This window comes from Geotrypetes seraphini, chromosome 4 (genome assembly GCF_902459505.1).
Source record: "Geotrypetes seraphini chromosome 4, aGeoSer1.1, whole genome shotgun sequence".
Taxonomy (NCBI): Eukaryota; Metazoa; Chordata; class Amphibia; order Gymnophiona; family Dermophiidae; genus Geotrypetes; species Geotrypetes seraphini.
Window position 1 is genome coordinate 94514119 of NC_047087.1, and position 203488 is coordinate 94717606.

Here is a 203488-nt window from a genome sequence, read left to right on the forward strand (position 1 = left end):
ACTTAAATGTAAGCCAGCGTTTCACAAATATTATTCCACTTTGATTTACCATTCACTAGTAAGTGTAGCATTATTTTACGCCTATATACGTATACACAAGACCATCATAGTTTGGTATTATTCTAAATGCCCCAGCTACACCTGGAACTTGTGCTATGACAGAGGTAAGATGTAGCCTAATGGTTACAGCAGCAGGTAGACTACATCTATGAAATTAAAAAAAAAAACAACACAAAACTTGGGAAGCCTATTTCAAATCGCACTACAGCTCTTTGTAATCTTGCCCAAGTCACTTACATATATAGTTAGATTGTGAGCCTTACAGGGACAGTAAAATACCCATAGGCAGAAGAACGCTTTTTTTTTTTTTTTTTTGGGGGGGGGGGGGGGGCTAAGCTCCATTCTCGACTGCACCCAAGCTCAACCCCAGACCCTGCCCCATAATAATACTACTAGTTGCAATGCCATTTCTTCCATTCATTCTTCATATACACAGTAGTGCTCCCCTGGTTTTATTTTTACTTTTAGTTTTTTTAGAATTGTATTTATGTTTATTGTTGTTAACCCTTTCCCTCCTTACATATACTATTGTATTGGTAATGAATATTATGTCTGTTAATTTTTAATGTTTTACATAACTTTGGAACTTGTGTAAATCGCATTGGATTTGGACTATGCGAGGTAATCAAAATACTAAATAAACTTGAAACTTAAAGGAACAATTTTTCGAGTGGATTCACTTTTCCTGCCTAATCAGGCATTTTTTTTCATAGGTCCTAGCAAGTTCACCTTTTGCCCTCTCCAACCTCATGCCTGTCCTGTGATGTAAAAAAAAAAGACTTTTCCTCTCTATGTTAGGTCCTACCTCAGGCTTGCTAATACCAGCACATTTCAAATCTGACATATTGTAATCACAAAATAGAAAATAAAATTAGTTTTTCTACCTTTTGTTGTCTGGTCAATTTAGTATTCAAATCAAGGTGGTGCCAGGCTCTGATGTCTGTCTGTTTTTTTTCCCCCCAATTCTTTATTATTTTCAAAACTTACAGTAAGTGTAACAATAAATATCACATTTTATACATCAATAATACACTTAATATTCCATTTATATCCATTTCAGAATTAGTCCCCCCTCCCTCCTAAACCATCACAATGCAATCACATAACATTTCTATAATGAACCCCAATATATCTAACTTCATTAATCTAACAGATCCCCCCTTCCCAGGTGTGCCTGACATAGGGAAAAACATTAATTAAACATTACAGTATTTTTCTAATGGCTCCCAAATCTCCTGAAATTTCTTAAAATTCCCTTTCTGAATGGCTAATATTCTTTCCATTTTATACACATGACACAATGAATTCCACCAAAAACTATAATTAAGCCTCGTCCAATTCTTCCAATTACTCGTAATTTGTTGTATGGCAACTCCTGTCATTATTAATAAAAGCCTGTTGTTTTTAGATGATATTTGACTTTTAGTTCTCATTGACATGCCAAAAAGCACAGTATCATAGGCTAATGCCACTGGATTTTCTAACAAGCAATTTATTTGGCCCCATATTGATTTTCAAAAAGCCAAAATAAATGGACAGTAGAACAATAAGTGATCTAAAGTCCCTGCTTTGAGATGACAATGCCAACATTTATTAGACTTAGAGCTGTCCAACTTTTGTAACCTAACAGGGATTTATAATGCTCTATGTAACAGAAAAAACCAAGTTTGTCTCATAGATGCTGACATTGTTCATCTCACCCTCCAAGTCCAGATTCGTGGCCATTGAGATGCAGAAATTTGGTGCTTAATCTCAATACTCTGTTTTCTGTTAACTTGCTCACCAGGGTCTCTGTGCTCACTATTCATCTTCCATATCTGTACCTTCCCTTCCATTGCCATCTCTAACATTTCTTTCCAGCTGTCTACCATTGCTCTTCGCTCCCTCTCTGCCTTCTGCCCTGAGTCAAACCTTTATTCCCCTCCATGCAGCATCTCGCCCTCTCTCTATTATTATGTGCAACATTTCTTTCTTGCTCCACACTCTCTGCCTGTCCTCCACCCTATGTCCCATATTTATCTCTCCCGTACTGTGGTTCAGACGTTTACCTCTTTTTTTGTATCTCTCCCTCTGCACCCCATGCCCATCAATTCTTCCTCTCTTCCCCCATGTGCAGCAGTTTTCCACTTCCCAACCGACCTCCTCTCCCCCCAATAAGATCTGACAAACCGTCAGGCCTCCTAAAGCAGCAGCGGTGATGATTGTTGGGCTATTCATGGCAAGCCCACCAGGGCTTCCTTCTGCCACATCATCAGTCGCTGCTGCTGCTGCTGCTTTAGGAGGCCCTGGAGGTATGTCAGGCCTCACCAGGAGGAGGGTTGGTCACTGAATTGGCGAGTCCGATTTGAGGGGAAAACAACTCGATTCAAATTGGCAAATCAGGCAGTACTAATACACACAATATAATCTTATTAACAATACATAATGGTAACCACATAAACTACCCAAAGCATACTCTATGCAAATTTTAATTATCTACTGCTACTATTTATCACTTCTAAAGCGCTGAAAGGTGTGTGCAACACTGTACATTTTGACATTTAATAGATAGTTCCTGCTCAGAAGAGCTTACAATCTAACTTGAAAAGACAAACATGACATATAGGGTTGGGGATGCAGAACCCAAAGTGAGAAGAGTTAGTAGAGAGCTGCACGGGGACGACGGGAATCCCGCGGGTTCCCCCTTCGAGTCACGGGGATCCCGTGGGGACGCCCCCTAGGGTCGCGGGGATCCTGTGGGGATACCCCCTAGGATTGCGGGGTTCCTGCGGAGTTGGATGCACTTGAGCTGCGAGGCTCGTCTTCTTTTCCCTACCTGCCCTGCCGCAGCACACAGCCAACCCGGAAGTCTTCCACGATGTTAGTGCTGACGTCGGAGGGAGGGCTTAAGCAAAGTCCTCCCTCACTCCGACATCAGCGCTGACATCGGGAAGACTTCCGGTCGGCTGTGTGCTGCGGCAGGGCAGGTAGGATAAATTCAAGGCAGTGGCGTACCAAGGGGAGGGGGCAGGAGGGGGTGGTCCACCCCGGGGGGTGTAGAGCCGGCCAGATCCCCTTACCTTCGTGGCGCTTTCCCCTGACCGACCGACAACAGGCTCGGTCCGACAAAACTCCCTGCCCTGTAGCCGTGAATCTAAATTATCTTCTTACAGCAGCTGGATTCGGGGCAGGGAGGTTTGTCGGACCGGGCCTGTTTTGTTGTCGGTCGGGCAGGGAAGCGCCACGAAGGTAAGGGGCATGGAGGGAGAAAGGGAGGAAAGGTGGAGTGGAGAGGAAAAGACGCTTAAGGGAAATGGGTAAAACTGAGGGGGGAGAAGGACGCTGAAAGCACTGGGGAAGACAGGGGGGAGAAGGACACTGAAAGCACATGGAGAAGACAAAGGGGTGGAGAAGGACTGAAAGGACATGGGGAAGACGGGGGGGGGAGAAGGATGCTGAAAGGACATGGGGAAGATGGAGGGAGAAGGATGTAGAAAGGAAATGGGGAAGAGAGAGTGGGGAGAAGACGCTGAAGGGAAATGGGGAAGAGAGAGTGGGGAGAAGACGCTGAAGGGAAATGGGGAAGAGAGAGTGGGGAGAAGATGCTTAAGGGAAATGGGGAAGAGAGAGTGGGGAGAAGACGCTGGCAGGGAAGAAGACAGAGATGCCAGACTATGGGGGGGAGAAAGGGAGAGGCACAGTAACAGAGCAAATGGAAGACGCAGAGAGAAAAGAGATAGTGGATGGAAGGAATTGAATGAGAACATGAGGAAAGCAGAAACCAGGCAACAAAGGTAGGAAAAAAATTCTATTTCTTTTTTTTTTTTTTTTTGCTTCACGATAAAGTAGTATATTAGTTGTGTTGATAAAAATTTATAAACATTAGAGGCTCTGGTAGAAACCCGTTTACAAAGTATGAATTTTTCCCATTTAATATTTCCAAATTAATAAAGTCTGTTTGCTTATTTGTAAATGGGTTTCTACCAGAGCCTTTAATTCAGTAGCATAATTAAATGAAATAACTATTTCTGAAGTTTATAGGGACGGGCGGGGACGGAGGGGATTCCTCGCGGGGATGGGTGGGGATGGAGGGATTCCTCACGGGGACGGGTGGGAATGAGTGGGACTTTGACGGGGATGGGTGGGGACGGGTGGGATTTCTGTCCCACGCAACTTTCTAGTTAGAAGTTAAAAGCAGTCTTGATCATTTATATTCTGCTTTTTTCAGAGAGGTCAAGGCAGATGCAATGTCACCTCAGTGACTTACATAAAACTCCTCTTCAATGCCAAAGTATATCAAGAAGTAATACAAAACTGCAAAGAGCATAAGAATAGCAATACTGGGTCAGAGCAATGGTTCATCTAGCACAGTATCCTATTTCCTTTTTTTTTTTTTGTATCTATTTAATTTTGATAAAACAACATACATTGCACAAACTGCAAAGTGTTGCGAGTTCTTCAATGTCCAATCAACACAAATCACTGCAAAAATTCAGGAAATAGGATAGTGATCTTCACTAATTTTTAAATTGGGGCCGTTTCAAGTCCAAAAAAGCAGAATGAGAGCCGACAAATATCTTCCTACTTGGACAATCTAAAAGACAGGTCGTCCGAGTGCTGATAATCAAAACAGCTTTTTGGATGTATCCAGAGACATTTTAGGGCTCTGAATCACGCTGTGAACCCAGAGCTGAAAGGGGTGTTTCTGGATAAGTGATTAGGGTGGGTTGTGGGCCGACCTAGACTTAGTCGTCCTGCAGGGATAGTCAAATGTTTTACGAGACTGCCTAGGCAAAACTTATATGTTGTAAGTTAGATAATGTAGAGACATGTATAAGTACCCAAACGTTATCAAAAGTGACCAGGTAACCACTGCAGAGTCAAAGTAAAAACCCACATCCACTCCTCCCATGTTCACTGACCCTGTTGACTCCCCACAAAGTTCAGTTTAAAAACGTACATACCTGCTTCAAGAATATCAGCTCCACTGTTCTGTTGCCATGTCTGGGTGGCCAGTCCATCACAATAATGGCTCCTCCCATGTCCTAAAGGTCTTGTTCTGGGCATTTGAGACTTGGACAAATTTTTGATTGAGAATGTGGTATAAATATAGACGTAGTGGCGGTCTGGACAATCAAATGCCTGGATGTATAGATAGATGATTTTTTGAAAAACAGAATAGTTTAGATGTACTTTTCGAGAATGGACATTTTACCAGTGCCAACTTTGGGCGCTTTTGTTACTGCTTTTGTTAACAAATCTTTAACTGAAGGAGAGCTAACTAAGGCATGTAAGGAATCAACCGTAACTCCTGTGTTAAAGAAAAAGGGTTTGGATGTTGAGGATTTAAAAAAACTTTTGTCCTATTTCTGTAGTTCCATTTTTAGGAAAAGTAATCAAGAAAGTAGTATTGAATCAGTTAAATGATTATATGGTTCATAGTCAGTGGTGCGCGAGACACCAGCGCGCCGACAATTCAACGCAAGAAAGAAGCATGCCGCAGAAAAACTTATTTTTAAAGAGTTCTGATGGGGGTGTGGGGGAGGGAACCCCCCACTTTAATGCATAGTGTTTGCACTGCTGTTGGGGGGGGGGTTGGAACCCTCCATTATAGAGAAAACAGAACTTTTTCCGATTTTTTTCGGGAAAAGTTCCATTTTCTCTATAATGTGGGGGGTTGTACCCCCCCACATGTCCCCAGTGGCAGCGCGAACACTATGCAGTAAAGTGGGTGGGTTCCCCCCACACCACCCGTCACAGCTTTTTAAAAATAAGTTTTTCTGCGGCGCGCTTCTTTCTTGCACTGAATTATCAGTACGTTGGTGTCTGGCATGCGATTATCCCGTCACCGATTATATACTACAAAAAATTGCTTTGATGAGTTCCAATTTGGATTCCGACATGCGCACAATGTCAAATTGTTAATGATCTCAGTATTGGAGACTTTGAGGGAAGGGATAGATAAAAGTAATAAATATCTCATGGTATCCTTAGATGTCTCTGGGGCATTTGACACTGTAAATTTGGAAATTTTATTAGTGAAATCGAAACAACTAGGTTTAGCAGGAGATGTATTAAAATGGTTCACATCTTATCTAAATGAAAGAGCTTTAAAGGTAAGAAGTAAGTGTGGTGTCAAAAATAGTGGAAGTTAAAAAAGGAGTCCCACAAGAGTCTACATTATCGGCAATGCTGTTTAACATCTATATGGCCTCATTGGGAAAGAAATTTAAAGAGATGGGTGTGCAATACGGAATATATGCTGATGATTTTCTGATCTTCTTCCCGATAAGACATTATTAATATAGATCTTTACTTGCTAAAGTATATGGAAATGATTGGAAGTTGGATGAGTGAACATGATTTGAAACTGAATGTTAACAAAATGGAGGTAATGGTGGTGAAAGGTCAAAGAGACAATTTTGAGTTGAAGTGTGGTTGCTATGGGGAAAATCTGATGGTAAACTTGATACGCTGGATCAGCGTTTTGCAACGCTCACCTCGGAGGTACGGGAGACACAGCAGTGCGTTAGCGCCACGGAGGACTCGATTCAGCGCATATCCCACGAGCAGGCTGGGCATACTTCTACCATCGCGGCATTGCAGGTGAAGCTCGACGATCTGGAAAACTGCTCGTGCCGCAACAACCTGCGCTTTATTGGCCTGCCCGAATCGTTGAAGGAGACGGAGCTCGGGGATTTCTTGGAGCGCTGGCTGCCGGAGTCCCTGTCCATTCCGCGGACTCAGGGTCCCTTGAGAGTTGAGAGGGCTTATCGTTTGGGGCTTCGTCGGAAGTCTGCGGATCGCCCAAGGGCGGTTATTTGCCGCCTTCTTAATTACCGCCATAAAGTGGAGATCTTGAGAGCGTTGCGGCAGGGGAAGAAGTTATTGTACGAGAATCGAGTCATCCTCTGCTTCCAGGACTATTCCGCGGAAGTTTCCCAGGCTCGTCAACGGTTCTCGCCCCTTTGTACCCGTCTCATCCAACGCCACATCACTTTCTCCTTGCAGTACCCGGCACGTCTGCGAGTGGTGCATCAGGGCAGGGCCCATCATTTTGACACCTTGGAGGCGGCGCAACGTTTCATCACGGAGCAGTTCCCGGAGGGTCCTGTATGACAGGCGACAGTGGATGACAGGGCATGATCGCCGGAGGGTCCTGACTGCCCTCCTCCCCTTGGACTTGGTTGAAGGGGCCTCCTATGGTCCCTTAGCCTGGAGCTTGCGGTACCTCCCTTGTTGAGGTCCTCTTGTCTCTCGCTATTTTTGCATTTTGGGTATGGTCTCTTTGGGACCTGTTTGTATGGTATGGGGGTGGGGGGGGTTGGTGGTATGTTGTATGCCTGTGGTTTGTTGTATGGTGGTTTGTTGTATGTAGGTGGGAGCTGGAGGGGGGAGGGGGGCTTCTGGGGCTTTCTTCTTCATCTTCAGTATTGACTTCCTTTGTTGCGCTCTAGGGGTGCTCTTCTTGTTTCTTCCTTCCTTATCTTTCACTTAGGAGCAGCTTGGTTGTAGCTTGGGCCTTAGCCTATTGGTGGGGTGTTATGGAGGGATTCCTGGGGGGGGTGTACACAGTTTCCTGGAAGTGACACCAGTTTGGAGGTGTCCTGGGTTTGGGGTAGGGGATGTAGGGTGGGGGGTGGGTTTGTTTGTAGGTGGAAGGGGTAGTGGGAGGTTTATTGGGGCTGGGGTGGGGGGAAGGGCTGGGTTTTCAGGGAGTTTTTTCATTGGGATGGAGGGGAGGGGATCTCACTGGGTGGGGGGAGAAGCATTTGCTTTGTGCAGGTGGTGGGAGTTTTTTTGGGGGCTGTTTGGGAGCCCTCGGTCTGAGCTGGAGGGGTGGAGGCTGGGATGCCCTTCTAGCACCCTACGGGAGGTATCTTTTGGTAGTCTTTTTCTTCTGAGTACCCTGTTCTGGAGTATACGTTAACCTCGTGGAATGTAGGGGGTATACATTCCCCCATTAAACAACAAAAAAATTTACAACGTGTGAATCGTTCTAAAACCTCTATTGCTTTTTTGCAGGAGACCCGGTTGCCCTCAGTAGAACTTGCTAAGCTCTGGTGGGTGGGGGCTCACTTGGAGGCGCCCGCGGTTGGGGGGAAGGGTGGGGTAATCATTCTGATTCGGAAGGGCCTTTCTTTTACTTCTCACCGTGTGATCCGTGATCCTAATGGTCGCTATATCATTGCCTTGGTTACGCTTCATAATAAGCCTCTTTTATTATGCAATGTTTATGCCCCTAACAATCCTCCGGCTCGGTTTTTTCGAGGTCTTCGCAACCAACTTTTGCAATTCGGTGACATTCCTCTGCTTTTGGGGGGGGGGGATTTCAATGAGGTCCCTGACCCGCGCTTGGATCGTTCTTCTTCCACTGGCAGGGAAGCTGCTAAGCTTTGTACAGAGGCCCACATTTTGGAATCTGCGTTGGGGTTGTTGGATGTTTGGCGGGTACTGCATCCTCTGGAGCGGGATTATTCTCATTTATCTCGGGCCCATGGGACACTATCCCGTATCGATTTGGTGCTTATCTCGCATGTATTGCTGCCCCAGGTGCACTGGGCCCCATTGAAATATCTGACCACGCTTGGGTGGGATTTCGCTGGGCGTGGGGTGAATCTTGGAGTAGTCCGGGGGGATGGCGGTTTCCGTGTTATCTTTACCGTGATGCTCGATTTCAGGAGTTTTTGCTACGGAGGTGGATGGATTTTAAACAGGATAACCAGCAGCATAGAGACGATCCCATTCTTTATTGGGAGACGGCGAAGGCGGTGTTGCGGGGGGAGAGGTCATAGCCTATGTGGCATGGCAGACAAAAATGCGGCATCAGGCTGTTATAGCGTTGGAACGACGAACTGCTGGGTTGCGCCGTCAGTATGGTCGGACTCAACTTTTGGAAGTACAACAGGAATTAAATGAGTTGTTATACCAGAGTGCAATGCGGTCGCGGGCTTATTACCAGTTTCAGTTGTTTCGTTTCGCTAATAAGAGTAGTCGGCTGCTGGCACGCATGGTGAGGGTGCATCGAGGTCGGGAAGCCATTACTGCGCTCCGTGACCCTCGTGGGGTACTGCGTCATCGCCCTGTGGAGATTTGTGACCTGTTGTGTTCCTTTTTTGAGATTTATACGCAGCCCCGGAGGCGAATGGATTGGCTGGGAGGGTGTACCTGGATAGTGTGGATTTACCTTGTTTGTCTCTTAAAGATTCTGAGGCATTGGACCGCCCCTTTGCTGCCGAGGAGGTGGAATGGGCTATACGGATCAGCCCTTTGGGAAAGGCTCCAGGCCCGGATGGGTTTCGTAGCGAGTTCTATAAGCTCCTGGTGGAGGATATTGCTCCTGTATTGGCGGACGTCTATAATTTGAGTGTAGCCAAGGGCTTTCTTCCCCGTTACTTGAATTTGGCTCAAATTATGGTCTTGTTGAAGCCTGGTAAGGACCCCCATTATCCTGATTCCTATCGGCCCATCTCTTTGCTGAACTATGAGGCTAAGCTTATGGAGAAAATTCTTGCGACTCTCCTGGCTCGGGTGTTACCGTCGGTGATTTCTGAATCTCAAGTGGGCTTTGTCCGAGTTCGTCCTGTGACCAAGAACATTTGGCGTATTTTGCTGGCTTTGGAGCAGGCAACGGTGGAGGATAACCCCTCCTTGCTTATTAGCTTTGACGCAGAGAAGGCCTTTGACCGGGTGCGGTGGGGCTATCTTTTTGCGGTGTTGCAGAAGTATGGTCTGGGTCCTTTTTTTCTGAATGCGCTGGTTTTTGTTAATGGGGAACTCTCAGATTCTTTTTGTATTCGTCGTGGTACAAGGCAGGGGTGCCCCTTGTCTCCGCTGCTGTTTGTGCTTTCCCTTGATCCTCTACTTCGGGAAGTTCAGTCTAATCCGGAGATACGGGGTTTGCTCCTGGGGGGCTTCTCATTTTAAATTGGCAGCCTTTGCGGATGATCTTTTGGTATTTTTGACAGACCCTCAGCGGTCGCTGCCCACCCTGCTGGACAGTATACATGAGTATGGTGACTTTACCCTGAATTTGGCAAAGTCGGAGGCCCTGACTTTTTCGTCTCTTATTCGCCGGCGTTGGCAAGGTGGTTTTCCATTACGCTGGGCGGACTCTTCCTTTCAGTACATGGGGATCAGGCTCACCATGGATCCCGCTCAACTGTATCACATTAATGTTGATAAGCTCCTTTCGGATACTAAGCTTTTACTGGTTAAATGGCAGGATCTCCCCCTTTCATTGTCTGGTAGGATTCACCTGTTCCGCATGATTATCTTTCCTAAGTGGCTTTATGTTCTCCAGACCCTTCCTATATCTCTCTTACAGAGGGATGTCCGGGCCTTATATTCTCTGTTATCTCGGTTCTGCTGGGGGGGGACGGAAGCCTAAGTTGCGGTGGCCTTTGCTCATTGGTCCAACTTCTGAGGGGGGTCTTGGGGTGCCAGACGTCCGGCTGTATAATCAAACTTGTTTATTGCGTCATCTGGGGGATTGGGTGTTGGGCACCTCCTTTTATACGGATCTTTCCTTGGAGCGGGACTATTTCTATCCTATTCATTTGCTTTATCTTCTTCATGCTCCTTTGTCGCGGTTGCCAGGGGCTTGCAGGCGCAGCATTCTCTTTCGTCCATTGAGGGGGGCGTGGCACCAGATTCTTCGGTTCTGGAATCAGGATCCTTCTGTGTGTGTATTTTTACCCCTGGTTGGGAACTTGGCTTTCCCTCTGGGGTGGCCTTCCCTCTGGAAGGCCCGGGGTGTAGAGCTTTTACAGCATGTTCTGCAGCATGATGGGGCCCTTCGGACGAGTGAGGCTTTACTTGCCCAGGGGGTTCCGGGATCCGGGTTTTTTTTTTTTTTTGCTTATTGTCAGCTAACTCATTATGTTGGCTCCCTCCCGAGGGTGTCCCTGGGTGATGCATTTGGGTCCAGCTTCCATTCCTTTTTAGTGGTGGATCCAGACACTAGGGTCTCGATTTCTTATTTTCACCGAGAGCTTTGGACTCTGAGCCCGCCCAGGGTTTTCCGAGGGGTTTCGGAGGCTTGGCAGCGGGATTTGGGTCGGGATCTGGGGGAGGGCTTTTTGTTGCGGGTGTTGAAACGCACCGCTAGTCTGGTCTCTAATGCAGATTTGAGGGAATGTCACCTTCGCACTGTTTTGCGAGCCTATGGCTCACAGTGTCAGGCCTATTATATGGGTTGTGTGGACACCCAGCTTTGTGGGAGATGTTCTGCTGGGGTCAATTCTTATTATCATGGTATTTGGGGTTGTCCAGAGATCCAGGTCTTTTGGTCTGTGCTAGCCTCCTTTTTAAAGGGCCTTCTTCAGGTGTCTGTGCCTGTTTCCATGTTTTCTATGCTTTTTGCACATTTCCCATTGCTTTCAGGTTACTCTTCCTCGGAGAAATTGTTCCTCAGTAACATAGAAACATAGAAAAAAGCGGCAGAAAAGGGCTATAGCCCACCAAGTCTGCCCATTCCAAGTATCCCTCCCCCCTGAGTTTACTCCCTTAACGATCCCACATGAGTATCCCATTTTCTCTTAAAATCCGTCACGCTGCTGGCCTCTATCACCTGGAGTGGGAGTCTGTTCCAATGATCCACCACTCTTTCGGTGAAGAAGTACTTCCTGGAGTCGCCATGAAACTTCCCTCCCCTGACTTTCAGTGGATGCCCTCTGGTGGTCGAGGGTCCCATGAGCCAGAAGATATCCTCTTCTGTCTCGATGCGTCCCGTGATGTACTTATACGTTTCAATCATATCTCCCCGTTCTCTTCTTTCCTCAAGTGAGTACAGCCGCAATTTCTTTAGTCTTTCTTCATACGTGAGATCCCTGAGCCCCAAGACCATCCTGGTGACCGTTCGCTGCACCGACTCGATCCTCAGCACGTCCTTTCGGTAGTGTGGTCTCCAAAACTGAACACAGTACTCCAAGTGAGGCCTCACCATGGTTCTGTACAACGGCATCATAACTTCAGGTCTCCTGCTGACAAAACCTCTGCGGATACATCCCATCATTTGTCTTGCCCTGGAGGTAGCCTTCTCCACTTGATTGGCAACCTTCATGTCCTCACTAATGATCACTCCTAGATCGCGTTCCGCCGTGGTCCTAACCAAGGTCTCACCATTTAGTACATAAGTTCTGCGCGGGTTTCTCTTACCCAGGTGCATTATCTTGCATTTTTTAGCATTGAAGCCTAGCTGCCAAGTAGTCGACCATTGTTCCAGAAGCAGTAGGTCGTGTGTCATATCATCAGGTAACAAGCTTCTGCCTACTATGTTGCAAAGTTTGGCGTCGTCGGCAAACAGTGATACCCTTCCTCTAAGTCCCCGCGTCATATCTCTTATGAATAAGTTGAATAGAATTGGGCCCAGGACCGAGCCCTGCGGCACTCCACTGATCACTTCTGATGCTTCGGATGGGGTACCGTTCACCACCACCTTCTGAAGTCTACTGCTTAGCCAATCCCCAACCCATGTAGTTAGAGTGTCTCCTAATCCTATCGATTTCAGCTTGTTCAGTAATCTTCGATGAGGGACGCTATCAAATGCTTTACTGAAGTCCAAATATACCACGTCCAGTGACTCTCCGGCGTCCAGTTGTCTAGTAACCCAGTCAAAAAAGCTAATCAGATTAGATTGGCAAGATCTTCCCTGGGTGAACCCGTGTTGGTGTGGATCACGCAGTTTTTTTTCGTCTAGGATTGTGTCAATATTCTGTTTGATCAGTGTTTCCATGAGTTTACACACTATAGACGTGAGACTCACTGGTCTGTAGTTTGCTGTCTGTGTCCTGCAGCCCTTCTTGTGGAGTGGGATTACATTAGCGGTTTTCCAGTCCAAGGGGACTCTTCCTGTGCTTAGGGAAAGATTGAAAAGAACAGATAATGGTTCAGCCAGGACTTCCCTTAACTCCCTGAGCATTCTGGGATGTAGGTTATCTGGTCCCATGGCTTTGTTTACTTTGAGTCTTGATAGTTCATCGTAGACGCTACTGGGCGTAAATTCGAAATCTTGAAACGGGTCTTTCTGGTTATCTCCTTTCTGCAGCTGTGGACCAGCTCCCGGCATTTCGCGGGTGAATACTGAACAGAAGTATTGGTTTAGTAGTTCTGCCTTCTCAGAATCTGATTCCGCAAAGTTACCGTCCGATTTCTTCAGGCGTACTATCCCATCTTTATTTCTTTTCCTGTCGCTAATATAGCTGAAGAAAGATTTATCCCCTTTCTTAATTTTCCGTGCTAGCTCTTCCTCCATTTGGAGTTTGGCCTCTCTGACTGCTGTTTTGACAGCTTTAGATCTCTCTAGATAGTCCTCTTTTGCCCTCTCTCTGCCTAAGTGTTTGTAGGTGATAAATGCGTCTTTTTTCTGTTTAACTAGGTCTGAAATTTCTTTACTGAACCATTGGGGTCTTTTGTTTCTCCTGCGTTTACTTACTGTCTTTATGTATTGGTCTGTTGCTTCGTGTAGTATGGACTTCAGAGACGTCCACATGTCCTCCACATTGTTAGATTTTGCTTCTTTATGTAGCTCCTGATGGACAAAATCTCCCATGCGGTTGAAGTCTGTGCCTCTAAAGTTGAGAACCCTTGTTGCTGTGTTTGTCTTAGGAAAGCCTTTCTTGAGGTTGAGCCATACCATATTATGGTCGCTGGAGGCTAGTGTGTCTCCTACTGAGACTTCCGTGACGCTATCTCCATTGGTGAGAACTAGGTCTAGTAACGCCTGGTCTCTGGTGGGCTCCAATACCAATTGCTTGAGATGTGCACCCTTTATGGAGTTTAATATTCTTTTGCTGCTACCCGTAGTCGCGGAGAGTGTGTTCCAATCTGCATCTGGCATGTTGAAGTCTCCTAGCATTACTGAGTCCCCGTGCAGTGTGATGTTCTCTATGTCCTCGATTAATTCTATGTCTTTGTCCTCCTGTTGCCTGGGAGGTCTATATATCACACCAAGGTATAGGCATTTTTCCTTTCCTCTGGCCAGGTTCACCCAGATGGATTCCCCGGTGTATCTAACATCTGTGATTCTGGTGGTTTTGATGCTTTCCTTAGTGTATAGTGCTACTCCTCCCCCCAATTTACCCACTCGGTCGCAACGAAGTAGGTTGTACCCTGGTATAACCATATCCCACCCATGCGATTCTGTGAAACAGGTTTCGGATATCGCTATCACGTCAAGATCAGCGTTTGTTATCTCAGTCTCTAATTCTAGAATTTTATTGCCCAAGCTGTGTGCATTAACATACATAGCCCTCCATATCTGTGAAGAGATTCCTTTATGAGTTAGTGTGGCTTCTAGATTATCAGTGATTTTTCTCCCTGAATAATTGTGGATATCATTGGTACTTACCTTAGATTTGGTAGTGTCAGTGCGACTCGCCTCCACAGGGTGGTTTCTTACTGCTCTGGGATATAAGTATGTACCCTCCCCCAACTTACCTAGTTTAAAGCCCTGTTGAGTAGGCGGGCCAATCGATGTCCAAATACGTTTCTACCTCTTCTGGTCAGGTGGAGTCCGTCTGGTCCCTGCAGTCCCTGGAGCGTATCGCCGTGGTTCAGGAATCCGAAGTTCATTTCTATGCACCATTTTCGGAGCCATTCGTTAGTCCGTTGAATACGCTCTTCTCTCGCTCTGCCTCTATTTCTCACTGGAAGAATTGACGAAAAGACCACCTGTGCTCCTGTCTGCTTCAGCTTCTTTCCTAGTGCTCCAAAATCTCTGGGGATGTTCTCTGTGTCGCTCCTAGCAGTGTCATTTGTGCCTACATGGATGAGAAACATGGGAAAATGATCATTAGGTTTTAGAATTTTGTCCAGGCTAGTGGTAATATCCTGGATCCTGGCTCCAGGGAGACAGCAGACCTCTCTTGATTGTAAATTAGGCCTGCAAATTGGTCCCTCGGTGCCCCTTAGTATGGAGTCACCAATGACTACCACTCTTCGTTCCTTTCGAGGGGGTCGGTCTGCGTGCTCTGGATTTGACGTTGTGTGCTGGGTATCCTCATGAGCCTCTTCTGCTGTTTCCTCGGTGGTTTCATCTTGTAAAATTTGAAATCTATTTCTGAGAGTTAGCTGTGGTATTGATGAACGGCTATCCTGTTGAAGAGAAAAAGAAAAAGAAGAAGAGCGTGAGAATGGGGTGGGTTTATTTCGCTTGCCCGTAGAGGAGGTTACTAGTTGCCAGGGGCCAGCATCTCCAATCATCTCCTGTACTCCAATTGTTGTGTTTAGTGCTGTAGGTTTGGGCGTGTCAAGGATGGACCTGTCGTGGGTTCTCTCTGTGGTGTGTGACAGTTCCAGGATGGTGTCATCGATGAAGGCCTCGTCATCTCTTATGCTCCTCAGGCGCTTTACCTCCTCCCTGAGGCTCAGTAGTTCCTGCAAGGTATCCTCGTCTAAGTTTCCCAGCTCCTTTGTCTGCGTAGAGACTGTAGTGCACTTTGGGAGGGGGGGGGAAGGTCTCGGTCTGCACTGAGACCTCTGCCCTCTGATCCATGGCGCCCTCTACCGTCTGTGTACAGACCTCGACCATCCCCTGAGTCCCTCTGGATGCTGGAGTGTCGATCTTGATAGCAGCCTTGGTACTCCGTGTCCTTCCCGCCATTTCCAAGTTAGAGGGATTTATTTCTGTAAAGAGAAAGGTCGAGATGTTAGAGAGTATGTAAGGAGAAAGATTGAGATAGAGTTATTAAAGATATAATTTTTTTTTTTTTTTTTTTAAATAGGGTCTGAGAAGTTCAAGGAAGGATTAATTATCTGGCTGAGAGTGTAAGAAAGTGTGTGGATGTAGGAAGAAAAGAGGAAGAGTGTGATTGATGGAGTGGTAGCTGAAGAGTTTAGATTAGGCCCTTCGCAAAGGCGATCTCGCTAAGGCGAGCGCCTTTGCCGCTCGCCTTCTCCTGCCTCGTGTGCTGCTTAGCGAGCTGTCCTCTCCTCCTGCAGCAGTGGCCTGACCGTCGGCTCGCCTCCTTTTATGGAGGGGCCCGGCGCCTACTGCTGATGCGGTGGGGGTGGGCGGAGCTACTCTCGCCGCTACCCCAAAGCTGTTTTTGCTTTTTGCCGCTCGCCCTCGCTTTGCCTCGCGCTTTCACTGCCCTCTCCTGCCTTTGCCGCTCGCCTTCTCCTGCCTCGTGTGCTGCTTAGCGAGCTGTCCTCTCCTCCTGCAGCAGTGGCCTGACCGTCGGCTCGCCTCCTTTTATGGAGGGGCCCGGCGCCTACTGCTGATGCGGTGGGGGTGGGCGGAGCTACTCTCGCCGCTACCCCGAAGCTGTTTTTGCTTTTTGCCGCTCGCCCTCGCTTTGCCTCGCGCTTTCACTGCCCTCTCCTGCCTTTGCCGCTCGCCTTCTCCTGCCTCGTGTGCTGCTTAGCGAGCTGTCCTCTCCTCCTGCAGTAAGTGTTTTATTTTGGGGAAGAAATGTATCCTGTGTTGTTGGCTTGCTCCTGAGCCGCCTACTTTTTGGTTTTGGAGAAACAGGCTGCATGAACTCATGGGCTGGGAGGCCCGGCTGGCATCTTCTTCTCGCCGCCGCAGTAAAGCCTTTGTGGACACCTGGACTCCATATTTGGACACCTTGTCACCACTGAGTCGTAGTCATGTTCTGAATCGCTTACAATGGTACTCTGCCTTACCTACTTAATGTCTGTACGCTGCCTATGCACAATGGTTCTCTCTGTTGGGGGGGGGAGGTTTGGGAGTTCGGGAGCGGGTTTCTGTGGGGTAGGGAGGGTGTATTGTGTGTAACTATGGAGGACATCAGGGCAAAGTCCTCCGCGGAGTCCGTTCTTATTGTTAAACATGGTTTTCAGCTGGAGTTCTTTTTGTAGTGTGCTTTGTTTAATAAAAAAGGATTTCACGTAAAAAAAAAGGAGATGACTGTCCTGGGAGTGTGCTTAGATAGCTGTTTGACAATGGAAAACCAAATATTAAAAATAATCAGGGTGGGATACATGCAACTTCGAATGCTTTATAGATTGAAGCCAATATTACCAACATACGATTTCTGTACTGTAGTTCAGACGTTGATCCTGAGTATAATCCTGGGTGGATTATTGTAATTCACTATACCTAGGAGTTGTGAAAGGGAAGTTGAGGGTTTTGCAAATGCTTATCAACTCCGCTACAAGATTAATCACAGGGGTTCTTAGGAGTACCCATCTAACTCCTGGTGCTGAAGAAACTACACTGGTTACCTATGCAACAAAGAGTGCAGTTTAAGATTGTTGCGATTATACATCATACATTGTATCATGCTTCCCCTTGCCTGGTATCCTGCGGTTTTGTATGGGGAGGATGAATTTTAAGAAAATGCTGAAAACTCAATTGTTTGCTAATGCCTTCTTATGCTAAGATGTATTTCAGTTGATAATCGCCTTCTATAATTTTTTTTTTCTGACATCGAAATATGATTTAAAGCTTGTTTGTACTTCTGAATTGATCGAATTTGTGCTCTATCCCTATTATAACAGACCTATCCCTTAGCCCCCCCTTCCCCCATCTAATCCCTCCTCTCCCCTCTCCCTCCCCTTACTTTCCCACCCCCCCTTCCAAGTTTGTTGCCCCCCCCTTTTTCCATCTAATATGCTCTTATCTAACTTCCTCTCTTAAACTCTATTGTATCCTACTGCAGCACACACTGTATGTATCCCGTATTTAGCCCTACCCCCTCCTAAATCGATTATGTAAACGAGTTTGACCCTACGATTGCCTTGTTATGTTCTTCTTGTTTCGAATCGCACTGTATGTAATTCATCTATCTGTTGTGAACCGCCTTGAACTCCCTGGGTATGGCGGTATACAAAAATAAAATATTATTATTATATTATTATTATTATTGATATGTCTATGTTATACATGATAATCAGAGGGAAACAAGATTCTATGTATGTCATATGGAAACCGCATAGTTGTATGCAGTATATAAATTTTTAATAAATAAATAAAATTATGGCCCTCATTGTGTTTTCCCTTCCCGGTCAGTTGTGAGTAAAGTGTTTGCTCCCATTGTTTTGGTTTTTTAAGGGCCAGGTCCTTTTTCTCTCTCATTTTTAGTGAATGGCCATTTAGTTATCCTTTGGGACGATTTATTTTTTGATTTGTTGTATAATCTATATTGAACCAACACAATTACCAAAGAGGACACATTTTCCTCTTTTACAACAAAAAAAATCAATACATAAAGTTAGCATATAAAAAAAATTATTTAAAATGATATACAGATGTACAAACACACAAAAAAACATTATAACCCATGACTTAAAATTTGTATACACTCATAGAAAACATGAAGACTGTACCAGCATGAATTAAAATTTTATCAGCAAGATCCAATTGATGGTGCAATCCTACCCTGACAGAAAACAAATATATGGGATGTAGGTGCTAAGGAATAAGATAAAGTGAATCATAATCAGTATTTTCAATTGTCACAGTCTTTACATAAGCTTTTGTAAAAGTAAAGGCTTTTTACTAGTTTTTTAGTTCTGTGGGGTTTTTTTTTTTCTTTTTTGTTCAAATGTTTTTTATTAGGTTTTACAAAAACAAGGGTTAACAAAGGCAAGGTATGTATGAAAATACAGAAAGAAAAGATTATTTTGACAAAATATACATGGGTGATACAACATTCATATGCATTGCCATTAATGCGTGAGGTTGGTTCTAAACACACTTACAAGAACATAATAAGCAGTGTGGTTAACACAATTATAATCTAAGTGAGTGGGTGTAAGAATAAGCTAAAGGGAGTGCATGTCATCATTTACATGTCGAGTTGGCTCAAGAGTCAGAGCAATATCTATGTAAGGGAGACCAAATATTATTATATTTGTGAAGAGTGGCTGATCTTTCAGCCAACACTTTTTCATATTTACTGACCAAGCATAAATTATTCAACCAGGCATGGTAATTAATCTTTGAAAGGTCTTTCCAGCAGTATAACACATTTTGATCAGCTAGGGAAATCATGATAGAAGTTTTTTCTCATTCATATCCAATTCAGAACTAAGGCCATATGCCATCAGGACCACAATCTGATATGTGAGCGGTTCCGAAATATTTAGAACAGAGCAAATGATTCGCCATACATTCTCCCAGTACTCTGTCAAGTGCTTGCAGGAGAAGAGTAGATGTTCTAAAGTACCATTGGTCATGTGACAAGACCAGCAGAGAGAAGAGGAAGTCGGGTCAATTTTATTAGCCAGCATCGGCGTCCAAACAGCTCTGTGTAATAAATAGTAAATCGATTGCAGTAAAGACGCAGATTTAACAGACTTAAATAGCTGAGTCCATATAGATGACCAGTCAATAGCATCTGAGGGCAAGTTCAACTCCTTGCACCATTTGAGCATTGTAGTTATAGGGAGATGTGATTTAGCCTTTTGCAACCACCTATACCAAAGCGAGGCTTTATTATTTGAGACAAAAAACTTGCCCAGAAGAGAATGCATGCTAGGTGGGGATGAAAGCGTCTGGAATAGACTTCTTGATACAGTGAGTTAATTGAACCCATTGAAAATATTGACTAATCGGGAGGTTCCATGTGCGGGTGATATCCTGAAATGACAGCCATTTGTCGTCATGAATCAGGTCTTGAATCGTGTGTATGCCACTTTGTTGCCATATTTGCCATGAGACAGGTGAGTTTTGTATACGAATTTGTGCGTTGTTCCAAATGGGGATGAGTTTAGATTGATCCCAATGCACATCCAGATGTGAATCAACCTCCATCAGTGCAGTTTTGTAAGAGGAGAGGATTTTATCACTTTTGTCCTTGTGGGAAAGTGTGGAGCCTGCCAAGTATTGCATCCGTGATGTTCCGTATTTGAGTTGTTCAATAGAGTGCCAGGCTGGTAATCCAGTGTTCATTAGGCCAGAATGGTATTGAGGCCACTGCCTGACAATAAAAGCATTGTGATATTGCCAGAAGTCCGGGAAGTTAACACCTCCACAAGATCTGCCCTCCTTCAATTTGATCAAAGCTATGTGAGGCTGTCTTTTATTCCATAAGAAGCTGGATAATATGGAGTCAATGTTCTTGTAAAAAGCAGTTGGTAAAAAGAATGGAAGCATGTGTAATACATAATTAAGTTTAGGAGCTATCATCATCCGTATGGTTTCCAAGCGGCCCCACCAGGATAGTTGAAGCGGGAACCATTTACTCGAAGATTTTGCAATGTTGAGGAGATAGTCCATATTAAGTTTTATTGTCTCGTCCACAGTAGGGCCAAACAGTACTCCCAAATACTTCATTTTCGTGCTAGACCAAGTAACTCCAAGTGATTTGACCTCAATTTCCGCTGCTGGACAATTAAGAGGCATAACTTCCATTTTGCTGGTATTAAGCTTATATCCAGACTCTTCTGAGTATTTTCGAATCAGCTGGAAGAGTGATGGTAGCGAGGTTGGGGTCGTATATAGAAGTATATCGTCTGTGTACGCAGACAGTTTGATTTCCAAATTTCGCAGCTTGAACCCTGAGATTGTATTGTTATTGCAAATAGATATCAGCAGGGGTTCCAGAGCTAGGTTGAATAGCAGGGGTGACAACGGGCATCCCTGTCTAGTGCCCCTGGATGGTCTAAAGGGAGATGACAAGGAGCCGTTGATGAGAGTCCTGGTCGTCGGCGAGGAGTAAAGAATACGAATTTTATTGATAAAGTTCTTGGAGAAGCCGAACCATTGCAATACCTCAAACATGAAGGACCACTCCACATGATCAAAGGCCTTCTCTGCATCTAGGCCCACCGTAATTAGCTCTTGATTGCTCGTTTGAGCTTGATCTATAATGTGGGAGAAGGTTCGTGCGTTATCAGTGGAGTATCTTCCTGTTATGAATCCACATTGATCTGGGTCAATCAGTTTGGATATCACCAACTGCAACCTGCTTGAAAGAAGCTTAGCATATATTTTCGCATCTACATTAATCAATGAAAGTGGTCTATAGTTGGAGATATACCTGGGATCTTTGTCCGGTTTAGGTAGGACAATGATGTGAGCTTCGGTAAAGGAACCCGAAGCTTGACCGGTAGAGATGAGATGATTGAGGAGCTGCATATATGGAGGTATGAGGACGTCTTGGAATTCCTGGTAAAACTCAGCAGTTAAACCATCTGGTCCTGGAGATTTCCTGAGGGGCATAGTGTTAATGATCTTGGACAGCTCACTGGGTGTAAGAGGAAGAGCTAGCACCTGATTGTCTTCCTCACCCAGGCTGGGGTGTGGAAGATTCTCCAAAAATGTGGACGATTGCTGATGATGTAGCTGGTCTGAAGTGTACAAGGATTGGTAGAAGTCTTTAAAGGCTAGAGAAATTTCCGCAGTATCGGTTATTGATTTACCATTTTCCGTTATGATATTGGTGATGGTTGTTTTATCTGCACGTTTTTTTAAGTAGGTAGTGAGGAGATGGCCACACTTATTGTTTTCCGAGAAATAAGTTGTGGATTGTTGAAATATTGCCTGAGAGGCTTGTTTGCTGAGTGACGAGTTGTATAGAAATCTGGTTTTATTAAGCTGGATTAAGACAGCAACAGTTGTAGGATCATTTTGATGTTTCTTCTCTAGTTCTTTAATCTCATCCTCAAATTGACGTTGCAGTTCTCTTTGCTTTTTGTGAAGGTGAGCTGTATAGGTAATTATCTTACCTCTGATAAAAGCTTTGAAGGCGTCCCAGCAGTTTGTATAGGATGTTTGTTCTGGCTTATTTAACATGAAGTAGTCCTTTATTGCATCTCTGACTGTATCTTTGAAAGCAGAATCCTGAAGCAGGCAGGAGTTGAAACGCCATTGTTTCTGTTGAGATGGTAGTCTCGAGAAAGTGAGTTTTATTTCAATAGAGGCATGATCAGAAACTACAATAGGTGCAATGGATGATTCAGTAACTGATGTGCTTAGAGTGTTGCTAAGAAGGAAAAAAATCTATCCGTGAGTAAGATAGATGGGGACTAGAAAAAAAAGTAAATTCTTCTTCCGAGCTATGCATATTTCTCCAGATATCTGTAAGATGGAGAGTGTGTAAGAGGTCTTGTAGGGCAAACCAAGATCTGGATTTTTTGTAAGCATGTTGGGATTTTCTGTCCAACTTGGGGTCCAGTACCATATTAAAGTCACCCCCCATTATGATTTGTGAGTTGGCTTCTGATAGTATTGTGGTAATGAGTGATCGAAAAAAACCTGAGTCATCAGTGTTGGGGCCATAAATGTTAAAAATAGAGATGTTCTGACCGGCATAGCTCAAAGTGACTCTGACCCTTCTTCCGTTAAGATCCGAAGAGGAGGAGAGTATTTTCAGGCCAGGTTTCTTTCTGATCAACATTAGTACCCCACCTTTTTTGTCCTGTGCAGAGGAGAAATATGCTGGCATAGACCAGGGCATGTTGATTTTGCTGGAGGCAGACTTATCAAGATGAGTTTCCTGAATCATAAGGACATCGGGAGTAGCTTGATCTAAGTATGTTAGTATCTTTTTCATTTTTATCTGATTGTTGAGACCCTTCACATTAAGTGATATAATGTTAAGAGACATTGTAATGTACATGCACACATAATGCAATCCCAATCTTCCATAATATGAATATTAAAGATAAACCCACACTTGAACTTAACAGGTAATATCTAAAATGCATGTGAAGTAGCAGTTTCACAATAATGATATAGAAAAACCCATGTATATCTCTAAAAGAACATAGCGGCATGTGCCACAAGAAAACCTGTGAGTGCAGCAGAGAGGCTAAAACAGCAGAAAGAGAGAAAACAGAGCCCCAATAACTTCCAACATCAAAGGTGGACAACTGTCCAACTTAATACAACCATTGCAGGATATAACATATTTGAATACTACATTGACCAGTGAGTAGAGGAGAACAGACATGAAGAGTCCAGTGAGCCACAAGAGAGTTAAGGTATGGCAGGTAAAAGGCGTACCCAGTTCAGTGTCTGAACTCAAACCTGGTGTATTGGAGTAGGCGAGTGCTGTTCAATGAATGCAGCTAAATCCTCTGATTATTCAGTGTGACACGCATGCGAGCGGGATACATCTTGCCAAGTTTCGCGGAAAGTTGTTTAAGTTGCGGCTGGTAGGAAAGTAGATGCTTACGGCGAAGCACTGTTGTCTTGTTTAAATCAGGGACAAACATGATAGTTGCTTCTTCGTGCTTCACTGGCGCTCTTATTTTTGCGCGTTGCATGATGTCAATAACGTGTTGGTACCGCAACGATTTGAATACTATAGGTCTTGGATAGCGGTCATTAGCAGAGCGATGAGAGGGGATGCGATGTGCCCGCTCAATTTCGAAATCACGGTGAAATGTGATGTCAAGCAATTTAGGTATTAATTCTTCCAGGTGCTTAGCCAAATCTCGATCATGTGACTCCTCCGGGAATCCTAGGAGACGAAGATTGCATCTCCGCGAGCGATTGCAACTGTCTTCCAGATCGCTCTCTAGTTTAGTGATTCTAGCTGTTTGTTTTCTCAGTTCAGACATGGAGACAGAGGTCGCGGCCATCTTGTCTTCTAGTGTGGAGACACGTGTCTGGAGCAGTGAGAAATCGGCAGAAAGGCTGGTTAATTTATCATTAATTTCATCTGTGTTAACCTTCGTGTCTGTCACTAATTCTTTTAATGCCCGCAATTCTACCAGGATTTCTTTCTGATTAGAATTGCCCTCCGTGCAGGCAAAGGGGCTTTGGAAGGCGATACCGGCTCAGGTTTATGCCGTTTACCTACTTTTTTATCTGCCATCTCGTCCGATGTGGCTATTGCTCAAGAGAGCTCAGTTACTGGTGTGCGCTGAGTTCAGCTGCCTGCTCGTTCATAAAAGTTGTGAAATTTGCGATCGATTCTCTTGCAGTGATTGGGATTCTTAAATCTGGGGCAGGAGCTCCGTATTCAGGCTACCATTTTTCGCGGGCTCAGCAGCGCCCCCCCCCCCCCCCCCCGTTTTTTTTTTTTCTTAATCAGAATCTTTTTCAGAGGTACAAAGTACAGACATTTCAGTATCCAAAATTAAACACCTTAATTTCTGAGTTTTTGTTGCCACTAGAATAGGCTGATCCTATCGAGACCAATTCAGAAACTAATGCAGAGATGGCTACGGTTCTGTTTGTGCAGTAGTACTTGAACTTTCAGCACTTCGCCAAAATAAACCAATTTTGATGTTTCACTAAGTCCTGTATTTTCCAGAAGAAATGCATTTCAGTGCCTGATAGGGTAGGAGAATCCAGTTTACTTTTTCCATTATTGTTCTTTCTCCTGTAAACATTGTAGTTCTACACTTCTTTTTCTGTCATGTTTCTGTTTGTAAATTGTCCATTATTCATTAAGTCTATTTTAACTTTAATTGTTTGTTATTTCCCATTTCTATATACTTCCCTTAGAAATTCTTTTTATAAGCATTTTTATCAAATTTTAAATAAACTTGAAACTTGGAAATGTGGTGCCCATATAAATACCCAGTTCAGGGGATGGTCTGGGGCAACATTCTCAAAACTTGCCATGTCCTTAATATGGTCGCTAAACCGGTTCCAGGTAGTTTAGCATGCCAATATTCTACCGGCTGATTATCAGAATGGCCTTTTCAGATCTTCCTAGCAGTCTCTGACTCTGCCATGCAAATGTAATACAACAAGGTCATTATTATTAAAATGGTAGTAAAATGGGCTCATCAATATTTAAAGAAGCACTCCACGTGATTCTCTATCATTGCCATGTGATTCCCTAACCTCGCTGTACCTCATTTATGGCCAAAATTTTCTGACAAGGTCTGCTGTAGCCTTACATTTACGCAGATGACATTACTGTGGTTATCCTATTAACCTGTTTGTCATCTGATTTTATTAAATTCCTAGCTAATATTTTAAATCAAATCGAGCTTTGGATGATTGCTTTTAAACTTAAATACTTAAAAAAACTAATTTTTTTCTAGCAACGCCCAATGAAAAGATAAAAGAAAATTTGATTCTTGTGAGCGGGCGGGAATACAAAATTGAAAAATCTATAAAAATATTGGGTGTAACCCTTGACAAACACTTGACCTTGGAAAAACATATAGATTTACTGTTTAAGAAATGTATTTCGGTTTTATGGAAGCTCCACACCATTAAGAAATTTTTTGATGAACTGTCTTTATGTTTGCTAGTGCAGACAGCCGTTTTGAGTATTTTGGATTATTATAATATTATATACTTAGGGGCATACAAAAAAATACTAAAAAAATTGAGACTGATTCAGAACACTGCAGTTTGTCTTATCTTTGGATTAAAAAAATGGGAGCACATTACCCCTTTCTATCAAAAACTTCACTGGCTTCCAGTGGAGTCCAGAGTTCTGTTCAAGTTTTCCTACATTAGTTACAAAGCAGTTTTCAGGAAGCTACCAGATTACCTTGCCTCTCAGTTTTCTTTGAATTGTTCTAATAAGAATACTCGTATAATAAATCTATTCAATTACCCTTCTCCAAAATCATGTCAATACAAGAAGTTTTTCGACAGAATTTTGTCATTCCAGGCCGCCAAACTGAATGCATGGCTTGGAAAACTTATACTTGAGGCCACTTATTTTGATTTTAGAAAATCTTTAAAGACACACCTGTTTGACATATTTACATCTTAGTTATGTTACTGTTTTTAACTTCTTGTTTTTTAATGGATGTATTCTCTTATTGATTGTTTTATTATATATCTTACATATATTGATTGTATGCATTTTTTCTGTTGTGAACCGCTTTGAACTTTTGGTATAGCGGTATACAAAAAAATAAATTATTATTATTACTTTCCAGTCAGTGCCTGAGTGCTGATTGGCTTAAGTTCTGACAGGAAAGTAAGGCTTGTTGGCTCAGATCCCCCACCCCCATACACACTGCGGAATTTTTTTATTTTTAAGACTCCTGAACTGAAGGATGGCAAGAAGGATGCCCACTCCCCATCCCCCAACACAAGGGATACCCACTCCCCCCTTACTTTTCCAACGATAGCCAGCCGGAGAGATGCCTACTCCCTCCAGCCAGCAGGCCTTCCCCTTCCTGGTGCATCCTGGGATGCACTGATTGGTCCAGGCGCTTAGGGCCCCTCCCATAGAAGCAATCGCTAGGCAGTTCCTCCCGCTCTTTACCAGTGATTCTCTGCACAAATAGCGTGCATATAATTTGCATACAATTATGCTGAGAATTGCCTGTAAAATAAGTCGCTCACACTATGAGCACTATATTGACTGGAGTTTTGAGAATCTTTCTCTTTTTTAGTCTCCCCAACCATTGTATCAGCATAGAGACAGGGGTCCAGACTTAGTCCTTACCCTACCAAACCCCATCTATTTTAAAGAAGGAGAAGGTCCCTGGCCATCAAGGCCAAAGTACCAAGAAAAGGGAACATGGTGACAAATTTGTGCAAGGATAACTCAGCGCAAGACATTTGAGCGCAAGGATAACTCAGCGCAATGACAATTCAGTGCACCTCAAAATGGCGCGTGGTGAACGAAGGGCACCACGTCACCACATTATCAGTATGGTTTCCTTGCCTCTTTTGCATTTTGAATATTAGTCATGTGAATGTGCTCCGAACAGCCCGCCCTCCTTTCGCTGCCTGACTGTGTCCGTTATAGGTAAAGATCTGGTTTTGCTAGAACTTGATCTATAACGAATATTTGTCTTGTGTGGATTTTACTCGCCTCTGGTGAGAGCAACACTACTTCCAAATTTCTTCATTTACAGATATGTTTATATTTTCAGTTTATATTTTTATGTTGCTACTAAGGTAAGTACCAATGATACCCACAATAGATCAGGGAGAAATATCACTGAGTTTTCGGGAGCCACACTGTCAAATAAGGAAAACTCTTCACAGATATGGAGGGCCATGTATGTTAATGCACACAGCTTGGGCAATAAGATTCTAGAATTAGAGACTGAAATAGCAAACGCCGATCTTGACGTGATAGCGATATCTGAAACCTGGTTCACGGAATCGCATGGATGGGATATGATTATACCAGGGTACAACATACTTCGATGCGACCGAGTGGGTAAATTGGGAGGAGGAGTAGCATTATACACTAAGGAAAACATCAAAACTACCAAAATCACGGATGTTAGATACACTGGGGAATCCCTCTGGGTGAATCTGGCCAGAGGGAATGAAAAATGCCTATACCTTGGTGTGATATATAGACCTCCCAGGCAACAGGAGGACAAAGACATGGAATTGATTGAGGACATAGAGAATATCACGCTGCGCGGGGACTCAGTAATACTAGGAGACTTCAACATGCCAGATGCAGACTGGAACACACTCTCTGCAACCACGGGTAGCAGCAAAAAAATATTAAACTCCATAAAGGGTGCACGCCTCAAGCAATTGGTGTTGGAACCCACCAGGGACCAGGCGTTACTGGACCTGGTCCTCACCAACGGAGATAGTGTCACTGAGGTCTCGGTAGGGGAAACACTGGCCTCCAGCGACCATAATATGATATGGCTCAACCTCAGAAAAGGATTTCCAAAAACAAGCACAGCAACAAGGATTCTCAACTTTAGAGGCACAGACTTTAATCAAATGGGAGAGTTCGTCCATCAGGAACTACATAAACAAGGACTAACTAACAACGTGGAGGATATGTGGTTGTCCCTGAAGTCCATACTACACGAAGCAACAGACCGATACATAAGGACAGTAAGTAAAGGTAGAAGAAACAAAAGACCCCAATGGTTCAGTAAGGAAATCTCAGAATTAGTTAAACAGAAAAAAGACGCATTTATCGCCTACAAACATTTAGGCAGGGAGGGGGCAAAAGAGGACTATCTTGACAGATCCAAAACTGTCAAAACGGCAGTCAGAGAGGCCAAACTCCGAATGGAGGAAGAGCTAGCACGAAAAATGAAGAAAGGGGATAAATCTTTCTACAGCTATATCAGTGACAGGAAAAGAAACAAAGATGGCATAATACGCTTGAAGCAATCGGACGGTAAATTTGCAGAATCAGACTCTGAGAAGGCAGAAATACTAAACAAATACTTCTGTTCAGTATTCACTCGTGAAGCACCGGGAGCTGGTCCTCAGCTTCAGACGGGAGATAACCGGAAAGACCCGTTTCAAGATTTCGAATTTACGCCCAATAGCGTCTACAACGAACTATCAAGACTCAAAGTAAACAAAGCAATGGGACCGGATAACCTACACCCCAGAATGCTCAGGGAGTTAAGAGAAGTCCTGGCAGAACCATTATCGGTTCTTTTCAATCTTTCCCTAAGCACAGGAGTGGTCCCCTTGGACTGGAAAACCGCCAATGTAATCCCACTCCACAAAAAGGGTTGCAGGACAGAGACAGCAAACTACAGACCAGTGAGTCTCACGTCTATAGTGTGTAAACTCATAGAAACGCTGATCAAACAGCATATTGACACAATCCTAGACGAAGAAAACCTACGTGATCCACACCAACATGGATTCACCAGGGGTAGATCATGCCAATCTAACCTGATTAGCTTTTTTGACTGGGTTACTAGACAACTGGACGCCGGAGAGTCACTAGACTTAGTATATTTGGACTTCAGTAAAGCATTTGACAGCGTCCCTCATCGAAGATTACTAAACAAACTAAAATCGATAGGATTAGGAGACATTCTAACTACATGGATTGGGGATTGGCTGAACGGCAGACGTCAGAAGGTGGTGGTGAATGGTACCCCATCTGAAGCGTCGGACGTGATCAGTGGAGTGCCGCAGGGATCGGTCCTGGGCCCAATTCTATTCAACTTATTCATAAGAGATATGACACAAGGACTTAGAGGAAGGATATCACTATTCGCCGACGACGCCAAACTTTGCAACATAGTAGGCAAAAGCTCATTACCTGATACTATGTCACACGACCTACTGCTGCTGGAAAAATGGTCAAATACTTGGCAGCTAGGCTTCAATGCTAAAAAATGCAAGATAATGCACTTGGGCAAGAGAAACCCGCGTAGAGCTTATGTACTAAATGGCGAGACCTTGGTTACGACCACGGAGGAACGTGATCTAGGAGTGATCATTAGTGAAGACATGAAAGTTGCCAATCAAGTGGAGAAGGCTTCCTCCAAGGCAAGACAAATATTGGGGTGTATCCGCAGAGGTTTCGTCAGCAGGAGACCTGAAGTTATGATGCCGTTGTACAGAGCCATGGTGAGGCCGCACTTGGAGTACTGTGTTCAGTTTTGGAGACCACACTACCGAAAGGACGTGCAAAGGATCGAGTCGGTTCAGCGAACGGCCACCAGGATGGTCGTGGGGCTCAAGGATCTCCCATATGAAGAAAGACTACAGAAGTTGCGACTGTACTCACTCGAGGAAAGAAGAGAACGGGGAGATATGATCGAAACGTATAAATACATCACGGGACGCATCGAGCCAGAAGATGATATCTCCTGGCCCATGGGTCCCTCGACCACCAGAGGACATCCGCTGAAAATCAGGGGAGGGAAGTTTCACGGCGACTCCAGGAAGTACTTCTTCACCGAAAGAGTGGTGGATCATTGGAACAGACTACCACTCCAGGTGGTAAAGGCCAGCAGCGTGACGGATTTTAAGAATAAATGGGATACTCTTGTGGGATCTTTAAGGAAGTAAATTCAGGGGGGGGATACTTGGAATGGGCAGACTTGGTGGGCTGTAGCCCTTTTCTGCCGCTTTTTTCTATGTTTCTATGTTTCTACTTTTGGAAAGCTATATAAGATGTGCGCTACACATTCGCAAGAAAACCGAGGGTATAATAATAAAACTCAGATGTCTTGCACTCACTTGCTGGTGCTCAGATGTCTCTAGCTCAGATGTCTCGCACTCACTTGCCGGCGCTCAGATGTCTTGCGCTCAGTTGTCCCGCTTGTGCTTGTTACTGAAAATGATTTGCACGGAGTTGTCTTGAGCTCAGTTGTCTTGCGCCCGTTTGTCCGCGTGCTGTTGTCTTGCGCACATTTAACTATGAACCGTTTTTTACTTTCTGCATGTTGCACTGCTTTCAGCTGTGTATAGCTGAAATTATCAGAAGCAATTAAGGAAAGATTTATAAAATATAAAGTTTTACCTCGTGTAAAATTGTGATATAGATTCTAAAGTATCAACTGGTGTATGCGATTGTCCTATCCACTCCACCTCACAATCATGTATAGATGCAGGAAAACACTTGCGTGACGTTACAGCAGTGAGGTGGACAATGTTCCAGAACAATGGTAACATACCGAGGGCCTCAAAATAGTACCTGGTGGGCCACGAGTTTGAGACCACTGTTCTAGGGGGAATCCCTTTGTAAGAATTTGCTGTTCTATAATTCACTTGACTAGCTGGCACAGTCCTTTAAAAAATATAGAATAGGCTATAAAAAGTCTCTTTTGCATTTGGACCTATATTTACTTCCAGGCAGAAAACTCAAATGCAATCAGAAACATTCTAAAATATTGTATTTTGGAGGATCAATGATATGAATGCCTTGAAACTGCTCTCCTACCTCTCTTTAAAAGGAGAAACAAAGGCACTGCCACATGCAAACTTTTCCAAGTGAAAATGAGGCTGATGCTCATATGAAAAAATTGAAGCCACTGCAAATCACACTAGATGCCTGCAACTCTGATCAATTGATACTGAAACATTTGTAACTCTGTTTTAATTGATGTGAACCACCTAGAACTCCCTGGGTATGGCGGTATACAAAAATAAAGTTATTATTATTATTAGATGGATCCATAGAATGGATAACAACATATATTCAATTATATAACATATAATGCTTTGTTTTTTTTCTGCCAGAGACTAACGGGCAAATTTTATAAGAAGCGCCCAAAAGTTAGGCGCCTAATTAGGCACTGTTCAGCGCAATTCAAGCACAATTGGGTGCTGTTTAATGAATCACGCTGAGCGGAACCTATTTTGGAGGTGCCCAAGAAATAGGCCAGCTCTAGGCACAACTAAAGTTAGGCGCCTAGCTGAACGCATAAGCACGCTTAAGAGCAATGATTCTGCAACAAGGCGCCTAACATTTAGCCACGCCCACACCTAACATGCATAGTGCCTATTTTTTTGAAGGCCGCCTAAATTTTTAGAGGCGCCTTGTTACAGAATTGTGCTGCTAGATTGTATATTAATAATTTTTCAGAGCGGTTCTGTTTGCAGTGGGGTGTTAGACAAGGGTGTCCTTTGTCTCCTTTGCTTTTTGATATTGTATTGGAACCCTTGTTATTAGCTATTCAAGCGAAGGAGATACAGGGTATTCCTTATACAGGTCGGGAGTACAAGGTCTCTGCTTATGCAGATGATATTTTGCTTCATCTGAGAAATCCTGAAACAACCATTCCACATTTACTGGATTTGATAGAGAAATTTGGGAAATTTTCAGGTTATAAGATAAATTGGAGTAAATCAGAGGTTCTTCTGCTTAATGTACTCTATACAAAAGGTTTATTTGATTCATTCCACTTTCTTTGGAAGGAAGAAGGCATAAAATATTTAGGTATTTGGATAAAAAAAATACACTGGAAGACAATGAAAGTAAATGAAAAATCTTTATTGCTAAAGGTCACAGAAATGTGTGAGGAGTGGAACCTATTACATCTTTCTTGGTGGGGGAGAGTTCAAATGATAAAGATGATGATTCTGCCTGTAGTTTGTTACCAAATGGATATGTTGCCAGTTATTTTTCCAGGGTCATTTTATAAAAAATTGAATAGTATACTGACAAAATTTATTTGGCTGGGTAAAACTGCAAGAATTGGTTTAGTATCTTTACAAAAGCCAATTATGGCGGGTGGGGTAAATTTTCCTAAATTTTATAGGTACCATCAATCCTATATTATGCGTCAGGATATGTATTGGATCCTCCCAGAGCGCATGGAAAATCTCCCAGATTGGTTACGGTTGGAATGGCAACTCCTGCTTCCACTGAGATTGAGCCATGTGTTAAGTATTAAGACGCCTAGATTATAAGGACAATAGAATGAATATTAGTAGATACATGGAAAACCCTAAAATGTGTGAATAATTTAAAACCTATTCCAGTTCATAAATCAATTTATCAGACCCTATATCTGAACTCCAAGATTCAAATTGGCGGATTTAACGTCATTTGGAAGCATTGGATGAAGGTGGGTATACGCACTTTGGATGATGTTATTTCTGATGGTAAGCTGCTTGATTTTTCACAATTGCAACACAAATTTGGTCTTAATAAATCACAAAGTTATAGATGGTTGCAGTTGAAGCAGGCCAATCAGGGGGGGGGGGTTCACTGAATGGAAAAATCTTAGTAATCAGTATAGTTTGCCATTCTTATGTTTTCAGGTGGACTTCCTGGGACACCAGGCCACTCAGTGGTATAAATTAATATCTGGATTTTTAAATAGGAAACCAAAAACTGGTCTTCGTGACATTTGGAGCATTGAGATTAAGCATCAAATTACTGCATCTCAATGGCCACGAATTTGGGTTTGGAGGATGAGATGTAGTGTCTGCATCTATGAGACAAACTTGATTTTTTTCTCTTACATAGAGCATTTTGGACCCCTGTTCGTTTACAGAAGTTAGATAGCTCTAAGTCTAATAGATGTTGGCACTGTAATCTTGAAGCTGGTACATTAGATCATTTGCTATTCTATTGTCCATTGATCCTTTTTTTTTTTAAATCAACCTGGGGTCAAATAAATAGCTTGTTAGAAAATCCGGTGGCATTATCGTATGGTACTGTGTAATTTTGGTATATCAGTGAGAGCAAGAAGCCAAATATCCTCTAAAAATAACAAGCTTCTACTCATTATGACAGGGGTTGCCATACAACATATAATGAAAAATTGGGATTGTCTGAATTATAGCTTTTGGTGGAACTCTCTCTGTCACATATTTAAAATGGAAAGGGCAATTGCCATGCAACAGGGGAATTTTGAGAAATTTTAGGATATTTGGGAGCCATTAACAAAATACTGTAATGAATGACTATCATTTTCCCCTTAAATATGCACATCCAAGGTGGAGGGAGAAGGGTGGGGGGTATTTTGGTTTTCTTATGAGTGCAAATAATGTGGAGAGGGGGTTATTATATGTCTTCTTAAGTTTGATAAAAGTTATTGAATATGGGGAAGGGATATGGGATCTGAATTAGATTTTAATAGGATATTAAGTGATGTATTTAAGTATAAATTGATGTTATATGCTGTTGCACTTATTGTAAGTTTTAAAAATGAATATTAAAAAATAAATAAACACTATTTCCTTCTTACACCATAAATATTGTGCTGAATTTTCTTATAGTTTTTTTCCCATTGTCTCCAGGAAACACTACTAATGTCTGGCCTATTGTGCCTTTGTAGTTGAGGCCATGTTGTCTTAGTTTAGCACATAGTCAAGTTCTCCTTGACTAGAAATTTGTTGAGATCGCTGAGATCCAGAATGGGTCGCAGCCCTCCCGTCTTCTTTGGAACCAAGAAGTAACGGAAGTAGAATACCTGGTTTTGCTGAGAAAGAGGAACTTCCTTGATGGCATTCAGCAGAAGAAGGGATTGAACCTCCTGGAGAAGACGAGAGTATTGTGCAGGATCCAAAACAGACTCTTTTGGTAGGTAATCTGTAGGCAGGGTGTGAAAATGGAGAGTATAACTCTGACAAATGATGTTTAAGACCCAGAGGTCTGAGGTTATGATTCCCAACGAGTGACGTAAAGTCAAAGACAGCCTCCGATGGGTTGAGGCAGAGGATGTAAAATGTTGACCATGGCTATGCTCTGAAGAAACATGTCAAAACGGCTGTGCAGGCTTTTGAGTAGCAGCTGGTTGCTTAGGTTGCTGACAAGATTGTTGCTTCTGCCTTCTAGGTTGAGCAGGAGGAGCAGTCTTAGTAGCGAACCTGCGTTGGTAGGAAGGAGCCGGTCTGAAAGAATGAGGAGGTGGAGGCTTTTTCTTAGGTTTGACCAAAGTGTCCCATCTGGTCTCATGGGTGGACAACTTTTGTGTAGCCGTGTCCACTGATGCGCCAAAAAGTTCATCCCCAAGACACGGAGCATTTGCCAGTCGATCTTGGTAAAGGTAAAAGAAAAGAAAGGAAAAGAAACATGAAATTGACTAAAAAGACAAAAACACGCGAGCAAGAAGGCAAAAATAGTTTCAAAGGCCATTGAAAAGCATCTTCTTAGCTCCGCAGAAACTAAGAAACTGAGGGACCGCATGCCTATGTTGGGCAGGAAGGCACTCGTGTATGCGCAGTGCAGGCTATCGTAAACTTTCTAAAGACTTAAAGTGGCGATGCACTTTTGAAGTGGTCCGTACTGGGGCTCCGTCAGTGACTTCACCCATCAGTGAGAATATGTTGCCTGTTTGTCCTGGGATAATAATATGAACGTCTGAATGGGGCAGAGTATTGTTTATAAAATAACATAGATGTAGAGGCATGAGATTTAGAAAAAGTTGTCATTGTGTCTATGTGGGTTTTTTAAATTCAATCAGTTACCTCAATCTTTTCTCCAAACAGATCATCCCCCTTGCAAGAACATCAAGGTTTTAAGATCAGAGACTCTGAGCCAAGATAAATGGCAAACTGATACTGCCACTGCAGATGTATGAGAAGAAACATAGAATGCATCAAATATGCCTTTAGCTAGAGACTTCCTCATAATGAACAAGTTCTTAGATACTTGTTGAAATTCCTTGAGCTTTTCTTAAGAGAGGAATTTCTCAAAAGCTGGAAGTTGTTTGAATAAATGGAGGAATAGAATTAGTAATCCAAGATTCTATTTGTTAACATGAACACTTGAAAAATTAATTTAGCAAAAGAAGTCTAATGTTCTAGCTTCCCTGCCTGGAGGAGCAGAAGCATAAGATCTTGAACTACGTGAACATTTTAAGGTAGATTCTACAAATAGAGAATGATGTTGAAAGTTGTGTTCTCTCAAAATTTAAACACTTTTGTATTCTATATATTATATTAATCTTTTTAGGAACTACCTGGATTGACAGGGGATTCTTCCTGTTCTTAAAAAGGGTATCTCCCATTACTCTAGGTAAAGGTACTTTTATGCAATCATTTGGAGAAGATTCATAGTCAAGCTACTCAAAAGTTCAGAGTGAGTTTCTTCCTCTGTCTCCATTTTAACTGGTAAAGCATGACCCATCTGCTTGACAAAGCCAGTAAAAGATATGCTCTCTAATGGAGACTTTTGCCTCTGAGGTAGAGGAAAAGGATCAAAGAGTGCCATAAGATTCTTCTGCTGACAAGTCTGGCAGATCCTCATCTGAGTGGTTGGAGATATTGGAGTCAGACTTCTCAAAATATTCCCTCTTAGGGGAATCAGGAAGTGTGCGTCGAGAGGAGTGTTGAGTTTGTGAGAAGGAGCGCTAAAGCGGGGGTTGATGCTCTGACCCAGGAAATAACTCTTCTGCCAATGATGCATGTGTTGAATGGGTCCATACTGACCCCAGTGCTTGATGTCTGTGACCTCATTCTTGATAGACACCTCGATGCATTCTCAGGCTGGATTGAGGCAGGCATGGACGTCTTTAAAGTGTGTGAAGACTGCATCTGCAGTAGTCCTAAAAGCTCATTTGAACATAGCCCAGATCTCCTCCTGGAGAGTCAGCATCTACACCAGAAGAGACCTTGGTGTGGAAGCAGTCTGTGGTGTTGGTTGTCTAAGCATGGGAGATCTCAATGTCAAGACACGCCTGGGAGGAGACATGATCTGCAGTGATGGAGAGCAATCCATGGTGCATCAAGGCTCACTATGTGTCTAGGAGGTGGACATCTGGGAAGATGCAGTGCCAAACCTAGAAGGGGAGGAATGTTTATGCTTCTTAGCTTTCTTACCAAGATGATGTTGAGTCTTGTCTCTGTAGAGAGCCCAATGTTCGACACTATCTATGCAGTGTTGCTGCATGTGCTGTCGATACCGATGACCCTGCAGATTTGGTGTCGGGCACCAAATCTCCTTCAATATTCAAAGTCAATGCCAAGCTGAAAAGTTTATCACACTGGATTTGTTGGACTTTTCAGTGACCTCTTTTGCATATGCAGAGATGCAGTGCCAAACCTAGAAGGGGAGGAATGTTTATGCTTCTTAGCTTTCTTACCAAGATGATGTTGAGTCTTGTCTCTGTAGAGAGCCCAATGTTCGACACTATCTATGCAGTGTTGCTGCATGTGCTGTCGATACCGATGACCCTGCAGATTTGGTGTCGGGCACCAAATCTCCTTCAATATTCAAAGTCAATGCCTAGCTGAAAAGTTTATCACACTGGATTTGTTGGACTTTTCAGTGACCTCTTTTGCATATGCAGACAGTGTTCACAGCAAATGTCCTGATGTTCAGGACCTAGACACTGAACATACCAATTATGGGGGTCAGAGCCTGACGTGGCCCAATTAAACTGAATACATTTCTTGAAACCACTCGACACCCTCTTTGACAAGGATGGAAAAATGGCTGATGTGAAGTCAAAAAGCTCGATGGCCCAGGGAGGTCGAGTGAAAAGTATACCGAAAAACATCGACACATCTTCGGTCAATAAAGGGCCTTGAAGTGAACCAAAGGCCAAAAATGGAAAAATTGACAAAATTTAATAAAACTCAAAACAAAATACTGAAAAACAATAAAGAATTATGAAGAAAACAAAACATCAGGATGGCACAAAAAAATTTGATGCACTGAAGAGAGACAGAAGACACAGCTCCTTAGAAAACTTATAACTATTGGTCTCGTGTCCCAACGACAGGCCTAAAGATTTAAAGTGACAATGCACTTGGTAGTGTCAGTACCAGGTTCTGTGTATGACATCACCTACAAATGAGAATATTATGGCTGCTTGTCTTTGGAAAAAAATACTTAATTCAACTTAGTATGTCAACCTACAAAACAGACAAAAATTCTCCTCTCAGGGAAATAGATATACAGTAACCAAAGGAGATGATTAAGGAATATGCTGATAAGTATAATCTTCATATGTTGAAGCAATTTTTAATACTATACATTTGGCAATGTATGTAAACTATATTGTGATAAATTTACCTGCTTGTAACATGCATCTCTGTTAAGGAAACCACAACAGCAAAAATTCCATGGCTAAGAGGATTTACTTTGCAGTTTCCCTACAACAAACATGGTCATGCAATATTATGCCAGTTTTCATTTTTTTCCCTTTAAGGTAAGTTGATTTAAAATAAAAAAATATTTTGAAGAGCTTCATTTATCCTGTTTTTTAAAAAAACAATAAACAATCTGGATTACACCAATACTGCAAAGTAATCACCCTTCTAGAATAATATTTACTGAAAAACAGATACACTTTTTCATAGTTGTACACATTTGGCACAATCAATGTATAGTGACAATGATTAGAATAATTTGCCTCCAACAATCAGTGCAGCTGAAAACTTTAGCACACCTCCAAGTGCACTGGAACAAAATGAAAGTGTAACTTCCATATACTAATGCATGGTTTCATTGCATGAAGTTTTAAATTGCACAACTGAAAATGGGGGTTCTACCACCCAATCACTAGCAATCATCTAGAAATCATGGAATAAAAGCAGGTTTAGTACTTCCTGAAAAGAAAATGATATAAACATTAAGTTCATACCAGTTAGTGCTTTATAAAACACTGACTACTGGACATTCAGTGCAGGTATCCAGATGGTACTGAATATCTAGGAATCAGCACTGACCAGCAGTGCCATCCAGTTAGTGGTGACATTCAGACCTGTAATTGGTGTAAGAGTTACAACAACCTTAGACTGATTCACATACACATCTGCCAAAATCCATGTTATGCTTGATTTTAATTAGCTCAAACTCAAGCTCTTTCCTGCATATACACTTTAGGAGAAACAGAATTTTTTTGGAGCTGAACAATTTCTATGAATCTTGTATTTTCAGCACCCAGGTGATAAAGTTAGCCTAAGCCAAGAGAACCTTACGGAGCTTTGGTTTCATGGATCTAGAATTATCAAGTTCATGGCTGCCATTTCACTCATTGTGGTTGTCTGTGTAGTGTTCAAGTGCTTACCTTGGTCCTACATTATATAAGTCCATGTCTTTTCAGAATTTAAAGTCTACAATAGTCTGTGGTCCCTGTAGCAGTGCCAACCACACAGGTGTACAGCTACACTAACTGAAGGAAAAATGGAACCTGAAAAGCTGCAGAGCATGATGTGGGAGAGGTATGAACACATCTGAATCTATACTGATTATATGTTATTAACACTCCCTTTCCCCATTTCAGATCCTTAAAGGATAAAACACTGCTGAACTGTTTGGTATTAGGCCAGTCATATAATATACTGGTTTAAAGAAAAGCTCAAGTCATAAAAAGCCAATCAGCAGTACCATACATTATCTATAACATACCGTATTTTTCGCTCCATAAGACGCACTTTTTTCCACCCAAAAGTGGGTGGAAATCTCAATGCGTCTTATGAAGCGAAGGTACAAATTTTGTTACCCCTGTACTGTTGTAAAACCCGCTCGCCGCCACACCACCTTTTTAAACCCGCCCGCTGCCGCACCACTTTTTTTAAAACCCCTCCCCGCACCACTTTTTAAAAAAACACCCCTGCCTGTCGCTGTCGTAGTACCTTTTTAACCTGGTGGTCCAGCGTGTATCCTTCCCTTGTCCTATTTCCTGGCTAGCAGCGCACAGATCAGGAGCGCGGTTGTCAGGAGCAAGCTTGACGATCTCCCGCTCAGCCCTATGCTGCTTTCCGAATGGCTGCCATAGGTTCTCAAGAGTCCTGAGAGCCTACGGCAGCCATTCGGAAAGCAGCGCAGAGCCAAGTGGGAGAGCATAAAGCTTGCTCTTGACATCCGCGCTCCTGATCTGCATGCCACTGGCTGGGAAATAAGGAGTAGCCTGGCAGAGCCAAGGCTGCAAGCACCGTCTGCAAGGTAGGTGCTGCGGCAGGAAGGAAGAGAAGCCGGCTGGAGCTACTGGGCCCACGAGCAAAAGAGGTGGGCTGGAGGGGATGGATGGGCAGGATTTTAAAATATACGGGAGGGCTGGCGAGCTAGCTGGCTTGGGGTTGGCTGGCCTGAGGCAGGTGAGCTGGCTGGAGGCTGACTGGCTTGGGGCTGGCTGCCACTACACGTGCCTACTATTAGATGTGCCCACCACTAGATGTGCCCAGTACCCTGTCATGGCCTACCACTAGACCATCAGAGGGGGGGGACAGCATTATTCCCATTTGGTTCAGCATTATTTTTCTTGGTTTTTCCTCCTCTAGAGGTGGGTGTGTCTTATGGTCAGATGCGTCTTATGGAACGAAAAATACAGTATGTGGGTAGGAGGTGTCAGAGAAACTACAGGGCATGAATAACAATTACATGCTTAGAGACATAGAAGGACAGGAGCAGGGGCAAAGGAGAAACCAGAACACAGGAATATATTTAAACTCAATTGTAGCTACTTAAACAGAAAAATAAAATGTGATTACAGACACAATTCACTTGTGTAAAAGCTGGGAATGACCTGCTATGCTCTTCTAGCTTAAAGTCCCAAGGTTATTAACTTAGCAAGGACTGGAAAAATGAAAAAGTCTTAGTAGAATTCTTTGTTACAGAATCCAGAAGTTTCTGTATGATACGAATACAAATTTTGTTCAGATCTGAACAGGTGCTAATCATATTAGAAAGCTAAACTAAGATGTTGCATCTGAAAGGAGGGTATGTGCTCCTCCTGTGCTTCTATATCAGACTGGCAATCAACTGTTGACTGACTGATTTCTTCTTGCCAGATGTTTGATATGTCATGAGATGTATCTGTTGTCAGGACATTGGATAAGGATTCAGCAGTTTGGGGCTGGCTATCAACTGTCCTATCATCGATATCTTCTTGCTGCTGTACAGAGTTTAAATACTGCTGAAGTAAACTACTATCTTGCTCACTATTGGAGCTGTCTTTGCTGCATTCACCATGATTGTCAGAAGGCTCCTCTGTGGAAGATGGTAACTCAAGCACAAAATCACTGTACTGTTTGACAGTTTCCAGAGATGTTGCTGCGTTGCTGCTGCTGATTCCTTCTGTGGAATTCTTTTCAGGGTCCAGAGAGTTATGCTGTTGAGTCTGGTCTATCATGTTGGAATGGAAGCCAGAATCTGGAAAGTCTAGAATGGATTTCTCAGTGCAGACATTCGATTCATCAGCTGGTTGGGGAGAAGTCTCCGAGTTTGGATTAAGTGGCTGGACAGTCAATTTGCATGCACACAAAAATTCTGATGAAGGAACATCTGATTGCTTGCATTTATCAAAATGTTTTTTAACTGAAAGCTGCCATTCCTGAAGGGATTGAACCTGTGAAGTACAGAAAATACTTAGTAGGTACAAGCCATAAGAAATACACATGAGGTAGATTTATCATTTCTAGATTCACTGAACAAACTAATAATCTAGTGCTGTTAACTTTACTTCTAGTTTTTCCATTTCTCATACCGGTGCTGTCAACTTCTCACACTACAAAATTCTGCTATTTGGTTGATCTGTTCATTAAAGAAATTAGACAGGATTATACCCTATTATGTTCAGTTTCATTGGCTATCGACGAAGGCCAGGATTTCTTTTAAATTGTGCATTTAGTACTTAAGATCATTCATAGAACTGCTCCATCCTACATATTCTCATTGATCAGTTTTATATTCTAGGTATGCAACTTGTAATTCTTTAAAGTTAGCATTTCCAACTTCTAAGGGTTTCAAATTTAGAAAAGTCTTTTTCACTCTTTTTTTTATACCAGGCAGCCAAGCTTTGGATTACTTTACCTGCATATATAATCTTCACGACTCACTATGTTTCCTTTTGTAAGTTCATTAAGACTATTTAAGAACCATATACAGTGGAATCTCGGTTTGCGAGTAACCCGGTTTGCGAGTGTTTTGCAAGACGAGCAAAACACTCAGCAAACTTTTGCCTCGCAAACCGAGCATGTTCCGGTGTACGAGCACCTCCCCCCCGCTCTAACCGGCATTGCAAACCCCCCCCCCCCCCGCGAACGCCCCCCCATGAGAACCGCAAAGCACCCCTGTGCTGAAAGCGGCATCCGCCCTTCCTTCCTCCCAAACATGGTCCTTATCCCTTCTGCTTGTTGTAAGGGTGAATGCGAGCTCCTGCCTCTTGCCTGGGCTGGGCCTTGAGCATCTGCGCATGATCAAGGCCTTCTGGCTCTCGTTCTCTCGGAGATCTCGATGGTAGCCTCGGGGGGGTTGGTGGAACAAATCAAAGCGAGTTTCCATTCATTCCTATGGGGAAACTCGCTTTGATATACAAGTAACTTGATTTACAAGCATGCTTCTGGAACAAATTATGCTCGTAAACCAAGGTTCCACTGTACTTTCTAATTAACAAAATTCTATTGTATGTACTGTATATCCCAAACTTTATTTCTGGTTTACTTGAAATGTAATCCAGAATATAAGTGGGCAACTCAAAAATTAAAGGCACTTGTTAAATAATGTGATAACCAGAACAGAGCTAGCAAAATGCAACATATGTACTTGTACATTGCCTATTGGATAGTTCACCACGCACAGTGCAGCACTTGGCCTTTAGTTATATGGCAGCCACAAAGTCAGAAACATGGACGCTCCATTGCAAGATTTCACCATCGAAAAACAACGCACAGTAGTGTACTTTCTTTGGGCAGAGGGGAGTGAAACCTGTGGAACTTTACCATCAGATATTGACTCAGTATGGACATAGCACCATGAATCAACAAAAGGTTTATGAGTGGATAAAAAAGGTTTAAACAGAAATTTGGATATCAGCTATGCATCTGCATTTGACATAATGCATGAAGACTTGAGATACAGGAAAGTCTGTGCACAATGGGTTCCCAAACAGTTTACTGATCTGTATAAGCAATAGCGTGTGGAGGTTGTGACCCAGTTCCTTAGCTGGTATGAAGAAGATCCGAGTAGTCTGGAGAGAATTGTCATCGGCAACAAAACATAGGTGAATCACTGCAACCTGGAGAGCAAAGGACAAAGCATGATGAAGTAAAGGAAGCGGTGCTCACCTGGCTTCAGGAGCAACCGAGAAACTTCTCTACAGGAATGTAAAAGTTCGTTGAATGACACAACAAATGCTTTGTCTTGCATGGGAACTGTGTGGAAAAGTGGTATGTTCAATTTCTCACAGTTACTTCTATTAAAGCCGTTAAATGTAGTTTGCCTTTACTTTTTGATTTACCCTCATATAATATAATTGAATAGGCATTAATGCAAGGAGTGAACTCTATTCATGGCAACATCAAGATAAGCAAATATAAGAAAAATGGCCCTTGATTCTGGAGAATACTAAAGCTGTCCTGCACATAAATATTTGAGGAAGCCCTAGGCTTTATTGTTGCCTCCTGGATAGTCCACCAGCTGTTGCTGCTCCTCTTGGGGAAGAGGGGGTGGAACATTTCTCTTCTTTCCTGTCCTTCCTGGAGGTGGGTTGTAGTTACTGAATACTTTTGGGCAATTGAACCATAGAAATGGTGTTGGTCTTCCCTGGGCCCAAGCTCAAGTAATTAAAAGAAATAGTTGAAGTCATGGAAGCTGCAAAAAAAAAAAAAAGGCAACACTGACGTAGATGCAATATCTAATAGGACATCAGAGTTTTGCATTCACGATGTAGGATGACAAGGGCAAAAGCAGGCACCAGATGCTGCCATCATTTCATACAAGTTATAAACACTATCAGAGAACACCACCATATATTGGGGGGGGGAGGCTTCTAAGGCAGTACAATGTCATATCCATGTGGCAAGCTGCAATGGTTTCCAGAATAGACTGACTTTTACTCTCATGCTTTAGGATAGAATCGATTTTAGTGTCTACTGCCAGGACTCCTGGAGTGCTGCCCAGTGGCAAGATAGCTGGAGACCAGGAACATAGTAATGGAATCACTGATAAATTGTTTCTTCAAATGGTCTCTTTTCAGGAAAACTCACTCAAAGCAGAGGATGAAGAAGGGATACCAGTTCTGGAGGCCCTTTGATGATTTGAGATGATGTAGTGTGGGAATTGTTGAGTAAACTGGTGCACCAGAAAACATGGAGAGAGCCTAGAAGCATGGCTTCAATGCCACATATAGATTTCTAAGAGAAAAGAGTCATTCCACGTCACGTGGACCAATTTAAAAAAAATCATCCATGCTCGATCTCTTCCAAATTGAATAAAATTTTGTGTGGGCATTCACTAGGGTCTCAAACTAAATCATGCAAACCAATAGAGATCCAGCCAAAAATTTTTGCATGATTTAGTTTGAGACCCTAGTGACTGAGTCCTCACTCTTCTGTGCACACCAGCCCTGGAAGCATTTCCAGGTCTTTGAATAGGCAGCCAACATTGTCTGCCTTTATGACGTTAGGAGAGTGGCTATAACCACTAATGAATAGCCTTTGTGCACTAAGGCTGTGTGCTCAAGAGCCATGCCATAAAACCAAAATCCTCCAGAGTGATTGGGCCCTACAAGAGTAATTCCAGATGACAGGGTAGTCTGAGACCCTGGTCCCTCTGTATACATACTAGATCTGCATACCACGGATGCCTCGGCCAGTCTGACAAGAACCATCAACCCCTGATGTGACATTATTCTACACAGGACTCTGCCTATCATGGACCACGGAGGAAACATACAGGAGTCCTGCCCTTGGCCACAGCTGCACTGGGACATCCAAGCCAGTACTTCCTGGCTTGCATCATCCACTGAAAAACTGAGCCACTTTTCTTGTAATGCCATTAAATCAAATGTGGGCATTCCCATAGACTCACAATGCTGTCGAATGATTCCCGAGATAGAACCTATTCTTCGGGGTCTAGCATCTGCTAGCTGAGAAAATCCACTTGCACAATGTCCACTCCTGCTACATGTGCCGCTGAGAGAGCAAACAGATGGATCTCTGCCCACTGAAACAAAAGTTGGGCCTCCAAATGTAATGGAGCACTCTTGGTGCCTCCATGCCAATTTGACATAGGCTACCACCGTTGCATTGTCTTAGAAAATTCATACTGCTTTGTCCTGCAGTGCCAGATGGATGGCTCTCAGCTCTAATCAGTTGATTGATCATTTCCTCTACAATGGGTTCTAACGTCCATTCTCCGGATGCCCCTTGCATAATGCTCCCCAATCGAACAGGCTGGCATCTGTCATCATAATCACCCATGTGGAGATGTGAAGCGGCACTCCACGGGATAGTGACTGCAGCTCCTGCCTTCAGTTCAGACTGACATGCTTCTGTTGTCCAAGGTAGAAGCATCTGCCCAGGAGGGAAGGATTAGGACGGCCATTATAATAATAATAATAACAGTTTATATACCGCAATACCGTTAAGTTCTATGCAGTTTACAGAAGATTAGTGGGGTACAAGTTGAGTTGACGTACAAGTTGAGTTAACTTAAGGGATGTGGGAACAATGGGGAGAAAGGGCAAGAGAGGGGAAGGAGGGAAGTGGGTTAGCTGTCTAGGTATTTCAGGAATAGGTGAATTTTGAGGTGTTTCCTGAATACCTCATAAGTGGTGGGCAATAGGAGTTGTCTTTACCCCATAGAGCAGCCTGATGTGAGAGAAGATGCTCATGGTGTTTTTTTAGTTTGCATCCTCTAACCGGGGGAGAAACGAAGTGCGAGTGGGAGCTTCTCTTGTGTTTGTTGGCTGAGAAGGAGAATAGGTCAGTGATGTATTTAGGGGTTAGACCATAGAAAACTTTAAAACAGAGGCAGGCGAACTTAAACTTTACACGAGCTTCCATCGGCAGCCAGTGTAGCTGTTTGAAGTATGGCGTCACGTGATCGAACTTCTTTAGACCAAAGATTAGTCTGACCGCAGTGTTTTGCATTAGTTGTAATCGTCGCATATTCTTTTGGGGGATTGCTAAGTAGGCGATGTTACAGTAGTCGAGTTGACTTAATACGAGGGATTGTACCAAGATTCTGAAGGCAGAGTTATCAAAGTATGCTTTAATGGATTTAAGTTTCCAGAGGGTGAAAAAACTCTTTTTGATTAGGGAGTCCACCTGATCTTTCATGGTGAGGCATTGGTCCAGAGTTACACCCAGTATTTTAATGGTGGGCTGTATGGGGTAAAGTTATGTTTGTTGATGTCTAGTGGGGTTTTGGTGTCAAGAGGGCGCAGTGAAGCGACAAAGAATTTTGTCTTCTCAGTATTGAGCTTGAGTTTGAAGTCTGTCATCCAATGTTCCATCAAGTTTATGGCTTCTGATGCTTTTGGAATTGTTTCCGAGATGGAGTTGGCAAATGGGATAATAATTGTGAAGTCATCAGCATAACTGAATAATTTTATCCCCAGCTGGGTTAATTGAACGCTCAGTGAGGTCATGTAGATATTGAAAAGCAGAGGGGATAGTGGGGACCCTTGCGGAACGCCGGATGGGTTGCTCCAGGTGTTGGAGAGATCATTGTTGAAGTGAACCTGATAGGTTCGGGACGAAAGGAAACCATGAAACCAGTTTAGCACTTCGCCTCTGATGCCAATAGCGTCTAGACACTGTAGCAAATTCGCATGGTCTACAAGGTCAAAGGCAGAGCTCATGTCGAATTGCATGATCAGGGCACTGAGGCCTTTGCTTAAAAATAGGTGCAAGTAATCTAAGATGGCTGCAATTACTGTTTCTGTGCTGAAAAGCGGTCTAAAGCCGGATTGAGTCTCATGAAGGAGTGAGAACTAGTCTAGATATTCCATTAATTGGGAGTGTACCAGCACCTCCATGATCTTTACAAAGAGTGGTATGGAAGCAATTGCTCTGTAGTTGGAAACTAGGGCTGACGATTCTTTGCTATTTTTTAGGATAGGGGTTATTATTATGTGGCCTTTGTTGGTGAGGAATTTTCCGTTTTTCAGGTTATTGGCTAAGTAGTGCAGTAGAGATAGTTTAAATTCAAGTGGTGCCGCTTTCATGATTTCCGGGGGACATGAGTCCAGGAAGCAGTATGATTTGGAGTATTTGTTGTATAATTTGGTATAGTTATTCCAATCTATGTCTTGAAATGAATCCCAGAACATGTCTGCAGGGGTTTCATTTCCTTGTGTGTTAGCTATATGGTGTTCATTAGGTTCTTCTGTTGGGCAATTGTTTCTTAGTTTTTTAATTTTTGAGTCAAAGTGCAGGGCTAGGTCGTTCGCCGAGGGTAATTTAAAGTTGTGTGTGGGTAGAGTGTAGCGGGTGGTGTCAAATAGGTTAGTAACCAGATTGAACAGCTCTTTTGTATTAACTCCTCGTGAGCTGTTGCAGAATGAATTGATTTTGTTTGAGTAAAATGCTTTGCGTTTATCTTTTATTAGTTGTTTGTAGGTTTTTATATTGGCTCTCCAATTGTTACGGTCTGATAATTCTCCTGTTTTTTTCCATTTTCTTTCTAGACGTCTGGCTAACTGTTTCATTTTTAGGAGATTGATGTCGAACCATTTGTTATATTTATTTGCATTACTTTTACTGGTATGTTTAGGTGCAATGTTGTCTAAAATGCAGGTGCTGGTAGTGGTCCAGTGATCCCAAAAATCAGCTACTTCCTTTACCTCTGCTTGTAGTTTATATTATGTGGGAGATTCGATCATTAAGCATATAGATAGCTGGATGGCTGGTGGACTTGAGGATCGCTTGATCATTTGCATGCCTAATGCGAAGACAGCGGACCTCATGCATCACTTAAATAAGATTTTAGACAGTGCTGGGGAGGAACCTGCTATCTTGGTACATGTGGGTACCAATGACATAGGGAAATGTAGTAGGGAGGTTCTGGAAGGCAAATTTAGATTCTTAAGTAGGAAGTTAAAATCCAGAACCTCCAGGGTAGCATTTTCAGAAATGATCCCTGTTCTACGCGCAGGACTCAAGAGACAGGCAGAGTTCTGATGTCTCAATGGGTGGATGAGGCGACGGTGCAGGTATGAGGGTTTTAAATTTGTTAGAAACTAGGTGACATACTGTGGAAGAGAAGCTTATTCCCCAAAGATGGGCTCCACCTTAACTGGGGTGGAACCAGGCTGCTGGTATCAACATTTAAAAAGGAGAGAGAGCAGCTTTTAAACTGTAAACTAGGGGAAGGTCAACAGACGCTCAAAAGAGCACAGTTCAGGACAAGGTATCTTTAAAAGATATCATCATAAAAGGGAAAACAGAGCATCCCAATAGTGAGATTGCAATACAGGCCACAGTAGACCATACATTCTCAAATACAGAGCAGGCTGATTTTAAAGATTATAAATTATCCATGCCAACTATTGAGCAAATTGTAAATAGATATAGCAAACATTGTTTGAAATGTCTGTATGCAAATGCCAGAAACCTAAGAAACAAGATGGGAGAATTGGAATATATTCCACTACATGAAAAGATAAATATAACAGGCGTTTCTGAGACCTGATGGAAGGAAGATAACCAGCGGGACACTGTCATATTGGGAAACAAACTATTATCATAGTGATAGGGTGGACCGAATTGGTGGAGGTGTAGCATTATATGTTAAGGATGGCCTTGAATCAAATGGACTGAAAATTTTACAGGAGCAGAAATACACCTTGGAATCCCTATGGGTAGAAATTCCATGTGTAAGGAGGAAAAGAATAGTGATAGGAGTGCACTACTGTCTGCCCTGACCAAGATGAATGGACAGATGCTGAAATGTTATAAGAAATTAGGGAAGCCAACAAACTGGGTATGATCATGTGACTGGGCCGAGCGGTAACACCCATCAAATATCCACCCCCAGTCACCTTCATTCTCTGTAAAACACAACAGGGTTACACACACAATTCTTAAAACATGTGACCACGTCTTTCCAACCTCCTGGTCATCCCAACCTCCTCCCTGGACTCCATCCCTCCAGGTCTCTCCCGAGTCCTTCCTCTGACCCTGTATTGGCCCTCTAGGTCTTTGGCAGCATCCGGTTCCATTCACCAGTTACTACAATGGTTGTCACCGTCCTAGCTGTTCCCTCCATCGAACGCTCCTTATATCTTGGTCAATGCTTCCAGGGTCATAAGAACATAAGAATAGCCTTACTGGATCAGACCAATGGTCCATCTAGCCCAGTATCTTGTCTTTGTGGAGGCCAATGCAAGTCACAAGTACCTGGCAAAAACCCAAATAGTAACAGCATTCCATGCTACTGTCCCATGTCTGTCTCAACAGCAGACTATGGACTTTTCCTCCAGGAATTTGTCCAAACCTTTTTTTAAAACCAGCTATGTTAACTGCTCTTTCCACATCCTCTGACAACACATTCCAGAGCTTAAGGCGTTCAACAAGGTCCTGCATGAACGACTACTTCGAAAAATTGCGAGCCATGGAACTGAGAGTGAAGTACTCAAATGAACTAAAAACTGGTTGGTGGATAGGAAACAGAAAGTGGGGGTAAATGGACAATACTCGGACTGGAAAAGCATCACGAGTGGAGTGCCGCAGGGTTCAGTGCTTGGACCCGTGGTCTTCAACATATTTATAAACGACCTGGAAATTGGTACGACGAGCGAGATGATTAAATTTGCAGACGATACGAAGTTATTCAGAGTAGTGAAGACACAGAAGGATTGCGAAGACCTGCAATGTGACAAACACGCTCAAGAAATGGGCTGCAACAAGGCAAATGAGGTTTAACGTGGATAAGTGTAAGGTAATGTATATCAGTAACAAAAATTGTATACACGAATACAGGATGTCCGGTGCGGTACTCGGAGAGACCCCCCAGGAAAGAGACTTGGGAGTACTGGTCGACAAGTCAATGAAGCTGTCTGCGCAATGTGCGGGGGCGGCGAAAACGGTGAACAGAATGCTAGGAATGATTAAGAAGGGGATCATGAACAGATCGGAGAAGGTTATCATTTCACTGTACTGGGCAATGGTATGCCCTCACCTGGAATACTGCATCCAACACTGGTCGCCATACATGAAGAAGGACACAGTACTACTCGAAAGGGTCCAGAGAAGAGCGACTAAAATGGTTAAGGGGCTGGAGGAGTTGCCATACAGTGAGAGATTAGAGAAACTGGGCCTCTTCTCCCTTGAAAAGAGAAGACTGAAAGGGGACATGATTGAAACGTTCAAGATAATGAAGGGAATAGACTAAGTAGATAAAGACAGGTTGTTCACCCTCTCCAAGGTAGCGAGAACGAGGGCACTCTTTAAAGTTAAAAGGGGATAGATTCCATACAAATGTAAGGAAGTTCTTTGTCACCCAGAGAGTGGTAGAAAACTGGACCGCTCTTCCAGAGGCTGTTATAGGGGAACACACTCTCTAGGGATTCAAGTCAAAGTTAGACAAGTTCCTGCTGAACCAGAACGTACACAGGTAAGGCTAGACTCAATTAGGGCACTGGTCTTTGACCTAAGGGCTACCGCGGGAGCAGACTACTGGGCACAATGAACCACTGGTCTGAACCAGCAGCGGCAATTCTTATGTTCTTAACTATTCTCCAAGTGAAAAAATATTTCCTCCTATTCGTTTTCAAAATATTATTCTGAAACTTCATCAGCTGACTCTAGTCCTTGTAAATCTTGATGAAGTAAAAAAAAAAAAAAATCAATCCACTTGTACCTGTTCTACACCACTCAGGATTTTGTAGACTTCAATCATATCTCCCCTTAGATGTCTCTTTTCCAACATGAAGAGCCCTAACCTTTTTAGTCTTTCCTCATGCGAGAGGAGTTCCATCCCCTTTATCATCTTGGTCGCTCTTCTTTGAACTTGTTCTAGTGCCACTATATCTTTTTTGAGATAAGGAGACCAGAACTAAATGCAATACTCAAGGTGAGGTCGCACCATTTAGAGATATAGAGGCATTATAACATTCTTAGTCTTGTTAACCATCCCTTTTCTATTAATGCCTAGCATTCTGTTTGCCTTCTTGGCCGCCGCCACACATTGGGTGGAAGACTTTGGGTGGAAGACTTTAGTGTATTGTCTAAGATGACATCCAGATCCTTTTCCTAAGTGCTGACCCCCAAGGTAGTCCCTAGCATCTGATAACTATGATTGTGTTTATTCTTCCCAATGTGCATCACGTTGCATTTTTCCACATTGAATTTCACCTGCCATTTGGATGCCCAGTCATTCAATTTCCTATGGTCTTCCTGTAATTTTTCACAGTCCGCATGCATTTTAACAACTTTGAACAGTTTAGTGTCATCTGCAAATTTAATCACTTCGATCATAGTTCCAATTTCTAGATCATTTATAAATAAGTTAAACAGCACTGGTCCCAGCCAAGGAGGCAAAAAACTTCAAGCCATTCTTTCGAAGGAAGCGGTGGGGCTGTTGGATGAACATGGAATAAAGGGATTGCTAAAGGAGGACAAAGCCATCGCCGACAAACTGAACACATTTTTTGCGTCTGTATTTACCGAAGAGGATATACACAACATACCGGAAGCCGACAGGCTATATGCAGGAAACGAAGACAGGAAACTGACAGGGTTGACGGTCAGTCTAGAAGAGGTAAGCAGGCAGATTGATAGGCTTAAAAACGATACAACCCCGGGACCGGATGGCATCCATCCGAGGGTCATCAAGGAGGTGAAAGGGACTATAGCTGAACTGCTTCAACTAATAGCCAATCTGTTGATCAAATCAGGAAGGATTCCGGAAGACTGGAAAGTGGCGAATGTTACATCGATCTTCAAGAAAGGTTCGAGGGGAGATCCGGAAAACTACAGACTGGTGAGTCTGACCTCGGAACCGGGAAATATGGTAGTGGTGCTGATAAAGGACCACATCATTGATCACCTTGACGGATACAATCTGATGAGGACCAGCCAGCACAGCTTCAACAAAGGAAGATCTTGCTTGACGAACTTGCTGCACTTCTTCGAGGGAATAAACAGGCAGATAGACAAGGGTGACCTGGTCAACATTGTATATCTGGATTTTCAGAAGGCGTTCGACAAGGGTCCGCATAAACGACTACTTCGAAAAATTGCAAGCCATGGAATTGAGGGTGAAATACTCACATGGATTAAAAATTGGCTGGCGGATAGGAAACAGAGAGTGGGGGTAAATGGACAATACTCAGACAGGAAAAACGTCACAAGTGGATGCTGCAGGGTTCAGTGCTTGGACCCGTGCTCTTCAACATATTTATAAACGACCTAGAAATTGGTATGACGAGTGAGGTGATTAAATTTGCAGACGATACAAAGTTATTCAGAGTAGTGAAGACACAGGAGGATTGCAAAGACCTGCAACGTGACATAAACACGCTCGAGAAATGGGCCGCAACATGGCAAATTAGGTTTAACATGGATAAGTGTAAGGTGATGCATGTCGGTAACAAAAATCTTATACATAAATACAGGATGTCCGGTGCAGTACTTGGAAAGATCCCCCAGGAAAGAGACTTGGGAGTACTGGTCGACAAGCCATTGAAGTCATTCTCGTAATGTGCGGTGGCGGCGAAAAGAGTGAACATAATGCTTGGAATGACTAAGAAGGGGATCACAAACAGATCGGAGAAGGTTACCATGGCGCTGTACCAGGCAATGGTACGCCCTCACCTGGAATACTCAGCTGAACACATGCTCACTGTCTCATTAAATCATGTTTCTCTACATGCTCCACAATTTTATTTTTTATAATTGTTTCCACTATTTTGCCCGGCAACAAGGTCAGGCTTACCAGTCTATAATTTCCTGAATCTCCCCTGGAACCCTTTTTAAAAATCAGCATAATATTGACCACCATCCAATCTTTAGGTACTACAGACAATTTTAATGACAAGTTACAGATCACTAACAGCAGATCAGCAATTTCATGTTTGAGTTCTTTCAGTACCCTGGGATATATACCATCTGGTGATCATATCACTCTTTAAGTTGTCAATTTGGCTTAGTACGTCTTCCAGGTTCCTGAGATTTCTTTAAATTCCTCTGCCTTATCACCCTTGAAAACCATTTCTGGTTCAGATAGATTTCTTACATCTTCTCCCATAAAGTTTCCAAATTTTCTTTATTTTTGATATACTGTTTATCAGTCGGGTATCTAAACGGTTTACAATAAAATAAGAATTAAAAATAAAATGTCAAAATAAAAGAAATATATCTAAAGTTTAAAAAGTATAGGGGCCCTTTGGTCATCAGCCCACCCCAATTAACAAACAGAATCTCTTATCTCTATAATCGGCCTTCAATGAGCTTTTACATCAGCGAACTACCAAGTCCCTTGCCTACTACAAATTCCGCTTGTATGTTCATGGCAATAAGGGGGGGGGGGACTTCTGGCCCGTTTGGTTTCCCAGTGGGAGGGTTGTAAGAAGATCTTGAGTCTTAATGCTGGTGGGTCTGCCTGGGTCGCTAGTGATTCCACTATTTGTGATGTCTTTTGACAATTTTATGCAAATCTTTATGCTTCACCTGATCTGGGGCTCCCTGGGGCCTTATATTTAGATGGTCTGGATCTTCCTTGTCTTACTGAGGAGCAGCTTGCTCGTTTAAATGCACCTATTGGTACAGAGGAGGTAGAACTCGCTATCAACCAAAGTTCTGCTTTGAAAGCCCCTGGGGTTGATGGTTATAGAGTGGAGTTCTATAAACTTATGAAACTTGAAATTGTGGCACCACTTGCTGCTATGTTTAATGTTATGGTCAACGCTGAAGCTATGCCCGAATATCTTAATGTGGCTCAGATCTTAGTCCTTCCAAAACCTGTGAAAGATTCTGCTCTACCAGAATCATATCGTCCTATCTTGCTCCTCAATTTTGATGTTAAACTTCTGGCTAAGATCCTGGCCAATCGCTTGGCTCGGCTGTTACCGCTTATTCTTCATGAGTCCCAGGTTGGTTTCGTGAAGGGCCGTTCCATGGCAAAAAATGTGCGTAAAATACTGCTCTCTTTAGAATATAGCTCTCGTATCGCTTCTCCTTCTTTGCTTATCAGCTTTGATGCTGAGAAGGCTTTCGACTGCATTCATTGGGATTATCTATATGCTACTTTGACTAAATATGGCTTTCAGGGTCGCTTCGTTTCAGCGATATGTACTCTCTATGCTACTCCCCAGGCCACCATGTGGGTTAATGGTTGTAGATCATCTTTCTTTGAGATACATCATGGCATGCGGCAGGGGTATCCTTTGTCCCCTTTATTATTTGTCTTGGCCCTCGACCCGCTTCTCCATGATATTCACTCAAATCCGGACATCAAGAGAGTTCTTTTGGGACATCATAGTTTTAAAGTTGCTGCCTTTGCAGACGATCTCTTGGCCCTTCTCATGAACCCGTTTTCTTCTTTACAGGCCCTTTTGGAGACTATTAGAGAATATGGTGATTAGGCTGGCTTTCAATTAAACTTAGTCAAATCTGAGGCTCTGCCATCTTCTTTGGCATTGCAGGCTCAATGGGGTGCCTCCTTCCCTTTATGGTGGGCTACGGGCCACTTCTGATATGTTGGGGTGTATCTTGCGACCTCTACGACACCACTTTATTCGCTTAATGTTACTAAGCTCTTAGATGATACCAGGTTCTAACTTGAGGCCTGGAGGGACCTCCCTTTGACATTGATGGGCCGCATAGCCCTCATCCGTATGGTGATTTTCCCGCGCAGGCTCTATGTGCTGCAAACTTTGCCCCTTCAATTGTTGAGAAAAGACCTTGCGCGACTGCACTGCCTATTCTCGCGTTTCTGTTGGAACTCTCATAAACTGCGCATTCGTTTTTCCTATTTGGTGGGTGGCTGAACTCGGGGGGTCTCGGTTTCCCCGATCTCGGCCTTTACAATGAAGCCTGTTTAATACGGCATTTGAAAGATTGGTTACAAGTTGAACACCAGTTTACTTCTCTGGATTTGGAACGGGCTTTTTACGCACCTCATTCTTTGGCGAGTCTCTTGCACTTGCCTGCTCAAGAGATTCCCGCTGAGTTTCACGCCTTTAGAAATCTATGAGGGCTGTGTGGGGGAGTTTGATAAGTAAATTGGGAGGGGATGAACCAATTGCCCCTTTGTGGGAACCTGGCCTTTCCACTGGGACGTGATAACCCTGCTTTTCTTAATTGGGCTGATTGCAGAATTAGTCGGCTGGAACACCTGTTGAATTAGGAAGGGGGTCTGCCACCTCTAACGGCTCTTGGGGAAAGCTTGGGTGGGAGCTGGGGGTGATAGTTTCGCCTATTGTCAGGCTAAACATTATGTTCTCTCACTCCCTCCAGATCGGATTGCGCAGCCAATGGGGGAGCGCCTTAGGATTTTCTTTGCAGAAGTGGCGATCCATTCCACTTCGGTGTCGGCATTACATAGGGCCCTCTTGGATTTCAATGAGCCCTAAGATGTGTTACGTATTCAAGGGAACTGGGGTCGAGATCTTCATATGGATCTTAGTCGGTGGGATATTTTACGTGTCCGGGTGGGGGGGGGGTCCTCACTTGATTACAGGAGAGCTGTTTCCAGAGTGTTATGTGCGAGTGATATAGAGGGCCTATTACACTTGGGTGCAATTGCACAAAATTGGGGGTATTGACTCACCTCTCTGTTTGAAATGTGGCCGAGACCCCAATACTTTTGTTCATTCTTTCTGGGATTGCTGGATGGTCCAAGTATATTGGCAGTAGTACTTATGGGGCTTATTTCAGAGTCCCATTGTGGGTACCGTAGCGCAACTGGTTTTAGACCTACCGGGGGCCTTCCAGGGCCTTCCTAAGGGGGGCTCCTCTGGTGTTGTAAGGTGTGTCTTCTTGCTCGCAAATGCATTTTGCAAAGTTGGACTGCTTCTGAACCTTCCTCTTTTTGGACCTGGAGATCTTTGGTGCATAATTTGGCCACTTGGGATGTTCGAGAGGCGGTTGGTCGCCCTCGCTGCAGACATCGTTTTTTGCTGGTCTGGGGAGTCTATCTGGCTTTCCTCCCTCCTAGTGGACGTGGTCTCCTATTGAACCGTCTCACTTAGCTTTATTGCTATGCACTATGCTAGCTACCGGGATCGGTCACTGCAGGGTTCCATTTCTTTTTTTTTTTTCCTCTCCTTTCTTTTGAGGGGGGGTTCTTTTTATAGTAGTTCCATGGGCCACAAGAGTACGGGCCTTTGGGATCTTAGTGACCTCTTGGTCATCTTTTGTGTGTTTATCAGGGGGGGGGAGTTGAGGTTTGGGGGTTTTTGCTGGTAGGATGGGGTTGGGGATTGCTGCTTCTGTTTTATTGTCTATTCAAATACGTTGTATTGTTGGATGCTGGTTTTTTTATTTTGTTATGTTCTTTGCTGTCTATTGCTTGGCATTCTCAATAAAAAAAGATTTGAACATAAAAAGTACGGGGGCATAATCAAACCAACGTACATGAAACAAAGGGAGATGAGGGAAGGTAAATTTGTAATTACAGCGAGATGAAAATAAAAATAAAGGGAGGTAAGTGGAGAAGGGGAAATACATTGGGTAGGGCTCGCTTCAAAAGAAGCATTTTGATTTTCCAAATTACTTCAGAGAGTTGTATAAGAATTATTTGAGAGAGCTGGGATTAGAGAGTTTAGGCATTTGGTATTTCAAAGTGTCAAGTATATAAGTGGTTGCAGTTGAAGCAGGCCATTCAGAAGGAGTTCCCTGATTGGCGTAACTTAAAACCTCAGTCTAGCTTACCGGGTCTGTGCTTCCAGACAGATTTCCTGAGGCATCAGGCAGCCAAGTGGTATAAATTAATATCTGAATTTTTGAATAAAAACCCCAAAACTAGTCTAAAAGACATTTGGAGCATTGAGACAAAGCAATAAATTTCTGCTACTCGATGGCCATGGATTTGGACTTGGAGGATGAGATGTTCAATATCAGCATCTATGAGACAAACATGGTTTTTTTGTTGCATAGAAGTTTTTGGACCCCTGTTAGATTACAAAAATTAGATACTTCTAAGTCAAATAGATGCTGGCGCTGTCATCTCGATATAGGAACACTGGATCATCTGCTTTTCTTTTGTCCCATGAGATTTAAATTTTGGTGATCCATTTGGGGTCAAATCAATAAAATATTGGAAGTTCCATTGGCACTGAGATATGATACAGTGCTGTTTGGTACATTTTTGATGGCCAAGAGTCCCATAACTTCATATAATAATAGATTACTTTTCATCATGTCGGGAGTTGCCATGCAGCTTATTTTGGGAATCCTTGTACCAAACTTATAAATTTGAACGTATAAGTGCAATACAATTGGGACATTATAAGAAATTTAAGGAGGCTTGTGAACCACTGACAAAATTTTGTAAAGATTGATTGTTAGTTTTGCCTGTTGATTATACACATCCAGGAAGGATGGGTGTGTGTGTGTGTGTGGGGGGGGGGTAATATGTACTTAATTTATTTTTAAATTGTAATTTGTTTATCTTGGTCATTTGCATTACTCTTGATTGTTTTTATACTGTATGAATGGGTGGGTGGGTGGGAAGGGATAGGTACTTATTATATTAATTGATGGAATTAGGTGCTATTTATTTTGTAAACTGATAAACTGTTGCACTTGATGTTGGTTATTAAAATGAATAAAGATTAAAAAAAAAAAAAATTCTAGAGAATGTTCATGGGGTGATATAGGTGTTTGAACTTATTCACTCTCTCTGCAATGGCTTTATCCTCCCTGAGCGCATCTTTTACTTCTTGATCATCCAAAGGTCCCACAGATTCCCTCACAGGTTTTCTACTTTTGATGTACCTTAAAAAATTGTTACTATGAATTTTTGCCTCTTTGGCAAGTGGTTCTTCATATTCTTGTTCAGCTTTCTTTATCAATGTTTTGCATCTAACTTGCCAGTGCTTATGTCTCTTCTTATTTTCTTCATTGGGATCCTTTTTCCATTCTTTAAAGGATGATTTCTTAGTTGTAATAGCCTTTCACTTTGCCTTTAAACCATGTCGGCTCTCATTTCCTCTTCTTTCTATCTTTGTTAATACATGGAATACATCTGGTCTGTGCTTCCACGATGATATTTTTGAACAACATCCATGCCTAGTTTACACTTATGACCTTTGCCACAGACCATTTTAGCTTCTTTTTAATCATTTTCATTTTCTCATAGTCACCATTGAGAAAATTAAATGCCGCTACAGTAGATTTCCTAAGCAATGTCACTCCAGTTATCAGCTCAAATTTGATCATGTTATTATCACAGTTTGCCAGTGGGCTCAACACAGTTACTTCCCATACTATGTTCTGCATTCTACTAAGGATCAAATCTGCTTCAAATGGGGTCCTCTCTGATGGCTCGTGGTGCCATCACCAGACTATCCGGCTGTACCATCTCCTGACCCCCCTCAGCATTGGACTCTGCCAGCTCTTCCAGTTGCCTCTTGTGGGGTCGCCACCAGTCCCTCACTCCCTGGCCTCTTGGATCCCCACCACCTGGATCTTTCTTCACCGGTCCCACTATTAGTCATCAAGCCTGAGACCCTTCCTTGACTCCAAGCTCTAGTGGGCCCTCAGCTACTTTTAGCTCTTTCCTGTCAGTGCATAGGTCCCCACAGACCCTCCCACCACCAGGCTTCACTCCAGGGCCAGATCTCTCTGTTGCACCAGTCTTCCCTGTCAGGACTAGTCAGCCTGGCCACTCTACTCTACTCCACTGGGCCCCCTGTCAGCAGTGGTCTTCAGGGCTTACCGGGAGTTAGGCCAGAGGCCAGCATTCCTCCTCTTGAGGGTCGCCCAGCTCCCAAAGGAGTTTCTTTCCTTCTGAGCTCTCTGTGCTGGGAGCTGTTATTTTCAGCACCACAATCCACTCGGGGTGAGTGGACAGCTTCCAGCAATACTTGCAACTCTTATGCAAATCAACTCTCCTCTCAGACTCAATGAGCTCCACAGCTTGGGCTCCCTCCACCCTATCACACTGGGTAACATTACCCCAATATTGACTGGGTGAATGAAACATCAGGGCATGATAGGGAGATAAAATTTCTTGTTGAAATCAAAGACTGCCTTATGGAGCAGCTAGTTCAGGAACCTACAAGAGGTGAAACAATTCTATATCTCGTTCTTAATGGAGCACATAATTGGTGCAGGAGGTAATGGTGCCAGGGTTGCTTGATAACATTGATCTCACAACATGATCAGATTTGATATAATCCCTGGAATAAGTTTGTGCAGGAAATCCAATACAACAGCACTTAACTTTAAAAAAAAGTGACTTATGATAACATGAGGAGAATGGTAAAAAAAAAAGAAACTTAGAGGTGCAGCTGCAAAGGTCAAAAATATACAACAGGTGTGGATGTTGTTCAAAAATACCATTCTGAAAGCCCAAACTAGATATATTTCATGTTTTTAAAAAGGAGGAAGGAAGACCAAATGGTAGTCAGTGTGGTTAACAAGTGAGGTGAAGGAAGGTATTAGAGCTAAAAGAGAATCCTTCAGAAAGTGGAAGAAGGATCCAAATGAAAATAATTGTAAACAGCACAAGGAATGTCAAGTCAAATGCAAGGTGCTAATAAGGAAGGCGAAGAGAGACCTGTAGGGGTGTTTCCTTATTTGCACCTGAAGGTTAGGCCTCTCTGACATCATCAAGCCTGAACCATTGTTTGCAAGAAATCTTTCCAGCATGAAGTTTGCAAGAAGAGAGAAAGAAGAGCACATCTTTGCTGTTTCTGCCTTATGCATTCTGGGTATGTACCAGAATGGTATTCTAGTCAAGGACATCCATCTATGCCTTCATGCTTAGACCGTGTGATTCCTGGGGGAGTTATACTCCTATGCTGTGCTTATCTTTGAGTTATACTCCTATGCTGTGCTTATCTTTCGAATGGCGTCTGTGTCTCCCAGCCTGTATGAGACTTTACACAGAAAGGCTATTCATCTAAGATCTGTTCCTGGATTGGTCCAAGGAAGTCATCTGACGAGGTCCAAGTGAAAAGTTGCGAATTATAATTAGTCTGTGTCGGGATGCGAGGGAGCTCACATCTTACCACAGGTATTCTCCACGCATCTATTTCTTAATAATTAAGACCTGAACAGTTACCTCGTGTGACTCTCTGCCTGAGAGAGAGTGAATCGGACCTTAAACAGCTCTGAATTCCATCACTTCAAGGAAACTTGGCTGCCAATAAATTATAGCCTTACCAGTGGCTGACGAACACGTGTGCCTGTAACCAAAGGATTTTCTACGTCTACTAAGCTGAAAAGAAACGATTTCCATTTCACCTAATTTTCGGCGGAGGCCTAATCAGATGGTGAGAATAAGGAACTTATTATCTTATCTATCTTATCAGCTGGGGTTAGATAAGTGCATCCGGTTGTGATATTGGATAAGGTTTGGAAAGCTACCTTGATGATAACTGTAATCAATTGCTGCTAATCAGGGATTATTATTATTAGGAATTGTTTAGTGTGTGTAAGAATTAGTTTTACTTAGTTATCTAACAAGTGTATTGTGATAATTATGTACTGAGTTTCATTTATGTAATCAGATATTTTGTGAACAATATTTAGATATTGCTGCTGTCTTGTGAATTATATTTTTCTATTTTCATAATAAACGTATTTCTCATTAGCCTGGGTCTTGTGTCGTGTAAATAGGCAAGAAAGCTGAACCTGACAGAGTTTATGGTTTTCCCTAGACAAAACTAACAGACACGTAACTTGTTTATGTAACTGATTAGTGTACCATAAATCTTGCTACAGACCCTGAAAAGAAGATTGTGCTGGAAGCAAAACCACATGGAGTAGCAATTTCAAAATATACGTCCAAGTCCAATTTGGATGTATGATGCAAGATATCCAAAGTCGGCAGTAAAAAAATGCCTATTTTTAAAAGGCAAACCACCATACATCTAGAAATTTAAAAAAAAAAAAAATCTTCTATCCAAATGATTATGGGCCCCACAGCCCTTTTCCCTAAAGTAGAATATGAGGTTTTACTTTCTGATTTGGAAACAACAAATGCTATCCCAATGGACAAATACTGGAAAGAATTTGCCTATACAATGGAAGACCAGGTTAGGACCTTATGCAATAGATTAAGTTGGAGAAATTGCTCCCTGAATCCATGCCCATCTTATATTTTTTGGAGATATTCTAGGCCAGGCTATTTCTTGGTTAACTTCATTGATAAATTGTTTTCTAGATTCTGGCTATGTTTCTACATCGATGGATCATATAGTTCTTACCCCTTTATTGACAGGTCCGTCCTTAGATCAATCTGTTCCAACAAACTATCACCCAATCGCTAATATACCTTTCTTTTTTTAGTTCAAATAATTTTTATTGGTTTTGAGTAATAAACAGTACAAACAGAAAAATAAGGAATATCAACAGGATATAAGTAAAGTTCAAGTCCAATGTCCGTGTATAGGAAAGAAAAATAAGAGACAAAGGTGTAATCACGTAGTACGTTATGCATTAGGTATACAGCTAAATTCAGCCATGTAAGGATTGTAGCAATTACAATCAATAATACAGTAAAAGAATGGTCCCAAAGATACCGTAATTCAAATATCCATACAGTAAAAACATACAAACAACAATATAGCAGGTATAAATCATACGAGAGACAGCAAACCCCCAGTTCAACCTCTAACAGAGTCCTGTGAGCAATAATGTATAATAGGGTCCCATACATCATGAAAATGTCGCAGTGAACCCACTTTCAGAGCGAAAATAGATTCATATTTGACAATAATATTTAAGTGAGACCACCATTCTGCATGTGATACACCAGTTAAGTTCTTCCAGTTAGAAAATATTACCCTAATTGCTATTAAAAGCAATGCACGTAGCGACAAACTCTCAGGAGCGGTAGGAGAGTATCGAGTGGAAGAGCAGCCAAAAATGAGCAAGGTGTATGATAATTGTTCCTTGATATTAAGCATCTTAGCTATATCCCCCCAAACTAGCTTCCAGAAGGTAGATAACATGGGGCAATCAAAAATCATATGACGCAGCGTGCCTTCTTGTAAATTGCAGGACCAACATAATTTAGACTTAGAGGTATCAATTTTAGCCAATCTGCAAGGGGTCCAGTATGCTCTATGTAATAGAAAGAAGGCCGATTGGAGTAAAGAAGCAGAGTGGAGGGCTTTACTAGTAGATATCCATATATTCGACCACTCAGTATCTGTTAGAGTAGTAGAGAGTTCAGTTTGCCATATATTTTTGGTAGATAAGGGAGGAGAGTCCATATTGAGGCGTATTGCTTTGTACCATTTCGATGCCTCTTTGCCTGAGGCCGCAATAATAGAACATGTTACCACATAAGAGGGCAAAGTATTAGTATAATCTGTAGTAGAAAGTAGTTTTTTGATGCAGTGTGTCAGTTGTAACCATCTAAAAAATTGAGAAGGTGGTAAATTATATGTTCTGCATATGATTTCAAAGGGGAACCAGGTTTTACCATCATATATGTGGGAGAAGCACCATATCCCGTGGTCCTGCCACAGTTTCCAAGACACCATTTTGTTCTGAATCTTGACAGCAGGGTTATTCCAAAGAGGAGCCATCAAAGTAGAGGCCCATTTATTGTCAGAATGAGCATCGTAATGTCTAATTGCAGTGAGAGTAGAGTGGATCACTGGGTGATGTTCTAGTGGAGCAACACCATGCATAGCAGGTGCATACTTAAGACATAGTGGGTTGTTAGGTGACTCCAAGGATACCCATAAAGGTACAGGAACAGAGGGGAGAGATTCCATCCATCTCCCACTTTGCCTTAGAAGAAACGCCAAGTGGTAATCGTATATACTAGGGAAATTAACTCCTCCAAGTTCTTTAGTACATTTAAGTTTCCGAATACTAATTCTAGGTGTTTTGTCATTCCATAAAAAGGAAACCAACATACGTTCTAATTTTTTATAATTTTGTGCTGGCATTAAGCAAGGTAGCATGGATAGAGTGTAGTTGATGATAGGTATAAGCATCATTTTAACGGTGTCTAACCTACCCCACCATGTGAGCTTTAAGGGAGACCAACGGGAAGTAAGCATTTTGATTTTAGAGGTTAGAAATTCCATATTGTATGTTAGAGTGTCCTCAATAGTTGGGCCAAAAAAGACGCCCAAATATTTGAGTTTAGAGGGGGCCCAAAGAAAGCCGTGTTTAACAATATCGTCTTTGACTTCAGGACAATTGAGTGGCATGATTTCAGTTTTGGTTTGATTAAGTTTGTATCCAGATACAATCGAATAGGAATCAATTACAGCAAGAATATGAGGTATAGATGATGGTGTTGCATATAAAAGTACGTCATCAGCGTAAGCTGACAGTTTGACGTGTGCAGTTGATGTAAGTAGACCTCTTATTTTTTTCATTTGTACGGATCGCTGTCAAAAAGGGTTCAAGAGCAATGTTAAACAATAGAGGGGAAAGTGGGCAGCCCTGTCTAGTACCCCTGGAGGGGTGAAAGGGAACTGAATATAAATCGTTGATATATAATTTAGTGGTAGGTGAAGAGTACAAAATTTTAATCAAAGACATGAAATAGGGAGGGAAACCATACCATTGTAAAACCTGAAACATATAATTCCACTCAATGCGATCGAACGCTTTTTCTGCGTCTAAACCTATAAGAAGCAAAGGATCAGTAGCATCTTCGGCGGAGCATATAACATCAGTTAACAGCCTGGCATTATCACTAGACAAACGACCCGGCAAAAAGCCAGTTTGATCCGGAGAAATTGTATTCAATAGACTAGGGAGAATTTTGTTAGCAACAATTTTGGCAAATATTTTTGCGTCAGTATTGATCAATGATAAAGGTCTATAATTGGTAACCGATAGCGGAGATTTGCCCGATTTAGGGAGAATGATTATAGTTGCTTCTGTAAAGGTTCCTGAAATTTGGCCTGAATGAATGATAGAAGTAAAGAAAGAGTGAATAGGATCTATCAAATGAGGAAGAAAAGCCCTATAAAATTCAGCCGTAAGTCCATCTGGACCGGGAGTCTTACATTTGGCAAGTTGAGTAATAGCTAATTCAATGTCTGCTTTATCTATGGGAGTGGAGAGATCTTGTTGACATGAATCAGGAATCTGTGTATGTGGCAGATTATCTAGGAATTTATTAATTGTGGGTAAATCACATGCTTCAGATGTATAGAGTGAAGAATAAAATTTATGAAAGCAGGAAAGAATATCAGTAGAGTTAGTCAGAGTAATATTATTCTCATCAGTAATAGCAGCAACATAAGTTTTGGTATTCCTACCATTTAAGTATAAAGCAAGTTGGTGACCACTCCGATTATTTTCAGAGTAGTACGAAGCATTTTTAAGTAAAAGAGTGTGAGAAGCCGTTTTACTGAGAAGGAGATTATATTCCAACTTTAAGGCCCTAAGACGGGATAAAGTATCAAAGTCAAGTGGGTGATGCACATGGTACTCTTCAGTCATTTTAATTTGCCTTTCTAAATTTTCAACTGATTTTAGTCTCTCACGTTTAAGAAATGCTGCCTTAGATATTATGACCCCTCTAATATAGGCCTTGAATGAGTCCCAGAGATTAATCCAATTAGTAGAGGAGGGGCTATTAATAGAGAAGAAGTCATTGATAGCTAAAGAGACTGTTTCCAGAAAATCAGGTTCCTGAAGTAAAGAGTTATTGAATCTCCATTGTTTACATGAGATGGATTTAGAGATGTTGTTAAAGTGAATTGTAATAGCAGCATGATCAGAGACAGCAATTTCTCTAATATCAGCAAAAGAAAAATAAGTGGAGAGAGAGGTACTAATTAGGAAATAATCAATGCGTGTATAAGTGAAGTGTGGGGGAGAATAAAAAGTAAACTTCTTATCCTCAGCATGTGTAGCCCGCCAAGGATCAAATAAATTAAATTGAGATATTATTCCCTGTAATTTATGCCAAGAACGAGATGTTTTATATTGAGTATTAGATTGACGATCCCTAGCGGGATCCAAAATAAGATTGAAATCCCCTCCTAGAATAAAAAGTTCACCAGCAGAAAGTGTAAGTTGTTCAGCTATATCGTCAAAAAAAACAGGAGAGTCACCATTTGGAGCGTAAATATTAAGGCACATGAGGGGAAGTCCATTTAACTCTAAGTGTGCTACTATCCATCTACCTGCCAAATCATGGGAGTGAGAAATCAGATGTAAATCCTGTCTTCGCCTAATAAACATCAGGACACCATTTTTTTTGTCTACAGCTGAGGAATACAGAGGGGGTAGGGCCCAGGAAAATTGAAATTTAGCAGAATCAGTAGCATTTAAATGCGTTTCTTGGAGGAGAATTATATCGGGCATAATTCTTGAAACATATTCTTTGATTTTAAGTTGTTTAACAGGATTATTTAAGCCTTTCACATTTAAGGCACATAATTTAAGTGACATATCAATTTAAGGATATTGCTGCATCATAAAGTTCACTTAAATTAAATAAACAGTATAATGCAAAAAAATATATGAGAGAGAAAATAAGGCAGAGCAGCTGTGCGCCAAGCATACCATAAATACAGGGCAGGCGAAGCGCATCTGTAACTGACAATATTGCAGACCAAAAAGTTCAGATGCAGAACCCCACATTAGTAATGTCTTGGAAACCATGGCAGGACCACCAGCATATATAAAATGAAACACCCACTATAGCTTGAAGTATAATGGAGGCAAAGTATTAATAAGTAACTTATTTGGGGACCATTCAAAGAATTACATATAGTAAGGTAGATTGTAAAGATCAATGATATGAAAAGCAGAAGAAATGCAAATATTACACCATTGCAAAAAGGATGAACAGAATCATTTGTCTCTAACTTCATAAAGGAACAAAAATACACGGACATAGGAAGCTGAAAAGACATAGGTATAGTAAGGCCACTTAGGCAAATAGTAGAAAGCTCAACGTGGCTCAAAAAACACAGATATGTTCCCTCTGGAAAACTGTAAAAAACAGGAAAATCTGCATATAATACAGCAGCAATGCAATTAGGCTACAGGTCACCCAGACGAATAACCATGCATTCATACAACACTGCATTCACATCGCACAAACAGTCAGATAAATTGAGATAGAAATATCTAAATCACAACTGGTGCAGCAGAGGAGACTCAGCGTGGCCACGAGGGTCAGGTGGCGTCTATGTTGCTCGGGGCCTGTAACTCGAGAAAATCTGCCAGCTCATGGGGATGTTGGAAGTTCTTAGTAGTGTTGTTGATCGTGACTCGAAGGGTGGCTGGATAGAACATGCCATATTTGGCGCCCATGCTTTTCAACTTTGGTCTGTATTCCAAAAGTTGTTTTCTGCGCTTGGCAGTATGCTTAGACAAATCAGGAACAATAAGGACATTGTGGCCCTCAAATTTAAGAGGGTGATGAAGCTTTGCTTGTCGCATGATTTCCATGACCTGGGAATACCGCAGCAACCGGGCGATTATAGGCCTCGGGTATTTCGCCTGTACATCAAGCACGTGAGTCGGAGAGCGGTGGGCTCTGTCTATTTCTAAGTCAAATTTAAATTCAATGTTCAGTATTTTTGGTAAAAGCATTTGCAGAAAAGCGATAGTGTCTCTGCCTTCCCTCGTCTCCGGGATCCCCAATACGCGTAAGTTGTTTCTTCGCGAGCGGTTCTGAGCGTCCTCGAGCTCTTGTTCCAAGATGGCGATTTTTTTGACTTGACGCTGCAGGGTTTTGATGTTGTTTTCATTTACCTCGATTTTCTGTTCGGCTGTGTCAATTCTGGAGCGGCAGACCGCCATTTCGATCGTCAGGGAGGCAAGCTCCGTTTTAATATCTTCTGTGTTTTGATTTGTAGTGGTCAGCAGATCACGCATGGAACGGAGCTCCGCCATGACAGTTTGCAGTGAGTCTGTCTCGTCCTTTGCAGGTGGATTTTTTTGCGGCGATATGGGCTCAACGCTCTTTCTCTTACTAGTTTTGGTAGTTGACATCTTTATGCAGGGAATCCTGTTAGTCGCATAAAAATCGTAGTCGAGGAAATAGAGGAATTGATTCTTCTTAGGGATCTGAGCCGCGGAGCAACTCCACTACGCTGCCATTTACAGCGGTGCTCACTAGCGCCCCCCCTAATATACCTTTCTTAACCAAATTGAATCCATAATCTCTAAACAATTATCAAGTTATATAGACAAGTTTTTCATACTATCTCCATTTCAACATGGCTTTCACTCCAACTACAGTACAGAAACTTTATTGTTATCCTTGATCTCTAAAATTCAAAGTTTACTTTCACAGAATTGCTTTGCAATTTTATTGTAATTCAATCTTTCAGCAGCCTTTGATGTTATGATCCATGATATTCTTGATCAACTATTGCCTGATTTAGGTTTGGAGGGTAACATCTAATGCTGCCCGATTCAGAAAAAAACAAAATTTGATTCTATTCAGCCTATTGAATTGGTTTTTTCGATTCGATTTTCCTGCCCAATTAGGTGTTTGTTTTTTTTCAGACATCCTGGTGGGTTTATTTTATAGCTTCTTCACCCCCTTTGCCTTCTCCTAACCACATTGGCGCTGTTGTGTAAACAAAATAAAGAAACAAAAAGGACTTTTCCTCTCTCTGTTAAATCCTAGCTCATGTTTGCGGTCTAACACCAGCTCTGGCAGGATACACGTTTCAAATCTGACATATTGTAATCACAAAACAGAAAATAAAATTATTTTTTCTACCTTTTGTTGTCTGGTCATTATTCAAATCTTGTTGGTCCCAGGCTCTGGTTGTCTTCTGATAACTTGCTTGCCAGAGTCTCCTTTTTTCTTCTTTCTCCGTGCTAACCATCCATCTGCCATCTCTGTCCTCCCCTTCCATTTCCCTTCCCTCCCCCGGAGGTCTGGCATCTTTCCTTTTTTTCATCTCCATCCACAGATTCACCTTTTCTCAACTACCCTTTCACCAAGCATCTCTCCCTTCTTCTCCACCACCCCAGGGTCCACCAGATCTCCCTTTCTTTTCCCAACTGCCCTCCTATCCAGTATCTCTATCACCCTCCATACCATCCCTTGTGTCCAACTTCTCTCCCTTTCTGTTCCTTCCCTCCCTAAATCCCATTGTCCATCATCTCTCTCCCTCTCCTCTATTTTTAGAACCATTATTTCTTTCCCCTAAAGTTCGGCATATGCATGTCTCTTTGAATCCCCCCTGCCCTCCCTCCCTCTGTGTACTTCTACACCAGGATCCTCTCCCCTGAAGGTTTGTCCCCCTTGAAGGCCTGTCCCCCCTTGAAGGCCTGTCCCCCCCCTTGAAGGCCTGCATCCCACTCCTTAAAGGCCTGCATCCCACTCCTTAAAGGCCTGCATCCCACTCCTTAAAGGCCTGCATCCCACTCCTTAAAGGCCTGCATCCTACTCCTTAAAGGCCTGCCTGTCCCCCTTGAAGGCCTTCAGCTCCCCCTGAAGGCCTGTCCCCCCCTTGAAGGCCTGCCTCTCCCCTTTGAAGGCTTGTCCCCCGCTTAAAGGCCTGCATCCCCCCCGAAGGCCTGCCTGTCCCCCCCTTGAAGGTTTCTCCCCCCCTCCCTTAAAGGCCTGTATCCCATCCCTGAAGGCCTGCCTGCCTGTCCCCCCTGAAGGCCTGTCCCACCTCCCACTCCAAAGGACTGCTCACCCCCCCCCCACCCTCGGAAGGCCTGCGTGTTCCCCCTGGCCTCCTACTGGCGTCCGGCTTCCCCCGGCCTCCCTGCACTGTTTACCTTTGAGGAGCAGCCTACAGACAAGATCGCGATGCTAGCGATCTTTGCAAACTGCTTCGGAGCTTTTTCCTCTGCCGCAGTCCCACCTCACCTCCGACGTCAGAGACAGGATCGCAGTGGAGGAAACAGCTCTGAAACAGTTTGCAAAGATCGCTAGCACCATGATCTTGTCTGCAGTCTGCTCCTATAAGGTAAATGGTGCGGGGAGGCCGGGGGGAAACCGGACAGCAGCACTTCCGACTGACCCTCCCCCCTCACCCTCTAAAGCAGGTGCGGCAGTGGCCGTCCAGCAAGAGCAGCGCTGCCGCTCCTGCTTTAGGGGGCGAGGGGGGAGAGTCAGCCAAATCAGGAAGCCGATTTTTTTTTGTTTCAAATCAATTTGAATCGATTCACCCGAAGTGAATCGGTGAACTGATTCGAATCGTGAATTGGGCAGCACTAGTAACATCCTCAATTAGTTCCAAGGATTTCTGTCATTGTGATCATACATGGTAAATTTCAATGGTACAACATCTACAGTGTGGTCTTCAAACTTTGGGGTCCCCTGTTCTTTTTAATATTTATATGCCTACATTACATTTCTTTCCATTAAGCTCTATTGTAACTTTATTCACATATGCCAATGATATTTTTATTTTACAGGAATTTGAGCAATTTTTATGCTAATATTAATTCATGTATTTCCAAACTACACCATTGGTCACTTCAGGTCCAAATGAAATTACAACTAAAACAAAATTGCTTTGATTTGGTCCCGAATTTGCAAATATTCAAGCACAGTTACACTTAATACTAGTGAAGTTCTACCAATAGAGTTCTCTTCTAGAGTACTGGGAATCATTTTAGATTCTTCTCTTTCCTTCCATCATCAGGTAAATCATCTGATTAAGAAAAGGTTTTTTTTAGTTTACGCACATTAAAAAGTGTCCGCTCTTTATTTTACCAACACCATTTTGCAGTATTGGTCCAGTCAGTTATTTTTGCTCAGCTGGACAATTGCAATTCTATCTGTGCTGGTTTAAGTAAAGGGAATCAGAAAAGGTTACAATTAAAACAGAACACTGTGGTATGACTAATTTTTGGAAAGTCAAATTTGAGCACGTTACTCCATTGTTTAAGAACTCACACTAGGGTCATTGGAGGTATTACGATGAGAGTAGGCATTCCTCCCACTGCCAGGGGGAGGGATTGCTTAGAAGGAGTGGACATCTCTCCTGTTGCCGGGGGAAGGGTTGGCTTGGCAGCAGGAGGGAGTGGACATCTCCCCTGCTGCCAGGTGGGTGTTGGGGGGGGGGGGGTTGCTTGGTGTTGGGAGGGAGTTGGCATCTCTTCTGCTGCTGGGGGGCGAGAAGGATGTCAGGAAGGTTTGCTTGACAGCAGCAGTGGAAGGGAATGGGCATCCTTCTCGCTGCTGGGGGAAGGGGGTGCTGATTGACATCGGCAGCAGGAGGGAGTGGGTATCCTTCCTGCTAATCTTCAATTTATTTGTGTTTTTATTCTGCGCATGCAAATTTAGCAACCCTCTGTGATTCTCTGCCAATCTCATTTACATGCGTGTTTTTTAAAGAATGACTCACCTTTTTGAAATCGTTACAGTAGCAGCCATGACAGTGGTCTGTTGGATTTTACCGCCAACATTTGAGAATCTTCCCCTAAGAGAGAGGAGGATAATGGATGCTGCGGATGGGCAGACTGGATGGGCCTTCTGGCCTTTATCTGCCATGTTTTTATTCCATTTTTTCTAAAAGTGAGCTATATTACTTGAATCTTCTCAAGGCCTGACACTTATTTATTTTAGCTACCTTTTAATGGATCTCGTCCAAGACCTCCTTCCAGCAGGAGCCACCAACAGTTCTTAAGATATCAACTTTATGTTCTCCCTTTCTTGCTTTCTCATTTTAATTATTTTGCAGCTTCCTAAAATTCTCCTTTCCTCTCACAGCAGGCATATTAATAAGATCACCACCAACGGAACTGCACCTCTCTCCAAGTAATGAACACCGACATTGATTCCACAAACATGTTACATATGCATCAGTGAGATGTGAAAAGTTACAGAATATCAAATGTATGCCACATTGGTTTCTCTAGGAGTAGAGAGAAGCTACAGAGCAGCTTCTCGGGAATTCCAACAATTATAAGCAATAAAGCATTGGCTGATGAAGCTGCGAATCTGGACATTTGTCAGAAAATTTCCTGTCCTGGCATCATTAGGACAGTATTAAAGTAAAATTACTAACTGCCTGCTATTAACAGGACTGCTATTTCAACGTTACAAGTAGAGAATGACATGGTGATTGTTACCCACGGCTAGCCGCGAGCAGTCGTGGGTAACCTGCTGAAACGGGAAAAGAAAAAATAGTGGTCGCTGCGGGGCGGGGACAAGGCCATTCACCGCCCCATGGAACGGTGAATGAATGTCTCCGCAGTGAGGCAATCAAGGATCATGCGGTCCAGAAGCCCCCACCCGCCCGATCGTAGCGTTCCGCCATCTCCCTCCCTCCACCTCACCTTAGATGCAGAGTTTGCTGGCTTTCTTTTTCGCCCAGCCGCACCTTTCAAAGAGCCGCGCATGTGCGGCTGCTGAACGCGTGTGGCTGGGCAAAAAAGAAAGCTGGCAAACTCATCATCTAAGGTGAGGTGGAGGGAGGGAGTTGACTGAACGCTGCAATTGGGCGGGAGAGGGATGCTGGACCGCGCGATCGCGCATGTTCCTGGCTCACACTAGGAAGGAGGGAGTGGGAGGGAAAGAGATTCTGGGCCAAGGGGATGAAGAGGGAGAGAAAGAAACCCACAGCAGGAAAGAAAGGGGAGGGCAGGCAGGTGAGCCAGAAGCTGGAAGCAGGGGGGGGGGAGAAAGAGGGAAAGAAGCTAGATGGGGTTGAAGAGAAGAGACGCATTGGTGTGGAAGAGGAAGGCAGGGGACATCTGGACACAGGAAGGTAACAGAAACAGAAGGGAAATTATGTGCATGGGGGCATAGGGACAGAGACATAAAGGGGACATACATTCCATGGGGATGGTATATGGACACAGGGGGAGGCAATATCAGATACATAGGGGAGATATTAGAAATGGCAAAAATAGGAACACAGAAGCGAGATTGTTTGGGGACAGAGCTCGCAGGCTCCAGAGGCTTGCATAAATTACATTGTAACATGCCACGAAAGTAAGAGGGAGGGAGGTAGATAGATAGGCTGCACGAGAGGAGCTGAAGGGTGGTAGAAAGAAACAGACATTGAAGGAGGGTGGAGAGGAACAGACCTGAAGGGAAATGTAGAAGACAGAGTGGGGAGAAGACACTGGAAGTGAAGAAGACAGATGCCAGACTATGGGGGAGCGGAAGGAAGAAGATGGGTGCCAGACCAATTGGGGAGGGGGGTGAAGGGAGAGGCACAGTAACAGAGCAAATGGAAGACACACAGTGGATGGAAGGAATTGAATGAGAAGATGAGGAAAGCAGAAACCAGACAACAAAGGTAGAAAAAAAAATTATATTTATTTTCTTTTTTTGCTTTAGGATAAAGTAGTATATTAGTTGTGTTGATAAAAATTTATAAACAAAGCCTTGCCAGCTGAACATCTTTCTCTAGTTCAGCAGCCAGAACTTTGATTTATAAGGAAGGAATAAGCTAAATATTGCAGTACTGAGGCTTATATGAATGCTGCGGGGACGATGACGGGGCGGTGAATGGGATGACAGTGACGGTGACGGGGCGGTGAAAGGGATGGCTGTGACGATGACGGGGCGGTGAAGGGATTGGTGGAGACGGGGCGGTGAAGGGGACGGGGCAGTGACGGGGACAGATTTTTTCACCGTGTCATTCTCTAGTTCCAAAAAGTACAAAAAAAAACCCCAAACAAAAACCAACTAGTTATGATCTTTGCAGGGAATACACTTACCTGGATCCAGAGGAATTTAACAGCCTCCTCCTGCACAAGTCTCTGGATCTGCTCCTCTTCACACTCTTTTTTTAACCTACAACAATGAACAGTGCAGGCCAATTAACCCTCTACTATTAAAGAAATGGGGGAAAGTTGTACACCTGCTGACCTAGGCTTGAATCCCACCCATTCCTCTCACTAAACCAAATTGTAAATCAGTCCCAGAAAAAAAATGGCCCTGCCTACACTTGGGGCAGCATTTCAATGCTTCACATGATGAGCAGATGGTTTATTTTTGTACAGCATATCATATACAGTATGCACTAAATAAAAGAATGGGATATACGAGTATCTAAGGCAAATATTTAAAAATCTAGTCAGTAAAAAAATAATCACAGGAGTAGATAAATAAAGTTGCCTACAAAGGTATAGTTGTCTGAGGAAGAAACTGAAGGGGATGACGAATGTACCTAACTTGGAGAGAAAGAGTAGGTATCAGGACCATGGATACCTTTGTACTTGCCTACCTTGCACCTAAGCCACCAAGTGAAACACGTCTTCATTATGGATGAGAAACAGATGGCAGAAGTAATAGGTAGCAGGCACACCTACCTGGTGACTTCCTCAGTTAGGAACTGGATGTGCTCCTGCATTCTGCTGAGCCGGATTTCATAGCGAGCCTCTTGAGCTCTGCGATTATATGTTCTGGTATGGAAACCTTTCCAACAGGCCTGAAGCTTTACAGCTGCTTTGTTCATTTTCTGGAGTCTATCTGAATCTTGGTCTAGGAAAGCTGAGCCCTTTGCTTCAGTTTTCTCAGAGACCATATCAAGACAGCTAGTACTGGTTGCAGACTCCACATGAGGCAGGGAAAGACTGTCTGAATCACAGCCCATCACCACAGAAGAGTCCACTGGATGCTTGCCCAATCTAGGAGTAACATTCTCATTGGACATCTGAAGATCAAAGGAAGGGAATACCCCTTCCTCTCCTAAAAGAGAACATTCTCCTGTGCCTAAGGAAGTCTTTTCTGGTTTTTCTTCCTTCTCTTTATTGAACTTTTTCACAATTTCCAGCACACTATCACTGGCATCTGGTTCAGTAGTCATTCCAGGTACCCTTTCTTCCACAGGAGATACTGGAGAAAGACCTGGAGCAACAGGCATGAAGGTAGACTCGGAGGAAAGAAGACTGCAGTTAAGTTTATCTTCATCAGTTTGGCTATCCTCCAGATATATATCATTGAGAGCAGGTCTTCCAGTGACCCTAGAGCTCGAGAAGATACTGACTGCACAAGGGTTTTCATTGGCGTTTGCTCCCAGCCAGGAATCTACTTGTATTACAGGTTCTTAAAAAAAAAAAAAAAAAAAGAAGAAGAAAAAATTGAGAAACTGCATCCCTCAACAAAAGCAAATTACTTGAAATAAACTGAAAGTATTTATTTTAGATCAAAGTATTATAACTAAAGATAGAATCTTGATACAAAAGACAATAGCCAGATTCAGTATAAACTTACTAGTATACTATGTCATAAAATGTTTGTATGGAAGATGGAACACTACCAGAGATCTTATTTAAGTATGACAAAAAAAATAAGATCAGCAAGAGCTATTTAGTCTGTCAGCTTTACTTCCCATTATACTGCTATAAACCCCAGTTGATGTCCAGATTTTTCTTTACTTTTCATAGCTAAGAATTCTCTATTTACTGTTTAAGTCTCCAGAAGGAGAAAACAAGTGGGAAGTGGGTTTGAACACATCAACCAAGGAACCAACAAATTTTATTCATATAAACTCAAACCTGGTTATCGTTTTTCTATGATTTGGGAACATTTTTGGATGGGTCTTACTCCTCAAGCTCAAAGCCGATTATTGAATTTATGACTTTGACTGCTTATGCCTTGTGTGATCCTGACATGTCTGTATGGGGGGGATGGGATTCACATGTGCGTATATAAAGGGAACCTGCTATATTTTGTTTGCAATGTTTTTCTGCACTTTGCCGTGTAATAAAGAAATTTAATCATAAACACAAGTCAAAATAAATATATGTATAAATACATGGATATAGAGTCCTTTGTCTTTGGTTACCCGACATGGTCTGTGTTTTGGTTTCCAATCGGAAGCCTGCCTCAGGGGCGTGGGGGTCGTTCTGAAAAAATGTGTACATATCTAGGGAATCTAGGGGTGATCATTAGTGAGGACATGAAGGTTGCCAATCAAGTGGAGAAGGCTTCCTCCAGGGCAAGACAAATGATGGGGTGTATCCGCAGAGGTTTCGTCAGCAGGAGACCTGATGATGCCGTTATACAGATCCATGGTGCTAAGGATCGAGTCGGTTCAGCGAACAGCCACCAGGATAGTCTTGGGGCTCAAGGATCTCACGTATGAAGAAAGACTAAAAAAATTGCGGCTGTACTCACTTGAGGAAAGAAGAGAACGGGGAGACATGATTGAAACGTATAAGTACATCACGGGACGCATCGAGTCAGAAGATGATATCTTCTGGCTCATGGGATCCTCGACCACCAGAGGGCATCCGCTGAAAATCAGGGGAGGGAAGTTTCATGGCAACTCCAGGAAATACTTCTTCACCGAAAGAGTGGTGGATCATTGGAATGGACTCCCACTCCAGGTGATAGAGGCCAGCAGCGTGACGGATTTTAAGAGAAAATGGGATACTCACGTGGGATCTTTAAGGGAGTGAATTCAGGGGAGGGGATACTTGAAATGGGCAGACTTGGTGGGCTATAGCCCTTTTCTGCCTCTTTTTTCTATGTTTCTATATTGCATAAATACAAACCAAAATAACATAACTCAGTACAGCTTCGATGTGAATATCAAAAATAACAAATATATACTTTAAAAACTAAAAGGCATCAAATGAACATGAAATCAATATCAGCATCAACTGGTAAAATACGAATCATAAAACAGCATAAATACCATCAAATAATTAAATCAATAAATGCACCATAAATCATATGAGGACATCAAATGAACATGAATAAAACCAATATCAGAGTCAACTAGTGAAATATAACCATGTGAAATATAAATCACTAGTGTTTAAGCCCGTTACATTAACGGGTGCTAGTAAAGCCTCCTTCCCTCAGAGAGGCTTCCGACACAAGGGCAGCTCGTAAGAGGAGCCGTGGTGGCGGCTTTCAATTTAAAAATAACTTCGGCAAGGGATTTAAAGGGAGCCAGCCAGACCGCGGGCCGCGCTTTGTTAGACGGAGTGAGGGCGGGAGGGGGGAGTCACCTGTGTGCGTCCCTGCTTAAGGTGCCTCGCATGTGCAAAATAAACCACTGCTGACTCCTTCTACTGCGCATGCGAAGCCACAGAGCTACAGAGCATGGATCATGCAGGTAGGAGTGCGCATGCGCGCTTAGGGTTTTATTATTAGTGATAAAAAAACAAATATCATCAAATAATTAAACTAATAAAAACTATTGAACAATTAAAATGTTTCAAAATCTTAAAAACATCATAAGCAGAGATGAAAAAACAATAAAAGGGGCAGCATCATGAACATATAGGGACTAAGGGCTCCTTTTACAATGCTGCGCGCGCTAGACGCTAATGCCAACATTGAGCTAGCGTTAGTTCTAGCTGCATAGCGCGGAGTTAGCATGCACTAATCTGCTGCGTGCGCTAAAAATGCTAGAGCACCTTAGTAAAAGAAGCCCTAAATCAGGGGTGCCCACACTTTTTGGGCTTGCGAGCTACTTTTTAAATGACCAAGTCAAAATGATCTACCAACAATAAAATTAAAAAAAAACCACAAAGCACACTGTACGCATAGAAAATGTTAATTATCATTCCTATTCCAGGGTTTTTCAAAGATGTCAAAGCAGATGACTCTATGCACTATCACCTCAGTAACAACCATACAAAAATAGACAAATATACCCCCCTCCCTTTTTACTAAACCACGATAGCAGTTTTTAGCGCAGGGAGCTGCGCTGAATGCCCAGCGCTGCTCTCGACACTCATAGGCTCCCTGCGCTAAAAACCTCTATTGCGATTTAGTAAAAGGGGACCTTAGTGTAAAATATAGACAGCAGATATAAATTCAGACACATTTTGATCATTAAATTTAAAATAAAATCATTTTCCCTACCTTGTCTGGTGATTTCATGAGTCTCTGGTTGCACTTTCTTCTTCTGGCTGTGCATCCAATCTTTCTTCCCTTCTTTTAGCCTGTATGCTTCCTCTCCTCCAGACCTCATTCCTTCCCCCAACTTTTCCTTCCTCTTCCCTGCCCTTTCTTTCTCTCTGCCTCCCTTTCTTTTTTTCTGTTTCTCTTCTTTCCTTCTGTCTCCCTGCCTGCCCTTTTTCTTTCTTTCTCCCTGCCCTCCCCCAAGCCACTGCCACTGCCATTGCCATCGGGGACCAGGACCCAAACACCACCAATAACAGGCCCCAAGCTCTCCCTGCTTCGGCCAACCAGCATTCCTCTCCCCGACGTCAATTCTGCCGTCGGGAAGAGGAAGGCTGATCAGCCCAAGATCGTGATCAACCTATTGGGGGAAATGCTGCCGGGTCCTGCCTTCGCGGAAACAGAAAGTAGGCAGGACCCGGCAGGAAGAAGAACAAATGCTTCACTAACCTGTCTCCCGCATTAGCCCGCAGAACGCTATGTGCGTGCCGGCTTCCCTTCTCCCTTCCCCCCCCCCCCCGGACATAACTTCCGGTTTCTGAGGGAAGAGAAGAGAAGCCGGCACACACACGTTAGAGCCCGGAGCATAAGTTCACTACGGCCTGAAATCTCCAAGCCGGTTTTTTTTTCGGGGGGGGTTTTAATGTTCAGCAGCGGCAGATGTCAGCTGGGCAGACCGCCCAGCTAAAAGGCCCTAGAGAGAACACTGGAGAGGAAGGCTGATCGACTCACGTTGCCTTCCTGAGCTACTGGTCGATCACGATCGACGTATTGGGCACCCCTGCCCTAAATGAACAACGTTCATGCATGTGGATACATACTGAACACATTCTTGACCTACCCACTAGATGGCGCTATTGTGCTTGAAGTACAAATTACAAAAAAAATGAAAACCAGAAAAAAAGTGAAAGGATAACCACAGACATAATCATAAAAATGCACAAAGGAAAACGCGGTTTCAAAAAAAGAAATATAGATTACTAAAATAAGGTAAAATGTGGAAATACATGCTGCTAAAACTGAAATTATAGATATAAACACAGAAGACCACAAGTTCCGCATGTAAGAAAAAGGAAGTTGTAAAAAAAATCCGGAGGAATTCAAGCCCTGCATATTAAATACAAAGAGTGGGAAAAACAAGATGCTCCTACCTCCAAACTAATACATACACTTGTACGGCGTAGAACTTAAAACTCTATAGAGGAATAAAAAATGAAAAGAAAAGAAAAGTGCCCATTTAGTAATAAAAACAACTTGAAAACAAACCTTTTAGAGCCAGAATTTGAAATTGAATTTAAAATAACAAGGTCCTTACCATAAAACAAAACTTTCCAAGTGCTAATCATGAAATAACTCGATGCACTCAGGGAAAAAAAGCTCCGATGCATGCACGCTTAAAATAGGTTAGTGTGTGGGGAAAATATTACGCCCTGTGTCGAGAGGATGACGTCACCAAATAGCGCTTGGAAAGACAGAAAAACAAAAAAAGGAACAGGTTCCCACGTCCATGGGGCAGGCTTCCAATAGGAAGCCAAAACACAGATCGTGTCGGGTCACCAAAGACAAAGGACTTTATATCCATGTATTTATTTTGACTTGAGTTTACATGAATAAAATTTGTTGGTTTCTAGGTTGATGTGTTCAATCCTGCTTCCCACATTTTTTTCAGACCGACTCCCACGCCCCTGAAGCAGGCTTCTGATTGGAAGCCAAAACACAGACCATGTCAGGTCACCAAAGACAAAGGACTCTATATCCATGTATTTATACATGCATTTATTTTGATTTGAGTTTATATGAATAAAATTTGTTGGTTTCTAGCTTCCCACGTTTTCTCCTTCTGTTTGATTCTACATGGGATTTTTTTTTCTCCTAGTTTTCAGACCTTTTTCAGATTCCGCCAAATTCGCTCAGTTTCACAATTTCTTTGTTCCAAATCTCTCAATATCCTCATTCACTCCCTGGTGATTTCTAAAATTGATTACTGCAATGCCCTATTCAAGGGTATAGCTCAAAATGAAATCAAATGTCTACAGATTATTCAGAACACCTCTATTAAGCTCATATCAAAAGCCAAGAAGTTTGATCATGTAACATCTCTCCTTAAAAAAGCACACTGGCTTCCGGTAGCTCACTGGATAACATATAAATTATGTCTGCTCACATTCAAATCATTACTCTATAAAACTCCTGCTTTCATCTATAAATTATTAATTCCACATACTTCCAATAGAATTTTGAGATCCAATGAACAGCATTTGCTAACAATTCCCTCTCTCAAAATTATTAATATAAGGCGACAATTTATTTTTTCTGTTACGGCTCCTCAAGCCTGGAATTCTCTTCCTATTTACTTGAGGGAAGAACACAATTTGGAAAAATTCAAAAGTAAATTGAAGAGTTTTCTTTTTAAAGATGCATTTGAAAATTAGTTATCCAGTCAATTTTAATCTGACTATTATTTTATTGAAGCTTTTTAACTTTACCCCCCTTGTTTTTTCCCTAAATGTCTCGCTTTCTGTCAAATAACTTGTAGTTCTTTTCCTTTTTCCTTCTGTTTTTAGTTTTGTCAAGTGTGGTTAATAGTCCCGTAGGACTTTGTTTTTGTCATGCATTGTTTTGTTTCCCCAACACTGTATTTTTATTATGTACATCGCTTAGAATCAAGATTAAGCGATTAATCAAAAATTTTATTAAACTTGAAACTTTGCACAGTTTATGTCTCCACCATCTTCCTTTAGAGGCTATTTCATACTTTACATCTACCTTCCTATTTTTCAGTTACTCTTGAACCGACCTGGTTGGAACCTCATATCGTGTCCTACTTTATACCTTTCAGATAGCCAGTTAGCAAAGAGAAATTTTATTAGTTGTATGTGGAAATTATTTACTTTTTTTTATATGTCATTATTTAGATCAGGGGTGTCAAACTCAATCACACAAGGGGCTGAAATCTAAAACACAGGCCAAGTCACGGTCTGAATTTTTTATTAAGATACTTAGTTTTAGTAGAAGCATAGATACTTTTTAAGTATTTTGGTTGTAAATACTGTCCAATAGACAAGTTCAGGTAGTAATATGTAGTGAAAGTACAAACTGATGACGACATTGCTTCTTTGAAAATACACCATCCCCAGGCTGGCTACTGTTACCAACTTCACATGAAGTTGATGAATAGTAATATTGACAGGAAATGGGATACATGCTGAACTTTAAACAGTGAGTACTTGAATTATTGGATAAGGGAGATTAGAACATTTTCCTATATGTGATGTTAAATGCAGTTATATGTTACTGCACAGTTGCAGTCAAGTGTATGCAAAACAATGCTGGGTGAGCACGATGCTTAAGAAAAAACCTGGAAAGACAGCTGATCAAGATGGAATTTCAATATAACAACTGGCAGAAATTTAGGGAGGATAAAAGACTAGTACTTGAATCTCACCACTGTTTGGTGGAAGTAATAGCTATTAGGTATAATAGCATTTTCCATGTGAGGTACCGACACCGAACAAGTGAAAGGATCCCAAAAGTGATCCATGCACTATCTTGCAAAATGAGGTAATTTAAAGCCATGACTTTTTGGTTGTTGGTCTTCAGATTGCAATTTGGTCTTATATGCTAATTTTCTTTCATGGAATCCAACCTGACCTGACCAGATAGAGACAGACACAGGAGGCAGGTACCTAGAGTCCTCAACCAGAAGTGACCTCAACTGAACAAGATATTCTAATGCCTCACCCCATGCTAGTACAACCAAAAGTTATGAACTGAACAGAAAGGCTAAATTTAGGTAGTGGGGAGGGCCTCTTGACTCATAGAAAGAAAATTTAGCAGTAAGACCAAATTTTAATTTTTTTTCCATCAGACCAATTCAGAAAATATGGGATGTAGCAAAGCAATCCTTAAATTAGGCAGGATAAAAGACTCTCATGCTGCCAAAATACCAACTCTAAAGGAATCCTCCTCTCTGGCCTGAATATCTATAGTGTTATGTTAATCAGGTTTTCTATTCTGCCTTTACCTATTCAGTTCAAGGTCAGATTACATTACAAAAGGTTGGCTCAGTTAACCAGGAAGTTATAATGGACAGTTTGACACGGACAATCAATAGAGTTGCTAGTACAGGTAGAGCAGAACAGTTAGTCATAGTTACAAATACATAGTTATAAGTTCAAGTAGGTCATTGTTGGCTCATCGTTATGTCCCAGGAGTTGCATTAGATGTTTTAGAAATGGGCTTTTACAATTACCATTTCAGTTACTTCCGGGTTGGCTCCCTGTCTTGGTACAGAAATGCTTTTAAAAGTTTTCTGAACCCGAGATAGTGGTCAGAAGATCGTAGTGTAAATGGTAGTTAGTTCCAGCATTTTGCTAATTGATATTGAATGGAAAAGGTAATTTGCCTAGTAGTCTTTATATTGTTGCATGCTGAGATTTTTAAGTGGAAAAAATTTCTGGTGGAATATCTGTTGGAGGCACCCTGAAGTAGGATGGCCAACTCTGTCAGGTAGTGGTAGCATTTCCTGTCAGGATCTTAAAGGCAGTGATTCCCCTGAAAAAAAGGGGGGAAGAGACCAAGTACAGAATTTGAAAATCTTGCCAGGAGAAAACAGACTGTGATTCACCCAAGAACCTATCATTCCCCTGGCCAAATAAACCTGAAGACCATTAGGAGGTTCTCACCCTTTGAAAATACTGTGTTTCCCCGAAAATAAGACAGTGTCTTATATTAATTTTAGGCCCAAAAAATGCACTAGGTCTTATTTTCGGGATATGTATATGATAATCTCTCCCTTCCTCTCCTTTACCACAATTCTTCCTCTTTCCTTTTTCTCCCCCACATGTGCAGCATCTTTCCTCCCCTCCCTTCCTTACCCAGCTTCTATCCTTCCCTCCCATCCCTCATGCAGCAGGCCCCTTGCCCAGCTTCCCTTCCCTCCCATCCCTTGTGCAGCAGGACTCTTACCCAGCTTCTATCCTTCCCTCCCTCCCATCCCTCATGCAGCTTCCCTTTCCTTCCCTTTCCTCCCATCCCATTCCTTGTGCAGCAGGAACCTTACCCAGCTTCTATCCTTCCCACTCTCCCATCCTTCGTGCAGCAGGACCCTTGCCCAGCTTCCCTTCTCTCCCATCCCTTGTGCAGCAGGATCCTTGCCAAGCATCCCTTCCCTTCCATCCCTTGTGCAGCAGGACTCTTACCCAGCTTCTATCCTTCCCTCCCTCCCATCCCTCATGCAGCTTCCCTTTCCTTCCCTTTCCTCCCATCCCATTCCTTGTGCAGCAGGAACCTTACCCAGCTTCTATCCTTCCCACTCTCCCATCCTTCGTGCAGCAGGACCCTTGCCCAGCTTCCCTTCTCTCCCATCCCTTGTGCAGCAGGATCCTTGCCAAGCATCCCTTCCCTTCCATCCCTTGTGCAGCAGAACCCCCATCCTTCCCTCCCTCCCATCGGAACCCCGCCACGAGCCCTACATATCTCCCTAAGCAGCTTCGGGCTGGCAGCACTCTAAACAGGCTGCTTCGGCCTTATCCGCCCATGAATTCACTCTGCAGCGTTACTAAAGGTCCCTGATAACCTGTTGTAGCTTTTCCTGACAGGACACAGATAGAAACACTTTGTTCTGACTCAGAAATTAAACTCCCAGGTACTCCTAATCCTGGATGGGCTCAAGGTGACTCTTCCTGAAGTTGATCACCCAGCCCAGACGTTGCAGCAACTGTACTACCTGCTGGACAGCCTGACACCCCTCGGACAGCGAGGGAGCTTTGATCAACCAGTTGTCCAGATACAGGTGAACCAGAATACCCAAGGTGAAGGTTCAGGGTGCCATGGCCATTCCAAAGGGCAGTGTTGCAAACTGGAAATGTTGCCGCAGAACCTGGAATCACATATACTCACTCTGGCATGGGTTCGATGGCTGCAATATCCAACAGTATGCAGACTGAGGCCTGCACCCGAACCACCTTCTTGAGGCGGCCCTCAGGAGAATCCAGAAAATATTCAGTCAGAGGACAGAGAAACTCCAATTTGTAGCCATCTCTGAGAACCTCCAGAATCCAGCAGTTGGAGATGATGGCCTGCCATACCACCAGAAAGGCCGACAACCGCTCCCTGATGTGCGGAGGAGACATTGGCCTGGCGTCAAAACTGTTTCTTAGTAGAAGCCACTGGCCAACTTGCCGCAGACTGCTGACGGCGAGACCCACCGAAGCGTGTCTGGCAGACGAAGAGGACCATTGTCCCATGGAAGGATTCGAGTACTGACGAGAACGCCGGAAGAAACAAAAATTAGAATGCCCAGAACTCCTAGAAGGGCGGAACCTGCTCCCAGGTAATGCCTTAGGTTTATGATCTTGAACATTGGCCATAAAGTTATCCAGACCCTGGCTGAACAGGAGCTGACACTTGAAGGGCAACCGGCTCAATGTTGCTTTAGAAGATGAATCACCAGACCACTGCCAGATCCAGAGCATTCTGCAAGTCAAAACAGAATAGGTGCCAAGTTTGGCAAAAACTTTCAAGATGTTGTACAAAGTCATCAGCCAAGAAGTCCACTCCGTAGATGAGAAAATCCAAATCATGAAGCACCACCATGTCAGGATCATGGAGCAGCTTGGACTGGCATGCCCAAGCCAAGAAAGAGGAGACCGACCACTTTAACACCAGCTGCGGCTGAATCCAATGCTTAAGGATGAAATCCATGCATCGGTCCTGGTCATCCTTCAGGACCACTCCCCTATCGCTGGGGAGAGATATGTGCTTTTGGTGACTTGCATCACCGAAGAATCTACCTTCGGGGACATCAGTAAGAATCTGAACAATGTCAGGATGAACAGGAAAAGAGGCAGATTGTGGCCTCTGGTCACACATGAGGGAACATTCCACAGTGACCAGCTGTTCTGTCTGCAGCTTAAATTCCTGCAGAGATTAAATCCACAAGTTACGCAGGTTTGAAAAATCTGCGCCCATTGGGGTCCTCCCCCAAATCACAGGCGCCAGATCCTGGGGATCTACTAGATTCATCACATCCATGACTGCTGCAGTGCTGTCTTGCGAAAGGAGAGGAATGGAAAATGTGTCTGGTGCACAACTCCAAGCACAGCCGATGTACTCCCTGATACCCCTGCAGGAAGGCAAGAAGACCCTGGTCCCAAAAAGCAGGGGTCCCTGTGACTGGTACAGAGGCCAGTGGAAGGGAAACGGGCAAAGACTTTTTAACTGATAAAGCATATTCACAAATTCTGGGGGAAAACCATCCTCTGTGGTGGGAGCCAACTTCTGTGCCTCAGATTTGGAATGCTTGGAAGATTTATGAGGTTTATCACCGCAGCCGCACTTGTGTTTTGCTAAAATGCCATTAGCGCACTTCCCAGGGCCCCCTGACGCCAATTTTGTGGGAGTTGGGGCAGAAGGCGCTTGAAGATCCTCCTCAAGAGGTCGAAGGCACCACTTCTCAGCAAACTTCACCCCTCCCGCGGGCCACAGCTGCGCATCTGACAGCTATCCACCACAAATGAGGCAAGAATCCATGACTGGGAAGGTCATCTATGTGGTTTCCTTTCAAAAATTAAGCTGGCAGGTATGAAAAATAACTTTAAAATCAAATCTGGAAAAATCCAAGATGGCCACTGAGGGTCTGTTTTGAATAAAAATAGTCCAAAAAAGAATTGGCAACTAAATTTCAATCCCACTCAGAACAAACACTGATGTCTATTTTGAGTCACAATATCAAAATTAAGATTTCAGTACTGGGAAAACAGTACATAGTTTTTCAGTTTTTTTTACCCCAGGTAGACAACTCATAGATGACAAGCATCAGGCAGTAAGCCTAAATAAGTTCTGCCCCGTACATCATTAACAGCCTCTTTTACAAAGCCGCACTAGCGGCTGTGCTGCGCTAATGGCCTCAAAGCCCATAGAGATTTAAAGGGCTTCGAGGCCGCTAGCGCGGCTTTGTAAAAGAGGCAGTAAGTCTTATTTATTTATAATTATTTAAATATTAGTATGTATGAGAAAAACCTTTTCTCAAAAAGACAAACAGTGTTGCTTCAGTGAGAAGGAAACAAATGAAGTTGTAAATCTCCAAACTATCCAATGAATTGATACAAAAATTTACTTAACATTAATGAATCATTATGTTAAATATGATCTAATAAAATGTTGAAATTGTGAAGCCAATCTAACTTATCCAAGTCCCAAAGGGATTCTGTCGCTGTTCATCAGAGCTCCGTTTCAAATTCTTCGTCAGAAGCAGCGACAAATCAGTCCTTTTGTTTGAAGCATAAACAAGTATAACCCTTTGTATTCTTTTCAGACTTAACAATGAATCCCGATGGTGCATCCAGAACTTGGCTCAATCAACGCTGAACTGGGTACTAACTAAAAATAGCCCAGGAAAACCACAGAGAACCCTCAAAAACAAACAGATTTTAGGATTTTAAGAGTGGGGGCGTGGGGCATGCAGGGAAACCACCTAAAACCCCCTCTTTAAAGACCACCCAAAATCTCTGATTCAAGCTGTTAGCTTGTTTTCACAGAAACATGTGCTGACAGGAAACACTGCATCTGTTATTCACTGTGAAATGTGCTGAGAGAAATTGCAGGCAAAGCTGAAACAGCTCATAAGGAGATCCTATGCCTGAGGGAACTTGGAAAACTGGATTTCAAGTCTTCTGACTGCCCCACCAGCCTGACCACCACAGCCAGAGATCTCCATCACCCATGGACATGTTGCGTAAATGCCTGGTGGAGGAACGCAGTTTGGCTCTAATCCCGGTTGTGCCTCCACAGAACCGCTCAGCCTGCACGCCACCCAACTAGCGGCCGAACCTGGGGTGAGCAAGCTCCCAAGGGAATGGCCCCTGAGCCCCGATCTGATGTGCAGGATGTCCAGGAGGCTTATTGCCAGGCAGGGGACCCCCCACCCCAAAGCAGATGTTCTCCAATGGTCTGCAATCTCCCATAGTCAAGGATGTTCCCACCGGGAACCTTCACAGCACAAGGGCGAAAACCGCAAACGAAAAATACTGAAATATTACAAAAGTAAAAATGAGCAGAACAGATAGGTTCCTACACTGGCTGTTGGAAGAAAGACTGGCGAGTACAGGAACATGCTCAGTGATGAGGTATGAGGGGGAGGGAATAAAAACCTCTGAAATTTTGAGGCTTTCTACAGACCTGGAGGGTGGAGGGAAATAACCCACTGGTCTCGGAATAAAGTGGGATTGTACAAGAATCTTAGGGCTTTTACAAAGGTGCGCTAGGAGACTAAAATTGATCCAGAACACTGCCGTCCGCCTCATATTCGGCCTGAACAAATGGGACCACATCACGCCTTTCTACCACCAACTGCATTGGCTCCCTTTCGAATCCAGAGTCCTATTCAAATTTGCCTGCTTCTGCTACAAAACAGTTTTTGGCTTATTACCGAGTTACCTCAATCACCATTTCACTCTGAATCTCACCAACAAGAAATCACGCAGAACCCAGCTGTTCGCCTTCCCATCCCTAAAATTATGCCACTTCAATAGATTTCTCAACAAAACCTTTGCTTACCAGGCGGCTAAGCTGAACCCTTGGCTTGCCCAAATAATACTCGAGGCCCCCTCTTACCTTAGTTTTAGAAAACTCCTCAAAACGCACCTCTTCCGTGAACAGGGCTCTTAATCCCATTTGCCACCGGCTTCTCCCCTTTCCCACTCTCCCCCCCCTCCACACTTGATCTCACGCTCGCGATCGCGTACCAACCCTACCTTCTGTTTTACCACTACCCCTGCTAAATCTCAGTTATAGTTTTCCCCTCGCCCCCCCTCTTCATTGCTTGTAAATTTTTTGTCACAATTCTGTAATTTTGTAGTTTTGTCAGTTCTGTAATTTTGTTACAATTCTGTAAATTTGAAATTTTGTCAAAATATTGTAAATCCGTGTATCACCGCGGACCGTAATTAATGAATGTGAACCGCCTAGAACTTTTTGGGTATGGCGGTATACAAGAATAAAATTATTATTATTATTATTATTATTAATGTGTGGAATAGTGCGTGCTTACCGCTACCGCCTCCTTTTGAGCAGGCGGTAGATTTTTGGCTAGCGTGCACTAATCTGATGCGTGCGCTAAAAACCCTAGCGCACCTTCGTATAAGGAGCCCTTAGTTTTTGGTTTTTTTTTAAATTCTTTATTCATTTTCAACTCAAAACGACAAGTGCACAAAAATACATCATACAAGTAATTCCAATATAGCACTATAATATCTAACACAATTACAATAAAATCTAATAGTGTAATAACCCTACCCACCCATCCACTCATCATCACATTTTCAACTAAAATAGAATATAAACATATTATATACCATATTATAACATATCTTGTAAAATTACTCCCCAACTCCACCCTCCCCCTTGAGTGTGCTAAATACAGCTAAGAAAGAAAAGAAAATGAAAAGAAAAGAACTGATGATTATTCATTGCAATACTTTGCCAATGGCCCCCATATCTTTACAAAGTTAAAGGAGCCCTTAGTTTTGTTCATTCTATGTCAAGTGGTCCAGAGCTCCTTGATCATCTCAGAAACTGATGAAATTTTTTCAGGGATATGTTGGTAACCTCTAATGAAGATATCCAAAGTTTTGGGGCATAATTTCAACTAGGTTCAGAGTTAGGGGCTCCTTTCTTTGGGCTACTTTTTTGTATCTGAGGAAGATATTAAAAAGATGTCAACTTTGGATTAGGTTATGGAAAGAACAGTTGGTCAACTAGGGTGAAAGCCACATTTTTAGGACAACATTTTAGGCTAAATTCAAATATACTGCTCATAACAGTTACGGATGCTTTGCTGGATCACTAGGCAGTCACAAAGTTGGCAAAAAAGTTTGTCAAGGACTGCATAAGTGCATGTTTGACTAGTCATGCCTTCTAATCTAGAAGCATCCAAGGGTTTAATAATTCAGGAAATGGGAGAGAGACTACAGTCAATGGATGCCCAATAAAAGCCTGCTGTGCTTTTTGTTAATAAGATAAAACTTCATCAAAATTGATGAAAACAATTTTATGCAAATTTTTTGCTATGTTTGTAAGCCATTTATCACAACTGTACATTCCCCAATCCTTTTCTTTTTTGCAACATTAGAAAGAGAAACTTTTATGCTACAAAACATCTGTCACTATTTTGAGCAGTATGATTTGATTCAGCCTAAAAAGTTGTCCTAAAAATGTGGCTTTCACCCTGGTTGACCAACTGCTTTCACCCTGGTTGACCTGAATCCAAAGTTGACATCTTTTTAGTATCTTCCACGGATACAAAAATGTGGCCCAAATATAGGGAACCCTAACTCTGTACCTAGTTGAGATCATGCCCCAAAACTTTGGATATCTTCATTAGAGGTCCCAACATATCCCCTGAAAAAAAAAAATCATCATTTTCTAAGATGGTCAAGTGAGGACTCCCTTTGAAATTGGACCAGTTGGCCTGGATTTATCCTTTTGCTAAGGGGCAAGTAAATTAGTATCATGACCGGTGTTTTGCTTTATCTCCTACCATATCTGTTTATTTTTTAGCCTAATGTAGAGAAAATGTCAATATATCTATGTGCAACAGAATTCCACAGGGTCTCAGTCATGCAGAATATTCAAAGTTAAGGTACAGGTTACAACATTATCTGTTTATTAAAGGAGTTATTCAACAGAATGTGATATATCCCTTTTGAAATGTTTAAATAATCAAGGCATCAACCAAACTCTGATTTTTTGTAAGTATTTACAGATTTCTCCACAACTCCTGGATACTATGGTTCTTGGATTATTATAATTTAGCAATGCACTAGTACAAGTAACTCATTTCTGTGTCATAAGGAAAAGCACACAGAGGAGCAACAATCGCTTACAGGGCTTACCAGTTTCATATGTTACATGTGGTTCCTGAATCAGACTAGGAGACTCAGCAATAATAACAGGTGTTCTATTTGGTACACAGTTGTCAGAATGTTCTTCATTTCTACTCTGGTGCATTAACTGTCTCTGGTGTAACCTAAGGCAACAGAAAAACAAAACTGTGGGAATGCTATTGCTTTATAATGAAAAGCTGCTATTTAATGGCCAAATGGTACTACTGCAAGTCTTAGAGAGAACTCTGAAGTCTCTAAAAACAGCAAAAAGACACTTTGAAAACAAAATATAAGAATGTACAACACATAATTTAACCATAAAAGGGCAATGCTACAATAGAGTGCCTGGTATGAGCCTATTCTATATAGAAATGTGGGCGCCCACTTTCCTTTCTAAGATTCTAATTGGGAATATACGAGGGGCGTTCAATAATTTATCTACCTCAATATAGTCCCCATATAGATCTATACACTTCATCCACGTTTCCTGTAATGACTTTAACCCCCTTGAAAATAATTCTTGTTTGACTTTCAAAACAGTATGTCACAGTTTCCTGGACATCTTCATCACTTAAAAACTACTGTCCACGGAGAGATTTCTTCATAACTCAGAACAGTAAATAATCAGAGGGCATCGGGTCAGGACTGTAAGGTGGATGGTTCAGCTGCTGAAACCCATATTCTCAGATGGAAGCCTGTGATTGTAGTGAAGAAGCAGCATGCATGCTGTGAGTTTTCCTCATCTTTTCTCTCTGATTGACACCCGCAAGGCGAACATTGTATTCGAGTATGTTGAGAAGCATACAGTGTGCTTTATGTAGTTTAATTTTGTGGTTAACCATTAATTGTGGAGACCAGTGTGTGCGCGACAATGAATGATAGCAACTGCAGCAGGCAGGAGTAAGGCAGAGAGAAGGTCCAAAACAAGGGAAGAATGGGAGATGGGCTTACTGTCAGCTGCCAAAAAGCCGCCAAATAACACCGTGGTCATGTACAACACCAAAGGCATATTTGGAATCAGTGTAGATGTTAACGCGTTCACCAGAGAAAAGGTGGCAGGCGTGAGTAAGGGCAATGAGTTCAACAGCCTGTGCCGAGGGATAGGGGAGGGAAGAGGCCTCATGGATAGTGTCAGGGAGTTCAACCACAGCATATCCCGTGTGGAAGGTGGTGTCATTAGGGCGGGAGCAGGAACCATCAACAAAAATGGAGGAAGTCATGGCGGGGGAAGTGTCTTGGTGTATCAGAGAGACACAGGAATGATCAGGAGGAAGGGAATCTTGTTCACCTTTGAGGCCCAAAAGATCATTTAAAAGTAGGGTGGGGCCGTAAGTCGGGGCAGAATATCTGATGGTGAGATTGGGATTAGAAAGAAGGATAACCTCATAACCACTAAGGTGCTGGGTATGAATGTTGCGAAGGAGGGCTTGGACATCGTGGCTGGTATACAGGGTTTCCCCTCTTATATCTAAGCGTTGTTAGATTATATTGTGTGTGTATATGAAAAATGAATGGAAAAAATAGTATTACAGTTAGTCAATTAGTATTATTATGGGGGCGATGTTTTTGGTTCCCATCCCCAAACAAAAAAGTGTTCCGCTGCCTATGCCTAGAATGACTATTTGAATAAAGTTAGGATTAAGTATGGTAACATCTATGAGGTGAAAATAACCATGAATCGCTGGAATGGTGTCTCAGGGTGAGGAAGGATCTACACTTCTACTTATTATCTTAATAAAGAATTCAGCCTGCAACTTAGCCTGTGTTTTAGATTTTGGCCCCTTATGTGATTGAGTTTGACACCCATGACTTGCTTCTCTCCTCTTCTCTACTCTCCCAGTCAGAGACAGAGATACATACAAAATTTAAAGGACAAACAGAAGTGTTGGAATAATTCCATAAGTGTGTTCCACATGTTTTCCATGCTATGCATCTCCCTGTCCCTGTCAGAACCCTAACCCCGCTGGGCTGGATCTTAGCAATTCAGACTCTTCAACAAAGAAAATTAAAATACAGTAACTGATGCACCGTAGCGCACACCTTGCTGGCCCTGTCCGGATTTCCCTCAGGAGAGAACAGGAAGAAGTCTGCCGGCGGCCGGAAGAACTGTAGTCAAAGATCATCCTTGAAAACCTCTAGGACCCACTGGTCCAAGGTTATCTTTAGCCATTCTGAAAGGAAGGCCGAAAGTTTGCCCCTGATTTAGGGTGGCTTCGCCAGAGACCTGGCATCATAATTTATTCTTGGAAGGGTCAGAAGATCGAGAGTTGGAAAGCTGTTGGCGTGCTGCATCTCCAAAGCAAGGTCTGTAGGACACTCCGAAACGCTGTCCTGCCACAAAGGGTCCGGCGTACTGAGGTTCTCTGAAAGGGCAGAAATTTTGGCAGTTCCATCCCCCTGATCGGATGAGGTTTAGAGCCAGGAAGCGCCTGAGGCTTACGGTCCTGCACACTTGCCATTAAGTCATCCAAACCCTGGCCAAATAAGGGCAAACCTTTGAAGGGTAATTCACTCAGCGCAGCCTTTGACCACTGTTGAATCCATAACATTCTCCTGAATAAGCACCCAGCTTAACAAAAAAACTTTCAAAATATCATAGAGTGCGTCTGCCAAACAATTCACTTCAGAAACCAGGAGCCTGATGAAGTTTAGTATGACATGCCTAAGCCACATAGAAAGTGGCTGTTGCAGCTCGCACTTCCGTCGCAACAGAATCAAACACGCTTCATTACAAAAATGTAATCTTCGGTCCTGGACTTCCTTCAGGACAACTCCTCCATTCGAGGGCAAGGAAGTACATTTAGTGACTTGAGCCACCGCTGAATCCACCTCGGCAGGACTAGGTGCTTGGAAAATTCCAAAGCCATGGGATACAATTTAGCCACAGCCCTAGTGCACTTCAGGGACCCTCCGGGGCCTCCCAACCTCATTACACCAAATCCGCATGATCTGGAAATGCAGCAGAGAGCAGGTGCGTAGAACTCATGACCACTCCGCCGGAACTGCTGAGTCTGAGTCAAATTCCAGTGTCTGCAGGGATTCCGCGATAAGATCAGGAAGGCAACTGGACTTAGCTTCGCACCATCTTATCCTCTCCCACATCGTGGGAATCAGTGTTCTGGGAATCCCTGAGATCCGATAGGCTAGCCACATCAGCGGAGCCTGCCGAAGAGCCTTGCGACAGCAATGGCATAGAAATTGATGCAAGCACCGAGGCAATAGCGGGAAGTCACTGCCGGCTTTCAGGTGGACCAGCAAGGAAACTGATTGACATGCTGGAATCCAAAGGCTGCACAGACTGCCGCACCATAGTCTGATAGGGAGACACAAGGATAGCCCGCTTTCTCATGAAAACCTGATACATCATATCCACAAATTCCAGCGGAAATTAGTTCCTGGCAGCCAGAGCCGATCTGCGGGACTCAGATTTGGAATGGTTTGAAGACTTATTAGACTTTCCCCAGAACTGCGCTTGCTTTTCACGAAAGCGCCCTCCTCGCCCAATTTTGGTGTCCCAGATACTGGAATCGCATCTCTGGCGGAATCAGAGGAAAGCAGGGCCTCTTCGGAGGATAGTGTGGAATCCACACATGGTTTATGTTCCTTTCAGGCCACAGCACACAGAATACATGGTTGCAAAACCGCAAGCCATCCGCTGCATTTATGGCAGGAATCCATGCCATCCTGTCCTGAGGTGGCCATCTGTGAATGTTGGAGCAAAAACGAAGCTTCTAAGTCCAAAAAATATAGTTTTAAAAAGTTTAAATAAAATTTATGATGGCTGCCACGGGCGCCGATTTTGCCTTAAAAGCGCCCGTTAAAAATGCAGAAAAATACGAAAAACAGTGATTTTATGATTTTACAGGTGGGGGGGGGGAATCAGGACATGCAGGGAAACCCCCCCAAAACTCCGTATGAGCACCCCCCAAAATCGGCAAACTCTGTGACTCACAGACACCACAGACATGTGCTGCAATGCATTTCAATGGCAGCCAGCAATATACAGTGCAAGCATAGGGAGATCAGTACCTCAGGAGCTGATTAAACTGGATTTTTCAGGTCTTCTGACCACCTCACCTTCCCTGAAACCTCAGAACCGCCGCAGCCTGCGCTCTATCCTTTGCGGACGAACCAGGGGAGAGATGGCTCCTGATCCTAGAGACCCGATCCAGAGGGCTTACTGCTGTTTCAGGCTTACAGAGCACCCTCCAGAAGCAGACAAAATTTAAAATGTCTGCGATCTCCCGCCCAAGAATCACTCGCACAGAGCTGATCCGCAGCACGTGAGCAAACCCGCAAAATAAATAAAAAAAGATTAGGAATTGAAAACAAATCACGAGCAGAATAAACTGATTTCAACCATGCAGTGAAGCTGCAGGATCAAAATTCAGCAAGACAGGAAGCTCCCGGGCAGGTAGCCTAAAGGGGAGGGATCATCTTTTAGTTGTCTTGCAGCAGAAGCTATCAGACATATAAGAACCCTCTAGGATCAGCCTCCAGAGGAATTGCCCAAGAATAGCAAATAAAACACCACCTCTGTATTTTTTGAGCTGTTTGGTCTAACAAAGAACAAAAAATGTTGCATTCACACCGCAGAATGTTAAAGGATTTCACATTTCAAGCAGCAGCACATGGGAGAGCAAAGATGGCGGGTGTGAGCGCCAAAACAACTAATCTGCGAACCCTATTACAGACTTCAGACTCAGCAACAATGCATTTCTTTGCCATTTTGGCTTGCTGTATCACTGTCCTGGGGCTCCTGGGGAAATTTTTGCATCCTCTAACAGGCTTAAAAGCCACATCCCATGCACCAGAGGCTCAACGCGGCACATGGTACAAAGGTGTTCTTTCGTCGCCCATCCTTTGCAAACAAGGCACGATATAGGGATATTAGAGTCAGAGAACTCAATTCCTGGCACTTTGGAAGCAAAACAAGGTGTTTTGGAGAAGTTTTAGAACTTAGGAAAAAATCTGGAAAATCTAAGATGGCCATCACTGGTGAAATTGAGTACTAAAAAAAGCTTGCAACACCATGGATGTTTGGGAGCTTTACCGGTTGAATATAGATCATTTGCTTTCCACTACTGGCTCTGTCCTGGCTACATGGCGAGATTTACCACTCTCCTTGATGGGGAGAGTGCATCTCTTTAGGATAGTGTTGTTCCCTAAGTGGCTTTACGTTCTGCAGACACTCCGTCTGTGTCTCTTGCACAAAGACGTCCGGGCCTTCTATTCTTTGCTATTGAAGTTTTGTTGGGGGGAGAGAGGGCGCTGGTAGGAAGCCTAAGTTGCGGTGGCAGTTGCTGGTGGGCTCCTTGGACCAGGGGGGCTTCAGAGTGCCGGATATTGCTCTTTATAATCTTGGGTACTGCTCTCCATACTGACACCTTCCTGGAACGAGATTACTTTTACCCTGCTCATCTCCTCTCTCTTTTCCATGCTCAGCTGGCGGAGGTGCCGGTTTCTAGTAGACGTAGTATCTTGTTTAGACCACTTTGGGAAGTGTGGCGGTGGTTACTTCCTCTGTGGCATCAGGATCCCCACATTAGTGTATTGTTGCCTCTGACCGGTAATCTCTCCTTCCCTCCGGGGCTGGTCCCTTCGGTTTCTGGTAAATGGTGGGGTAGGGGCTTTGAGATTCTTTCCCAGGTTTTGCGGGATGATAGGGAGCTCCTGTCCTGCGATGAGTTGCTACAGTGTGGCCTTACATCCCCTGGCCTTGCTTATGCTCATTGTCAATTGCTACATTATGTGAGGTCTCTTCCTAGGGGCTCCTAACTTTGGGCTTCGGTTTTGGGCCTTTTTGAAGGGGGGAAGAGGATCCGGAGACTTGGGTCTCGGCTTCCTTTTTTCATAAGCAGCTTGGTGGTCCTTGGGCCTCCTCGGAATTTCTCCTTTGTGTTGGCGGCTTGGCAGCAGGATTTGGGGAGGGAGCTTGGAGCGGATTTTTTGCTCCAAGCTTTTAAACGTATCCCAACTCTAGTACATAATGCTGAGCTTTGCGAGTGCCACTATAGAACCCTGTTGAGAGCGTATACCTCCCAGAGTCGGGCCTACCACATGGGCTGCGTGGACACCCAACACTGTCTTACTTATACCACTGAAGTGAATTCTTACTTTCATGGCCTTTGGAGTTGTGAGAGTATACAGGGCTTTTAGGGGGATCTGGCTTCCTTCCTTCAGTGCCTGTTGCATGTTCCTGTCCCTCTCTCTTTGCATCCTATGCTGTTTGCTCATTTCTCAGTGTTTTCTGTTTATACCTCTGCTGATGTTCCTTCCTCCTTCTGGTATTGGAGGAATAAATTACACAAACTTATGGGATGGGAGGCCAGAATGGCTTACTCCTCTCGCCGCAGAAGCAGAGACTTTGTCCGTACTTGGTCTCCTTATTTGGACATTTTGCCTCCAAGGAGTCGTAGTCGCATTTTGAACAGACTGCAGTTGTATCCTACCCCACCTATCTGACCTTGGTTACTTCTGTGTTCTTGGATTTGGGGATAGGGGTAGGGAGGGGGTTGGGGGGAGGGTATGTTGGGAAGGGGTCTACCGGGGGGTGGGGGTCGGAGTGCCTTTGTGCCCAGGAGGACATCAGAGTCGAGTCCTCTTGGGGGGGTCCCCCCTTTCTTGTATAACTTCAAATTTCTTGTCTGCTATTTTGCATTTGTTGGTTTGTGGTTCTACTTGTTAATAAAAAAAAACAAACAACAGATTTAAACATAAAAAAGCTTGCAACATGGACTTCTGTCTATACATTCACATCTCAAGGGAAGCTGAGTCTTGAACACCACCAATGTTTAATCATTGCATTAAACATTCACATCTCACTACTTTTTAGAAAAGAGACTGCAAATGCAACAATAAGTTTGGCCAGTCCATCCTCCAGAATTTCTTTGGGTACTAGAATATTAGTATTCAGCTCCATCTCACTAGGCCTGTTTTTCTTCATTTCAAGGCTGCCCTAAAAAAGCTGATTGCCACCAAAAATATTGTCTGCCTCTTGTAGTACTTTTCACGATTGTCATTTCCCCTTTATTCTTTTTGAGGGTAGCCTGTAGCTATAAGTCCTTTTTGTAAGGGCTTGCTATCCTGCTTATCCTTAGAAAAAAACAAAAATATTGTTGTCTGCCTCTTGTAGTACTTTTCACGATTGTCATTCCCCTTTATTCTTTTTGAGGGTAGTATGTAGCTATAAATCCTTTTAGTAAGGACTTGTTATCCTGCTTATCCTTAGAGAAAACCAAGTTAATGATCTGTAGCAGATATCCTTCATGGATAGCATGATAAAGTCTTCACACAGCTATCCGCCTTGAACCGCAAGGTAATGGCGGAATAGAAATCTCTAATGTAATGTAATGTAATTCTCTACCCAAAAAGAGCTTTAATAAAGACCAAGGCATCCCCTGCAAAACTTAAAAAGTTCTGGTTGCATCTAAACTGAAAAAGCTCCCTCGCATTGGGCTCTGTCAGCCATTTTGCCCATCAATGAGAACGTGTATCCTGCTGGCCATAGAGGACACTCAGGTAAGTATCTTGGTTTAGTGTGAAGCTGGAATTGTGTCTCCCATAGAAATGCACTGCATCATTATTAGGGGTGGGGGAACATCTTTATTTTGATGGATCCACCTGTCCAGTCTGGCCCATTTTCAATTCTCCCCCCCAATCAAATTTGGTCCTATCCTTTATAATAAAACCCTAAGCGCACATGCACACTTACGATGCCGTGATGTGTGCTTCTGTGCCGCACGGTTCATAGACAACCCCGCGAAAGACAAAGGCGCGCGCTGACAACTGAGTGCAAGACGGAGGCGAGTGCCGAAGAAAATTACAGTTTTTAAGGGCTCCGACGGGGGTTTTTGTTGGGGAGCCCCCCCAGTTTACTTAATAGAGATCGCGCTGGCGTTGTGGGGGGTTGTAACCCTCCACATTTTACTGTAAGCTTAACTCTTTCCCTAAAAACAGGGAAAAAGTGAAGTTTTCAGTAAAATGTGGGGGGTTACAACCCCCCAAACCCCCCACAACGCCCCCACAACGCAGCGCAATCTCTATTAAGTAAAGTGGGGGGGGTTCCCCCCCACGCCCCCCTGTCGGAGCTCTAAAAACAGTAATTTTCTGCGGCGCGCACCTCCGCGCTGCGCTCAATTGTCTGTGCGCGCCTTTGTCCCGGCGCGCTTTTGACCTGACACCGTGCCGCACATGCGCACAGCCTGCCTTCTACCCTGATCTCCGTTGCCAGCTGACTTCCTACACTGCCACTGCAGGGATGCCTCTTTGCACCCCTGACCAGCAAACGCAGCAGCCACTGTTTCATCTTGCAGCCGTGGGGCATTTGCTAGGCCGTCTCACTTCTATAATATGAGGTGGGCTGGCCTAGCAAAATCCCCGAGGCTGCCCGGGCTAGCAGATGCTGGAAAGGGGGAGCAGGGAAAGGAGGAGTACTACTGGAAAGGGGGAGCAGAGAAGGGGTGCTGCTGGACAGGGGGAGGTAAAACGAAGGGAGAAGGGCTGCTCCTGGACAGGGGGAGCAGTGAAGGGGTGCTGCTGGACAGCTATTGATGGACAGGGGGAGCAGGGAAGAGGTGCTGCTGGTCAGGGGGAGGTTAAATGAAGGGAGGAGGGCTGCTGTTGGACAGGGGAGAGGTAAAAGGAAGGTAGAAGGGCTACTGCTGGACAGGGGCAGCAGGGAAGGGGTGCTGCTGGACAGGTATTGATGGACAGGGGGAGCAGGGAAGAGGTGCTGCTGGACAGGGGGGAGGTAAAAGGAAGGTAGAAGGCCTACTGCTGGACAGGGGCAGCAGGGAAGGGGTGCTGCTGGACAGGTATTGATGGACAGGGGGAGCAGGGAAGAGGTGCTGCTGGACAGGGGGGAGGTAAAAGGAAGGTAGAAGGCCTACTGCTGGACAGGGGGAGCAGGCAACGGGTGGTGGTGGACAGCCGAGGAAAGAGAGAGACAGAAAGAAAGAAAAACAGACACACACATCTATTCTAGAACCCGTTAACATAACGGGCTTAAAGACTAGTTCTATCATATTTTCAGAGAATTATTTTGCCCCCAGACATTCAGATGTTCATGGCTTCTTTATTATGAGACTGACAGGACAATAAAGGATAAAAAAATCCACAGAAATAAAAGCATATTCATATTGAAACCAGAAAATACTGACCTCTGCTTGCTGAGTATTTTTTCAAGCTTTGCATCCTCAGCAGTCTGGAGTCCAAGGATGGAGGAGAGTGGGCACACAGCCGCTAGATACTGAACCAACTGAATGTGCTGGCCTGGGCGGTAAGAGCGCCCCTTACCTTGGCTATAAAGCCATTCTGCTTTCAAGCTAAACAAAAACAACAAATATAAGCAAAACAAAAATGAGTTATAGATCAGGTTATTGCCCAGTTACAGAAAGGAGAAATTAGGTTCTTACCCGCTAATTTTCTTTCTGTTAGCTTGTAGACTAGTATAGTTCCTTTACGGATGGGTAATATGCCTCACAGCAGGTGGAGACTGAGATCAAACTTGTATATCAGTATAGGATCCCCTCTTGCTACTCCAGTTTGCCGAATAGCCAAGCAGAACCTAGGAAATTTCTTAACTGAAAAACAGTAAATGACACTCCAAACAGGAGTGTAAGAAAACAAACATCTGTAAACAACTATTAGAACATGTATAGAACTTGATCCTGGAAGTAAAACATCCCCACAGCTCACCAGCTAAGCTAGCTGAGCCATCACCGCTATTCTTAATTCTCCCAGGCCCTAGAAAAATACTAGAACCTGCAGAAAAAAAATCCAAAATCTGCACACAAGCAAAAACCCGCACACACCGCTCAAAGACAGATAGGGTGGGGAACTATACCGGTCTATAAGCTAACAGAAAGAAAATTAGCAGGTAAGAACCTAATTACTCCTTCTGTATCGCTTGAAAGACCAGTACGGATGGGACGTACCACCTTTACGGATGGGACGTATCAAAGCAGTACCCATCAAGGGTGGGACCCCGAAGGGCCGGCACCAGAACACGTTCACCGAATACCGCATCCCGACGTGCGTGAACATCCACATGGTAGTATCTGACAAAGGAATGCAGAGAAGTCCAAACTGCAGCCTTGCAAAGATCCACTGGAGGCACAAGAGAAGACTCAGCCCAAGAAGCTGCCTGACCTTTAGTGGAATGAGCCTTGAGAAAGTCTGGAACAGGCTTCTTCTTCAGAAGCAATATTCTTCTTGATCCAGCGCGCAATAGTAGTCTTAGAAGCGCCATCCCCCTTACGAGGACCCGCTAGAAGGACAAAGAGATGATCTGATTTTCTGATCTCCTGGGTCCTCTGCACATAAGAGCGAAGGACCCAACTGACATCCAACTTGTGCAGCTGTCTTTGCTCAGAAGAGCCCTCCCGACAACCCAACACCGGGAGGACCACAGATTGATTGACATGAAAAGGAGAAACATCTTTTGGCAGAAAGGAAGGAACAGGCCTCAAGACAACCCGCTCATTAGAAAACTCCTTGAAGGGAGCCCTACAAGAGAAAGCCTGCAGCTCAGAAACATGTCTTGCTGAAGTAATGGCCACCAAGAAGACCTTTACGAGTAAGGTCCTTCAAAGAGCAGTCACCCAACGGTTCAAAAGGAGGGTGCACTAGAACTGACAGAACCAGATTCAGATCCCAAGATGGAACAGAGGGTCATTCGGGAGGCCTGAGCAACTTGGCCACCTGCAAGAAGCGAATCACATCAGGAATGGCAGTCAAACGCTGACCTTCCAAGAACACCCGAAGATCTGACAAGGCCGCAAGCTGAACCCAGACAGAAAACCAAGCCTGTCCCCTATCCAGGCCATCCAACAAGAACTCTAAGATATTAGGCAGGGAAGCATGAAAATAGACCACACCACTCCTCAAATAGACGCCAAACCCTCACATAAGCCCGAGAAGTGGAAAGGCTCCGGGACCCCAAGAGCGTTGAGATCACTTTGTCTGAATACCCCTTCTTACCTAGGCAACCCCTTTCAAGAGCCAAGCTGTAAGACAAAAGGGACCCAGATCGAACATTGGAATGGGACCCTGAGTTAGAAGGTCATCCAAGAGAGGCAGAGGAAGAGGATCCACCACCAGATGTCTCACCAGATCCACGTACCACAGTCGTTGAGGCCAATCCGGAGCCACCAGAACCACAAGGCCTGGATGGCGAATTATGCGGAGAAGAACTCTGCCAACGGAGGGAACACATACAACAGCCCCTCCGTTGGCCATGGTTGAACCAGAGCATCCAGGCCCTCAGCCTGACCATCTCTTCGACGACTGAAGAAGCAGGGCATTTTGGCGTTGACACTTGTGGCCATCAGATCCATGAGGGGCTGACCCCAAGACTGCACTATCAACTGAAAGGCTATGGGGCTTAGACACCACTCTCCGGAATCTAGCAAGTGATGACTCAGGAGTCCGCCTGAACATTCTCCACTCCAGCCATGTGGGATGCTGAGATCTCTTGAAGGTGCGACTCCATCCACACCATGAGCAGAGTCGCCTCCTGCACCACCAAAGTGCTCCTGGTGCCCTCCTGATGACAGACATAGGCAACCGCCGTGGCATTGTCCGACAGAACCCTGACTGACTTGCTCATCAGAAAGGACTGGAAGGCTAGCAACGCCAGACGGATGGCTCTGGTCTCCAAAACATTGATCGACCAAGAAGCCTCCTCCGTGGACCAGGTGCCCTGAGCTGAGTGACCTAGACACTGAGCCCCCCAACTGAGAAGACTGGCATCCATGAGCAGCACCATCCACTGCGGCTGATCCAGACTTGCCCTTTGTACAAGATGGGAGGTCTGAAGCCACCAGCAAAGACTGCCCCAAGCTAAGCCCAGAAGCAGAACAGAGTGATCCAGACTGTGCCTCTGAGGCGATCACCTCCGAAGAGCATACTGAAGAGGATGCATGTGGGCCCGCGACCACCTCACTACATCGAGGGAGGCCGCCATCGACCCCAAGACTTGGAGGAAATCCTGTGCCCAAGGACACCGGGACGCCATAAGCAGGTGAATTTGAAACTGCAATTTGCTTACCCGGGCCTCCGGAAGGAAGACCTTCCCCAAGGAGGTGTCGAACAGGACCCCAAGATATTCCAGGCACTGAGATAGAGACAACCGGCTCTTGGCAAGGTTGACTACCCATCATATCAACTGCAGAAACTCCACCACCCAAGCCGTGACCCGAGTGCTCTCCTGGAACGAAGTGGCTTGAATCAACCAGTCATCCAGATAAGGATGAACAAGAATGTCCTCTTTGCGCAACGCTGCCCACCATCACCTTGGTGAACATCCGCAGAGCCATGGCCAAACCAAAGGGAAGTGCACAGAATTGATAATGTTGCTCCAAAATCGCAAAGCGCAGAAAGCGATGATGGGAGGCCCGAATAGAAATGTGTTAGTAGGCCTCGGTCAGAAACTCCCCCGGCTGAACCGCCAGAATCACAGACCAGAGTTTCTATGAGGAAGGAAGTTACGTGAAGAGCCCTGTTGACCTCCTGCAAATCCAGGATGGGTCGAAAGGTCCCTTCTTTCTTTGGCACCACAAAGTAAAGCAAGTACTAACCTGTGCCCCACTCCAGCGGGGGAACTGGAACCACCGCGTGAAGATCCAACAATCTTTGAAGGGTCTGGAGAAAGGCCTGCTGCTTCCACGCCACCTGCGAGGGAGAAGTTAGAAAACGATCTGGCAAGGATCGGGCAAACCCCAGAGCATAGCCTTCCCGGATCATTTCCAGAACCCACTGATCGGACGTGATGTCTGTCCAATATGGACAAAAGTCTCTCAAACGGGTGCAGGATGGGTGGCAGGGGACCAGGCGGGGGCGCTACCTGCACCCTGGCGGGCCCCACGAAAGGACTGCATGCACTGGAAGAACTTGCCTCTTGAGAGCCCAGGAGACTGAAAAGAAGCAGCTCCTCGACCGGAGCGGAAAGGGCAGAAATCAAACCCAAGAGCAGCGCCGCCTCGGCCTATCCTCAGGCAAACGAGGCACCTTAGAATCAGTGAGAGTCTGAATCAACTTGTCCAGGTCCTCACCAAACAAGAAAGATCCTTTAAAAAGAAACTTCGTCAACTTAACTTTTGACGCCGAATCCGCCAACCAAGCACGAAGCCACAAGGTACAGCGTGCTGCCACTCCTAAGGCCAGAGACTTGGCAGAAGCTTGCAAGAGGTCATACATGGCATCAAAGAGATAAGAAGCACCCAATTCAATTTTGACAACTTCTTGCCTTAGCAAGTCCCAGTTCTCAGATTTATCATCAAGTACATGCTGGGCCCAATGAAAACATGTCCGAACCACCAGTCCACCACACATAGCCACCTGGCCCGACAGAGCTGTCACATCAAAACTCTATTTAAGGAGGGACTCCATCTTATGCTCCTACGGGTCCTTCAAGGTCACACTGCCCTCAACAGGCATGGTATGCCGCTTAGAGATGGCCGAGACCACCGCATCCACTACAGGCAACTTCAGAGTATCCCTATCGCCTTCTGGAATGGGATACAGGCGGGCCATGGAGCGCGCAAAGCGAAAAAGGGCCACTGTGCGAGCATGATGTCCCGAATATCTCGATGTATAGGAAAAGAGCGGGAAGCAAAGCAAATCCCCTTAAGCAAGGGGTCCACCGTATGTGGGGGCTCCGACACGGGGTCCTCAAAGTGCAAAATCGAGGAGACCTGAAGGATTAATTCATGGAGCTCTTCCCGCTGAAAAATGTGCACCACAGACACATCTTTGCCGGCTGGGGGGTGCTCAAACCCCTCGCCGGCAGAATTTGGCCCCCCAAGAGGATCCAGGAATTCTCCCCCAAGGGTCCAGGTCTTCATCAATCACCTCGTGCTCCTCTGGAAAAAAAAAACCCCACCTCATCTCAAGAGACCCTCGGGAGTTAGGATGAGAGAGGAGTGGACACGGAACCTCCTGCCGCCAGCACATAAGCTTTACAATGTGCTCATATAAATTCAGGGGGAAAGACCCCCGGTGGCCCCAAGGGACTCCCTGCCCCAGAAGGGTCCCTGACATACCTTGCCCCTGTATTTCCAGAACAGGGGGAAGGTTACTTGAGGTAACTGAAATGAATGAGGAGGTTCCCGCCAAAATTGGACCTGAAACCGCCAAAATCGGAGCTCCTGTGGCCTGTCGTGTCTGAAATGCCTGGGACTTTCCTGACGCTGAGGCTGAGGAACCAACCAATGCGAAAAGGGAATCACTGGCCGAACCGGTGGTAAGGGAATCCTTTTCTCCTTGACTGTCGGCGGCTGGGGAAGCCCGGGCTTCCTCATGACCCGAAGCCAAACCGTGAGGCACATGCGGCGGGGTGCCCTGGCCACCTGCATCCGCTGCCGACGAGGCTTCCCCATCGCTCCGGCCTGCACAATGCTTGCCGCTTGCACAGGCCGGCCACGAGTACTTCGCGTCTGGAACACGAGCACTTTTTCCCTTTAAAAGAGCTCATTGTGCCGAAAACCGCCCTAGCTGTAAAGAAAGTGCCGGTTAGTTCAGAAAAACACAGAAAAAAAGGCAGTTTTAAAAGGAAATGAGCCCTTTAGACTGGCACACCTCAGGATTTTTTTGTTATTTCTTTTTACTTAGTCAGAACAGACTCCACGGCTCTCAAACCTGGAGGGCTAACCAACCAGGGGGCCAGGCCGCCTGCTGAGGCCCTCTACAAAAAATAGGGAGGTGGAGGAAGGGGAGGGGAGGGACCCAGCACGAGACCCACCAGGTTTAACACCCCCGAGGTCGGACGGATCCCCAAACAGAACCCGCCCAAGTTCTATCCGGCACAAAAAGGGGAACCAGGAGTTCACAAACAAAGTTCCAACAGTGCTAAGAGGGGAGCTGAAAAGCCTTACCACCTGCTACAGGAGACTGAGGAAAACTGGAGTAGCAAGAGGAGATCCTATACTGATATACAAATTTGATCTCAGTCTCCACCTGCTGGTAGCAGTGAGGCATATTACCCATCCGTAAAGGAACTACACCGGTCTATCAAGCGATACAGAAGGGTTATTTATGTTGGTATTGATGGCTTTCATTCATCAACTATCCACTTCATTTTTTCTTTGGGACCAGGGCCAGCTCAAGACATTATAGTGTCCTAGCCCATAGCCCGCCACCCCCCACACCAGTTCCTTCCTCCTCTGATGCTACTACCTGGCTCCAGCAGGATGTGGTTTCATAGCCTAGTGTCAGCTTCAAGCAGTAACGACAGAGGATGGCGATGGGGAGTGCTGCACTTATCTCCTCTGACACTGACACTGGCTCTTTCTCCTCATGGCAGCTGGCTATGAAGCCACACCCTGCCGGAACCAAGCAGCAACATCAAAAGAGGGAGGAGGAAAGAAGTGTTCAAGCTTAACTTATAGGTTAATGATGTCAAGGCTCTGAGGGTTTGGTGCCTTTTAGCACAGACATCCTAGGCCAGAGCATCAACCAGTCCACAAGTTAAGCTGGCCCTGTTTGGGACTGGGAAGAAAGGTTAAGGGGAAAAATGTTCAAAACTCTCTTCCCCTCCCTGCATTAGGTCTATCTACTGCTCACAGACTCTTTCCGTTATCTTGATGTTCAATCACAGGATGGTTCACTGCAGTGGCATAGCCATTGGGGGCGGGGGGCTTCCTCAACATTATGACTGCCAATACATTACTGGTGGGGGGATGTTCAAACCCTGCCAGCTGAATAATTTTGCTGCTGGATCCCTGCCTGTACTGCATGAGCAGCAGGAATTCAATGAGGTACTCTAGCTCTGGGGTCCCCAACCCCCGAGCTAGATTTTGGCCTGCTCCCTCCTTCCAGCTGCACTTCTCTTCAAAAAGCTGTGAGCAGCAGCTCCTACACACTGCCCGCAGCTGTCCCAGAAGCCTTCCCTCTAGGCTTTTGGGACCGCCATGGGCCGCGTGTAGGAACTGCCCGTGGCTTTGTGAAGAGAAGTGCAGATGGGAGGCAGGAGCCAGTCAGTTCAGAAACACCTGCGGGAGGGAGGCATGAACTTGGGACACAGAATAGAGGGAGGGAAGGACGAAGAGGGGTGTGTTGGGACATGAGAGAGAGAGAGGAGGCACGTTGAGACACAGAAGAAAGGAAGGGAGCACAAACCGGACTAAGGATGGAAAAAAGGACGGAGGGAGGGAGCATGAACTTGGAACTTTGGATGGATGAATGGAGGGAGTAAGGGAAAGAGATGCTGAGGTGGGGGCATGGGTGTCCGAGTGAGAGGGGAAGAGGTGATGCGCATGGGGAAATGAAGAAAGAGGAAAAATGTTAGGCATAGAGCTGGGACCGTCTAGTTACAGGGAAACATGCTCATGGCTCCCACTGATTCTGCATTATGGTGAGTTGTATTATTATATTGTATATAATTACAATGTAATAATAATAGAAATAAAGTGCATAATATAAAATGTAATAATTATATTTACATTATATATGTAATAATCAGATTATATATTATGCACTTTATTGATGATTATGCACTTGAATCCCCTCTCTCTCCCCAGTCTGTGGAAAAATTGGCTTGAATGAAACCGGTCCCTGGAAGAAATAAAGGCCAATGGTTCCAATCGTATTTGACTGATTGAACATATTCTGTCAACTATTCTAATACTCTCTCAAGTTCTTTCCACTTAAATCAGGTGTTCCACAGGGTTCCATCTTAGGCCCAATACTTTTCAATGCCTTTCTTGCTCCACTTACTCTTGTCATAAAGTCTCTGGGATTTACATTTTTCATCTATGCAGATGATATTCAGTTCATCCTTCTAAACTAAACTAAAACTTAGCTTTATATACCGGGTCATCAACCAGAGGAAGCTCGACTCAGTTAACAATAATTAGAAAAGGAATACTAAAGGAAAAACAACAAGAAATTACGAAGGATTAATTTTCAAAGTGTTTAGCAAATAAAAAAGTTTTTAAAGATTTGCGAAAGAATTGAAAAGGACTACAGCTTCTCAAAATTAAAGGGAGATCATTCCATAGTTGAGACAATTTAAATGCCAAAGAATTGCTAAAGTTCTTGACTCCTTTAATCCCTTTTCTAGAAGGGAGGGAGAGTTTGAATTGTTGAATACCTCTTGCATAGGAAAATCTGTAAACATTCCATTGCAGAGGAACAAGAAGAGTAAAAATACCATGTAAAATTTTGAAAGTGATGCATGCACATTTAAATTGAATCCTGAAATAAACCGGGAGCCAGTGAAGGCTCAAAAGCAAAGGTCAAATTTTCTTTTCCCGAAGATCAACTTCGCAGCGGTATTCTGAATCAATTGCAATCTTTGAAGACAGATCTTTGTGATGCTGAAATAAATAGCATTACAATAATCTAGCCGGGATAATATGATTGATTGAATCAGAACAGAAAAATGTCATTGATGGAAAAGAGATCTAATCTTCCCCAGCATTCGTAAACTGAAAAAGTATTTCTTAACCAGAGAATTTATTTGATCCTTAAAAGTAAGAAAGGAGTTAAAAAGGACTCCCAATATCTTAGAGGAGAACTTGATCTGCAGGGAAGCCCCAGAATCCAGAGATACAATGAGGGGAAGGCAGTCCAGTTTTGGGCCTAACCACAGAAGTTTAGTTTTGGCTGCATTTAGCGTTATCTGGACAGACATAGCCTAAGCTTGAAGTTTAGAAATCCAGTGATTTATTTTAAAAGTTAAATTGGAGATATCCGAGTCAATCTCAATCAGTATAAAGATATCATCTGCATAGGTGAAAAGCGTTTCCCAAGCTGACAACTTATAAGTATTCAACGTAGTCATATAAAGATTAAACAGAATTGGGAACGCGGAGAACCCTGGGGAACCCCACAAGGAGGCTGCCAGAAATTGGAAATATCACCTTCAATGTTAACAGAATAAGAACGAAACAATAGAAATTTAGAAAAACAATCAAGAACAATCTGATCGAGACCAATGTCTGAAAGTGAATGAAGCAAAATGTCATGATTTACTACATCAAACGCCACAGATAAATCGAATTGAAGCAAAATTGAACATTTGTTTTGTAATCGTAATTATTGAATTTTTGAAAGGAGAGATATCAATAAGGTTTCGGTACTAAAATTAGAATGGAATCCATGTTGAAATAGTTGAAGTAGTGAGAATTTCTCTAGATAATTGGTAAGTTGACCAGCTACAATTGATTCTAACATTTTAGTCAATTGGTTGATAATGAGAAGGGATGGTAGGATCTAAAATCTACTTTTTTTAGGAGAGGAATAAGTGTTATCTGCCCCATAGATTGCGAGAAGTATCCATTTTCCAGTGAATAATTCAATAAAGTAGTCAGCCACCTTAGAACTCAAGAAGGAATATTAAGAAAAAGATATGATGGAAAAGGGTCCAGAGAGCATTTACACTTTCTCATCTTTTCACACAGTTTGGGCTCCTTTCACAAAGGTGCGCTAGTGGTTTTAGCGCACGCTTAGCACGCGCTAAAATGCCGCATGCGCTAGCTGCTACCGCCTCCTTTTAAGCAGGCGGTAATTTTTTGGCTAGCACACGCTATAGCACGCGCTAATCTTGTGTGTGCACTAAAAATGCTAGCGCATCTTTGTAAAAAGAGCCCTTGGTGTTCGGATACTGGATTGAAAGAACACCAGTAACGATCAACTGGTATCTCCATTGTAAGATTTTTTGAATGTGTGGAAAAATCTCCAATATCTCCTACAGGAAAAGATTGCCTAAAAGAGAAATTTTATCTTGAAAAAAAACAAAACAAAACACTTTAGACCCATTCGAAATCAATTTATTTATCTATTTCTGCAAAATTGGACATAATTGCAGATTGACTCACACTCAATAAACTTAAAGTTAACTCCCAAAAAACTGCAGTGCTGCTCTTTTCCTAAAAAAAACCTCACTGGACAAACCTTTAAACTTTACTATGAAAGGCGCCCCTTTAAGTTTTCATCAACAACCAAAATTCTTGGTGTAGTGATAGACAATACCTTAAACTTTCACTCTCATATTTTCAAAGTGTTATCTTCTTTCTATGCTCTCCGTCAAATTCGATCCATTCACTCATTTCTCCAACAAAGTTCTCTTCATATTTTCATGCACTTACTGGTACTGTCTAAGCTCAATTACTGCAATTCCATTCTCATAGGTCTCCCGAAATGCCAGTTGCATCGGTTACAATTAGTTCAAAACACTGCAGTTAGACTTCTACATCATCACTCTAAATTCAACTACGTTACACCTTTCTTAAAATCTGAGCATATTCTTCCTGTCTCTTATCGCATTCCTTTCAAGTACAATATTCTTTCCTACCAAATACTATCAAGCGGCCTTCCTTCATTCTTATTCAGCTTCTTGGTTCAATATTCTCCATAAAGAACTCTTTGATCATTTCAACAAGTTACTGGTCATTCCTTCATTCCGACAACTATTTCTCGATGTTCACAGGAACTCTTCATTCTCTGTTATGGCTCCTTTACTCTGGAATTCTCTACCTCATTATCTCTACACAGAAAGTTTATTTCCGACATTCAAAACTCAATTAAAGGCATATTAATTTTCTCTGGCATTTTGTTTATAGCTTCTCAGGCATAAACAACCATAGAATATGATTATATTTTTACCTTCTTTCTTTTATGCTTTTATCATCATTATTTTCCCCTTCTCCTACTACCCTGCTTTATTATAATTAACCCATGCTTCCCCCCCCCCCCTTTTTTATCTAGTCTGGATCTTGTTATTTGTTTTGTGTTTGTCCCCTCCCTTTTTATCTAATCTAATTCTTAGGCTCCTTTTATGAAGGTGCGCTAGAAGTTTTATTGCATGTACCAGATTAACGTGTGCTAGCCAAAAATCTACCGCCTGCTCAAAAGGAGGCGGTAGTGGCTAGCGCACGTGGCAATTTAGCGCACGCTATTCCGTGTGTTAAGGCCCTAGTGCACCTTCGTAAAAGAAGCCCTTAGTTTTATATACCGAACCATCTCCTAAAAATAAGTGCTCGATTCGGTTTACATAATTAGATCACAAAGAAAGATCCATTACATTCATTAGAGCTATAGCCTAAAAAGCAATGAAACATAGTGGTTTTTAAAGTTTTGTAAAAGATCTGAAGAGATAAACAGGATCTAATTTGAGGAGCTAGTCCATTCCATATCACAATTAGTAAGTATGAAAAGGAGTGTGAAATTTTACTAATGATGGAAAAGAGAGCTTACACATATGAGTTCTCATGCCCGAAGATCTCATGATGTTTAGAGATAAAGACATCAAAGGAACAAACAGTCCATGTAAAATTTTAAAGACTATACAGGCACATTTAAATTGAACTCTCAATTGAAATGTAATTTCCTCAACAGAGGTGATGTGATCAAATTTTTTCTTTCCAAAAATCAATCTGGCTGCAGTGTTTTGAATCAATTGCATTCGTATCTTTCATTTGCTTAATCCCACATAAATAGAATTACAGTAATCCAGCTGTGCCAAGATGATGGTTTATTTTTATTTTGATTTTTAATTATTTATATACCATTTATAGCCTAAGTGGTTTACATTCAGATACCCAAGCATTTTTCCCTATCTGTCCTGGCCTGATGTACCTGGGGCAATGGGGGATTAAGTAATTTTCCCCGGGTTACAAGGAGCAGCATGGGATTTGAACCTACAACCTCAGGGTTCTGAGGCTGTAGCTCTAACCACATACTCCCAGTTCTGCAAAATGATCTTGATGGGAACAGATGACAAACTTTTTTCAGCGTGCAAAGATAAGGAACATTTTTTGGTAAGATTATTTACCTGGTATTGAAAAGAGATAGAATAATCCACTAAGATTTTAACCCCAGTTTTATATCTGCGGTATATCAAATAAATTGAACTTGAATGTCAACATGTCCATGCACTGAGCATGTGCGAAAGTGCAGGCACTGGGAGGCTGGAGCAGCCTGCCTACTTCCCTGTAGAGAGTTGCGCGGGGACAGAAATCCCACCCGTCCCCGCCAAAGTCCCACCCGTCCCCACCCGTCCCCGTGAGGAATCCCACCCGTCCCCACCCGTCCCCGCGAGGAATCCCTCCGTCCCCACCCGTCCCAGCGAGGAATCCCCTCCGTCCCCACCCGTCCCCGCGAGGAATCCCCTCCGTCCCCGCCCGTCCATATAAACTTCAGAAATAGTTATTTCATTTAATTATGCTACTGAATTAAAGGCTCTGGTAGAAACCATTTACAAATAAGCAAAAAGACTTTATTAATTTGAAAATATTAATTGGGAAGAATACATACTTTGCAAATGGGTTTCTACCAGAGCCTCTAATGTTTATAAATTTTTATCAACACAACTAATATACTACTTTATCCTGAAGCAAAATAAAAAAAAAAGAAATATAATTCTTTTCCTACCTTTGTTGCCTGGTTTCTGCTTTCCTCATGTTCTCATTCAATTCCTTCCATCCACTGTCTCTCTTCCTTCTGCATCTTCCATTTGCTCTGTTACTGTGCCTCTCCCTTTCTTCCCCCTTCCAAATTGGTCTGGCACCCATCTTCTTCTCTCCGCTCCCCCCATAGTCTGGCATCTGTCTTCTTCCCTGCCAGCGTCTTCTCCCTACTCTCTCTTCCCCATTTCCTTTCAGCGTCCTTCTCCCCCCATCTTCCCCATGTCCTGTCAGCGTCCTTCTCCCCCCTCTGTCTTCCACATGTGCTTTCAGTGTCCTTCTCCCCCCTCTGCTTCCCCATGTCCTTTCAGCGTCCTTCTCCCTCTCTGTCTTCCCCATGGCCTTTCAGCGTCCTTCTTCACCCCTTTGTCTTCCCCATGTGCTTTCAGCATCCTTCTCCCCCCTCTGTCTTCCACAAGTGCTTTCAGAGTCCTTCCCTACCCCCCCGCCCTTCCCATGGCCTTTCAGCGTCCTTCTCCACCCCTTTGTATTCCCCCATGTGCTTTCAGCGTCCTTCTCCACCCCTTTGTATTCCCCCATGTGCTTTCAGCGTCCTTCTCCCTCCTCTGTCTTCAAGTGCTTTCAGCGTTCTTCTCCCCCCCTCCTTCTCTACCGCCCCGGGTGCAGCACAGCCGGCCAGGTCCCCTTACTTTTGTGGCACTTCCCCGACCGACTGACAACAGCCCCGGTCCGACAAACCTCCCTGCCCTTAACTGCGAATCTAAATTACCTTATTACAGCTGCTGTAAGAAGATAATTTAGATTCGCGGCTACAGGGCAGGGAGGATTGTCGGACTGGGGCTGTTGTCGGTCGGTCGGGGAAGTGCCACAAAAGTAAGGGGACCTGGCCGGCTGTGCTGCAACCGGGGCGGGGTGTGGCGGGGCGGACCGCCCCGTCCCTTGGTAGCCACTCGAACCGCGAGGCTACTCTCCTCCTTACCTGCACTGCCTGCAGCACAGAGCCAAACGGAAGTCTTCCCGACTCAGTCGCGCGGCTCTTCTCTCTACCTTCTCTGCTTGCAGCACAGAGCCGAACGGAAGTCTTCCCGACGTCAGCGCTGACGTCGGGAAGACTTCCGTTCGGCTCTGTGCTGCAAGCAGAGAAGGTAGAGAGAAGAGCCGCGCGACTGAGTACATCCAGCCCCGCAGGAACCCCGCGACCCTCGGAGGCGTCCCCACGGGATCCCTGCGACCCTAGGGGGCGTCCCCACGGGATCCCCGCGACCCTAGGGGCGTCCCCACGGGATCCCCGTGACCCAAAGGGGGAACCCGCGGGATGCCCGCGGGTCCCGCGGGATTCCCGTCGTCCCCATTCCCGTGCAGCTCTCTACTTCCCTGCTTCTCAGACATCACATGCAGCGCTCTGCTAATTAAACTTCAGCTGGTGGGGTTTAAATATACATCCTAAAACTCCTGTTTTTTATCTTTTGCCCAAGATTCATAAATCTATCACATCCCCACCGGGGAGGCCTATTGTATCCAACCGTGGGTCTCTTCTGGAAGCGTCTTCAATCTATATTGACAAGTTTCTTCAGAGCTTTGTGAAACAAACTATGTCATATACTAAAGACACCACAGACTTTCTTAGAAAACTCGAAAATATAACTCCAGATACCCACTCTTTATTGGTGACAATTGATGTATGCTCCTTGTATACTATTATCCCCCAGAATGAAGCCATAGACATCATCAGGAACACTCTGGACAAGAGAAAGAATCCTAAGGTGCCCACAGATTTTATAGTGGATCTTGCTAAAATAGTTCTAAACGACAGCTTCTTCATGTTTGAGAACACTCTTTACCAACAGAAATCAGGTGTTGCCATGGGTATTACTATGGCTCCCTCTGTGGCCAATCTTTTTATGGATAAATTCGAATTGGACTGGATATATCCTTCTCAATATTTTAAGATGACCAAAACATGGGTCAGATATATTGACAATATTTTTCTAGTTTGGAATGGTGGAGAGAATGAATTACTTCAATTTTTGGCATATATGAACACATGTCACCCTAAAGTTAAGTTTACCTATACATATAGTGATAAACAGATCTCTTTTCTTGATGTTCAGATCACTATTAAAGATGGTATATTCACAACGGAGGTTTATGTGAAACCTACGGATTGTAATTCCTCCCTCCTTTTTTCCAGTGCTCATCCGCATGCCCTTAAAAAAAGTTTACCTTATTCACAATTCTTGAGAATGAGAAGAATATGCTCCTCCATTTCTGATTTCAAAAAACAGGCGGCGGCGCTGAAAGTAAAATTTCTTCAACGGGGATATCCTCCAAAGATAGTTTCAGCTGCCTATAAACGAGCCTATTATAACCACAGGGAGAATCTTTTGACCCCTAATGATGATAAAAAATACACAATGGAGGAACAGGTTATGACCTGTGTCCTTACTTACTCAGGGAATTGCCATAAAACTGTCCGATCCCTTAGGAAACACTGGGAAATTTTAAAGATTGCTGGAGTGTTCCAGGATTTCCATTTACGGATAGCGTACAGGAGAAATCGTAACCTGAGAGAAATTTTATGCCCTTCCACCTTCCCTGATATTGATAAGGAGGCTATTAAGACCCATTTGGGTCACTCAAGTTGTGGATCATGTCAAATGTGCAAAATTATGATCACGTCTGAATCTTTCTGTAATCCTAGAGATAACAAAAAATATTTTTTAAAACACTCCTCTAATTGCAAATCTCAAGGGGTAGTGTACGTTTTGCAATGCCCTTGCGGGTTACTATACGTAGGACAAATCTCGAGAAAATTGACTACTAGATTGACAGAGCACAAAAGCAATATTAAAAATAAAGTGATAGGAGCTCCATTGGCTAAGCATTGTTTAGATAAACATCATGAATTTTTTTCCCTAAAAGCCATTGTTATAGAAGTTGTACACCAGAATAACAGAGGAGGAGACTTTAAACGGTACCTAGCCCAGCATGAACAACGTTGGATTGACCGTCTGGGTTCCCTTGCCCCGGGCGGCTTAAATAAAAGTTTTGAATGGCAACATTTTTACTAGTTTAAGTGGAGGTAATTACATTTTAATCTAGACTCCCCTTTCAAGGGTTAATGTCGGGGAGTATGACGTCAGTTTGCCCAGTTATGCAGTTTAAATGTAGGTAACTGTATCTGGCCCTTAAACTCCCCTGTTAAGGGTTAATGTCGGGGAGGATGACGTCAGTTTGTTCGGGACGTTGCCTAGTCAGCACGCTGAGGCTCGAGTATTAATAGCACTGCCGGTGCCATATTTCCTCTGTTTGTAAGCCTTCAGCAGCTTTCAACGGAACTGTAAGTCAGTTGTATAGCTTATGATAGGAATATCTCTACTGACATGATTTTTAAGTGATTATTTGATTATCTTGTAGATGCCTGCATGTTTTTGCCCACGGCCCTGAAGCAGTGGACCGAGTGATATGTCCACGAAACGCTGGCCACGTCGGCAACCTTTGGCAACCTACAGGCAATCCTTGAATTAAATATGACAACGTCTAAGATAAGTACAAAGTTGTCAAACTCTCTTGCAAACTAATAGAGAGATGTATTCATAGTTCGTTAAAAAATTATAGTATACATAAAGGTTCTAAAAAAGTTTAGAAAAAGTTTTAAAAAAAGTTAAAAAATTATATTTATTGAAACCTGGAGTAGACTGTGCTGAATATATCCTCAGGTGTTTTTAGGCTAATGATTGGAGCAAGGAGTAGTTACGCTGAAGTTTTAGTCCATGATAGGACTTTGCGTAAGCTCCTATTCTGAGGCCTTTTCCTGAGTAGATATAATCATTGTAGAACTAATTTTGAACACATACTCTCTGGAAGTGGTATTTTGTATTATTTTTGTATTTTGGGGTTTAAATATACCCACCAACAAAAGTATGCTTCAGGAAGGTGGGGGTGGGACCAATCAACTTCTGGCTATGGCCCTAACAAATGACATTCAATCACAGGATACACTTGGCCTCTATTTTGAAATCCATTTTGAAATTATATTCCTTACCTTTCTTTATGTGAAACTAAATATCCATCCAGGACTTTAAGGTTTAGACACCAGCTGACTATATAAGGTCTATAGTCAAACCCTGGGATTGAAGGTGTGGCTATTACACAAGGATTATTCATGATAGACAACTGCTCCAGTTCAGGAAGGCATGCCAAGAATGAAATCTGGGTAGAAACATATCAATGTTGATAGAAAAGAGCAGATATAGTTTTATGCAATGTACAATATTTCCAATGAATGTACAGAAATGTGAGGGGAAAGAAACCTGCTGAGGGCTCTGTGCTACTGATTTATATCATGCCAGAGGCAGAACACAATTATTCCTGCTGTCAGCTAGCTCTTGTAAGAAGTGCTAGTGCTAGGAGTCTCAGAGAGTGCCACCTTCTGGCAGACAGAATGGTGATTCATATTAACATAGTGCTGAAAAGTTCTCAGTCCAACCAAGAAGGGAATGACATGAAGCCATGAAACTAGCAAGTTATTCCACATATTCACCCCTAAGTTCAATAAACTTAGCACATTGTGACTGAAGTTTCTGTAACCTTTCCAAAAAATACTCTGATGTCTGGTCACTGAAATATTGCTCTGCTGCTACAATTACCTCTGAATCATTAAAAAATTGTTGCCCTTTCAAACTCTTTTTAAGGTTTAGAAACAGATGGAGCAAGATTTGGTGAGTAGGGTGGATGGTCTATGCACTGAAACCCCAGCTGTGTCAAACAACCCCAAACTGTCAAAACACTCATCGTTTTGCCAGCCTTGTGAGCAGGTGCATTGTCTTGCAAATAGAAAACTCCTTTCCGCAGGTTTCCTCTCCTTTTTTCTTTCAATGCCTCCTTTAATTAGCACAGCAAGTTACAGTAGTATTCTGCATTAACTGTTTGACCTCTTGGAAGATAGTCATTACAACACCTTCCTGATTCCAAAGCACTGTGGCAGTGACCATGCCTGCTGGGTTTAGAATTTCCTTGGCCTTGGAGAACCTGAGTGCTGCCATTGCATGGACTGTTGCTTTGTCTCAGGATTATAGTGGTGTAATCATGTTTCATCAACAGTAACTAGTTGCTCCAAAAATTTTTGAACCAGCTTGCTGAAAATGCTGCAAAATCAACTTGGAAGTGTCAACTCAACGTCATTTCTCTTCAGCATTCAAATATTTGGGCACCTACTTGGCTGACAGCTTCTGCATACCTAGCTGCTTGTGGATTATACATCTAACATGTTCTCTGGATATCTGTAGTGTCTCAGCAATTATTTTAGCCAATATTCGCTGATCTGCCAAAATCAGATCGTGGACATGGGCAACAATTTCAGGAGCTGACATCGTGTGAGGTCTCCCATACTTGCTGCATCTTCGGTCTCAAAATCTCTACTCTGGAAGTCTGCATATCTCTTCTTCACTGTTGAGTATGATGGGCATTTGTCACTCTGTGTTTGCATCATACATTCCTTGGAGTTTTCCTCTGCAGAAATAGGAACTTCATGATGGCTTGCAGTTCTACACTTGAAAATTCCACTTTCTGTTGACATGGTTCAATCAATGTTCTGAAACAATGTCAAAACATAGTATTACAATTCTGCAAACTGGTACTTTGAAAAATAAAATACACTTCTCCCTCCGTATTCGCTGTGATTAGGAATTATCAGACCCGCGAATACAGAAAAAACACAAGTAACTTTTTCATATGTTATTTGCTGTTTTCTATTAAAAACCATTGTGAATATAGTGAAACTGCAAACAACATGGTGGGAGACCTGTTCTTGAAGGAGAGACAAAACACGGTGAAGAAAGTGCTGGGAATCAGCGATTTTCTCTGTAAACTCTTGGAATCAATGATTTCTCTATGCAAGCTGATGTAATTTGGGGGGGGGGGGGGGGAAGAACCAGAAAGCTAAAAACTGCAAATAATCGAAATCATGATTGCTGAAACCACGAATACGGAGGAAGAAGTGTAACGCTCTTTTCAGCTACATTGGCAAAATAACGCTCAGAATTTAGAAGTTGGTTGGGCCGAGAACTTTTCAGCATTCCCTCAGATGACAGCAGATAAAAGACCTGTATGATCTATCTGCCCAACAAGACAAACTTATAGCACAAGGTATGATGCAATACTACATATACATACCTGATCTACATTTGTCCTTGCTATTTTCAGGGCACAAATCACAGAAGACTGCCCAGCATTGGCCTTATTCTCCAACTACTGCTGTCACAGCTCCACTCTAGCCCATTCAAATCTGTCCAGCCATGATCAGGGTACAGAATGTAAAAATCTGCCTGGCACTGACTTTGCTTCCCAACTACTACAGTTGCCATCTAGTCACTGCTAAGTTTGTTTGGTTCCATTCCTCAAATACAGGATTCCTTTGTCCCACACATTTTTGAATTCCATTACCATATTCATCTCCACCATCTCCCATAAAAGGTCATTCCAGGAATCTATCACCCTCTCTGTGAAAAAGTACTTCCTGATGTTATTCCCGAGTTAGCTTCTCTGTAACCTAAATTCATGTCTTCTAATTCTAACACCTTCCCATATAACATAACATACAATTTAACATAATTAAATTTAGATATTGCTTCAAGCAATCAAGGGGATTAACAACAAGATTATAGAATATAAGAATAAATCAAAAATAAAACTTATTAAAAAGTCAGGTTTTTAGTACCAAACTCTGAAATCTACCATCACACTATACCTAGAAACAAAGGTGCTTCTAAAATGGTTATGCAGGGTACTAAGTGTTAAAATAGTGTTGTGGGAACAGGAAAAAGATGCTATACCATCATATCACAAATCCGTTCAGCTGATGCTTCTACTTCATATTTCATTATAAAAAAAAAAAGACACTCTGAATACTGGATCAAGGAATTGCATCCTTACCTCATTCAAGTCTCGTATTTCATTTTCTGCCAATGAAAGAATAGTCAGATTGTAAGAAAGACAAGCAGGTGCAGGCCGAAGTGAAGTTATGCTATTCCCATGCAACAGCAGTGTCTGAGAAATTAAGACACATGATAAAGATCTTGATAAATCATGCCTTGAGAGCTGTAGTTATATTATGTTATTTGTGGACTTATATCCCACCAAATCTTCTGAAGTGGAGTTTGAAGTGGGTTACAAACAGTGATCAGTGGAACATGACTATTACAGTATCAGTCATTGCAATAACAATAATCAATGTAGCATGACCATTACAATGTGAACAGTGCAACATGAACATTATAGCAGCATCAATGCAGTAGCAGTAATTTGTGTAATAATAACAGCAATTCATCCATAACAGCAAGAGCTATCAGTTTGACATTAACAATCAGTGCAACATGAAACAGTAATTTGTGTAATAGTAACAGCAATCTATCCTTGCAACAGCAATAGCTATCAATGTGACATTAGCAATGATCAATGCAAGTTTAACAATGTAACACAAACACTACAACCTGAACAATGCGACATGAGCAATGTAACAAACAAATACAACATTAGTCATTTTGGTACAGTGGGGTTCAGTCCACATTTAGGTTGGGTCGAGTTTGGGTAGGGCTGGGTTCATGAGCAGGATTTTTTTTTCTAGGATTTATAGAACAAGGCATATGTGGAAGTAGTGTGGGTCTTTTGGGGTAATAAGTTCCATACTTTTGTAATTCAATAGCCTCTTATACCTTAATCCCTTCAGAGATGAAAAGGATACTATCAAGCAGTTGGTGTTGCGATATTTGGCCAATTTTCCCAGTAGTTCAGCAGATCTGGAGAAACTATTGGGGGACTCTTCATGTAGAATCTTGAAAGTTAGGCAGCAGAGCTTGAATTCTATTCAGTCAACTGGAGGCCAATGTAATTCCATCAGTAGTAGTGTGACATGATCAAATCTCGAATTGTAAAATATGAGTCTTACTGCTGTGTTCTGTTATCAGTTGGAGGTTTTTTTTTTTGCTAGTTTCTTTGATAGTCCTGAGAGAAGTGCATTGCTGTAGTCTAGTGATGGCGGAGAAAATAGGGTCTAATCCTTCTCAACTGCTGCATCGTGGCATATGACTTTCAAATTAGGTTGTTGGTATGGTTTTCAAATGTCAGTGAGTTGTCTAGGATGACTCTTAATACCTTAGTGGATTTCTTGATATTGAGATTAGCTCCATTTGTCAGTGTGATGTAGGAAGGGATCAGATGTGTCTGTAGTCCAAACCATAGTAGTTTAGTTTTTTTGGCATTTAGTTTAAGATGGTGTTTTGTTGTCCATTCTTATACTCTGTTTATGGCTTGGGATAACTTGTAGTGAAGTTATGTGGATTTAGGTCTATGGGGATTAGCAGAAGAATGTCATATGCATATGAGAACAAACATTCCCCAGAGTATAGTTTGATTGAATTTAGAGTAGTCATAAATATGTTAGACCAGTGTATCGCAAACTGTGTGCCTTTTGAGATTTTAAGTGTGCCACGGCTCACAGGGCAGGAAGAGAGGCTCCGGCGCGGGCGTCAGCTGACTTCTCCTACCGGCATATGCCAGGACTGACTTTTACTACTACTATGGTCGCATATCTGCTGGGAAATCCTGCCTTCCTCGTCTCTGCACCCCCGGACCAGCAGCGGCAGCACTATATGCTTTTAACTTCTGCACACAGCTGCCACTAGCAGTAGTTTAGCCCGGTTTCATCAAGCAGCCTTGGGGCCTTTGCTAAGCCAGCCCGCATCACATCATTGAAACGGGCTGGCCTAGCAAAGGCCCCGAGGCTGCCTGATGAAACCGGGCTAAACTACTGCTAGTGGCAACTGTGTGCAGAAGTTAAAAACACACAGTGAGCTACCGCTAACAGTGACAGGAAAGGTATTGATAGATAAGGAAGGGAGAAGGGGTACTCCTGAACAAGGGGAGCAGGGAAGTAATACTGCTGGACAGGGGAGGAGGGAAGGGAGAAGTGGTAATACAGGACAGGGAAGAGGTAAAAGGGAAAAGAGGTGCTGCTGGAGCTGGAAGAAAGGGAGGGAAAGGAAAGGTGTTACATACTGGAGGGGAGGGTGAGATGATGTATGGAGAGACAGCATGTTGGATTGGGGGTGGGAAGGAGGGAAGCCACTTGAGGGAAGAGGCAAGGACAGAGAGAGAAAGCATGAAATTGTTGGACTCATGGAAAGGGTGAGATGGATGGGGAGGATAGAAAGGAGGGAAGGAGAAATATTACACTCTAGGGAAGGGGGAGAGGGCAGAGAGTTAAAAGTTGGACTCATGGAGAGAAAGAGAGTGAGAAAGAGAGATGTTGTTTGGGGAAAGGAAGGAGGACCAGAGGAGAAGCATGCAGGAGGAAGAGAAAAAAAATGTTGGACTGGTGGAAAGGAGGGAGACATGTTGGACTGGGAGGGGGGCAGAAAGGAGGAAGGGAAGGGAGATGGACTGCAGGGGGAAGGAAAGGAGGAAGGGAAGAGAAATGTTACACTAGGAGGGAGGAGAGATGACTAAAGGAAGGGAGAGATATCAGACCAGGGAATAGAAGGGAAGGAGGGGAGTCTGGTAGCGCTACAGAGATAATAGTAGTAGTAGTAGTAAAAAGAGATGCCATATTATGGGAAGGAGAGCAGAGATGCCAGACTGGGAGGGGGGAGGGAGAAAGGAAGGAGAGAGATGTTGGACCACTGGGGGGGAAGGAGAGCGATGTCAGACTATGGAAATAGGGAGGGAAGAAGAGAGCTATAGGAAGGGAAGACATGGAAAAGTAGATTTTGAGAAGAAAGCAGAAAAATAGAAATATTGATTGTTAAGTTAATGCCAAAGATGGATGCAAGGCAGAAAGTGAAGACGGAGAGAAAAACAAACAGTCAATGGATAAGAAGGCCCTGGAAACATAGTTAAAAGCACAGAAAAATGATTTTATATATAGCAATTGAAATGTGTCAGTTTTGAGAATTTATATCTGCTGTGTATATGAAAAATGAATGGAAAAGAATTACACTTCTCCCTCCATATTTGCTGTGATAGGGGATTAACAGAACCGCAAATACAGAAAAACCACAAATAACTTTTTCATGTTATTCGCTGGTTTCTATTAAAAATCGTGAATATGGTGAAACCGCGACTAACATGGTGGGAGACCTGGCCTGTTCCTGAACGAGAGGCAAAACACGGTGAAGAAAGTGCTGGGAATCAGCAATTTTCTCTGTAAATGCAAGCTGACGTAATTATGGAGGGAGGAGCCAGCAAGTTAAAAACCATGAATAATCAAAACTGCAATTGCTGAAACCACGAATACGGAGGAAGAAGTGTATATTACAAAAGGGGTGGGATCTGTGAAAGAGCTAAGGCGGGTCTAGGGTGGAGTTTGGGAGGTCTGTGGTTGGGGGTACTCAGTTGATATTAGACTTCCCTGCTGGCACACCATACTGGCATTTCAGTTGGTCAGTCTAGAGAGCCTCTGCGCATGCTTGGATATCAGCGTGATAATGTCACGCATGCGCATGATGTCATCACGGCGACGTTCATGCACTTCTGGGTGCCTGGAGCCGTGGCCACTACCTTTAGTGTGCCCCGGCCTTGAAAAAGTTTGAGAGACATTGTGTTAGATAGTAGAGGTGAAATAGGGGAACTATGGTGGGGTTCAGTAGTCGGAGTAGATTTTATCTTTCAGAACGCTGTATCATCTATTAGTGAGGAACCCTTAGAACCATTTTAGGACATGTCCTGTAATTCCTAATTCAGATAGCCAATTTAATAAAATATCATGCCGAGACATCAAATTGTATTAGTTGAATTTGTCTACTTTTACTTAGTGCCAATCTTACTCTAGACACCAAGTCTATTAAACAGATCTCTGTACTGTGAGAGTTTCTGAACTCGTGTTGGAAAGGTAACAGCAAGTTCCAATGTATAGTGTAGTCTTTTAGTTGGGTTGCAACTACAAATTCAATCAGTTTAGTTATGAAAGGTATACTGGCGATTGGCCTGTAACTTGTAGTTTGAAATGGGTCTAAATCTGATCCTTTCAGGATGGAGGTGAGTAAGATTTCACCAATGCTTCTGAAAACCATCCTTGTGCCAGGGTAGAGTTTATCATCTTAGTCAACCATGTGAGTACATTTTCTGGCATGTCATAGTATAGATGTGGTGGGCATAGATCTAGTTTGCAGCCCATCTAATATAATAAAATGATAGGCCGCGCATGCGCATTAAAAAATCGTGTTTCCCTGATCCCGTCGCGAAAAAACGAGTGCGCATGCGCGTCTACAATGTCACCACAGCCTGCTCTCCACTTCGCGCCGCTACAGGCCCCACACTCGCAACTCACACATCCGCTGCAGCCTAGCAAATCCGACCACAACCTTCCCCCCTCAACCGCCTATGCCGGCTCAGGCTCCCGCCGCAGTGGAGGGACGAAAAAGCCTATGACCCCCATCTTCAAGGTTTGTCTCCAGCGCCTCTTATTTGCTCTGCGCTCACCTCTCTTCCGTTGACTCCGAGAGGGCCGCAGTGCGACCGTGTGGAAGGAGGGTGGGGGGAGCGAATGGTACGGTTGGATGGGAAGGGAAGCAATGGTACCGGCTCCTCTCTCGAACTGCACCAGGATCGAGAGAGGAGCTGCAGCGCCGGCTTTCAACTTAAAACACAAAAAAAACAAACCCCAACTGCAGATCGCCGCTCTCACCCGGCTCCCACTGCATGGTACCGGCTCCTCTCTCGAACTGCACCAGGATCAAGAGAGGAGCTGCAGCGCCGGCTTTCAACTTAAAACTCCTGGGCCTGCCTCAATCTTGACAATGATACAAGAAGTGCTACCACTTTTATTAGGCCTCTTCCACTCTCCTCAAGCATTCTTTTCACTGTGCTCAAGTTCTTCCAGTGGGCCCATGTTGCCATAGTAACATCAGTGCAAGATCTGTGGGTGGAGACGGGTCAAGAACTGGCCACTTCCCTCCGTGGCTTTGGCCTGCCAGTCAGTGTGGTGGTTGCTATGGAGAAAAATCCCAGAGGGGCTCAGGAAGCTCTAAAACACATCCAGAGGGCCTACAAAGTGGGAACCTATGATCAGGGGCAGAGCAAGGTAAGGGTATCATAGGGATAAGAAGGAGAAGGGGGGAGAAAAAGGAAGGGATGCCTACTGATGGATAGGGGGAGAAGGAAAGAGGTGCTGATGGATAGGGGGGTGACGAAAAAGGAACAGAAGCCTAATGTTGGACAGGGGGAGAAGGAAAGAGGTGCTGCTTGACAGGGGGGAGGTAAAACAAAGGGAGAAGGGCTGCTGCTGCATAAGGAGAGACCAGAAGACAATAGAGCATGCCGGGAATGCATATGAGCCCTCGCCCAAGGAACCACTTCTATGGTCATCGTCATGGAACCTAGAATCTGGAGTTAATGCCTCACCGTAGGCATTGGCATTGTCAAAAAGTCCAAGATCTATGTCACAAGCTTCCATTTGCGAAGCTCAGGAAGAAAGACACGGCCCTCTGCCATGTTGAAGCATATCCTCAAATATTCTAATTGTTGAACTGGTTCTAAGTGACTCTTGCAAAAGTTGACGATCCAACCTAGGTCCTGCAACAGCCGGACCACTTGAGTCACCTCCATTTCTCCTTCCATTTTGTACAGGGCCCTGATCAGTCAATTGTCCAAGTAGGGATGCACTTGAATTCCCTTCTTTCAGAGATGGATTACTACCACCACCATTATTGGTGAATGTGCACAGCGCCACTGTCAGCCCAAATGGGAGAGCAGAGAACTGAAGTGTCTCCCCAGGATATGGAATCTCAAGAATCTTCTGTGACTGGATAAATCAAAAGTGGAGGTAGGCCTTTGTCAAATCCAAGGAGACCAGAAATTCTGCTAGTGCAACCGCCGCAATGACTGACCGAACAATCTCCATGTGGAAATATAACACCTTCAAGGCAACATTGATTGACTTCAGATCCAAGATCAGTTTCCATTCTTCTTTTATTGGGAAGTATGAAGTATATGGAGTATCTGGCCAAGCCTGATTCTGTGGGCAGAATGGGTTCTATGGCTCAAATGGCTAACAGCCTGACCACCATTGCTCAGACTTTGACCAATTTTTCTGGCCGACCGGCTGAAGAATCCACAAATCGATCTGTTAAGGGGAATTAAAGTTATCCTTCTCAGATTACACTCTTGTGACCCTGGGCAAGTCACTTAATCCTCCATTGCCCCAGGTTCGTTAAATAAATTGTGAGCCCACCAGGACAGATAGGAAAATGCTTGAGTACCTCATTGTAAACCACTTAGATAACTTTAATAGGCAGTATATAAATACCTAATAAATAAATAAAAATAGTCGGCGTACTGTTGGGTCTTCACCTTGTTCATGGGGGACTCCTGGCCTCCAGTCTCCGTTTGAGACCTCAAACTCCCCAGAAAAACATTCACTCTAGGACAGTAAAGGCATAGAATTCAACTTCCAGTCCCCCCAGTCATTATCAGACTAATCCTCTGACTCCCACTCAGGAAATTCTGCTGTAGAAAGTAGCCCTAGGGAGGGCATGTTCCCTTGCACAGAAACCACAACCCCCTCGGCTGACATGGAAAGCCCCCAACAGTTTAAGTGGGCTTTCAACAATAAACCTACAATATCCGGTGCAAAACCCTGGCTAGGGATCCCTGGGATGCCTTTCCAAATTACACGTAACCATTTCCTGGGCTCCATTACATCCACACACCTGCACGTCGCCGAAGCTCTATCCTAAGGTTCCGGAGAAGCTATTTTCCCCGGTCAAGTGGTCTTCTGTGATTCTCCAGCCAGTGCAAGATGGGGCTAAACCCAAGGTTCCTGCCCCTCACCTCATGTGTCACTTGGCACGTGGTACATGGTCACTGTTCAGCCAGCCATCCGTCAAAAATATGGCATGATATATGGGTATCTCCACTAGAAGAGTCCATCCAAATAGAGGGGCTTTTGAGGCAGATGGAGGCTTTTATTCAAACTCAAGATGGCTGCAGCATGGTCACACTAAAAATGGCCCGGGAAATCCCACCCAAGGGTCAAAAAAATGGGGAAAGGGTTTTTGGAGCTGGGAGACCCTAAGCACAGCCCCAGCAACCCTTAAAATCTGCAAATTCAGACACCCCTCCAAAAAAAAGAAATTTTCACATATACTTCAATAGACAATGCTCACTGTCTGTCTGTGTTGAGTTAGCCTGATGCAACTTTCCCAGAAGCTGGGAATGGAAAAGATACTACCTCACAGCACACTAGTTCAATGTGCTGGGATCTTCAGGCTTCCAGACAGACTTAAGTCCAACCGAAACCTCAACACCCACGGATCCACATGCGAGCGGGAGGAAAAACTTATGCAGCCGGCACATATTAACCCTGCTGGACCAAACAGCCTGTGCTCAAGAACCTGATAAATCAGATTATGAGCTAGCTTCAAGGGGAACAGACCCCATGTTCCACAAGTTCCAATGCAGGCTGGCCAGATAAAAACCCTAAGGGTTGTCTTGTTAGCTGCAAACGTCTGACCCAAAAATCTGCAACCTCTCCCAGGCAGAGTTGCCCTAGGGTCACCGGGGGCCTCTCCAGCACCAAAAAGCTTCAAACTTGGATTTTAAAAACCTGAAAATAATAAATTATCAGAGCAGATCAGAATCACTTCTAAACTCGTTTGCAGAAGGAAAAATATGAAGAGGGCTCAACAGCACTGGAGAAGGAGGCAGAGCTGAAGAATGTAAATTTCATCCTTCTGCAATCAACTCACGAGTATGAGAATATCATCTATTGTCAGGACTCGTATGTCCTTTGTACCAGAAGTGTGTATTTAGTGTAAACATTGTATATAGTTTTTCTTCCTCTCAAAATGACAGCATATTGATTTGGAAGTGCTTTGAATGAGAAATAGCAAGTAATGAAACAAATACCTTCAGAGATCCAAGTTTAGAAATATCTCCTATCTGACAGATGTTATTGTCTGATAAGTCCAAATGTTGCAGCGATATGCAACTGTTTACTTGATCCATCATCTGAAATAAAACCATTCAGAATCATTGTTACTCTTCCAAGACTTTCAATTTTGAATACAGAAATAAGCAAAATCCATTCAAGCATACAAACATTTTGAACAATAGGACTTAATTACTAATAACAAGCATTAATAGTATTAGCATGTGCTAACAGTATCATGCTAATAACTAAAATCAGTAAAATTCTCATGCCATTTATAGCTAATTTAAAAACGTAACAGCCTTGTACCTATTTTAAAGCCCATGGATAACAACAATGGGTAGATATTCAAAGAGGCTTATATGTCTAGCAGCAGCCACTAAAAACATGCAGACCCTTTGCCAGTTTTCAGTGGCCTAATATGAATAGTACCAATGAAAATTGTCACTGACTGACACTATCCATATAGTCGTAAACTGATATATCTAAGACTTAGTGGTCCAAATCATGTAGTAATCACAATAGTGCAATCCACTGTAGTTATCTATATACAGGTACTTAGCAGGTATTTTATATTTAGAATGATCACCTTTTACTATTCTGTTTTTATTTCCCTAGTTTAATATTCTTTAAGGGAAAAGCGCCTCAGAGTTTTGAGCCATTAACCCATACTGGTCACAGGAGGTGATAGATTCACCCAACTCACTTTTCAGTCATAGGCAGAAAAACCTTTTAACTGCTTTTTTTCTTTATTCTATTCCTTCTATTATTTTCACTATTTTTATCTTTTTTACTTTTTATCTTTTATTTCTTATTTAAAAAACCGTATTGGTCTTGTACCTGTATTAGTCTTCAATCAATAAATATCATTAGTAATTTCACTTCTCTGCTAAAGAGATGATAGAAAACTGAAAATTCTTGTCACATCTGGATGAGCCATAAGCGAACTGGAACTGCTGTGTGCTCTAAAACAGGAAAAGCCCGCCACCTGTACCTCGAGGAAAGCTACCACTAGGCCTTTTTCTAGACCGGACTGCAGGAAGGCTAAGACCACCAGAATGGGAGCACCCAACAGATCCACCTGGTATTTGGCACACCACTGCTGGAAAACCTTCCAAGCTTTGGTGAGAGCCAGCATGGCATAAGAGCTTCTTGGATCTCAAACGAGTGGCAATGACTATGTCAGAGTAGCCCCTTTGAATCAAGGCCTTGCAATCAAGAGCCATGCTATAAGAACAAAGTGCTGGGGGTTCTCCATAGGAACTGATACTTAACTGAGAAGGTAGCAATGAAGAGGGCGCTGAAGATGGACAAGACTGCACACCACGGATGGCGAAGCCAGTCTGGAACCACTAGGATCACCAGGCCTGGATGAGTCTCGATCCTACGGATGACTTGACCCACCATGGGCCAAGGCGGAAAGACGCATAGTAGTTTCCAAGTCAGCCAGGGCTGAACCAAAGTGTCTAGATCTAAGCTTCCTGGCTCTGCTCTTCGACTGAAGAAGTGCTTGACTTTTGAGTTGGATGAAGCCATCAAGTCCATCGTTGGTCTACCCCCAACGACGCACTATGAGACGGAATGCTCACTGCGAGAGAGACCACTCCTAGGTCAAGGACTTGAAGATTAATAAAGTCCGCTTGCATATTTTCCACTCCAGCCACATGTGCAGTGGAGAGAGCCTGAAGGTGTCTTTCAACCCACTGGAATAGCATCAGTACCTCTAGATTCAAGCGAGCACTAATGGTGCCCTCCCTGACGATTTACATATGCCACTGCAATGCCGTTGTCAAACACACCCCTACTGCATTTCCTTCCAGGGAATTTTGGAGAGCCCTCAACGCCAGCCGCATGCCTCAAAAGCTCTAGACGGTTGATTGACCAATCCTTTTGATGGGGAGGCCACCAACCCTGGATGGAAAGATTCCTGCAATGAGCACCCCAGTCGGTAAGACTGGCATCGGCCATACGTGTTATCCACTTCGTGATTCGAAGAAGCATGCCTTTGACAGGGCTGCTTCCTAAAGCCACCAGCCTAGGCTGCTCCTTGCTGTTTCTGTCCAGGGGAGTGGCAACTGAAGCGGATGACATTGAGGGGACCACCAGAACAGGAGGGACTCCTGTAGAGGCCACATGTGTGGCCCAGGGCACAACCTCCAGGGAGGCTGCCATGGAACCCAATACCTGAAGGTAATGCCAGGCAGTAGGGTTCGGAAGCACTAAGAGACCCATGATCTGTTTTCGGAGCTTCTGTTTGCATGGCTCGGAAAGAAAAACATGACCTTGCACTGTGTCGAACTGAACTCCCAGCTACTCCAAAGTCTGGGATGGCATTAGCTGGCTCTTATTAAAACTGACAATCCAGCCCAGGTGCTGCAGCAGAGACACCACAGTTCTCATTGCTTGCTCACAATCCAGCTGGGACAGAGCCCTGATCATCCAGTCATCCAAATAGGGATGAACTTGGATCCCCATTTTTCAGAGGTGCATCGCCACTACCACAATCACTTCAGTGAATGTGCAGGGGGCCAACGCCAACTGAAGGGAAGGGCTGCAAACTGGAAATGTTGCTGGAGAACATGAAATCTCAGATACTTCCAGTGCCCTGGGAATATGAAGATAAGCTTTTGTCAAATCCAGAGAAGCTAGAAATTAGTGCTGCTTGAATCACCGATTCACTTTGGTGAAATTGATTCGAATCGATTTGTTGTCTGAGAAAATCAGATTCACTGATTCAGCAACCAATCCCCCTCTCCTACCCACCTCTGGTGAGATCTGACATACTGCCAAGGTCTCCTTTTTTTTTTTTTTTTAATAAATACAATTCAATCTTTTTAATAAAGTAGGGCCAGATAGCTGTGCAGTTGAGGGAGAAGAGCACAGTATGGTCTAAGAAGCCCTTCAGATCTCATAGTTCTTCACTTCTTCGGGTGCTTTACTGAGATCACCGCCTCTCTCTTCATACAAGTTATTGTAGGGAAACTGCTTCGGCATTGGTTCTCCCCAGTTCCGCCTCAGGTCAGTGTGGTCCCAGGAATACCAGGGATCTCTTTCCTGCTGGGATTTCTCTGGTAGCTTGGGATAGTCACCAAATCCCATCCCATCATCTGGATAAGGTTCATAGTCCTCCAGTCTCAAGTTATATTTTTTGGCTGCGGCTTCCCTTTCCTTTGGTGTCTTTGGATATGAACCAGGCAACATGTCCTTGGAGATGCCTGAGGCAGCCCGCGCACCGCTCAGGCTCAATAATCCAGCAGGCACTCTAACCACCCTGCGGGTCAACACTCGGACACAGCAACCTCCGAACGCAGCCATCGCTTTTTTTTTTTTTTTTTTTTAGGTCTCCTAAAGAAGCAGTGGCAGTGGTTAGCAGTGGCATTGTTCTGAATGGGCGGCTCACAGTCTACCCCATCAGGGCCTTCCCTCTGCCGCGTCACTGATGCAGCTGGTGACCATCCACTGCCGTCACTGCTTTAGGAGACCTCAGAGGTATGTCAGGTCTCACGGTGGAAGAGTCCGTGGGGTGCTGCTATACAGGGGCCTGGGAGGGGAGAAAAGCTGCTGCACATGGGTGGAGAGAAGAGAAAGGAAGAATTGTTGGGGTGAAGGCAAGGAAGGGAAAGAAGCGGTGGAAAGAGGTGAGAGTGAGAAATCCTGCATATGGTGGAGGGAAGGGAAACATGAATGGAGAAGAGAGAAGGAGAAATGTTGGATATAGCTTGCTCAGTGTTGCTTTAGAGGCCAAACCTCCAGCCCAGTGATCCAAAGCATCCTGCAAGCTGTAATTGCATAAGCCAAGACCTTACCAAGAACTCTTATGAGGTCATACAAGGCATCTGCTACATAATTCACTCCCTCCAGCACCAATGATACCTGGCACAGTCTCAAGTGAAAGCACGTGCTGCAAATGAAGCGGCTGCTACTGCAGCCTTGATGCTCAAAGAAGCCACCTCAAAAAGCTTCTTTAAGACCATGTCCACCCTGTGATCATGAGAATCTTTAAGCATCACTCCTCCTTCACTAGGGAGAACTTTGTACTTGGTGCCCTGAACCACTGCCGAGTCCACTTATTTGGTTGGTCAAAGAGCTTTTGAAATTTCGACGCCATAGGATAAAGTTTAGACATAGCCTAAGTCAGTTTAAAAGAACTCTCTGGAGTCTCTCACTTTTCTGTGAGTAGAGCAGTGAGATCTGGATACGCAGAAAAAAAGGATGGCAGAGCATTAGAATGACTCATGACTGTACACCGAGATGTGGAGGGCTGATCGTCCAACATCAGTTCCCTCAAAGCGTCAAAAGAAATGGTGGACTGAGACATAAGAATTGCCGCTGCTGGATCAGACCAGTGGTCCATCATGTCTAGTAGTCCAATCCCGCAGCGGCCCCTAGGTCAAAGACCAGTGCACTAACTGAGACCAGCCCTACCTGCGTACGTTCTAGTTCAGCAGGAACTTGTCTAACTTTGTCTTGAATCCCTGGAGGATGTTTTCCCCTATAACAGCCTCCGGAAGAGCGTTCCAGTTTTCCACCACTCTCTGGGAGAAGAAGAACTTCCGTTTTAACTTTAGAGAGTGCCCTCTTGTTCTCTCTACCTTGGAGAGGGTGAACAACCTGTCTTTATCTACTAAGTCTATTCACTTCAGTATCTTGAATGTTTCGATCATGTCCCCTCTCAGTCTCCTCTTTTGAAGGGAGAAGACGCCCAGTTTTTCTAATCTCTCGCTGTATGGCAACTCCTCCAGCCCCTTAACCATTAGTCGCTCTTCTGTGGACTCTTTTGAGTAGTACCGTGTCCTTCTTCATGTACGGCGACCAATGCTGGATGCAGTATTCCAGGTGAGGGCGTACCATGGCCCAGTACAGCGGCATGATAACCTTCTCAGATCTGTTCGTGATCCCTTTCTTAATCATTCCTAGCATTCTATTTGCCGTTTTCGTCGCGGAAACACGAGTGCGCATGCGCGCGTTTTACGTCACCACCTGCTCGCTTAGTATGTCACAGCCTCCCTGCTCTACACAAGCCGGATCGCAGCCAGACGACGATCTCCGTTCCTCCTGCCTTCGCCGATCTCCATTCCTCCTTTGCCACCCACCCCCTTCTCTTCCTGCGGGCCCGAATGACGATTCCAGCAGCGTAAGCCGGACTGCAGCCAGACGCCGATCTCCGTTCCTCCTGCCGCCGCCGATCTCCGTTCCTCCTTTGCCACCCACCCCCTTCTCTTCCCGCGGGCCCGAATGGCGATTCCAGCAGCGTGTGCATCAGTCTTCACACGCTGCTTCGGGCCCTTCTACTGCCCTGATTTGCTCTGCCGCGTCTCTGATGATGTCATCAGGGACGTGCCAGAGTAAATCAGGGCAGTAGAAGGACCCGAAGCAGCTTGTGGAGACTGATGCAAGCGCTGCTGGAATCACCACGTTTGTAATCCGGACCGCAGGAAGGGAAAGGGGGGGGTGGTAGAGGAAACGCTAATGCTGCTGCACAGGGAACTGGTGGGGGGGAGGGAAATGGAGGGTGAGGGAATGCTGCTTTGGACAGACAGACAGAGAGAGGAAGGGAGACAGAAAGAAAATAAGAAAGACACAGGGGCAGGGAGATACACAGAAAGACAGACAGACAAAGGGGGCCAGGGACAGAGACAGACAGAAAGGACAGCGGGAGCCGCGTCAGGAGGGGTGCGGGATGCGGCAGTGGGAACTTTTCCAATGGGTGCAACTGGGCGGCTGTCGAGAATCTCTGATCAGGGGCAGAGCAAGGTAAGAGTATCATAGGGATAAGAAGGAGGAGGGGGGATAAAAAAGGAAGGGATGCCTACTGCTAGACAGGGGGAGAAGGAAAGAGATGCTGATGGACAGGGGGGGGTGAAGAAAAAGGAACAGAGGACTAATGTTGGACAGGGGGAGAAGGAAAGAGGTGCTGCTGGACAGGGGGGGAGGTAAAACAAAGGGAGAAGGGCTGCTGCTGCATAAGGAGAGCAGTGAAGGGGTGGTGGTGGACATAGGGGAGGTAAAAGGAAGGGAAAATGGACAGGGGGAGCAGGCAAGGGGTGGTGATGGACAGCCAAGGAAAAAGAAAGGCAGAAAGAAAGCGGCTAAGGAGAGAGAGAGAAAGAAATAAAGACAGACACACACACATATGTTCTAGCACCCGTTAATGTAACGGGCTTAAAGACTACCGTATACCTGTCAAATGGTTAAGCTAATCAGTGCCAATAATGATCTCATAATTGGCAAACATTAAAATTAATTGGTTGGAAGGTGCCTAGAACTTTCAGGTAGGCACCTAGTCCAAGGTGTGGTTGTGGGCAGATTTTGGGCATGTTTTCCATGTAGTTACCTAAATTGGACTTAGGTATTTAGGCCAAGAAAACCCTGGCATAAATAAGGGAAACCCAAGTCCAATTTAGGCACTTCTAGGCACAATTATATAAATGGTGCTTAACTCATTATTAGTTTAATTTATTTTGTTTTATATCCCATCCTCCCCAGGAGCCCAGAATGGATTACAAGAATACATACACAGTGGTATAAAGGACATCTTGTAATAGACAAACACTAGACAGTGAGTCAGTAGGCAGTTGGTACTCTAAGTGTCACCAGTGGCCTTGCCAACCAGGCCAAGACTTGGCCAGAAATATCACAGGTGGTTTATATAATATGCTTTCCAGGTGGCTTCAGGTATCATTGGTTCGGTGTGGATTATTGACATGTGCTAAGCACAGCGTATCTCTCTGCCTAATTTTTAGGCTCCCTTTATAGAATCAGGGCCTCATAGCATTGTCTTACTGCTGGGGCCAGGTAGCTTGTGCTGGGAACTGGTAGCATACATTTTTGGTACAAAGACTGCACGAGCAGAAGCGTTAGAGATTGCTCCTGCCTCAGCTCATCACTGGACCACCAGAGCTGTAAAATAGGCCTGGGGGGGGGGGTCTGTCTTTACAACAGGAAGGCATGCGCGAGTAGGAGTTTCCAGTTTGGGGTGGGAGGGGGGGCTAGAGGCAGAACTGGCCGAAGCAGAATACTTTAAGGAAGGGAGGAAATGGCAGGAATGTTGGATTTCATAGGAGAGAGAGGGTAGGCCTGAATATAAAAATCGAGATTTAATTTTTCATGCCAAAAAAATCCCAGTTAAAAAGAAAGCCATGCTGTGCCAGATGAAGATCCATCTATTATTCTCCCAATATTATCCATCCAGTATTCTCCCTCTGACTGTGGATAGCTTGGCACATTCTATACAGTTCTTCTCATAGCTCATTTCAACAATGGTTCTTTCTCCAAGTCTACTTGGCTAATAATTATTTATGGACCTTTCCTCCAGAAACTTGTCCAAATCTATTTTGAACCCATTATATTAGTTGCCTTGATTACATCCTCCAGCAATAGATTCTACAACTTAATTATGTACTGCATGAAAATTTTCTATAATTTTACAATCTGCAGACCATTGGTTTCAAGGAATGTCTTCTTGTTTTAGTGTTTTAACCTTTCATACAAAACTGTTACACTCTACTCGTGACTTAATAAGCTATTAAATTCCCTCACAGGTGTATTTTCTCCAAGCTGCAGAACCCTGAACCATGCTATTTTAAATGGGTGTAATTGTCCATTTAGCTGAACAAAGAACTTCTGAAAAGAAAAATCAGTAATTAACCTATTAAATAAGGCATATTATAGTTGTCACACTTAGTAAATAAAGCTCTAAGCAGCTTACTTTCAGGTTATTTCCAGACAGATTCAACCATTCCAAATGCACTAATTCTTTCAGCCCCTCCATGTAGCCAATGCTGTTATGGGGCAGGTTCAGCACCCGTAGCCGAGTCAATTTTGCTAAACCCATCATGCGGACAAGTCGATTGTTGGCTACAGAAAGCTGCAAGATTAAATACAAGCAAAAAACAGGGTCACCATTAAACTGCAGTGTATTAATAATAGAAGCTAAGAAATTAACTGGCAGTGCACTTATTAAAATATTTACTAACATGCTTTGAAATTCAGAATTCTAACAGTATCATCCATGTACATGCAGCTAGTGCTAGTCTCTTTATCTCAAACTCTTAAAATAGTTCTTTATTTGGCTCATACATTTTTCAGTAGTGCTTCAAGGTAAGTGACAAGGGTACTTGCATGTTCTTCCCTGTCTCTGGACAGCTTACAATCTAAGGGCTCCTTTTACAAAGCAGCATTACCGATTACTGTATATACTTGAATATAAACTGAGATTTTGGTGCCAAAAAAATGACCCAAAAACGGGGGTCTCAGTTTTTATTCGAGTCCACCAGAAATCTGACACTTTTGTACTCCCTTTACAACGACTGGTGCTGCTCTCCTGCATGCCCCCCAGTGATCGGGGCTGCTCTCATGTAATCTCCGCCCCCCCATAACCAATGCTACTTTTCTGTATGCCCCCAAATGATTAGTGCTGCTGCACTATCCCCCACTCTACCCTGCTGCCATCGCAGCTTTCTCCTTAGCAGCTCTGGTGCAGAATAAAGCCTCCAGTAGCTGTTCAGCTAAGGCCTCTCTCCACCAACATCAATGCACTGCCTTGGGCCAATGAATGGCCTTGAACATCTGAGCATGCTCAAGGTCTGACGGCTCCTGCCCCCTCTGAGAATCTCAGAGAAGGTGAGAGACTGGTGGGGATGGAGGCACCTCTTTTTCTTGCCCTCCAGCCAGATATCACCCACCTACCTACTAGCAATAAACACTGATTGATCCGGATATACAATGCGAGGGACCCAACTCAAAACAGTCCACTAATATCCCAGTGAAGATCTTAATGTCCACTCCCAGCAAAGAGATTGGAAGATATGAGGCACTGTTTGTAGGATCTTTCCCCTCTTTTGACAAAACTGGGTTCATAGACATAATCGCGGAAGACAAAGTCACGCGCTGACAACTGAGCGCAAGATGGAGACGCGCGCCGAAGAAAATTACTGTTTTAGGGGCTCCGACAGGGGATTTTGTTGGGGAGCCCCCCCACTTTACTTAATACAGATCGCGGCGGCGTTGGGGGGGGGGGTTGGGAGGTTGTAACCCCCCACTGTTTGTAGGATCTTTCCCCTCTTTTGACAAAACTGTTATCACTGCCAATCGTATAAAAAATGGTAACTGACTACCACTCTTCAGAAAATTAAATACCCAATTAGCTCCTCATACTACATCCTCTGGGGAATATAGTTGTCTATAATATTCAACAAAACAGTCCCCAACATCTGCATCCTTCCATACTATTTCCCCTGATGCTTTGCGAGGAGACAAAATATTATTCTGTGTGTGTTGAGCCTTGAACCTGTGAGCCATCAACTGCCTGTCATTGTTAAACTCAAAATATTTTTGCATCAGCATCTGCAAATTAAACTGCATACATTCCAACTCGTAGGATCTCAACTCCCTCCCCGTGCCTCCTGCAGCTGTTGCCAAACCACTTTATCCCAAGGTTGTCTCTTATGAATGCCTTACAGGCTACTAATCTGCTTAAGAAGCCATCACTCCTCCTCCTGTTTCCGCTTTTCACGATAAGTAGTCAAAGAAATAATATAGCTACGCATTGTGGCCTCAAGCCCTTCCCATACTGCCTCATATGAGGCCTCTCTCCCAATATTCAATTCCAAATACTCATGCAACCAGTCCTCCATTGTATGCTCTACTAGGGGGGTCATCCAAGAGGCTATCGTTAAACTTCTAATATTTTAGTCCCTGATTACTCTCCGAATCAATAAACTAGACCCATACAGGAGCATGATCCAACCAAGTGGCTTGTTCTATCTTTGCCTGAGTAACCCTCTGCATCATATCCCAGTCCACAAAAATGTATTGATCCAAGAGTATTAGCTGTCTACCACCGAGTATGGAGCAGCTGGTCACGGAACCAACGAGAGGGGATGCCACTCTAGACCTAATCCTCAACGGGCTAGAGGGACCCGCAAAGGAAGTGGTGGTACTAGCACCGTTAGGGAATAGCGATCACAACATGATCCAGTACAAATTAAACATGGGAACAACCAAGGTGAAAAGAACCACAACGACAGCACTCAACTTCAGAAAAGGAAACTACAAGGACATGAGGAAAATGGTAGGAAAAAAGCTCAGCAACAGCTCAGGGAAGGTGAACACCGTAAAGGAAGCCTGGACACTGCTTAAATGCACAGTACTCAAGGCACAAGACCTGTACGTCCCAAAGTTTAGGAAAGGGTGCAAAAAAAATCAAACTAAAAACCCAGCATGGATAACAACTGCAGTTAAAAAGGCTATAAGCGACAAGAAATCATCCTTCAAGAAATGGAAAAAGGAACCAACAAGGGAAAACCAGGAAGAGCACAAAAGACACCAGAAAGAATGTCATCGAGAGGTCAGGAAAGCAAAGAGAGAATATGAGGAAAGACTGGCAGGAGAAGCAAGAAACTTCAAACCCTTCTTCAGGTATGTGAAAGGGAGACAACCAGCCAGAGAGGAAGTGGGACCACTGGATGACGGAGACAGGAAAGGAGCGATACAGGAGGAAAAAGAGATAGCTGACAGGTTAAACAAATTCTTCTCGTCAGTCTTCACCAGAGAGGACACAACCAATATTCCGGAACCCGAGGAGATTATAAACGGAGAACAAGATGAAAGGTTGGTAAAACTAGAGGTGAGCAAAGAGGATGTCCTCAGACAGATAGACAGACTAAAGAGCGACAAATCACCAGGCCCGGACGGCATCCACCCAAGGGTACTAAAAGAACTGAGAAACGAAATAGCAGAGACACTTCGCCAAATATGTAACCTCTCCCTAAAAACAGGGGAGATCCCAGAGGACTGGAAAATAGCAAATGTCACGCCCATCTTTAAGAAGGGATCAAGGGGTAACCCGGGAAACTACAGGCCTGTGAGCTTGACCTCGGTTCCAGGGAAGATGATGGAAGCAATGGTAAAGGACACAATATGCGAATACATAGAAAACCATGGACAACTGAAGGCGAGCCAACATGGCTTCTGCAAGGGAAGGTCATGCCTCACGAACTTGCTGTACTTCTTTGAGGGAATAAACAGCCAGATGGATAAGGGGGAATCCATAGACATCATTTACCTTGACTTCCAAAAAGCCTTCGACAAGGTACCTCATGAACGGCTATTTAAAAAGCTGTGGTACCACGGGGTGCAAGGGGATATCTACCGATGGATCAAACACTGGTTGGCTGGCAGGAAGCAGAGGGTTGGAGTAAAAGGCCAATACTCTGACTGGCAATGGGTCACGAGCGGAGTTCCACAGGGGTCAGTGCTGGGACCTCTACTGTTCAACATATTTATTAATGATCTGGAGGCAGGGACAAAATGTGAGGTTATCAAATTTGCTGATGACACCAAACTCTGCAGCAGGGTTAGAAACACGGAAGACTGTGAAGACCTGCAAAGGGACCTAACGAAACTGGAAGACTGGGCAAAAAAGTGGCAAATGAGTTTTAACGTAGAAAAATGCAAGGTCATGCATGTAGGGAAAAAGAACCCGATGTTCAGCTACAAAATGGGGGGAACACTGCTAGGGGTGAGTAACCTTGAAAGGGACCTGGGGGTGATGGTCGACACATCACTGAAACCATCGGCGCAATGTGCGACAGCCTCAAAGAAAGCAAACAGAATGCTGGGCATCATCAAAAAAGGTATTACAACCAGGACGAAGGAAGTCATCATGCCGCTGTATCGCGCAATGGTGCGCCCGCACCTGGAGTACTGTGTTCAATACTGGTCACCGTACCTCAAGAAGGACATGGCGATACTCGAGGGAGTGCAGAGGAGGGCGACTAAACTAATAAATGGTATGGAAAATTTTTCATACGCTGACAGGTTAAAAATGCTGGGGCTGTTCTCCCTGGAGAAGAGGAGACTTAGAGGGGACATGATAGAAACCTTCAAAATCCTTAAGGGCATAGAGAAAGTGAATAAGGACAGATTTTTCAAACTGTGGGGAGCCACAAGCACTAGGGGTCACTCAGAGAAACTGAAAGGGGACAGGTTTAAAACAAATGCTAGGAAGTTCTTTTTTACCCAGAGGGTGGTGGACACATGGAACGCGCTTCCAGAGAATGTGATAGGCCAGAACTCTGTACAGGGGTTCAAGGAGGGTTTGGATAGGTTCCTGGAGGATAAGGAGATAGAGGGGTACAGATATAACTAGAGGTAGTTTATAGAAATAGGCAGAAACCACTTCACAGGTCACGGACCTGATGGGCCGCCGCGGGAGCGGACCGCTGGGCGAGATGGACCTCGGTCTGACCCAGTGGAGGCAACTTCTTATGTTCTTATGTTCTTATGTTCTTATGAGTAGTGTGTATAGTCCCTTCCCTTGGGGTTCAGACATTGCCATTCATCTTCTACTTTTAAGGCTCTAACTGTGTTCCTCCTACCAGCACTTTCTATCGATTCCATCTTTTAGATAGATGTTTCTGGATAGTTATAGGAGACTCTAGTTTCTCTGTAATGGCACCAACACTTTTGGAACTCTATTCCGTTATTTTTGCGATCTGAAAAATCTCTTAAGCCATTTAAGTCTCAATTGAAAACATATTATTTCAAAATGGCATTTTAACCTAGTTCCTAATAGGCTGATACTTTGCAACTTTTTTCTCATTATTTGCAATCTGAAAATCAATATCTTAGCTTATTAATTCTTTAAGTCTTCTTTCTTTCTGCATTTTAACCTACCCTCCTCTTCTTCTTATCCTGTTTGTTTTTTCCTTATGATATTGTAAATCTTTCCTACCCTTGTTTGCCTACCTGTGTCCAGTTTAGTTAATTTGTTTATGTCTATTCCCTTGTTTGTTTTTATCAATCTTAATTACTGCCTATTGCTTTTATTTTTTGTAAACCGTTTAGGGCCTGATTCTCTAAAAGTGCGTCCCAATTTTAGGCAGCTGTAGACGTCCTACAGCTGTCTAATCAGCCAATCGGGATGCACGTTTAAAAAAAAAAAAATGCTCCCCAGGCAGGCCGCCTATATTGAAGGCGAGGCCCGCAAGACACCTAGGCCCTGATTCTGAATAGGACGCCCGGGAGAGGCGTCCTATTCAGAATCGGCCTAAACTAAACCCCGATTCTGTAACCGGCGTCCATGTTACAGACAGGGTTAGAGAAACGGGTTAGATTAGACACGGCCCGCTACACTTATCGCGGCAAGGGATCTCTCTGCTGCTATAAGTATAGCGGGCCACGGCCCCCTGACCAGGAGGGTGCCCAAACCCTCTGCCCGAAGACGCACCCCCCCCCACTACCGACCGCCCCCCCCGACAATATCGATAGCTGGCAGGAGGGTGCCCAATCCCTCCTGCCCGAAGATGCACCCCCCCCGGCGCTAACCCCCCCCCAAACCTCCACTCCACCAAACCTGTTCTTAGATGGGTCTTGCATGTCTTGAGCCGGCAGGCACGCCTCGTCGAAATGAAGCGGGCCCGCCCCTTCCCGGCCCATCCCGCCGAAGCCTAAGGTCTGATTGGCCCAGGCTCTAGAAGCCTTGGCCAATCAGGCCTTAGGCATAGCGGGTTTGCCCATCCCCACTAAGTCTAAGGTCTGATTGGCCAATCAGGCCTTAGATTAAGTGTCTTCGGGCAGAGGGTTTGGGCACCCTCCTGGTCAGGGGGCCGCGGTCCGCTATACTTATAGCGGCAGAGAGATCCCTTGCCGCGATAAGTATAGCGGCTGCGTCTACTTACAATGTAGGCCAGCATTTTGCTGGCCTACATTTTAAGCTTCTCCTCTACTAGGGAGACGCGTAGGGTCGCCTAGGTTCAGCCTAAGGCCCGCCTAAGGCCCTTAGACGAGCTTAGGCATCTTGCGGGTCTCCCTAGGCTTCCGGAGGTGCATTCAGGCTTGCCTTGGGAGCATTTTTTTTAAAAAAACGTGCATCCCGATTGGCTGATTAGACAGCTGTAAGACGCCTAAAATCGGGATGCACTTTGGAGAATCAGGGCCTTAGACTTTACTTTTTTTGTTTAAAATGGCAGTGTATCAAATAAAATAATTGTAACCGAGTCTCCTTTCCTTCCTACCATACTCTGCAGCCCTCCCAGTATTATCCAAATGTTAAGTCATAGTCAAATTAAAATCCCTGCATCACCCTGTGATGGAGTATTTAAGGGACCAGGTCCTGTATAAATTCCCTTTGGCTTTCATTGAGAGCATAAACATTTATGAAAAAATAATTAATTCCATCCAATAACATTGCTTGCATCAGGTTATCTTCTCTGCGGATTCTGCATCACTTCTAGTTTTATTCCCTTAGGAAATAAAATACCAATTCCTTCCCTCCTTTTTAGATGAACCCTTCCCAAAGGCCCAAAAGACCACAGGAAAAAAAACTGTCCTTCATACTGTTCAAGAGCCTGTAGGAAATGTGTTTCTTATAGAAAGCAAATGGACGTCTTCAGGTGTAACATTTCCCAAAAAAATGTCTTTCACTTATAAGGAGAATTATAGAGAAAACTAACTTAAATCTCATCCATGAGCATCCCTTAAAAAAAAAAACTATAAATTTATAGAACTTCCCTTCTCCATTTCCCTCCCATCCCCCCCTCGAGACTTATCCTGACCCCCAGCCCCCTTAAAGTGGGATCAAGTCAACTTCCCACCACGTAGCAAGGAAGTAACAGCTCCCCCATAGCCCCTTACACATCTCCATCTAACTTCCAGTTTAGATCTCCTTAAATTCATCCTGGTCACGCTCCTGTAATCTCATCATACATGCACTCCATCCATTCACCCCACTCCTCCCTATCCTCCCTGTTCTGCAGTGGGCCCTGCTATCCCCCCTACTATTCAATCTCTATGTCAAACCTGTCCTAAAGATAGCCTGCAAATCAAATGTGGATTCATTCCTTCACGGATGAAGGAGGAAAAAGAAGTGGCGGATAGACTAAACATGTTCTTTTCATCAGTATTTACAAGAGAGGACACATCCAACGTGCCGGAACCTGAAAAATCTTCAAGGGAGATCAAGCGGAAAAATTAACATCCATAGAGGTAAGCCTCGAAGACGTACTAAAGCAGATAGATAGATTAAAAAGTGACAAATCTCTGGGCCCAGACGGAATCCACCCTAGGGTATTGAAAGAACTAAAAGAAGAAATAAAGGAAATACTACAACAGGTTTGTAATCTATCCTTGAAAACAGGGGTGATCCCGGAGGATTGGAAGATAGCAAACATTATACCCATCTTTAAAAAAAGATTGAGAGGTGACCCGGGAACTACAGACCGGTAAGTCTGACTTCGGTCCCGGGGAAGATGGCAAAAGCACTGATAAGACAGCATCAAAGAGCATCTAGAAAGAAATAAACTGATGAAAAAAAGCCAACATGGCTTCTGCAAGGGAAGATCGTGCCTAACGAACTTACTGCACTTCTTCGAAGGAATTAACAAACAAATGGACGAAGGGGCCCCCATAGACATCGTATACTTGGATTTCCAAAAAGCCTTTGACAAGGTACCCCATGAACGCCTACTATGGAAACTGAAGAACCATGGGGTGGAAGGAGATATACATAAATGGATCAAAAATTGGTTGGCGGGTAGGAAGCAAAGGGTAGGAGTGAAGGGCCACTACTAGGACTGGAGAAGGGTCATGAGTGGTGTTCCGCAGGGGTTGGTACTCAGACCGCTGCTGTTCAATGTATTTATTAATGACCTAGAAACAGGGACGAAGTGCGAGGTTATAAAATTCGCAGATGACACCAAACTATTTAGTGGAGTTGGGACTAAAGAGAACTGTGAGGATTTACAAAGGGACCTGAACAAACTAGAAGAGTGGGCGAAAAGATGGCAGATGAAATTTAATGTAGAGAAATGTAAAGTCTTGAATGTAGGAAACAGGAACCCGATGTACAGCTATATGATGGGAGGGCTGGTAATGGGTGAAAGTAGCCTAGAAAAGGACTTGGGGGTACTAGTGGACAAGACAATGAAGCCGTCGGCACAGTGCGCAGCGGTCTCTAAGAAGGCGAACAGAATGCTAGGTATTATCAAGAAAGGTATTACAACCAGAACAAAATAAATTATCCTGCCGTTGTAACGGGTGATGGTGCGCCCACATCTGGAGTACTGTGTCCAATATTGGTCGCCGTACCTTAAGAAGGATATGGCGATACTCGAGAGGGTTCAGAAAAGAGTGACATGATTGATAAAAGGTATGCTGAAAGATTTGAGAAACTGGGGCTCTTTTCGATGGAAAAGCAGAGACTTAGAGGGGACATGATAGAGATGTACAAGATCATGAAGGGTATAGAGAAAGTGGAGAGGGACAGATTCTTCAAACTTTCGAAAACTAAAAAAACGAGAGGGCATTCGGAAAAATTGAGAAGGGACAGATTCAGAACCAATACTAGGAAGTTCTTCTTCACCCAAAGGGTGGTGGACACCTGGAATGCGCTTTCAGAGGGTGTGATAGGACAGAGTACGCTGGTTTCAAGAAGGGATTAGATGATTTTCTGAAGGAAAAGGGGATTGAAGGGTATAGATAGAGAATTACTATACAGGTCCTGGAACTGATGGGCCTCCGCGTGAGCAGACTGCTGGGCGCGATGGGACCTCTGGTCTGACCCAGCAGAGGCACTGTTTATGTTCTTATGAACCGATTTAGTTAAAACGTAAAAATATTCACTATACCATGCACTGTACAGGACTTTTTTTGTGTTTGTTTTTACTTTACCAGTGACCAAATACAAATGTGCCAAAGAGCTTACCTAACATCTTATGGTTTACAACAGTGTCTCGTAAACTTCTGAACTCAATGGCAAAGGCTGTGGCTGGTGCTTGGATGTCATCTTGATGATGTCATGCACATGCATGAAGGCCCTCCAGATGGGACCTTGAGCCGCCAGTTGGGGTGTGCTGGAGCAGGAGAGGCATGGAGAAGGGGAGAGGCACCAGCGAGAGAAAAGTTGCAGATCAGAGAATGACCGGAAGTTGTGTCAGAGGAGAAGCTTCTACCCGCAGACGCATGCGACTTCAGGCTGGCTCTGGTGGCCTGCACAAAATTACACTAATGCACCACGAAGGTAAGGAGGGGAGGGAGATGCTTGGACCGCGTGAGGGGTTCTGAAGTGGGGTGGTGAGAGGGAAGGGTGGTGGTGGAAAGGAATGGAACAGATGCTGAAGGGGGGTGGGGAGGAACAGACGCTGAAAGGAAATGGGGAAGACAGAGTGGGGAGAAGACGCTGGAAGGGAAGAAGACAGAGATGCCAGACTATGGGGGGAGCAAAGGGAAGAAGATGGGTGCCAGACCAATTGGAGGGGTGAAGGGAGAGGCACAGTAACAGAGTAAATTTAATAATATTAAATATTGAACTAGGCCAGTTACAGGGCAGACTTGCACGGTCTGTGTCTGTGTATGGCCGTTTGGTGGAGGATGGGCAGGGGAGGGCTTCAATGGCTGGGAGGGTGTAGATGGGCTGGAGTAAGTCTTAACAGAGATTTCGGCAGTTGGAACCCAAGCATAGTACCGGGTAAAGCTTTGGATTCTTGCCCAGAAATAGCTAAGAAGAAAAAAAAAAAAATTTAAATTGAATCAGGTTGGGCAGACTGGATGGACCATTCGGGTCTTTATCTGCCGTCATCTACTATGCTACTATGTTAAATGGAAGACGCAGAGAGAAGACAGACAGTGGATGGAAGGAATTGAATGAAAAGATGAGGAAAGCAGAAACCAGACAACAAAGGTAGAACAAAAAAGCTTTAGGATAAAGTAGTATATTAGTTGTGTTGCTAAAAATTTATAAACAAAGCCCTGCCAGCTGAACATCTCTTTCTCTAGTTCAGCAGCCAGAACTTTGATTTATAAGGAAGGAATAAGCTAAATATTGCAGTACTAAGGCTTGTATGGATGCTGCAGGGACAGTGGTTACGGGGGCAGAGACAGTGGATGCGGGGACGGGGTGGGGACAGTGGGCGCAGGGATGGGGTGGTGACAGGGATGGTGGTCACGGGGACAAATTTTTTCCCCCGTGTCATTCTCTAGTGCAGATGCCGGCTAATTGCCCACAGGACGTGCCTCTCGCTGCGAGAGGCACATCCTGTAGGCAGTCAACCAGCGCTAGTGCCTCTCCTCCTCGCCAGCGTTTCATGGCACACCCGGAGTTTCACCGTGGCACACAGTTTGCAATACAATGGTTTACAATAAATGACAATTTAAGTAAGAAACATTAAATTTCAGCCTACCTGTATGAGATTTTTGCATTTATCCAAATGCTCCAGCTTAATTATTTGGTTCTTATCTAGAATCAGGGTATGAGTATCAGCTGGACAGGGTAATACAGGCCCAAGTTTCTGCAGTCCCTGACCTGAAAAATCTACAATTGAACCTTGGAAGGAAGAACATTGATTAAAAGATATGCTCGTTAGGCAGTGAATTTATAAACTTTAAGACACATGTACATAAACTCGTCTACCTGGTTTATATTTAAACATGCTATCACTTTAACATTTCTGATTGATGTAAATAAAACACAATATTACAATCTTACTAATACTGCATCCATTAAGAGGAGCATAACCCAGGTCTTGCCAATTACATCATTACATCTAGAAGCCAGCAGATGAGACCTCTTTTGATTTTCCCTCCTCATACTTCCAATATTGTCCCCAGTAACTTTTTTTATTTTTTACTGCTGGGGAGGGAGGGGTAGGAATCCTCTCCAAAATCAGCAGTAGCTCTTTTAGAAATTACCATACCAGTATTCTGCATCTGAAGGCAAAGAAACTAGTAAACACCTTCTACAAACACCCTTAAAAATAGGCTGATTGCTGTATGACAGCACCCCCTTAAAAGGCGAAAAAAAGAGGTAATTGCCTCTATTTCACATATCACCACCAGCCTCTTTCTTTCTCTAAAGGATGACCGAATTTCAATTTTGGTTTTGCCTTTTATAACAGGACTGGCCTGAAATCCATATTTGGTCTTATTTCGATTTCAGCAGAAAATGCTTGCACATTTTCAGCTGAAACTGAATTTACATTCTACCTACTGTGTGTGCTCCTCCCCACACCCCTTCTCTGAAGGGTAATGGATTCAGCAACCTCTTCCCCCTGGACCAAGGTTTTCCAAGCTATTTTGACAGTGAAGAAGGCATGGGGAGGAGCAACTAGGGATCACCACTACCCCAACCAACCACTGGACCACCAAGGATGCAAAAGAAAGATGAAGATGCATAGTAGAGAATGACACGGGGAAAAAAATCTGTCCCCGTCACCGCCCCGTCCCCGGCCCACCATCCTCTGCACCGCCCCGTCACCGCCATTCCATTCACCGCCCCGTCACCGTCACTGCCATCCCTTTCACCGCCCCGTCACCGCCACTGCCATCCCATTCACCGCCCCGTCACCGTCCCCGCAGCATCCATATAAGCCTTAGTACTCTAATATTTAGCGTATTCCATTCTTATAAATCAAAGTTCCTGCTGCTGAACTAGAGAAAGAGATGTTCAGCTGGCAGGGCTTTGTTTATAAATTTTTATTAACACAACTAATATACCACCATAATGTTTCCGACAGAGGACAAGTATGCAATAAATGCATTTTGCTGTTTCAATGCCAGTGCTCAGCAGAACAGACAGCAATATGGACATTCACCTTATGTAGTACTTTTTTAATATATAAAAATAGGCAAAATTAGTTGCTGTTTTATCATTATATTTTCTTGCCATTATAGTATTCTTCATTGATCATTTTTCTTTTTAAATTCAAAACAAATTCAACCTATCTTGTGTCCCAGCATGAATTCATGTTTCATTCAATTGGCTGTTTCAAGGGAATTAACCCTCCAACTTCCATTTGCAAAAATACCCAATGTTGTTCCTTCTATGAGCAATATTTAAATTATGAGGAACAACATTGGGTATTTTTGCTGAATTGTGTGACAGCATTTGGGCTGAACATGAAGATTGAAAATGCCTGGTTAGCCCTGGACAGATGATTTGAACAGCCAGGAGCCTGTCCTGGCCATTTAAATCATTTTGAATATCTAGTCCAATGATAACAGAATTAGGGTGATTATAGAAACATAGAACTTTGTTGATCACTAAAAACAGTGGAGACTAAGGGTCTATCAAGTTCAGCATCCTGTCTTTGACACTGGCCAGTCTTGGTCTTTGGAACTGCCCATTGTGTCAGAAGCAATAGGGATTAAGTGACTTGCCCAGGGTCACAAGGAGTGTAGTGTAGCTCTAACCACTGGATTTAGAAGTTGGCTTCTTTTGGGATCTTTAACTCATCATCGCTAGGACTCGAATCTGAGTCCGTGGCACCTAACATAGAATGGAATTAGTATGGCAAAGTAATGAAGAATGGTCCAGCAGCCCCCACCCTCCCTCCACCTCACCTTATATTCGTTCCGAGTTTGCCGGCTTCCTTTTTCCCTAGCCGCACGCGTTCAAAAAGCCGTGCATTTAGCCAGCTCCCTCCCTCCACCTCACCTTAAATTTCGAGTTTTCCGGCTTCCTTTTTTCCGAGCCGCACGTGTTCAAAAATCCGTGCACGCGCGGCTGCGCGAGTCAATCAAACTTCTCCTCTCCTGCAACTTCCTGTTTCCGGTTGCGTCAGAGGAGAAGATTGATTGACTCGCGCAGCCGCGCGTGCACGGATTTTTGAACACGTGCGGCTCGGAAAAAAGGAAGCCGGAAAACTCGAAATTTAAGGTGAGGTGGAGGGAGGGAGCTGGCTAAATGCTACGGGTGGGCGGGCGGTGGCTGCGGGGACCGCGCGATCCTTGATACCTCACTGCGGAGACAAGACCATTCACCGCCCCGCGGGCGGTGAATGGCCTTGTCCCCGTCGCCGCAGCGACTGCTAGTTTTCTTCCCCGTTTTCGGCGGGTGACCCGCGGCTAAAATGCGGTGGCCGCGGGTAAACCGCCACCGTGTCATTCTCTAATGCATAGTAACAAAGTAACATAGTAGATGACAGAAGATAAAGACCCGAATGGTCCATCAAGTCTGCCCAACCTGATTCAATTTAATTTTTTTTAAAAAATTTTTCTTCTTCTTAGCTATTTCTGAGCAAAAATCCAAAGCTCTGCCCGGTACTGTGCTTAGGTTCTAACTACTGAAGTCTCTGTCAAAGCTCACTCCAGCCCATCTACACCCTCCCAGCCAGCCACTGAAGCCCTCCCCAGCCCATCCTCAACCAAACGGCCATATACAGGCACAGACCGTGCAAGTCTGCCCAGTACTGGCCTTAGTTCTTCAATATTTACTATTATTTTCTGATTCTAGATCCTGTGTTCATCACACACTTTTTTGAACTGTCACCGTTTTCCTCTCCACCACCTCTCTCGGGAGCACATTCCAGGGATCCACCACCCTCTCCGTAAAGAATTTCCTTACATTGCTCTTGAGTCTCCCACCCCTCAACCTCAAATTATGCCCTCTGGTTTTATCATTTTCCTTTCTCTTGAAAAGATTTTGTTCTACGTTAATACCTTTCAAGTACTTAAAACATCTGAATTAGAGAGTTGCGCGGGGACAGAAATCCCACCCGTCCCCGTCAAAGTCCCATCCGTCCCTGCGAGGAATCCCTCCGTCCCCATGAGGAATCCCCTCCTTCCCCACCCGTCCCCGCGAGGAATCCCCTACGTCCCCGCCCGTCCCTATAAACTTCAGAAATAGTTATTTCAGTTAATTATGCTACTGAATTAAAGGCTCTGGTAGAAACCCATTTAAAAATAAGCAAAAAGACTTTATTAATTTGGAAATATTAATTAGGAAGAATACATACTTTGTAAACAGGTTTCTACCAGAGCCTCTAATGTTTATACATTTTTATCAACACAACTAATATACTACTTTATCCTGAAGCAAAAAAAAAAAAAGAATTTTTTTCCTACCTTTGTTGCCTGGTTTCTGCTTTCCTCATGTTCTCATTCAATTCCTTCCATTCACTGTCTCTCTTCTCTCTGCGTCTTCCATTTGCTCTGTTACTGTGCCTCTCCCTTTCTCCCCCCTTCCAAATTGGTCTGGCACCCATCTTCTTCCCTCCGCTCCCCCCATAGTCTGGCATCTCTGTCTTCTTCCCTGCCAGCATCTTCTCCCCACTCTCTCTTCCCCATTTCCTTTCAGCGTCCTTCTCCCCTCCATCTTCCCCATGTCCTGTCAGCATCCTTCTCCCCCTGTCTTCCCCATGTCATTTCAGCGTCCTTCTCCCCCCTGTCTTCCCCATGTTCTTTCAGCGTCCTTCTCCCCCCCCCCCCCCGGTCTTCCCCATGTCCTTTCAGCGTCCTTCTCCACCCCTTTGCCTTCCCCATGTCCTTTCAGCGTCCTTCTCCACCCCTTTATCTTCCCCATATGCTTTCAGCGTCCTTCTCCCCCCTCTGTCTTCCCCATGTGCTTTCAGCGTCCTTCTCCCCCCTCCCGTCTTCCCCATGTCCTTTCAGCGTCCTTCTCCACCCCTTTGTCTTCCCCAGTGCTTTCAGCGTCCTTCTCCCCCCTCAGTTTTACCAATTTCCCTTAAGCGTCTTTTCTTCTCCACTCCAACTTTCCTCCCTTTCTCCCTTCCTGCCCCTTACCTTTGTGGCGCTTCCCCACCCGACCGACAACAGAACAGGCCCGGACCGACAAACTTCCCTGCCCTGTAGCCGCGAATCTAAATTACCTTCTTACAGCAGCTGGAGTACTGAAGCATACAATGAAAGCAGTGCATGCAAATAGATCTCATGTGTATTCATTGGGGAAATCCTGAAAACCCGACTGGATTGCGGCCCTCGAGGAGGGACTTTGACACCCCAGCCCTATGCAATAGAACCCTGCCGACCCTGATGATCAGTGACATGGCAGAGAGAAGGTCTCAGCAGGGAAGGCCACGAAGCAGGCCGTTCATAGCATTGCCACCGCTATTTTTTGAGGCCTCAGAGGTACGGTGGAGGTTCAGTGGGGTTCTGCTGCACAGGGGGATTAGAGGGAGGGCTAGAAAAAAGCTACACAAGGGGATGGGTGAGAAGGGAGGAAGGATGGAAAGAGGAAGAATTGGGGTGGAGGAGAGGAAGGGAAAGATTATTGTTGTACATGAAAAAAATAAGACATCCCTGAAAATAAGCCCTAGTGTGTTTTTTAGACCCAAAATTAATATAAGACACTGTCTTATTTTGGAGGAAACACAGTAGTAGCTTCATTGAATGCCTCCTAGTCCTAGTATTTTTGGAAAGAGCGAACAAGCAATTCACATCTATCCTTTCCACTCTACTCAGTATTTTATAGACCTCTTTCATATCCCCTCTGAGCCATCTCTTCTCCAAGCTGAAGAGCCTTAGTCGCTTTAGCCTCTCCTCATAGTAACCCCTCAATGCATACACAAAGGTGGTAAAAGTAGTTTCCTGGGTCACTATGGTGCTGTTTTGCGGTAAAAGCAGGGTCTAAACCAAATTGTCTCAGAAGTCATGTTTCTTAACAGTAATGCAATTATGTCAAGGGGGGTGGGGGTCTGACCAATATGCCAGATGGTCAAATTAGCAAAGGTTGGATAACTGAGATTGTACTGTACTTAAATAACTATTGCTTTTCAAAGAAAGCTTGGAGAGGAAACTTGCACTGAGTGACAGTCAAGACCTGCCAAGTTAGACTTTTTGGAACTGGGTATTATGATGAATTATGAGACAAACATGAATTTCAATAGTAGAATCAGGGACTAGAAATCAAACATCGCTTTGGCATGTAAAATCAAAACCAGGATTAGTCAACAAGTAATTGCTCATGGCTGCCAAATTACTCAGTTGTATGAGAGACAACCCTAAACGAAAACAATTGGGGTGGGGTGAGAGGAAGACGTCGTAACTTGTACAATCAGTTACAATTTTACCGAGCAGACTGGATAGGCCACTTAGCAAATGATAGCAAGTAGGACCATGTTACAGTACTTACAGAAGGAATTGCCAATTAATAAAACATATAAAGTTCTATATTCCAATTACTGACACATTTGAAATTGCAGATTTTGATTACTTGTTCATGGGAAAGTGACAATCTCCCTCACTGATTCAGGTAATAATTGGTTGGCAAGTGACAGAATATCATGCAAGGTCACAACACTATCCCAACAGCATCTGGAGAAGTTTTCTAACAAAACCAGTAGAGATGCCGATCTGATTAGGCATCAAATTAGAAAATGTCAAGTTATAAATTATTAATTTTGCTCCAACTACTTTTCAACAAACACAAATAAGGGAAACATTCATGTGATCATCATCAGCAATCACACCCAAAACATATATATTTAGACAACTAACACCAACAGGCAGATCCTGTTCTAGTTTTTGCTCCACTGCATGCAGTTGATTGGGGTATCCCTATTGTGGGGTCTTCTAGAAATAGGGAGATCCTGGTTTCTTTACAAGGAGAACTGTTCCAGCAATTGGTAATGGAACCCACGTGGGGTGGGGTCATACTGGACTTAATGCTTACAAATGGGATACAAGCTATACCGCCGAGACAGAGTAGGTCAAAAAGGTGGGGGGTATTGCCCTAAATATCAAAGAGGGCATTGAGTCTACTGGAGAGAACACGCCTGAAATGAAAAATAAGGTAGAGTCTCTATGGGCCAAAATTTCAGGAATAAAAGAGATGGAAATGAAGATCGGCATTTACTATCGACCACCAGGACAGTCCGAATAAACTGATGGAGAAATGATGGACAAGATTAAACGCAACTGCAAGGGAGGCAACGCAGTTATCATGGGTGACTTCAATTATCCGGAGATAGACTGGAACCTAGGCCCTCCCTGCTGCAGTAGGGAGACCAAGTTCCTGGATGCTATAGGCGATTGCTTTCTGGAACAACTCGTCAAGGAAAATACGAGAGGAAACGCAATTCTGGACTTAATTCTAAATGGACTACGATGACCGGCCCAAGACGTAGAAATAGAAGGGATGCTGGGAAACAGTGATCACAATATGATCCACTTCAACCTAGACACAGAGGCAAAACATCGATCCAGAACGATGAGCACGGTGCTGAACTTCTGAAAAGGGAATTACAAAGGGATGAGACTCAAGGTGGGGAAGAAGATTAAGAAAAGAATAAGCACTATAAAATCGCTAGAGCAAGCATGGTCTCTTTTTAAGGACACAGTCACCAAAGCGCAAAATCTATATATACCGTGTATCAACAAGGGATCCAAGAGGAAAAAGAACAAGGAACCGGCGTAGTTCACTATAGTGGTGAAGGACGCGATCAGAGATTAGAAGACTTTGTTTAAGAAATGGAAAAGGTCAAAATTGGCCGAAAATTGGAAAAAGTACAAACATCATCAAAGCAGGTGCCATAAGGCAGTAAGAGGGGCCAAAAGAGACTACGATGAAAAAATAGCCAAGGATGCAAAAAACTTCAAGCCGTTTTTTCAATATATTAAGGGGAAATGACTCATGAAGAAAGTGGTGGGGGCCGTTGGATAACCATGGAATAAAGGGAGTGCTAAAGGAGGACAAAGCCATAGCCAACAAACTAAACACATTTTTTGCGTCTGTATTTACTAAAGAGGATATATGCAACATACCGGAAGCCGACAGGCTATACACAGGAAACAAAGACGGGAAACTGACAGAGCTGACGGTCAGTCTAGCAGAGGTATGCAGGCAGATTGATAGGCTTAAAATCGATAAATCCCCAGGACCGGATGGCATCCATCCGAGGGTAAAAAAGGAACTGAAAGGGGCTATAGCTGAACTGCTCCAACTAATAGCCAATCTATCGATCAAATTGGGAAGGATTCCGGAAGTCTGGAAAGTGGTGAATGTTACGCCGATCTTCTAAAAAGGTTCAAGGGGAGAACCAGGAAACTACAGACTGGTGAGTCTGACCTCAGTACCGGGAAAGATGGTAGAAGTGCTGATAAAGGACTGCATCATTGATCACCTAGACGGACACAATTTGATGAGGACCAGCCAGCATGGCTTCAGCAAAGGAAAATCTTGCTTGATTAACTTGCTGCACTTCTTTGAGGGAGTAAACAGGCATATAGACAAGGGTGACCCGGTCGACATTGTATATCTGGATTTTCAGAAGGTGTTCGACAAAGTCCCGCCTGAACGACTACTTCAAAAAATTGCAAGCCATGGAATCAAAGGTGAAATACTCACGTGGATTAAAAACTGGTTGGCGGATAGGAAACAGAGAGTGGAGGTAAATGAACAATACTCGGACTGGAAAAGCGTCATGAGTGGAGTGCCGCAGGGTTCGGTGCTTGGACATGTGCTCTTCAACATATTTATAAACGACCTGGAAATTGGTACAACGAGCGAGGTGATTAAATTTGCAGACAATAGAAAGTTATTCAGAGTAGTGAGGACGTAGAAGGATTGCAAAGACCTGCAATGTGACAATCACGCTCAAGAAATGGGCCGCAACATGGCAAATGAGGTTTAACGCGGATAAGTGTAAGGTGATGCATGTCGGTAACAAAAATCTTATACATGAATACAGGTTGTCTAGTGCAGTACTTGGAGAGATCCCCCAGGAAAGAGACTTGGGAGCACTGGTCGACAAGTCAATGAAGTGATCTGCGCAATGTGTGGCGGCGGCAGTGAAAAAGGCGAACAGAATGCTAGGAATGATTAAGAAGTGGATCACGAATAGATCAGAGAAGGTTATCATGCCACTGTACCAGGCCATGGTATGCCCCCACCTGGAATACTGCATCCAGCACTGGTCGCCGTACATGAAGGACACAACACGGTACTAAACTAGAGGGTCCAGAGAAGAGTGACTAAAATGGTTAAGGGACTGGAGGAGTTGCCGTACAGTGAGAGATTAGAGAAACTGGTCCTCTTCTCTCTTGAAAAGTGGAGACAGAGGGGACATGATCGAAATATTCAAGATAATGAAGGGAATAGACTTAGTAGATAAAAACAGGTTGTTTACCCTCTCCAAGGTAGAGAGAACGAGAGGGCACTCTCTAAAGTTAAAAGGGGATAGATTCCGTACAAATGTAAGGAAGTTCTTCTTCACCCAGAGAGTGGTAGAAGACTGGAACGCTCTTCCAGAGGTTGTTATAGGGGAAAACACCCTCCAGTGATTCAAGACAAAGTTAGACAAGTTCTTGCTGAACTAGAACATAAGCAGATAAGGCTAGACTCAGGGCACTGATCTTTGACCTAAGGGCCGCTGCGTGAGCAGACTGCTGGGCACGATGGATCACTGGTCTGACCCAGCAGCGGCAATTCTTATGTTCTTATGTTACAGTGGATGATCATCTGGCACCCAGTGATCACTGTATGGTACGGTTTAATATTAAGATGAGGTATAGGAAGGGTTCATTCAAAAGTAAAGGTTCTAAACTTTTTAAAAAACTAACTTTGTTCGGTTGGAGGATTATGTCTGGATGGGAAAGTCTGGAAGGAGTAGAAATGCAATGGGCAAAATTGAAATGAGTTATTGTAAGGGCAACAAACCTTTTTGTGATGCAAGTAACTAAGAGGAAAAGAAGGCCGCTTTGGTTCTCAAAAGTAGTAGCTGAAAAGGTAAGAAATAAGAGGTTAGCTTTCATAAACAACAAAAGATCACAAAACGAGGAAAACAGGCAGATCGCAGAGAGTTCTACTAGGAAAATCCCTATCTGAACCCAAACCACTCCACTATGGAGTGCCTCAAGGAGCCTTACTATCACCTCTCCTCTTCAACCTCTATGTCAAACCAGTACTGGACATAGTGGAAAAACACTGAATCAGAATCCACTCTTTCACAGACAACCTATAACTCTACCTCCCCCTAGGTCGACACCAAGACACACAAATCTATAACCTCCAGTCTTGTTTAACTGAAATAAAAACCTGGATGACCAGGAACAAGTTACAGTTAAATGAATCCAAGCCAGAACTTCTCTGGATCCACAAAGATTTTTGCGTATACCCACATCCATCCTTTTCCTGGGGCACAAACACCCTTACACCCAAGGATAACATACACAGCCTAGGAGTAACTCTCGACTCAAAACTTATCAATGACAGCTCACGAATCCAAACTAGTATCATCCTCCTTCTACTACCTCTGCCAGCTAAAAACCATACATGCATACTTCTCAGAACCCGAATTTGCCCAACTACTCTACGCCTTCGTACTATCCCACATAGATTATTGCAATTCACTTAGTGGGCCTGCCTACCAAAACTCTCACCCGCCTCCAAAGAATGCAAAATGCTGCAATCTGCTTCCTGAAAAACCTAGGCATCCGCGACCACATTACCCCTGCATTAGCTTCCATGCACTGGTTATCCATTCAAAAACGCTGCACCTTCAAGGCCCTGGTCCTCGCTTTCAAAACCTTCCATGAAACGATTCCGTACTACATGAAAACCAAACTACAAATCTACTCCCCAAAGCGAACAATGACTCCCCAAAGGAGAAAAATGACTGACCATACCTCCTGGCCACTCCCTCAAAACTGAAACATCCCGTAAACATTCCTACTCACATTTCATACCAAGACTATAACAAACCATTCCCCCATCTGTTAGAACACTAGATGGACTTTGGAGCTTCAGGAAGGCCGTGAAAACCTTTCTCTTTACAAATCCAGTACCTTAAGGACATGCACCCAGAAATGCCATTCAGAGTCAACGCACCTACGCCACCTAATCTCATCAGATGCTACTTAGTGTATATGTTTTTACTGTCATGTCTATATTGTAAATTATAACAATCTGTGGCAACAATCCTTCAATGTGTAACTTTTTATCCAGCTTGTATTTAGTAGAACAATCACAACCGATAGAATCTGGATAAATGTATCTCAATCCTCCTAAATATCGTAGGAAGCCTCAGCCCCACCACTCCACAGCTGTATTATCTTGTAACTGCAGAAAGAATTACGTTGTGCCTCATCATTGGCTGTTCATTCCAATATATTTAAAGTGTCATTTGTGCAACTTTAGTACAACTATATAAATAAGGAATAAATAAATATCCTGTATATATAAATATAAAGTGCTTAGTACTTAGCTCAATTTCAGCCAACACCTGGGAGTCTGACCCGGCATGTTTTGCTCCAAAAGAGCTGTATCAAGGGTCTCCCTAGACGAATCAAAAATAAAGAGAAGAAAGTTGGAAACCAACACTCTTGCCCAACTAATCCCTCCGTAAAACTCAACCTCCTTATTGCATTCAAAAACCGTCTTATATACTAAACTCACCAAAGTCGCTGCCGTCATCCGACTCCACTTATAGTGTATGAGAATGGTGGCGGCGGCGTCTACCCCCTGGGTTTAAATCCTCCCACCATACTTCATTGATGTTCATGCCCCCTGTGTCTCGTTCGCTCGAAGACTCATCCAATCACAGTCACCCATTCAATCTCGCTATTCAAACCCCTAGGTTCCACCGTGTCAAGCTTAAAAATGTAACGTTGTACACTATAAGTGGAGTCGGATGACGGCAGCGACCTTGGTGAGTTTAGTATATAAGACGGTTTTTGAATGCAATAAGGAGGTTGAGTTTGATGGAGGGGTTAGTTGGGCAAGAGTGTTGGTATCCAATTTTCTTCTCTTTATTTTTGATTCATCTAGGGAGACTCTTGATACAGCTCTTTTGGAGCGAAACATGTTGGGTCAGACTCTCAGGTGTTGGCTGAAATTGAGCTAAGTACTAAGCACTTTATATTTATATACAGGATATTTATTTATTCTTTATTTATATAGTTGTACTAAAGTTGCACAAATGACACTTTAAATATATTGGAATGGACAGCCAATGATGAGGCACCATGTAATTCTTCCCGCAGTTACAAGATAATACAGCGGTGGAGTGTTGGGGCTGAGGCTTCCTACGATATTTAGGAGGATTGAGATACATTTATCCAGATTCTATCGGTTGTGATTGTTCTACTATATTGTAAATTATGTCATCTCTGTCCTGTCTCAATTATATTGTGGATGTACTTTGTAACCTGTTCTGGACTCCTTTGAGAGGCAGGCTAAATGAATGAATGAATGAATGAATAACTAAATAAATAAATAAATAGAAATATCTGGAAAAGTTAAGAGAGGCTGGTAAAGTAATCAGGAAAGCAAAGATACAAATGGAAGAGAAAATAGCTGACACGGTAAAATGGGGAGACAAGACATTTTTTTAGATATGTCAGTGATAGGAAGAAGTGCAAAAGTGGCATTGTGAGACTTAAAAGTGAAGGAGCGAAATATGTAGAAGTTGATAAAGAAAAGGCTGAATCGCTTAATAAATATTTTTGTTCTGTGCTAACTGCTGAAGCAATGGGAGCGGGTCTGCAAAAGACAAATGCGAATACGGAAGGCGTAGTGGTCGCCCTTACAATTGCTCCTTTCAGTTTTGCCCACCGTATTTCCACTCCTTCCAGACGTTCCCATCCAGACAATAATTCCTTTACATAAAGCTTCATCCGAACAAAGTTAGTTTTTTTTGAAGTCTAGAACCTTTGCTTTTGAATGAGCCCTCTCTATACCCACCCATTAAATTGTACCTTGCAGTGATCACTAGATACCAGATGATCACCCACTGTAACATCAGAAACACTTTCCCTGTTTGTAAGCACTAAGTCCAGTATAACCCCATCTCGTGTGGGTTCCATTACCAACTGCGGAACAGTTCTCCTTGTAGAGAATCCAAAATCTCCCTACTTCTAGAAGACCCCGCAATAAGGATAGCCCAATCAACATCCGGCATGTTAAAATCACCTATTAGCAAGACTTCCCCTTTTTTAGATAGATTCTGAATGTCTACTAATGAATCTCTATTTACTTCTTCCGTCTGTGAAGGAAGCCTGTATATCACACCAATGTAAATATATTCACCATTCCCTCTTTCCAAATTGATCTACAGTGCCTTTTCCTTGCCCTGTAGATTCTGCAATTGTGTGGCTTTAATAAGATCTTTAACATATAATGCTACTCCTCATTTTCTTCCTACTCTGTCTTTCCTGAACAGATTATAACCTGGTATAACTACATCCCAGTCATGGTTCTGTGAACCATGTCTCTGTGATCACCACTTTATCCAACTCCTCTTCTTCCATCACAGCTTCTAGATCCAGAATCTTGTTTCCCATACTTTGAGCATTAGTATATACTGCTTTCCAGACATTGCCCACTTTTCCCATCCGTGTAAGTATTCAGTGATTTACTTACCTGAGGGCTTATACTCACCCGAGAGCTTTGATCACCCTGCCCTTTCACTTCTAGTTTAAAACCCTCTTCAGTAGAGGGAGTGCGCTAGATGTGGTATATTTAGATTTTAGCAAAGCCTTTGACATTGCTCCACACAGACGTCTAATAAATAAACTAAGTGCCCTCGGGATGGGCCTCAAAGTGATGGCTAGGTCAGGAACTGGTTGACTGGAAGATGACAAAGGATAGTGGTCAATTGAGATCACTCTGAGGAAAGGGAAGTTATGAGTGGTGTGCCTCATGGTTCTGTTCTTGGACCTGTTCAACATTTTTATAAGCGATATTGTTGAAGGGCTGTCAGGTAAGATTTGCCTTTTTTCGGATGATACCAAAATCTGCAACAGCCACCCCAGATGGTGTGAACATGAAGAAAGACCTAGCGAAGCTTAAAGAATGGTCTGATATTTGGCAGATAAAATTTAATGCTAAGAAAACCAAGGTCATGCATTTGGGCTGCAAAAACCCAAAGAATTGGTACAGTTTAGGGGGTGAAGAACTTATATGCATGACAGAAGAACAAATGTGATTATATGTGATTATATGTGATGATCTTAAGGTGGCCAAACAGGTTGAAAGGGTGATGGTGAAAGCTAGAAGGATGCTAGTTAAAAGGAAGCATTGATGCCCCTGTATAAGACTCTGGTCAGACCTCATTTAGAATATTGTGTACAAATCTGGAGACCGCACCTTAATAAAAATATAAAAAGAATGGAGTTGGTCAATAGGAAGGCAACTAAAATGGACTTCATCATAAGGCGTATGGGGACAGACAAAGATCTCAATATGTATTCTTTGGAGGAAAGGCAAGAGAAGGGAGATATGATACAAACTTTTGAATACCTACATGGCGTAAATGCGCACAAGTCAAGTCTCTTTCATGAAATGAGAGGGCATAGGATGAAGTTAAGAAGTGATAGGCTCAGGAGTAATCTAAGGAAATACTTTTTTACAGAAAGGGTGGTAGATGCGTGGAACAGTCTCCTGGAAGAGGTGGTGGAGGCAGCGACTGTGTCTGAATTTAAGAAAGCATGGGATAAGCACGTGGAATCTCTTAGAGCAGGGGTGTCAAACTCAATCACATTAAGGGGCCGAAATCTAAAATACAGGCTAAATCGTAAGTCAGACCTCGCCCAATCTCTGCCCCAGACCCATAATAGTAGTAATTGTAACACCATTTTTCCATTCATTTTTCATATATACACACATACACAATATAATCTTATTAACAACACATAATGGTTAACCACAAAATTAAACTACACAAAGCACACTGTATGCTTCTCAGCATTCATTCCTACCAGAACACAGATAACCCCTATGCAAATATGGGACCCAAAACTAAAAGTACTAATATATACAATAAAAACCCTAAGATTCAAGACTCTGCATGCAGTACAACCCAAGAGAAAAAGAAACAAATGTATTTTTTCCTGTCGCAGTGTGTACAAAGCTGCAGGTGGTGGCTCCTACAAGCATCCTGCATCTGAATTGGAAACCTCTCTGATGTCGCAACATCAGAGGGAATGCTTCCGGATGAGGTGCAGGACACACGAGGAGCCGCTGCTCGCAGCTTTGTGCGCACTGCGGAAATGAGGAGGAGTGAGTCGGCCAGAAGATAAAACTCCCGGGGGCGGCAATGAAAACGCTGCATCGCACCATGGGCTGCCAGATTCGGCCTACGGGCCTTGTGTTTGACACCTGTGTCTTAGAAAGAGGAAGAGATAATGGTTACTGTGGATGGGCAGATTGGATGGGCCATTTGGCCTTTATCTGCAACCATGTTTCTATGAATTGGGGTGCTGCTACTACTTTATTGAAAAATATGTATTAATATTAGAACTTCAAATCCATGTATGCAGTGGGACAAATCCAAGACTGAATCAAACTAATTGAACGACCTAGAACGCTGTATCAGTTCTAGGTAGGACTAGGGATACAGACTTCCATTATCTGCTTTTTGGAAATCCTGTTGTAAAAAAATATGTTCCAATTCTCGTCAAACAAGCCAGACTAGAGCACCAGCACTGAAAACAAGGATTTTCAGCCTTTAAATGTGAAACGCCTATTTTAATACTGCTGCAGAGCCTTGAAAAATTAATTCTACAAAATAGGAGCGCTGGTCTGGAAGTAACGCTAACAGGTAATGAGGGCCTAAATATTCCGGTGTATTCTCGCATGAGTTCCAAATAATGGAACTTGGCTAAGTCTAGCCTCTCAACTCACACTTGCAACAAAAGCGTTTTACTGAATTAGACAGGTCTCCAACCTTCTCCCAGACACCACAAGATAAGAGACTGTGTTAGGAGAAAAAGTCAAAGCTCAGCACAAACTAGAAGATTCTAGGAATTGTAGTCCGATGCTCCTCTCTGCCCCGCTGACATCTCCTATCTCACCAACGAGTAGAAGACTACAATTCCCAGCAAACAGTGCGCTAGCAAACTGGTCTCACTGTTCAAAAGTAGTAGCGACGGGAATAGCAAACAAACACTAAAACACGGGGGAAAAAACTCTCAAGACAAAAAATAAACCTCATCCAAAATAGAAACCCACCGCATAAACTACAGAGACCTAGCAAGCCGTCCCACTACAGAGACCAGATTACCTTCTTTTTGAGCTGTCATTGCTTCCTTTCTAGCATCCTCAGCCGCCGCCATACTTCCCGCTTGTGAACGCTAGGCAACCGTCCGTAGAGCCAGCTAATTGGTTTATTTTTTAAATCGGTATAAAATAATTTTGAGGGGCCCACAGCCACATTATAGACAATTTGCGTCATTTTGTAATAGGTATAAATATATTTATTTACTTTCAGGATAAGTTCAGATTCTTTCTAAACCTTACAAGAGGAAGTTCCCGTGATTTCCTCTTCCTCTTCGCCATCTTGGCAGTCACCATGAAGTAAGTGGTTTGGTTGATATAATCGGCCACCATCTGCTCTTAAATGTTGTTTTACTAGAGCAAATTGTATTGGGATATGAAACTGCAGGAACCTAGTTGTTCTTATCGCCCCTTATTTCTCATTTCAGGGTCGAACTCTGCAGTTTCAGTGGCTACAAGATATACCCGGGCCATGGCCGGCGGTACGCTAGGACAGACGGGAAGGTAAAAAGATGCCGGGAGTGTTTGATCTGGGGTTAATATTGTAGTTGAAGTGGGGTTAGGGTTCCTTTTTTACTGGTCGCTTCGCTTCTGTTATCGAATTGAACTGTACAGCGTGTTTCATTTGCAAAATTGTTAGTGGCTTGTCTGTTGCATTGGATGGTGCCTGATTGTGCTTGTTTATGGTGTTTTCTTGGTGATAATTTCAGAGATTTTCATAAAATCAGACCTAGAAAGCTGCACATTTCTTTTGTGCAATATTTAACATTCTCTCTATCTATAAGATATCCCGCACAGATGCTGTGTGACGATAGAATAGGTTATGACGTGTTACAAGACTTATACAGTATTTCTTTCGTTGCTCATTGACGTTTCAGCCTATATAAAGGTGATATATCAAAATCCAAAACCCTTTTATTAACACACTAGTGTTTCAGCCCGTTACATTAACGGGTGCTAGAATAGTCTAATCCAGAATGGCTATTTTTCTTATGCCTTCCCCCCATATTCAGGCTCCCATTTTCTCTTTTTCCTTCCCTATTTCCATCTTTTTTCACCAACTTAAAAATCTCTCCTTTCTCTGTCCCTCTCCTCCATAGAACTCCCTCTCCATTCTCCCTTTTCCCATCAACCTTTGCTTCTGCATCTTCACTTATTCTTCCAGCTATTTATTTATTTTGATTTTTATCCCGTTCTCCCAGAAGCTCAGAACAGGTAACAAGTAGACATTCACAATCGTTTGAAAACAGACTAGTCATGACAACAAATAGGTTACAGTAAACAATAACAGAGCTTGTTCTAGAAACCAGACTGGTCATAGCGAAGAGTACTAGGAGAAGTATATTGAGGAGGCAGTTTTTTATGGCCTGATTGTCGGAAGAGGAAGGTCTTTACTGCTCTGCGGAAGGTCATTAGTGAGTCTAGCGACCTGATCTGTATGGGTAGTCAGCTCCATAGCTGAGGTAGAAAATGGCTGTAGGATCGTTTGTATGCCGTACTCATTCAGAGGGATCTCCTTGCCGTACTGATTCAGAGGGATCTACTTGCGGGAATGCTGAGTCTTTGTTCCGCTTTGGAGCGGAGGGGACGGTTAGCTTGGATGCTATGTAGGCTGGGGTTTTTTGGTAGAATCTCATGTGTGTCATGACCTGGGCTTTGAAGATGCAGTGTTCTCCCCAAAAAGTTTTTCCAGCCTGATGGTATGAAAAAGTTGCAGGGTGGGGCGGGATGGAGAAATTTGGTGGTGGGGAAAATTAAATGTGCACTATTTTTATTAATTTTCCAATGCTCAATATGACTCCCTTTTTTAAGGGTTTTCACTTAGGCAGTGTTCCAGTAGCATTTAAGCCAACCTTGTAAAAAAATAATGTAGATCCTCTTATTCTGAATAACTACTGGCTAGTATCGAACCTTCCATTTTTTTCAAAACTACCGTACTTGAGAGAATAGTATTCAACCAACTTCAAACTCATGTTGAATCAATTAATAGTTTTTGTTTAAGACATAGCACAGAGACAGTAGTTCCTGCCTTAGGGCTCCTTATACAAAGCTGCGATAGCAATTCTGCCACAGCAAATGTACTGAAGCCCATAGGAATTGAATGGACTATGGTGCATTTGCTATGGGAGAATCACTACTGTGGCCTTGTAATAGTTAAATTTTGTATACAAATTTGTGACAAGTGGATGCTTGTAGTAATTTCTGTTGAAAATTAATAAATAATAATACAAAAAAAGAAAACTTATATGGCGTAAATGCGTACGAGCCGAGTTTTTTTCATTTGAAAGGAAACTGAAATGAGAGGGCATAGGATGAAATTAAGAGGTGACAGGCTCAGGAGTAATCTAAGGAAATAATTTTTTACAGAATGGGTGGTAGATGTGTCGAACAGTCTCCTGGAGAAAGTAGTGGAGACAGAGACTGTGCCTGAATTCAAGAAAGCATGGGATTAGGCACATGGGCTCTCTTAGAGAGAGGAAGAAATAATGGTTACTGCGGATGGGCAGACTGGATGGGCCATTTGGCCTTTATCTGCCATCATGTTTCAATGAATGGTAAAGAATATCTATTGAAGCATTTCACCACATGTAGAACAGAATAGGAATTCTATGAGCGTTGGAGCATGTAGCACTTTGGGCCATGGTAGAAACTAGAGAATGACATGGTGACAAAATTAATCACCGTTCCCGCGGATAACTGCGGGAAATAATCCCATGTCATTTTTTAGTGTCTATTTCAACCTCAGTCCTTCTACACCAGCATTCTTCAAAGCAAAGCTTGAAGGTCAGTGGTTGTGGCCATTCATACTCTGATTCTTCCCTCTCTCCTTAAAGAATGACATGAAGATGGTTTCCTGCGGTTATCCACGGGAATGGGAATGGTGATAAATTTTGTCACCGTGTCATTCTCTAGTAGAAACCTCTACTGCGGCTTAGTAAAAGGTGGGCTAAATGATGAATTGAATTACAAAACTTTGGGCTCCTTTTTCTAAGGTGCGCTAGCGTTTTTAGCGCATGCTGTGGATTAGCGCGTGCAAACCCCACGCTAAATGAAAAATACTAACGCAAGCTCTACGGAGGCACATCTTAGTAAAAGGAGCCCTTTATCTTACTTCAGTCAGATCATTTTAAATTGTTGGATAGCAAGTAGTCCAAGATTCAGCTATTCCACATAGGAGCCCCAGATAAGGGAAAAGTGCCTGTGTCTCACTTCTCAACTATGCTTCCCGCATCGAACAGCAGAACTGTTACTGAATTACCGTATTTTCACGCATATAACGCGCGCGTTATACGCGTTTTTACCTACCGCGCATACCCCTCGCGCGTTATATGCGTGAGCGCGGTATACAAAAGTTTTAAAACATAGTTCCCACCCCGCCCGATTCACCCTCCCAGCAGGACCACTCGCACCCCCACCCCGAACGACCACTCGCACGCGCTCCCACCCGCATCCACGATCGGAGCAAGAGGGAGCCCAAGCCCTCTTGCCCGGCCGACTCCCCGACGTCCGATACATCCCCCCCCCCCCGGCAGGACCACTCGCACCCCCACCCCGAACGACCGCTCGCACGCGCTCCCACCCGCACCCGCATCCACGATCGGAGCAAGAGGGAGCCCAAGCCCTCTTGCCCGGCCGACTCCCCGACGCCCGATACATCCCCCCCCCCGGCAGGACCACTCGCACCCCCACCCCGAACGACCGCTCGCACGCGCTCCCACCCGCACCCGCATCCACGATCGGAGCAAGAGGGAGCCCAAGCCCTCTTGCCCGGCCGACTCCCCGACGTCCGATACATCCCCCCCCCCCCCGGCAGGACCACTCGCACCCCCCCCCCGAAGGACCGCCGCCTTCCCGACAATATCAGGCCAGAAGGGAGCCCAAACCCTCCTGGCCACGGCGACCCCCCTAACCCCACCCCGCACTACATTACGGGCAGGAGGGATCCCAGGCCCTCCTGCCCTCGACGCAACCCCCCCTCCCCCCCAACGACCGTCCCCCCCCAAGAACCTCCGACCGCCCCCCAGCCGACCCGCGATCCCCCTGGCGACCCCCACGACCCCCCCACCCCCCCTTCCCCGTACCTTTGGTAGTTGGCCGGACAGACGGGAGCCAAACCCGCCTGTCCGGCAGGCAGCCAACGAAGGAATGAGGCCGGATTGGCCCATCCATCCTAAAGCTCCGCCTACTGGTGGGGCCTAAGGCGCGTGGGCCAATCAGAATAGGCCCTGGAGCCTTAGGTCCCACCTGGGGGCGCGGCCTGAGGCACATGGGCCCAACCCGACCATGTGCCTCAGGCCGCGCCCCCAGGTGGGACCTAAGGCTCCAGGGCCTATTCTGATTGGCCCACGCGCCTTAGGCCCCACCAGTAGGCGGAGCTTTAGGATGGATGGGCCAATCCGGCCTCATTCCTTCGTTGGCTGCCTGCCGGACAGGCGGGTTTGGCTCCCGTCTGTCCGGCCAACTACCAAAGGTACGGGGAAGGGGGGGTGGGGGGGTCGTGGGGGTCGCCAGGGGGGTCGCGGGTCGGCTGGGGGGGCGGTCGGAGGTTCTTGGGGGGGGGGCGGTCGTTGGGGGGGGGGGGGGTTTGCGTCGAGGGCAGGAGGGCCTGGGATCCCTCCTGCCCGTAATGTAGTGCGGGGTGGGGTTAGGGGGTCGCCGTGGCCAGGAGGGTTTGGGCTCCCTTCTGGCCCAACTACCAAAGGTACGGGGAGGGGGGGTGGGGGGGTCGTGGGGGTCGCCAGGGTGGTCGCGGGTCGGCTGGGGGGGCGGTCGTTGGGGGGAGGGGGGTTTGCGTCGAGGGCAGGAGGGCCTGGGATCCCTCCTGCCCGTAATGTAGTGCGGGGTGGGGTTAGGGGGTCGCCGTGGCCAGGAGGATTTGGGCTCCCTCCTGGCCCGATATTGTTGGGGAATCGGCGGTCCTTCGGGGGGAGGGATGTATCGGACGTCGGGGGGGGGCATCAGGCTTTCAGGATGGGGACAGACCTTCAAGGGGGGACAGTGCACGGAAGTCAGGGGGGGTGAACGGAGAGTCGGGACAGCGCACGGAAAGTCAGGGCAGTGCACGGAAGTCAGGGGGGGTGAACGGAGAGTCGGGACAGCGCACGGAAAGTCGGGGCAGTGCACGGAAGTCAGGGGGGGGTGAACGGAGAGTCGGGACAGCGCACGGAGAGGCGGGGCAGTGCACGGAAGTCAGGGGGGTGAACGGAGAGTCGGGCAGCATGCGCGGTATAATCGTGAGCGCGTTATACCAAAGTTTTTGTGCTTATCATCGTGATTTCTGCGCGCTATACACGTGTGCGCGTTTTATACGGGTGCGTGTTATTTGCGTGAAAATACGGTACACAAGCTTCTAACTTTCTAATTTGCTTACTGTGGAGGTAGTGGGCATATGCATCTGTCCTTGGAACTCCATTGCTCCAGTACAAAATTTAGATTGTGAGCCCACTAGAGATGGAGATAGTACTGGCATATAAGGTGTACAGTGCTGCAAATGCTTAGTAGCACTATAGAAATGATTAATAGTCTACTACTACTATCTTAAGGATTGGCATGTGAGATCCCTAATTTGAGATTCGGTTTCTTGTTCTACCTATACTACTTTAAACTTGCTCTATTCCACTTTGAGGAAATTATCAACTTTGACTAATGAAGATAACTTGTCTGTGATGACATAGACTCCAAAAAGTTAAGTACTTTATTTACAAAACTATAAACTAGTCCAACTGAAGTGTTTTATTTTAATGCTTATGGTAGTTTTTTGATCATTTTTAAGGTTTTCCAGTTCCTGAATGCAAAATGCGAGTCTGCATTTCTTTCCAAGCGGAATCCCCGCCAGATCAATTGGACTGTTCTGTACAGGCGCAAACACAAAAAAGGACAGTCTGTAAGTAGATGGTCATGTGCAGAATCATTTTGCTGTATGTAATAGAACTATTTACAGTCATTGCAAAATTGCATGCCAGCTTTGATTTCAAATTAAGGTCCTTTCCTGATCTGTCAACTTTTTTAAAATTTTGTAATCGTGTGGTGGTTAGAAATCTACAGAGGCTAGAAATAACAGAATTACCATGTACAAAAGAAGTTTTGAGATTATTGGAGCCTAGCAGATTCTTACTGCACATAATTAATACCTTGACCATTATGGGATAGGGTTCCACAGGTCTTCATTTTGTGTGTTGATGTGTTTCTTATGCAGCTCCCAGCCTAGCTGCCTTTAGCAGCTATGTGAGATGAGGCACTAGGTATCGCTAATGTAAAGCTCTAGTTCAAAAGGCATACGAGTCTCTTGAACCAGTGGGTTATTCACATCTACTCACAAGTTGTGTAGAAGGCATCAGTCGCATTCTTTTCGGCTCCACTTCCTGTGTCTCTGGACTGTGCTGCAACTCCACAGTTTTGCTTTCTACACTGAAGTTGAAGGTGTTTGATCTGCTCTGATTTCAGTTTGTGGGTTTGTTTGTTTTTTTGTGTGTGGGGGTTATCCTGAAATAAGGCTTATTGGTGCTTCAGAGGTCCTCAGTTTTACTAGGGCAGCTGTTCCTGGTAAAAGACACACTCTCCTTTTGGACATCTGTAGCTGGGGAGGCAACCTTTTTTCAGGATACCTCCCTAGCCAGCCTGCTTTAACACCTGTTGGAAGGCTCAGGGATCCCCTAGTAGCACAGCTCATTTCTGGATGTTATCAGAGCTGGAGCGCAGGCTTTATGGCACTGTCAGTCCTGAGGGCTTTATTGGGTATCGGCAGCATTTTCCATCTCCCCCCCCCCCCCCTAAAAAAAAAAAAAAAAGCTGAGGGGTTCTTAAGGTCTCAGTCCAATTTATGGTCTGATTGGTAGCCCAAAGAAACAAGTATTTCGATCCTCTGTAAATTGTCGTGGCAATAATCTCCATACTTATAGTTAAGCTGAAGCAGGTACAGCTCCTACTGAACTGCAAGTACAGTCCATTATAGTCTATGGGAGACATTGTGGGGGGGTCTTTGAATTGCAGTTTCTGGGGCCATGATTTGGGAACCCCCCTCAAAAAACCCTTTCCTGAATTTTGTTGTTTAATCTTCCTCTCCAGGGCTGTTTTTTAAGCGCTAAAACGCTGCTGCCGCAATAACCATCTTGAATTTCCCAATTTGATTTTAAAAGCCTCTGTCTGCCTCAAATAACCTCAGTTTTGTTTAAATCATTAGAAATGGACTCCTCAAGTTGTTTTAGCCCTGACTCATACCAAATTATACTATTCAAGAAATTTATCAAATGATCTAACCCAGGGGTGCCCACACTTTTTGGGCTTGCAAGCTACTTTTAAAATAATAATAATAATTTTAGTCTTATATACTGCCATACTGAAAAAGTTCTAGGTGGTTCACAACAAGGTGAGCTAATACATGGGATATAGATAAAATACAAATTAGAATAATGGACTTAAAAACAGATAAAGACAGAAAGCATTTACAATATAATGCAGAAAAGAAAACAGTTTAAAATTGGGGAAGCATTGTTGACAGTTTAAAAAGAACTGTTAAATGCCAGCCAGATAGGCAATAAAATACCAGCATGGCAGGGAAAGAAGTAATACATAGAACAAATAAAATACATGAAGTTAAATATAAGGAACTTGATTTAAAAAAAATGAAGCAGAATGCATTAAGATACCAGTTGAGTCTTTAACAATTTTCTAAAATCAAGATAGGAAGAGACCTTTAACATAATTTTTCCAAGCCATACATTCAATTTAACGGCTTAAAATGAGAGGGTTCTCTCAAGAAACTTATAACGACAAGATTTTATGCACTCTACATGTGGTCTTTTTGGCGTGACTCAAAGAAAAATGAGACACAAGATAACCTGGTAACAAACCCGAAACTGATTTATAACAAATACAAGAAAATTTGAACAGAATTCTCAACTCTATTGGCAATCAGTGGAGTTTCAAATAAAAAGGAGTGATATGCTTATTTTTTTAAACCAAAAATAAGGTGAACGGCAGTATTCTGAAACACTCAATTTTTTGAAAATTTTCTTATAATGTTACAGTAATCAAGAATACTTAAGATAGAAGACTGTACCAATAAAAGAAAGGAAGTTTCGTCGAAATACTTCTTAATGGTACGAAGCTTCCAAAGCACAGAGATACATTTCTTAAACAATAAATCCGTATGTTGTTCCAATGTGATATGTATATCCAGAGTCGCACCCAATATTTTTATGGATTGTTCTATGTTATAGTCCAACCCATTCACGTGTATTATTGTTTCTTTAATCTTATCGTTGGGAATTGCTAAAAAAAAATTAGTTTTTTCCGCATTTAATTTCAATTTATAAGCAGTCATCCAAAGTTCAATCTGACTTAAAATAATCGCTAAAAAATTTATAAACTCTGGTGACAGACAAGTTAATGGGAAGACTTTAATAATGTCATCCGCGTAAATGTAGAACTTGAGCTTTAAATGTTGCAACAAATTTCCCAAGAAAGCAAGATAAATATTAAACAAAGTGGGGGCAGAGATGAACCCTGCGGGACCCCACAGGAGTTTTCCCAACAGTAAAACAAGGTATCTTCTTTAAACACTTGGTATGATCTTTTACCCAGGAAGCCACAAAACCAGTTCAAGACATTACCTTCAACTCCAATGGATTCCAAACAATCCAACAAAATAGTATGATCTACTACAGGGGTAGGGAACTCCGGTCATCAAGAGCCATATTCCAGTCGGGTTTTCAGGATTTACCCAAAGAATATGCATGAGATCTATTTACATGCACTGCTTTCAATGCATATTCATTGGGGAAATCCTGAAAACCCGACTGGAATATGGCTCTCGATGACCGGAGTTCCCTACCCCTGATCTACCAGATCAAAAGAGCTGCTCAGATCTAGCTGCAGAATTAACGCACTTGGACCTTGACTTAATAATGAATGCAAATAATCAGAGAGGCCATGATTGTTTCAGTACTAAATCCTGACCGAAAACCAGATTGATTCTCATGTAAAATTCAAAACTTATCCAAGTATGTAACTAATTTAGCATTTACCAAACCTTCCAGTATCTTAGTAGCCAGAGGGATACTGGCAATAGGTCTAAAATTAGATGCAATGCTGGATGATTCTTTAGTATTTTTTAAAATTGGTGTACACTTCCCCCTCCCCATTCGCGGTTTCTGCACTCGCGATTTCACATAATCGCAATTTTTTTCTGGGGAGGGGGAAAATAAAAAAAACAACCATATTTTTTACCTCCCTGCCGCCTTCCCGGCCTTACCTGCTGGTCTAGTGGGCTTTCGGGGCAGGAGCGATCTTCCTACGCTCCGCTCTGTGCAGATCGCCATGAGGAAATGGCTTTAGGGAGTTCCCGTCGTAGTCTCTCGAGACTACAGGAACTCACAGCAGCCATTTTCTCATGGCGATCTGCACGGGGCAGGAGCGTAGGAAGATCGCTCCTGCCCCGAAAACCCTCTAAACCACCAGTTAAGGCCGGGAAGGCGGCAGGGAGGTGGGGGTGGGTCAGAGCCGGATAATCACGGTTTTTCGCCATTCGCAGTCCGGCTCTGCCCGTATTCCCCGCGAATAACGAGGGAGAAGTGTAATGACCAAGTCAAAATAATCTACCAACAATTAAAATTTTCAAAAAAACAAAGCACACTGTACGCAGAGAAAATGTTAATTATCCCAGGATAAGCAGGCAGCATATTCTTAACGCATGGGTGACGTCACCGACGGAGCCCCGGTACGGACCTTTTTAACTAGAAAGTTCTAGTTGGCCGCACCGCGCATGCGCGAGTGCCTTCCCGCACGACGGAGTGCGTGGTCCCCAGTTTCTTCGTTTCCGCGGAGCGAAGAAGACGCATGTGGTTTCAACGGCCGTTGAAAACATCCTTTTTGCCTTCCCGCTCACGTTTTTTTTTTTCTCGTTTTTTCTCTTTTTCCCACTTCGGGTTCTCTTTTTTCTTCAATTCAAAAAAAAAAAAAAATCTCTCGATTTTCTTTATTTTTTGAAACCGGCCCCAGCGGGGCCTGTTGTCACCATACAGGCCTCCGGTTTTGATTTTGCGGAGGCCGTGTTTCCCTTCATGCCCCCTCAACCGGGCTTTAAGAAGTGCCAGCGGTGTGCACGCCCGATCTCTCTCACTGACCCACACAATTGGTGCCTACAGTGTTTGGGTCCAGAGCATCGGGCTGACACCTGCACCCGCTGTGCCACTCTTAAGAAACGTACATTAAAAAATCGGCAGATCCAGCAGAATATCCTTTTCGGTACCGGATCTGCCATGGAACCTGCCGCGACGTCAACCGGCACCGACTACTTTGACGACGCCTGATCTTCCTCGGGGTCGCTGGCACCAGGTAAGCCGGCTAAGAAGCCTTCCAACTCCCTTGAGCGCCCGCCTGCCACAGTGGCGACGCTGGTCCTCCCGACCTCACGCCGACCCCGCAAACACTCCGCCCCAATTTCGGTGAGTGCCTCGTCATCGGCCTCCTCATCGCCGGGGCGTGGAGCGGCACCTATGGAACCGAAAAAGAAAAAAGCGGTACCGGTGCCACCCCTGGATGACCGCATTGCGGCCATACTCCAAGTCAAATTGCAGGAACAGCTGCAGCAACAACTCCAGCACCTGTTACCGACCCTATTGGCACCACTTCTTTCGGTACCAGACCCGAGCCTCGCACCATCCCGCCGGTATCCACCCCCTCGGTGCCACTCAACACTTCCATGCCAGTCCTCTCGGCTGAACCACTTCGTTCTCATCCTGTGGTACAGACCCGCTCTGAGGCCGATCCTCCTCGGGACCAGGAAGGGCACCGGTCTCCCCGGGACCGAGAACGGCACCGCTCTTCCCGGGACCGGGATCAGCACCGGTCTTCCTCTCCCGGTACCGTCTCAATGCGCTCTGGCAAGTCTCTTTCTAAGACCCGCCACACTGAGCCTCCCACCCCGACATCTCGTCGTGCTCACATTGATATCAGGGACCCGGACTTATGGGAAGAATCCCCGCCCAGTACCGAGGAAGACGCATCGTCAACAGACGAGGAACCCTCAGTGACCGATACCGCTTCCAAGCCTGAGCAATCCTCTTTCACCAAATTCCTCAGGGAGATGTCGGCGGCTCTTTCCATTCCTTTAGAGTCCGACTCTAAAAAGTCCCAGGCTTTTTAGGATGCCTTAGACTTTGAACAACCTCCCAAAGAATTCCTCAAGTTACCCGTCCATGACATACTGCGGGAAACCTTTTACAAAAATTGGGAGAATCCACTCACTGTCCCCGGAACCCCTCGTAAACTGGATAGCTTATACAGGGTCATCCCAATTCCGGGTTTTGACAAACTGCAATTGCCCCATGAGTGTCTCCTAGTGGAGTCCACATTAAAGAAAACTCAGGGCTCCAGTGTTTATGCCTCCACCCCTCCTGGCAGAGAAGGCAAAACGATGGATAAGTTTGGCAAACGCCTTTATCAAAATGCCATGCTAGCCAACAGGGCGAATAATTACACATTTCACTTCTCATTTTATATGAAGCATCTCGTGCAACAACTATCCGCCCAACAAAAATACATCCCTGAACGCAAAGTTCCACTCTTCCAACAACAAATTTCCAGCCTCCTTCAACTGCGGAAATTCATGGTGCGCTCTATTTATGACTCCTTTGAGCTGACCTCCCGAGCATCTGCCATAGCTGTTGCCATGCGGCGTCTGGCCTGGTTGAGGGTATCTGATCTTGACATCAACCACCAAGACCGCCTAGCTAACGCACCCTGTCTTGGGGATGAACTTTTTGGGGAGTCCCTGGATTCAACAACCCAGAAGCTCTCAGCACATGAGACCAGATGGGACACTGGTGAAACCTAAAAAGAAGGCTCCTCCTGCTCGTCCTTATAGACAACAGTCCTCTTACCAGCGCAGGTTCTCGACCAGGCCTCTCAACCCGCCCCAACAGCAGCCTCGCAGACCTCGCCAGCAACAACACACTCAGGCTCGCTCTCAATCTCACCAACCTGCCAAGCCTCTCCCTCCGTCAAAACCATCTCAGCCCTTTTGACTCCTTTCTCCAGTGCATAGCCAGTCTTCCACCATCATTGCCTCTTCCTCAGCCAATCAGAGGACGTCTCCAACTCTTCCTCAGCCGTTGGGAGGTCATCACATCAGACCTGTGGGTCCTCAACATCATTCGCCACGGCTACTCTCTCAACTTCCAGACTCTTCCACCAGACAATCCTCCCATAGAGTCTGCTTCTCACTCCTCCCAGTCCCTTCTCCTCCTGAGGGAGGTCCAATCCCTCCTTCTTCTCAATGCCATCGAAGAGGTTCCTACAGACCAAAGGGGTCAGGGTTTCTACTCCCGCTACTTCCTGGTTCCCAAGAAGACAGGAGACCTCCGTCCCATCCTCGATCTCCGGGACCTCAACAAGTGTCTGGTCAAGGAAAAGTTCAGAATGCTCTCCCTTGCCACGCTTTACCCTCTTCTCTATCAACACGACTGGCTATGTTCCCTAGACCTCAAAGAGGCCTACACTCACATTCCAATCCATCTGACTTCACGTCGCTACCTCCGATTTCAGATACAGCACCGCCACTATCAGTACAAAGTGCTACCCTTTGGCCTCGCATCATCGCCCAGGGTGTTCACCAAGTGCCTTATTGTGGTGGCGGCCTTTCTCAGGTCTCACAACCTCCAGGTGTTCCCCTACTTGGACGATTGGTTGGTGAAAGCACCTACGTCTCCACTTGTGCTACAAGCCACTCAGCACACCATCTCCTTCCTCCATCTCCTGGGGTTCGAGATCAGCTACCCCAAGTCGCACCTGCTTCCCACACAGCGACTTCAGTTCATTGGAGCCGTTCTCGACACCACTCTGATGAGGGCATTCCTCCCCTCGGACCGACAACGGACCCTGCTCCACCTCTGCCATCAGGTGCTCCTTCGTCGCTCCATTCCAGCTCGGCAAATGATGGTCCTCCTGGGCCACTTGGCCTCGACGGTCCATGTGCTTCCTCTGGCGCGACTCCACCTCAGGACACCTCAATGGACGCTAGCCAACCAATGGTCGCAGACCACGGATCCTCTTTCTCAGCCCATCTCTGTGACATCGTCTCTTCAGCAATCTCTTCAATGGTGGTTGAACTCCTCCAATCTTTCCAGGGGTCTACTCTTTCATCTACCCCCTCACTCCATGATCATAACCACAGATGCCTCCCCCTATGCATGGGGAGCTCACCTGGGAGATCTTCGCACTCAGGGACTCTGGACCCCTCAGGAGCGTCAACATCACATCAATTTCCTGGAACTCAGAGCCATGTTCTATGCTCTCAAGGCCTTCCAGCACCTTCTCTACCCTCAGGTTCTTCTCCTGTGCACAGACAACCAAGTCGCCATGTACTACATAAACAAGCAAGGCGGCACCGGATCTCCCCTCCTCTGTCAGGAGGCCATCCGCATCTGGACCTGGGCCACGGTCCGCGGTCTCTTCCTCAAGGCTGTCTATATCCAGGGCGAACAGAACTCCCTGGCCGACAATCTCAGCCGCATCCTTCAACCTCACGAGTGGACTCTGGATCCTCCCACACTCCGCTCCATCTTTGCTCGCTGGGGCACTTCTCAGGTGGACATCTTTGCAGTTCCTCACAACCATCAGCTGCCACAGTTCTGTTCCAGACTCTTCTCCCCTCATCGTCTGGCCCCGGATGCATTCCTGCTCGACTGGACTGATCGGTTCCTCTATGCCTTTCCTCCACTGCCTCTGATGTTGCGGACGTTATCCAAACTCCGCAGGGACAGAGCCACCATGATTCTCATCGCTCCTCGGTGGCCTCGCCAACACTGGTTCTCCCTCTTGCTCCAGCTCAGCTCCAGGGAGCCCATTCCTCTTCCTGTGTTTCCTACTCTACTTACGCAGCAGCATCAGTCTCTACTACATCCCAATCTGTCCTCGCTCCACCTGACAGCTTGGTTTCTCTCGGGCTGACCTCTCCAGAGAATCTGTCTCAGCCTGTCCGTCGTATTTTGGATGCCTCCAGGAAACCGGCCACCCTCCAATGTTACCATCAGAAGTGGACCCAGTTCTCCTCTTGGTGTCTACTACATCATCACGATCCCACCTCATTGGCAGTGGAAACTGTACTGGACTATTTGCTCTCTCTCTCCGACGCTGGCCTCAAGTCTACCTCAATCAGAGTCCACCTCAGTGCCATCACTGCGTTTCATGAGCCTATCCTCGGAAAACCTCTTACGGCTCATCCCCTGGTTTCCCGGTTCATGAGAGGCCTCTTCAATGTTAAACCACCTCTGAAGCCTCCTCCAGTCGTCTGGGACCTGAATGTGGTTTTATCAGCCCTCATGAAACCTCCGTTTGAGCCTCTTGCCACAACTTCACTCAAATTTCTTACATGGAAGGTGCTTTTCCTCATTGCCATCACCTCTGCTAGGAGAGTTAGTGAGCTGCATGCACTGGTTGCTGACCCACCTTTCACTGTTTTTCACCATGACAAGATGGTTCTGCGTACCCATCCTAAATTCCTTCCCAAGGTGGTCTCGGAATTTCACCTCAACCAGTCCATTGTGTTGCCTGTCTTTTTCCCTAAGCCCCATTCTCATCCTGGGGAACAGGCGTTGCACACGCTGGACTGTAAGCGTGCCCTTGCATACTACCTTGACCGTACCAGGGCTCACTGCTCATCACCTCAGCTCTTTCTGTCCTTTGACCCTAAACGTCTAGGCTGTCCTGTCTCTAAACGGACGCTTTCCAACTAGCTTGCTGCCTGCATTGCGTTCTGTTATGCTCGGGCCGGTCTCTCACTGGAAGGTGCTGTCACAGCCCACAGGGTCAGAGCTATGGCTGCTTCTGTAGCTTTCCTCCGCTCCACGCCCATCGAGGAAATCTGCAAGGCTGCCACTTGGTCCTCAGTTCACACGTTCACCACTCACTACTGTCTGGATGCCTTCTCCAGACGGGATGGACACTTCGGCCAATCTGTGTTACAAAATTTATTTTCCTAATGGCCAACCATCCCTCCTCCCTCTCTGTTAGCTTGGAGGTCACCCATGCGTTAAGAATATGCTGCCTGCTTGTCCTGGGATAAAGCACAGTTACTTACCGTAACAGGTGTTATCCAGGGAAGCAGGCAGATATTCTTACGTCCCACCCTCCTCCCCGGGTTGGCTTCTTAGCTGGCTTATCTTAACTGGGGACCACGCACTCCTCCATCGGGTGGGAAGGCACTCGCGTATGCGCGGTGCGGCCAACTAGAACTTTCTAGTTAAAAAGGTCCGTACCGGGGCTCCGTCGGTGACGTCACCCATGCATTAAGAATATCTGCCTGCTGTCCCTGGATAAACACCTGTTACGGTAAGTAACTGTGCTTTATTCCGGGGTTGTTTCAAAGAGGTCAAGGAAGATGACTTTATGCAATGTCACCTCAGTAACAACTATACAAAAATAGAAAAATATACCCCCTCCCTTTTTACTAAACTGCGATAGCGGTTTTTAGTGTAGGGAGCTGCACTGAATGGCCCGCGCTGCTCTCAACGCTCATAGGCTCCCTATGCTAAAAATCACTATTGCAGTTTAGTAAAAGGGGGTCATAGTGCAAAATATAGACAGCAAATATAAATTCTCAAAACGGACATTTTGATCACTAAATTGAAAATAAAATCATTTTTCTTACCTTTGTTGTCTGGTGATTTCATGAGTCTCTGGTTGCACTTTCTTCTTCTGACTGTGCATCCAATATTTCTTCTCTTTCAGCCTCCTGTATGCTTCCTCTTCTCCAGACCTCTCTCCCTGCCCCTTCTCTTTCTTTCTCTCTCCCTGCCACCCTTTCTTCTGTCTTTCTCTCTCTATGCCCCCATCTTTCTTTGTTTCCTTGCCCCTCCCTTTCTTTCTTTCTACCTGCCCGCCTCCAAGTCGCCGCCATAGGGGAACAGGCCCCCAAGCCACCACCGCAGAGTTCTGAGCTCTCCCTTCTTCCCAACGCAGAAGCGCTGGGCCGACCAGCCTTCCCCCGACGTCAATTCTGACGTCAGAGAGGAAGTTCCAGGCCAGCCAGTCAGCGATTGGTTGTCTCAGAACTTTCTCTTTGTCAAAATTGGCATGGGGGGGAAAGGCTGGTCGGCACAGCGCTTCTGTGTCCTGTTTTCGGCGTCAGGAAGCAGGTAGAATGCAAAGGCAACACGAGTCTTATCATGGAGCCCGGGATGGGCTCTGCGATCGACTTGCGTTGCCTTCACAATTGACCTTTTGGGCACCCCTGATCTAACCAAACCGTATCGACCCTTCCGAGATCCCAACGCAAACTATAGCTATCAACCTTGTAATCTCCCTGGGAATGCCCAGGCTAATTTCTTGTTGTAAACTGCCTAGAACTGAGAGGTATTGGCGGGATAGAAGACACCAATGTAATATAATATTGCCACTAGATGGCCGACTGAGGAGCATCCATGTTCCATGTGCTGCAGAGCATGCAAGGGGGGCAGGAGCACAGAACTTTGCCCTCTTTGGTTCCTCTAGGCAGGGGAGTCGCAGGTGGCTCGTCCTTTGGGTCAGAAATCCGTCCCAGAGCCCTTGGATAGCTATGCGGTGATGTGCAAAGGCACAGACGCCTTTGAGCTCATGAGGAGATCCTTCTATCAAGACAATTTTCCTCTTAGCTATTGCCTCAATGAGAAGGTCTTGGTGCTGCAGGCTCTTTCGTAGAGAGAGCTTTCCTCAGATTTCCGGAGGCTGGGGTTTGCTGCGCGTGGTACCTTCCTTTCTCCCAAAGGTGGCTTCAGCCTTCCAAGTAAATCAATAAGTCCTGTTTCCCATGACCCATATCATGGTTTCGAAAAGAAGACAAGGTTCTGGCGATGCTGGATGTTAGTAGAGTTTTTGTCTCTTGAGGGTCACGTGATGGCAGCGACCTGAGTGGATGCCATGTTGCTCAGCACCACTCTAACTTCCCTATTAACCCCCCTTTATGCTTGATTTTTACATCACAGCTATACTTTTCTGCGGTTCATAGACAGTAACGCGGAAGACAAAGGTGCGCGCCGACAACTGAGCGCAAGACGGAGGCGCGCGCCGAAGAATAAGACTGTTTTTAGGGGCTGCGACGGGAGGTTTTGTTGGGGAGCCCCTCCACTTTACTTAATACAGATCGCGGCGGCGTTGTGAGGGGTTTGGGGGGTTGTAACCCCCACATTTTAGTGAAAACGTAACTTTTTCCCTAAAAACAGGGAAAAAGTTAAGCTTTCAGTAAAATGTGGGGGGTTGCAACCCCCCACAACGCGGCGCGATCTGTATAAAGTAAAGTGGGGGGTTTCCCCCCGCATGTGCCTCCGCGCTGCGCTCAGTTGTCTGCTTGCGCCTTTGTCTCGGCGCGCTTTTGACCTGACACCCTTTTCTGCTGGTACTGGGTTGTTAACCATTGCTCTACCAATTGGTAGTGAATAGATGTGTCTTCAGCAAGTCTTGGTCTGAGAACTGCCCATTAAAGCAATGCGGCAGGGGAGAAACTGAGTGGGGAGCTTGCCAAAGAAAATGGCAGGTTCATAAACATAAGCTGATCTGGTGAGGCTGCTTGTTTCACCCGAAGAGACATTGCAAGTTTCTCTCCACCACCTGTCTCAGCTTTTGGACGACAAGCTGGCTAAGCTGCATACCTCAAAGGACAACATCCAAAGAGAGCTTAGCGGGGCATACTGTGAGACTGCAAGAGCACAGACCCGTGTATCTTGCAGGAAGATTGGATTTCTGCAGCAGAGGGGAGGCTTACCGCCATAGAAGACAAAGTTTGTCACTGCTCGAGAGGGTTGAGGATCTGGAGAACTGCGGCAGATGAAAGAACCTCCCTGTTCATGGCCTGCCAGAGACTAAAAGATTCTGAGCTCTCCAAGTTGCTAGAAAATTGACTGCCTAAAGCGTTGGGCCTTCCCCAAAGCAGGGACCTGGTGTACATGGAACAAGTACATCACATTGGCCCTAGATGGGAAGAGGGAAAATGACCACGCTTGGTAATAGTGTGTTTTCTTAACTATGCTATCAAAGCAAAAATTCTTGGACTTATATAAAAGAAAACAGCGCACTCTGGATTATAAAGGAGAAAAAAATTACTGTATTTTTCGCTCCATAAGACACACCTCAGATTTAGAGAAGGAAAACAAAAAAATTGTATACTACGGTAATATATACACCTTTAAATTCCGTCCCAGCCCCCCCCCCCCCCCCAATCAATCATCACTTTTACATACCCCCAGCACCTTTAAATTCCGTCTCAGCCTTCCGGCACCTTTAAATTCCATCCCAACCCCCCCCCCCCCCCAATCAATCATCTCTTTTACATACCCCCAGCACCTTTAAATTCCATCTCAGCCTTCCGGCACCTTTAAATTCCATCCCAAACCCCCCCCCCAATCAATCATCTCTTTTACATACCCCCAGCACCTTTAAATTTCATCCCAGCCCCCCCCAATCAATCATCACTTTTACATACCCTCCCAGCACCTTTAAATTTCATCCCAGCCCCCCCAATCAATCATCACTTTTACATACCCTCCCAGCACCTTTAAATTCCATCCCAGCCCCCCCAGTCAATCATCACTTTTACATACCCCCTAGCACCTTTAAATTCCAACCCAGCCCCCCACCCCCAATCAATCATCACTTTTACATACCCCCTAACACCTTTAAATTCCAACCCAGCCCCCCCCAGTCAATCACCACTTTTACATACCCCCTAGCACCTTTAAATTATGTCCCACCCACCCCCCCCAGTCAATCATCACTTTTATATACCCCCCTAGCACCTTTAAATTCCATCCCAGCCCCCCGGTCGTTGGTGTTTCGCTGGACTGCTGCCTGCTGTTTACCGGCATGTCGGACCAGCGCTGCTGTGTGGGCATGTGCCACTTCTGAATAGCTGCCTCAAAAAAAAAAAAAAAATTTCCCATTAACTTCCTGACAACCAATGTCCCTTGCAACATTTACACATGTGGCAGTAGGTTTTATTATCAGAGTTTCAGATTTGTAGATTTTAAACTAAATCAAATATTTGATAGCCTGTTAAGATAGGTAAGAGAAAATTATCAAACTGTTAGATCTTCGTTGGTCTGTTAATGCCCAGTGAAGTATATTCTGTTTTAGAATAAACAATTAATTTCTACAAACCTTCCACCTATGGCTTGTTATATATGTCCACGATGTATAATTTTTCTAGAAAAACTGAAAAAAGAAAAGATGACTTTATGTTTTAATGAAGATAAATCTACTGTGAGTAAAATGTTTTCCCCCTCACTTATTTTCAGGAAGAAATACAAAAGAAGCGTACCCGCCGTGCTGTCAAATTCCAGAGGGCTATCACTGGTGCATCTTTGGCTGAAATAATGGCCAAGAGAAGCCAGAAGCCTGAGGTGCGAAAAGCACAGCGGGAGCAAGCCATCAGGTAGGAATGTACTTAGATTTTGGTGGGGGTTTTTTTTTTTTTTTTTTTCACACATTGACTCCAATCTTTCACTCTGCAGCTGAACTGGCTGTAACTAAAGTGACACACACTCCCTGGTGATCTAATATGAGTAATACTACTGTATGGAGAATTTTTCAAGTTGTAATGCATTACTTTCCATGTAACTGTTTGGAGTTATTAGGCACTTTTGTAAAGTACATGGCATAATACATCTAAATGAGATGTGAGGTTCTTAGTGGTGCTACTGCAAGATCTAATTGGTTTGTTGGAAGTTTATACTTCCCTGTGGGCTATATTCATATTCTTACCAATTTAAACTTTGTCATCCACTCTCTTAATATTTAAATCATTTTATTAAGAATTTTCCAAAATAGATAAAACATGAAAGCTATTGTAATACAAATATTACAAAATCAGATAGAAAACAATAAAAAGCACCAGCTATTGTACATAACTGTTTAAAAACAGCCTACCCAACCCTTTACCAAACTAATTCTTAAAGGTGAAATAGCATTCATTTTCCAAGGGAATAACGTTTTAAAAAATCAAACATGTAAGAACTGTTATCTGTAATCTATTTTATCCCAGGACAAGCAGGCAGCATATTCTTGACTGATGGGTGACGGCACCGACGGAGCCCCGGTACAGACAATTTTAGAGTGATTGCACTCTAAGAACTTTGAAAGTTCTAGTAGGCCGCACCGTGCACACGCGAGTGCCTTCCCGCCCGACAGGCGCGCGGTCCCCAGTTTCTTAGTTTCCACGGAGCTAAGAAGACGCGTGTTCCAACTGCTGTTGGAAAATTTTTTTCAAATTTTTCTCGCCTTCCCGCTCGCGCGTTATTTTCTTGTCGTGATTTATTCACCTTATCGTTTCTTTCTTTTATTTAAAAAAAAAAAAGTCAATTTTTTTCGACTTTTTTCCGGTCAGCCCCGGCGGGGCCTGTTGGCACCATCGAAGCCTCGGGCTTCGATTTTGCTACGGCCGTTTTTCCCTTCATGCCCCCTTCACCGGGTTTTAAGAAGTGTCAGCGGTGTGCACATCCTATTTCCCTTTCCGACCCGCACAGTGGTGCCTTCAGTGTCTGGGTCCGGACCATAGGGCTGAAACGTGCACCCGCTGCAGTTCTCTCCAAATGAGAACTCTAAAGAATCGCCAAATTCAACAGCGAATTCTTTTCGGTGCCGCCATGGAAGTTCCCCCGGCATCGACACCGTCATCTTCCTCCAAATCGGCACCGGTGACTTCGACACCGCAAGATCCATCCTCGGTGTCGCACCCTGTAGGTAAGCCGGCTAAGAAGCCATCCCCTACTGTCCTTAGCCCGCCAGTCGAACAAGCAGTGAGCCAAGTCCTGCAGACTGCGCGCCGGCCTCGCAAACGCTCCGCTCCTATTGAAGTCACTGCCTCTTCATCGGCATCGACTTCGCCTGAGCGTCGAGCTGCACCGCAGGTACCGAGCAAGAAAAAAGCGGTACCGGTGCCATCGGGACCGTCTCTGGATGAGAGAATAGCATCCATCCTTCAGGTCCAGCTTAAGGAGCAGTTACAACACTTGCTCCCAGTTCTGCTGACTCCGAGCCTTCCAGTGTCGGTACCTACTGAGCATTCGGTGCCGATCGTCGAACAGCCTGTTTTGTCGGCATCAACGTCGGCACCGCAAAGATCTGTTTCTATGCCTGTTCTCTCGGCGGAACCGAAGTCTCTTCGACGCACTGCTTACTCGACTTCGGAGCCGGTGCCGTTCTCTGACACCCGTACTGCTGTACAGTTACCCGGTATGGTGTCCATGAGGTCTGGTAAATCAGTACGCAAAACCAGGCATACCGAACCTTCTACCCCACTTTCTCAGGGCCGTCTGTCATCGGTACGGGACCCTGATTTGTGGGATGATTCTGATGACCCCCTCGGTACCGAGGCAGATTATTCCTCGGGGGAGGATGTTACATCGGTGCAGGATCCTGCTGGTAAGCCAGAGCACTCGTCCTTCACCAAGTTTCTTAAGGAGATGTCGGACACCCTTTCCATCCCTCTAGAGTCTGACTCTAAAAAATCCAAAGCATTTCTTGATGCTTTGGATTTTGACCAGCCTCCGAAAGAATTTTTAAAGTTACCCCTCCATGACATCTTGAGGGAAACTTTTTACAAAAATTTAGAAACTCCTCTCACCGTTCCAGGAGCCCCTAGGAAGCTGGAATCGCTTTACAAGGTGATTCCTATTCCAGGGTTTGACAAACCCCAGCTGCCCCATGAATCTCTGCTGGTGGAGTCCACCCTCAAAAAATCGGCAGGCTCTAGTGTATATGCCTCTGTCCCTCCTGGCAGAGAGGGCAAGGCCATGGATAAATTTTGTAAAAGACTTTACCAAAATGCAATGCTGGCCAACCGTTCAGGTAATTATGCGTTTCATTTCTCTTTTTACCTGAAACATTTGATTCAGCAAGTCTCTTCTTTTCAAAAGTATGTTCCTGACCGTAAGCTTCCTGCATTCCAACAATGCACTTCCAGTCTCCTACAACTCAGGAAGTTCATGGTCCGGTCCATCTATGATACTTTTGAACTCACATCCCGAGCCACGGCTATGTCTGTAGCGATGAGATGATTGGCATGGCTCCGAGTCTCTGACCTTGATGTGAACCACCAGGACCGCCTTGCCAATGCTCCCTGCCTGGGTGATGAGCTCTTTGGAGAATCTATGGATACCACCACTCAAAAGCTCTCTGCCCATGAGACGAGGTGGGATACTTTGCTGAAAAATAAAAAGAAGCCTCCTCCTCCTCGTCCATTTAGACAGCAGCCATCATATCAGAGGCGGTTTTCTGCTCGGCCAGTTCAGCCTCAACCTCCACAACCTCGGAGGAAGCGGCAACAGCACCAACAAGCACGTCAGCAACAGCCGCCTACATAAAGCCTGTCACTCAGACTAAGCCGACTCAGCCCTTTTGACTCCCTTCTCCTGGGCATTGCCAGTCTCCCTCCCTCCTGTCCTCTTCCACAGCCCATAGGAGGTCGATTAACCATTTTTCACTCTCGATGGGAGGTAATCACCACCGACCAGTGGGTGCTCTCGATCATAGCCCATGGCTACTCCCTCAATTTTCAGACTCCTCCGCCGTTAGGCCTGCCAAAAGAGTCTGCTTCCAACAAATCTCAGTCCCTCCTTCTCGCTCAAGAGGTTCAATCCCTCCTTTTTCTCAATGCCATCGAAGAAGTTCCTCAAGATCAGCGAGGTCAGGGTTTTTACTCCCGGTACTTTCTAGTTCCCAAAAAGACCGGAGACCTCAGACCCATCTTAGATCTCAGAGATCTCAACAAATGTTTGGTCAAGGAGAAGTTCAAAATGCTCTCTCTTGCCACCCTCTACCCTCTTCTCGCTCAGGGCGACTGGCTATGCTCCCTCGATCTCAAAGAGGCTTACACACATATTCCTATCCATCTGACGTCCAGGCAATATCTGCGCTTTCTCATCAATCAACATCATTATCAGTACAAAGTGCTACCCTTCGGCCTGGCCTCCTCTCCCAGGGTATTCACCAAATGTCTGATTGTGGTAGCGGCCTATCTCCGCTCTCACAACTTTCAAGTCTTCCCTTATCTAAACGACTGGTTGATCAAAGCTCATTCCCCTCAGGCGGTTCTGCTTGCCACCAATCAGACCATTCACTTCCTTCGACTATTAGGGTTCGAAATCAATCTACCCAAGTCTCACCTCATTCCGACCCAGTGACTTCAATTTATTGGAGCCGTTCTGGACACTGTTCTGATGAGGGCGTTTCTTCCATCCAACCGCCTTCACGCCATCCTCCATCTCTGTCAGCAGGTGTTTCAACAGATTAGCATTTCTGCGAATCACATGATGGTGCTATTGGGGCACATGGCTTTGACAGTACATGTCACACCCTTCGCACGTCTCCACCTGCGTACTCCTCAATGGACCTTAGCGAACCAATGGTCCCAAGCGACGGATCCTTGTTCACAACACATATCTGTGACCTCGTCTCTTCGACAGTCGCTTCTTTGGTGGTTGACATCTTCAAATCTATCCAGAGGTCTGCTGTTCCATCTACCTCCTCATCAACTAGTCATCACCACAGATTCCTCCCCCTACGCCTGAGGAGCTCACTTGAACGAATTCCAAACTCAGGGATTTTGGTCTGCCCAGGAAAAGAAACACCACATCAATTTCCTGGAACTCCGAGCGATGTTCTATGCCCTCAAGGCGTTTCAACATCTTCTCTTTCCTCAAGTACTACTCATTTGCACAGACAATCAAGTTGCAATGTACTACATCAACAAACAGGGAGGAACGGGCTCTCGCCTGTTGTGTCTGGAAGCACAACGGATTTGGTCTTGGGCGACAGCTCGTCACTTATTCCTGAAGGCTGTCTACATTCAAGGGGAACAGAATTCCTTAGCGGACAATCTCAGCAGAATTCTCCAACCTCACGAATGGACTCTCGATCCCTCGACTCTTCAGTCCATTTTCGCTCAATGGGGCACTCCTCAAGTGGACCTTTTTGCAGCTCCCCACAACCATCAGCTGCCCCTGTTTTGCTCCAGACTCTACTCTCCTCACCGTCTGGCGCCCGATGCATTTCTCCTGGATTGGACCAGTCTCTTCCTTTATGCTTTTCCCCCTCTACCGCTCATGCTGCGAACACTGTTCAAGCTCAAGAGGGAACAAGCCACCATGATTCTCATCGCTCCACGGTGGCCCAGACAACATTGGTTCTCCCTTCTACTTCAACTCAGTTCCAGGGAACCCATACCTCTTCCACTGTTTCCTTCTCTGCTTTCTCAGCATCAGCAGACCCTACTGCATCCCAACCTACAGTCTCTGCACCTGACAGCTTGGTATCTCTCGGGCTGACTTCGGCTCACTCACTTCTTTCTCAGCCTGTCCGCTCTATGCTTCCAGGAAACCGGCCACGCTCCAGTGTTATCAACAGAAGTGGTCTCTGTTTTCTTCCTGGTGCCTTTTACATCACCATGATCCCATGTCTCTAGCAGTGGGACTGGTGTTGGACTATCTTCTTTTCTTGTCTGACTCTGGTCTTAAATCTACTTCTATCAGAGTTCACCTTAGTGCCATTGCTGCCTTTCATGAGCCAATTCATTGAAAACCCCTCTCGGCTCATCCTTTGGTTTCTCGGTTCATGAGGGGCCTTTTCAATGTGAAACCACCTCTCAAGCCTCCTCCTGTGGTCTGGGATCTCAATGTGGTTCTTTCCGCTTTAATGAAGCCTCCTTTTGAACCTTTGGCCACAGCGCATTTCAAATTTCTTACCTGGAAAGTGGTCTTCCTTATAGCTCTCACTTCTGCCAGAAGGGTCAGTGAACTGCATGCACTAGTGGCCGATCAACCTTTTACTGTTTTTCACCATGATAAGGTGGTTCTCCGTACACACCCCAAATTTCTTCCTAAGGTTGTGTCTGACTTTCATCTTAACCAGTCCATAGTCCTGCCTGTATTTTTTCCAAAGCCTCATTCTCATCCAGGTGAACAGGCTTTGCATACCTTGGACTGTAAACGTGCTCTGGCTTACTATCTTGAACGTACTAAGCCCCACAGATCATCTCCTCAACTATTTTTGTCCTTTGATCCTAACAAGTTGGGTCATCCTGTATCTAAACGCACTCTCTCCAATTGGCTTGCTGCTTGCGTTTCTTTCTGTTACGCTCAGTCGGGCCTGACACTGGAAGGTTCTGTCACGGGCCACAAAGTTAGAGCTATGGCAGCGTCTGTAGCTTTCCTCCGATCTACTTCCATTGAGGAAATCTGCAAGGTTGCTACTTGGTCCTCAGTTCACACTTTTACATCACATTATTGTCTGGATGCATTCTCCAGACGGGATGGACACTTCGGTCAATCTGTCTTACAAAATTTATTTTCCTAATGGCCAACCTTCCCTCCATCACTCTTTTTGTTAGCTTGGAGGTCACCCATCAGTCAAGAATATGCTGCCTGCTTGTCCTGGGATAAAGCACAGTTACTTACCGTAACAGGTGTTATCCAGGGACAGCAGGCAGATATTCTTGCGTCCCTCCCACCTCCCCGGGTTGGCTTCTTAGCTGGCTTATCCTAACTGGGGACCGCGCGCCTCTGTCGGACGGGAAGGCACTCGTGCGTGCGCGGTGCGGCCTACTAGAACTTTCAAAAGTTCTTAGAGTGCAATCACTCTAAAATTGTCCGTACCGGGGCTCCGTCGGTGCCGTCACCCATCAGTCAAGAATATCTGCCTGCTGTCCCTGGATAACACCTGTTACGGTAAGTAACTGTGCTTTATAAACAATGAATTGTGTGTGAGATTTTTGCTTTAGGAAAACATGCACAGTGTACACCAGATGTATTAGAATCCTTGTGTAATGATATAAGGATACAAACCTGAAACAAGCCACAGTGATCTGTGTGATTAATCTGTGTTCTACTGTTAAAATTATAGCGGCCTTTTCTCTCATTCACTGGAAATGGGACTGTGTACTAAGAGCTAGATTCAATAACAATAGTGACTCAATCGCTGTTGGCCGATTTTCCAACAGCAATTGATTCACTATTAAGTTTGCATGCAAATGATTTGCATGCAAACTCACCGACTCGGGCCAATCAGGGACTTCCTTAGGCTCTCCTAAGGAAGTTCCTGATTGGCTCAGATGCCTCAGGCCCCTCCCACATGATGCACTGGAGAGGGGACTAAGGCCCACATTGCTGACGGTGGAGAAGCAGGAGGGACTGAGCACCCCTCCTGCTCCCGACTTAAGGTACACGGCCAGGGGGGCGGTTCTTCGGTGTGGAGGGGGGGTGTCGGGGGAGCATATAGTGGCAGGAGGGAGTAGGCATCCCTCCTGCCATATTCGTGCCGGGGGAGGGCTTCGGGAGGAGCCTCTGGTGGCAGGAGGGAGTGGGCATTGCTCCTGCCATTTTTTTATGTTCGGGGAGGGGGGCACTGTTGGGAGGTTTTTTAAAATTTTTATTGGGCAGATATTTTGCGTGTGTAATACACACAAAATATCTGTGCCATTTATTAAAAAAAAAAAACCCAAAAAACAGTTTCCGACAGGTCTACAGCAGTCAGGTTTTAGGATCGTAAAACCAGATGCAAAATAGCCAAGCAAATGTAAATGAATCAATCGCTTGGCTATTTTGCATGGGGTTTTACTAATTTGCATGGCTGGATCAGAAAATGGGCGATCGAGGGGAAAAAACACACAGTGGGCCGTTATGTGAATCGGGTCAGTTAGCAGCAATCTTTGCTAAACCTGTGAAAACAGGTTCAGCGACGATCGCTGACTTTAGTGTATCTGGGCCTAAGAGGCTATGTAATAGGAGGGAGAATTATCTTAATGCCTTTTCCCAAGAATCTGAAACTCAGCCCCTCTGATATGACCAATTATCAGCCATTAGCTTCCATGTCCCTTTTGATCAAAATGATGGAAGGATATGTCACAGAACAACTCAAATGCTACTTACAACACTTATACTATACCCTTCATAATCAGGATTCAAGAAAAAAATCACAGCACTGGGATAGTAGTTGCAATACTAGTAATATACGGCAAAGAACTACTAAGCAAGAATCGCAGCACAATCATAATCCAATGTGACCTAAGCAGTGCATTTGATCAAATGTCGGAGATCTTCAGTGATTTCAAATGTAGTGGCCCAGTCCTCTTCTGGTTCCGAGGCTTCCTACCCACTCAGCACTATTCTGTATGTAAGGATGGTGAACTTTGACAGCTGGCAGCCTCGCAGCAGGATTCCCGCTTTTCATCATTAGTGTGCAGCCAATCTCAAATGACTAAAACATTTCTCCTATGCAGACATAACAATTGTGCAACCTGTAACAGCTTCATTAGCCAACACCCTCGCCACTGTAAAAAAAAAAAAAAAAAAATATCCACATCATTGAAAGCTGGACCTCATCCCACCACCTCAAACTAAATAAGAACAAAACCAGACTCCTTTTGGCTAGGACCCTCAACCGACTCGCGCTTATGCTCCAAGAATTACAGTAGATGACACAAACTTTCCATTGGAACTACAATCTCGAATCTTAGAAGTAGAATTTGATAACTACCTATCTATGAAGAGCCACATACCATCAATAATAAAACAATCTTTCCTTGTGATGAGAAAACTAAGATCCATCTGAAAATACTTCAAAACAGAGGCTTTCTAAATTTTAGTACAATCCCTAATCCTATCTCTAGACTATTGTAATGTAACACTACTTCTTTGCTCTAGATTGTTCTTGCTCAATTCCATTCTATTCCTGGACTAGTGGGTTATTTTTCTATGGTTGCCAGACAGCTTGTAGGAAGCCTCAAACAAACAATGCTTTGAGTCCCTCTCCTCTTACCTCAGGACTTCCCCCAGGAATCCAGTTTCTTTCCTACAAGCCAGACTATAGGAGCTTGTCTTTTCTGCTCGTGTTTATTTTTCTTTAAACTCGTATTTTTGTTCGTGAATTCCACCCTTGTGCTGCAGAGGTTCCCCGTGGGGATAGCTCTTGTCTGCAGGAGATTGCAGATTTTGCATAAAGTCTGATTCCAGGGGGTTAGCTGCCTGTCAGGTGCACCCTCTTGACAGCCTGCAGTTTGGTTCAAGGCTCAGGGAACGTTCCATTGGGAGCTTGCTCACACCAGATTCGTCTGCTAGTGGGACTTGAGTGTAGGATGCGTGGCTCTATGGATGTGTTCCCAGGATCTGGGCTGACTTCATTCCTCCACCAGGCTGCGTGCGTGTTGTGGCAGAGGTCCGTAGTTGTTGGTGTCAGGCTCGGGGGGGGGGGGGCAGTCAGAAGACCAGAAGTCCAGTTTGGATGCTTGTAGAGACAGCTTTTTCAGCTTCTATTGCAGCAGTACACAGCACCACATGGCACAGTGAGTATGGGGCTGACAGCCTGAATCAGCGATTTGGAGGGGTCTCTAAAAAGGGATGGTTAGAAGGTTTGGGAATGTGCCCTAGTCCCCCCACTTCACTCCTACAATCCAAAAAACACCATGTTTTAGGGGTCCCTGTGCTTTTCCTGTGCTGTTTATTTTTTATTTAAAAAAAAAAAAAAAGCACCTGCGATAGACATCTTGAATTTTCCTAATTTTAATTTAAAGATATTTTTAGCCTCTACAGACTTTGTTTTTGCAAGAAAACCACTCAGATGGACTCCTTAAAGAATGATATGAAGATGGTTTCCCGCGGGGACGGGAACGGTGATGAATTTTGTCACCATGTCATTCTCTACTCTAGATACTAGAGTTCCTCCAGGACGGCCTGGCAAAGGACCTGGCTGTGGCTTCTCTCAGGGTACAGCTTGCCGGTCTTTCCTGTCTAGGCCTTAAACCTCCGAGAAGCTCCTTAGCCTCATCTGGATGTCATCCATTTTCTGAGGGGTGCACTGAGTTTTCGGCCTCTCCTGTGGCTGCCCTGTCCATCATGGAATCTCAGCCTGGTCCTTCGCTGTTTGGTTCAACTGCCTTATGAGCCTCTGGAACGTGCATCCTTAATGGATCTCGGATTCAAGTCTGTCTTTCTGGTGGCCATTACCTCTGCCTACAGGGTTTTTGTGCTTCAGGCTCTTTCCTGCTGGAATCCCTTTTTGTGTATTATGGATTCTGGCATGATTCTGCACACTGTTCTCTCCTTTCTTCCTAAAGTAGTCTCTGCCTTCCACGCTAACCAGGAGATCCGGCTTCCTTATTTATTTATTTGATTCGATTTCTATCCCGTCCTCTCAGGAGCTCAGAACGGGTTACAAGCCAACATTCACAAAAGTTACATTGGACAGTACATTTGGTGATACAATACGATACAATATTATACAATACATACATACAATATTATACAATACAGTCATAAAAGGCAAGGCTGGGCAGTACATAACTTGACATTTATAGGGAATGTCTGGAGGGGCATTAAAGAAGATTGAACCAGGGGGTTGCCAGCTAGTGGTTGTTGGCAGAGAGAGATCAGAGGGAACTTTTGCGGTTGGACCTTTTAGTTGATGAGAAAGGCCTTCACTTCTCTTCGGAAGGTCATCATTGAGTTCTGTGATCTGATTTGAGGAGGGAGTTGGTTCCAAAGCTATGGGATGAAGTGGCTGTAGGAGCATTTGCGGGCGGTTTCCAACAGGAGAGATCTTCCTGGGGGGATGCATAGTCAGCTCTCTGCTTTAAAGTGGAGGGGGTGGGTAGGGGCATATAGATGTGATTTGGAGTTTATGTAGGCTGGGGTAATGGCTTGAAACCTTTTATGCGCTAATATCAGTGCCTTGAATGTGCAGCGTTTGTTGATTGGTAGCCAGTATTCTGTGCAGAGGGCTGGGGAGATTAGGTCAAGATAGTTGAGGTTGTATAGGAGGCGGATCGCTGTGTTTTGGACTTGCTGGAGAGAACATAGGCGTAGAGGACTTGAGTGAGGTCTGTTTTGGAGATATAGGGTTTGATCCTTTTCAGTTGGCAGAGGTAGTAGAAGGAAGTGGAGACCATCTGGGAGATATGGGTGGATAGGGACAAGTGGCCATCCAATGTTATTCCAATGTTATATCCAATGTTATTCCAAGGCTACCTTCACTTCCTCCGGTTCGAGGGAACAGGACCGAGTTTTACAGTCCCTGGATGTGTGCAGGATCCTGTTGCAGTACCTGGAGATCACGAACGAGTTTGGTGTCTCAGGCCATCTGTTTGTTCTGGTGGGTCCTGCCCACAAGGGTAGACCATCTTCCAAAGCCACCATTTCCAGATGAATCTATAAGGCTATTTCCTCTGCTTACATAGTGGCTGGTAAGATACCCCCCCCCCCTTTCAGTTAGGGCTCATTCAACCAGATGCCTCTTCCTCTTGGGCAGAGTTGTTGGCAAAACCTTTGGAGGAGATTTGCAGGGCTACTATCTGGTCCTCTTTGCATACTTTTACCAAGCTTTACAGGATCAATGTGGCAGCCAAGCAGGATGCTGCTTTTGGGTCCTCCGTTTTGGCAGCGGGCTCATCAGTCCTACCCTGACTCTACAGACTGCTGTGTTACATCCAACTAGTCCAGGAATAGAGCAGGGTTGTACAAGAACAAAGATTAGGTTCTTACCTTTGCTAATCTTTCTTGTAAATCCAAGCTCTATTCCTGGAGTCCACCCTGTGAGTTGCTGATTTTGCCACTTGTCTGCCTTTACAAGTACTGGTAAGCTGAATTTATGAATTCTTGATCAGCCTTTCCAGAGTTTCATTCGACTGTGTTTACCACTTGTCTTTGGGGTCCCTAGTCCCAGCGCCCCCTTTCGTCAGTGCAGGCTCTCTCTCCTTATTTCACTGTTATTTTTTATTTAGGTTCCTGATGTTTTAATGACTTATTTCAATTGTTCATGATTGTTCTGGTTTTATGTTTTGAGCAGATTAGACTTATTGGTTAGGGAGTATCCCTGTACCCCTCTCTTTTGCCTTTGTCATCTACAGGTGTTTCTGGCTGCTTTGTCATGAACTAGATTCCTGCGGGACAGTCCTGAGGGCTCAAAGCATTGTTTGAGGTTCCTACAAGCTGTCTGGCAACCACAGAAAAATAACTCACTAGTCCAGGAATAGAGCGTGAATTTACAAGAAAGAAAATTAGCAAAGGTAAGAACCTAATCTTTTGTTCTACAACTAGTTCAAGTGCAGTAGTAAGATTCATATACAGACTATGAAAATTGAAACATCTACAGCCCTATTATATGAAACTACATTGGCTGCCCATAACCACAAGGATCAAGTTTAAACTAGGAATCACTGCTTTTAAGATCTTGACAAGGAATGCCCTCCGACTACCTAACAGAGTTGGCCATCCTACTCCAGGGTGCCTCCAACAGATATTCCACCAGAAATCTTTTCCACTTAAAATTCCCAGCAAGCAACGATATAAAGTCTATAAGGCAAATTATTTTATCCATCCAATATCAATTAGCAAAATGCTGGAACTAACTACCACTAACACTACGATCTTGTGACCAATATCTCAGGTTCAGAAAACTTTTAAAAACATTCTTGTACCAAGACAGGGAGCCAACCCAGAAGTAACAGAAATGGTAATTGTAAAAGCCCATTTCTACACTGGGATATATAACTCCTGGGATATAATGATGACCTACTTAAACTTGTAACTAAGACCTAACTGTATTAATAACTGTACTGATCTATCTGAATATCTACATCAAACTGTCCTTTATAACTTTCTAAGTAACTGACCCAGCCTCCTGTAATGTAACCCGACCTTGAACTGAATAGGTAAAGGCGGAGTCGAAAACCTGATTAACATAATAGGAAATATTACATTTTTTTTGTATTTCTACTGATAATTAGATTAAAAGTTATATCTAAAGTATTATTATGGTATTTTGTGCTTGAATTAATTCATATGGATGTAAACTTTTAACAGAGCTGCCAAGGAAGCTAAGAAGGCTAAGCAGGCTACCAAGAAGGCCGCCCCCTCCACTACTAAGGTAATACTGAGCTATGAATAGCTAAGAAAGACATAACAGGCATCAATGAAGCTGCTTGACTGATTCAGTATAGTCTAAAATGTTATTGGGAACTGGGGTTTGAATTTAAGCATTTAGGTATGGCCTCAAAATTATTTTGCCATAGTATTTGAGGCCAGTTTGTGGATATGCTAAAAAGCAGTGTTTCTGTTGCAAAGACATAAGATTCAGTACTGAAGCTGTTGCCCTCCTTTAGTCATGAACTTTGCAGAAGGATGTCACTTGTATCTTTCAACTCCTCCCCTTCACCAGTGGAGAATAGCTCCCTCTTCGGTTTTTCCTTCTGTAAACGAACAGAGGTGTGATCTGTTCTGATCTGCTCTGCTTCTTTTTATTTTCAGATATTTTTGTCCGCCAGTTCTTTTTTTTCTGCATGGCTTTGGTGCCCTGAGGTTTCCTTCATGGGGTTACTCCACCAGGGAAAGGATGCAGACACACAAGGGTGGGCTGCTGCTCGCAAGCCAATCTCTTGAAGTACCTGTGGAGCCAGCCTGCATTGTGATTCATCGAAAGCTCAGAATCTGTTCCCCTGGGAGCTTGCTCGCCTGCTGATTTATCAGAGGCTTGTGCATAAGCTGTGGGAGCCCCTGTGTAACAACCCTTTGGGTATTGGGAAGCTAGCTGTATATCATCCCCCCCCTTTGACATGTGTGGATTTTGGGGGGTTGAAATCCTCTTGAGTTGTCCTGACCGGCAGCCAAAAGACTGCTGGGTTTGTTTCTAGCAGTTTCTCAGGCAGAAATCCTTTCTCTGCAGGCAGGCTGCTACAAACTAACAGGCACTAGAGAAGCCACAGTGAGTACTCCCCATTATTCCACAAGGGGAAATTAAGGGGGAGGGGTAGTAAAAGGTAGATTCAAGAGTTTCTGGGGTTAGGGTTAGATTCCTCAACCTCTGAAACACCTTTTTCTGAGTTTTTTGCGTTTCATGAAAGCTCCCGCGGGTCATTTTTGACGCAATTTTACGGGCGATGTCCATCTTGGATTTTGATTGCTCTTTTTTTTCCAAAGCTTCCATTTGCCTCAAAACTCCTTGTTTTGACTAGGGATTGCCTGTAACAGATTCCTCAGGCCAGTCTGTCCCTGTTTCATGAACTTTTTGTGCAGTTGGCAGAAGATCGGCCGTGTTCATGTGTTGGAGGGCATGGGAGTTTTGGGCTCTGCTTCCTTAGAGTTCTCCAAGGTGGAAGAACCCCAAAAAGCCCAGCCAACAGGAAAGATATCCCGCTTGGAAGCCATATGTAATGTGGATGCAAAACAAGTACTTGGAGGTGGAAGAGGTCCAACAACCCCATTCGGGTCCAGCAGGGTTCCTTAGGGCCGCCTGTTGAGAGTTTTTCAGACTCTTGTGGAGAGGAGAACCTATTTGATAAGAACATAAGAATTGCCACTGCTGAGTCAGACCAGTGGTCCATCGTGCCCAGCAGTCCGCTCACGCAGCAGCCCTTGGGTCAAAGACCATTACCACTGCTGGGTCAGACCAGTGGTCCATTGTGCCCAGCAGTGCCCTAACTGCTCGAGTACCTGAATAAATGCATGTAAACCGTTCTGAGCTCCCATGGGAGAATGGTATAGAAAATTAAATAAATAAATAACTGAGACTAGCCTTACCTGTGTACGTTCTGGTTCAGCAGGAACTTGTCTAACTTTGTCTCAAATCCCTGGAGGGTGTTTTCCCCTATAACAGCCTGGGGAGCACTGCAGTGCCTGCGAGCATGCCAGCATCGGAACAGGGAGAGTTCATCCTAATCAGGCATCCCCGCCTCCGAATAATCCGGCTCCAAGCATCAGTGTCCATTTGTAGAGGGAGGAATGGAAGTCCCTTTCATGCCTTTATTATCTCAAGGATTAGCTGCAACTTTGAATGATTTACGGTCACTATCTGGGGCTGGAGGTCAGGCGGCTGTGGCTGCTATCAGTTAGGGTGACAATCCCTCAGTGTACTGTCTTTTCATGTCCACAACTGTTTCGCATGTTATTTTGGACCCTATGAGTTGAAGTTAGACCCTTAATAGCTCTCTACATCCCAGTTTTCCGTTATGAGTGGTAAAAACACACATACTACCTTTCCAGTACATCCAGACATCACCTCGTTAATGACCAATGGGAATTCCCAGAAGGCTTCCTAAAGGTAGGCTGTTTGCAGCCGAAGGTGGATTCTGTGGTATCTTGTGACTAAGTGCACTTTCCGTCTTAGTGAGGGAGGGGTGATGCTGAATGATGTACAGGCTCACAAGGTGGATGTGGTCCTTAAGACAGTTTGAAGCACTAGCTTTGGGTATCAAAGCGGCAGTGACTGCCTTCTTTGTGGCATGGACCTCTCATACCAGATTGCAGCGCTATCCTGCGGAGCAGGAGGATGTATGTCCCCATTTGATTATGAAAGGAGTATGTTGCATATGCTCTTTGACATCATCAGAGTCATGAGCAAGGTATTGGCCATTTCTGCCCACTGGATGCTCTGCATTTAGGCAGTTGGTGGGCGATTCAGCCTCCAAGGCTACTCTAAACAGATAACACTTTAAGGGGCAGATGCTTTTTGGCAAATTTTTAGACGATCTTACGGCCTGCGTAGTGAGTACCATCCCAATCTCTTCCAGGTAGCAGAATTTGATGTTCCATTAGGGATAGCAGGGGCCCTTTTCGTTCTTCTTCCCAGATACCCTTCCAAGGGTCCAGTCAGATTTGGCAACTACAGATGCCAGCAATCTTAGGGGTCTTACGGTGGCACAGCTACCAAAAAGCCACAACTACCATGCCACCTTGTGTTGGTGGAAGACTGTCTGCTTTCTGGAGGGCATGGGAACAGATTTCATCAGTCCACTGGGTCTTGAACATTATTCGAGAGGGTCACAAAATCAAGTTTATTGTCTTCCTCCAGATCTCTTCCTTGACTCCCACACCGGATGGCCGGAAAAAGAGGCCAGGGTCTGAGCCAACAGTACAACTCTTAGACTTCATTCCATTGAACCAGTTTCTGAAAAAGAATCGGGCTCCGGCAGATACTCCATATACTTCATAGTGCCCATGAAAGACTGGAAGTCTATCTTGGATCTGAAGTCCATAAATACTGCACTGAGAGTTCCACGCTTCCACAAGGAGATGGCTTACCTTGGCCCGGCTTACCTTTTATCAAGATGATGGTTGCGATAGTGGCTCACCTTCACAGTTTGGGCATATACGTTCACCCATACCTGGACAATTGGCTAATCAGAGCCCCCTTCAAGGCAGGAAGGTGATCATACAGTGGATCCCTTCCAGGTAGTCAACTTTAGGAAGAGTCAACTACAGCCGACTCAGTGCTTGGAGTATCTGGGAGTCCACTTTGACACAGCGTGAGGCCACGTCTTCCTTCCTGAGCTAAGCAAGCAGAAGCCCTGGTAAAAGATCAGAGATCTTAGGGTTACTAATGCCCACGGCTGGCATTACCTCAAAGGTGGCCACCCTTGAAGTCATTCCCTGGACAAGAGCGCATACACATCCACTCCAGGATTCTTTTCTTTCCAGATGGTCCCCTCGGTGGCATTCTTTACAGATGCAACTCCCCTGATCATGGGAGTCAAAGTATCACCTTAAGTTGGTGTAAGGGGGGTGCCTTGTCGAAGAGCATGACCCTTAGAATCATCTCATGGATGACACTCACAACCAACGCCAGCTTGAGCGGCTGGGAGGCTCACTGCAGTGGTCACCTGCTCCAGGGCAAGTGGTTTATACATTGCCTGGAACTAAGAGCCATTTGTTTGGCATTGAAAGCATTGTAGACTTTGCTAATAGGAAAGGCAGTCAGAGTATTCTCTGACAATGCCACCGTTGTAGCTTATATGAACAGAGAAGGAGGCACCAGAAGCACCCCACTGTGCCTATGTTGGTGAATTATATGGAAGCTCACTTACATGTGCTCTCAGCAGTCCATATGGCAGGAGTAGAGAACGTCCAGGCAAACTGTGGATCCAGAGGAGCGGTCCTTGTCGCAGTGTTTAGCCTCTTTGTGCAGTGCTGGAGAAGACCGGAAATGGATCTCGTGTCCTCAGCCAAGAACGTGAAGGCAAATCACTTATACAGTTGGAGCTGAATTGGGACGCGCAGGGCTGGACACCCTGGCTCAGAGAGCCCTCCCTCCCTCCGACATCAGTGCTGTCATCGGGGAAGACTTCCGGTCGGCTATGTGTGCTGGGGCAGTGCAGGCAGGAAATAGAAGATGAGCTTCATGGCTCGAGCTCCATTTGGCTGAGAAAGTTGCTGGTAATTTGCTTGCAGATGAGGGCTGGGAGGCAAATTCTGAACACAAAAGGAGGGAGGGAGTGTGTTTTTGGACACAAGGCATGAACTTGGGAAAGAGGATGGAGGAAGGGAGGGAAAGAGATGCTGAGGTAGGGGAGGGAGTGTGTTTTTGGACACAAGGCATGAACTTGGGAAAGAGGATGGAGGAAGGGAGGGAAAGAGATGCTGAGGTGGGGGAGGAAATGCATTTTTGGACACAAGGCATGAACTTGGGAGGGAAAGATGTTGAGGTGGGGGAGGGAATACATTTTTGGACACAAGGCATGAACTTGGGAGGGGAAGATGCTGAGGTGGGGGAGGGAATGTGTTTTTTGACACAGAAGGCATGGACTTGGGAGAGAGGAAGGGAGGGAAAGAGATGGTTGTGTACACGGAAATGGAAGAATGGAGAATTTTTGGTCAGGGAGGGAGTGAGGTACAGATGAGAGGGAGAAATATTGTGGTGGAAAGGGAACAGTGGGACAGATTGAAATGCATGCAAGAAGGAGGAATGTTGGACTTAGTGGTGAAGGGAATGGAGGGAGAGATGTGGCATGGTGCTGGAGAGGGGTGATAGAAGGAGAAATGTTGGGCATGGGGCTGGTGGGCAGGCTCGAAAGATGAGAAAGGGATAAATGCTGGACCATGGTAGGAGGAACCAATAGATTGCAACAGAAGAATTTACAGAAGATGGGAAAGCGGAAAAAAGAAACTGGGGCCAACTTTATGGAAAAATAAGTCTCCAGACAACAAAGGTAAAAAACGGAATTTATTGACTAAAATATGTTAGCTTTGGGAAATGTATATAGCAGATGTCTTTGTATTGTGTTCAAAAGAAAAGGAAATGCATTTCTGGTTTTATTTCTGCTGTGACTGGTGGGGATCCCCAAGCACTGCCAGCAGAAGACCTCCTCTAGAGACGGCCAGAACTCCCCTCCACCAAGCACAGCAGTCACTGGCAGCATCCATGAGCCACTGAAGTGCCAGCATCTGTGACTCAGGGACGCTACTGCTGCCTGCCAAGCTTGGCAAAAGGGACCCCTGGCCAACTGCAAAGGAAGTCCTCAGCTGACAGCTTGGGGATTCTCATCAGCTGAGTATTTATATTTTATATTTACATTAGAGGCTCTGGTAGAGACCTGTTTACAAAGTATGTATTCTTCCCAATTAATATTTCCAAATTAAAGACTCTTTGCTTATTTGTGAATAGGTCTCTACCAGAGCCTTCAATTCAGTAGCATAATTAAATGAAATAACTATTTCTGAAGTTTGTGGGGACGGAGGGGATTCCTCGCGGGGATGGGTGGGGACGGAGGGATTCCTTGCGGGGACAGGTGGGATTTCTGTCCCCGCGCAACTCTCTAGTAGAGACTAAGACAAAACCTTTTAGCTGTAATACAAGTAGATGTGCTTCCCCCTAATATATTCAGTCTGTTCTCAGTCTCCAAGCAGGTGTGGTAAGCTGTTGCAGTCTTCCCTGGGTTAGTGTAGGCCTGTTAGAAGTTGTTTAGTTGCCTTCTTGTCCCTGTCTGGTGTCAGACTGAGCTTGGGGGAGACCCTTTTGGGGGTCTGCCAACCTCAGGGGTGTCAGACTCGACAGGTCATGAGTTGAGTCCCTCCCTCCCATTTCCTCCACCGCCTCGCCACCTATAGCCAGCGGAGTCTGTTCTTACAGGGGGAAAAAAAATTCTTGAGGCAGTGCCAGACTGAATGGAAGCCTTCAATTGACTGTAATTGATTTTTATTCTTACCCGGCACTCTTTCATTAGCTAGTTTGCATTTTGCACAATGAGCACTTTTAAAGGGAAAAAGTGCTCATTGTGCTCCACACGTGAGGGCAATGCGGCCGGCCTCTGCTCGCGGTGTGCCGGCTGCCGCAAAGGGAAATCTTTGTTGGCTTTGCGAATGCCTTGCCCAGGCTTCCCTCGCTCCCCACGCAGGGATTTCCTCAGCAGCCGACTGTTGGGGAAATAAGGTTTATCCCAGGATAAGCAGGCATGATATTCTTACATGTGGGTGACGTCATCTACGGAGCCCCAATGTGGACAGCATTTCAAGCAAACTTGATTGAAGATTCAAGCTTGCTGTGCTGCACCACGCATGCGTGCCTCCTGCTCAACTAGAGGGCGCATCCCCTCCTCGTGGTCTCCAGTTCGTTTTTTTCCACGGAGCCAAGAAGTCCTGTATTTTTTTGGCTCTGCCCCATGTGCCTTCTTGCACCGCAATTTCTTATTTTAAATTCGTTGGAAGTCGCTGTGCGCCTGTTTATTATTTTACATTTTGTTCCTGCTACCGAATCGCGAAGTCGCGGTTCGTTTTTGGCCACCTGGGGGCTCCCGGGTTGTCGCGGCCGCGTGGCCTCCTTGTCCGCGGCCTATTTTTCATCATATGTCCCGGCCTTTGTCCAGGTTTAAAAAGTGCACCCGGTGCGAGCGTCTGCTTTCGCTTACCGACCCGCATCGTTGGTGCATCAGGTGTTTGGGTGCTGATCATCCCACCGAGTCCTGTCCCCGGTGTGCCACTTTCCAAAACCGGGCGCTCCGTCGGCGTAAGGCCAGAATGGCGGACCTTTTTGCAGTCGACCAACCCTCGACCTCGGCCCCGCCTCGAGACTCGACCCCGAAAACCTCGGGTTCCCTGAAGTCCTTGGCTCCGGGTAAGTCCCCTCTCCTTCCTCAGGTTCCGCACCAGTGAAGAAGCCAGCCTCGGGGACGCCGGCCGGGCATGGTGGGACCTCCTTGCCTTCGGTCCCGGCGAAGTCCTCCAAATCTTCGGGCCGTGCCTCCACCACACGGGAATACTCTGACACGAGGTCGCCCCCGGTGGAGTGCACTACGGCCTCGGACATGCCTTCGATGCTGTCCGTGCCGGTTTTTGAAGATATGCTCCGGGCGATATCGTCGGAGCTGTCCGTGGCCCTCGCTCACCTTAATCCAGCCCCGACCTCGACCTCGCGTCCGCCGGACCAGCCTGAGCCTCGCGTCGAAGTACCTCGGGGCAAGATGCGCCGATCTCGACGCCTCTCGTCCTCCTCGGATTCCTCGCTGAGGTCTTCGAGCCGTTCTTCCCCCGCGGGGCGAAACGTTGCTCGAAGCATGTCGAGACCTCGGGCCGCCGGAGTTCGAAGAAACCCTGGAGCTCACCTCCACTGCGGGGTCGCTCCCCGACACCTCGCTCCGGAGGGTGGCTGAAGGTGGCGGAGTTATCGCTCACCAACCCTCGGCTCTTGTTGACTCCCCCTCGGTCCGGGGACCCGGTCCGAGGCTCCAGGCTTTCGCCGAAGGAGTTCAAGGAGAGGTCTCCGGCCCGCCGTCGGTCAGTGCCTCTTACCCCGGCGGCGTCCCCGAGGGGTTCCTCGAGGCGGCGCAGGTCCTCGACCTTGGAGCGCTTTCATAGCATTTCCCCGGTCTCGGATAGAGGGTCTGAGCGTGAGCCTCGCTACTCGAGGGAAGCCTCTCCTTCCTTTTCGGCAAGACGCAGGTCTCGTTCCCCGTCCCCACAAGGGGCTACGGGAACGTCCCGCCCTTCTTTTACGAGGTTCGTCCAGGACATGGGACGCACCCTTGACTTGGACCTACTATTGGACTCGAGGTATTCCAAGGAGTACCTGGCGGAGCTGGATATGCCCTCTCCGCCCCGAGAGTCCCTCAGGCTGCCGGTGAACCCTGTGCTCCGGCAAACCTTTATTAGGAATCTCGAGACTCCTTACATGGTGACGGCTGTCCCATCTAAAATGGAGTCGAAGTACCGTACGGTACCCTGTCCGGGGTTTGAGCAGCCACAGCTCTCTCACCAATCGCTGTTGGTGGAATCTTCATTGAAAAAGGCTCACCACTCCCAGGTCTCCGCTGCGGTCCCTCTGGGTCGCGAGGGCAGGACCCTAGACAAATTCGGCCGCCGTCTGTATCAGAACTCTATGATGGCCTCTAGAGTGCTGAACTACACTTTCACTTTTTCATCTTATCTTAAACATCTGCTTGGGCTGTTGAGCGCCTTCACGATGGATTTGCCAGTTTCTCGCCAAGGGGCTTTTGGCCTCCTCCTGGAGGATTTTTCCAACCTCCGTCTCCACCTGTTTCATGCAGCTTATGACGGTTTTGAGCTTTCCTCGAGGGTCGCTGCCTTTGCTGTGGCCATGCGCCGGCTGGCGTGGCTACGCCTGGTCGACATGGACCCCAACCTCCAGGACCGGTTGGCTAACCTTCCCTGTGTCGGTAAGGAACTCTTTGACGACACTATTGAAGTAGCCACGAAACGCTTGTCGGAGCATGAGCGGTCCTTTGCCTCCCTCGTGCGTCCGAAGCCCAAGCCGGCCGCCTCTCGTCCCCTACGGGGCATGCCTCGCTGCTACCCACAAAAGTCCACCCCGGCTTTTTCTAGGCCTCCACCTAGGCGTCAGCAGGCTCATTCTAGGGCATTGTCGAAATCCCAGCTGACTGCCCCTGCCAAGCCGTCTCCGTCCTTTTGACGAGATGCGCGGATGGGGGCTGGCCCTCTCCGCGCCTCCGTCAGGCCTTCTTCCCATCGGGGGACGCCTGCGAGCCTTTTACCCTCGTTGGGAGTCCATCACGTCAGACGCTTGGGTCCTTGGCGTGATCTCATCCGGGTACTCTCTCAACTTTCGGGAGATCCCTCCTGACAGCCCTCCGAGCGCTTGTCCCCCCAATCGGGCACAGTTGCCCCTCCTTCTCTCAGAGGCTCGAGACCTCCTTTGCCTGCGGGCGGTGGAAGTGGTACCCCCTGCCAACGGGGGCAAGGGTTTTACTCCCGTTACTTCCTGGTACCGAAGAAGACGGGAGATATGCGCCCGATTCTGGACCTGAGACGCCTCAACAAGTTTCTGGTACGGGAAAAGTTTCGAATGCTTTCCCTTCCGATTCTTTACCATCTGCTCGACGAGGGCGATTGGCTCTGCTCCCTCGATCTGAAGGAGGCCTACACACATGTTCCGGTGCATCCCGCTTATTGCAGATTCCTGCGCTTTCAGGTGGGAGACCTGCATCTACAATATCGGGTCCTCCCCTTTGGACTGGCCTCGTCTCCTCGGGTATTCACAAAGTGTCTCGTGGTGGTCGCAGCTGCCTTGCGTTCCCAGGGTCTCCAGGTATTCCCCTACCTGGACGACTGGCTAATCAAGGCCCCGTCCAGGGAGGGGGTTATCTCAGCGACCCGACAGACTATTATTTACCTTCAGGGTCTGGGATTCGAGGTAAACTTCCCGAAATCCCAACTGTGCCCCTCTCAGTCCTTACAATTCATCGGGGCCGTGCTGGACACGGTCCGTCTCCGTGCCTTCCTTCCCCCTCTGTGTCTGGAAGCATTGGTAAATCTGAGCCGACAAATCTCGATGCGGGACTCGGTCCCAGCACGACAAATGATGACACTTTTGGGCCATATGGCCTCTTATCGTCCATGTCACTCCCTTCGCCCGCCTCCATCTGCGGATTCCGCAATGGACCTTGGCCTCTCAATGGCGTCAAGATCGAGACCCGATCAACCGTCCCGTGACAGTGACTCCTTCCTTGCAAGAATTGTTCCTTTGGTGGGCCGACTCTTCAAATCTTTCCAATGGTTTACTCTTTCTCGCCCCTCCACACCACAAGGTCCTCACCACGGACTCGTCGGAGTACGCTTGGGGGGCTCATCTGGATGGTCTACACCAGGGGTGTCCAATGTCGGTCCTCGAGGGCCGCAGTCCAGTCGGATTTTCAGGATTTCCCCAATGAATATGCATGAGATCTATGTGCATGCACTGCTTTCGATGCATATTCATTGGGGAAATCCTGAAAACCCGACTGGATTGCGGCCCTCGAGGACCGACATTGGACACCCCTGGTCTACACACTCAGGGGATGTGGTCAGCAGAGGATCGTCGCTGTCACATCAACGTGCTGGAGCTTCGGGCCATCTATCTCGCCGCTGTGGCCTTTCATCATCTACTTCACGACCAGGTGGTTCTCGTCCGTACGGACAACCAGGTGGCGATGTATTATGTCAACAAACAAGGTGGGACAGGGTCCTGGTCCCTCTGTCAGGAAGTTCTCCGTCTCTGGGAGTGGGCGGTGTCCCACAACATCTTCCTTCGAGCGGTCTACATACAAGGAGAGAAAAATTGTCTGGCGGACAGGCTCAGTCGCCTCCAGCCGTATGAGTGGTCCCTGCATTCTCTGGTCTTGCGACAAGTGTTCGACAGGTGGGGGACACCTCAGATAGATCTGTTCGCCTCCCCCCTCAATCACAAACTGCCTCTCTTTTGCTCCCGGATGTACTCCCCGGATCGTCTCGAGGCCGACGCCTTCCTCCTGGATTGGGAGGGAAGGTTCCTGTACGCGTTTCCGCCTTTCCCTCTGATCCTGCGGACGCTGTTCCATCTAAAATCGGTGCGGGCCACTCTGATCCTGATTGCTCCTCGGTGGCCTCGCCAGCCTTGGTTTTCCCTACTACTTCAACTCAGTGTCCGGGAACCTCTGCTTCTGCCTGTGTTTCCCTCTCTGCTGTCTCAGAGTTGGGGTTCACTGTTACATCCCAATCTGCAGTTTCTTCATCTAACTGCTTGGTTTCTCTCTCCCTGACCTCTCTCCCTGTATCTCAGTCGGTCAGGGAGGTATTGAAGTCTTCTCGGAAAGTCTCGACTAGACTCTGCTATTCTCAGAAGTGGACTAGATTTTCGTCCTGGTGTTCCTCTCACCGCCAGGACCCGGTGTCGGTCCCTGTGTCTTTGGTTCTGGAGTATTTGCTTCATTTATCTCATTCTGGCCTGAAGACAAATTCCATTCGTGTACATCTTAGTGCGATCGCTGCCTTCCATCAGCACCTGGATGGGAAGGCTCTTTCACTCCATCCCTTGGTTTCTCGTTTCATGAGGGGTCTTTTGAATGTTCATCCTCCTCTCAAACCTCCCCCGGTGGTTTGGGATCTTAATGTAGTCCTGGCTCAACTTATGAAACCTCCGTTTGAGCCTCTGGATAAATGTCATCTTAAGTTTCTCCCTTGGAAGGTGATTTTCCTGCTTGCCCTCACTTCCGCTCGGCGGGTTAGTGAGCTGCATGCTCTGGTGGCGGACCCGCCTTTCACTGTATTCCATCATGACAAGGTGGTTCTCTGCATTCATCCTAAGTTTTTGCCTAACTTGGTGTCTGATTTTCATCTCAATCAGTCCATTGTTTTGCCAGTGTTTTTTTCCCAAGCCCCACTCTCATCCTGGAGAGGTGACGCTCCATACTCTTGACTGTAAGAGAGCGTTGGCTTTTTACCTCCAACGCACGCAGTCTCATCGAACGGTTCCTCAATTGTTTTTGTCCTTTGACCCTAACCAGTTGGGACGCCCAGTTTCCAAGCGCACCTTGTCCAACTGGTTAGCTGCTTGTATTTCCTTTTGCTACGCTCAGGCTGGTCTCGCGCTGCATGGTCGAGTAACGGGGCATAAAGTCCGAGCGATGGCAGCTTTGGTCGCTTTCCTCAGGCCCACGCCTATTGAGGAAATCTGCAAGGCTGCCACGTGGTCTTCGGTTCATACATTATCCAGGAGCGATGGCCGTTTTGGCCAATCGGTATTACGTAATCTGTTTTCTTAAATTGCCAACTTCCCTCCATCCCCTTGCAGTTAGCTTGGAGGTCACCCACATGTGAGAATATCATGCCTGCATGTCCTGGGATAAAGCACAGTTACTTACCGTAACAAGTGTTATCCAGGGACAGCAGGCATATATTCTCACAACCCGCCCGCCTCCCCGAGGTTGGCTTCTTTGCTGGTTTTGTGAACTGGAGACCACGAGGAGGGGATGCGCCCTCTAGTGGAGCAGGAGGCACGCATGCGTGGTGCAGCACAGTAAGCTTGAATCTTGAATAAAGTTTGTTTGAAATGCTGTCCGCATCGGGGCTCCGTAGATGACGTCACCCACATGTGAGAATATATGCCTGCTGTCCCTGGATAACACCTGTTACGGTAAGTAACTGCTTTCCCTTACCGCTGAAGCTGCTGACTTGCTGCTTTAGCAGCTGGGGTGGTTCAGACTTCTCAGTCGCTATAGGCCAAGGGGGCATTTTACTTGGCGGACTTTGCTCCAAGTTTGGCAGGAAGCGCCTCTATTTTTGTCTGCAGCCTCAGGTGACCTTTCCCCTGTATTGAGAGACGGACAGGTTTTTGCTGGGTCCACCGCTTTGGCAGTGAGTCCCATTGGTCTGCCAGGGGGGTTTTCTCCTGATTTTGTTTTAGCCTTGTGCAAGGCTTATCTTCAGGCGGCAGGGGGTCCTGCTTCTGCCTCGGGGGGGTTCCCTCTACATCCACTCTGGTTCGGTCCCCTTCAGTGCCAGTTTTGTCCCCGTCTGCTGCTCTTTCGTCTAAGTGGCTGAGGGTCTCTTGGGATGATAATTTTTTATATGGGGTTGGAATCTCTCCGTAAGCAGAATTTTGATGTCACTGCTCTAGCGATCCAGGTGGCAATGTGTATGTGGGGGGGGGGGTCTATTAACTCGAGCCTGTCCTTGACTTGGAGTCTGACTGGTCCTTGGTGCATCTTATTTCTCACATGCCTTGTATGATCTGTTGTCTGAGTGGTTAAGTAGTGTAGTTAGTTTTGGCTGTTAGTATATTTCCTTCCTTTCCCTTGGAAACCTATTTTCAGTGTAGATTTTTAGAGCTATTAATCTAAATTCCTAGATTAGATGTTAACAGGTTCTAAACTGATGCTTTTTATCTTTACAGGCTCCCACAAAGGCTGCACCCAAGCAGAAAATTGCTAAGCCTGTGAAAATGCAAGCACCTCGTGTGGGTGGAAAACGTTAAAGAAGCTGCATCTGGATTGTTTTAATAAAGCTTGGGTGCTTGAAAATTCATGGTGGCCTTTCTTTTCTTGACAAAAGGCAGGAGTATTGAAAAGTGCCTAAAATGGACAAACTTACTTGAAAAGGTTGAGAATCCAATTTATATTCCTCAGATCTGAAACAAATTGTAATTTATGATCTTAGTTTCTAAAGCTCCTAAAATGTCAACAAATTGTGATAAAAAACATCTATTCAGTTTTGCTTATCTTGAGCATGAGTATATATACACCTATGAATTAGATGTACAATCAATTTAAAGTTCTTATGAGCAATGCACATTGAAAAAAGTGAAACAACAAAAAATAAAGCCTAAAATTTGTTTTAGATCTTTTCATTGAAACTTTACACAACAAAATGCAGTTACAGAGTAACAATGACAATACAAATGCAGTACGAATCCATCAACAGAATAAGATATCTACAGCACTTTCTTTTTTTTTTTTAAATCTTTATTCATTTTCAAATCAAACAATAAGTGCATAACAATATATATATTCTTTTTTTATATATCTTTATTCCTTTTTACATTATACAAACAAGTGTACAATAAATCAAGTCATACTATACATTCTTCACTTGAAACTTTACAATCATCTTATACCATAAATTACCTCCCCTCCCTCCCTTTCCAAATATTTTTGTAACTACTCATCCTAATGTCATAAAACCCACCCTCCCACCCTATACATACTAAATGGGGATAAATTCAATTATTTATTATAGTAATCAATTAATGGTCCCCACACATCTTTAAATTTCTTATAATATCCTCTCTTAATCGCCAATGTTTTTTCCATTTCATACACATGACACACCGAACTCCGCCAGAAACAGTAGTCTTTCCAATTGTATGTTATTTGTTGGATGGCAACTCCTGTTAAAATCATTAACAGCTTATTATTCGAGGAGATTTGACTTTTGGCCCTCATAGACATCCCAAACAAAACTGTGTCATATGACAGGGCCACATGATTCTCT

At 44.8% G+C, this 203488-nt stretch overlaps 3 protein-coding genes across 6 annotated transcripts; 1 reads left to right on the top strand and 2 right to left on the bottom strand.

Moving 5' to 3' along the window:
* Positions 1-39377: 39377 nt before the first annotated feature.
* Positions 39378-157731, bottom strand: CEP97 (centrosomal protein 97). Of its 4 annotated transcripts, none has more exons than XM_033940933.1 (11): positions 157717-157731; positions 141961-142103; positions 131490-131648; positions 123760-123861; positions 115792-115905; positions 112904-113070; positions 96652-96816; positions 87500-87633; positions 72053-72788; positions 71459-71534; positions 39378-40317 (listed from the first exon to the last, which is right to left on the bottom strand). In XM_033940933.1, exons 3-11 carry the CDS (start codon positions 131616-131618, stop codon positions 39652-39654), a joined length of 2289 nt encoding a protein of 762 aa, XP_033796824.1. In that variant the 5' UTR covers positions 131619-131648; positions 141961-142103; positions 157717-157731; the 3' UTR covers positions 39378-39651. The 4 variants fall into 4 exon arrangements, with proteins under 4 accessions (XP_033796824.1, XP_033796821.1, XP_033796822.1 ...); XM_033940930.1 differs by lacking the exon at positions 157717-157731 and adding an exon at positions 157516-157698; XM_033940931.1 differs by lacking the exon at positions 157717-157731 and adding an exon at positions 157137-157285.
* LOC117358960 (NADH dehydrogenase [ubiquinone] 1 beta subcomplex subunit 8, mitochondrial-like) lies at positions 126598-127098 on the bottom strand. The gene has a single exon (XM_033940936.1). It carries the CDS (start codon positions 127094-127096, stop codon positions 126683-126685), a length of 414 nt encoding a protein of 137 aa, XP_033796827.1. The 5' UTR covers positions 127097-127098; the 3' UTR covers positions 126598-126682.
* On the top strand, positions 157730-202834 carry RPL24 (ribosomal protein L24). The gene is made up of 6 exons (XM_033940934.1): positions 157730-157808; positions 157937-158012; positions 163282-163392; positions 176774-176910; positions 189326-189389; positions 202392-202834. The coding sequence occupies exons 1-6, from the start codon at positions 157804-157806 to the stop codon at positions 202470-202472; spliced, it is 474 nt and encodes a 157-aa protein (XP_033796825.1). The 5' UTR covers positions 157730-157803; the 3' UTR covers positions 202473-202834.
* The last annotated feature ends 654 nt before the right edge of the window (positions 202835-203488 follow it).

Bases quoted from the DNA above. Each gene is read 5' to 3' on its own strand.
- LOC117358960 (XM_033940936.1), bottom strand. From the start codon at position 127,096: ATGGCTGCGTTCGGAGGTTGCTGTGTCCGAGTGTTGACCCGCAGGGTG.
- CEP97 (XM_033940930.1), bottom strand. From the start codon at position 157,567: ATGGCGGCGGCTGAGGATGCTAGAAAGGAAGCAATGACAGCTCAAAAA. The intron at 115,906-123,759 runs GTATTTGTTTCA...TTAATTTCTCAG, and splicing joins CTAAACTTGGATCTCTGAAG to ACACTGCTGTTGCATGGGAA. The intron at 87,634-96,651 runs GTCAGTATTTTC...CTGTTGCCTTAG, and splicing joins AAAATACTCAGCAAGCAGAG to GTTACACCAGAGACAGTTAA.
- RPL24 (XM_033940934.1), top strand. The intron at 176,911-189,325 runs GTAGGAATGTAC...AACTTTTAACAG, and splicing joins CAGCGGGAGCAAGCCATCAG to AGCTGCCAAGGAAGCTAAGA. The intron at 189,390-202,391 runs GTAATACTGAGC...TTATCTTTACAG, and splicing joins CCGCCCCCTCCACTACTAAG to GCTCCCACAAAGGCTGCACC.